The following is a 288,358-nucleotide window of genomic DNA, read 5'->3' as shown; positions in this document are numbered from 1 at the left end:
GATTATTGAATTCTTAGCGCATAAGTGACCCCCAATACATTAGTAACTGATAACACATATCTGCATTGCACAAATGTAAAATTTGGCATAACCATTTTTAAGGTCCCAAATAGGAAAAGTAAAGGTGTCACAACTTGAAAATTCATTTCTAAGTGCAAAAGTAAGTGACCCCCTATGTAATTGATACATAACTACATCACACAAGCATAAGGTCCTAAATAGGAAAAGTAGAGGGGTCAAGTCTAAGTGCAAAAGTAAGTGACTCCCTTTGTTATGTACCTAATCTAATTCTTTAATTTCCCTGTCATACAAACTTTATTATTCAATTCTAAGAGCAAAAGTAAGTGAATCTGTATGTTATGTATCTAGTCTAATACTCTAACTTTCTGGTGTCGTACAAACCTGAAATTTGGCAAGACATTTGTTTAGGTCTGAAATAGGAAAAGTAAAGAAGTTCGCTAATTTATTATTCTAAGGGCAAAAGTAAGTGACCTTCTATGCATGCTATTTAATCTAATTCTCTAACTTTCTGGTATCGTGCAAGCTTGAAATTTGGCATGCCCATTCTTTAGGTCATAAATAGGAAAAGTAAAGGTCTCACAAATTGATTATTCAATTCAATTAGCAAAAGTAAGTGACCCCCTATATCGTGTAACTGATAACACATACCTACATCACAAAAACATGAAATTTGGCACAATTTTTAAGGTTCTAAATAGGAAAAATAAAGGTGTTGCAACTTGATTATTCAATTCTAAGTGCAAAAGTAAGTGACTTCCTTTGTTAAGTATCTCTTCTCATTCTTTAACTCCCTGGTGTCGTACAAACGTGAAATTTGGCGAGACATTTGTTTAGGTCTTAAATAGGAAAAGTAAAGGGGTCGTAACTTCACTATTCTATTCTTAGTGCTGAGTAAGTGTCCACTTAGTAATGTAACTAATAACACACATCTGTACCGCAGAAACTTCAAATTTGGCACAACTATTCTTTAGGTCATAACTAGGAAAACTAAAGTGGTCACAGCTAGATTATTCAATTCTAAGAGCAAAAGTACGCAACCATGTACGTTATGTACCTAATCTAATTCACAAACTTCTCGGTGTAATACAAACTTGAAATTTGGCACCACCATTATTTAGCTCTTCAATAGGAAAAGTAATGGGTCACAACTTGATTATTCAATTCTAAGTGAAAATTAAGTGACCCTTTACATAATGTAACTATATCACACATCTGTATGGCACAAATGTGAAATTTGGCCATTTTAAATTTCGCAACTTGCTTATTTAAACCCTTAGTGACCACCCCATAGCATTTTTACATCCTGCTTTGCTGGGTCCGCAACTTGATTATTTAATACTAGGTGCAAAAGTAAATATTCACTGGGTGTATCCCTTAAAATATAACTTTTAATAACAAATATATATAAAATAGTGTTTAGGCCTCACAGAAATCAGACAAAACAAAGACAGACAATAACAGAACAAGAGGTTCAATACTGGAAGAGAACCGAATGAGATTATGTGAAGCTAGCCCCTCTATAGTAGTACAAGGGTGTGCTAGAAAACGAGATACTAGTGCCTATCCTAGGTAAATCACTAATAAAGACGGATATGGCTTTATTTAAATGTGATTAGAGGCCAGTGTCGAAGTAGATCCTCTTAAATGAGGTGAAAGGGGGCTGATGGCTCCACCAAAGTCAGTGATTTGCAGCTAGCGTCTAACGAAAAAGAACACTTAGGCCCATATTATGTCCTATCGAATAGACTAGGAACACCATAATAAGCGACTTGATAGAGGTCACAAAACACCGATCTTTTATTGTAATAACGTCTCAATAGGAGACAGGTTCGATTCCATCCAGAAAAATGCCCTGTTCGAAAAATAAAGGGCAGAGGATGATAACCGATCAGATGTCAGCGAAAGTTTATGATTGGTTCTTATCCATGATAGAGTTCAGAACAGGTTAGAATTTTTTGTTCTGAATGAGGGAACACCAATCAGTGCTTTTGCTGGGTTCTTCCGAGAAGTACAAAAAAGTGGCTGATGGAATCTAAGCCACAGGTTACCAATCAAAAATCACGATAGATTCTAATAGAACAACTAGAGGACCACAATCAGGAGTATGATGGGTTCTCATGCATAATGTGGTTCAAAAACCAATTCAAAACTGGTTCTTGAGTACAGAACACCAGTGGATGATCAAACTGGGTTCTCTTATATGAAAATTTATAAGTTGATTCAAAGCTGGTTCAAACTGGTTCAACGCGTTTCTGTCTCATGCAGACTCATCAGGAACCTTGATGCACGATAGTGTCATCCGACAAAGAGAAAATAGTTGTCCTTGGTAGCTATAGTACCTATCTTATCTATGGTTAAATTAACCTGTGATGGTAAAAATGCCCTAAACTGTAAATAATGCTGTTAGATATTACAATAAGGGGTTCCTATCCGTAAGGGCAGATAGACCGATAATAAGTTGCCCATAACAGAAAACTATACCACCCTAAGCTTCCCTAATAATAGGACAAACCCAAATAGTTAGGAAGTCTGCTCTTAAAATTAGAACTAACCAAAATAGACAAGGCACCTGTGGAATATTAAGCGTCAGGATTGACGCAATAATTCTTTTACTAAAGGTGCCGAGTAAAATTATATGCTGGAAACAATGTCCAATTCAAAGCAGGGTCTCAACGATACATGGTAAACGCTCCTGAATCAAAAAAAGGAGTAAACCCGAATTTGGTTAGAATACCAGAGAAAGAGCAAAGGTGCAAAAGTAAGTGACGGCCTATGATATGTACCTAATCTAATTCTCTTACTTCCTGGTGTCGTACAAACTTGAAATTTGGCATAATCATTCTTCAGTTCATAAATAAGAAAAGTAAAGGGGTCGCAACTTGAATATTCAAGTCTAAATACAAAAGTAAGCCACCCCATATGTTATGTACCTTATCTAATGCTCTAGCTTCCCGATGTCGATAAAACTCGAAATTTTGCAAGACCATTCTTTAGGTACTGTAAAGAAAAGTAACTTGATTATTCAATTCTAAGCAAAAATGTAAGTGACCCTTTACATTGTGTAACTAATAACACACAGCTCTATGGCACATTATTCTTTAGGTCCTAAATAGGAAACGTAAAGGGTTTGCAACTTGCGTATTTCAACCCTTAGTGACCAGCCCATAGTGTTTTTATGTCCTGCTTTGCTGGGCTTTAATCTGCAAGACCATAAAAACACACTACCTCTGGAGATTAAAGCCCTACAGGCTGTGGACGTGACAGCTCCATGTTGTCAGTTTCTGGAGGTAGCCAATATCCTGGAGCTGTCATGGGGGGCTGCAGGAAACCCTTCCCCCAGTCATGCGATTGCCACCAATCCAAGAGGATACTCACCGCCATCCTTCGCAAAGTCCCGTGGCATTCTGGTCTTTTGCACGCGCACCAGATGTCATTACGTCACGCGCACTCGCAGACAGTCAGGAAGCCCAGAATATTTAAAAACTCCCTGGTCCTGGCTAGTATGAGTAGCCAAGAGCAGAGAGCTGTCACTGGGAGCCACTGTATGCGGTTCCCATTCATATGATTGCTGTTATTTAATGGATAACAGTGATCATGTAAGAGTAAAAAAAAGTGTAAGAAAAAAAAAAAACTTTGTTTCATCTCCGCTCCGATCATATCCATGAAGGGAGATGAATTGACGTACCTAAGGCCCAAGAATTTATCCACGGACCTTACCTCACCTTCTGCGCATGTGCCCATCGCCAAAATGGTGGACGCATGCGCTAAAGCCGTGGATTGCCAGGGTATATAAAATCTCCCAACTCATGGCTACCAAAAGTAGCTGAAAGCCTGGAGATTTCATGGGGGGCCGCTGTATGCAGTTCTTGGTCATGTGGTCGCCATTATCCAATGGATAACAGTGATCACAAAAAAGTTTTTAAAAAGTTAAAGTTTCACCTCCCATCACGGATCCTATCCATAAGCAGAGGTGAAATTATTTACCTAAGGCCTCTGGCGATGTCCCTGAACAGGATCCTTATCCACGGACCTTTCCCCGGCTTTGGCGCATGCGCCCATCGGCAAAATGGTGGATGCAAGCGCAGAAGCTGGGGCAGTTCCGGAAATTTACAATCTCCTTGCTCTTGGCTACTAAAAGGTGTTTCACAGAAGAGGCAGAGTAGAAGTCTCCAAATTTAACTAGAAATGCCCTATCACAGTGGTGACTTAGAGTAAAAGGTTTATTTTTATTCCAACGATTAAAATATACACGTAAGGGCACAACACATAAAACAAAACAAAAGTGATTAAAGGACGTGGTGTGGACCATCCAACCACACCATAAGCAGTCACTCAAGATAAGTGTTTAGTCACACTCTTACGTGTGTGGGTGTCAAAAATATGTGGTCCGCAATGACCACGAAGTTTCTGGTCCTGCTTGTGGCCAGTTAGGCAGGTGGCCGGAACTTGATTGTATATTAGCGCACCGGGTGTATAAGAGTGAAATGTCTCCGGTTGCTCTTTCTTAGTATTGTGTAACCCACACGTCATAAATAGATTCGATTCTAGTGACTCGGATGTGTGTTTCTTCACATTCGTTACAAAATAAAGAGACAAAATTTGGTCTATGCCAAGGGAGACATCTCTCAAGGATTCTGAAGATGTCGGATATATTACAGGATTACCAATGAGAGAGCCTCCCAGAGATAGAATGCGGCCTCCCTTCTGACGCGTTTCACCGCTCAAGTTTGAGTGGATCATCAGGAGCAATATGAATTGAGATTAGATATTGCTGACGATATTGGAGGGTCTAAATAGACCAGTTCGTAAAGAAACTAGTGTCCCAATCTTTAGAGGACCAGCTGTTACAGCAGAGATAGTGAGGGTTAAATACCACCTGGAGTGAGATCCTTGATCCCCCAGTGTCTCATATTAAGTTGGACACAGATGTAAGGATATCAAGGGTGTCTCACCTCAACGTCAAAAATGACATTGAGTACGAATGTATCTCATGAGACTTTTTGAAACGGGAATGATTGAAAAAAACTCAGGACTCAAATCCTCACATGAGCATAAGGATACATAAGTATCTTGTTGGAGTGAGTAGAGTATACTGAGTGGCAGGTCTCCGTTTCAAAATTAGACAGCCAACTGGTCGGCGTCCCATGCAATATGCGTGGTGGGGCGCCGTACCAGTGCCTTAAAGGTGTCTGTCTCTGTATCTCTCAGGGTACGTGTTTCCCACGGGAGGGAGATACAAACAGCTTACTCCTTGGTGGTATTCCCCCAATTCAAATCTGCTTTTCCTATTTCAATTGCAAGAGTGAGCTAGTCAATTTCTGGCCCATTCGTATAGGAATTGTTTAAAGATACCCGCCCAAGTTTCTTTTCCCAAAGTGTCAAAATTGACAGAAGAGAAGGATGGATACAAGAAAAAAATAACAAAGCTGGTGTCCGAAGCCCGGATGGTAGGCTAGGGACATTCCCTAGCCTACCATCCGGGCTACGGACACCAGCTTTGCATATCCAAGTGATTCTGACAATGTATTTTCCCCACATGTTGTACTTCATTTAGGTGGTAAAAATAGTCCGATAGACATTTTTTAAAAATTGTAATTTTTTTCACATTTTCAATTGTGATATATGAGCAAGCATATGTACAAATTTTTGATAAGATATATTTCTATCTATTTTCTTTATTTTGGACACACAGTTGAAAAGCTTTCATTTTTTTAACCATTTAGGAGATGTACAAATTTAACATTGACTATCAATATTTTGAGGAACACTTTGATTTCCTACACCAAGCCAAAGGCTCATAGGTGTCAATATCATAGATACCCCCACAAATTACCCCATTTTAAAAACTACACTCCTTAATTAATTAATTAATTAATTAATTAATTAACTGAGGGGCCTCATAAGTATTTTGACCACACAGTTTTTTTTTCAGGAGTTAATGCAATTTAGAGGAGAAAAAATAAATCTAAGCAAAGCCGAAGAAAATAATTAATTTTCACTTTTTGGGCAATTGTGTCATTTTAAAAACAGATTTTTTTTGTACAGCACACATATGAATGAAGACTTGCACCCCAAATTGGATACCCCTGTTTGTCTTCTGTTCAGAAACATACCTATTGTGGCCCTAATATTATGTTTGTATACATAACGGGGCCCAAAAGGAAAGGAGCAGCCGGTGGCTTTCAGAACAGACATTTTGCTTAAAGGTAATTTAGGCCCCATTGCCCAATCATAGAGCCTTTGAGCTACCAAAATGATGGAGAACCCCTACAAATGAACCCATTTCAAAAACAAGACCCTTTAACGAATTCATCTAGGGGTGTATTGCATATTTTGACCCCACAGTATTTGAATGAATCTAAGCAAAGCATAAGGAAATAATTATGATTTTCATTTTTTTTTGGCAATTGTGTCATTTTTAAAACAGCTTTTTTTGTACAGCACACAAGTGAATGAAGACTTGCACCCCAAAATGGATACCCCTTTTTGTCCCATATTCAGAAACATACCCATTTTGTCCCTAATCTCCTTACAAGACATAAGGCTTGGCCTATAATGAAGGGAACACCCGTTAGATTTCAGGGCACAACTGAATAAATTCCATGCCTCATTGCCCACTTGTAGAGCCATTAAGTGGCCAAAATGATAAAGAACCCCCACAAATAATTCTATTTTGAAAGCTAGACCCTTTAACAAATTCCTCGAGGGGTGTACTGCATATTTTGACCTCACAGTTTTTGAATAATTCTAAGCAAAGCATAAGGAAATAATTATGATTTTCATTTTTGGCAATTGTGTCATTTTAAAAACAGATTTTTTTGTACAGCACACATATGAATGAAGACTTTCACACTGCAATGGAAAATCCTGTTTGTCCGGTGTTCAGAAACATACCCACTGTGCCCCAATCTACTTATAGGACACATGGCTAGGCCTATAATGGAGGGAACACCCATTGCATTTCAGGGCACAACTTAATACATTTCAGGCCCCATTGCCCATTTGTGCAGGAAAAAAATTAAATCACCCAACCCCATTTTTTGCAATTCCCTAAATCTTAGATAAAAGTAATAATGTAAACTTTGTAGTATGTCCAAAGACAGGGGTAATTATGGAGGCTGGTTGGGATGGGCACATGGGACAATAAAATCGAGTATCCCTTCTTCTACCATGCTTTTTTGGGGGGCATTTCTTGACCTTAGCGGCAGGGATGGGTTGTAAAAAGTGGCACTATATGAGGCTTCGCAAGCTTGCTGAAGTGCGCCGGTCTCACACAGAAGGCATTCAACAAGCTGCTCCTGAAACTGCAGAAAGGCGAGCATTCCTTGGGACTTCTTGTAAATTACAGGCAGCGCTCTGAATAATGCTGAGCTCACACGGCCGGATGTGGAATCCACTTGCGGAGGCCCGCAGCGGATTCCAGCTGTGAGCCCGGCCATGGCCCTGCGTACGGCCATATACTGCTCACAACTGCATACTGCGCAGTACACCATTTTTTGTTTGTATTTCCCGCACCATCACTTAGCGATGATGCGGGTACCCACAGCCTGTACACAATGTAGTTTCATATTTGCTGTGGGTATATCCATGACCATGGAGCACAGTGGGCTCTATGTGGCGGATATCAGCAGTAAAATAGAACATGCTCTGTTCTATTTTCTGCGAGTGATTACGTAATTCCGACTCCAATATATTTGATTGATCTGCGTATTACCGCTGATCAAACGCATGCGTAATCCACAATTTCTATCCAGTCATGTGAGACTGGCCTAATAGTAGATTGCTACATTTTAATCATGTGACTGGGGACCACTCACGAAGGCCACCAGTCACTGCTCCAGGCTGTCGGCGACCGTTGGTCACAGGGAGCAAGGAGATTTTAAAATTCTTGGGCTCCCCGGCTCCTGCTCATGTGTCTGTCATTTTGCCGGCGGGCACATGTGCAGAAGCCGGAAAGGTCCATGGAGGATGATCGCATCAGGGTTCAAATGCAGAGGCCTCTGGTAAGAAGTTTCATCTCCTCTCACCGATCGCATTGGTAAGGGGAGATGAAACTTGAATTTTTAAGAAAAACTTTTACGTGATCGTCATTATCCATTGGATAATGGCGTTCACGTGACCAGGAACCGCAGGCCCCAGTGTCATCTCCAAGTTTAAAGACAAAAGAAAGTGACACCCTATATTTTGTACCTAATCTAATTCTCTAACTTCCCTGTGTCGTACAAACTTGAAATTTGGCATGACCATTTTTAGGTCATAAATAGGAAAAGTAAACCAGTTGCAACTTGATAATTCAATTCTACGTGCAAAAGTAAGTGACCCCCTTTGTGTAGCAGCCCCTAAATCACCCAGACACTGAGAAACTGTTTGTTTTCCCAGACCTGAAGTCCGTCCAAGCCAGCTCTGCTTTCTACCAGATAACAGTACGGCCACAAAGCTTCAGATAAGAAGTAGAGAATCTTCATAGAAGTTTGTGAGTACTAAAGAAACCTTGAGCACAGTGTTTCAGGAATGGCAAAACTGCTAGTGTGGTTGATAAGAGGTATTCTCTTGTCAGATCTCTATATAGCTCTTCCTTAGTTCAGAAGCTGCCTCCTCAAAGTTTGTTTATCCATATATAAAGTGTTAAACAGTGTATATGCAAGTTGTATATGCAATTTCTGGTGCTTAAGAATAATGCAGGCAACCATGCACCTGAAAGTAAATTGTGTGCCTCTTATTTACCTACATATGTGTGATAGTCTTATTTTGTTACCAAGCAGTTTTAATCCAGGCACTGGCGTCATGATCACCTAATGCCATTAGTCGTCCAGATCCTGTTATATGCCTTCAACAGTGCATGAGATTACAAAGAGCATGCTCCATTCATTGCTACAGTGACCCGGCTCCTCTGCCACATCTTAGAAACCGCATAGAGAGTGCAGGCCTCTTCCCGCTTGTTGCCCATTGCACATGCATTCTGAGGAGAAACAAATGATCTTCTATGTTTATACATATTTTCTTCCTCGGTTCCTCTGAAATAACCACGACTTCATAAAATTTTCCCATGCCAACAACAGATAAACACTAGAGATGAGCGAGCACCAAAATGCTCGGGTTCTCGTTACTCGAGACAAACTTTTCACGATGCTCGAGGGTTCGTTTCGAGTAACGAACCCCATTGAAGTCAATGGGCGACCTGAGCATTTTTGTATATCGCCGATGCTCGCTAAGGTTTTCATTTGTGAAAATCTGGGCAATTCAAGAAAGTGATGGGAACGACACAGCAACAGATAGGGCAGGCGAGGGGCTACATGTTGGGCTGCATCTCAAGTTCACAGGTCCCACTATTAAGCCACAATAGTGGCAAGAGTGCCCCCCCCAACAACTTTTACTTCTGAAAAGCCCTCATTAGCAATGGATACCTTAGCTAAGCACCACACTACCTCCAACAAAGCACAATCACTGCCTGCATGATACTCCGCTGCCACTTCTCCTGGGTTACATGCTGCCCAACTCCCCCGCACGACCCAGTGTCCACAGCGCACACCAAATTGTCCCTGCGCAGCCTTCAGCTGCCCTCATGCCACGCCACACTCATGTCTATTTATAAGTGCGTCTGCCAGAGGAATCCCAGGCACACACTGCAGAGGGTTGGCACGGCTAGGCAGCGACCCTCTTTAAGAGGGGCGGGGCGATAGTCCACAATGCTGTACAGAAGCAATGAGAAATCTAATCCTGTGCCACCTCCATCTGGAGCTGCACACGTGGGCATAGCAATGGGGAACCTATGTGCCACACAGTATTCATTCTGTCAAGGTGTCTGCATGCCCCAGTCAGACCGCGGTTTTTTATAAATAGTCACAGGCAGGTACAACTCCGCAATGGGAATTCCGTGTGCACCCACAGCATGGGTGGCTCCCTGGAACCCACCAGCTGTACATAAATGTATCCCATTGCAGTGCCCTGGACAGCAGAGCTAACGTCAGATTAAATGCAGGTGGGCTTCGGCCCACGCTGCATGCCCCAACCTGACCGGGGTTTTTAATTCATAGACACAGGCAGGTACAACTCCCTATTGTGAAGTCCCTGTGGACCGACAGCATGGGTGGGTGCCAGGAAGCCACCGGCGGCACATAAATATATCCCATTGCATTGCCCATCACAGCTGAGGTAATAATGTCATGTTTAATGCAGGTGGGCTTCGGCCCACACTGCATGCCCCAGTCAGACTGGGGTTCTTTAGAAGTGGACACAGATGCATTTACAACTCCCTGTGTACCCACAGCATGGGTGGCTCCCTGGAACCCACCGGCGGAACATAAATATATCCCATTGCATTGCCCATCACAGCTAATGTTACGTCAGCTGTAATGCAGGTGGGCAAAAAATTAATTGGATTACACTGTAGGCGAGGGCCCACAAAAATTGGTGTACCAACAGTACTAATGTACCTGAGAAAAATGCCCAACCGAGAGGGCAGGTGAAACCCATTAATCGCTTTGGTTTATGTGGCTTAATTGGTAACTAGGCCTGGAGGCAGCCCAGTTAAAATAAAAATTGGTTGAGGTGAAAGTTTCAACGCTTTAATGAGCATTGAAACGTATAAAAATTGTTTAGAAAAATTATATGACTGAGCCTTGTGGGCCTAAGAAAAATTACACGTTCGGCGTGATTACGTCAGGTTTCAGGAGGAGGAGCAGGAGGAGGAGGATGAATATTATACACAGATTGATGAAGCAAAAAGGTCCCCGTTTTAGATGGTGTTAGAGAACGATGCTTCCATCCGCGGGTGCAGCCTACGTATTGTTTATGTATCGCTGCTGTCCGCTGGTGGAAAAGAGAAGTCTGGGGAAATCCAGGCTTTGTTCATCTTGATGAGTGTAAGCCTGTCGGCACTGTCGGTTGACAGGTGGGTACGCTTATCCGTGATGATTCCCCCAGCCACACTAAACACACTCTCTGACAAGACGCTAGCCGCAGGACAAGCAAGCACCTCCAGGGCATACAGCGCTAGTTCAGGCCACGTGTCCAGCTTCAAGACCCAGTAGTTGTAGGGGGCAGAGGCGTCACCGAGGACAGTCGTGCGATCGGCTACGTACTCCCTCACCATTCTTTTACAGTGCTCCCGCCAACTCAGCCTTGACTGGGGACCGGTGACACAGTCTTGCTGGGGAGCCATAAAGCTGTCAAAGGCCTTAGAGAGTGTTCCCCTGCCTGCGCTGTACATGCTGCCTGATCTCTGCGCCTCCCCTGCTACCTGGGCCGCGGAAATGCGCCTTCGACCACTAGCGCTGTCGGATGGGAAGTTTACCATCAGTTTGTCCACCAGCGCCCTGTGGTATAGCATCATTCTCGAACCCCTTTCCTCTTCGGGAATGAGAGTGGAAAGGCTCTCCTTATACCGTGGGTCGAGCAGTGTGTACACCCAGTAATCCGTAGTGGCCAGAATGCGTGTAACGCGAGGGTCACGAGAAAGGCATCCTAACATGAAGTCAGCCATGTGTGCCAGGGTACCTGTACGCAAAACATGGCTGTCCTCACTAGGAAGATCACTTTCAGGATCCTCCTCCTCCTCCTCTGGCCATACACGCTGAAAGGATGACAGGCAAGCTGCATCTGTACCCTCAGCAGTGGGCCAAGCTGTCTCTTCCCCCTCCTCCTCATGCTCCTCCCCCTCCTCCTCCTCCTCTGGCCATACACACTGAAAGGATGACAGGCAAGCAGCATCTGTCCCCTCAGCAGTGGGCCAAGCTGTCTCTTCCCCCTCCTCCTCATGCTCCTCCCCCTCCTCCTCAACGCGCTGAGATATAGACATCAGGTTGCTCTGACTATCCAGCGACATACTGTCTTCCCCCGCCTCCGTTTCTGATTCCAAAGCGTCTGCCTTTATGCTTTGCAGGGAACTTCTCAAGAGGCATAGCAGAGGAATGGTGACGCTAATGATTGCAGCATCCCCGCTCACCATCTGGGTAGACTCCTCAAAGTTTCCAAGGACCTGGCAGATGGCTGCCAACCAGGCCCACTCTTCTGTAAATAATTGAGGAGGCTGACTCCCACTGCGCCGCCCATGTTGGAGTTGGTATTCCACTATAGCTCTACGCTGCTCATAGAGTCTGGCCAACATGTGGAGCGTAGAGTTCCACTGTGTGGGCACGTCGCACAGCAGTCGGTGCACTGGCAGATTAAACCGATGTTGCAGTGTCCGCAGGGTGGCAGCGTGCGTGTGGGATTTGCGGAAATGTGCGCAGAGCTGGTGCACCTTTCCGAGCAGATATGACAAGTGGGGGTAGCTTTTCAGAAAGCGCTGAACCACCAAATTAAAGACATGGGCCAGGCATGGCACGTGCGTGAGGCTGCCGAGCTGCAGAGCCGCCACCAGGTTACGGCTGTTGTCACACACGACCATGCCCGGTTGGAGGCTCAGCGGCGCAAGCCAGCGGTCGGTCTGCTCTGTCAGACCCTGCAGCAGTTCGTGGGCCGTGTGGCTCTTCTCTCCTAAGCTGAGTAGTTTCAGCACGGCCTGCTGACGCTTGCCCACCGCTGTGCTGCCACGCCGCGTGACACCGACTGCTGGCGACGTGCTGCTGCTGCTGACACATCTTGATTGCGAGACAGAGGTTGCGTAGGAGGAGGAGGAGGGTGGTTTAGTGGAGGAAGCATACACCCCCGCAGATACCACCACCGAGCTGGGGCACGCAATTCGGGGGGTGGGTAGGACGTGAGTGGTCCCAGGTTCTGACTCTGTCCCAGCCTCCACTAAATTCACCCAATGTGCCGTCAGGGAGATATAGTGGCCCTGCCCGCCTGTGCTTGTCCACGTGTCTGTTGTTAAGTCGACCTTGGCAGTAACCGCGTTGGTGAGTGCGCGTACAATGTTGCGGGAGACGTGGTCGTGCAGGCCTGGGACGGCACATCAGGAAAAGTAGTGCCGACTGGGAACCGAGTAGCACGGGGCCGCCGCCGCCATCATGCTTTTGAAAGCCTCCGTTTCCACAAGCCTATACGGCAGCATCTCTAGGCTGATCAATTTTGCAATGTGCACGTTTAACGCTTGAGCGTGCGGGTGCGTGGCGTCGTATTTGCGCTTGCGCTCAAACAGTGGCGCTAGCGACGTCTGGACACTACGCTGAGAGACATTGCTGGATGGGGACGAGCACAGCGGAGGTGAGGGTGTGGGTACAGGCCAGGAGACAGTACTGCCTGTGTCCTCAGAGCGGGGTTGGATCTCAGTGGCAGGTTGGGGCACAGGGGGAGAGGCAGTGGTGCAAACCGGAGGCGCTGAACGGGCATCGTCCCACCTTGTGGGGTGCTTGGCCATCATATGCCTGCGCATGCTGGTGGTGGTGCCTCCCCAGCTGATCTTGGCGCGACAAAGGTTGCACACCACTGTTCGTCGGTCGTCAGGCGTCTCTGTGAAAAACTGCCACACCGTAGAGCACCTTGACCTCTGCAGGGTGGCATGGCACGAGGGGGCTCTTTGGGAACCAGTTGGTGGATTATTCGGTCTGGCCCTGCCTCTACCCCTGGCCACCGCACTGGCTCGGCCTGTGCCCACACCCTGACTTGGGCCTCCGCATCCTCGCCCGCGTACACGTCCTATAGGCCTACCCCTACCCCTCAGCATGGTGTATTAGCAGTAGTGCAGAAACAGAACGCTGTAATAAAATGTGCCGCTTATTGGCCTGTGGTTGGAGGCTGACTGTGTTTACTGAACGCCAGGAAATAATTTGGCGCAAGCCTGCTGTAACACTTAGCTGGCTGCATATTTATTTGTAGAACTACTACACCCAGCACACACAGACCCAGAACACTAAGCACAGTGACAGGCAGGCCAAATAGATTTTTTGCCCAATATTTTTTAGAAAAGGCCTACTGCGTATATTCAATCAATAATATATGTCTTCTGGCCCTGCCTACACAATTCTGTCCCTGGAGTGTGTCACAGAACTGCAGAGTGTTGCACTGTTATTAACTGCAACAGAGCGGTGATTTCACAGCCAGGAAATAATTTGGCGCAAGCCTGCTGTAATACTTAGCTGGCTGCGTATGATTTTGTTGAAGTACTACACCCAGCACACACGGACCCAGAACACTGAGCACAGTGACAGGCAGGCCAAATAGATTTTTTGCCCAATATTTTTTAGAAAAGGACCACTGCGTATATTAAATCAATAATATATGTCTTCTGGCCCTGCCTACACAATTCTGTCCCTGGAGTGTGTCACAGCACTGCAGAGTGTTGCACTGTTATTAACTGCAACAGAGCGGTGATTTCACAGCCAGGAAATAATTTGGCGCAAGCCTGCTGTAACACTTAGCTGGCTGCGTATGATTTTGTTGAAGTACTACACCCAGCACACACGGACCCAGAACACTGAGCACAGTGACAGGCAGGCCAAATAGATTTTTTGCCCAATATTTTTTAGAAAAGGACCACTGCGTATATTCAATCAATAATATGTGTCTTCTGGCCCTGCCTACACAATTCTGTCCCTGGAGTGTGTCACAGAACTGCAGAGTGTTGCACTGTTATTAACTGCAACAGAGCACGGACCCAGAACACTGAGCACAGTGACAGGCAGGCCAAATAGATTTTTTGCCCAATATTTTTTAGAAAAGGACCACTGCGTATATTCAATCAATAATATATGTCTTCTGGCCCTGCCTACACAATTCTGTCCCTGGAGTATTACTGCAGGGCGCAATGCTCTGCACGGCTGATATACCAAAAAAAAAAAAAGTGCAACACTGCAAAAAGCAGCCTCCACACTACTGCACACGGTTAGATGTGGCCCTAAGAAGGACCGTTGGGGTTCTTGAAGCCTACAATAACTCCTAACGCTCTCCCTGCCTCCACACTTCTGTCCCTGGAGTATTACTGCAGGGCGCAATGCTCTGCACGGCCAATATACCAAAAAAAAATAAATGTGCAACACTGCAAAAAGCAGCCTCCACAGTACTGCACACGGTTAGATGTGGCCCTAAGAAGGACCATTGGGGTTCTTGAAGCCTACACTAACTCCTAACACTCTCCCTATAGCAGTTCCGACACCAACAGCACTGTCCCTCAGCTATGTCACAACGCATCTGAGGCGAGCCGTGGTAGGGGCCGATTTTTATACTCGGGTGACACCTGATCTCGCCAGCCATTTACTGCAGGGGGGTGGTATAGGGCTTGAACGTCGCAGGGGGAAGTTGTAATGCCTTCCCTGTCTTTCAATTGGCCAGAAAAGCGCGCTAACGTCTCAGAGATGAAAGTGAAAGTAACCCGAACATCGCGTGGTGCTCATTACGAGTAACGAGCATCTCGAACACGCTAATACTCGAACGAGTATCAAGCTCGGACGAGTACGTTCGCTCATCTCTAATAAACACCTGTACCAAATTAACTGAGGTGAAGCAGGGTATTTTAGCAAGTATTTTCATAAATATTAAGATTACATGCAACATTTCCATTTGCACTACATCCATATAAAGCTGCTTAAGGGGAGATGATGTTTTTTGTTTTGTAATTATAGATACTGCTTAAACTGTGCTGATAATCTATTTTTTTCACTCTGTCATATTTCTGAACCCACCTATGAACCTGCTTTGGTCTTTTTTAACAACTTGAACATGAACTGTGTTTGAGTAAGCATTTGATGGTGACTGGTGTTCGATGTGATACCTAGACTTCCTTTTTTTGGTTCCTGCAGTCTATTAGAAGTTTGCTATGGCTGTAGTATTTTCTGTAGTTTTGTCAATAAGACATTTCCATGCACCTAATGGGCTGTGAAACTGAATAGATATTTTGATTGCACAATTCTAATGGGAAAGTAAAAATCAAACAGCAGTTTAAATTGTAATGATGGATTCACAGACAAATGAATTAATGTTATTTATGACTTAGTGGCACTGAACATACTTATTTCCAAAGTAGTTTACCAGGTAAATCTCATTGTCTAAGGGATTTCTCTATGATTTTTGTTATCTAAAGTACAAAGATTTCAGCAAATGGAATTAGAATTATGTCTTTTATACAATGCATGCATTTTCACTTGCTCTCCTTGAAAGAAATTGACAGATGGAAGCAGCTACAAATTCCCTGCATCTTCTCCAGCATTTTTGTGATTCTAGACTCTACCAACGATGGTATAACACTAACTCTGCAGTCAATATTTTACTCTGAGGGCTTAAAGGGGTTGTCCCGCGGCAGCAAGTAGGTCTATACACTTCTGTATGGCCATATTAATGCACTTTGTAATGTACATTGTGCATTAATTATGAGCCATACAGAAGTTATAAAAAGTTTTTCACTTACCTGCTCCGTTGCTAGTGTCCTCGTCTCCATGGTTGCCGTCTAATTTTCGCCGTCTAATGGCCAAATTAGACGCGCTTGCGCAGTCCGGGTCTTCTTCTCTTCTCAATGGGGCTCCGTGTAGCTCCGTGTAGCTCCGCCCCGTCACGTGCCGATTCCAGCCAATCAGGAGGCTGGAATCGGCAATGGACGGCACAGAAGAGCTGCGGTCCACGGAGGAAGAAGATCCCGGCGGCCATCTTCAACCGGTAAGTATAGAAGTCACCGGAGCGCGGGGATTCAGGTAAGCGCTGTGCTGTTTTTTTTTTAAGTCCCTGCATCGGGGTTGTCTCGCGCCGAACGGGGGGGGTTGAAAAACAAAAAAAACCCGTTTCGGCGCGGGACAACCCCTTTAAACAGATGAGCATGATTTTATCGCATTATGCTGCCATGAAAATCACGTCCGCATAACAGGCCAAAACAAAACCATTGATTTCAATAGTTTTGTTTCCACTACCGGGATTTTCTGGTGTTAATACTACGCCCGAGAAAAAATAGGACTTGCCCTATCTTTCTCAAGCGTAGTTAATACTTCATGCAAGAAAGATAGGGCAGGACCTATCTTCCTGCTTTTTTCAAACGCACATACTAGCAAGAGTTTGAATAGACCAGATCCAGTTCATGCGCTGTAGCAGCGAGTGTATTAGCACATGCCCCATGTGTTTTTGCCCTGGGGAGAACACTAAAACAAGCAAAGAGTCATCAGTGGATCCTAAACTGTAGCACAAAGGAACTATTGCTAGTCGTCTGCACTGAATATAGAATCGCTGTCGCAAGAAGTGGCCATACTTGCAACAAGCATTGTCTATATGATTGATTAACCCCTTCATGACAAGGCCTATTTTGGGCTTAAGGACGCAACAATTTTTGGCGGATTTTCTTCTCCGTTTATCAAAAGTCATAACTTTTTTATTTTTCCGGCGACGCGGCCGTATGAGGGCTTGTTTTTTGCGTGGCGAACTGTAGTTTTTATCGGTGCCACTTTTGGGTACATATACTATATTGTAAAACTTTAATTTTTTTGTATGATAGCAGGGAGAGAAAACGCATCAATTCTGCCATAGATTTTTTTATTTTTTTTTACAGCGTTAATCATGCAGCATAAATGAGACATTCAATTTTTTCTGTGGACCAGTACGGTTACAGCGATACCAAAATTCTTACATTTTTTTAGGTTTTCCCACTTTTCTGCAATAAAAACCCTTTTTTTTGGAAATCTTTTTTCTATTCTAAATTGCTGCATTCAAAGTCCTGTAACTTTTTTATTTTTTGATATACGGAGCTCTATGAGGGTTTATTTTTTGCAAGACGAGCTGTAGTTTTTATTGGTACCATTTTGGGGTACATACGGCTTTTTTGATCACTTTTATTGCGCTTTTAGTGAGGCAAAATGCAAAAAATTAGCATTTTGCCTCAGTTTTTTTGCGGTTTTTTTAGCGTTTTTTTCCATGCACAGTCAAAAGCATGTGCAACTTATTGTACGCGTCGTTACGCCAAATACCAATACCAAATACCAAATATGTGGGGTTTTATTTTTTTTGTTACCTTTTTTATGCTAATCTGAGAAAAAGCATAAAAAAATGTTTTTTTACTCTTTTTTTACATTTTTTTTATTCATTTTTTTAATCTTTGTTTTTTTACACTGTTTTTGTCTCTCTGAGGGACTTTAACCACTGCCCTGATGATCACTGTCATAAGGCATGGCAGAGTTACTGCTCTGCCATGCCTTATCGCTTATACAGCGATCATAGGCATAGGCAATACAGGACGCCAGTGTCTGTGCTCCTGTTGCCATGGTGACAGGCCGGGCTCTCGCGATGACATCGTGAGTTCCGGCCGGAGACACAGAGGGAGTCCGCTCCCTCTGTGAACTTTTTCCCCGCCGCGATCTACTTAGATCACGGCAGGGAAGGGGTTAATAGCGGGGGGCGCATCTCCGATGCCCCCCGCTGTTGCAGCGGGACGCTGGCTGTGACTGACAGCCGGCTCCCGCTGCGGGATAGCGCGGGATATGTGATCCCGCGCTATCTCCAGGACGTAAGTTTACGTCTAGTTGCTGGAGGTGCCAGGCTGCCAGGACGTAAACTTACGCCCTGCAGCGGGAACGGGTTAAACAAACAGTAACATTTTAAGGTACAACTATAAAATGATAAGGAATACAGTAATATGGTATGGAGCTGCCTAATGAGAACCGAATGGTGGGGTTTAAATGCATTGCATCTTTTATTAAATCCAATGTAAAATCCACATACTGGTTAGAAAACCTATTTACATGTGGGTTCCTTCCTCAGTGCCACGTATCCATTTCCTTTCTTAATCAGCTATGTACATGGAGATGTCACAAAAATTGTCATTGGTAGGGCACTAAGGCCGCTCTGTTAGGCTGGCTTCCCATGGGCATAAGCATATTTACGTGTGCATTAGTGCTACATATTTGTGTGGTGGGTGTTGCATTTTTACATGCACTTGTGCACGTTTTACTTTATTTTTTTGCACACATGTCATGCATGTTTGCGTGCACAAAAAACATGCATGTATGCTACCATTGATTTTGTTAGTAGAGATGAGCGAGCACCAAAATGCTCGGGTGCTCGTTGCTCCAGTCGAACTTTCTGCAATGCTCGAGAGTTCGTTTCAAGTAACGAATAGAGATGAGCGAGCGTACTCGTCCGAGCTTGATGCTCGTTCGAGTATTAGGGTGTTCGAGATGCTCGTTACTCGAAACGAGCACCACGCGGTGCTCGACTCCATTACATTTCCTTCCCTGAGAAATTTGCGCGCTTTTCTGGCCAATAGAAGCACAGGGAAGGCATTACAACTTCCTCCTGTGACATTCCAGCCCTATCCCACCCCCCCTGCAGTGAGTGGCGGGGGAGATCAGATGACACCTGAGTATTCAAATCTGCCCTGCCCGCGGCTCGCCACAGATGCACGCTGAGAGAGATCAGGGAAAGTGCTGCTGATGCTGTTGCTGCTATAGGGAGAGTGTTAGGTCTTATTTCAGTCTTCAAAAACCCCAACGGTCCTTCTTAGGGCCACATCTGACCGTGTGCAGTACTGTTGAGGCTGCTTTTAGCAGTGTTGCACAATTTTTTTTTTTTTTTGTATATCGGGCGTGCAGACCATAGCGTCCTCAGTCTGCAGTCATTTTACTGAGTATAGGGGCGGTACTGGTGAGGCAGGGACAGTGGTACAGGGAAAGAGGTATACCGGCTATATAGGCAGTGGGCTTTTTCAAAAAAATTGGGGGAAAATACTATATTTGGGCTGCCTGTGACCGTCTTCAGTTTACTGCGTGTCTGCTGGGGGTAGTAGTCGCTAATTAATACCCAGCTAAGCGATACAGCAGGCTTGCGCATAATTGTTTCCTGGCTCTGCTGTGCCCGTTACATGACCGCCGTCATCCCGCCAGAGGGAAACAGTATACATAATATACGCTGCATACGGTATCTGTCTGGTTTTTCACCTCACCATTTTAAAAAATAGAAGCAAAATACTTAAGGCCTACCACTGGCCTTTGGCCACTTGACTGGTTCTGCGCTGTGAATTCCAGTAACTCAGTCATACGCACCTAGGTCTCACTACAGGCTTGCACATAATTGTTTCCTGGCTCTGCTGTGCGTTCCGTAAGCGAAGTCAGCCTCCAACCACAGGCCAATAAGCAGCACATTTAATGACAGCATTCTATTTCTGCTCTACTCGTAATACACCATGCTGAGGGGTAGGGGTAGGCCTAGACCACCACCAGCATGCGCAGGCATATGATGGCCAAGCACCCCACAAGGTGGGACGAAGGCCGTTCACCGCCTCCGGTTTGCACCACTGCCTCTCCCCCTGTGCCCCAACCTGCCTCTGAAATCCAACCCCCCTCTCAGGACACAGGCACGACCGTCTCCCGGCCTGCACCCACACGCTCACCTCCGCTGTCCTCGGCCCCATCCAGCAGTGTCTCTCAGCGCAGCGTCCAGCCGTCGCTACCGCAACTGTTTGAGCGCAAGTACGCCGCTACGCACCCGCACACTCAAGTGTTAAACGTGCACATAGCCAAATTGATCAGCCTGGAGATGCTGCCGTATAGGCTTGTGGAAACGGAGGCTTTCAAAAACATGATGGCGGCGGCGGCCCCGCGCTACTCGGTTCCCAGTCGCCACTACTTTTCCCGATGTACCGTCCCAGCCCTGCACGACCACGTCTCCCGCAACATTGTACGCGCCCTCACCAACGCGGTTACTGCCAAGGTCCACTTAACAACTGACACGTGGACAAGCACAGGCGGGCAGGGCCACTATATCTCCCTGACGGCACATTGGGTGAATTTAGTGGAGGCTGGGACCGAGTCAGAGCCTGGGACCGCTCACGTCCTACCCACCCCCAGAATTGCGGGCCCCAGCTCGGTGCTGGTATCTGCAGCGGTGTATGCTTCCTCCACTAAACCACCCTCCTCCTCCTCCTCCTACGCAACCTCTGTCTCGCAATCAAGATGTGTCAGCAGCAGCACGTCGCCAGCAGTCGGTGTTGCGCAGAGTGGCAGCATAGCGGTGGGCAAGCGTCAGCAGGCCGTGCTGAAACTACTCAGCTTAGGAGAGAAGAGGCACACAGCCCACGAACTGCTGCAGGGTCTTAAAGAGCAGACCGACTGCTGGCTTTCGCCGCTGAGCCTCCAACCGGGCATGGTCGTGTGTGACAACGGCCGTAACCTGGTGGCGGCTCTGCAGCTCGGCAGCCTCACACACGTGCCATGCCTGGCCCACGTCTTTAATTTGGTGGTTTAGCGCTTTCTGAAAAGCTACCCATGCTTGTCAGACCTTCTCAGGCTGGGTCAGCGCACATTTCCGCAAGTCCAACACGGACGCTGCCACCCTGCGGACCTTGCAACATCGGTTTAATCTGCCAGTGCACCGACTGCTGTGCGACGTGCCCACACGGTGGAACTCTACACTCCACATGTTGGCCAGGCTCTATGAGCAGCGTAGAGCTATAGTTGAATACCAACTCCAACATGGGCGGCGTAGTGGGAGTCAGCCTCCTCAATTCTTTACAGAAGAGTGAGCCTGGTTGGCAGCTATCTGCCAGGTCCTTGGAAACTTTGAGGAGTCTACCCAGATGGTGAGCGGGGATGCTGCAATCATTAGCATCACCATTCCTCTGCTATGCCTCTTGAGAAGTTCCCTGCAAAGCATAAAGGCTGACGCTTTGCGGTCGGAACAGGAGACGGGGGAAGAGAGTATGTCACTGGATAGTTAGAGCACCCTCATGTCTATATCTCAGCGCGTTGAGGAGGAGGGGGAGGCGGAAGAGACAGCTAGGCCCACTGCAGAGAGTACCCATGCTGCTTGCCTCTCATCCATTCAGTGTGTATGGCCTGTGGACGAGGAGGAGGAAGAGGAGGATCCTCAAAGTGATCTTCCTAGTGAGGACAGCCATGTGTTGCATATAGGTACCCTGGCACACATGGCTGACTTCATGTTAGGATGCCTTTCTCGTGACCCTCGCGTTAGACGCATTCTGGCCAACACGGATTACTGGGTGTACACACTGCTCGACCCACGGTATAAGGAGAACCTTTCCACTCTCATACCCAAAGAGGAAAGGGGTTCGAGAGTGTTGCTATACCACAGGACCCTGGCGGACAAACTGATGGTAAAATTCCCATCCGACAGCGCTAGTGGCAGAAGGCGCAGTTCCGAGGGCCAGGTAGCAGGGGAGGCGCGGAGATCAGGCAGCATGTACAGCGCAGGCAGGGGAACACTCTCCAAGGCCTTTGCCAGCTTTATGGCTCCCCAGCAAGACTGTGTAACCGCTCCCTAGTCAAGGCTGAGTCGGCGGGAGCACTGTAAAAGGATGGTGAGGGAGTACGTAGTCGATCGCACGACCGTCCTCCATGACGCCTCTGCTCCCTACAACTACTGGGTGTCGAAGCTGGGCACGTGGCCTGAACTCGCGCTGTATGCCCTGGAGGTGCTTGCTTGCCCTGCGGCTAGCGTCTTGTCAGAGAGGGTGTTTAGTGCGGCTGGGGGAATCATCACGGATAAGCGTAGCCGCCTGTCAACTGACAGTGCCGGCAGGCTTACACTCATAAAGATGAACAAAGCCTGGATTTCCCCAGACTTCTCTTCTCCACCAGCGGACAGCAGCGGTACCTAAACAATACGTTGACTGCACCCACGGATGGAAGCATCCTGCTCTATCACCATAAAAAACGGGCACCTTTTAGCTTCATCAATCTGTGTATTATATTCATCGTCCTCCTCCTGAAACCTCACGTAATCACGCCAAACGGGCAATTTTTCTTAGGCCCACAAGGCTCAGTCATATTACTTTTGTAAACAATGTTTATACGTTTCAATTCTCATTAAAGCATTGAAACTTGCACCTGAACCAATTTTTATTTTAACTGGGCTGCCTCCAGGCCTAGTTACAAATTAAGCCACCGGAAACAAAGCGATTAATGGGTTTCACCTGCCCTCTTGGTTGGGCATGGGCAATTTTTCTGAGGTACATTAGTACTGTTGGTACACCATTTTTTTTGGGCCCTCGCCTACAGTGTAATCCTAGTAATTTTTAAGGGCTTCGCCTGCACTCATGGTACAGAAAGGTGTGTGGGCTTGGCCTACACTTTTGCTACATAAATGTAACTGGGGCCTTGTCTATACTGCAACTACTGAAATGTGCAAGAGACTGTTATCTCCCTAAACTGCTGCAACGGGAATGTTACTGTGGCCTATATTGACTGCTACTACTACTACTGAAATGGAACTAATACTGTGCTCCCCCTATACTGCTGCTTCGGAATTGTTACTGGGGCCTGTCTTGACTGCTACTATTACTGAAATGGAACTAAGACTGCGCTCCCCCTATACTGCTGCTTCGGAATTGTTACTGGGGCCTGTCTTGACAGCTACTATTACTGAAATGGAACTAAGACTGTGCTCACCCTATACTGCTGCTAGTGATATGTTACTGGGGCCTGTCTGGACTGCTACTACTACTGAAATGGAACTAATACTGTCCTCCCTCTATAATGCTGCTAGTGATATGTTACTGGGGCCTGTCTTGAATGCTTCCGCTGAAATGTTACTAATTCTGGGCTCTGCCTATACCGCTGCTAATGCTATGTCACTGGGGTGTGGAAACGGAGGCTTCCCAAAGACATGATGGCGGCAAGGCCATTTCCCACCAATGCGGTTACTGTTAAGATGCATATAACCACGGACACGTGGAGAGGACACGTAGTGCCTCAAAAATATCCCCCTCCTCCTCCAACATTGAAAACATTCTTGGCAAATGCCTTTGCATTGGTCCGTCTGGTGGCAGTCCAAGAATTTCACCTTTAAGGACACAACAAGAGAGCCCCCACCATCCCCACCATCCCCCGCCACGGCCCACTTAATCCTGGCCACATTCCGAAAACCAACTAAATAAAACCGCGCTACTAGGTCCGCAGTCGCCACCACATTCCCACCAACGCGGTTACTGTTAAGGTACATATTATCAGTCTGACTGAGGCATGGACTGTGGGCCGAAGCCCACCTGTATTGTATCTGACGTTAGCTCTGCTGAGCAGGGCACTGCAATGGGATACATTTATGTACCGCCGATGGGTTCCAGAGAGCCACTCATGCTGTGGGTCCACAGGGACTTCACATTACGGATTTGTACCTGCCAGTGTCTATGTATTAAAAACCCCGGTCAGACTGGGGCATGCAGTGTGGGCCGAAGCCCACCTGCATTTAATCTGACGTTACCTCAGCTGTGCTGGGCACTGCAATGGGATTTGTTTATGTACCGCCAGTGGGTTCCAGGGAGCCACCCATGCTTTGGGTCCACAGGGACTTCACATTAGGGAGTTGTACCTACCTGTGTCTATGTATTAAAAACCCCGGTCAGACTAGGGCATGCAGTGTGGGCCGAAGCCCACTTGCGTTTAATCTGACGTTACCTCAGCCGTGCTGGGCAATGCAATGGGATTTATTTATGTAACGCCGGTGGCTTCCTGGGACCCACCCATGCTGTCGGTCAGCAAGGAGTTGTACCTGCCTGTGTCTACTTAAAAAGAACCCCAGTCTGACTGGGGCATGCATTGTGGGCCGAAGCCCACCTATATTTAATCTGACGTTAGCACTGCTGTCCAGGGCACTGCAATGGCATTTGTTTATGTACAGCCGGTGGGTTCCAGGGAGCCGCCCATGCTTTGGGTCCACACAGACTTCACATTAGGGAGTTGTACCTGCCTGTGTCTATGTATTAAAAACCCCAGTCAGACTGGGGCATGCAGTGTGGGCCGAAGCCCACCTGCGTTTAATCTGATGTTACATCAGCAGTGCTGGGCAATGCAATGGGATTTATTTGTGTAACGCCGGTGGCTTCCTGGGACTCACCCATGCTGTCGGTCCACACGGAGTTGTACCTGCCTGTTTCTACTTATAAAGAACCCCACTCTGACTGGGGCATGCAGTGTGGGCCGAAGCCCACCTGTATTTAATCTGACATTAGCTCTACTATCCGGCGCACTGCATTGGGACAAACTACAAGAGCAATACAGCGCTAATGAGACGTGCACAGCTACGCTAGCATTGAAGTCCGCTGTAGGCACGTGATTGCTGAGGGTTTGTGCAGAGGCCTATGTCCTGGGTGCAGTGAAAGTCCGCTTCCTGCCTAGGATTGCTGAAGCTGTGGGCCGAGGCCTATGTCGTGGGCGTGGTGCAAGTCTGCCATGTTTGGCCGCTCATATCAATTTTTTGTTTATGTCTTGGGCTTCCTAGGACCCACCTATGCTGTTGGTGCAAACTTAGTTCCCATCGCGGTGTTTGACCTGTCTGGCACAAAGACACTGACTGACTTGGGTAGAGGGCAGAGCGCTGACGGCTTTCCCCTTGCAGCGTGGATTGAGCTATGTGACACCTTGACAGAATGAATACTGTGTGGCACATGGTTTCCCCATTGCTATGCCCGCGTTTGCTGCTCCTGACGGAGGTGGCACAGGATTGGAGTTCTCATTGCTTCAGTACAGCATTGTGGACTATCGCCCCGCCCCTTTTAAAGAGGGTCGCTGCCTGGCCCTGCCAGCCCTCTGCAGTGTGTGCCTCCCGTTCCTCCTCATGGTAGACGCACTTATAAATAGACATGAGGGTGGTGTGGCTATGAGGCCAGTGTGTGGCATGAGGGCAGCTGAATTCTGCGCAGGGACACTTTGGTGTGCGCTGTGGACACTGGCTCGTGCGGGGGGGTTGGGCAGCATGTTACCCAGGAGAAGTGGCAGCGGAGTGTCATGCAGGCAGTGATTGTGCTTTGTTGGAGGTAGTGTGGTGCTTAGCTAAGGTATGCCTTGCTAATGAGGGTTTTTCAGAAGTAAAAATTGTTGGAAGGGGGGGGCACTCTTGCCGCTATTGTGGCTTAATAGTGGGACCTGGGAACTTGAGATGCAGCCCAACATGTAGCCTCTCGCCTGCCCTATCTGTTTCTGTGTCGTTCCCATCACTTTCTTGAATTTCCCAGATTTTCACAAATGAAAACCTTAGCGAGCATCGCAGAAAGTTCGACTCGAGGAACGAGCACCCGAGCATTTTGGTGCTCGCTCATCTCTAGTAACGAACCCCATTGAAGTCAATGGGCGACTCGAGCATTTTTGTATATCACCCATGCTCCACTAAGGTTTTCATTTGTGAAAATCTGGAAAACCCAAGAAAGTGATAGAAATGACACAGAAACGGATAGGGCAGGCGAGGGGCAACATGCTGGGCTGCATCTCAGGTTCCCAGGTCCCACTATTAACCCACAATAGCGGCAAGAGTGGGCCCCCCCCCTTAATTTTTACTTCGAACAAACCCTCATTAGCAAGGAACACCTTAGCTAAGCACCACACTACCTCCAACTAAGCACAATCACTGCCTGCGGGACACCGCTGCCTCTTCTCCTGGGTTACATGCTGCCCAACCCCCCCAAACGACCCTGCGTCTGCAGCGCACACAAAAGTGTGCCTGCGCAGCCTTCAGCTGCCCTCATGCCACACGCTGGCTTCATAGGCACACCACCCTCATGTCTATTTCTCAGTACATCTGCGATGAGGAGGAACCGGAGGCATACACTGCAAAAGGTTGGCAGGGCCAGGCAGCAACCCTCTTTAAAAAGGGCGGGGCGATACCCCACAATGCTGTACAGAAGCAATGAGAAATCCAATCCCGTGCCACCTCCGTCAGGAGCTGCAAACAAGGGCATAGCAATGGGGAATCCATGTGCCACACAGTATTCATTCTGTCAAGGTGTCACATAGCTCAATCCACGCTGCAAGGGGAAAGCCGTCAGCACTCTGCCCTCTACCCAAGTCAGTCAGTGTCTTTGTGCCAGACAGGTCAAACACCGCGATGGGAACAAAGTGGGCACCAACAGCATAGGTGAGTCCTAGGTAACCCAAGACATGAACAATTAATAAATCTGAGCAGCCAAACATGGCAGACTGGCACCGCGCCCACGGCATAAGCCTCGGCCCACAGCTTCAGCAATCGTAGGCAGGAAGCGGACTTTCACTGCACCCAGGACATAGGCCTCTGCACAAACTCTCAGCAATCGTGGGCCAAGAGCAGACTCCAATGCTAGCGTAGCTGTGCACATCTCATTAGCGCTGTATTGCTCCTGTAGTTTGTCCTAAGGCAGTACCCCGGAGAGTAGAGCTAACGTCAGATGAAATACAGTCAGACTGGGGTTTTTTATAAGCATACACAGGCAGGTACAACTCCCTAATGTGAATTCCGTGTGGACCCACAGCATGGGTAGGTCTCAGGAAGCCACTGGTGGTACATAAATAAATCCCATTGCAGTGCCCTGCACAGCTGAGGTAGCGTCAGATTAAATACGGGTGGGCTTCGGCCCACACTGCATGCCCCAGTCTGACTGGGGTTTTTTATAAGTAGACATAGGCAGGTACAACTGCCCTATGTGAAGTCCCTGTGGACCCACAGCATGGGTGGGTCCCAGGAAGCCCCCGGCGGTACATAAATAAATCCCATTGCAGTGCCTTGGACAGCAGAGCTAACGTCAGACTAATACAGGTGGGCTTCGGCCCACACTGCATGCCCCAGTCAGACTGGGGTTTTTAATAAATAGACACAGGCAGGTACAACTCCCCTATGTGAAGTCCCTGTGGACCAACAGCATGGGTGGTTCCCTGGAAGCCACCGGCGGTACATAAATAAATCCCATTGCAGTGCCCTGTACAGCAGAGCTAATGTCAGATAAAATACAGGTGGGCTTCGGCCCACACTGCATGCCCCAGTCAGACTGGGTTTTTTTATAAGTATACACAGGCAGGTACAACTCCCTAATTTGAAGTCCGTGTGGACCCACAGCATGGGTGGGTCCCAGAAAGCCACCGGCGGTACATAAATATATCCCATTGCAGTGCCCTGGACAGCAGAGCTAACGTCAGACTAATACAGGTGGGCTTCAGCCCACACTGCATGCCCCAGTCAGACTGGGGTTTTTAATAAGTAGACACAGGCAGGTATAACTCCCCTATGTGAAGTCCCTGTGGACCCACAGCATGGGTGGTTCCCTTGAACCCACCGGCTGTACATAAATAAATTCCATTGCAGTGCCCTGGACAGCAGAGCTAACGTCAGATAAAATACAAGTGAGCTTCGGCCCACACTGCATGCCCCAGTCAGACTGGGGTTTTTAATAAGTAGACACAGGCAGGTACAACTCCCCTATGTAAAGTCCCTGTGGACCCACAGCATGGGTGGTTCCCTGGAACCCACCCGTGGTACATGAAGAAATCCCATTGCAGTGCCCTGCACAGTTGAGATAGCGTCAGATTAAATACAGGTGGGCTTCGGCCCACACTGCATGCCCCAGTCAGACTGGGGTTTTTTATAAGTAGATACAGGCAGGTACAACTCCCTAATGTGAAGTCCATGTGGACCCACAGCATGGGTGGGTCCGAGGAAGCCACCGGCGGTACATAAATAAATCCCATTGCAGTGCCCTGGACAGCAGAGCTAGCGTCAGATAAAATACAGGTGAGCTTCGGTCCACACTGCATGCCCCAGTCAGACTGAGGTTTTTAATAAGTAGACACAGGCAGGTACAACTCCACCATTTGTAAAGTCCCTGTGGACCCACAGCATGGGTGGTTCCCTGGAACCCACTGGCGGTACATGAATAAATCCCATTGCAGTGCCTTGGACAGCAGAGCTAACGTCAGACTAATACAGGTGGGCTTCGGCCCACACTGCATGCCCCAGTCAGACTGGGGTTTTTAATAAATAGACACAGGCAGGTACAACTCCCCTATGTGAAGTCCCTGTGGACCAACAGCATGGGTGGTTCCCTGGAAGCCACCGGCGGTACATAAATAAATCCCATTGCAGTGCCCTGTACAGCAAAGCTAATGTCAGATAAAATACAGGTGGGCTTCGGCCCACACTGCATGCCCCAGTCAGACTGGGTTTTTTTATAAGTATACACAGGCAGGTACAACTCCCTAATTTGAAGTCCGTGTGGACCCACAGCATGGGTGGGTCCCAGAAAGCCACCGGCGGTACATAAATATATCCCATTGCAGTGCCCTGGACAGCAGAGCTAACGTCAGACTAATACAGGTGGGCTTCAGCCCACACTGCATGCCCCAGTCAGACTGGGGTTTTTAATAAGTAGACACAGGCAGGTACAACTCCCCTATGTGAAGTCCCTGTGGACCCACAGCATGGGTGGTTCCCTTGAACCCACCGGCTGTACATAAATAAATTCCATTGCAGTGCCCTGGACAGCAGAGCTAACGTCAGATAAAATACAAGTGAGCTTCGGCCCACACTGCATGCCCCAGTCAGACTGGGGTTTTTAATAAGTAGACACAGGCAGGTACAACTCCCCTATGTAAAGTCCCTGTGGACCCACAGCATGGGTGGTTCCCTGGAACCCACCCGTGGTACATGAAGAAATCCCATTGCAGTGCCCTGCACAGTTGAGATAGCGTCAGATTAAATACAGGTGGGCTTCGGCCCACACTGCATGCCCCAGTCAGACTGGGGTTTTTTATAAGTAGATACAGGCAGGTACAACTCCCTAATGTGAAGTCCGTGTGGACCCACAGCATGGGTGGGTCCGAGGAAGCCACCGGCGGTACATAAATAAATCCCATTGCAGTGCCCTGGACAGCAGAGCTAGCGTCAGATAAAATACAGGTGAGCTTCGGTCCACACTGCATGCCCCAGTCAGACTGAGGTTTTTAATAAGTAGACACAGGCAGGTACAACTCCCCCATTTGTAAAGTCCCTGTGGACCCACAGCATGGGTGGTTCCCTGGAACCCACTGGCGGTACATGAATAAATCCCATTGCAGTGCCCTGGACAGCAGAGCTAACGTCAGATAAAATACAGGTGGGCTTCGGCCCACACTGCATGCCCCAGTCAGACTGGGGTTTTTTATAAGTAGATACAGGCAGGTACAACTCCCTAATGTGAAGTCCGTGTGGACCCACAGCATGGGTGGGTCCCAGGAAGCCACCAGCGGTACATAAATAAATCCCATTGCAGTGCCCTGGACAGCAGAGCTAACGTCAGATAAAATACAGGTGAGCTTCGGCTCACACTGCATGCCCCAGTCAGACTGAGGTTTTTAATAAGTATACACAGGCTGGTACAACTCCCTAATGTGAAGTCAGTGTGGACCCACAGCATGGGTGGCTCCCTGGAACCCACCGGCGGTACATAAATATATCCCATTGCTGTGCCCTGCACAGCTGAGGTAACGTCAGATTAAATACAGGCGGGCTTTGGCCCACACTGCATGCCCCAATCAGACTGGGATTTTTATAAGTAGACACAGGCAGGTACAACTCCCCTACGTGAAGTCCCTGTGGACCCACAGCAGGGGTGGCTCCCTGGAACCCACCGGCGGTACATAAATCCCATTGCAGTGCCCTGGACAGCAGAGCTAACGTCAGATAAAATACAGGTGGGCTTCGGCCCACATTGCATGCCCTAGTCAGTCTGTGTTATTTTTTTTGGGCCATGTACGTGGAACACCGCGATGGGAACACTTAGTGCACCGATAGTATGCACAGACCCCTGTAATACTCCTGTAGCAAAGGTATAAGCTGACCCCACTAACAGTTATGTTACAGACGTCTAGGGAGACCCTATTAACACTTCTGTAGTAATAGTATAGCCGGACCCAGTAACATTTCAGTAGCTGCAGTATAGGCAGAGCCCAGTATCAGTTTCATTTTAGTAGTAACTGTATCAGCAGACCCCTGTAACATTTTTTTTTACAAGCAGTATAGGCAGAGCCCAGTATTAGTGGGATTTCAGTAGTAACAGTATAGACAGATAGACAACACCTATGTGGAAAAGCTAGTATTTTGTGAGACAAGAGAGGGGCATTTGATTGCAATGAAAAGGATATTCAAGGTACTGAAAGTCTGCACTCCTTCTCATCTCAAGCTTAACCCCTTAGTGACGAAGCCTGTTTGCGCCTTAGTGACGGAGCCAAATTTTGGAAATCTGACATGAGTCGTTCAACGTAGCATAACTCCGTAAAGGCTTTACATATCCAAGTGATTCTGACACTGTTTTTTCGCCACATGTTGTACTTCATTTAGGTTGTAAAAAGAGACCGATATCATTTGTGTATATTTATTAAAAGTACCAATATTGGAAAAATTTTGAAAAAAAATTGTCATTTTTTCACATTTTCAACCGTAATATCTGAAATATGTCCAAACATACTGTACAAATTTTTGATAAGATATGTATTTCCATCTGTTTACTTTATTCTGAATGCACACTTGAAAAACTTTTGTGTTTTTTTTTAGCCATTTAGAGGACGTACAAATTTAACATTCCTTTTCAGCATTTTGAGGAGCACTTTGTTTTCCTGCACCAAGCCAAGTTTGCAAAAGCTCATAAGTGTCAGAATAATAGATACCCCCACAAATGACCCCTTTTTAAAAACTACACCCCTTAATGTATTCACTGAGGGGTGTCATGAGTATTTTGACCCCACCAGTTTTTTTCAGGAATTAGTTCAATTTAGGGGAGAAAAAATAAAATTTCATATTTTTGCAAATACGTCATTTTAAAGATATATTTTTTTCCTATAGAACCCATGAAAATGAGGATTTACACCCCAAAATGGATACCCCCGTTTCTCCCGTGTTCAGAAACATACCCATTGTGGCCCTAATCTTATGTCTGGATGCACAACGGGACCCAAAATGAAAGGAGCAGTTGGTGGCTTTCAGAACATAGATTTTCCTCGAAGGCGTTTTAGGCCCCATAGCACATTTGTAGAGCTCTTGAGTGGCCAAAACCAAAGAGAACCCCCACAAGTGACCGCATTTTGAAAACTAGACCCCTTAACGAATTTATCTAGGGGTGTACTGCCCATTTTGACCCCACAGTTTTTGAATGAATTGAAGCAAAGCAAAAGGAAAAAATTGTGATTTTCGTTTTTTTGGCAATTCTGTCATTTTAAAAACTGCTTTTTTGGTACAGCACACACATGAATGAAGACTTGCACCCCAAAATGGATACCCCTGTTTCTCCCGTGTTCAGAGACATACCCATTGTGGCCCAAATCTTTTGTCTGGATGCACAACAGGGCCCAAAACGAAAGGAGTAGTCGGTGGCTTTCAGAACAGAAATTTAGCATGAAGGTGATTTAGGCCCCATTGCCCACTTGTAGAGCCCTTGAGCGGCCAAAACGACAGAGAACCCCCACAAATGACCCCATTTTGAAAAGTAGACCGCGTAACTAATTTATCTAGGGGTGTACTGTGTATTTTTACTCTACAATTTTTTAATAAATCTAAGCAAAGCAGTAAGAAAAAAATTAAAATTTTCATTTCTTTGGCAGTTGTATCAATTTAAAAACTGTTTTTTTTGTACAGCACACATAGGAATGAAGACTTTCACCCCAAAATTGATACCCCTGTTTGTCCCGTGTTCAGAACCATACCTCCTGTGGCCCTAATCTACTTAAAGGACACATGGCTAGGCCTATAATGGAAGGAGTATCCGTTGGATTTTAGGGTACAACGGAATAAATTCCAGGCCCCATTGCCCACTTATAGAGACATTGGGCGGCCAAAATGATAAAGAACACCCACAAATGACCCCATTTTTAAAACTAGACCCCTTAATGAATTCATCTAGGGGTGTATTCCATATTTTGACCCCACAGTATTTGAATAAATTTAAGCAAAGCAGAAGGAAAAAATTATGATTTTCATTTTTTTTGGCAATTTTGTCAATTTAAAAACTGTTTTTTTTGTGCAGTGCACATAGGAATGAAGACATTCACCCCAAAATGGATACCCCCGTTTGTCCCGTGTTCAAAAACATACCCCTAGTGGCCCTAATCTACTTACAGGAAACATGGCAAGGCCTATAAAGGAGGGAACACCCGTTGGATTGCAAGGCTCAACTGAATAAATCCCAGGCCCCATTGCTCATTTGTACGGAATAAAAATTGACTCCCTAAAAATATCCCCCCCCCCCCCCTCCGCGCCCTTTTCGGCGTTCTCCAAGTCTTAGATAAAAGTAATAATGTGAGCTGTGTGGTATTTCCGAAGACAGGGGTAATTACGGAGGCTGGTTGGGATGGGTACATGGGGCAATAAAACCATGTATCCCCCCTCCTCTCATGCTTTTTGGGGGTATTTCGTGACCTCAGTGGCGGGGATGGGGTGTGAAAAGTGGCGCTCCGTGAGTCTCCGTAAGCTTGATGAGGTGCGGCGGTCTCACATAGAAGGCGCTCAACAAGCTGCTCCTGGAACTGCAGGAAGGCGAGCATTCCCAGGGCTTCTTGTAAAATACGTATTACAGTTAGCGGTCTGAATAAGGCCAGGCTCACGCAACCGTAGGCGGAATCCGCTTGCGGAGGCCCGCAGCGGATCCCAGCTGTGACCCTGCGTACGGTCACATAATGTACTGCGCTTAGCGATGACACGGGTACCCGCAGCCCGTATACAACGTAGTTGCATATGGACAGCGGGTATATCCACGACCATGGAGCACAATTGGCTCTATGTTGCCGATATCCGCGCTAAAATAGAACCTGCTGCGTTCTCTTTTCTGCGAGTGGATTACATAATTCCAACCCACTAATGTGAGCGGAATTGTGTAATCCAATGCAATTGATCTGCGTAATACCGCGGATCAGACGCATGCGGAATCCGTAATTCCTATCCGGTCATGTGAAACTGGCCAAAGGTAGATCGCTACCTTTTTTTCACGTGACCGGGGACCACTCAATGAGGCCACCCGTCACCGCTCCAGGCTCTCGGCGACCGATGGTCGCTGAGAGCAAGGAGATTTTAAGTTTCCTGGGCTCCCCGACTCCTTCGCATGTGTCCGGTGTTTTGCCGGCGGTCGCATGCGCAGAATACGGGAAAGTTCACGGAAGAAGATTGCGTCGGGCTGCAAATACGGAGGCCTCCGGTAAAGTTTCATCTCCTCTCACCGATCGCATTGGTGAGGGGAGATGAACCTTCACCTTTTTTTTACTTTTACGTGATCACCATTATCCATTGGATAACGGCGAACACGTGATCAGGAACTGCTCACCGCGGCACCCCGTGAAATCTCCATGCTCTCGGCTAAGTTTTGAAGCCAGGAGCAGGGAGATTTTAAATTACCACGGCTTTTGCGCATGCGCCTGCCATATTGGCGACGGGCACGTGCGCAGAAGCTGGAGTAAGGTCCGCGGATAAATCCGCGGGCCTTAGGTACATCATTTCATCCTCCCTCACGGATATGATCCGTGGGGGGAGATGAAACGCAAGCTTTTTTTAACTTTTTTAAACTTTTTTTTGTACTTTTTGTACTTTTTTTTTTTTTTACTTTTTACCCCTTTTTTATTTTTTATTTTTACTTTTTGCACTTTTTTTTTTACTTTACATGATCACTGTCATCCATTGGATGACAGTGATCATGTCCCCAGTGACATCCCTCTGCTCTTGGCTACACATGGCAGCCAGGAGCAGAGGAATTTTGAATTTCCCGGGGCTCGAGCCCCTCTGTGCACGCGCCCGATGTCAATCATCGGGCGCGCATGCGCAGACGGGGATTTCGGGTCCCGGGACATCGCAGAGGACCGGGGGTGAGTATTTTCACCTCCCCTCATGGATCCGATCCATGAGGGGAGGTGAAACTTTACTTTTCTTTTACTTTTTCAACTTTTTCGCGATCGCCGGTATCCAATGGATAGCGGCGATCGCGGGCCCAGGGACCGCTCACAGCGGTCCCCGGTAACACCTCCTGGTTTCCGGCTACCTCCGGGAGCCAGGAGATTTTAAATTTGCCAGGGACACCCGGGCTTCTGCGCGTGCGCGTGACGTCATCGCCTGGCGCGCATGCGCAGAAGGCCGCCGGCGGGTCCGGGAGGACCAGATCTTCGGGTGACACCGCCGACAAGCCGTGTGAGTATTTTCAGCTGCCGTGATGGATCCGATCCATCAGAGCAGCTGAATTACTACTTTTTTACACAGTTTTGTTTACTTTTTTGCGATCGGCGCTATCGATTGGATATCGCCGATCGCAATGCCGGGGGGAATACCCGCATCCTGGGATGACAGCTCCATGCTGTCGGCTACCTGCGGGCACCGACAGCATGGAGCTGTCACGTCCTCAGGCAAGTGGGCATTAATCCAAAGAGGATGCATAAAACTACGTCCTCTAGGATTAAAGCCCACTTACTGAGGACGTAGTTTCCCGATGGGGCGGTCGTTAAGGGATTAAAAAATGGAAAGGCTTCATTCCTATGGTTTCAGTTGTCCATTTCAAAGTGTTATCAAATAGCAATCTAAGTTTCCGGCTACTACCACGCATCTTTCTTAGGAATTACCAAAGATTATCACAAGTAAAGGCCTCATCATCGGTCAGTCCAAAATCATTCAGGGAGTATGTGGTTCTCAGCTGGCCTGCTTCCATTAAGGATCGGTACCTGCTGCAACTCTGTCCCTTGCCCTGCAGGGATGCTGTGTTCTATAGTCACCTGTATTCCGACCTCCCTGTACGCTCATCTTTGGACTTAGCAGTACCAACAAGTTGGAAGCCACCATTGCTCTACCAGTCGGCTGAAAGCTTCAGCTAGGGATAACGGAATACTACCGCGGTTTTATTTAGTTGGTTTTTGGAATGTGGCCAGGATTAAGTGGGCCATGGCGGAGGGTGGGGGGGGGGCTTTCTTATTGTGTCGTTTAAGGTGAAATTCTTGGACTGCCGCCAGACGGACCACTGCGAAAGCATTTGCCAAGAATGTTTTCATTGTTGGAGGAGGAGGAGAAGGGGGATGTTTTTGAGTGCAGTATGTGTCTTGTCCACTTGTCTGTGGTTATATGCACCTTACCAGTAACCGCGTTGGTGAGAAAGTGGTCGCGACTGTGGTCCTATTACCGCGGTTTTATTTCGTTGGTTTTCGGAATGTGGCCAGGATTAAGTGGGTCGTGGCGGGGGGGTTGGCTTTCTTATTGTGTCGTTTAAGGTGAAAGTCTTGGACTGCCGCCAGACAGACCACTGCGAAAGCATTTGCCAAGAATGTTTTCATTGTTGGAGGAGGAGAAGGGGGATGTTTTTGAGGCAGTACGTGTCCTGTCCACATGTCCGTGGTTATATGCACCTTCCCAGTAACCGCGTCGCTGAAAAATTGTCGCGCCTGGGAACCTAGTAGCGCAGCCTCGCCACCATCATCTCTTTGGGAAGCCTCCGTTTCCACAACCCTGTAACATAGCAGTAGCAGCAGTATATCAGCAGAGCCCAGAATTAGTAACATTTCAGTGGTAACAGTATGGGCAGACCCCAGTAACATTTCATTGGCAGCAGAAGGGACAGACCCCCGTAGCATTTCAGTAGTATCAGTAGGGACAGGGTCCAGTAACATTTCATTTCCAGCAGTGCAGGCAGACCCCAGTAACATTTCAGTAGTAGTAACAGTATAGACAGACCCCTTTAACATTTCCGTAACAGCAGTGTAGGCTGACCCCAGTAACATTTCATTTCCAGCAGTGCAGACAGACCCCAGTAACATTTCAGTTCCAGCAGTGCAGACAGACCCCAGTAACATTTCAGTTCCAGCAGTGCAGACAGACCCCAGTAACATTTCAGTAGTATCAGTAGGGACAGGCCCCAGTAACATTTCATTTGCAGCAGTGCAGACAGACCGCAGTAACATTTCAGTTCCAGCTGTGCAGACAGACCCCAGTAACATTTCAGTAGTAGTAACAGTATAGACAGACCCTTTTAACATTTCCGTAGCAGTAGTGTAGGCTGACCCCAGTAACATTTCGTTTGCAGCAGTATAAACAGACTCCAGTAACATTTCAGAAGCAGCAGTCTAGGCAGAGCCCAGTAACATTTCAGTTGTAACAGTATAGACAGACCCCAGTAACATTTCATTTGCAGCAGTATAGACAGACTCCAGTAACATTTTAGTAGCAGCAGTCTAGGCAGAGCCCAGTAACATTTCAGTTGTAACAGTATAGACAGACCCCAGTATCATTTCATTTGCAGCAGCATAGACAGAACCCAGTAACATTTCAGTAGTATCAGTAGGGACAGGCCCCAGTAACATTTCATTTGCAGCAGTGCAGACAGACCGCAGTAACATTTCAGTTCCAGCTGTGCAGACAGACCCCAGTAACATTTCAGTAGTAGTAACAGTATAGACAGACCCTTTTAACATTTCCGTAGCAGTAGTGTAGGCTGACCCCAGTAACATTTCGTTTGCAGCAGTATAAACAGACTCCAGTAACATTTCAGAAGCAGCAGTCTAGGCAGAGCCCAGTAACATTTCAGTTGTAACAGTATAGACAGACCCCAGTAACATTTCATTTGCAGCAGTATAGACAGACTCCAGTAACATTTTAGTAGCAGCAGTCTAGGCAGAGCCCAGTAACATTTCAGTTGTAACAGTATAGACAGACCCCAGTATCATTTCATTTGCAGCAGCATAGACAGAACCCAGTAACATTTCAGTAGTATCAGTAGGGACAGGCCCCAGTAACATTTCATTTGCAGCAGTGCAGACAGACCCCAGAAACATTTCAGTTCCGGCTGTGCAGACAGACCCCAGTAACATTTCAGTTCCAGCAGTGCAGACTGACCCCAGTAACATTTCAGTAGTAGTAACAGAATAGACAGACCCCTTTAACATTTCCGTAGCAGCAGTGTAGGCTGACCCCAGTAGCATTTCATTTGCAGAAGTGCAGACAGACCCCAGTAACATTTAAGTTCCAGCAGTGCAGACAGACCCCAATAACATTTTAGTAGTATCATTAGGGACAGGCCCCAGTAACATTTCATTTGCAGCAGTGCAGACAGACCCCAGTAACATTTCAGTTCCAGCAGTGCAAACAGACCCCAGTAACATTCCAGTTCCAGCAGTGCAGACAGACCCCAGTAACACTTCAGTTCCAACAGTGCAGACAGACCCCAGTAACATTTCAGTAGTATTAACAGTATAGACAGACCCCTTAAACATTTCCGTAGCAGCAGTGTAGGCTGACCCCAGTAACATTTCATTTGCAGCAGTATAGACAGACTCCAGTAACATTTCAGTAGCAGCAGTCTAGGCAGAGCCCAGTAACATTTCAGTTGTAACAGTAGAGACAGACCCCAGTAACATTTCATTTGAAGCAGCATAGACAGACCCCAGTAACATTTCATTTACAGCAGTATTGACAGAGCCCAGTTACATTTCAGTAGTAGTAACAGTATAGACAGACCCCTTTAAAATTTCCGTAGCAGCAGTGTAGGCTGACCCCAGTAACATTTCATTTGCAGCAGTATTGACAGACTGCAGTAACTTTTCAGTTGTAGTAACAGTATAGAGAGACCTCAGTAACATTTCCGTTGCAGCAGTATAGGCAGAGCAGCACATTAACGTTTCCATTGCAGCAGTATAGGCAGAGCCCAGTATTTGTAACATTTGAGTAGTAGCAGTATAGTCAGACCCCAGTAACATTTACGTAGAAGCAGTATGAGCAAAGCAGCAGATTCACATTTCCCTTGCAGCAGTATAGGGAAAGCACAGCATTTGTAACATTTCAGTACTTGCAGTATAGACAGACCCCAGTAACATTTACGTAGAAGCAGTATGGGCAAAGCAGCAGATTCACATTTCCCTTGCAGCAGTATAGGGAGAGCACAGCATTTGTAACATTTCAGTAGTAGCAATATAAACAGGCCCCAGTAACATTTACGTAGTAGCAGTATAGGGAGAGACCAGTATTAGTTACATTTTAGTAGTATCAGTATACACAGGCCCCAGTAACACTTACGTTGAAGCAGTATGGGCAGAGCCCAGTATTAGTTACATTTCAGTTATAGCAGTATAGACAGGCCCCAGTAACATTTCCGTTGAAGCAGTATGGGCAGAGCCCAGTATTAGTAACATTACAGTAGTAACAGTATACACAAACCAAGGTAACATTTCAGGAGCAGAAGTATCGGCAGACCGAAGTTACATTCAGGCCCTTCTAGCATTACTGTGGCAGAAGTATAGGTAGGCAGAACAGAGTTACATTTCTGTAGCAAAAGTGTAGGCCAACCACAGACACAGTGGTGTACCATGAGTGCAGGCGAAGCCCATAAAAATTAATTGGATTACATTGTAGGCGAGGGCCCCAAAAAATTGGTGTACCAACAGTACTAATGTACCTCAGAAAAATTGCCCATGCCCAACCAAGAGGGCAGGTGAAACCCATTAATCGCTTCGGTTAATGTGGCTTAATTTGTAACTAGGCCTGGAGGCAGCCCAGTTAAAATAAAAATTGGTTCAGGTGGAAGTTTCAATGCTTTATGAGAATTGAAACGTATAAATATTGTTTTGAAAAGTTATATGAGCCTTTTGGGCCACAGAAAGATTGCCCGTTCGGGGTGATTACGTGAGGTTTCAGGAGGAGGAGCAGGAGGAGGAGGACGAATATAATACACAGATTGACAAAGGTAAAGGTCCCCATTTTTTAAGGTGATAGAGAACAATGCTTGCATCCGTGGTTGCAGGGAAAATAATCTTTAGGTACCGCTGCTGTCCACTGGTGGAGAAGAGAAGTCTGGGGAAATTCAGGCTTTGTTCATCTTTATGAGTGTAAGCCTGTCGGCACTGTCAGTTGACAGGCGGGTACGCTTATCCGTGATGATTCCCCCAGCTACACTAAACACCCTCTCTGACAAGACGCTAGCCGCAGGGCAAGCCAGCACCTCCAGGGCATACAGCGCGAGTTCCTGCCACGTGTCCAGCTTTGACACCCAGTAGTTGTACGGAGCAGAGGCGTCACGGAGGTAGGTGGTACAATCGGCTACGTACTCCCTTACCATCTTTTTACAGTGCTCCCTCCAACTCAGCCTTGACTGGGGAGTTGTGACACAGTCTTGCTGGGGAGCCATAAAGCTGGCAAAGGCCTTGGAGAGTGTTCCCCTGCCTGCGCTGAACATGCTGCCTGATCTCCGCGCCTCCCCTTCTACTTGGCCCTCGGAACTGCGCCTTTTGCCACTTGCGCTGTCGGATGGGAAGTTTACCATCAGTTTGTCCACGAGGGCCCTGTGGTATTGCATCACTCTCGAACCCCTTTCCTCTTCGGGAATGAGAGTGGAAAGGTTCTCCTTATAACGTGTGTCGAGCAGTGTGTACACCCAGTAATCCATAGTGGCCAGAATGCGTCCAACGCGAGGGTCACGAGAAAGGCATCCTAACATGAAATCAGCCATGTGTGCCAGGGTACCTATACGCAACACATGGCTGTCCTCACTAGGAAGATCACTTTGAGGATCCTCCTCCTCCTCCTCGTCCACAGGCCATACACGCTGAATGGATGAGAGGCAAGCAGCATGGGTACTCTCTGCAGTGGGCCCAGCTGTCTCTTCCGGCTCCTCCTCAGGCTCCTCCCCCTCCTCCTCCTCCTCCTCAACGCACTGAGATATAGACATGAGGGTGCTCTGACTATCCAGTGACATACTGTCTTCCCCCGCCTCCGTTTCCGACCGCAAAGCATCAACCTTTATGCTTTGCAGGGAACTTCTCAACAGGCATAGCAGGGGAATGGTGACGCTAATGATTGCAGCATCGCCGATCACCATCTGGGTAGACTGCTCAAAGTTTCCAAGGACCTGGCAGATATCTGCCATCCAGGCCCACTCCTCTGTAAAGAATTGAGGAGGCTGACTCCCACTACGCCGCCCATGTTGGAGTTGGTATTCCACTATAGTTCTACGCTGCTCATACAGCCGGGCCAACATGTGGAGCGTAGAGTTTCACCGTGTGGGCACGTCGCAAAGCAGTCGGTGCACTGGCAGATTAAACCGATGTTGCAGGGTCCGCAGGGTGGTAGCATCCCTGTTGTACTTGCGGAAATGTGCGCTGACCTGGCGCACCTTGCTGAGGAGGTCTGACAAGTGTGGGTAGCCTTTCAGAAACCGCTGAACCACCAAATTAAAGGCGTGGGCCAGGCACGGCACGTTCGTGAGGCTGCCAAGCTGCAGAGCCGCCACCAGGTTATGGCCGTTGTCGCACACGACCATGCCCGGTTGGAGGCTCAGTGGCGAAAGCCAGCGGTCAGTCTGCTCTGTCAGACCCTGCAGCAGTTCGTGGGCCATGTGCCTCTTCTCTCCTAAGCTGAGTAGTTTCAGCACAGCCTGCTGACGCTTGCCCACCGCTGTGCTGCCGCGCGACACCGACTGCTGGCGACGTGCTGCTGCTGACACGTCTTAATTGCGAAGTAGAGGTTGCGTTGGAGGAGGAGGAGGAAGGTTTAGTGGAGGTGGCATACACCGCCGAAGATACCAGCACCGATCTGGGGCCCGCAATTCTGTGGGTGGGTAGGACATGAGCGGTCCCAGGCTCAGACTCGGTCCCAGCCTCCACTAAATTCACCCAATGTGCCGTCAGGGAGATATAGTGGCCCTGCCCGCCTGTGCTTGTCCACGTGACCATTGTTAAGTGGACTTTGCCAGTAACCACGTTGGTGAAGGTGCAATGTTGTGTGAGACGTGGTCGTGCAGGGCTGGGACGGCACACCGTGAAAAATAGTGGCGACTGGGGACAGAGTAGCTGCCGCCGCCATCATGTTTTTGAAAGCCTCCGTTTCCACAAGCCTGTACGGGAGCATTTCCAGGCTGATCAATTTGGCTATGCGGACATTTAAAGCTTGAGCGTGCGGGTGCATGGCGGCGTATTTGCGCTTGCTCTCCAACGATCCTCTTAGCGACAGTTGGACGCTGCGCTGAGAGACATTGCTAGATGGGGCCGAGGACAGCGGAGGTGAGGGTGTGGGTCCAGGCCAGGAGACGCTCGTGCCTGTGTCGTGAGAGGTGGGTTGGATCTCAGTGGCAGCTTGGGGCCCAGGGGGAGAAGCAGTGGCGCAAGCCGGAGGCGGTGAAATGCCTTCGTCCCACCTTGTGGGGTGCTTGGCCATCATATGCCTGCGCATGCTGGTGGTGGTGGCTCCCCGGCTGATCTTGGCACGACAAAGGTTGCACATCACTGTTCGTCGGTCGTCTGCGGTCTCAGTGAAAAACTGCCACACCTTTGAGCACCTTGGCCTCTGCACGGTGGCTTGGCGCGAGGGGGTGCTTTGGGAAACAGCTGGTGGATTATCCGCTCTGGCCCTGCCTCTACCCCTGGCCACCCTACTGCCTCTTCCAACCTGTCCTGCAGCTGCAATTGCCACCCCCTCTGAAGACCTGTCCTCAGTTGGCTTATTACACCAGGTGGGGTCAGTCACCTCATCGTCCAGCGGCTCTTCCTCCGAATTCTCTGTGCGCCCCTCCCTCGGACTTACTGCCCTTACTCCTGCCTCACTGATAGACAACTGTGTCGCATCGTCATCGTCCTCCTCACCCACTGAAAGCTCTTGAGACAGTTGCCGGAAGTCCCCAGCCTCATCCCCCGGACCCCGGGAACTTTCCAAAGGTTGGGCATCTGTCACGACAAACTCCTCCGGTGGGAGAGGAACTATTGTTGCCCAATCTGGGCAGGGGCCCGAGAACAGTTCCTGGGAGTCTGCCTGCTCCTCAGAATGTGTCATTTTCATGGAGTGAGGAGGCTGGGAGGAAGGAGGAGCAGTAGCCAGAGGATTCAGAGTTGCAGCTGTGGACGGCGTAGAAGACTGGGTGGTGAATAGATTGCTGGATGCACTTTCTGCCAGCCATGACAGGACTTGCTCACACTGCTCGTCTTTTAATAAAGATCTACGACGTGGACCCAAAAATTGTGATATGAAGCTGGGGACCCCAAAAACTGTCCTCTCTCCTACTCCCGCAGCAGCCGGCTGTGATTCACCTGGACCAGGAACTCGGCCTATACTCACACCCTCACTTGGAACTCCGCGTCCTCGGCCGCATCCATGTCCTCTACCCCTACCCTTCAGCATGGTGGATTAAGAATCGAGCAGACACTGAGCGGTGTAAAAATTTTTGTGAATTATTGCCGCGCAGTTGGTGGCTGCCAGCGGTTATACAATGCAAAATGAAGCCAGAGATAAATTATAAGGAAGGATGCAAGCAGGACTAGCTGTGCAGTATGAAGTTGTGATGCACCTGAAGTCCCACAGGCCACGCAGTAATATGCACTGGGTTACAAGCAACCGTAAAAAGGATTTCTTTTTTAAAATTGTTTTTTTCCAATGCAATGCAGGCAATGGAGCGTGTATTGGACTTTCCCCCTATGGCTGTCTGGCACCGTACACTGTGCCGGCAACTGACTGGTAACATAGAGCAGTGAAAAAAATTAGTGCTTTCTTGGCGTGCACTTGCAGGCAGAGAGCGCTTACGTTATGCTAACTGCACCCAGCAAAAAATTTAACTGAAGGCTGAACTCAGGCCTTGCTGTGCAATGCTGAGGTACTACAGCTCCCAGCAACCACGGAGTTAAATGCACAGGTAGCCGTAAGAAGGAGCGTTGGGATTGTTGTAGACAGGATTCCACACTACCACTGTCCCTGCCTCACCAATACTTCCCCTACACTACGTAGTACAGACTGCAGCCTGAGAACGTTATAGCTGTAATGGGGCTGCACGCCCGATATACAAAAAAAAAAACAAGTGCAAAACTGCTCCAAGCAGCCACAACAGTAGTGCACTAGGTGAGCTGTGGCCCTAAGAAGGACCGTTGGGGTTCTTGTAGAGACTAACACTATCCCTATACCAGCAGCAGCACTCTCCCTAATCTCTGCCAGCGTGCGTCTGTGGCGAACCACGGGCGGCGCCACTTTATATACTCGGCGGTCACTTGATCTCTCTAGCCACTCACTGCAGGGGGGTGGGATAGGGCTGGAACGTCACAGGAGGAAGTTGTAATGCCTTCCCTGCATGTCTATTGGCCAGAAAATGGCATAAATTTTTCAGGGAAGGAAATGGAATTGACTCGAACACCGCGTGGTGCTCGTCTCGAGTAACGAGCATCTCGAACACCCTAATACTCAAACGAGCATCGAGCTCAGACGAGTATGCTCGCTCATCTCTATTTGTTAGCAAAGTTATTTGCTAATTGGTATGTTTTCAGGTATCCAAATTAACATTTAATGCTCAAGCATTGAGGAAGCTTACAAATCACACACACCATTGAATGTGATGAAAAGTCATCTCATTTGAGGGGCATGGCTTGCAGTGCATGGTGAAGGAAGCCTAGAGACTCTTCTCCTGCACATACGGCTCTAACCTTGCACATATCGGTGGTGGTCACACGCTGTACAGAGCCCGACACTCACCGCCTGCACTCCTGACACCAGCGGTGGGCAAATCGCAATGGTCCATGGCAAAAATAAGAAGAGTCCCACAAAACAAACTCCCTTCTTCGCGAGTAAGGGACCTCAAGATAGTGCTGACCAGCGGCAGCAGCATGGGGCATCCACCTCTAGCAAGAAGCCTTCCAGCAGTTCTCCAGTGGATGGTGAGTCTCCTGCCACTCTGCTAGCAATGACATCAGCAGCCCTCTAGCCACATGAGCACTACCTGACACAGCCATAGAGGTAGCTACAGGGGAGCCCTCTGATGAGGATGCCATTAGAAGCCCCGCTGGATTAAACCCTTCACTGCCTTCCACTCCTCACTCATTGCAAGAGGGCAGAGAAACAGTGAATATGACTACACCTCTAAAGCATACACATATACAACCTAATTCTGAATCACCTATAAACGAAGCAAAGATTCGCGCACTACTTGTAGATCTTAAGCTATCTATACAAAAAGACATACAGCAGGCATTTTTTGTCAGTACAAAATTAAATAATCTTTGAAAATTCCTGGAGAAAAGGAGAAGTCCCAAAAGATTGGAAAAGGGCAAATGTCCCTATCTTCAAAAAAGGGAAGAAGGTGGATCCAGGAAACTACAGGCCTGTAAGCCTGACTTCTATACTGGGAAAGATCTTTGAACAAATTATTAAACAGCATGTATGCAAGTACTTTGATGAAAATCGAGTAATAAACCAGAGCCAGCATGGGTTTGTAACGAACAAGTCATGCCAGACTGATCTAATTTCCTTATATGACAGTATCACTGACTGGGTTGATCAGGGAAATGCGGTCGATATAGTTTATCTTGTCCTTAGTAAATCATTTGACAAAATATCTTATACAATACTTATTGAAAAAATGACCAAATATGGGATTGACAAGGCAACTGTTAGGTAGATCCACAACTGGCTAAGTGATCGTACTCAAAGAATGGTCATAAATGTCTGCACATCCAAGTGGAAGAATGTATCAAGTGGGGTACCACAAGGCTCTGCCCTAGGCCCAGTGTTGTTCAACCATTTTATAAATGATCTTAAGGAGGGAATTCATGGTAAACATGAAATTAGCCGGCAACACAAAGCTAGGAATGCATAGAAAGTGCATCAACAGCATAAATGTTCCATTCCACTTTGGGTCAGACCACTAAATGCACTCACCAGTAGGGAGCCTCAAACCTATGACTCCATGAAAAGTCCACTCATCAGAAGTAAAACTAGCAGCATATCCGGATGCAGTAGAAATGATGTTTTAATATCCCATCACCACAGATAGCAGCATCTGTGGTGATGGGATATTACAACATCATTTCGACTGCATCCGGATATGCTGCCAGTTTTTCTTCTGATGTGAGGACACAAAGCTAGGAGGGATAGCTAACACTAGGGAAGAGAGAGAGAGTATTCAAAAAGGTCTAGAAAAGCTTGCACAGTGGACAGCGACTAACAGAATGCTATTTAACAAGGAGAAATGCAAAGTCTTACATCTAGGCAAGAAAAATTAAGAAAGTACATACAGAATGGGAGGGATTAAGCTAAGCAGCAGCACATGTGAAAAAGACTTGGGTATACTAATAGTCCATAGACAGAACATGAGTCAACAATGTGATGCAACAGCCATAAAGGCAAACACAATTCTGGGATGTATTAAGAGAAGCATAGAGTCTAGATTACTTGAGGTAATTATCCCCCCCCCCCCCTACTCTTCCTTAGTCAGACCTCATCTGGAATACTGTGTCCAGTTCCGGGCACCCCACTTTAAAAAAAAGACATAGACAAACTGGAGCAAGTTCAGAGAAGAGTTACCAAGATGGTGAGCGGTCTGCAAATCATGTCCTATGAGGAACAGTTAAAGGATCTGGGAATGTAAAGCTTGCAAAAAATAAGGCTGAGAGGAGACTTAATAGCTGTCTACAAATATCTGAAGGGTTGTTACAGTGCAGAGGAATCAGGCCTATTCTGATGTGCACAAGGAAAGTCTAGAAACAATGGGAAGTAACTAAAAGAGAGGAGACACAAATTGGATATTAGAAAAAACTTTCTGACAGGGAGGGTGATCAATGAGTGGAACAGGTTACCACGGGAGGTAGTGAGTTCTCCTTTAGTGGAAGTGTTCAAACAAAGGCTGGACAAATATCTGCCTGGGATGATTCAGTGAATCTTGCACCGAGCAGGGTATTGGACCAGATGACCGTGGAGATCCCTTCCAACTCTACCAGTCTATGAGTCTATGGTCCTTATATTTTGCATGAGTGTCTGTACTAACTTTTCTTTTATTTTTATGCATAAAAAGTGCTAACGACCACCTTCCATCTTTCTATGTGTGATGTATGAGTTGAAATGCAGAGCCTGACAGCATCTGTGAATGTCAGTTACTGGCTCTTAGCTCCGCCCCTGATCACATGACTGTGACATCATCAAAAGTCCTTTATCCTTTTGCACTGAACGAGGGATTATGGACAGACTACATCCCCATAAACTGCTGCACCCTCAGTTGCTATGGATACAGCAGTACTCAGTCTCGCAGTTTGTACCTGGATGTAAGACATCTGGACACCTGTGTGGACACTCCAGGTAAATGACACCTCACAAATGTACACATACATAGTTTGTGTTCTCACAAGACCTGTGGTGATGTCACCATTATGTATTGAGTCACATTGTCTCTAAGCTGAATGAGGGATTATAGGCAGACTACATTTCCCACAAACCCCCATGGCCTCATTTGCAATGGATACAGTAGTGATCAGTCTGTTAGTTTGCAGTTGGTTGTGTGACAGCTGTACACCTGTGTGGAGAGAACAATAAATGACACCTCACTATTCTACATTTACATAGGTGGCTGGGCATATTGACCAACAACAACATTGAATCATAGTCCTTCACATCTCCTGAACATGATATCATGTCATCTCAAGTGCTAATGCTGTCAACACCAGTCAAGCTTTCATCTAATCGTCAACTGTTGTCCAGTGTTGAAACAAACCGGTGCTGTCATGAAAAAATTGCCATCATAGAGGGTTCAATGCCACCGTGAAGCTAATGCAGCTTACATGACACAGCGACAAGCCACAATTTCACCTCAGCCATCAGCATATCTGTTGCACAAGATTGTAAATCTTGTGCAGCAGATATGCGAAAGCTATTAGTGAACATGTCTTCTCAGTGAGCTGCTGTAGTGCATTAATTACGTGCAGCTTACGTGCAAAAGCAATGTAGCAGAACTGTGTGTGTGGGACGTGCATGTAGCAGAGATGTTTGGTGCATTGCGCCACCAGAAACACTGGTACTATAATTTTCTAAAAATTACTAGTAGATTCTGAATTATCAGTTAGGTTGAAACAATATATACCTTCAAATTTCTCAGGATTGAATACCATCAATTGTAGCTCTGTTCTGTAGAGCAGCTTTCCAAGTATACCATTTATTACCCTGCCATTAGTTATTGCTAGTCCCACACTATTGATGCTGCCAGAGGTATTACTTCAGTATTACTCAACAGTGTTGGAGGTCCTTCACAGGTTTTATCTAGCTGACAGAATTGCTCTAAATTGTAGTCAGGTGTTTGATGCATGTAAATATAGAAGTGTGACAAAGTACAAAACACAGTGGCATATGCCACTCTTGGGCAGCTGTAAAGTAATCTAGCACGGTAGCTGTGAAGTAATTTAGCACTATTGTGCCTTGGTTAGTAATAACAATCAATCAAGCTTTATTTGCATTAATTTGATAACCCAGCCTCTCATACTGTGAAAATTTGATCATCTAGATAGTCTGTAGGTTTCACTAAGTAATCCCCATTCATAATATGAATGGATAAATAAACCATACTGTTAGCCATGTCCATAGACATTACATGAAGCTTACCATTTGTCCTCGTCCAATTTTCCGCAGGTGTCTGGAAGAATGTGTTCTGGACTTACCAGAAACGCTATCTTTTCTCCTTAGGGAGAGCAACTATATACTAAGGAGAAAAGATACCATTTCTGACCCCCGTCCCAGACCTCTCACTAGCAAAGCCAAACTCCTACTGTACACTGATGAAGGGCAAAAGCCCTGAAACAGCTGTATGTACATAGAGTCTGGCTTTGCTTTTAATTCCTGGTCATTGTAACAAGGCTTGTATAAAAAGTCTGACTTTGACTTGAAGGAATGCTGCCTTTCAATAGGTGGCACTGTGGAGGATTTATTCCATCTTCCTTATCTGGACTTACCATTTATGACAGACCATCATGCGGTAACACAAAAGTGGCATGGCTACTATTCTGTGATCTAGGACTCCAGGCAACTTAGAGAACAAAGAGCAGGACATCTTATGTCCCAATTTTCTACTGTCTTACCATTTATGTTATCCCACAGGTTTATTCAATCGCCGTAGGACAACAGAGTTGCAACATTATCTGTGACTTCCACACATGCACATTTTGTCCAGGAGGGATATCAGTCTATAGTGGCATTTTCCTGGATTTGGAATTAAGGAAAACACACATTTATGAGTGACAGTTAACTTGTGACATAAAGCACTCATGTAGGAAGTGAGATCCTCATGCTCGGACTGGAGAAAGTATAAGCCTGTGACAAGAGCTGTAACAAGCAAAACATCATAGGGGCTCAACTCAGTCTTACGATTAGGCACAGGTCTGACTGAGCAGAGGGCAAATAAAATGTGTGCCTCTGTTATTTTCTATATCTTCTGGTACACCATATATATAAATAACTTCATTTGACAATCTCTTCACCGTAGTTTTGGCGTTGGCATTTTTAGTTATTTTATTGTACAAGCTATGCCTCTAGCTACTGTGAGAAGAGGTCTATGCAAACCAACTCCAAAATATCTACTTTTAGTAACTGTATGCAGTCAATCTGTAGTCACTGAAACAGATAGTCTGGCCATGCAGTTACAGCAGAGGAGGTACTTTGACCAATTGGCCTGGGTTGTGACGGGTGCATACCATCCAGCATTGTTCAAACCGGGTCGCAGCAGTGTTGAACCCTGGGGCAAGTCAAGCAGAAGACACTTTACTACACATTACTTCCTTCGATTGATGGGTTAGCTCATGGCTCAGGTGTAACATCATCGAGTAAGGCGTGCAAGGGAGGCACAGGAGATGATCCTTCCTTCAGTGTTCTGTTTGCTCTTCTCGTTTGCCAGTCTACCTTTTTTTCCCTTTGAGGCCTGTTCCTACAATTTAACCAACAGAGAGACATCAACGCCCATTTTGGATGCAACCGGATTAACAGCCATTACCTCAGTCAAGAGCTGATGTGCCTTTTTTCTGGTTCTTTAGTGCTACAGGTGTTACTTCCCTGATGTGAGCCTGCATCTTGATGAAAAATATTTGCTTGAGAAAAGCTAAAGCCTTGTACAACAAAGACACTGCTTCTGCATTCTAAATTGGTTTACCAGATGATCCAACAAAATGTTTACTGCGCCACAAGGATGCAAAATTGAATGTGATTCCAAGAGTGTACCTTGAGTCGGTGCAGACATTAACTGTTACCTTCAGCCAATCTACACATTGTAACAAGCGCCATCAACTCTGGCCTCCTGAATATAGTCCCAGAAAGGTAGTGCTTTTTTCCTGCAAATAACAATATTGGTTACCACTGCATAACCTGTTCTGTTTGTCCATGTTTATGATATCTGAAACAATCTACAAAAAAAAACCTCAAAATCTACATTAGCAATTTTTCATCTTTAACATGTTCAAATGCAATCATGTTGACCTAGGACATCTTGTTGTTCTGTGGGCTTTAGTAATTTAAAATACAGAGAATTTTTAGGCTGCTCAGTGCTTACTGTGTCCGTTTCATCCGAAAATAATGCAGCGGGATTCAATGCAGTTTCTATTATGACATGCTTCAATAGCTGCCTCCTATGCAGGGCTCAGGGGGTGCGAGGAAGCATAGCCCCTTCTTTTAGACACTTTAAATCACTTCATTTGTTTCCATCATGATCTGCTATCCAACGTTTCACTTTGTGTTTCCTTTATTGTCCTTTAGACTGCAAATTCTCACTGCACAATTATTCATGCTGACACAGAATGAAAAGTGTGGTTTTGTAAGTATAAACTGAGTCTGTACTCAGAAGCCAATACATGGCTGATTCTCACTCGCACAACTGTCCAAGCATCCTTCTGGATTGATACTAACTCTTTTTACCATGCTTGACATCCTTTAACAGCCTCTCTGCTTTCATACTCTTCAAAAATTTGTCTGGCAGTTTTCTGAACAACACCCTGCCACCCAACCTTTAACTTTGTGCCTGCCAGAACTCACTATTGTTCAGTGTTCTGCAGCCTGCCCTTATGGCACGGTACTGTCCTCAAAGATATTTAAGCCAGCACTCTACCACAACGAATGCATGCACATCTTGTTGTGGACACATAGTCCTTACGGGAAATGCGCAGTGCGGAAATCTTTCCTTTGATCAGATACAACTTTCCACATCAGCCATATGACGAAGATGATGACAAACAATCCCAAATTAATTAACACAATAATTTCATGTTCTACTCTCAAATCACTCTATTTTCTTCAAATAGAAATAACTGTATCGACTTCTAGTGATCACCACACTACAAGGACACATACATAGAATAGTGTAGACTCAGTAATATCAATTGGGAACAGGGGGGAGGTCAGAGAGAGGTCACTATCTCCCTGGTCACTATCTCCTTTTGAACAAACCATCCCCCTCACCTCCTGGAAGATGATGCTTTCCCTATTTCTTGAATGACAAAGTAAACAAACTTTTAACTATTTGAAAAACAACATAGCTTTAGAAAGCATTACACTATGATGAACAATATTGGTCACACAGCAAACTTTAATGACACAGCCCCCTTTTTTTCCATTTTCGTTTTTTTCTCCCCTCCTTTAAAAAAATCGTAACTCCTTTATTTATCCATCGACGTCAGTGTATGAAGGCTTGTTTTTTGCAGGATGAGTTGTAGTTTACAATGGTGCTATTTAAAGTACCATATAATGTACTGAAAAACTTGTAAAAAATTCTAAGTGGAGTAAAATTTTTAAAAATGACATTCCGCCATCTTTCAGTGGGTCTTGTTTCTACAGCGCACAAGCTGCAACAAAAGTGACATGATAACTTTATTCTATGGGTCAGTACGATTACTATGATACCAAACTTGTATAGTTTTTTTTACTGTACTTCTCTTTTTTTTTTCAAAGACATTTAATTTTTTTCAATTATTTTCTGCGGTCATCTTGTGCGCTCAATAACTTTTTTATTTTTCTGTCGACGTAGTTCAGCAAGAGCTCATTTTTTTTGTGATGTCCTGTAGTTTATGTTAGTACCAATTCAGAATACATATGACTTTTTAATCACTTTTTATTGTTTTTTCTGGGAGACAGGGTGACTGAAAAAGTGCATTTCTGGTGTTCTTTTTTTTTTTCAGACATTCACAGTGCATGGTAAATAATGTGCTACTTTGATAGATCAGATGTTTACGGACGCAGCGATACCAGATATGAATTTTTATTTTATTATTTTGATTTTTTAATTATAGATATGTCAAAAGGGGGGGGGATTTAAACCTTCATTACCTTTGTGTTTTACAATTAAAAAAACTTTATTGTTCTTTTTTTTACTTTATTTTTAAGTCCCCCTCAGGGGACTACAACATGCGATGCTTTGATCGCTCCTGCAGTATGACGTAATGCTACAGCATTATGTCATACTGCAATTTGACAGGCAGCCTATCAAGCCACGCCACGGGGATGGCTTGATAGGCAGTCTTCTAAGGCAGCCCTAGGGCCTTTCAGAAGGCTCCCAGCTGCCATGATACCTGCACGGCTCCCCCGATCTTACCGCGGGGGGGCAGTATACGACCCCTGAATATCGTTCAGGGCATTTAAAGGGTTAAGAGCCTGCGGGTTTCAGCTGTAATAAACAGCTGAAGCCCACGCTGCATGAAGAGAGGTCGCCCCGCGACCTCTCTTCATACATACCCCGATGCTCCAAGACGTAAATGTACGTCCTGGAGCGGGAAGGGGTTAAAACAGTATTATACACCTCCATCTTTAACTCATAGATTCATTAAATTCATTCAATTGCCCAATTTTTCTTGCATCAGTCTTATCCTAAGACAGTACATGTTTTAACACAAGGGTACATACGCTCTCCTAGCATTTACCAAGTTCCATAGCTTTCCTTGTGACAGTATTTTTTAAAGCTGGAGGTTGTATCACAACAAAAATGACCTTTCTTGGCATCTGGGATAGCTGCCTAAAAAAATGCCCTACGATGGAAAGATAAATTTGTTGGCAAAATTATTTGCTAATTGTTTTTTTTTTAGGTATCCAAATTAACAGTTAATGCTTGAGCATCAAGGAAGCTTACAAATCACACACATCATTGAAAGTGATTAGAAATGATCTCCTTTATTAGACAAACCACAGAAATAGTTTATACAAAAACATTTGAAACTAGGCTAGAACACGCCTCACTTGAAATAATTACAATTTATTATAATTCATTTATTACTACTGGTTATTAAAAACTCAACAAGAACAGTGATGTATCTTCCAAAGGCAGGACTTCTCTCAGTAGGATTGGAACTGTTTTTCATAAGACTTCTAGAAAATAGCCTTGAAAATGTCCTTGCATTCTTGTAATAGGACCAATAATATCAGCTAAAGAAAGACAGTGAAAAGCTGTATTAAGAGTAGGTTACAAGATGTAACATGGAGGATAGGATATCTTATAGCTTCCCTAGCACTTTTTTAATGGGCAATTAAGTTAAATTAGTTTAATAAGTTCTATGTTCATGAGCAATACACACAAAAATAGAACATTATGCATATTTTTTGCAAAAATGCTTAAGTAAAATACGCTCATGTGACAAAATTCATCAAAATCAATTCACTGTGTATTGAGTGCAAGATTTTTATGTGCACTATGCTGCGCAAATGCTTTTTTAAAAATATGCCCTTAAATGGAACATAGGCACTGGGGTAGTGTACTGCCTGGCCCTTATTCATCCAACGTAGAAGAGATGACTGGAGCCAAACTGGTACAACAAAGTGATGCACCCAGTTTCCAGCCCCTAGATCCTCACCCATCACAACTTGTAATATTTCTATATCAGACGTTTTAGGGAAAAATTGTCAAGCTAATAGCTCTTTTGATTAGTATTATTGCCATATATGATGCATACATATGTAGAGAATGCATTTCTGCTCCAAGAGGATGACAGTGAAGATACAACTCATGTCTGCCAGAGTGAGAGACAATACTTGCCAGAGGCTCTCTTCTCTAGACCATAAAGTTATTGATTGAATAATCCCCCTCTATTACATATATATGCTGTAATAAGCCATATGGAGAGAGGTTGTCCTAGTGGGAAAACCTAATAGGAGTAACTTCAAACTCTTGTACCCCAAAGTAACAAGGCTCCCCAATTATTATGCAGTTTACAGTACTGGTTTTGTTATTTGGCAAATTAACCTTTAGGAGCCCCTTTATATTCTAAAAATGCAGGTGTACTCTTAAAGGGGTTGTCCCGAGGCAGCAAGTGGGTCTATACACTTCTGCATGGCCATAATAATGCACTTTGTAATGTACATTGTGCATTAATTATGAGCCATACAGAGGTTATAAGAAGTTTTATACTTACCTGCTCCGTTGCTGGCGTCCTCGTCTCCATGGTGCCGACTAATTTTCGCCCTCCGATGGCCAAATTAGCCGCGCTTGCGCAGTCCGGGTCTTCTCCTCTTCTCTATGGGGCTCCGTGTAGCTCCGTGTAGCTCCGCCCCGTCACGTGCCGATTCCAGCCAATCAGGAGGCTGGAATCGGCAATGGACCGCACAGAAGCCCTGCGGTCCATGAAGACAGAGGATCCCGGCGGCCATCTTCAGCAGGTGAGTATGAAGACGCCGGACCGCCGGGATTCAGGTAAGCGCTGTGCGGGTGGGTTTTTTAACCCCTGCATCGGGGTTGTCTCGCGCCGAACGGGGGGGGGGGTTTAAAAAAAAAAAAAAACCCGTTTCGGCGCGGGACATCTCCTTTAATTTCTACATTCCCTATTGCTATGACCCTGCACAACCAACATTAATGAAAATTTGCTTCTATAAAACAAAACACTTTAAAAACAGTATCTGCATTAAAAAAGTAGCCTGTGGACAAACTAATTTTTTTAAAATCAAATTATTATTGGTATTTACTTTTTTACTTCTTCACAAAAACATCATTGCGCAAGAAAACATAAGAATTCTATGAATTACGTATTGAGTAAACCTTTTGCCTGTAACAGGCACAGAATGATACTACAAAAAACCAGAAAACTTAGTTCAGAAATTGGACAGTATTGAGGAGAATTCCAACCTCCTTTGAAATCCAATCAGAACAAAAGCAATTGAAACAGTATGGATCAGAACAATGACAGTAACAGTAGGGTAAGGAGCATAGGTGGGCAGGAAAGAGGGCAATGAAAAAAGAGGGAGCATGGGGGGTAGGGATTATGAGGGGAAAAGGTAAGGGATTCCATACCTGGGAGGGAGCAGATCACAACGTCACTGGTCAGTAGCTTGATCTATCAGAGAGAGTCTGCGCATTACCTCACCAACTCATCATCGTTCCTCAGGCTAGGCCAAGGGGACCACATCTGTGTAAATTTGTCATTAGCACCTCTGGACCAACTAGACAGGTCTTCGAGGTTGAAAATAAGGTCAACCTTCTCCCTTCATTGTGTCAGTAATTGTGTCAGGTTTTTTGAAGCCAATAAAGAGATATCAACACTTTAGCCGCATCCAACAGGAAGGCAATTAGTTTATGCTTCACCGGATGAAAGGAAGCAGAGGGTTTCCACAAGCAGATCATCTTTGGTGTAACCGTTACATTAGGGGAAATTTTCCTCAGTACTCCCTCCTCCCCCCTCCAGAAGGGTGTCAAAACCAGGCATTTCCACCAAATATGCAGGTATGAGCCTTCTTCTGTATCACACCTCCAACATCTGCCATGAGAGGCCAGTTTGCATGTGTAGAGCCACTGCGGGGTTTTGTACCATCTCACTAACAATTTATAATGGCTCTCCTGTGATGGAATGCAGGGGAAAAGACACAAGGCCATTTTCAAAATTAGGTTGGTATCTTTAACAGATAGAGAGATGCGCAATTCCTTCTCCCAGAAGTTGATAAAGGGAGGCTCTGAGAGCACTGGGAGGGAGATGAAATTCCTCTGTATATTCACCATGTTCCCAGATCTGGTATTGTTCTTCCTCAGGGCCTTTTCAAAAGGCGTCTGCGGGGGGAAGGGGGTGGCGTGGGTTAGCGGATGGAGGGATAAATCATGCTGCTCCTGAGCTCTGCTACCCCTGAGGTATCCACCACCATTATCTATGGCATCTAACCGCATCTATAACCACCAGCAAGTGAAATGGGGAAGAGAAGAGGGACCCTTACCAACAAATTGAGAGAGGAAGATCCGGGCTCCCTGGACCACTTCCTTACTGCCTACACAGCACCACAGAGTTAGGACGGTGTCCCCTGCAACAGGAGGAGATGGAGGGAGAAGAAGAGTCGAGCAGTGTGAGGAATCGGAAGATTCGGCCTCCGGAGATTGATCCCTGAACAGAAAGAGAAGTTACCAGCAAAACTCAATCAAAGCTGTGTCCAGCAAGGGCAGCACTTATGCAAAAGCCACAATAAATGTATCCTGAACCATGATCCACACACAACATCCAATAAAGAAGTAGTGGTAGCATCAATTGTGCATATTTAAACAGAAGTTTATTTCATTCCATCCAGGTGCAACGTTTCAGCCATCTGTCCTTTTTCAAGCATAACATATAAGAATCACATACCCACATATATAGGAACAATACAATTTAAACAAACCAATCACCATTAAAAATCCCGCCTACCACAATAAGCCATACCGCAAAGCACATGTGGTAGGTGGGGATATAAATAAACACAAAATACATAATACATATACTTTGTATGATAGTTGGCAATACCTCCAATACCCCGCCATCTTCCCATAGCGTTCAATTCTATTCAAAGCGCCTGTGTGTGATGAAACAACAACCACGATGCTTGCATGGGACCTCTCAGTCATTCTGCCATAAAGTGCATGCACAGAATTTCTAAGCGGTCGCGAGACCATGCATAATCGGCCATCTTATAGTACCCATCAGCATATGAACCAATGTTGCGTTATCACATAACTTCCTCTTGTTATATTAAATATCTGTATATAATTTCCTCACATAAAAAATATAATATGGAAAAAAATAAAAATGACAAAAATATAGCTATATTCACCCAGTCTTAATAAATACATACATGTTTATATATATTTAAAAAAAAAATATATATATATATATATTAGTGTTCTATTAAAAAAAATCATATTTTAATATCTTATTATGAAGAGCTAAAAAAAAATATAAAAAGATGGGTATATATAAAAAATAATATAGTCAATATGAAAAGAATACGTGCATAATAAATGTTAATAAAATAACTGTGCCTACAAACTAATACATAAATATCAATTTTAATCATAAAAATGTTTTCATTTTTTATTTCAGTTGGTGGCCTGCGGAGGGGATGAGACCGTGGTCTTCAGATCTTTTGGAGACCTCCCCATATTTCTCACAGCTTTGCGATTGCCAATGGTCTACCTGCCAGACTGGCAGAAACCACGGTCACCAGCAGTTCTTCCACCAAGAAGGCAGTGGCAACCAGTTAGATCTGATCATAGAAGAGCCACCAGGGGCGACAAAGCCCATAAACGGAGTGAACACATTCAATGAGCGCTGGTCTTGAACCTGTGATGGAAGGTGACGGAACTTTCTGAGAGGCGGTTCTGAAACCTTCATTCTGGGCCATCACTCTGAACTAGACGGGACACACCTAGTATTCCCCTTGGAGCTACAAGCAAAATCTTGAGAACTTCCCCGAAAGCAGGGGTGAAATTCCCAACACGAACTAGCAAAAAAATGTGGGTCTCGTTAAGCAGGCTTGCACAGCAGAATGTGGAGACTGATACTCTCTGACCGGGACATGGACTTTTGGCGCTCTCCTGGTCAAGTGCAAGCCTAGCACATGGTGGAGGAAGCTTCCCCCTCTACCTGCTCTTGACTCTACATTCTGTGCTCTTTCATCCTACACTCTTCCCTCTTGATCTTATCCATTCCACCACCCTGTTCCTCTTCTCTTCTAACTCCATTCATCAACTTCATTCACCACCTTTTGCTCGTTCTGGGCCTCACCATCACCTGTTCCGTTTTCTTGGATGCTGACTATATCCTTTGCCATATGCCAAGGGAGGGCGTGGCTGGAGATTTGTATCTGACCTTACAGCTTCCCCAACTAGGGATTGCAGCGATTGAAGGCTGCAAAGAAGTCTGTCATCTGTAAGCCGACTCTGCAATGTGGAGTTGCACATTGCAATATTGTTTTATGTGTATGTTAATGATAAAGTTTGTTACCCCCGTTCCCCCTTTTTCCCTACCCCTTTCATCTCCAGCACTAATCCAGGTTAGATTCCAGGGGAGAAAGCCACCCTAGAGCAAGAGGTCACTGAAGGCGCGAGGTACTGATCTAACAGTATGGCCCAATTAACTATCTGTACCTTTTCCATTTTTCCATTGACACGGCCATATGAGGACTTGCTTTTTGCGGGACAAGTTGTATTTTTTGATGGCATCATTTTTGGGTATATATAATGCGTTGCATAACTTTTGTAAAAAACTTTGTAGGGAGATTGGGAAAAAAAAATTCTGCCATTTGTTTTCTTGATTTCATTTTTACGGCATTCAGCGTGCAGAATAAATAATGTGATAACATTATTCTCTGAGTCAACACGATTCCAGTGATTCCAAGTTTATACGTTTTTTCATGTTTTGCCATTTTTGTACATTTAAAACATTTTTTCTTAAAGAGTCGTATTATTTTTTCCATTGCCAGAGCTCTAGAAGGCCTTGTTTTTTGCAGAATGAACTTTAGTCTTCATTTATCTAATTTTTAGGAACATGTAAAATTTTGATCGCTTTTTATTCCATTTTTTCTAGAGGCAAGATTAACAAAATCTGCAATTCTGGCATGTTTTTTATCTTTATTTTTCACTGTATTCTCTAAACAGTATAAATAATATATTAAAGGAATTCTACAAGCCAGTACAATTATGCCAATACCAAATTGTAATAGTTTTTTTCTTTTTTGCGACTTTTTTTTACATTTAAAAATATGTAATAAAAGTTTAAAACACCCTTCTTTTGCCATATCTATAATAAAAATCTAAATCATAAAAAGAAAAATACATATTTGGTATCGCTGCGTCTATAAAAGTCCGATATATCAAAGTAGTGCATTATTAATCCCACCCAGTGAACGTAGTCCGAAAAAAAAATAAAGAACGCCAGAAATGCACTTTTTCAGTCACCCTGTCTACCAGAAAAAATGCAATTAAAAAGAATCAAAAACTTGTATGCATTCCGAATTGGTACTAACGTAAACTACAGGACATCCCGCAAAAAATGAGCCCTTGCTCAAGTAAGTCATCTGAAAAATAAAAAAGTTATTGTGCGCAGAAGATGTAGCAGAAAAAATTTTTAAAAGTTAAATGTCTTTGAAAAAATGTGCTATAGCAAAAAAAAAACTACCATGTTTGGTATCATAGCAATTGTACTACAATAGAATAAAGTTATCATGTCATTTTTGTTGCAGTTTGTGTGCCGTAGAAACAAAATGTACTGAAAGATGGTGGAATTTCATTTTTTTTTCATTTTACTCCACTTAGAATTTTGTAAAAGGTTTTTTAGTACATTACATGGTACTTTAAATAGCTCCATAGAAAAATACAACTCGTTCTGCAAAAATCAAGCCCTCATACAGCGACGTCGATGAATAAATAAAGGAGTTATGATTTTTTAAAAGAGGGAAGGAAAAAACGAAAAGGGGGGGAAAAAAGGGGTGATTAAGCGGTTAAATAATGTACTAATTTCCTTCTCTGGGTCATTACGAACACAGGGATACAACATGCTTTAATTTTTTATAAAGTAAAGGGAGAAAGGTGTTTTCATTTTGATTTTTTTTATAATTTTTTTACTGATGGTGTCAGCCCTTTACATGTTGAGACCACGGCATGTAAAGGGTTAACATAGCAGAGATCCGAGGTATTCTCTGATCTCTGCTGTAAGAGCTGATGCCGGACTATCCTCTGATAGCCAAGCACAGCTCTCCCTGCCACAGAGACATCAGCTGGCTTCTGACAAGCAGATGGTGTCCATGGCAACTTGTAAACAAAGCAGTGCAGGAGTGCACTGATAAAAATAGATGCGGCAGATCGGTTCTATCTTCCTGCTTCTTTGTTTAAAGTCCTGCACTGTTCTATAAGGGACTGTGCAGGCAGATCACAATGCCACAGCTTATGGCATTGTGCTCTGCAGGTCCCATAGTGAAACATAACCTGGAAATCCTCTGGGCTATATGACTATGAGCAGTGGCGCTCGTCCCGTAAAATTTCCAGGCGTGCCACTCATGGGGTTAACGCGAGGCGCCTCAATAGCCCCAAGAAACGGAACCAAGTGCTGTAGACAGGCTCCACAAAAACGCGTCATAATTGCTATGTTGCAGGAGATGCACTTTCCACAAGCTGGATGCCCAGACTGCGGGAAGAACAAGTTCCACCCCTCTGGTTCCATTCCGCCCACCCGGAAAAAAAAACTTGTGGAGTCTCTAAAGCATTTCATAAATCAGTGGTTCACACAACTTGGTGCAGGAGAGTGATGAAGGTGGGAGATACATCTTTTTAAAGCTCTCCATCACCAACAAGATATTCGCAAATGATAATGTATACTTCCCCAAACAGGGTCAGGTGTGCTTTGCCTCCACAGCTCTCCGGGAAATGACAGAATTTGTGGAAGTGTCATCGATTATCCTGGGTGATGACTTCAACCTGCACTTCCAGGGATGGCTATTCGCAAAGTCCAAGAGATGTTAGTGAGTATGAACCTGATTGACCTATGGCACATCCTCCATCCGGGTAAGCGTGACTACAGCTTTCACTCCATGGCTTATATTCCTAGAGCAGAATTGATTATACAGATAGTCCCCTACTTGCGAACAGGTTCCGTTCCAGGAACCTGTTTGCAAGTACATTTGTTCGTATGTCTGAACAAATGGTTGCATGGAGCAGGATCGCGGGTGGAACCCGCTCCATACAATGTCGGGTGCCGGCTGTTTTTACAGCGGACACTGGCGGCAGCAGTTCCCACGAGCCGCACCGCTCGTCGGAACTGTTAACACTTTAAATACAGCGCACGGCTTGATAGGCGCTCTGCATAGGGAGCCCTAGAGCCTTTCAGAAGGCCCTCGGCTGCCTAGCAAATGCGCAGCGTCCCGCGATCTGACCGAACAGGCTTGATAGAAGCCTGTCCGGTCTCTGCACGGTATGATGTAATGCCTTAGCATTACATCATACTGTGCAGGACAGATAGTTCATATCTGGGGACTATCTGTATCTTTGTTTCCCCCGGCTTGCTTCATGGGTCTTTTTGGGGTTCTCTAGGCATGTTCCTATGGTTGGACCATTCACCAGTGTTTGCATCTTTGGGTTCTGGGGGACACAGGGGGTAAGGTTCCATTGTGGTATCTGAATGACAACCTACATAGGGACGCTCCCTGTATAAGCGACATCACTAAAGCCATATTCTCTGAAAGGATCTGCAGGGTTGGGCAGGGGTTCTAATGTCATGGTTCGGTAGCATGAGTGCTATCAAGATGGATGAACTCCCAAAGTTGCATTATATTTTCCAGAATGCACCGTGCTGTCCACCTGGGTTTTTCTTTGACAGACTGCGATGCCGGTTACTCAAATTCATATGGAAAGGGGGGGGGGGGTCTAAGAGACTTAGTTATAAGAGTTTGACCAAGCAGAAAGAAAGGGGTGGAGTGGGTCTCCCGAATTTCCAAATGTACCACAAGGCTGTAATGCACAGGGCTGCAATAAGCACCTGCATATTAGACCTTTTTCATCATGGGTCAGACAAATTATGGTTATCCATTGAAAGGGGAGGCAATCTGGGGAGAGTCAGTTGGGAAGGTATGGGGGCATCTACCATGATGGTCACCTTACTCAGAGCCTGGAAGGGGGATGTGGGATCTTGGTTCCGGGGCTTCTTACTCCCTTGGTGGGGAATCCACAGCTCACATCCACACTGGGCCTGCGTAGTTTGGGATTCATGCCGGAGGGGTCAGAGGCAAGGAGGGAGGAGCTAAAGGGAATGGAGGACCTGCACCCCCTGATGGACCTGGGCGGAACACAGAGGACATCCCCGGGCTCTTGGATGCAATACTTGCAGATACGCAGTTGTGTGGGGAAAATAAGAGCGGAATGGGGCTGAAACATGAGGCTCACCCCCATCGAGTGGCTGTGTTGCACTATGGAGGCGTCTAGGCACACAGTCTCGTTACTATATAACCAGTTGCAAGAGGAGCGCCTGGATAGTCACCTACTGAGGTGGATAGAGGCATGGGAGGAGGCATTGGGTAGGTCCTTCCCCACAGAGCTCTGGGGCAGAGCCTTCCAGTTAACACACAAAATGTCTATATCTAGCAAGCTCCAGGAGCTAAATTTCAAAATTATTTCACACCTGTGAGTGAAACATTTAAAAAAAACATCATGATGAGGCAATTGCTCTGGAGTTAACGCCTGGATTTCTTCTCCCCCTCCCCCTTTTTCCCTGACCCCTTTGTTCCTCCTTGTTTGTGGTTTATGTAAATTAGTTCTCATGTCACTGGTTATGAAGCTAACGCTTGCAACTTTGCCGCATCATTCTTTTCCGTAAAATTTATCTGGCAAGCCCCATACAGCCACTGTTATTTTCAAGCGTAATGTATATGACGTTAATGAGTGTGAAAAATCAATAATAATGTTTTGAACACAAAAGTCATCTACGGTCTAGTTGTTTTGTAATGCTTAAGAAATTCTTCTAACACCCTAGTCACATGAGCCTTCTGCACAAAAGAGAAGTTCTGGTCCGGTGAGAGCATTTGTAATATATCCAAAGGGGTTTTCTGCAAAAGTGCCTCAAGGTCATCTATATTTATTCCTAGAAATTTCTTCCAAATACTAATAGTACCTGAGTCAGAGGGAATGTCCAGAAGCGTACAAAAAATCTGTATTGGAGTGGTTGGTGAAGGCCTGGGGCCAAAACTTGTTTCAGAGCCTTCGAGGTCTCATAAGGGCCCCTGATCAAGGGGTTAAAACTATTAGATCTGAGTTTACTTTTTGAGGGGAAACAAAGATCATCTACTAGGGTGTCACCGTATGAGCCCTCAGCTAAGGGATAAAGTAACTTATTCCCTATTGGTAGGGTCAGGTCCATCCAATAACCAATTTGAGAGGCTTTGTAATAGTAATAAATATTGAGAAGGTTGATGCGCTCTTCTTCCTCTTAACCATTAGGCTATAAGCCAATCTCGGTCTCCTCTGTCTTCAAACAAACCCAGTAAAGACCATGCGGAACGATGTAAAAAAGCTCACGGAAAGATGTATGGGGAGCATCCTAATTTTATAGAGAACTAACGGGAGTACGTAAGAGTTCAATATATTTTTCCTACCAAACCATGATATGAAAGGTAAGTCATTACGCCACAGATATGGTTCCTAACTTGAGCTAAGAGGGGCTGAAAATTAGCTGTGAATAAGTCACCTGCTTTCTTAGTTAGCTTGACTCCCAGGTAGTCCAATGACATCTCTGACCAAGAGTAAGGGGAGCTAGCCTTCATCACTCCACACTGAACTGCAGGGATGGAGATATTTAGTACTGTGGATTTTGCAAAGTTAACCTTGAAAGTTAGAAATGTAACCAAACTCCTACAGGAGCTGCACGAGCCTTGGAATCCCTTTCTGGGGTTTGTTATCAGGAACACAATGTCGTCTGCTAAGGCAGCAGGGGCAATAGGCACTCCCCACAGCTCAGTCCTTTAATATCAGAGTCGTGCCTTACCCTCTGGAAGAGAGGTTCCAATGCCAGAATAAAAAGGGTAGGGGAGAGGGGACAACCCTGACGAGTATGATTTTTGATGTTGAAAGGAGGGGATAGAATATCATTGATTTTGAGCCGAGTGTGGGGTTTGGCATATAGTGAAAATATAGCAGAAATGAAAGCAACAGGAATATTAAAGTGAAAATGACTTTTTCAATATAGCGTCAATCAAGCCTTTTTGGCATCTGTTCCTACTAAGGTTAAGGGTATATTATGTGCGGTTTTCGTTAAGCAGTCGCTGATGGTTGTCATTCAGTATGCTTATCAGCTTTCAGCAGCCTTATCAGGAATTTGCAGCGGGATACAGCTGATACTCATTTCAGCTATATTCCGCTCCCTGAACACAGATGGGGTATAAAGAACACAGCGGTCCAGCTGTGTTCTTGATACAGCACTTGGAGCGCTCCGAGCAGAGAACAGCTGGATGCAGAAGACAAGTGGCCCCGCTTGTCTTCTCCATCTCCCGCTCGGAGAGCTCGGCTGTATAACAGCCTAGTTCCCCAAGCAGAGAACAGCTGAATGCAGAAGACAAGTGGCCCTGCCTGTCTTCTGCATTCCACGCTCAGAGCGCAAGGTGATCGCTCAACGTTTGAGCGATCATCTTGCCCTGTAAATGCACACAACGATTATCGCTCAAAAGACATCTTTTGAGCGATAATCGTTGTGTCTAAATGGGCCTTAGGCTGCATTCCCACGAACGTATATCGGTTTGGTTTTCACGCCGAGCCGATATACGTCGTCCTCATCTGCAGGGGGGGGAGGATGGAAGAGCCAGGAGCAGGAACTGAGCTCCCGCCCCCTCTCTGCCTCCTCTCCGCCCCTCTGCACTAAGATTCAATCTGCACCCCCCCCCCCTTCCCTGTGGGTGATGCCAGTCCAAAGAGAAAAAGCCAGGCATATCTTCTATCTTTGGCTCCTAAGGCCTCCAACAGTGGGTGAAATAAACAGCGCTTAGCCAAGGTAGACGGTGCCAAGACCTAGACTATTTGTAATGGGGCATCTGCATATTTTAGCTCCCTGTGGTTTCTTGCAGCCTGCAAAATGTCCACAGTGTTCAGGAAAGAAAGGAGTTTAAAAACAACATTCCTTTGGGGGGGGGGGGGCGTGGCAGGCTGCCAATGGAGCTAGACGCTTGAGGTCTGAGCCAACTGCCGCTAAGAAAAGACAGGACCGCCACCGCAGGACTGTACTGAGCTCACCATGGGAAGGAAGAGGACCCCTGGCCCCCCTAAGCAGCAGCGGAGAGCTCCCGTGGTTGGCCTGGAACGTTTCCTGCGATTCCCGGAGGGATAGCCGGCCCCGAGTGAGAAGCACAAGATGGCGCCGGGCAAGGTTGCAGGGGGAGAGTCCGGAGCGGAGGAGAGCGCTGAGCCGTGGCACAGACATCAGGTCCCGCTCAGCAAAGTGCCAGAGGCTGCTGGAGGAGAGGAACAGCGAGAGGAGGCAGCGGAGACCAGAAGCCCAGGCTCCAGAGAACCCACGCCACTCACTGAGGGAAGCCATAGCCCACCGGAGGGAGAGGGGAGAAGAGACAGCAGCTGCAAAGCTGGTAAGGACACTCATTACCCCTCAAGCGAGCCCTCTAGTGACGCCAGTCAGGCAGGCTCCCCAGTGCAGGCTGCATCTGAGTCCATAGAGCCCAGCAATAAAGCACCTAAGCAGAGCACAATGGACCACAGTAGAGCCCCCAAATAACCCAGGAGATGGGAAAGGAGGGAAAAGCCCTGAATATGGGGCAGAAGAGGGGCTGGGAAGATAGAGAGTGGGAAGCGCAAATAGACCTCCCCTTGACACAGAGGCTCACCAGGGGCCCTCATCGTCAATCACCAGACCCCCCTCCCCCCAGTACAGGGGAGATGATGATGCAACTTAATGCTAGTGATAGCAGCAGATCAATGTCAAGGAGGAGCGGAGACCCAGACAACCGCCCTGTCTCACGCTCAGATCCCACTCAAAGCCGTATTACCCCCAAACCACGGGGATCCACAGTAGCGGACGACGACTGGGATTGGAGTGCAAACTTAAGAGCTATCCCCACGAGACACGAAATGGACTCTCTCCTGCAAAAATTGGACAGAGCCCACAAACAGGACATTGCCATCCTGCAAAGAGACATACGACACGTGGGTCAGAGGGTGGTGGAAATTGAGGAGGCACAATATAAGTTCCAAAACACCCTAGAAGATCATGCCCAGGTCCTAGAGATGCAAGCCAATCAGATCGCAGACCTGTCCAGCCATCTTGATGACTTGGAAAACCGTCACAGACGGAACAACTTGCGTATAAGGGGCTTACCTGAGGAGGTCGGCGGTAACCAATTAGAGGAGTGGGCCGTAAAATTCTTTAATCATCTCCTGAGGAGACCCCCCTCCACCGCTGTGGAAATTGACAGAATACACCGGGCTCTGGGTCCAAAACCAACGGACCCCGCAAAACCCAGAGACGTTATTTGTCACATACACTTTTACAAAGAAAAAGATTGAATTCTACAAAAGACTCTAGAAGCGGGAATCCTAGAGTTCGGGGGGTCATCGATGGCTGTATTTCCGGATCTTTCCAGAAGAACACTTCAGCTTGGGCGTGCCCTAAAACCGCTCCTAAATGCCCTTAGAGAAAAGAACATCCCTTACCGCTGGGGATTCCCTCTTCAGCTTCGAGCAAGAAAAGGCGGAAAGTCTGCAACATTAAGGAACCTGGGAGACCTGCCTAAATTCCTGGAGACTCTAGATTTACCTCAAATTGAGATTCCAGACTAGCCTAGAATCGGGATGATGCCAAATCCTCCACCCAGAATGGAGTGGCAGATGGTAGAGAAGAACAATCGTGGAGGAAAAAACAAGCCGCAAATAGAACAAAGAAATGGCTGAGCGAAGCAGTCTTCCACATCGTTACAGCCTGACTCGCAAGTTGAGGGCTCTGCTCCCTGGCCCCGTTTATGGGACTTCCCTTTTCTTATCCGTTCTCACCCCCACCCCACCCCCCCTTTTCTGTTTTGATGGTGTCATTGTCGAAGTCCTGCGGCGGACATGTGACTCTTGTCTTCAGCTGAGCAACTCTTTCTTTAATAACTAGCTCTTATTATTTTAATTGTTTCTTTTCCTTTTTTTTAATTTATTTTTTTAGCCCCCCCTTTATTTCACCCCCTCCCCCCCCCCCCCCGTTTTTTTCCTCTACCTTTTTCCTCTCTACCCCCTTTGTTCTTCACCCCCTTTTTTTCTCTCTTCTTTTCTTCTCTCTCTCTCTCTTTCTTAGCAGTTATATGTTGGCGGTGGCGGGAGTAGAGGGTCTAGGTTGGTGGCCTCCTCTTCCCCCCACATAGATCAGGCAGCCTTCCGCTGCAAATACTTGATAGTGTAAAGTTAAATCACGGTGCTTAGCTTCGCCCATGGAAGTTAAAATGTTTAATTACGGTATCTCCCCTCTCCCGTTTTCCTTCCCCTCCTTTCCTTTTCGTCCCTGCCCCCTCCACCTATTGGGCCTTCGTTTGCTGACTAATCCAGAATTCTGCAACGTATACTCCTACGGCTAGCTTATCTGTATGCAGATACAATGCTAAGGGGCTGAACTTCCCCACCAAAAGGGGCCAAATCTTATACCACATGCATAGATTGGGCATGAAGGTGCTCCTATTGCAAGAAACACATTTCAAGGCGGGAGAGATCCCTCTATGCTCCTCTAAATTCTATACGACATGGTTCCACTGCCCGGGCCCATCCAGGAAAACCAGGGGAGTCTCTATCGCCTTCCATAGATCTCTCCAGGTTCAGGCCCTTGGCGAGATGAGCGACCCAGGTGGTAGATTCAAGTTCATAAAGGCGGAGGTGCTGGGCAGAGCAATTGTTTTTGCGAGTGTGTATTTCCCAAACTAGGGTCAGACTCTCTTCGGCCTTTCCGTCCTAGAGGAACTGGCGAAGTTTGCAGATGGTGCAGCTATCCTGCTCAGGGAGACTTCAAGCTGACGATGGATCCAGATCAAGATTCGTCTTCTGGTAGGTCCTCTGTCTTGCGGGCTGCAACTCGTGCCCTGAAAAGGGCCTTAGGGGATTTGCACTTGGTAGACTAATGGCGGGTGCTTCATCCGGGTACCAAGGATTATACCTTCCACTCATCAGCACACAACAGTTACGGTAGGCTAGATTACATCTGGGTCTCCCATTGCCTTCTTGATTATCAGCCATGCAGTTCCCTGGGGCCTTTTATATAGTCAGACCATGCCCCGGTCTATGCGGAGTTTGAGGGTCTGGGGAGGGACGTGCACTCTAAATCCTGGAGGCTTAACGACAATATCCTGACAGACCCTACTTGCGTGCAGGCCATTAAAGAGACAATCGAGAACTTCATCAAGGACCAACAAAATGACGACACTAGAGCGCCATTGAAGTGGGAGGCCTTAAAGTGTGTCCTTAGGGGTACTTCGATCTCGCATGGGTCTAAGCTTAAAAAGGAATGCACCGGGGCGTGGCCTAACCTGCAGCGAGCTCAGTCGCACTGAAACAGGGCTCCTAAGCCAAGAGGCTTTTATTGCTTCTTTTTGGCAATTTAAATCCCTCAGACGACCCGAGCTACTAAAAATTTAACACCCCTGCAGGGTAAGGAGAAGCCGGAGAGTTTCCACAGTGATTTTGATCGATCCTGTGCACCAGGGTCTGGAAGATCTCCAAGCCGCGATCCGAGCGCCGGGCGGAGGTGAGGGGAGAGACGTGGAGACACACAAAGGACACTAGAACAGAACACCAAAAGTGATCTTACCTCCTGCAGTGTCCGGACAGCAGCGCCGGTAAGAAGAGGCTGGTTGGAGACCGCAAGCCGGCACAGCGGTGGGGGCGGCAGCTGTCACAGACGGGAGAAGCAACTCAAGCGCAGGGAGACTGGGGGAATCAGCGGTGCCGCCGGTGAGCATCGGAGGAGTTGAGACCTCTGGATACATCGGAGGAGAGATCAGGAGAGCAGGTCTGTGAACACCCCCTCCCCCCTATATCTCCATCTCCTGAGGCTAAATTTCCCGCCACTCCAGACTCCGGTCACCATCTTGCGCCCCCCCCCCACATGTGCTGACAGTCAGAGGCACAGGAGAGAGACCCCAAACGGCACCCTCACAGAGCAGAGCACGGCAGACCTGTCACCCTCCGGAGTAGAGGAATTTATATAACAAGTTATAACGGGAGCCTGTGGACTACCTGCTGTGGAGCCCCCCCCCTCCCACACACCCCCTCCTCCATCTTCTACAGGCAGTTTTCCCGCCACTACAGTAGCCATCTTGCACCCCCCCCCCCCCTCCCTCCGGATTTACGGGTGCTGACAGACACAGACACAGGAGAGAGACATTGAGTGACACCCTCACAAAGCAGCTCAAGGCAGACCTGTCTTCGGAGCAGAGGATCCTCCATAACAAGTTATACTTGTAACCAGGGGACTGCCTGTCGTAGCGCCCCCCCCCCCCCCCCTTCCTAACGCCTCAGCATTATGAAACCGGCCTCCCCTTCCATGTGAGAGTGCTTACCTACTTAACCCATCTCTCATTCTAACCTCCTGAGAAGAGACAGAGGAGATCCCTCTGAGAGAGAGCCTATTAATACCTGAGCAGGTACATCCCACACTCTCAAGCCCAGAAAAGTAATACCAGAGAAATAACTAATTAAAGGGTAATCTCTGCTGTACAAAACAACCAGCTTGGTGGAAGGGAGGAAATTCTCTGAGAGAGCTAACTGAAACACAACAGTCCAACCAACTATCAATACGTGTAATTCACCAAAAGAGCCGAGCTCTAATTTTTACAGAACTAGACTTTCTCGTTCAAATTTCACTAAAGCAGCAATTTTTTCAAGAGCATAGCTCTAATTTTTTCCGGAACTGTATTGTACAGATCCACAGTAACACAATTTTTCAGGACTTCAGATACAAGTCTGCCAAAACTCTATGAATTAATTTTTCACAGTCATAAGTCAACACCTTCAGTCAATGGGTATCTAACAACCCCGAAGATGACGGACTGATGTCTATATAGTGTGGAGAAAGTTGCTCCCTGACCCACAGCGCGGGATACATTACAAAACAAGCCATTTTTCAAGTCTCCTCTAAATCGCCAGTCACACTTTTACGTCTCGCATCGCCACTCAGAATGGTGAAAGGTAGCAGAGAACGGAGTAGTGATCCGCCAGACACACCGAGAAGACAAAAAAATCAAGCAGATATGCAGAAATTTCTAAAAAGAAAAAGTTCACAGTCCCCAAGCGCCCTAGCAAAACCACTTCCTTCACAAAGCATTCCAGACCAACCGGCTCAGGACTCAGAGCTGGACAGCGATATAGAAGAAGATTGCGACCTAGGCGCCCAAATTTCTAAATCATTCCTACAAAAAGCACTTCTCAAGGTCACCCAACCAATAATGTCGGAGCTTGCGGACATTAAATTTGAACTACAACAAATCGGACATAGAGTGGATGACCTGGAAGGATCATGCTCAGCCATCATCAAACATGCAAAAGCTACCACACAAGTGGTCGAGGTACACCGATCTTATCTTGATAGAGCACACACCCTAATTGAAGATCAGGAAAATCGCAGCAGGCGTTGTAATGTCCGGATAAAAGGGCTCCCGGAGTCCTGGGCAGCAGAATCATTACGCAAAGTAGCGTGTGAAATATACACAGATTTACTGGGAGAAGAGAGGGCTATAAAAATCCAAATTGAGAGAATACATAGAGCAATCAGACCCAAACCCAAAGAAAGCGACCCGCCAAGAGACGTAATCTGCGGTCTGCTCTCATTTACGGATACAAGTGATATACTAAATGCTTCAAGAACTCGCCAGCTTATCAAATACAATGACGCGCCAATACAACTCTTTCAGGACATTGCACCTTCTACTCTGGCGAAAAGGCGCCTACTTCGCCCACTACTGGATGTCCTAAAATCAAAAGGAATCCAATATTCTTGGTTGTTCCCATTTGGTCTGGCAATTAACGATACAGGATGCAGGTTGACAATTAGAACCCCTGAGGATCTTGAAATGATCTGGCAACATCTGAAAATAATTCCAATTGAAATTTCTTCATGGATGCCGACACAATACGACTTAACTATACCCTCTCTTCCAGAAGTAGAGCCTTGAAGAACGATTACTAAGTCTAAATCTCCAAAAAGCAAGAAATATGGCACAAAAACCCAGTCCTAGGACGGAAAAAGAAACTCTAATTGCGGTGTGGCGACTCCTCGGGAGAGCGCTACATTAGTTCAATAGGAGAGAGGAACAAACATGAGACTTTAAACCTTCGAATTCAGATGGTAACCTGCTTACAGTTTAAATCGTTAGGAGCAAGAATACCAGATGCGTCTCAGGGGACCTCTGACCACCTGGAGGTGACCTTAAAGAAGACAAAGTTTTTTATGCGTTTTACCAAACTTGAATAACAGGGTAGTGCACTCGGAGGTCGACCTACATTGGAGAGTGGTGCCTGGAGCGGGTTAGGGCCCTGGGGGTTGTACGGGGGTCGGCCCCCTTCCGGGTTCCCCTGCTTGATGGAACACACACCAAAGATACTATAAATAGATGGGTACGACCTCTGAGTGTACTAGTTATAGTTACAATAAGCCTCTTATGCGGATTGTGACAGGTTAGGTTAAAGGGAGCGTTAGCACAGATTATTGTTCATGTTTATGTGCCTTTCCTTACCTTCTGTCTCTTCCTCCCCCCTCCTATTTTGGGTTTACTTCTCTCCTTACTCACGCTCAAACCGCAATGTCCTGGCTCATATGACAGAAACCTAGCTGGACCAGGGGGAAGACAAGATACCTCCGATGATACCAGCGAGCCTATGGAGGACACGTGATCCGATACGGACGGAGAAGGACCACACATGTGAGTGAGTCTACTACATACAAAATTCTTGCTGCTGCCCCTACCAGTGGGCAGATTTTGGATGAGAGAGATACTGACAACAGGATCCCGTTTGGGGAAGTTGTCAGGGTGCTTCTGATCCACACAACAACATTACTAGTTTACTTAACAGTTAACCGGGCACTGTTTTCCCAGTCAGGTAGCTTTCGTTAGCCACAGTTTCCATATTACTGACCCCCCCCGCCTCACCTCCCCCGCCACCACACACCTCACGTATATGCACAAGGAAACAGACACCACTAATATGCCCGCAAAATTTTCTACCAGTACCGATACTCCACATAGTCAACGTAATTACCACCCCCCACAACAAAAAGGAAAGCAAAAACAAAGAAAAAACCCATCCCCTCAAACGGGAACTACAACTATCACTACTTTTAATACTAAAGGACTAAACTCCCCCAACAAAAGACATCACATGCTATGGCTATTAAGGAAAAGTAAAACGAAAATCGCATTTCTTCAAGAGACTCACTTTAAAAGTAACAAGATCCCAGCTCTCCCAAAAAACTATTTCAAACAATGGTTCCACAGTTGTAACCTAACCTCAGCTTCCAAGGGAGTTTCTATCGCCATTCACAAAGACCTCCCATTCCAAAGCGACAAACAACTCACTGACACGGAAGGACGTTACATATTTGTAAAAGGCACATTAGGCGGCGCCCACTATACTCTAGCCAACATATATGTACCTAATACCAATCAAACTAATTGGATAATAGAGGCTTTACTCACACTAAAGTCTTTTGCGGAGGGGCTTATAATATTGGGAGGAGATCTCAATATTACACTGAATCCTTTACTAGACACATCAAAGGGGAGATCCCAGGTCTCGCAGAGAGCTTTAAAAAGAGTCCACACAGCCCCGCAGGAATTAAACCTAGCTGATTCTTGGAGATACAGTCACCCAGCAGAAAAAGATTATACTTTCTACTCGCAAGTTCACTCATCATATCAGAGACTCGACTATATTCTCGTATCCAATAAACTTCTAGGAGCGATACATCGCTCTCAGATAGATAGTATAACAATCTCAGACCATGCCCCAATGCACACTAGCCTAAGTATGCTGTCTGGTAGTCGGGGAGAGTGGAGATGGATTTTAAATGAGTCGATATTAAGGGAGGAGGAATATAAACAAGAGTTAATGAAAGATGTGACTGAATTCTTTGAGATCAACTTGAAAGATAACACAAACACCCCCATGATTTGGGAAACACACAAGGCATACGTTAGAGGCCTCTTCATCTCCATGGGCTCAAAATTAAAGAAACAGAAACAAAAGAAAATAGATGACATATTAACAAAAATTGCGTCTTTAGAGCAAAAAAGAAAACTATCAGCAATAGAGGAAACACTAACCGAACTGCACTCTCTCAGAGACCAATTAAAGACTCTCTTAGATAAAAAGTTTACTAAATCCTTTGTAAATTACAGGCAAAAGATTTATGCCCATGGAGACAAAGGAGGCAAATTGATGTCCACTCTTATAAAGAAAGCGAGAGAAAAAACGCATATTAAAGAAATTAAAAAAGAAGCAGGGGGGATGGCTACATCATCTAAAGACATCGCAACGGAATTTCACAACTATTATTCACAGCTGTACAATCTCGACGACAAGCTCTCATCTACAGATCGAGATAATAAATACAAAAACATGGAAGTTTTTCTCAAAAACCTTACACTACCCAAAATAAACACTGAAGAAGCCGCAGATCTTCTGGCCCCTGTAAGCAAAGAAGAACTGTCAGAGATTATTAATAATCTTCCGAATGGTAAGAGCCCGGGGCCTGATGGCCTAACAACAGGCTATTATAAAACACTACAACACATATTGGAACCCCACCTCAGAACCTCACTAAACGATATTATGAAAGGTGCCCAGTTCCCCAAACAATCACAGGAAGCCCACATCACCTTAATATATAAAGAAGGTAAAGACCCAACCCAGTGCAATAACTTTCGTCCAATTTCTCTATTAAATGTTGATATTAAAATTTGGTCTAAATTAATAGCTAACCGCCTGAGCAGAATTATTCCCAAACTAATCTCAGACGAACAGTCAGGTTTTGTTAAAGGTAGAGAGGGTAAGGATAACTCCGCAATACTCTTACACTCCATACAATACGCTAAGAAAAAGAACACCCCCCTAATATTCCTAGGGATAGACGCTGAAAAAGCGTTTGACCGCGTAGATTGGAAGTTCATGAGAGCGGTTCTCAACAAATTTAACTTCCCTCCCCAATTCATTGAAGCCATCTTCTCCCTATACACAAAACCTTATGCAAGAATAAAAATAAATGATACCCTATCTCAACCATTTAATATAACAAATGGCACACGCCAGGGCTGCCCACTTTCCCCCACACTTTTCATTCTTACCCTAGAAATCCTACTACAGGCGGTTAGACAAAACCCAGAGATTCGAGGATTAGAAATAGGAGGCGAATGTATACAGTCCGCGGCTTTCGCAGATGATGTGTTATTTCTGATCACGAACCCCGCACAGGGTCTCATCAGTTTGAATCACCTACTAGATGACTATGGTAGTTTTTCCAACTTAAAAGTGAATAAAAACAAATCAGTTATTTTGAATATATCTTTACCCCCTCACAGAGCAACGGAGGTAAAAAAATCCTCTCCTTATGTATGGGCAGAACACTCAATAGACTACTTGGGCATTAAAATTACAAATAACTTAACAAAACTATATGAGAGCAATTTAGGACCACTATTAACAGATATCACATCACTCCTGACTTCATATAATTTACCTATCATCTCATGGTTTGGGAGAAAAAACCTCATAAAAACATACATATTACCCAAAATTATTTACAAATTACAAATGCTACCAATACACATACCCAAATCCTTTTTTAAAAAAATTAACTCAAAATTCTCATGTTTCTTTTGGAAATATAAACGCCCACGACTCGCATACTCACTTATGTCCAAGACAAGACAACATGGAGGAGTAGGCCTCCCCAACATTCTAGAATACTATAGGGCAATCAATTTAAATAGATGGCTGGAAATGATAGCTCCGATAAAAAACAACAAGTTGAGGAAAATCGCACAACTAACTCACGGCAACGACCTCATCAAGGATATGTGGCTTCCCAACCCAAAAACATATCGCTCAAAAGACTTCAGTATACTGCTGAGGGGCATCTGCGAGACCTGGGACTCCCTTTCCCACGATTTAGCTCCCCCACCATCCCCTTGCGCTCCTTTAAATCTACTCCCATATATCACCAAACACCTTAAAACCTGGACGCCAGAGAATCTCTGGAATATCTTTGAGGGAAGGTCAATACACGACCTACAAAACATCATACATGAGGAATCTAATGTAATAATTAACTCATTAAGCTCACAAAATAAGCTACAAGACCTACACATCGCGCACATTACAAACACAATTGCTGATTTTAAAAGAGAACACCTGTCCTCAAGACCAACAACAGAATTTGAAAGATTAATAAAATCTAAAAATACAGAGTCCAGGAAAATAGCACACTTGACCAAAAATTTCACAACAACTTGCACCTTAGGCAGACCAACTTTTATCTCCTCTTGGGAGAATGAGTTAGACATAAGAATATCAGATGCAGAACTCAAAACGATATTTAAATCTTCTTATGGTGTCTCTACATGTGTTCGCCTCCAAGAAAACCATTACAAACTTCTATCCCGATGGTATAAAACACCTGAATGGCTGTATAATTACAAACTCTCAGAATCGGATAAGTGCTGGAGATGTCAGGAAAATACAGGAACTTATCTTCACATTTGGTGGAAATGTAAAAAAATCAAACCCTTCTGGTCAGAAATTGAAAGCGAAATCACAAAAATCCTCAACAAAACATTCCACCTCACCCCAGACATGATAATATTAAACAGACCAAACAAGTCATTTAACCCCCTGAAAGACAAACTCGCTGCTTTTATGATAGCGGCAGCAAAAGCATTGATCCCCCTATATTGGGGAAACCCAGTACCCCCTTCTATTAAGATGTGGAAGGATAAGATCAACCAGATCCACCAGTTTGAGGAGATCCTAAGCTGGACAAACTCGACTTACACTACACACCTGAACGTCTGGTCGCCCTGGGAAAGTTACTGCTCAACACTCCATAAGCCGATCAGCCCTCCTCCCTAGATTGATAATCTTACATCTAGTGAAACTAGAGGTAACAGAACATTCACCCCACCATTCTCAGCCGACTTCACCAGATTAGAGAGGAGACCACTCTGACATTGACTTAGCAATACCTCCAAATAACAAGTTGGAAAGCCAACAGCAGTCCACAAAATACCCCACATAGTGTATACAATCTACAGAACAAAATACAATGAGAACCAAACAGCTTCTAGTGCCTTATACCATACCATGCCACATCCCCGAATACCAGACATAATTAATGTTTTTGCTTTCTGAACCGCGTTTCTCCGGTGCACACGAGATGGCACCACCCCGAAGAGCATAAAATGCAGCGCCGCCCGGATGGCTGTCTCTGCAATCCCCCGGCGGAGTCACGGCCATTTACCCCCAGGCGATCAAGCTTAGATGAGTTACCGAAAATTTTAAAAATTAAAAAAAAAAAGGGTGCGCTTCTGAGACCACCGGAGAAATATAACACATTAAAAATATATTATAGATAACACAGCAGAGTTAAATACAGAATAAAAAGTTAAAGCATAAATGCAGATAACAGGGACCCATCCCCCCCCCCTACCCCATCTATCCACTATCCTTCCATTCCTTGCATACCCTAGTTACCCCCTACTTCCTTTCCTCTTCTGTCTAGTCATCACTTTGCTAATCATTTAGTAACTTACTAAGTTAATATAAGTTTCAGGTGCATGAACGAGTTCAGGGAGTAGCCACCGCTGCCAACCCTGGCCCAGAAAATAAAGATTTTAAGCCTAGGTAAATGGGCCGGAGAGGGTGTCGGGACCAGAGATGAGTGATTACGGTTATTTAGCCAATATTGCAAAGTTTATATACAAATGTTGAAAACTTGACTATACCACGCAATGTATACTATTGTCAAATAATGTGCACCTATACAATGCTACTACTATGTACTTGAAAAACTTTCAATAAAAAAGTGAATTAAAAAAAAAAAAGGAATGCACCAAGGAGTTGGGATGCCTATTGGCAAACTTGCAAGCCCAGGAGATAGCGAACAAAAGAGCCCCGAATTACATACTCAGAGCAGAAATATCCTCCACGCGACAACAAATATAATCGATCCTTGATCAGAGGTTGATGGCATTCAGGGACAGGGTCTGCAGAGAGGCCTATGAGTCAGGAGACAAATGCGGACGATGGCTGGCTCGGACTTTACACCCAAGGTCTTCTCGGACGCATGTCCCTAAAATTCATAGAGCCCAAGGGGAACTGACCCACGTTACTAGGGACATTCTGGAAGAATTCCACCAGTACTATGACAGGCTATACAACATAGAGGAAGACCCCCTGGGGGATGGCGAGAAGCAGTCATCCTTTCTTGAAGATTTTGGGCCAGGCCCACTAGAGAAGGCGGAGTCTGAGGTCCTGGAGAAAGACTTTGAACAGGAGGAGGTCCTTGAAATTATTAAAGGATTAAAAGCGGGCAAAAGCCCAGGACTGGATGGTTTCACGGTACGGTTTTATAAATTATTTAAGGAAGAACTCTCCCTGCTCTTGTTACATCTATTTAACGAAGTCTCTCGGGAAAGCCCTTTCCCTCCCCAGGCTCTCCAGGCACATATAGCCATGATATCGAAGCCAGGAAAGGACCCTTCCTCCTCTTCAAGCTACAGACCAATATCCCTGATTAACATCGATGTTAAGATGTTCGCTAAACTCATAGCTAATCGGTTGAGCCAGCACATCCCAGACCTGATACACAGAGAGCAGGTAGGGTTTGTTCCTGGGAGAGAAGCTAGGGATAACACCATCAAAGCTGTTTCTCTAATTTCTAGAGCTAGGGCGGGTAGCAGGCCACTTGGCTTACTGGCAGTCGACGCGGAAAAGGCCTTCGACAGGGTCAGGTGGAGTTTTCTAGAGGGGACGCTCCAAACGGTGGGGCTGGGGCTGAGGATGAGAGAGAAGATCATGACCCTATATCAGGGGTGTCAAACTCATTTTTTCTGAGGGCCACATCAGGCTTATGGTTGCCTTCAAAGGGCCGATTCTAATTGTAAGACAGTAAAGTAAAGTAAAAGTAAACCCCACAGTGGCCCGATTGGTAATAAAGGTCCTCCATAGTGGCCAGTGACGCACGCCATTCTGCGCATACACACGCACACCATTCTGCACATACACACGCACACCATTCTGCGCATACACACGCACACCATTCTGCGCATACACATGCACGCCATTCTGCGCATACACACGCACGCCATTCTGTGCATACAGACGCACAGCATTCTGCACATACACCTGCACAGGCGCACACCATTCTGCGCATACACACGCACGCCATTCTGTGCATACAGAAGCACAGGATTCTGCACATACACACGCACGCCATTCTGCGCATACACCCGCACGCCATTCTGCGCATACAGATGCACAGCATACTGCGCATACACCCGCACAGACGTACAGCATTCTGCACATACAACTGCACAGGCGCACACCATTCTGCGCATACACCCGCACACCATTCTGCGCATACACCCGCACACCATTCTGCGCATACACACGCACACTATTCTGCACATACAGAAGCACAGGATTCTGCACATACAGACGCACACCATTCTGCGCATATACGTACAGACACACACACATATATATATATATATATATATATATATATACACAGACACGTACACACATATATATATATATACAAACACACACACACAGACACACACACATACAAACACATACATAGACACACACACACACACATACATAGACACACACACACACATACATAGACACACACACATATATACACACATACATAGACACACACACACACATACATAGACACACACACATATATACACACACAGGATCCTACCCTGCAGCTGCTCCTCCTCAGCGTCGCTCTTCTTGCTGCAGAGATCATGTTGTCTGCAGTCTTCTTCCCTCCTCCGCGGCCGTTGTCAGCCTGATATCGGCACTCCTCTATTACTGTCTGCACTAGACAGAACAAGCTGAGAGAAGATCGCTTACTGACAGCAGCACGGAGGAGTGAGGGAAGTTACTGCACAGCCGGCGGGCCACAGAAAATAAGGCGGCGGGCCGGATTCGGCCCGCGGGCCTTGTGTTTGACACCTGTGCCCCATATGATGGGCCTTCGGCCAAGATCAGGGTAAATGGAGCGCTATCGGATCCCATCCAGATCCATAATGGGACCCGTCAGGGGTGCCCTCTTTCGCCTTTGCTTTATGTCCCATCGACGGAGTCCCTAGCTGATGCCATTAGAAAGAATGGATCCGTGAAAGGCATGCTGGTGGGTCCCACCGAGCATAAAATGGCTTTATTCGCAGATGATCTTCCCCTGTTCCTGTCGAATCCACGGGTGGGACTGCCAGAGTTACTAAAGGAGTTCGAGAAATATAGACGTGTGAGTAACTTTAAAGTTAACATACATAAATCAGAGATGCTAAATGTGACTTTTCCCAAAAGCGAGAAGGTAGAATTAGCAGAGACCTTTCCCTTCAGATGGAGATCTTCCTCAATTAAGTATCTGGGGGTTCAGCTCCCGGCGGACACAAGTCAGATTTTCGAGAAAAACTTCCAGCCCTACCTGGCCAGCCTTAGAGAGGAGTTGGGTAGATGGAACACGCTCTTTATATCATGAACCGGTAGGGTAAATGCAATTAAAATGGATTCCCTCCCGAAATTTTTATATCTCTGCAAGACCCTGCCGATGCGATTGGGTCGGCAACACGTTTTCAACATTCGATCTCTGGTTAGTAACTTTGTATGGAAGGGCCGTCGACGTCACTTAAAATATAATCTGCTCACGTGTCCCAAGATGCAGGGAGGTCTGGGGCTCCCTGATTTTTCACTGTACTATAAGGCCTGTCTGGCTAATTTTATCCTCTCCCTGTTAAAAAGCAGGTCATCCAAACTTTGGGTGGAAATAGAGCACGAAGCAGATGCTAGGTTAGCCCAGGGAGCCCACTGAATCCCAAGGCAGTTTTTGGGAGAACTAGCAGGCCTCTCACCTTCTGTGTTGGATGCACTTCAGGCTTGGGGAACATTTGCCCTGAGGTCAGGATTGGTGTCTACTCTGGGTCCGCTCACGCCATTGTTGACCAACCCCCAATTTCCGGCCGCGGGCCACAATCTCATTATTCTGGCTCTCCCTAATTTCCCTATCCCCCGACTCAGAGATGTAGCGACACACCTAGGGGTAAAACCTCTGGGGGACATTTTAGGGGAAAACATGACCCCCCCGGGGGCATGGCTAAGCTATTTCCAGCTGAGGGGTTTTGTGGGATCCCTGGTGCCCGGAGGTTGCGCCAGCTTACTGCTTAAGCCATTTGAAGCTTTATGCATGTCGCCATCCCCAATTGAGCATGGGATCTCTGTAGTGTATGGGCTGTTATCGACCGGCGAGACAGGGGACACTCTCCCGGGTTACACTGGAGCGTGGGAGAAAGAGTTGGGAAGAAGCCTCTCTAGGCCTGAATGGCAGAAGGCCTTCCTCTTGTGCCACAAAAGCTCCTCATTTGGGAGACTGCAAGAACAGAATTTTAAGGTGCTCTCCCGCTGGTACAGAACGCCAGTGAGGCTGCAGCAAATCACTGACCAGATTTTCCCTTTGCGTTGGAGATTCAAGGGGGGGCCCGGGAGATATGCTGCACATATGGTGGGATTGTCCCCCGATAAGAGACCTCTGGCGCAGTATTGAGCGACTCTATAACTCCATGGCCAGGACGGTGGTGTGCTTTACTGCAGAGATGGCTCTCCTTCTGGTGCTCCCTGGATCTATAGCCAAGATTAAGTCTGAGCTGCTGAGGCTCTTTATTCTTGCAGTGAGGATGACCGTCCCTGGCCTATGGCGCTCTGCTTCTTCCCCCACGAGGATTAACTGGGTAGAAAAACTCAACATGTTAATGAGGTTCGAAGAGGAAGGGGGGGGGGGTGAATGAAACAGAGAGGGGCAAGATACATGATCTCTGGAGACCATGGATATCGATGAGGGCATCGGACCCCTTTAAGTGATGGCTGGAACCGGAACGCTGAGCTCTTAAGTAATTAAAGTGCTGAGTAGGGAAAGAGTGTCTCCCTCATCAGAGAGTGGCCTGATTTGTTGGGTGTTATGGGATCCACTAAGACAGGATCCACAGAGACGAGCGGAGGCCATCCTCCCCCTACCTTCCCTTCCCCATCTCCCCCCCCCCACACATCCTCCCCCCGCCCTCCTTCCCCACCCCGATTCCCCTACCCTTTGTTGGTTATATTTAAACATATGCTAGGAGTTAGGATGTGTGTTTTTTGGTTTCTCTTGTTATTTTCTTTTATCTATTATTTTTTTTCTCTCTTTTCATTTTCATTTATAATTTGATTATATATGGCAATCTATCAGATATTTTCTATTAGGATGATAAACCATGGTATGGGTAAATTGTTACATTTCACCCAAGATACCAGCTCTTAGTTTACTTTGTTTCATCTTATTATTATTTTTTTATTTTTTTTTTCTCTTCTCTCTCAATTGGCTAGCATGTGATATGTTTTGTTTATAAAAAATGTAGAAAACCCCAATAAAAAATTATTGAACCATAAAAACAACATCCCTTGGCGGTTCAGAGGTTGAGGGCTAAGGTCTGAGAGCCCCAATGAATGCATTAAATGGATATAAAAGTCGCCCTGTCAGGACCCAGAAGTAAGGTGAAGACGTCTTTCACCACTTTTGGCATAAAGTCCACTGACCAAGATTCCGGCAACCCCTTTATCCACACATTGCATCGCTTATTTCTAATTTCTAAGTCCTCTTGCATAATGTGAGATCTATTAAGATAGGAGTGCTGTTCATTTAGGGCTTGCTCCACTCCCAGAGAGTGAGATGTAATGGAAGCAGATGCAGCTTCAAGCTCCTCTGCCCGGCGACCTACTTGATTCACCTCCTCCTTGATTTCAGCTAGGTCTGCCATCACTGGGCGCATGCCCCGGGATATCAGGTCCCTTATAAACCCCCTGGAAATGTCCTCACTATCTTCTCCGTCCTAAGAGGCATCTTCCTCCCTCTCCTTACTGTGGGTTGTGATCATCTCCTGCCTCGGCACCATCTTGGAAACCACGTGCGGAAAGCGGGTGCCTCGTTATTTGAGGTATTTCTGCATGTCAGCTTGTCCCCTGCACATCCAGGGGGGTATACTGCAGCTCTTCTCCTCTTTCTTTACCGATTTTCCCAATCTAACACTTCTTTTAGCAGCTGTAAAGGTTCTTAGATGGTGCTGCTGTGATGGAGCTCTCTACTCAGACGTCCATCACGCTCCGCAGACAGGCTCTGCCCCATGTACTCACCTTTCTGAGATCATATTAATACTTCTGTACTTTGGTCATCCACTGGTTCTTGTTTCTGTTATTGTGGCGATGATGTGTTGAAAAGATGGTGGCATATAAAATAATCCAATTAGTTTTTTTCTTCCAAGTGGAATTCTGTTCCTGAGAATGTTGCAGAAAGATTTTCTTATATTTGAACTTTAAAGATTACAGAACATATGCTCCACTACCTGGAATCTAAAAACTATTCCACTTAAAAAGGGAGTGAAACCTAAAATTTAAAGGCTACGGACACTTTTGGAGGCATTTTATACTAAAATTTTTGATGTCTTTCTGGAGCCGAAGGATATTACAGGATTTAAATCTTAGGTTAACTGTTAATCCGTGTATACAGGCAGGTAGGAAAAATTAGGAGTTGATCCAGGAATTAGTCTGATTGCCATTAGGGAGTCGGGAAGGAATTTTTCCACCAAAAGGGCTAATTGGCTTTTGCTGTTTGTTTTTTTTTGCTTTCCTCTGGATCAACAAGACATGAGGATAAAGAGGCTGAACTAGATGGACACTGTCTTCATTCGGCCTTACAAACTATGTTACTATGTTACTTCCCGGTGTCATAGAAACTTGAAATTTGGCACGAGCATTGATTATGTCATGAATAGGAAAAGTTAATGGGTCCCAACTCGATTATTCCATTCTAAGCACAAAAGAATTAGCGTCCAAATTTTACATACATAATCTAATTCACTTCCCGGTGTCATAGAAACTTGAAATTTGGCAAGGGCATTGATTATGTCATAAATAGGAAAAGTTAATGGGTCCCAACTCGATTATTCAATTCTAAGTGCAAAAGAATTAGCGTCCACATTTTACGTACGGAATCTAATTCTCTCACTTTCCGGCGTCATAGAAACTTGAAATTTGGCACGGGCATGGATTATGTCATAAATAGGAAAGCTTAATGGGTCCCAACTCGATTATTCAATTGTAAGTGCAAAATAATTAGCGGCCAAATTTTACGTACAGAATCTAATTCTCTCACTTCCTGATGTCATTTTATATAAAGGAAACGACGCATGGTTACCTCCACGTGGTGTTTCCCGGGTAACGCAAAGAACCATGCAAAATGGTGAACATATTTTTTTCCTCGGTATCTCTAAAGTAATCACAACTTCATAAGATTTTCCGTGTGAACACCAGATAAACAGCAGTACCAAATTAACTCGGGCGAAGCCGGGTATATCAGCTACTCTGTATATATGAGATTAATAGACTCTCCCAGGTCAAGCGTAGAGCTTACTTCATCGTAGAAGCTGATCAAATTGGTCTGACATGATCGACCCTTCATGAACCCATGCTGATGAGGGGTTATACCATTGTTTCCCTTGAGGTATTTTAGGATGGCGTCTCTCAGAAACCCCTCAAATATTTTTATTATTGAAGTGTGACTTACTGGCCTGTAGTTACCAGGCTCTCTTTTGGACTCCTTTTTATATATTGGAACCACATTGGCAATGCGGCAATCCAGTGGTAAGACCCGTCTCGATAGTGTCCATAAATACCAGAAACAGCGGTTTAGCTATCACGTCACTTAGTTCCCTTACAACTCTTGGGTGTATTCCATCTGGGCCTGTTGATTTTTCGATTCTAATCCTTTTTAACCGGCTCTGCACTTCCTCCTGTGTTAGACATGCAATATTTAGCAGAGGGTTCGTTTTATTCCCCTGCATCTCGTGAGACATTTCTATTTCCTTCGTGAATACACTTGAAAAGAAATTATTTAATACATTTGCCTTCCCACCATTGTCTTCTATGATTTCTCCTGCATTATTTGTTAGAGGCCAGTGCTTTTAGTGTAAATCCTTTTACTATTTATATAATTGAAGAATAGTGTAGGATTATTTTTGCTCTATTTGGTGATCAGTCTCTCTGCCTCTTGCTTAGCAATGTTGATTTTTTTGTTTACATATTTTGTTTTCTTCCCTTTATGACTTTAGCCATTCTTCACTGCCTTCCTTTTTTTAGTAGTTTAAACGCTTCCTTTTTTCGCCTATTGCCACCCTTACAATCTTGTCAAGCCACATTGGTTTCCTTCTACTCGTAGTTCTTTTGTTTTAAAAGGGTATGAACTGCTCACATGAGGTAATTAGGATGTTTTTCAACTTGCCCCATTTGTCATCTGTACTGTTATTTATGAGGATGTTGTCCCAATTAATGTTGCAGATAGTAGTTCTGAGCTGATCAAACTTTGCTTTAATAAACTTTAGTTTTTTTGTCGCTCCCTGATAAGGCTTCTGACAGCTGGAAATTAATTATATTGTGGTCACTATTTCCATAATGTCCCTCAACCTGCACCCCCATGATTAATATCCAGAGAGGCTATCAAAATTAGGATTATTTACCCTGGAGAAAATATGGTTAGGGATTTCTCCTGGATCTGCTTATACCCAGGATTGTGACAGTAACAAGAGGGCATCCTCTACATCAAGAGGAAAGATTTCATCACCAACACAGAAGGGGGTTCTTTACTGTAAGATTAGTGAGCTTGTGGAACAATGCCTGAGGATGTGGTCGTGGCAAAATTGATAGAGGAGTGGACTAGACGTCTTTTTAGAGTGCTGTGATATTACAGGATATAGACATTAAATAACCAGTGGGGTTGTTGATCCGGGTAACGAAGTCATGTAGGAACTTCCCAAATGTTGATAATTCTGACTGCCATTATGAAGTTGGGAAGGAATTTTTTTCTCCCAAATGGGCTAAATTGACTTCTGCCTCATTGGGTTGATTTTTTGCCTTCTTTTGGATCAACAATCAGGGTGGAAACAGGCTGAACTAGATAGACATTGACTTATTTTAGCCTAACCTACTATGTTATGACTCTGCGTAAAGTTTATCACATTTATTTCAGAGTTAAACTGGGTGACCAGGAAAGCCTTGGGCACCACATAAAGTGTGCAGGACATGTGTTGAAAATCTCAGGCAGTGGACTAAGGGTCAGAGAAACAGTCTAAGCTTTGGAGTTCCAATACTGTGGCGAGAACTTCAAAACCATGTTGATGACTGCTGCTTCTGCATGGTAAATGTTACAGGCATGAACACAAGGACAAAATCTTCCATCCAGTAGACCGGTTGCTCACAGCGACGAAGTTCCTATCTACACTAACTTTGGAAATTTCCAACGACAATGAACTTTTGTCATTCCAATTTTTCTAAAGTCATTGATGATGAAGATTTCGTGGCCTCAGAAGTTGATGGCAGAATGTGCCAGCCATTCACTCAAGCTGTGTTGAATGACCTGGGAAGAGATCTTGATCTGCCAAAGACATCAGCAGAGTTACTTGGTTCGAGGCTAAAGGAGAAGAACCTGTTTTCTCCTGGTACCACATTTATGTATCGTAACAGAGAGATCTTATGAAATATTTTCATATGGATGAGGAGTTTGTATACTGCATTGACGTAAAAGGACTTATTGAGTCAATGGGATGTGATGTGATAGTTATCTACCTGCAGAATGGAGGCTTCACGGTGGCAATATATTAGCTTACATTGCTATTGCTCACTCAGTAAATATGAAAGAATCTTATGAATCCATGATAACCATTCTCAAAAAAAATCAAATATAATAATCATTGTTGGACTTTATGTGGCGACCTGAAAGTTATATCAATTCTTCTAGGACAGCAAAATGGATAAACAAAATGTTCTTGCTTCTTCTGCCTTTGGGATAACCAAGCAAAGGTAGAACATTATACAAGTTATTTTTTAAAGAAAATTGGCATATTGCATAGGTTTGGACTTCGTATGTGGAATCAGCACCTTTTATTTGGGTAAAAACAGCAAAAATACTTAGGTCAGCAAAAAATTTTTTTCAAATATATACCAGTGGAACACTTCCTTAGTCTTCACCCAAATTCCCCAGATCCAGCCTCCCTCTACCACTTAGCCTAATTATGTTTGCCCCCATTGTACAGAGAACTATACAATGTTTTGGTCTATCACAGCCTTTTTTTTTTTTTTGATACCTCTGATACTGGCATGTAGGAGAAATGATCAACAGTAGTCAGAGCCACAAAGTGCTGCAGATGGAGATTATTTCCTCTTTTGCATCATAAATTAGAGTGTGCTGTGCTTCTCCATACCTACATGATTACATTGAAGAATCCTTCCACAAAGCTCCAAGCTTTGGTTGTGCGGGGCCATTGTCCTGCAATTCAGACTGAATTAGGTGGCTGTGCTGACATATACTAATACTCGACCTGTTTACAGTTTGAGATGTGGTGCACTTGGCTAGAGATAAAGCAATTCTGTGACCACCTTATCCTGCACTGTGGCTGCTCACAGCAGAAAAGACCTTATTAGAGAAATAGTGATGTCTGGAAATCTTCCATATTGGCTGAGTAAGCACCATCAATCTGACTAGGTAAAGTAGACAATGAGCCTAAGTGCTCATATCGACGGGTATCTTTTCACATGTATCATGCATGTGTTGCATGTGTGATACACAGTAAATGGGGGCAATGAAAGTCAATCGGCTTTCATTGTTTCATGCACACCAGTGTGTGTACACAGCGTATCAATACGCAAGATAAATAAATCACAGCATGCTCTATTTCTCTGCGTATGATACGCTGCCTGTACACAATACTGCGTATGGGCAGCAATTCAATATGCATCCCCGCTCCGAACAGAAAGAAAAAAAAAAAATCACACTGTGCATGTCTGTGACGCCAGATTCCTGGGCATGCGCAGTGCCATACTCCGCCCATACACAATCTCTGACGGCATAGCGTATTGACTATAATGTGTAAAACACTGCAAGAGACTGGTGGCGTTTTATGCATATGCCCGTGGGCATGAGCTATTAGGTCGGTTTCACACAAGCATATTATGGCCACAATTTTGGGTCCATAATTGGAACTAGTATTCGGCCCGAACATTCAGCATTATAGGAATGTTTGTGTGATGCTGCCCTTAGATTTGACCATCATTCTGCTGGTTGTCACTGGCAATCCTGGCAAGATATCTACACCAAATGTCCAGCACTAATCTTCTTATAATGTATACATTTCAGGTTGTCTATGTAACAGTGAAGAGGCTTCTCTATTATGAATCTGGCCAACCAAGTTAATTAGTCTCCACCTAAGAGCTCTTGAAGAGAAGGGTGTCTTTTATTCTTAGCTCTCAGCCTGGGAAGAAGAGGGAATGATAGATCTGGGGATTCAGAAACACCAAAAGTGTTGTAACAAACCCATGTGAAATTTTGAGGTGGTAGGCGATAGCATCCCTAGCTAACAAAGGTGCAGGCCTAAGTATCTAGCCAGTCAGACCTAGAACATTTTGCTTGTTTATCCATTGTGAGGTGTGAAACCATGTTGCTGTAAAAAGTGAATAAAAGTTGGTGCTGTGTGTTAGAATGAAATTACTACGTGTGCCACCCATCTTACCTAGATGGAGACATTGTGAGATGGGCTAACCTCTACGTGTCACTTCACATATTCAGGATGTGATGTGGATGAAGTTGAAAACTGCAGCAGAGAAGGAGGGGGGGGGGGGGGGGAGCCCTTCCCCATAAATAAGCCCTAGCTACACTGCATGAAAAAAAAGAAAATATTCACCTCGCAGGTGTTGTCCCTGCCCTCTCGCTGCTCTCGAGGGGTGCCAGAATTCTTCCTTGTCCTCAGCACTAAAAAAGCATTCTCTTCCTGCTAATATGGGTTAAAAATACCCGGCCTCCAGCAAGAGAATGGTGTTATTGGCTCAGGAACGCAGCCTGAGGCAATCATAGCTTGCGCTCAATGAGCCAATCACAGCCATTCAATGATGTCATTCACTGAATGGCTGTGATTGGCTCATCAAGCACCGGCTATTATTGGCTGAGGCTGCGGTCCTGAGCCAATCACAGTATTCTCTTGCTGGAGGCGGGGTATTTAACCCACGTTACCAGGAAGAAAATACTTTTTCAGCGCTGATGATGACAGAAGATTACTGCAGCGTGAGGGACGGGGATGCCGCCTGCTAGATAAGTATTAAGACACCTCCCAAAAAAAAGACACGGTGCCTCTTTTCAGGCAAAAATTAATATAAGACAGTGTTTTATTTTGGGGAAAACACAGTATCAATGGTACTTTGGGAAATACATTGGGGTGTTATTAATGTTGGTGGATATCTGCTTTGGTACGATTGTTCAATTTTAGGGAACACTGTACTTGACAATTATTTTGTGGGACACTGTTGGCTCTATTACTGTTGGGGTACTCTGGTTGGCACAATTATTTTAGGGACACTATGTGGGCACTAGGAAGTGCAATTATTTTGTGGGAACTATTACTGATTGACTATAATAATGCCGCAATTATGTTTACAAAACTGCATTTGGGGACAATGGGAAGCACAGCATTATGGTTAGCAGCAGGATGGGGAGTTTGTGTTGAGAAGCAGGAGAAGTATCTTTTAAGACCATATCAAAATCCCAGATAACTGCACACTATTCATCTTATGATCCTGTCACAACTCAGTATCACGTACTACAGATCTGAAGACCGTTCCCAGGAAGATCTCCACGTCTGAAAGGTTTATTACCCATGTTGTAGATAGATACTATATAGTTATCTCTATATATATGAACACTTTAACTATTTGAATGTTTGTTTTGTAATGTATCAAACAAAATAATCAATTTTTACAGTCACATTTTAAAAATATTAAAGGTCATAAAGCCAGCATAAAGGATACTCATAAATTATATAGCACCTCAATATGTAAACCACAAAAACTTTTAATGAAAACAATAATAATAAAAACAATATAAAACATAAAAATAAGTTGTGAAGCAAATTATATACATTTGTGCAACACCAGACAAATAGTATAAGATGAACAAGGACAAAATGGGAAATCGGGAAAAAGATTGGGGCTTAGACAGAAATCCATCAGATTGAACTATATTGTGCTTTACAAGTAGCCAAACAGATCACACATTAAGACATTTAAAATGAGTCAAGCAAAAAAGCTGACAGGCCAGGAAGACAATGTTTAGATACAGGACCATGGAGTGTATATAATGCTCTAGATGTTTGAGTGTGATACAGTTTGACTTCATAAACTTGTGTCTTTGAGCTTTGTGACTTCTTTTGTCAGTTTGACTTTCTGATGAATACCCCAACAATTTATGGTAATTATGTCTATTTAACGAAGTATATATGTTGCAGTAAATTATATGTAACAGGGCACATAGGATATACAAATGTATATGTAACAATTGTTAAGGATGTAATGGTACAATATGCAAAATATAGTATGCAACATATTTGTGCATATGTAATGGTGTACATCTGGAATCAGAGACCATGAATGAATGCCCACTATTTCTATACATAAATCACAAATAAAACACATGTCAAATATTCAATTACATATAACAGTTTGTTAGGTAACAGTGTCAGAGATGTTTTGTGTATGGATGTAACAATATATGTGAGGTATTTTTGTATATTTCCAGGGTTACAAATTTGGTTTTTAATACATTGCACCTAAAAGAAGCATTCAAAATCTATGCATATCTTCTGCCTTCAGTCACATACCGAGTACTAAAGTTACCACCACATGTCAATAACAGAATTTCTATAAATGGTATTACTGTATCAAAGATATGTAATGTCAAATTTTCTAAGATTTATGAACCTTATGGTATAATGTGTGATATATCAAATGTATGTGTTTGCAATATTATTCTTTCACCTTTAGTAACGAATAGGTAGACGCCCAGCATTTCCAAATGATCACTATGGCCCTCTTCAATCAAATCTGTCTAGTAGAAAAACTTGCTGATGCCCATTAGTGAACAATCATACAATACAGCTTGTATTTTTTTCAGAGCAGTAGGTAAATGAACGCTTCAACTGGTTCTTGTTAGAAAGTTTTAACCAAAGTAAAAGTAATATGTATGCCTAAATTATTCTACTATGCCAGTTAGTAATTATGTGGAAATGATGCCTTTTGTGCATCATCAGGATTATTTATCTGAATATCAGCCTATTTACTAGTCTCTAATATTCTATACCAGCTTGATCTGTCAATGGTAATGTACCTGAACCCAGGTATTTATGGACATTTTACATAGTTATAAACAACATTGCATATTAACTTTTTATCACTAACAGTTTATTACATTTAGCCATGTCTGTGAGGGATTGGGTTCAAGTAGGAGTGCATTCACATTGTTCTTACAGTGTTCATTTGGCATATAAGCAGGTATAGTTCCTGGCATATACATCAAACATATCCACAAGCCCCGATTCACCTGATAGACAGGCACTCTATTAGCCTCTGTCAGGCTAGTACACCTTTTTTCTTATGTATAATACATAGCCAACTACTTGATTCTACAGAGAGGCATCCAGTAAAAAGTGTATTGCGTGTTATGTCTTTTTTTTCTTTTAACAAAGGAGCTTAGGCCAAAGAATTGCATTGTGCTTACTAAGTACACCTCCTACATACACTATGAATGCACCCTAAAAACGGAGAAGAAAATGAGACCACAGTGCTTTGCAAAAAAGACACTCAAGTAGAGGATGAAGTGTTTGCTGACTTTAGCATATCAATCACAATGACTAAGGCGTAAAGTAACAAAAGCGGTCACATGGGACCATTAGACTTAATTACAGAACTGGACTTGCATATGCTTGGCTGTTGAATTTTCACACACAGATGGAGTTTCTGCTATGATGGAGAAGCTTGTGAGGTATTAAACAAAACAGTGGACATGCGGGGAAAGATGCTCCCACAAAATAGCAAAAGGGAAGAAAATAGGAGAAGTATGGAAAGACATACAGAATGCAACAAGTGATGAAGCACTTCCTCTATAGGGAAGCTTATCAAGTTGAGCTTAGAAAACAGCAAGAGCAAAAGAAACATGACACACTATGTGGAACAGATTTCTAGTAGACAAGATTCCAAGTCGAACTACACTTGGACATACATAAGAGACAGACCTGCAGCCAGAGTGAATGGCACATGATAGAATGAGCTACCAGTAAGGCTAAGAAAATGTACCTAAAAAACCATACTTTAAATGGAGTGTTCATGGGAATGTCAGCAGAGCACAAACACTAAGCTTGCATTTTTTTAAAATCAATTTTGGCTTTTCAGACCTAAAGTTTTATGTATAGCCTGAAAAATATGGTATGTCTTGAATATTAACTGTATGTAACATGTGGCAAGTGCTGGTTGATACCCTGATGTACATGCAGGTAAAATATAACAGATGGTGTTCATCACCAACATGTCCATCAAGGAGATGAGAATGGTATTAGTATGCACTAAAATACAATACAGCGTCACACTTCACTAGAGTTAGACTTGCATGTGAATATTAAAAGTGTGTATTTAGCTCCTATTTGTGATGAATTTAGGGAAAAATAATCATGGTTTTCCTGCTGAACTGAAAACTCCAACAGGAAAGTATTTGACGTGAGTCGGCCACTGAGAGGCCACCTGGAAAAACTTCACATCACTGAAAAGTCGTCCATCAACTGTGACTGAAAGACAAAAGGAATAAAGGCGATAAATGTAGTTATTGCAAAAACCCTTTTCATTATTATTTTTTTTCTTACCACTGGGGCACAGGTCAGCAGGAAGCACAATACTGATCCCCACATACTGATCATTGATTAAACGTTTTGAAATGTTAATAACTGCTTGAAAGTAATTTGCAGTGTTTCTAACATAAAAAAATTAATTTAGCATTATTGTTTGCTTCCATGTGTAATTAAAGACGTTGTCAGACTTAGTTTTTTTTAGATAGTTTTGGGCCTCCTGCTCATAACAATATTTTAGCAATATAATCACCTGATCTATGACATCACCGAGTCTTTTGGCCCAATGATGTACTGTAAACCAGTCATGTGGGCTTCTAATGTAGACGCCCGGCCTGTTTACAGGCGTCACTGATTAAATCCCATGTTGGGCCTCCTATTGGCTGCAGTGGTCACGTGGGTAAACAACCATGTTATTACTGCAGCCGAAGTAAACACACTGACTGGAGGACTCAAGCAGCATCGGGGGAAGCAGCGCAGTGGCGGAGAGGTGAGTATTGCTATTGCAATTTTTTTTATATAGAATTCATGCCTCCACTTCCATTAATGTACTTATTAATCAGAAACCCCTTTAATAAATACTGCCATACTGTCTGTCACCTTTCAATTAGTTTTTCAGAAAATTATACTACAACTGTCACTTTGCTATCAATACAACAGGCTAACAAAGTGCCAGTTTCACCATCAGTTTCTGAAATGCTAATAGCAATATGGCTGCACTTCGATTGCTTCGGAACAAAAAAAAAAAGAAAATTGCACAGTGGTCATTAACCCCTTAGTGACGAAGCCTGTTTGCGCCTTAGTGACGGAGCCAAATTTTGGAAATCTGACATGCGTCGTTCAACGTGGCATAACTCCGTAAAGGCTTTACATATCCCAGTGATTCTGACATTGTTTTTTCGCCACATGTTGTACTTCATTTAGATTGTAAAAAGAGACCGATATAATTTGTGTATATTTATTAAAAGTACTAATATTGGAAAAAATTTTAAAAAATTGTCATTTTTTCACATTTTCAACCGTAATATCTCAAATATGTCCAAACATACTGTACAAATTTTTGATAAGATATGTATTTCCATCTGTTTACTTTATTCTGAATGCACACTTGAAAAACTTTTGTGTTTTTTTTAACCATTTAGAGGACGTACAAATTTAACATTACTTTTCAGCATTTTGAGGAGCACTTTGTTTTCCTGCACCAAGGCAAGTTTGCAAAGGCTCATAAGTGTCAGAATAATAGATACACCCACAAATGACCCAATTTTAAAAACTACACTCCTTAGTGTATTCACTGAGGGGGGTCATAAGTATTTTGACCCCACCAGTTTTTTTCAGGAATTAGTTCAATTTAGGGGAGAAAAAATAAAATTTCATATTTTTGCAAATATGTCATTTTAAAGACATATTTTTTTTCCTATAAAGCCCATGAAAATGAGGATTTACACACCAAAATGGATACCCCCGTTTCTCCCGTATTCAGAGACATACCCATTGTGGCCCTAATCTCATGTCTGGATGCATAACGGGAGCCAAAATGAAAGGAGTAGTCGGTGTCTTTCAGAACATAAATTTTGCTTGAAGGCGTTTTAGGCCCCATAGCACTTTTGTAGAGCTCTTGAGTGGCCAAAACCAAAGAGAACCCCCACAAGTGACCCCATTTTGAAAACTAGACCCCTTAACGAATTTATCTAGGGGTGTACTGACCATTTTGACCCCACAGTTTTTGAATGAATTCAAGCCAAGCAAAAGGAAAAAATTGTGATTTTCGTTTTTTTGTCAATTCTGTCATTTTAAAAACAGCTTTTTTTGTACAGCACACGCATGAATGAAGCCGTTCACCCCAAAATGGATACCCCTGTTTCTCCCGTGTTCAGAGACATACCCATTGTGGCCCTAATCTCATGTCTGGATGCACAATGGGGCCCAAAACTAAAGGAGTAGTCGGTGGCTTTCAGAACAGATTTTCCTTGAAGGCGTTTTAGGCCCCATAGCACATTTGTAGAGCTCTTGAGCGGCCAAAATCAAAGAGAACCCCCACAAGTGACCCCATTTTGAAAACTAGACCCCTTAACGAATTTATCTAGGGGTGTACTGACCATTTTGTTCCCACAGTTTTTGAATGAATTGAAGCAAAGCAAAAGGAAAAAATTGTGATTTTCGTTTTTTTGGCAATTCTGTCGTTTTAAAAACTGCTTTTTTGGTACAGCACACACATGAATGAAGACTTGCACCCCAAAGTGGATACCCCTGTTTCTCCCGTGTTCAGAGACATACCCATTGTGGCCCTAATCTTTTGTCTGGATGCACAACGGGGCCCAAAATGAAAGGAGTAGTCGGTGGCTTTCAGAACAGAAATTTAGCATGAAGGTGATTTAGGCCCCATTGCCCACTTGTAGAGCCCTTGAGCGGCCAAAACGACAGAGAACCCCCACAAATGATCCCATTTTGAAAACTAGACCCCCTAACGAATTTATCTAGGGGTGTACTGTGTATTTTTACCCTACAATTTTTTAATAAATCTAAGCAAAGCAGTAGGAAAAAAATTACAATTTTCATTTTTTGGGCAGTTGTATCAATTTAAAAACTGTTTTTTTTGTACAGCACACATAGGAATGAAGACTTTCACCCCAAAATTGATACCCCTGTTTGTCCCGTGTTCAGAACCATACCCCTTGTGGCCCTAATCTACTTAAAGGACGCATGGCTAGGCCTATAATGGAAGGAGCACCCGTTGGATTTTAGGGTACAACAGAATAAATTCCAGGCCCCATTGCCCACTTATAGAGCTATCGAGCGTCCAAAACGATAAGGAACCCCCACAAATGACCCCATTTTAAAAACTAGACCCCTTAACGAATTCATCTAGGAGTGTACTGCGTATTTTGACCCACAGTATTTGAATAAATTTCAGTAAAGCAGAAGGAAAAAATTACGATTTTCATTTTTTTGGCAATTTTGTCAATTTAAAAACAGGTTTTTTTTGTACAGTGTACATAGGAATGAAGACCTTCACCCCAAAATGGATACCCCCGTTTGTCCCGTGTTCAAAAACATACCCATTGTGGCCCTAATCTACTTACAGGAAACATGGCAAGGCCTGTAATGGAGGGAACACCCGTTGGATTGCAGGGCACAACTGAATACATTCCAGGCCCCATTGCTCATTTGTACGGAATAAAAATTGACTCCCTAAAAATCCCCCCCCTCCGCGCCCTTTTCGGCGTTCCCCAAATCTTAGATAAAAGTAATAATGTGAACTGTGTGGTATTTCCAAAGACGGGCAATTATGGAGGCTGGTTGGGATGGGCACATAGGGCAATAAAATCGGGTATCCCCCCTCCTCTCATGCTTTTTGGGGGTCATTTTTTGACCTCAGTGGCGGGGATGGGGTGTAAAAAGTGGCGTTCCGTGAGTCTCCGTAAGCTTGACAAGGTGCGGCGGTCTCACACAGAAGGCGCTCAACAAGGTGCTCCTGGAACTGCATGAAGGCGAGTGTTCCCGGGGCTTCTTGTAAATTGCGTATTACAGGTAGCGGTCTGAATAACGCCGGACTTACGCAGCCGTAGGTGGATCCCGGCTGTGAGCCCGGCTGTGACCCTGCGTACGGCCGCGTAATGTACTGCGCATAACTGCGTACTTACACGGGCGGTCATGCGCAGTACATTTTTTTTTGTTGTTGTTGTTTGTATTTCCCGCACCGTCGCTTAGCGATGACGCGGGTACCCGCAGCCCGTATACAACGTAGTTGCGTATGGGCTGCGGGTATATCCGCGACCATGGAGCACAATGGGCTCTATGTTGCTGATATCCGCGGTAAAATAGAACATGCTGCGTTCTCTTTTCTGCAAGTGGATTACACAATTCCAACCCGCTAATGTGAGCGGAATCGTGTAATCCAATGCGATTGATCTGCGTATTACCGCTAATCAAACGCATGCGGAATCCGTAATTCCTATCCGGTCATGTGAGACCGGCCAAAGGTAGATCGCTACCTTTTTATCACGTGACCGGGGACCGCTCAACGAGGCCACCCGTCACTGCTCCAGGCTCTCGGTGACCGTTGGTCGCCGAGAGCAAGGAGATATTAAGTTTCCTGGGCTCCCCGAATCCTGCGCATGTGTGCGGTGTTTTGCCGGCGGTCGCATGCGCAGAATACGGGAAAGTTCACGGAAGAAAGTTGCGTCGGGGTGCAAATATGGAGGCCTCCGGTAAAAAGTTTTATCTCCTCTCACCGATCGCATCGGTGAGGGGAGATAAACCTTCCCCTTTTTTTAACTTTTACGTGATCGCCATTATTCTTTGGATAACGGCGAACACGTGATCAGGAACCGCTCACCGCGGCTCTCCATGAAATCTCCAGGCTCTCGGCTAAGTTTTGTAGCCAGGAGCAGGGAGATTTTAAAAAACCACGGCTTTTGCGCATGCGCCTGCCACATTGGCGAAGGGCGCGTGCGCAGAAGCTGGGGTGAGGTCCGCGGATAAATCCGCAGGCCTTAGGTATGCCATTTCATCCTCCCTCACGGATATGATCCGTGGGGGGAGATGAAACGCAAGGTTTTTTTAACTTTTTAAAACTTTTTTTTACTTTTTGCCCTTTTTTTTTTTTACCTTTTACCCCTTTTTTTATTTTATTTTTTTAAACTTTTTGCACTTTTTTTTTACTTTACATGATCACTGTCATCCATTGGATGACAGTGATCATGTCCCTGGTGACATCCCTCTGCTCTTGGCTACACATGGCAGCCAGGAGCAGAGCAATTTTGAATTTCCCGGGGCTCGAGCCCCTCTGTGCACGCGCCCGATGTCAATCATCGGGCGTGCATGCGCAGACGGGGATTTCGGGTCCCGGGACATCGGGACATCGCAGAGGACCGGGGGTGAGTATCTTCACCTCCCCTCATGGATCCGATCCATGAGGGGAGGTCAAACTATACTTTTGTTTTACTTTTTCAACTTTTTCGCGATCACCGCTATCGCAATGGATAGCGGTGATCGCGGGCCCGGGGACCGCTCACAGTGGTCCCCGGTAACACCTCCTGGTTTCCAGCTACCTCCGGGAGCCAGGAGATTTTAAATTTGCCAGGGACACCCGGGCTTCTGCGCGTGCGTGTGACGTCATCGCCTGGCGCGCATGCGCAGAAGGCCGCCGGCGGGTCCGGGAGGACCAGATCTTCGGGTGACACCGCCGACAAGCCGTGTGAGTATTTTCAGCTGCCGTGATGGATCCGATCCATCAGAGCAGCTGAATTACTACTTTTTTACACTGTTTTATTTACTTTTTTGCGATCGGCGCTATTCATTGCATAGCGCCGATCGCAATGCCGGGGGGACTGCCCGCATCCTGGGATGACAGCTCCATGCTGTCGGCTACCTGCGGGCACCGACAGCATGGAGCTGTCACGTCCTCAGGCCAGTGGGCATCAATCCAAAGAGGATGCATAAAACTACGTCCTCTAGGATTAAGGCCCACTTTCTGAGGACGTAGTTTCCCGATGGGGCGGTCGTTAAGGGGTTAAATACAACTAAGGAATTGCCTGTAAATGGAACACTTAAATAATGCTGTTAAAATATTTACCTCTGACACTACACATGTCGTCCTTTACACACACACACACACACACACACACGACTCCCTTCCATTTATATACATAGTGCACTATCTTACCTCGGAGCATTGTCTGCTGCTGTCGAGCAGAACAAATGAGTCTGGTAATTCCTTCTATTGTTTGACTTTTGGCATCAGTTTCTTTTTCCTTTGGTTTCTTACTTAGGAAAATTGTTGGCACTAAAATAAAAAAGCTAAGTAAATATACACAACGCATTTCCAAAATCAAACCTCCAATTAACAAGCACCTCTTCAACATCACAAAAAATGTATAAATGCACTACAAATTGCCCAACAGATACATATTCTAAAGATATACAAGCCAAAGATAATAGTTTCAGCCCAGATAAAGGGAGAAGGGAGGAGGAACAAGGATCTGCTGAAGCCGACTGTTACGTGTGCTGCTGAGACATGTTGTACTATTGTGATTCCAGCAGCACAGCACTCTCAGGGTTAATGATTGAGTTGGCTGGGTGTGGTACTTTCTGCTAGCCAATCCCCTGGATCTGTGCTCCCATATAAACCCAGCTCCTGGTCAGTCTCTGCATGGCCCCTCAGGTAAGTAGTCATGAATGCTTGTCTGGTGAGGTTTGCAGTGTGACTTGGTTCATGTCCGTTTGTACGTTTAAATTCTGTCAGTTTTGTGTTAGTTTGCTGTGTGTCCTGCAATCTGTGTCCTGTCCTGTTGCAGCATGAGGTGTGAATGCTGTCCGGTTCTGCTGGACTCCTGGTTAGTGTAGGGACTAGCAGTATAACCAGGAGCTGTGAAGTGGCCTGCTAGCTTTCAACATCTTGTACAGCATGTCAACTAATACCTGGTATTTATATTCAGCTTCCAATCTGTTACTAGTGGTTGCATGTTGTATGTGGTGTATTCTGGGTCTGTCATGTGGCATGTGAATGCATCCTGTTCTGGTGCGTGGCTCCTAGGATCAGCTAGGGCCCAGATCCGAAGACCGCTGGGCTGCCCTTATTGGGGCAATGTCCCCGCTTAGGTAGGGCCATGTCTACCTCCCGTTAGCCAGGGCCAGTTGCATGTATCCCGTGTGTGTCCCCTTTGGTCACGATCGTGTGGGTCCCGTGCTTTGCCTGCCCACACAATCCTAACACCGGCAAAGACAAACACGTGACTACAGCATGGAAGACATTATACAGCAGTGCTGAGTAGTTTAGATGGGAATCTAGGACATGGCTAAGATAAAACACTTATTGGTTGTAACTATGTCTGAGTGAGCTTGCTTTTTTCTCCTTCCAGCAGCTACTCTCCATAGACTTCTATAGGCTGCAGCTGTTATTTGGTTTAGCTGTACATGGCTTTTACCAGTACATTCAAACAGAAAGATCATTGCAGGTGGTGAAAGTAGGAGGAGAGGAGTTTAAAAAGTAGAGAAACATACATTTATTTCCCTAAAAGTATTATATGAAAAAAAGTTTAAACGTTTAGGCACTCTTTAACCCCTTAAGGACATGGCCTATTTTGAGCTTAAGGACGCAACGACTTTCGGCGGATTTTAATCTTCATTTTTCAAAAGCCATAACTTTTTTACTTTTGTGTCGACGCGGCCGTATAAGGGCTTGTTTTTTGCGTGGCAAACTGTAGTTTTTGATGGTGTAATTTTTGGGTACATAGACTATATTGTAAAACTTTTATTATTTTTTTTTTATGATAACAGGGAGAGAAAACGCATCAATTCTGCCATAGCATTTATTTATTTTTTTATACAGCGTTAATCATGCAGCATAAATCATACAATAAATTTCTTTTGCGGGCCAGTACGATTACAACAATACCAAAATTCTTATATTTTTTTTAGGCAGTAGACAATAGGTAAGAACCCCCCCCCCCCCCCCCCACCCCGTGCTCAAGTAACCGGATAGGTGAAATGAGAAGGCAAAAGGAACTTACTTAGCAGGGGTGTCAGTGGAATTGACACCCCCTGGATATCCTGGTCGGCTCGTAGAAATAAAATCTTGTCCAAGTTGCGACTTGGTCAAGATTTTATTTCTATGAGCCGACCAGGATATCCAGGGGTGTCAATTCCACTGACACCCCTGCTAAGTAAGTTCCTTTTGCCTTCTCATTTCCCCTATCCGGTTACTGGAGCACGGGGGGGGGGGGGGGGGGGGGTTCTTACCTATTGTCTACTGCCTTTTGCTGCCTCTGGTATACATTCTACCTAGAGTCACCCTGCGATGCTCTCCCCCATTGGGATGTCTTTTTGATCAGTGATCAGGACTTCTTGACGACATCACAGCTTCCACCGTGGATAATTATTGCTTTCCAGGATCATTAGACGCACCGTGACCTTTCACAGGGTCCGGTACGACTGGGGTGAGTCCAATTGGATTTCCCTTTTTTCCCTACTATGCAATTTCCTCCACCTTATATTGGAGCGCTAATCTCATCTCTTTACTTATATTTTTTTTTAGGTTTTTCCACTTTTCTGCAATAAAACCCCTTTTTTCGGAAATCTTCTTTTTTCTATATTGCTGCATTCAAAGTCCTGTAACTTTTTTATTTTTCTACGTACGGAGCTCTGTGAGGACTTATTTTTTGCGAGACGGGCTGTAGTTTTTATTGGTTACATTTTGGGGAATATATGGCTTTTTTGATCACTTTTATTGCATTTTTGGGAGGCAAAATGCTAAAAATTTGCATTTTGCCTCTGTTTTTTAGCGGGTTTTAACGCTTTTTTTCTGTACAAAATAAAAAGCGTGTTCAACTTTTTTACATTTTTTTTTTGTACATTTCTATTAGCTTTTTTTTTACACCATCTATGTCCCTCTGAGGGACTGGCAGGACTTCTTATACAGCGATCTTAGGCACTGGCAACACAGGACACCAGTATCTGGCGTCCTGTTGCCATGGCAACAGCCGGGCTCTCTGTGATTATACCGCGAGAGCCCGGCAACTTCACAGAGGGAGCGCGCTATATAGATCGCGGCATGGGAAGGGGTTAACAGTGGGGGGCACATCTCCGATGCACCCTCGCTGCTGCAGCGGGAGGCCGGCTATGACGGACAGCCGGTTCCTGCTGTGGGATAGTGCGAGATCAGTCATGATCTCGCGCTATTCCTATGACGTAATGGTACGTCATTTTGCGAGAAGTACCCTGCTCCCATGACGTACCCTTACATCATGGGGAGGGAATGGGTTAAATCCAAATGATACTGAATCTACGTTCCCTTCCTACATCAGAGACAGTGACAGTAAGCTTTCCTAGATACATACTGAACTGTAGGTCCTAGCTATTTGCCTCACACAGATCTGTACAACCAGTTTTGATTTTATGGGGTACAATCATACAATCACAACTTTGAAAAATCATACAGTAATGCATGAAACTAGTGACTGAGTAGATAAAAATGTTATTTAAATAGGATGAAACCTACCCTTCTTGTTTCGTGACTCAGTTGTTACCACACTTAGGCTCATACTACCAGTTGGTGTATCTGGTCCTGGCAAACGTGACACAACCACAGAACGGAAGATACTACGTAGAGTGTTCTTCCCTCCTCCTTCTCTCTCTTTTCTCCGGTCACACGTTAGCCAATAATCAACCTGCAATCCTAAAGCATCTGAAGTGGTCCTACATAAAGCAGAGCATCAGTCAGGTTAGGCTGGTTTTGTATTAGAAAGTACCTTGAACTGTAAAACAAAAAGCTATACAAAGAGTTACGGACATGAAACTAATACAATTGAGCAAATCTAATAACATACACAAAAACTGATGAACATGTATAAAAAATTGGCTTAAGTTAGGCTTAAAATACAGTGAAACCTTTGCGATGACCACCAAAAACAGCAATCACAAATGGTCTCTAAAAGGGGGTAGTCCTCTCCAAGAGGTAGTCCTTTTGAAGAGGTTTCACTGTACTTTTTCACACACTGTATTTCAGTATATCCAGGTACAAATGTAAAGTAAAAGAACATTTCTTCCAACCCTGTGTTTGCTTGGAGACTAGCACTTAAAGAAGGAGAAGATGGAGGTGTTGCTGAACCATCACGGAGGATCCCAGCTGATGACGGTGGAGAAGTAGAAGGGAATCCGATACCAAGAGAAATAGAGTCCTCTGCATCTGTGGGAAAACCAAACACTACCACTTAGGGAAGTTGAGAAGGACAATTTAGATTTCAGAACAGGGAATGGGGATATTTGTTAGGATTGAAGGGTTGGTACAGATGAGGGAATTTTTCTTCCTCACATACCAGTATTAGGGGGGGACGTCTCCACCAGTCCGACTTTCACCACCTACAGGGGGACATGAGGGCCAGTGAGAGGAAGGATACCCCAGAGGATAGAAGAACAGTGAGGCACAAGGAGAAAAGGAAAAAGCTTCAATATGTGAAGGTTTTTTTTAACACAGGGAGAAATTGATGGAAACTGGAGAAATTCATTCAAAAGTTTAAATAAGATGATTAATTCTAAATCTTTAAAGGGAATGTATAATTGAAAACTGAGGTTTTATTAAAAATAGATTTTTATTATAAATATATGTTCTTCGGGTAAGATTTCGACTGCGGGAATTCTCGCAGCGGCATGCGACCCGTGCCCCTGCAGTGACTCGCAGCTCACCTACTCCGGCATCTTCTTTCTGCTCTGCGATGTGCCAGCTGGCTCACAGCCGCACATGCGCAGAACAGAGCTTGTGCGTCAGCGGTGACGCAGTCCACTTGTCAGATTTGTTGTCTAGACTAAGAAAGGAGCATTAGAGGTCGAGGATATAAAGGAAACCTGTTGAAAGATTTATACTGCCCGAATTACAGGCAGCATGAAATACTGACAGGCTCCCTCATTACAAACAGCCATATTTTACTCTGAAATGCTGTGGAGCTCAGCTTGAGTAACAGGTCTTTCCCTATACACAAATTGGGAGAGACCTGTCAATCTAGCCATATATATCTCAAAGTATGGTAAAAAGGTAAAATGAAAAGAGTATTTACTTTCAGCCACTTACCCCAATGAATGGTATAAACTTCTGATATGAATCATCCTCCTGACTGAGAAAGGAGAAAGTCTTATGTAATTGACAGTACCACATTATGACTAGGTCACAATATCTACAAGTATTTAACACATTAGACATATCAGAAAAGCCAACAAGTCCTTTTAAATGGAACACTAAAAGTAGAAAAATTGAGATTAGCCATTTCCTTCTTATCACTTACAATCATTTAGTTGTAATGTAATGTGGGGTGGGGTGGGGAATTGTTACTCCACATTTGTAACTTTACATGCAGTGGATTACCAAACTTTCCTGAAATCAAATGGACACAGATGTTACAGAGACTATATAGTTTCTTAAATAAAATGTAGCTGTCCCACAGCCCTTGACTTTGTAGTTGGTTTTATTAACTCATACAATCCATACTAAGCCAATGAAACACTTTATATTAAATTCTAAGTTTTCTTTTTCTAAATGTTTAAATATTAATTTTTAACATGTTTTAAGTTCTGATTGGTGCACTGGCCATGTTCAGCGACCACTGTGGCCACTACATAGACATTTCAGAGTGGTCAAATGTTATGATAGTGAATGGAATTTTTTTTTTTTGTAAATCAAATTTTATTGCATTTTAATTATAACAGTTGCAGTTATTGAGATGGGTTACAATCTGCGTCTTAAGTGCAGTCTTAACAGCTTTAACATAGTCTTCGCACATTGGGAGGTTCCGTCAGAGGCCCATGAAAATTGGCTTGAGGGAGGTTAAGATGATAGTCCTCCCTACAGCGAAGACCGCTCTGAACCTCCCCGGCAACAAGCAAGGGGGTTCTGTTATGGCGTATAAGATGAAAGACTCTCCCCATCTCGCCATTAACGGGGCTTGTGAATGGAATTTTTAAAGATCCTGGTCACATGATGCGGCCAAGAGCTGCAGGATTTCTGGAGATTGCTGGAGTTTTTAGTTTTATACTTTTAATGTATGCCATGTATGTGTCTGCCCCCCTTAGACTTTAATTGAGAAAACAATCTATCAGAAAGCCATAAGTACATATATAAAAAAGAATCACAATCATTGTCCTTTCCACAGAAGCAGTTCTAGTAAACATGGCAGTGATTGTGCTGACAATATTAATTGCTGTATTTTTGTCTTTCGGTAGTAGGGAGACTTAAGTTTTCAAGCATTAACAACTATAGATTTTTGTAAAACAAAGGGGTTTCAATAATACATTTCTGGGAAGTTTTACATATGTAATCACATTTATATGCTATGAATATTAGATGTTAGTGTGAATAAATTATTAAATGACAAGATCAAGTAATGGAAGAAGCTGACAGTGTGAAATTTCAGTCAAGTCTTGCAACACCACTGTAGTTGTATACTGTTCTGGTACTCCTTGTATACATGTGGACATTTTCTGCAGCAGGGAGGAAGTAGAGGGCTGCAAGTTCAAATCTCCTTCTACTCTATCCAATATTAAAATGAATCAAAATGTGCAGCCCACATGACTAAAGCTAATAAGCAGCATAAAACCAGCATAACATTAGTTCATTCTGGAGTGGAAACTATAAATCACAACACAAGTTGCATATCCTAAGAGGTGTTTAAGTGGATTAGTTTAGTGGATTATTTTAAACGGCTGTTGCTTTATTGGCTTTTCATAGCCAACATGGGGAAACCCGGAGCTCAGTTCCAACAACCTGTTGGACAGAACGGAGAGCTTCAGCAGAGCGCTGTTTCAATAGCCCTCATTGAAGTGAATGGGAGCTACAGAAACAACATAGCACAGGGGAGTTGCAGAAGCATTGTAATGCGCTGTACTATGTGGTTTCTGTAGCTACTAGAGATGAGCGAGCACGCTGTGTTATGTAATCCATATTCTAAGGCCCCAAAAGACTCTTAAAACGACAAATATTTATTGCAGCATATTCTGACTACTCACAGATTATGTTTGCAGGTTAACATGGCTTCTGCGATTGGTAGTTGCTGGGAGTTGCTGGCTCCGTTCACATATTGCATGATACGCCCGATGATGTCAAACGATGGTTCTTTGTGAATAACAAAAAGTGAAACACATGAACACATTGAACAAATGAATTAAGTTATTTATATTTCAATCTAAGGACTAACTGCAAACACAGAATAATGCTGGTGCAGTTTCCATAGCACCCATAGAATTGTTTTAAAAGACTTGCACATATTTGCGGTCATCTCTTCATTTGATCAGCTTAGAACTACTATCGGTAACATTAAATGGGACAACATCCTCAAAAATAACAGTACAGAGGATAAATGGGAAAAGTTTAAAAGGCTCCTAATCTCCTCATGCGAGCAGTTCATTCCCTTTAAAAATAAAAGAATCTCAACTAAAAGGTAACCAATGTGGCTCGACAAGACGGTAAGAGGGGCTATAAACGAAAAAAAGAAAGCGTTCAAACTACTAAAGCAAGAAAGTAGCGAAGAAGTGCTAAAATCGTACGGAGAAAAAAACAAAATATGCAAAGATAGGATCAAAATTGCCAAGGAGGAGGCAGAAAGACTGATCGCCAAAGAGAGCAAAAACAACCCGAAACTATTTTTTAACTATATTAACAGCAAAAGGATATGCAGGGAGAGCACTGGCCCTTTAACAGATAATGCAGGGGAAATCATTAAAGATGATGGAGGGAAGGCAAATCTATTAAATAGTTTCTTTTCAAGCGTATTCACAAACGAAAAGGAAATGCCACACGAGATGCAGGGGAATAAAATGAACCCCTCACAAAATATGTCATACTTAACGCAAGAGGAAGTGCGGAACCGATTAAAGAAGATTAAAATCGATAAATCGCCAGGCCCAGATGGAATACACCCAAGGATACTAAGGGAACTAAGTGATGAGATAGCTAGGCCGCTATATCTAATATTTCTAGACACTATCAAGACCGGCGTACCATTGGATTGGCGCATTGCCAACGTGGTTCCAATTTACAAAAAGGGGACCAAAAGTGAGCCTGGTAACTACAGGCCAGTAAGTCTCACTTCAGTAACGGAAAAAAATTTCGAGGGGATTCTGAGAGACCCCATCGATGAGTACCTCAAGGAGAACAAGGGAATAACTCCTCACCAGCATGGGTTCATGAACGGTCGCTCATGTCAGACAAATCTAATCAGTTTCTACGATGAAGTAAGCTCTAGGCTGGACCTGGAAGAATCTATTGATCTCGTATATCTGGACTTCTCTAAAGCATTTGACACCGTACCTCATAATAGGCTAATATACAAAATGAGACAGCTCAGATTGGGTGAAAACGTGTGTAATTGGGTAAAGAATTGGCTCAATGACAGAAAGCAGAGGGTGGTAATAAATGGTTCATATTCTGATTGGGCCACAGTCACTAGTGGGGTGCCACAGGGTTCAGTATTAGGCCCCATTCTGTTCAATATAATTATCAACGACCTAATAGAGGGGCTGCACAGCAAAATATCAATATTTGCAGATGACACAAAATTATACAATATAATTAATGCAACGGAGGACAATGTGCGGCTACAAACGGACCTGGATAAGCTGGGGGCTTGGGCAGAAAAATGGCAAATTAAGTTCAATGTTGATAAATGTAAGGTTATGCACATGGGCAGCAAAAACGGATATTACCAATATACACTTAATGGGGTACTGCTAGGGAAAAGTGATATGGAAAAAGACCTGGGGGTACTGGTGAATTGTAGACTAAACTGGAGTAACCAATGCCAGTCAGCTGCCGCAAAGGCAAACAAAGTCTTGGGGTGCATTAAAAGAGGTATAGGGGCGAAGGACGAGAACATTATCCTTCCATTATATAAGGCACTAGTCAGGCCCCACATGGAATACTGCGCACAGTTCTTGTCACCGGTGCTCAGGAAAGATGTTACAGTAATGGAGGGGGCTCAAAGAAGAGCGACTTAACTAATACATGGAATGACGGGACTAGAATACCCAAAGAGGCTATCCAAATTGGGATTATTTACTCTAGAAAAAAGAAGGCTAAGGAGCGACCAAATAACTATGTATAAATACATAAGGGGACAATACAAGGATCTCTCCCAGGATCTGTTTATACCCAGGACTACGACGGTAACAAGAGGGCATCCGCTACGTTTAGAGGAAAGCAGGTTTCATCACCAACATAGAAAAGGGTTCTTTACTGTAAGAGCAGTTAGACTGTGGAACTCTCTGCCTGAGGAAGTGGTGATGGCAAAATCCATAGAAGAGTTTAAAAGGGAACTTGATGTCTTTCTGGAGAGGAAGGATATTATAGGTTATAAATCTTAGGTTAATTGTTAATCCGGGTATACAGGCAGGTAGGAACTATTAGGAACAGTCTGATTGCCATTAGGGAGTCGGGAAGGAATTTTTTCCGCAAAAGGGCTAATTGGCTTCTGCTCTTGGGTTTTTTGCCTTCCTCTGGATCAACAACATAGAAGGATAAACAGGCTGGACTAGATGGACAATGTCTTCATTCGGCCTTACGAACTATGTTACTATGTATTTATCCTAGATCTTGACATGGTGGCAAGTGACCATGTAACCAGAAAGGAAGTGGTTCCGGGAACCTATGTTTTGGAGGTAGGTGCAGGTTTCAGAGGCAAGTATGTCATAAAAGTCTACTATTGGAAATTCCTCTTTAAAGTAGTCAAATAAAAACCCTAAGGCCTCATGTCCACGGGGAAAATCAGGCCCGCTACGGATTCTCCATGGAGAATCTGTAGCGGGTCCCTCCTGCCCCGCGGACATGAGCGCTGAAAATAAGATTAAACTTACCCGCAGCGGACCGGGCAGATCTTCTCCTCTTCGCGGCCAGATCTTTTTTCTTGGGCCGGCGGATGTGCTCGGCATGTCGGCGGCGTACCGCGAGCATGTGCCGGGCACATCCGCCGGGCCGAAGAAAGAAGATCCGGCCACGAAGAAGAGAAGACCGCTGCGGGTAAGTTATTATTATTTTAGTCTCCCACGGATCCGGACGGCTTCCATAGGCTTCAATAGAAGCCTACGGGAGCCGTCCCCGCGGGAGACCCGCACGAAAATGGAGCATGTCCATTTTTTTTCATGCTCCATATTTTTTTTTATTCACTTTTATTGACCATCCGCGGGTATTTATCTACCCGCGGGTGGTCAATGCATCCCTATGGGGTGCGGATCCGCGTGCGGGTGAAGAGTTAAAATCCGCTGCGGATTTTAATTCTTCTTTTCCCCGTGGACATGAGGCCTAAAACCACTCTTCAAATACACTCACTGTCAAAAATAAAATCAAGTAGCTAGAAGGATTTTTTGGAATCGAATGAAACTTTATGACTGATTGTGACATTGATACAAGTAAGTGATTACAATATCAGAGCAAAATGATTATTTTGTTGCGGAAAACTGAACATTTGAATCATGGTCTAACCCCTTGCTCAGTGCAGGATTCACTAAATCATCCCAGACAAATATTTGTCCAGCCTTTGTTTTAATACTTCCATTGAAGGAGAACTCACCACCTCTTGTGGTAACCTGTTCCACTCATTGATCACCCTCACTGTCAGAAAGTTTTTTCTAATATTTAATTTGTGTCTCCTCCCTTTCAGTTTCATCCCATTGCTTCTAGTCTTTTCTTGTGCAAATGAGAATAGGGCTGATCCATCTGCAGTGTGATAACCTTTCAGATATTTGTAGACAGCTATTAAGTCTCCTCTCAGCCTTCTTTTTTGCAAGCTAAACAGTCCTTTAACTGTTCCTTTAAGAACATGATTTGCAGACTGCTCAGCATCTTCGTAACTCTTCTCTGAACTTGCTGCAGTTTGTCTATGTCTTTTTGTAAGTGGGGTGCGCCACTAAAGACAACCCAGTTTCCACTCTGTAGCTGTCCAGTTTTGTCATTCACAACACCACTGCAAATGGAGGTGACAGTTGGTTTCGTGTCAAAGGAAGTACATGTAGGTACTATTGTACGTTGTCACCACCGGAAGCTAGGTGTTTGACAGGGCTTGCATGGAGGAACGCCCCTAGCTCCCGATTGGCTGAATTCATCCCCTGCCATACAATCCGGCGGGAACCGCAAAAAATGTTCTCCAGCCTCCTCTCCAGGCCGCACTAATAATGTGGGCTCCCGTTTCCTCGATGCATGCTGCAGCCGGGAGCACTGTCACTGGGGTCCCCCGGCTGCTCTCCCCGCCATACTCTACTCAACAGCGGTCTGAAGCAGGCGCAGAAGACCTGTGCGGCGCGAGCACGCCGGAGCGGCCCCATTCAACAGAACAGAAGAGCAGACTGCGCAAGCGCGTCTAATCAAGGGAGAAGGCGGCTTCGGTCGGTGCCATGGAGACGGGGATGCCAACACCGGAGGGGGTAAGTGTATAACTTCTGTATGGCCAATATTTAATGCACGATGTATATTACAAAGTGCATTAATATGGCCATACAGAAGTGCTTAACCCCGCTTGCTTTCGCGGGACAACCCCTTTAAGGTACAATAGTACCGTACATGTAATGGGCTTCTCACATTCCAATACGGTCAACCCTCTCAAAATCTGTTAACTGGGCGAAATATTTTTGATTGCATTGTAGAGGCATATCTAATGTTCATAAGCTTTAAAAAAGTAGAAAGAGAAGTCCACTACACACAAGTAGCCTCTGATAGCTTTTTTTTATAGGTCAAGAGTGGAATCACTTTAAAGGGGTTCTGACATAAAAAAAAAAATTTGTACTCACCTTGCCTGGCCTGATCGCCAGGCATGTCCCCTCCAGCCGGCATCTTCTTCTGTGCCTTTAAAGCAGAGCAGGAGCGGTCAAAAAGACCGCTTCCTGCTCTGGTCCGTCCGTCAGGCACTTCCGAGGTGAACGGACAGACCGCACAGTGCTTGCTGTGGGCGGCCCGTCCGTCCTGCTGAACTCCGGAGTGCTGCGCATGCGCAGTGGAGACGCAGCCCGTCCTGACTCCTGTCAGAGGGCACCTCTCCACTGCGCATGCGCGCGATCCCGGAGCGGCGCGGCTTGTGCAGACAGAAGAGTAGGAACAGCGCCTGCTGGGAGATGACCCCTCCGATGTCAACAACAACAGAAGAACAGGCAAGTGTTATCTTTTTATGCTTTAGCAGCCATTAAACCATGGGTTCCCTGGGTCCATTAGGCACACCAGGGAACAATGGCTGCTAAAGCATAAAAACATTATTCATGTCAGAACCCCTTTAAGGGTCTCAGGTGCCTAGACCCTTCATCTAATCATACCACTACTCTAATCAATTGCGTATCTGCCTGAAATGTAACTGCATGCAGAGTTTTGCAACTCCTTCTAGGTGCTTTTTTTTTTTTTAAACAAAGAGTGTAACTTAAAGGGGTTGTCACGCGAAACAAAGTGGGGGGTATACACTTCTGTATGGCCATATTAATGCACTTTGTAATGTACATTGTGCATTAATTATGAGCCATACAGAAGTTATCAGAAGTTATTCACTTACCTGTTCCGTTGCTGGCGTCCTCGTCTCCATGGTGCCGTCTAATTTTCAGCGTCTAATCGCCGGATTAGACGCGCTTGCGCAGTCCGGTCTTCTTCTTTTCTGAATGGGGCCGCTCGTGCCGGAGAGCGGCTCCTTGTAGCTCCGCCCCGTCACATGCCGATTCCAGCCAATCAGGAGGCTGGAATCGGCAATGGACCGCACAGAAGCCCTGCGGTCCACCGAGGGTGAAGATCCCGGCGGCCATCTTCACCAGGTAAGTAAGAAGTCACCGGAGCGCGGGGATTCAGGTAAGCACTGCCCGGTTTTCTTTTTTAACCCCTGCATCGGGTTTGTCTCGTGCTGAACGGGGGGGCTATTGAAAAAAAAAAAAAAGCCGTTTCGGCACGGGACAACCCCTTTAATTATGCTTCGGCACACTGTGGACAATAGCATTATACCTAAATATTGGTGGTAAGCAATATGCAAAGACTGGGAGGAATAAAGGAATTAGCACATATGCTTTTCAGTACTATGGTCCCCTTGGTGCTCAAAGCAACAAACAAGGTTACTACTTTATACACATTACTTGCCAGTTGTCTTCATCATCACCCAGTATACCCAGGTCCTATACAAAAATTTGTATAAAACTATGAGAAAATTCTAAATGTCTTATGTTTTGATTTTGTGAAGATTATGTATCTTTTTTACTATGTGTTACATATCCATAAAATTGCAATAAAAGACAGCTAAAAACACTCACACAGAGGTGACATTTTGGTAGGCTGTAAGGCCTCCTTCCCACGAGCGTGACGGGCTCCGCAGCGTAATATTCCGCTGTGAAGCCCGTCACGGCGCCCCCCAGAGCCCCTATACTTACCTGCGGGAGATAGCGTGAAATCGCTTCCCCGCCCACCACCGCCGCGTCACCGCTCGTCACCGCTCGTCACCGCCCACCGCTCTCGCGTCACCAGCCGTGTCACGTGACGCGGCCGGACCGCGTCATTTGGCGTCATATGACGCTCGGCGGTGGGCGGGAAAGCGTTTTTTCACGCTATCTCCCGCTGGTTACAGCGGGAGATAGCGTGAATGGACGGCTTCCATTGACTGCAATGGAAGCCGTCAGTGCGTACAGCCCGTCCTCACCCGCAGAAAATAGAGCATGCTGCGGGTGAGGACGGGAGAAATCGCGGTGCGTAATTCCGCGGTGGAATTACGCATCGTGAGCATGGAGCTATTAGGTTCAATAGAACCTAATAGCTGCGTGCAACGCAGCGGATTTTCGCCGCGAATTACGCGGCGGAAATCCGTTCGTGGGAAGGAGGCCTAAAATGAAAAGCATTTCGGGCATATAGATTACTATGCTGACATCTTGTAGTCAATATGGAAACTGCAAATATTTCAGGACTAATGTTTAGCTACTACTTTAAAGGGGTTGTCTGAGAAACCAAAAAAAAATTGTGAAAAAATCCAGTGTATTCAGTAGGATAAAACAGTTCTTTAGACTAACTGCTCTTTTTGTCTAAAGGACCATCATTTGTGAATGAAAATGGATACTAAACGCAGGGACTGTCCTGCTAGGGTGGGTAGTGTCAGGTCAGAGAGATATCTAAGCTCTCCTTTTTCCACTGTCTATTAACCCCTGTGAAAGAGAACAAACTATAGTAGTATATGTGGTTATCACTGCTCAGATAGGATCTTAGCTGTGAGAGCAGAACTGAGCTTTTATCTCATATGTGAAGGGGCAGAGAGCACTGAGGAGGCTGGCTGCTGTGGGGGAGGTATCTACTAAAATATAGTGTAGGAAAAGCAGCAGCGTTGGTATACTAATGTGGTTTGTCCTTTTTTACAGGGGTTAATAGTCCAGGGAATCATTATTGACAGTCAGAGAAGCAAGGAGCTTAGATAAGTTCAGTTATCTGTCCTGATTCGACCCATCCAAGCAGAATAGGGTCTGTGTTTAGCAGTCATTTTCATTCCTTAATGATGGTCCCTGGACAAAACTAGCATTTAGAAATACCTAAATGTATTCAGGTATCTATTTATCCTACCGCATACACATTTTTAATCTAACCCCCTGACGATTAGGAAGAGCTCTGTTCAATCCGTAGAAAAAAGCAATCACAGTTTTGGCCAAACAGAGCTCGTTCTACTTCAAACAGCTGCAGCTCCATTTTTTCCAGCGCTACCGATATGTCTTTGTTGTCATTTGAAAGCCAAGATCTTCGCTTTAAAGTTACAGCAAAGCATTTCAGTGGCACTGATAGGAATGGAGTTACAGCCACTGGAAGTTGGGTTGGAAATACTGAATTTACAGCTGTCATGTCTTTGTAAAGAGCAGAGAGAATGAATGAGGGACAAGCAGGCTGAAGATAACTATCTGTCATTCTTCTGCTTGTCCCTCCCCTGTTCCAGGGAATGGGTAACAAGAGTTTTCTTCATGTTGTACGCCCCCTTATCAATCAGAGAACACATTTGCTCACTAACTGTCACATGTGGGGGTCCTTTTTCCATAGAAAGGGTAGAAAAAAAGTGCACTTGCTCTTCTAATCAATCCTCTATGCTGTTTAACTCCGCAGATGCTGTGGCATTTAAATGCTTTTACACAAACATTTTTTTAAAGTCTTCTTCACCTTGCACACTGCTTTACATACTGAGAAAAATAAAAGCATAAAAAACTGCATGTAATTCAGATTGCCACATAATAACAACCCATACTATAAATGCTTAAATTATTTATCCAGCACGGTAAAATCTGTTTAAAAAAAATAAAATAAAATACAAAAAGCCAAAATAGTTGTTTTCTGTTCATCTCACTTCCCTAAAACATAAATAAAAAAATAACCAAAAAGTAGTATAAAGCCTCACAATTGTAATAAAAAGCAAAAGTCATTCTGCAAAATACAAGCTCTCATACAGCTCAATGTAAAAATAAAATTGCTGTGGTCATCATGGAATATGTTGACACAAATGTCTTTTTGTAAGAAGAAAAGTGTTAATGCTGTGCAAAAGCAATAAAACATAATAAAATCTCTAGAAATTTGGTGTTGTCATAATCGTTATGACTAGAGATGAGCGAATGTACTCGATCGAGCACCGCGATTTTCGAGTACTTTCGTACTCGGGTGAAAAGATTCGCCCCCCGAATCTTTTCACCCGAGTACGGAAGTACTCGAAAATCGCGGCGCTCGGGCGAAAAAGGGGCGTGGCCGAGTAGGTTCGCTCATCTCTAGTTATGACCCATAGAATAAAGTTAACATAATATTTATATCACATGGTGAGCGCCGTAAAAATAAATCCCAAAAATCGATGGTCAAATCCCTTTTTTTCCTTTGCCACCAGCAAAAAACTAATAAAATGATATTCAATACATTATATGCAGCCAAAACTGGTTTGTATGAAACCTAGAATTCATCCAACAAATTACAAGGTCTTATACAGCTACATTGACGAAAAAATAAAAGTACCATCTGCTGGAGCAAAATAGGAAAACAATTTACTGGTTCTTAAGACAAAAATTAGTTATATCTCTAAGAGGTTAAAATGCCCTTAAGATTACGGAGTTCTGCAACAAATATATTTTCAGAATACAAATTCAAAATTTACAATAAAAACGTGACATTTTCTGGAAGGTTTTTCCAATTTTAAGGTATTCTGTTAGGGGGTTAAAAATCCACCAACTTACCGACAGATGGAACCTCAGATTTACTGAACAACTCTCTCCAGGAAGAATCAAAGAACAAAGATGCATAACGAGAATCCAAAGAAGATACATATTTGCATACAGGATGAGACCCTGCAGGAAAATAATAAATGTAAAACACAAAAAAAGATAAAATACTATCCACCAAAAAGAAGGCTTATGAAATCACTGACATATGATCATACTGAATGTGATATTCTCATATGCGATGGTCCATATGAAATCAATTCACGCACCTAGAGGAACTAACAGGAAGCGCAGGTACCCCAACCAGTCAGGGGTTCGTCCTGCTAGGTTTGTAACATATGCTCCAAGCAGAAAACTGAGAAAGGTGTGTCCTCCCACACACACAGCTTTTAAAGGGCGTGGTGGTCCTGGTGCCATATGACAGCTGAAAAACAAATAACACAATGTTGTGAAATATAAAATATCTTGTTTAGTTCTAACACAACATCTTCATAAATCTATTTAAAGAAAATAAAGTATTACTAGGAGACATGAAATACTCTAAGACCTTGGTTAAATTTATATGCAAGTAATAAAGCCTAAGGCCGGCTGCACACGGCCGTGACGGGCTACGCTGCGGAATTCCGCGGCGGAGCCCGTCACAGCGCCCCCCCAGAGACCCCCAAACTTACCTGCGGATCCAGCGTCCTCGCTCCCGCATGATGCTTCGGCGTGACGCTGCAGCGTCATGTGGCACGCGGCCACGTCACATGACACGCCCACCGCGTCACATGACGCGGACAGCCGCGGGAAACACAATGCGCGCTTTCCATAGTGCTGCTATGGAAAGCACAGCCACCCAGTCCACGAGCTAAGAATCATAGCGATTCTCCACTGTCAGCCTATCTGTCACATAGGCTAACCACGGAGATCCGTCTGCTGGCCCCTGCTCCTGGGTGGCAGCTCCCGAGGCGGAGATTTGCCGCAGGATACCGCAACGCCCGTGGACAAGCAACCTAAAGGTGCTTACACGTGGTACAGAATTGTCCGCAGGGAACAGCGACTTCGGATTTTGTCAATTAGTGCAATATTCTGCCTTTTTTAGCAGACTTTAATTGCCGAATTACATCTCCTGTAGATTAGAAATCCGCAAAAACTATCCCGCAAGATGTCCTTGATTCCGTAGCAGAAAGCTTTTCCACTGTGGAACTTAATCTTGCAGTTTTGAAGTAAAGATGCACAAACTTTAATGAATGCGGAATTCAAGCCCCATAGTGATAATACTGTGACGCAGAAATGTCTGGTCAGACTAATTCCTTCCTGTGTAAAAGCATACTTAACCCCTTAACGACCAGCCCAATGCCTTTTTACGTCCTGCCCATGTGGGCTTTATTCTCTGAGGAGGTAAAAACATACAGAGAATAAAGCCCCGTGGGCTATGGACGTGACAGCTCCATGCGGTCGGTGCCCGCAGGTAGCCGACAGCATGGAGCTGTCATCCCGGGCTGCGGGGACCCCCCTCCCCATTGCGCCGATCGCATAAAAGTTACAAAAAGTACAAAAAAAGTTAAAGATTCAGCTGCCCTGGATCGGATTCATCAGGGCAGCTGAAATTACTCACCCGCCTTTTCCGGGGTCTTCTGCGGTGACGGAGTCCTCCCGGACCCGCCGCCGCTCTTCTGCTGACGATGACGTCACACGCATGCGCAGAAGCCCGGGAGCCCCGAGCAAATTCAAAATCTTCTGGCTCCCAGCTCCTGAAGGTAGCCGGAAAACAGGAGATGTTACCGGGGGCCGCGGTGAGCGGTCCCCGGCCCCGTGATCGGCGCTATCCAATGGATAGCGGCGACCATGAAAAAGTTTACAAAAGCTAAAAAAAAGTACAAGTTTCACCTCCCCTCATGGATACAATCCATGAGGAGAGGTGAAAATACTTACCTCAGGTCAGCCGATGTCCCCGGTGTTCCGGGGGCCCGAAGTCCCCCTCTGCGCATGAGCGCCCGATGATTGACATCGGGCACGTGCGCAGAGGGCCTCGAGCCCCGGGAAATTCAAAATCCCTCTGCTCCTGGCTGCCATGTGTAGCCAGGAGCAGAGAGATTATACCGGGGAAATGATCACCGTTATCCAATGGATAACGGTGATCATGTAAAGTAAAAAAAAAAGTTTTAAAAAGTTTAAAAAAAAAAGTTTAAAAAGCGTACATTTTATCTCCCCTCACGGATCATATCTGTGAGAGAGGATGAAAGTACGTACATAAGGCCCCCGGATTTATCCGCGGACCTTACCCCAGCTTCTGCGCACACTCCCGTCGCCAAAATGGCGGACGCATGCGCAAAAGCTATGAATTGCCAGGATAATTGAAATTCTCCCTGCTCCTGGCTACAAAACTGAGCCAAGAGCCTGGAGATTTCACGGGGGGCCGCGGTGAGCGGTTCCTGGTCACGTGTTCGCCGTTATACAATGGATAATGGCGATCACGTAAAAGTTTTTTAAAAAATTGAAGTTTCATCTCCCCTCACCGATGCGATGGGTGAGAGGAGATGAAACTTCTTACCAGAGGCCTCCGTATTTGCACCCCGACGCGATCCTCCTCCGTGAACTTACCCGGATTCTGCACATGCGACCGCTGCACATGCCGGACACATGCGCAGGAGTCGGGGAGCCCAGGAAACTTAAAATCTTCTTGCTCTGTACAAAAAAAACTGTTTTTAAATTGAAAAAATTGCCAAAAACATTGAAAATCGTAATTTTTTCCTTCTGCTTTGCTTAGATTCATTCAAATACTGTGGGGTCAAAATACGTAGTACACCCCTAGATGAATTTGTTAAGGGGTCTAGTTTTCAAAATGGGGTCATTTGAGGGGGTTCCTTATCGTTTTGGCCACCCAATAGCTCTATAAGTGGGCGATGGGGCCTGGAATTTATTCAGTTGTACCCTGAAATCCAACGGGTGTTCCTTTCATTATAGGCCTAGCCATGTGTCCTGTAAGTAGATTAGGGCCACAATGGGTATGTTTCTGAACTCGGGACAAACGGGGGTATCCATTTTGGGGTAGACATCTTCATTCATATGTACTCTGTACACAAAAAACTTTTTAAATTGAAAAAATTCTCAACAAAATTGAAAATCGCAATTTTTTTTCCTTCTGCTTTGATAAGATTCAGTCAAATAATGTGGGGTCAAAATACACAGTATAACCCTAGATAATTTTGTTAAGGGGTCTAGTTTTCAAAATGGGGTCATTTGAGGGGGTTACTTATCGTTTTAGCCACTTAATGGTTCTATAAGTGGGCGATGGGACCTGGAATTTATTCAGTTGTACCCTGAAATCCAACAGGTGTTCCTTTCATTATAGGCCAAGCCATGTGTCCTATGAGTAGATTAGGGCCACAATGGGTATGTTTCTGAACACGGGACAAACAGGGGTATCCATTTTGGGGTGAAAGTCTTCATTTATATGTGTGCTGTACCCAAAAAACTGTTTTTAAATTGACGCAATTGCCCAAAAAATGAAAATTGTAATTTTTTCCTACTGCTTTGCTTAGATCTATTCAAAAATCGTACGGTTAAAATACACAGTACACCCCTAGATGAACGCGTTAAGGGGTTTAGTTTTTAAAATGAGGTCATTTGTGGGGGTTCTCTATTGTTTTGGGCGCTCAAGAACTCTACAAGTGTGCTATGGGGCATAAAAGGCCTTCAAGCAAAATTTATGTTCTAAAAGCCACCGACTGCTCCTTTCAATTTGGGCACTGTTGTGCATCCAGACATAAGATTAGGGCCACAATGGGTACATTTCTGAAAACAGCACAAACAGGGGTATCAATTTTGGGGTGCAAGTCTTTTTTTGTACAGCAGACATATAAATGCTGTTCTTAAAATGACAAAATTGCCAAAAAAAACAAAAATCACAATTTTTTCCTTTTGCTTTGCTTGAATTCATTCAAAAACCGTGGGGTCAAAATGGGCAGTACACCCCTAGATAAATTTTGTAAGGGGTATAGTTTTCAAAATAGGGTCATTTGTGGGGGTTTTCTATGGTTTTGGGCGCTCAAGAACTCTACATGTGTGCTATGGGGCCTAAAACGCCTTCAAGCAAAATTTCTGTTCTGAAGACACTGACTACTCCTTTCATTTTTGGCCCCGTTGTGCACTCAGATATAAGATTAGGGCCACATTGGGTATATTTTTGAACACAGGACAAACAGGGGGATCCATTTTGGGGTGCAAATCCTCATTTTCATGTAAACTATAGAAAAAAATATGTCTTTAAAATGACATATTTGCAAAAATATGAAATTTGAATTTTTCTCCTCTAAATTTAATTAATTCCTGGAAAAAAACTGTGGGGTCAAAATACTCATGACACCCCTCAGTGAATACATTAAGGGGTGTAGTTTTTCATTTCTGGGGGTATCTATTATTCTGACACCTATGAGCCTTTGCTATCTTGGCTTGGTGCAGGAAAATAAAGTGTTCCTCAAAATGCTGAAAAGTAATGTTAAATTTGTACATCTCCTAAATGATTTAAAAAATATAAGTTTTTCAAATGTGCATTCAGAATAAAGTAAATAGATGGAAAGATATATCTTAGCAGAAGTTTGTACAGTATGTTTGCACATATTTGATATATTACAATTGAAAATGTGAAACAAACGATATTTTTTACAAAATTTTCCCAATATTGGCGATTTTTAATAAATATACACAAATTATATCGGACTATTTTCACCACCTAAATGAAGTACGATATGTGGTGAAAAAACAATGTCAGAATCACTTGGATATGCAAAACCTTTACGGAGCTATTCTATGTTAAAGTACACGTCAGATTTCCAAAATGTGGCCTGGTCATTAAGGCGCAAACAGGCTTGGTCACTAAGGGGTTAATGTCCTTCTTCCCTTCTACAATGCGATAAAAAAACTACAGCTGAAGGGTCCATTTGGTCCTAAAGAAAATGAATTAAATTAACTTTTCTGAGTAAACCAAAAAATGTTAAGTGATTCAGATTGCATGCAAACCCCCATGACACACCTCAAGTCATGAACTATTCTCACAACAGGCCCTGCACAATACAAACTTTATGAATGAACTAGCTGATATACCCGGCTTCGCCCGAGTTAATTTGGTACTGGTGTTTATCTGGTGGTCACACGGAAAATCTTATGAAGTCGTGGTTACTTTAGATACTGGGAAAAACATATGTTCACCATTTTGCATAGTTCTCTGCGTTACCCAGGAAACACCACGGGCAGGTAACTATGCAACGTTTTCTTTATATAAAACTAGCTTACCCGTCGTGCGTTGCTGCGAAGACAGACATACATACATACATATTCGTTTTTAAATATCTAGATAACAACCAATCACAGCGCAGCTATCAAGTTACCTCAGAGGTATAATATATAACAACCAATCGCAGCGCAGCTTTCATGTAACCTCAGTAGTATAAGAAGTAGCAACCAATCACAGCAAAGCTTTCATGTTGCCTCAGCAGTGTAATATATAGCAACCAGTTATAGCACAGCTTTCATGTTTCCTCAGCAGTATAAGAAATAGCAACCAATCACAGCAAAGCTTTAATTTACCTCAGCATTCTCAATATGCAGCAATTGTCAAGCGAAACGTTCGGCGGATGTATCATTTTGTAGTTGAACACGCTTGCTTGTAATGCCTTTTGCTTTCGTGCTTGAGATGGAAATCAAACGATCTTTGTCTGGGGGGCATAACTGTCGACGATGCTCGCACGCCCGCCACCTATCATAGGATAGTTGTGCTATGCCAGTAATCTTCCCAGAAGTGTACTCAAAAACTTCCCAAAGTTTCATGGTGATTGGATGAATGGTGTAGTAATGCATAACGGACAGACATTCATTTATATATACATAGATGACATCAGGAAGTGAGAGAATTAGATTCTGTACATAAAATTTGGATGCTAATTCTTTTGCGCTAGAAATGAATTACCAAGTTGGGACCTATTAGCTTTTCCTATTTTTGACATAATTAATGCTCGTGCCAAATTTCAAGTTTCTATGACATTGGGAAGTGAGAGAATTAGATTCCGTACGTAAAATTTGGATGCTAATTCTTTTGCGCTTAGAATTGAATATTCGAGTTGGGACCCATTAACTTTTCCTATTTATGACATAATCAATGCTCATGCCAAATTACATCGTGAAGTGAGAGAATGAGATTCCGTACTACGTAAAATTTGGATGCTAATTCTTTAGCTCTTATAGTTAAATAATCGAGTTGGAACCCATTAACTTTTCCTATTTATGACATAATCAATGCTAATGCCAGATTTCGTGTTTCTATGACATCAGGATGTGAGAAAATTAGATTCCGTACGTAAAATTTGGATGCTAATTCTTTAGCGCTTATAGTTAAATAATTGAGTTGGGACCCATTAACTTTTCCTATTTATGACATAATCATTGCTCGTGCCAAATTTCAAGTTTCTATGACATTGGGAAGGGAGAGAATTAGATTCCGTACGTAAAATTTGGACGTTAATTCTTTGGCACTTAGAATTGAAAATTCGAGTTGGGACCCATTAACTTTTCCTATTTATGTCATAATCAATGCTCGTGCCAAATTTCAAGTTTCTATGACATTGGGAAGCGAGAAAATTAGATTCCGTACGTAAAATTTGGATGCTAATTCTTTAGCGCTTATAGTTAAATAATTGAGTTGGGACCCAATAACGTTTTCTTTTTATGACATAATCATTGCTCGTGCCAAATTTCAAGTTTCTATGACATTGGGAAGTGATGGAATTAGATTCCGTATGTAAAATTTGGACGCTAATTCTTTGGCGCTTAGAATTGGATAATCGAGTTGGGACCCATTACCTTTTCCTATTTATGACATAATAAATGCTCGTGCCAAATTTCAAGTTTCTATGACATTGGAAAGTGAATTAGATTCCATACGTAAAATTTGGACGCTAATTCTTTGGCACTTAGAATTGAATAATCGAGTTGGGACCCATTAGCTTTTCCTATTTGTGATATAATCAATGCTCTTGCCAAATTTCATGCTTCTACGCTATCGGGAAGTGAGAGAATTATTGGCAATGATGGAAATCGAACGATCTACGTGGGGGGGCGTAACTGTCGATGACGCTCGCACGCGCGCCATTTATCATAGGATAGTTGTACTATGCCTATAATCTTCCCAGGAGTGTACTCAACAACTTCCCAAAGTTTCATGACGATCGGATGAATGGTGTAGCAGCGCATAAAGGACAAACAGACAGACACGCAGACAGACAGACAGACACGCATACATTCAATTTTATATATATAGATGACATCAAGTGAGAGAATTAGATTTCGTACGTAAAATGTGGACGCTAATTCTTTTGCGCTTAGAATTGAACAATCGAGGTGGGACCTATTAACTTTTCCTATTTATGACATAATCAATGCCCGTTCCAAATTTCATGTTTCTATGACACCAAGAAGTGAGAGAATTACATTCCATGTGTAAAATTTGGACGCTAGTTCTTTTGCGCTAGAATTGAATAATCGAGTTGGGACCCATTAACTTTTCCTATTTATGACATATTCAATGCTTATGGCAAATTTCATGTTTCTATGACATTGGGAAGTGAGAGATTTAGATTATGTACTTAAAATTTCAACGCTAATTCTTTTGCGCTAGAATTAAATAATCGAGTTGGGACCCATAAACTTTTCCTATTTATGACATAAATCAATGCTCGTGCCAAATTTCACGTTTCTATGATACCGGAAAGTGAGAAAATTACATTCTGTACGTAAAATTTGGATGCTAATTCTTTTGCACATAGAATTGAATAATCGAGTTGGGACCCATTAACTTTTCCTATTTATGACATAATCAATGCTCGTGCCAAATTTCACATTTCTATGATACCGGAAAGTGAGAAAATTATATTCCGTACGTAAAATTTGGACGCTAATTCTTTTGCGCATAGAATTGACTAATCGAGTTGGGACCCATTAGCTTTTCCTACTTATGACATAATCAATGCTCGTGCCAAATTTCGAGTTTCTTTGACACCGGGAAGTGAGAGAATTAGATTCTGTACGTAAAATTTGGATGATAATTCTTTTGCGCATAGAATTGAATAATCAAGTTGGGACCTATTAACTTTTCCTATTTATGACATATTCAATGCCCATGCCAAATTTTAAGTTTCTATGACATTGGGAAGTGAGAGATTTAGATTATGTACGTTAAATTTCTACGCTAATTCTTTTCCACAAGAATTGAATAATCGAGTTGGGACCCAATTACTTTTCCTATTTTGGAGATATTCTATGCTTGTGCCAAAATTCATGTTTCTACGACATTGGGAAGTTGGAGAACTTTTGGCGAGTCAGTCAGTCAGTCAATCAGTGAGGGCTTTCGTCTTTATATATATATAGATATGCTACTCATTATATATCATGTGCCTGGCTTGGTTTTGTGGAAAATGAATAGCCCCTTTTCCATGTCTTCTTTTGCAGTATTCAAACTAATGCAGTATCTTAAAGTGAATGTATCATTGGAAAATTACTCGTCACCTCTTGGGCCTTCCTGCACACTAACCTCTGCTGTACATATCACAAAGCATGCCTGCAACACTCCCCCATAAAAGTCAATGAACATCTCCCATTTACATGCTCCTATGCTCCATAGGAGGGCCCCGTGTAGAGAGCAGAGTATTAAGGCAGCAGAAACGCACTTCTAAACGCTCACTCACAACCTAAAGGTTGGTGGTTCAATCCCCACTTGGGTCAGGTAGCCGGCTGAAGGTTGACTCAGCCTTCCATCCTTCCGAGGTCAGTAAAATGAGTAGCCAGCTTGCTGGGGGGTAAAGAAATGACTGGGGAAGGCAATGGCAATCCACCCCACAAAAACAGTCTGCCGAGAAAATGTTAGGCCGCCTGCAGACGAGCGGGTCGGATCCGGCGGCGAGAATTCTCGCTGCGGGACACGACCCGAGAGCCTGCAGTGACAAGCGTGTACTCACCCGCGCCTGGCGGCCCCGGCTCTTTCATGTGCCGGCTGCCGCGCAGCCGGCGCATGCGCAGACCGGAGCCGGCGGCCGGGTGAGTGCGAGTCCCGCACAAAAATAGGACATGCCGCGGTATGTTTGCCGCGCGAGATCTCGCGCAACCAAACCGCGGCCGTCTGCATAGGAGTGCGTATTGTAATGCACTCCTATGCAGACTTTCAGTGGCGGAAATCCCGCGGAAAATACCGCCGCAGGATTTCCGCCCGTGTGCAGGCGGCCTTACGATGTGACGTCAGTTATGACTCGTTGTTTGCTCCAGGGGACTTTACCATGGTCCGTGCATATCTCTAAATATCTCCAGCAACTCTAGCAAGATGACAAACCCTATAATCATGTAAACCAAAGAACAGTAAAAAAAAATCTACAATTAAAAAATAAAATAAACTTGTGGACATAGCCTGATTTTTCAATTCTGACATGGCTCATTTTATGTACCAAATCTTTAGAATGCTTTTACTTATCCAAATGATTGAGATTACTTATTCACAAGACATTGAGGCACTTACTAATACTGTCTAAGGGAGCGTTTCCACGTAACAGGTATCGGCTTGTGGATGAGAGTCTGTCAAGCCACAGCTGTCAATAGCCGCATGATCTTTCCAACCTCACTTGCAAGATTACGCTTCCATTGGCAACCACTACTGAATTTTCTGAAATTCGGCACAATTTAGGTCATGTTCCTTTTTTAGAGAGTCAGAAAAATGTCTAAAACAGAAAGTAAATGTGGCAATAATCATGTAAGACATTTTAAAGGCAGAATTTGTATAGTAAATTTGCCCCATTGTACTTTATGTTAGTGGTAAATTTTGGTTGACATGTTTTGTCTTTATTTATAAAATAGGCATCTAAAAATTTTGAGAAAATTTAGAAAGATTTGCATTTTTCAAGATATGGACATTTATGCTCATAAGACTTAGGGCAAGCTCACACATTGCATATTACACGTGCATAGTACGCAGTGAATGGAGTCTGTAAAAAGGCCTACAGCAACATTTAAACAACTGCATGAATTTTCTAGCAAAGAAAAACAATCAAGGCCGACTGTTTTGCCAAAACCTTCATCAAGTCTGCCAAAGGCTTCCTGCACACAGGCGGGTCGGACCCCACATGCAGGATTCCCGCAGCGGAGTTCGACCCGGCCGGTGACCCCCGTGTACCTGTCTGGCGTCTTCTGCGAGCGCTGCAGATGTGCCCACCGACACTCCTTCACACATGCGCAGTAGCCACTGGCGCTTGGGGTTGACACATATCCTGCGATGCTTCCGCAGTGCTCACCGCGGAAGTGCCGTGGGACGGACAGCTTCCATTGACATCAATGATAGCCGGCCATGGTAAACCCGCACAAACTCGCAGCATGCTGTGATTTCTTCTCTGTGAGCAGAAAATCGCAATCGATTTCCGCTTGTGGAGATGAAATGGCGTTCTGCCATTGAATTCTATAAGGCTGTATTTGCGCAGCAGACTTTGCAATGCAAATATGCCCGTGTGCAGGAAGCCAAAAGCATGTGTGAGAATATGTTATGGTCTGAAAAGACCAAGGTTGAACTTTTTAACCATCACTCCAGAAGGTAGATCACCTACATCACCAAAGATCATCATATTCAAAGTGAAGCATGGTGTAGGCAACATTATGCTTTGGAGCTGTATTTTTTTCTGCTGGAACTGGAGCTTTAGTCAAAGTGGAGGGAATTAATAATAATAATAAATTTTATTTGTATATTGCCAACTTATTCCGCAGCACGAGAATTATGGAATTATGAACAGTTCCAAATATCAGTCCATTTTGGCACAAAACCTTCAGGCCTCTGCTAAGAAGATGAGGAGGAATTTCACCTTTCAGCACGACAATGACCTAAGCATACGTCCAAATCAACATAAGAAGATCTTTACCAGAGAACAAAAACACGTTTTGGAATGGCCCTGGGAGAGCCCAGACCTGAATCCCTTTGAAAATCTGTGGGTTGACTTGAAGAGGGCTGTACGCACAAGGTGCCATCGCAATCTGACAGATTTGGGGCGCTTTTGCAAGGAAGAGTGGGCAAAGATTGCCAAGTCAAGATTTGCCATGATGTCACCTACCCAAACAGACTGAATACTGTCATACAGTCAAAGGGTACATCAACAAAGCAGTTTTGCACAGATAATGGGTCAACATTGAGGGTGGCTTCACATGAGCATGTTTTTGTGTGTACCTAGGTGCGCACCTATGTACGCGCAAAAACACGCGTGCATGCAGATCCGTGCATTGCCTTCAATGGAGCTGCGGCTGCTGCCGGCGGCTCCATCAAAGGCAATGGTCTGCTGGCACCCCTGAAGTGTTTTTCGGGGAAGAGCTTTACATATATGCTCTTCCCTTAAAAACAAGAATTTTAGTGTAAAAAAAATAAATAAAAAAACCACCAAAAAAAAAAACTAAAAAAAAAACTTACCTGTCCGCCGCATGCTGCAGATTTTTTCTGCATCCACGCGAGGAAAAATAGTTCCCTGCTGCACCACCTGCCACATCTGTGACAGATGCAGCGAAGGAATTCTTCATTCCTGCAGGGAATAAAGAATTCCCTACAACAGCTGTCACAGATGACAGCTGCGGTAGGGGATCCAGCTGCCGGCATCCTGAAAAACAAGAAAAAATGGTGATAAAAATTAAAAAAACAAAAACTCACCTTTCTTTAGCTGCCGGGGCTTAGCCGCGTCCAGGCGGCTCTTCTCCTGCACTGCTCTAAGGAGTATTCAGCAGGCGGGGATTTAAAATCCCAGCCTGCTGAACGGGCTGCCTCTGATTGGCTGAACACTGATCAATCAGAGGCAGCTCTCAGCTATTGAATGCTGTCATTCAATAGCTGAGAGCTGCCTCTGATTGGTCCCTGCGCTCAGCCAATCAGAGGCAGCACTCACCCATTCATGAATGGGTGAGTGCTGCCTCTGATTGGTCACAGTGCTCAGCCATTCAGAGGCAGCTCTCAGCTGTCATTTAATAGCTGAGAGCTGCCTCTGTTTGGTTACAGTGTTTAGACAATCAGAGGCAACCCATTCAGCAGGAGGGGATTTTAAATCCCCGCCTGCTGAATTCTCCTCAGAGCAGTGCAGGAGTAGAGACAGCTGGACACGGCTGAACCACGGCAGCTGAAGAAAGCAAAGTTTTTTGTTTTTTTTAAATTTGTATCACCATTTTTTCTTGTTTTTCAGGGAAGGGCTTATATTTAAAGCCCTTCCCTGAAAAACAATAACAAGATGCCGGCAGCTGAATCCCCTACCGCAGCTGTCATCTGTGACAGCCATGGTAGGTAATTCTTTATTCCCCGCAGGGATGAAGAATTCCTTTGCTGCATCTGTTACAGATGTGGCAAGCGCAGCAGGGAATTCTTTTTCCTTGCGGCGATGAAGGAAAAATCTGCCACATGCGGCAGATGTGTTCTTCATCCCCGCGGGGACACGGTAGCGGCGGACAGGTAAGTTTTTTTGTTTGTTTTTTTACACCAAAATTCTTGTTTTTCAGAGAAGAGCTTCTATGTAAAAATCTTCCCTGAAAAACAATTCAGGGGTTGCGGCAGACCATTGTTTTCAATGGAGCTTCTGGCAGCAGCCGCGGCTCCATTGAAGACAATGCATGCATTTCCTATAGTGCACGCATGTTCTATCTTTACAGGCAAGCACCTGTAAAACACGGACATGTGAACACACCATAGGGAATGCATTGGTTCTACCTGAGGGTGGAAATATATCTAAAGTGACTCAATTTTGTACATTTTTTAACATGACAAAAGCATGTCATTTTAACAGGGGTGTGCAGCGTTTTAATACCCACTGTGTATGTATTGTGGCCATGTCTGCCTGGGAGTGGGGTTGGCGAGGACACAGTAGCTCACTCAGTCCATGTAAAACTCAAAATTACTTTTAATTTTCTTCAATATTCAGCTGTGGCAAGGAAATCCAAAGTAACAAACTGAAAGTGAGGTTCCACAACAATATACGGAATTAAAACAACCAAATAAAACAAACCCTCCACAAATACACTGCCCAGAAATCGAAATATTCGAGGAACTTGTCCTGAGAGAGCTTAAAGAACTCCATCCCAAAAAGGGAGTTCCAAGCAATATGACCCCGGCCGAACTCAAAGCATTAAAAGGGCTAGAAAGTAATGATAGTATCACCATAAAAATGTCTGACAAGGGAGGCAACATAGTGATTCTGGACAACCTACAATACATCAATATGTGCACTTCCATTTTGCAAGACAAGGACACGTATAAAATTTTGAAGGCCAATCGGACATCTATGTTCCTACAAGCATTACAAATGCTCCTTGCTGAAGGTATAACAAATGGTTGCAACAACGAGGCGGAATTAAAGTTCCTAACCCCTCGGACTCCAAGAACGGCAACTTTCTATACATTACCTAAAATCCATAAGGGATTAGAACCCCTTAAAAGTCGTCCGATCATTTCTGGGATAGGTAATTTAACCAAAAATGCGAGTATATACATAGACGAATTTCTTCACCCATTCGTGACAGCACTTCCCTCTTACATCAGGGACACAATGGACCTCCTTAGACATTAGAGAGTATTCACGTACCCCAAGGCACGCTGATTTCCACCCTGGATGTGGAAGCGCTCTACAGCGCTATACTACACCAGGGTGGCCTCCAAGCGGCCAGTCATTTTTTGTCCCAAATGGGTTTACATCATAGATTACAGAGCCAATTTGTGCTGGACCTTCTCAAATTTGTGCTGACCCACAACTATTTCATCTTCAACGCTGAGTACTTCCACCAGCTCAGGGGCACGGCGATGGGGACATCATGTGCCCCATCATACACCAATCTCTACCTGGGCTGGTGGGAGGAAAAGGTTGTCTTCAGCGAGGAGTATACTGTATGGTCGCGATGTATTTTAACCTGGTTGAGATACATCGACGACATCCTGATTTTGTGGACAGGCAGTCAGGATGATTTCCAGATGTCTGTGGATCACCTGAACCGGAATGAACTCAATCTGAGATTCACCTGTACTATCAGTAATACCGGAACTGAATTCCTAGATGTAAGGATCACCCTAAACGAAGATGGCTCTATTTCAACTAATCTTTTTCGTAAATCAACCGCAACGAACAGTCTCCTTATGTGGGATAGTTATCACCCATATGCTTTGAAAAAAGGAATACCGAAGGGGCAGTTCCTGCGGCTTCGCAGAAACTGTTCCGACACAGTTTCATATACTGATGAAGAACTAAAACTAAAGAGAAGATTCTAAGATCGAAAATACCCAATTGAGGTGATCAATGACGCCCAAAATCATGCGAGGGCACAAAATAGAGCACATCTACGGATCCCGAACAATAGACCGGGCACCGACACACTGAGGATTATTGGTACATATGACACCTGCCACTCCGAAGTGAGATCAATATTATATAAATATTGGAATGTGTTACTCAAGGACAAAGATCTAGAATCGTTCCTTCCCAGGCACCCTAGTGTCACATACAGGAGAGGCCGCAACATTCGGAATCATGTGGTTAAGAGCCATTTTAAACCAGAGAGATCACGAACTAACTGGCTAGGAAGTCAGAAACCTAACGGCATGTTTCCATACACAGATTGTGCCACTTGTTGCTTTATCCATCAAGGCAACATCTTCATGTCCACAAGTACCAATGAAAAATACACCATCAGGGATTTCATCAATTGCCAAACTCAAAACGTGGTATACCTTATTACGTGTTCTTGCACCAAACAATACGTTGGGAAAACCAAACAACAATTAAGAAGACGGATTCTAGCCCATATGGGCAATATCCGCAGAAAAGAGAATACTCCGGTTGCCAACCATGTTTTGGACAAGCATAATGGAGACCCAGAATACCTGAAAGTGCAGGGGATTGAACTCCTCAAAAGGGATAACAGAGGGGGTGATTTCGACCCGCTTCTGTTACAGAAGGAGGCATCCTGGATCTTTAAACTAGAAACTGTGCACCCTAAAGGCTTAAATGAGAATTTACAATTTGTTTCCTCTGATGTACCCTCCACCCCTAGTATATTCTCCTCCTCATACATTGAGATACGATACGAGAGTGGGCATATATTGAGACACATATTCTTTTTACCAATATTGCCCCACATGACACCTATTCACTAAATACCGAATTGTCGAATTTGATGAAGTTATACCTTCACAGCAATTCGAGTTTTTGGAAATCAGCTACTTTGATGAATATCCTTCAAATCCACCTCATGTCACCTTATGCAGCCCAGTTTACTACTTTGGACATCATTTAATGTAAAACGTTCACCCTTAGGGCATCTGAATAGCCATTCCATTACTTTACACTATGCCCTTAGTAAAGATGGCCACAACCACTATTTATGGGCACTATGACACTAAGGGCATGCGCTGCCTCTGGCCGCTCCCCTTTGCTGCATAGCAGCACCTCCACCTTATAGCACGCATCACCAGCAAGCACCGGCCGAATTTTACATCATCGGCGCGCCGCGTGATGCGGCGTCAGCGCTCGGCCACGACCTCAGACTCCAACCTGACGTCAACCACTCCCCAAAGGGGCTGGTTTTGACGGGAGATCCAATCAGATAAGACAGAGGTGGGTCATTGCGATCACAGCCCCAATGGGTTACTACGGCAATACATTTCAACACCTTCAGTGGCTAAGTCATTTAACACACTGAAGATACGAATACACTAAATTGCTGGACAGGACATGATTATGCTAATCGGCTTGAGCAAGGTCAACATGGTAGTGTTTAATATGATAACACTGATTACTATTTTCACCAGTGTTTACATTGTTAATTAGAGGAGGAACCTTATCTTGAGTTCCACCCAGGAGTGGGGCTGGAACACCTTAAATACCTTTGGACACCATGAGACAGGTAATGCTTTATGTCCACCATCAGGGCTATGAGCACTTTGTTATTTTCATCTTGAGCAGGGCAAAAGATGGGATGGGGGATCTTGTAGCAATGGCTCAACTTAAATAGTAACTATAGAACGCTCTACCTCTAGAGTGGGTGCTAGCACTCTTGTGAGCAGCATATCTACGCTATATGCAATTGGGCTTGCGAGGAGCGTATCTACGCTATATGCAATTGGGCTCCTAATGACTACACCCCCTATGAGTTTCTCTGTGGGCGATTGCTCTATTGCTAGCGGGATTCTAAGGCGTCACTTTCTCGCATTGTTTGCGAGCATATCTAGGGGCTATTGCCCTGTCATTAAGATCGATGACGAGCGACATAGCTCCATTTTTCTATGCCGCCTAAGAACCCCAGTGACATATTTTTGCTGATTGAGCAGGGAATCTGGAACCCTGGTGAATCCATCCAATAATCCCTCCTTATTACTAAGCACTGTGTTTTACAATACTGGGCTGGCATAGTAAACTCCCTCTATGGTATATACTAACCCCCTACCCTATATGCTCCTCCATCGTACGGTCAGTTTATCTTTGCTAAGCTGCACGCAGCACTGCCCACACAATCTGCCTCTCGTGGGTAGCATTTTATGCGCTTTTTTTTGGTGCATTCCTGAAATACTCACTTCCTGATGATCCGTGACATTCACGGGGAAACGCGTTGAAGTTTTAATTTAATTCTATAAAAGGGAATGAAACCCGAAGCGTGTCCAGACTTTCCTTCATGGCGGACGTGTTTCACCAGAGCTCCTGCACAAAGTGAGATACCCGAACCATCCAGTCACCCCAGACAACTAAACTCCCACCACAGAGCAAACAGCTACTCACCGGAACACCGAGAGCAGTCTGAGAAGACGACCGGTAGACGAGACACCAGCGGAGAGGAGGAAAAAGCCGGCGGCTTGTTGCAGCCTGCAGACCACGTCACGCCGCTGACGGCGGGAAAAAGTGTCCGCGCTCCCTAAACCAACAGCGGGGTCCGCCGGGCAACTGCTACCGACCTCTACGGAGCAGACAACGCCCGCTTGCACACCGCATCTTCCATACAACCGGCGGCGGGAGCCCCGACGACTGTACAAGGCCGGTGAGGCGGCGCGCGCCTCTGGAGCCTGCTCTCCCGCGACTCTCGGCTGACGGCAGAGCCAGGGACACTACTCTAGCCTCACGGTTAAGATAATCAGTGGGGACAGAATATCACCCTACAAGCAATAACAACTAAGCCACTGACCCCCTGGCCCCTTGTCAGAGACGAAGACGCCATTAACCCCCCCCCTCCGCGGGCGGAGGCGCTTCTGTAAGCCGTGTGAATACCCCGACTTTACAAAGGAGCAACACTCTACAGTAAAGGCACAGCAACAAACTCTGCTGAAAGCTGATATAGGACTCCTAGAACGACTTGGGTGAGCCCTTTTCAACTCTGCTACACCCCACACAGCAGAGCCCACAACACAACAAATCTAAGAAGGCAAACTGCTAAGAGACACATTACCTCCTGGGACAACCAACCCCCCCCCCCTGATTAGAGGACTTTACTACTACAACAGGAACTCTGCATACGGTCCACAGCAGGAGTCCCCCACCACCTCTATTAACGACCTCTCCTGAACTCAGAGATAACAACCAACAACGCAAGACAAATCCATTTTACTCAAACAGTCCTATACTGAAAAGCACAAGATTTGGACTCTGCTGCCACCAAGTGGTCGTGAACAGCACTGCCAGAAGAAAAGACACATAATCACTACAACTTATATACAAAGACCTCCCTAACTCCAGCAATAACGTCAAACGCCACACACGCTACACAAACAGAGCGCTGCACACATCCCATTGGAAGGAGGGGGTGACAAAGAGGGAGTAGGAGAAAAGAAAAGGAGGAAAGAAGAAATAAGACACTTAGGAGCAAAAAGGATGACCTCCTTTTAATGCACCCTTAGCCACACAAGACTCTACACGGTGGCTAAACCGTCAAGTGGACCCAAAAATCATCACCAACATCCTGAACAGAAAGGGAGGGAGTGAGAGAGAAAAAGACGAGAGAGAAGAAAGCCATTAATAGCGCAATCATGCGCCCCACGCAAACACAAACCAGACAGGGGAAAAATTCCCTACCCCCACAAACGAGCACAAAAAAACCTTAAAAATCACAAGACATCTCTGCTTCCTCAGATGAAAACTCCCGCTCTTCAATAGAGGATTCACAAAACTTATCACAACCAAACAGCGGAGATCCAAATCCGAACCGAAGCTCTACAACGAGCCCTATGCCCAATATCCCAGAAAATCTTTTAATTCAGATAGAATCACTGCTACAAAAAGAACTGTCCAAGACCTCTTCAGAAATAACAACAAAGCTCTCTGGAGAAATTCGAGAACTCAGCCAAAGAACAATCGCCCTCGAAGATAGGATGGACAACGCCACCGTAGTTCTTGAATCCCATGAAAAAGACATAGAACAGCTCCATGATGAAATTCACTATCTACATGACAAACTAGAAGAAGTAGAAAACAGAGCTCGTCGCGATAATATACGGATCCGTGGAGTCCCTGAATCGATAAAAGATTTTCAATCAACAATAACTGCACTATTCCAAGAGCTCTGCCCCAACATGCCAATCGACAGACTGGAATTCGACAGAATCCATAGAGCCCTGAGAGCACCAAACCCTAAAGGGCCTCCCAGAGACGTAGTGCTCAAGCTCCATTTTCACCGCACTAAGGAACAAATAATGTGCGCAGCTCGTTCCTCCCACAAACTAGTCTTCCAAGGATTCGACTACCAACTATATCCAGATTTGGCTCCCTCAACTCTCTCGAAAAGGAAAGCACTTAAGCCCTACCTACAAATTCTACAAAGAGAAAAAATACAATATAGATGGGGATTTCCATTTAAATTGACTTTCTCTTACCAAGATAAAGTACACACGATACTATCACCAGAAGGAGCCCGACGATGCTTTAAAGATTTTAACATCCAACAACCACCACCACAACCGAACTCCACAGACTTACCACCAGCCTCACCATCATCCTCAAGGCCCACCTCCGAAAACAAGAGGAAGAATTCAACAATCCCTTGAGACCAACGCAGCTGACCGACAAGGACTCCACGAAAATGAAGCACAGACGCAAGTAACCGTAATATATCTGTGAATTACCTTTCCTGCCCCCCCCCCTCTTTTTTTTTTTTTTATTATTTTTATTAATCCCCTCCTCCTTCTCCCCACTTTATTTATCTAGTAATATCACTCTTCCCACACCATCACCCCCTAACCTCCCACTAGGTCCACTTGAACCATCTCGCCCCAAGAACTATTACTTCATAACCCACCCGTTCTCAGAGTCGATGTGGCTACACCTCTGAAAACCACCCGAAAATATGAGACTCTTTCGGCATGCTGCCATTAAGACAGCGAAGCCTACAACCCTTAAAACAAATGTCAACAGTTGGCCATTACCTGTATGATCTCTCTCCCCCCCCCCCCCCCCGACCCCCTCTCCCGTGGGGTGGAGACCCTGAGACAGCTTTTTTTAGGTATAAATCTCACTATTTGCCATGGATTTAAAAATAATATCCCATAATGTCCAAGGATTTAACTCCCCTCAGAAACGCTCAAAGGCATTTCGATACTATAAGACCAAACGAGCAGATATAGTCTGCTTACAGGAAACCCATTTTTCCACCAATTCAGCACCACGCTACCTATCCCCCCAATACCCAACATTTTATTCAGCAAATGCATCTACTAAAACAAAAGGAGTAACTATCTGCTTCAGCAGATCAGTCCCTTTCTCACACTCCTCAACAACGGCGGACACTGACGGCCGTTACTTAATCTTAACAGGCTCTATTCAAGATGTACCAACAACCTTAGTCTCCTACGCCCCAAACTCGAGGCAAATTCAATTCTTCACAAAACTATTTGAAATAGTGGAAAGCATTAAAATAGGCACTGTCATTCTCTGCGGAGACTCAAACTGTATAGTTGACCCGGATCTGGATAGGAACTCCACCACTCTTCCAACTCCATCACTAATACCCCAGCACTCCATTTCCCATAAATTTAAATCCCTCCTCCAACAAAACCGCCTTGTGGATATTTGGAGAGAAGTAAACCCAACCACAAAGGACTACACACACTTTTCAGCCCCACACTCACTTTATAGAAGAATAGACCATATCCTGGTTCCTGACACATTCACGCCTCAAATACCACAATCAAAAATACTTTCAGTCCCCTGGTCAGATCACAGCCCAATGTCCATCTCTTGCAATTCCCTAATGTCTAAACCCACAAACACATCTTGGACCCTTAACGACTCCCTTATCTCAATGCCCGAAATAATAAACTTACTAGGGCCACAAATGGAAGAATACTTCCAAATAAACAGCCCTTCCGTCTCCTCTCCTGTCTCCCTCTGGGAGGCCCATAAAGTAGTCATACGAGGCCATTTGATACAAATGGCAGCACGCCGTAAACGAGAACGCCTAGCATTACAACAAAAACTAGAACAACAAGTCTCTCAATTAGAAGAAACTGCCAAAAAACACCCAACTAAAAAAAAACTTCAGGCACTCTCACGCGCCAAAACTGAACTAGACCTCTGCCTTACAGACATAATAGAAAGGAAACTACGATGGTCACGCCAACGGTTTTACGTCTTTAACAACAAACCCACTACGCCACTAGCACGTAGACTACGTACACAACCAGACACAAAATCATTCTACAAACTACGCACAAACCAAAATACAATAACGGCCAACCCAATTACTATAACTCAAGAGTTTCAAAAATTTCTAAAGAAACTTTACTCCCAACAACACGCCATCCCACAAGAAGAAATTACTTCTTACCTACAAGAAATATCCTTCCCCAGACTAAAGACAACAACTCTTGAACACTTAGCCTCTGAGATCACCCACGAAGAAGTGATAAACGTCATCAAAACAATTAAGAGCAGCAAACGACCAGGCCCAGACGGCTTTTCCGCCCCATACTATAAGAAATTTTCCCCAATCCTAACCCCCCACCTAGTAAACTACTTCAATGCAATAAAGGAAGGTAACCACGTCGGCCAAACAGCTCTACTGGCCACAATATCTATGATACCGAAACCAGATAAAGACCCACTAAACATTCAAAACTATCGTCCCATATCTTTAATAAATGTCGACGTAAAAATCCTTACGAAAATTCTTGCGGAACGCCTGAACACAGCCCTCCCCTCAATAATAGGAGGAGACCAAGTAGGTTTCGTCCCTGGTCGACAAGCCCCTGACAGCATCAGAAGAAATCACTCACCTCACACACCTTTGCAGGACTCGAAAAATTCCAGCGATGCTCTTATCCCTCGACATCAACAAAGCTTTTGACACACTGAGTTGGGACTTTCTGTTCTCGACCCTTGAACACTGGGGGCTCCCGGGCGGGTTCCTCTCCTGGATCCGGTCACTATATACTCACCCTAAAGCCTCCGTACGCTACCGAGGCTTTTGCTCGGATACATTCCGGATCTACCGGGGGACTCGCCAGGGCTGCCCACTATCCCCCTTACTCTTTATCATGGCCATGGAAGCATTAGCCATCAAAATTCGAAACACAAACATAAAAGGAATTGAAATAGCCTCAGTTCATCACAAACTCAAGCTAATAACTTCCCCCCACATCTCCCTACCTAACCTTATGCAAGAGTTATCCAGATTCGGGTCAATATCGGGTTTAACCATTAACCAAACTAAATCAAAAGCATACAATCTTACTTTACCCCCCGAAACATTAAACACACTCCAGGGGAACTTCCCCTTCCAATGGGCGACGGGCTCCTTGGGCTACCTGGGCATCCAACTAACGAACGATTACGTATCTATATATGGCCAAAACTATATCCCTCTCCTCCGTAAGATGAGGATACTTCTGGAGTCGCTATCACATTTCTTGGATAGGAAGAGTTAACGCATTGAAAATGACACTCCTTCCTAAACTACTATACTACTTTCGAGCACTCCCGATTCGAGTACCTGGCCACCTACTAAAGACTCTCCAACTAATATCCCTCCGATTTGTATGGAACGGAACGATCACGAGAGTAACACGATCCACCTTATACAGACACAGACGGAGAGGAGGTCTGGGAGTCCCAAACTATTTAAAATACTACCAGGCGGCCCAGGTGGCCCAATTGGCCCTTTTTCATTCTACTCACAACACCCCACTATGGGTATCCCTGGAGGCCACGGAAATACACCCCCTCACAATAGACGCCCTGCTATGGACCCCTCCCAAATATAGACCAACAATCACTAACCCAATAGTCAACCACTCCCTCCACATATGGGACTCCATAAAATACTCGGGGAAATTGATATCCCCCCACTTACCCCTTGCGCCACTAATACGCAACCCTATGTTCTTACCAGGCAAGGAGTCGCCACAATCATTCGCAAACTGGACAATGTCAGGTCTCACTAAAGTATACCAACTATATACGGCAAATGGACCAATTTCTTTCCCCTCATTACAAGAAAGGCACAAAATACCATCATCGGAAATCTTCCGGTATTTGCAAATAAAACACTTTATTTCCACTCTTCTCAAAAACGTAGACTCCCCACTAACCTTAACACCATTTGAAAGACATTGCTACAAAAACCCACATGCGAAAGGCCTCATATCAACGATCTACTCAGATCTAATACATTCCTCCTTCCGAACACAACTCCCATATACAACCCGATGGGAAAGAGATCTCGGAAAAACCCTCTCAGAGGAGGAATGGGCCCAGATATGGGACGCCACCAACAGTAGCGCTAGAAACATATTAATGATGGAAACATCCTTTAAAGTCCTATTCCGCTGGTATCTAACCCCAGATCGCGTTGCCCACGCGATCCCCGGAAGGTCTCCCAACTGCTTTCGTGGATGTTTAACCTCAGGAGACATGCTCCAGATCTGGTGGACTTGTCCTAGAGTGAAAAGGCTTTGGATTAGAGTCTACTCTCTAATATACTCAGTTACAAACTACAACATCCGCAAGGACCCCTGGGAGGCCCTCCTAAACAAACGTATAAATAACATCCCTTCTGACTCCAGAAAACTAATATCCTTTTTCTTCCTAGCCACGAAGCAGGTAATTGCACACTCATGGCAAAAAGCCTCGTTAGACTTCACCGAAGTTAAACGTAGACTAGACTGGTACCTAACAAATGAAAAACTAACCTCCATCTTATCTGACAAACACGAAAAGTTCCTAAAAATATGGTCCCCATGGTTGGAATATTCACTTCCCTCACAAAACAATAGGTTCCTGCCCTCCCTATAAGAGTTACGAAATAGAGAGGGAAATAAACAAACAAAACAATAAAAAGGGGAAAACCTTCTCAACCAACTGAAAAGCTACACTGTAGCAAAACACATGGACCAGGACTGTCTCTGGCAATCTTCGCCCCGCGGGAAACACCCAAGCTGTCCCTGTCACCACCCCCCCCCCCCCCCTCGTCACCTCCCCTGCCTTGTCTACCCCTCATGTTCTCCAACCCCTTCTACATCACCAAGTTGGGCCCTGGCCAGGCCGATTATTCTATACACTGTTTCTCTTAATGAATACTGCAAATTAAGACTGAGCTGAGATACTACAAAAAACACCATGCTGAAGGCTCTCTGGTGTGCATCCCCTCAGTCTCCTCCATTTCATTGTAGACACTGCTTATTGTAAATCTGCATGATTGTACCACTTTTCAGCGAAATGTCTACCACTTTGTTGTAAAACCTTAATAAAATACAAGTTAAAAAAAAAAAAAGGGAATGAAACCTTAATTTACATCTAATGTAAATAGGAGAATCAATCCTATAAGTGGAACCAAACCCGAACTCACATCTAGTGTAATAACAAATAGGACCCTTGTACATCTTTATCTACGAGGTCCTGCACGCGCCCGCTATCTATAGTACCACACTATCACAAGGTGGCTTTGGGTCTTTCCCACTGTCACCTGGACTAATTTTCCTGGTACATAACAGGCTCCTAACATCCATCCCGAGCCCATTAATTTAGGGAGAGATCTTTACACTATTTGGCCACTGGGGGCATTTGTGCACGGCCCCACAGTGACTTTGCTTGAAGTATATGTGAGTTGGTCGCCAAGAGTATAACATCTAAATTGGCCACCAACCCATATAGCATGCTACCCATTGTTGGTTTTGTTTTTTGTTCTATGACAGGTGTGCCCTAAAGTGGTATATGTTTTTTAGCATTCTATAATAAAATTATTTATTTTAAATCAGTCTAAACTGTGAAGGGTGGCAAGGAAATTCAGTACAAACACATCAGCCACTAGCAGCACATACACTTAGTATTATGAAAAATAATAAACACTTGCCCGTCAAGGCACTAACAGTAGTACCCTCACTATTAACACAGTGGCCTAGCGCCACTACATGTATCAAGCAGGGTGTCAGTTTCAAGGCGTCTTTCCCTGTCAGACTTATAGCTGTACCGCAGCCTGGTCTCCCACAGACATCAGGCTTTCAGCCCCACTCACCGCAGCCTTCAGTCACTGTTCCAGGCTCTCGGCTACCTTTAGTAGCCAGGAGAAAGGAGATTTTAAATTTCCCGAGCCCTACCCAGCTTCTGTGCTTGCGTCCACCATTTTGCTGATGGGTGCATGCGCCGAAACTGGGGAAAGGTCCGCGGATAAGGATTACGTCAGGGGACATCACCGGAGGCCTTAAGTAATTTCACCTCACAGATCAGATCAGATCGAATCCATGACGGGAAGTGAAACTTTAACGTTTACGTGATTGGCGTTATCCATTGGATAACAGCGATCACATGACCAAGGACCGCGTATCGTGGCCCCCGGTGATATCTTCAGGCTCTCAGCTTCGCTTGGTAACCAGGAGCAGGGAGATTTTAAATTACCCCGGCAATCCGCTGCTTTTTTGCACGAGTACGCTTTTTTGACAACGGGCATGTGCGCAGAAGTCGGGGCAAGGTCCGTGGATGAATATGGGGGCCTTAGGTATGCAATTTCATCTCCCCTCACGGATATGATCCTTCAAAAAAGATGAAACTTAAAACTTTTTTTCCTGTTTTTACAATTTTTTTTTTAACTTTACATGATCACCATTATCCATTGGATAACGGCGATCATGTGACCAGCAACCACATACAGCTAGCCAGAAGCAGAGAGATTTTCAATCTCCTGGGCCGCCGAGTAGTTTCAGCTCCCCTCATGGATCCGATCCGTGAGGGAAGCTGAGACTAACTTTTTTTCCCCTTTTTATATACTTTCATACCGTTATCCATGACTGAGGGGGGGGGGGGGGGTCGCATATCGCAGCCCCCCATAACATCTTCAGGTTGTCGGCTACCTCTGTCAGCCATCAGCGGGAGCTGTCATGTTCACAGCCTCTGCAGCTTTAATCCCCAGGGCAAGAGTGTTATAAAGGCCCTGGGGATTAAAGCCCACAAAACCAGAACGTAAAAACATGGGGCGGCGGTCACTAAGGGGTTAATGAACCGAAACAACACTAACAGTGGGCAAAAATTTCTCCAGAACTTTGTGACAGACTGATAAAGTCACCCAAAAAAGGTGGTTCTATAAACTATTGATTCATGTGGTGTACTTAATTCTGTATTTTGACTTAATTTTTGTTAAATAAATAATGATAAACAATGCTAAAGTATAATTTGTCATGTGTTGTTGTTTATCTGAGGTTGTTTACCTAATTTTAAGACCTTCTATAAAGACAAGATTTTTTTAAAATTATTTTCGGAAACTAAAACCATAAAATTCAAAGTGGGTGTACTTAGCGTTTCTCATGACTGCACTTTTTTTTGCATGGCCATAATCTATTACATTTTCCGTTTACAGAGCTGTATGGGGCTTGCACTTCTGCGATATGAGCTGATGTTTTCATTGATATCATTTTGAGGAACAGATGACTTTTTGATTGCTTATATTATGCTTTATGGGGGGTGAGAAGTAGGAAAAATCCTGCAACTTTAACATTGCTTTTTATATTTTTTTTGTTATGCAGTTTACTACAGTATAAAACAAAATAACTCTATTCTTTGGGTTATTAAAATTATTGCAATATCAAATTTATATATGCATTTTTATATTTTCCCAGTTTTGCACAATATTAGCATTTTTCATAGAGAATATTTTCTGCATTAGCAGATTCAGAGAATCATAACAGAAATACTTAATTCATATAGTTTTTGTACGTTTTGCTACTTTTGCTTACCCCCCCCCCCCCCACCCCAAAGACATACACTTTTGTTCTCAATTTTGTGCCACCGTATTCAGAGAGCCATAATGGTTTTATTTTTCCAGTGAATAGTTCCAAATTTTTGACAGATGAGTGCACATTGTCATTGGTATTAGGGAACAGACTTTTATTGCATGTTTTAGGATGCAAGGAGTACAAAAAAAAAAAAAAAACAACTCTGCCATAGTTTTTATTCTTTGCTCTTATGCCGTTCACCATGCAGTATAAATGACATGTTAACCTTATTCTGCGGGACAGTACGATTATGGGGACACCAAATCTATATAGCTTTTTATATTTCATCAACTTTGTACAATAAACCTTTTTCACTGCCATATTTAAAAGAGCCATAATTTGTTTTCGTTTTTTAGTCTACGAAGTTCTATGAGGTCTTACTGTTTGTGAGTTGTTTTCATTAGTATGATTTTGGAGTGCATATGACTTTTTGTGAGATAGAATGATCAGAAACTGTAATTGTGGTATGTATTTTTCTTTTTTACCGTACACACCGTGCAGGATATAAATGGTGTGTAAAAATGGTGGCAAACTTGAGGAATCACTGATGCGCTCAACAGATAGTCGAAAGTCATGCTTGATGTCGATAGATGACAGGAACTCCTCCAGATCCATGGACGCCATGTCAGATATCAGCAACTTCATGTGGAAGTGACGAACCTTGACATACTGATTCAAACTTCATCAAATCCAGAAAGTGGCTGATTTTTTTCGCTTGTTTGTTTTTTTCGGCCAGGAAGAGATTGGAATAGAACCCATTGAAGTGTTCTAAGGGAGGGACAGCCACAGTTGCTCCCTAAGTGGATAGCGTGTGCATCGCTTGAGCTAAAACACTGGCCTTTAAAGGAGACCCTGGAATATTGGAGGTGAAGAAGCAATTTGGAGGTGGAGTAGGGAACCTGGAAGATTGTCTCCAGTGAGAAGGTTTGGTTTGCTTTTAGGGTCTACAACAGGTGAAGTAATGTGTAGGAGACTCGTCTCAGTCAGACACATTTAGAAACGGTTGATTGGTAGTACAGTCCAACTTGTGTATGATAGCGGAGGACACTTTAGCGAGGTTCGATACTGCATGTGACAGACAGTGCACCATTCCAATTCAGCAGCCCGAGGTTAGGCAGGAAGGTTACGGTTAGTGGTTCTATGGCAGCCTGCATTGATAGAAGACACTTATGACAAAAAATTGGGTCAGACTGTTTGCACAGAAATTTTGCATGCAGCTAGAGCATGGAAGAGTGTGGCTTTAGTTGTGCCATCTGGAGACTTCAGGTCTGGAGATGGACATGGTTGTTAAGGATATGGACAGTAGCTTAGAGCACTGCTATATAAGCCTATTGCTAAGGACCCTGCAGCAGGAACAATAGGAGAGTCGGACAAATCTTTCCTGGTCCGGAGTTGACGCTTTAGTAAAGTTTGACAGGGAGTTTGCAATTGTGAGCTTGAGATGCACCTAGTTGCTACACTTTGGAGACACAAAAAAACACACCCCAGAGGCGCCACTGGTCTCAGCATGCCTGGTGATAAGAGCTGAGTTGTGGTGCATATAGTAGAGGACCTGAGGGCGAATCTTCAAAGGAAAGTAGGCAGGAGCCAATGGTAGGATGAAGTAGTGGCACAGAAAAAGAGGATTAGAGGAATAAAGTCCTCCCTCAAGAGGGGCCGCTCTGGATTGGACAGGGAGTTTTACTGAGTCTGTCCCGTAGGATGCAGCCTAACTAGGTTTAAAGCCTGGGACTGGAGTAATGTTGTGCGTACGAAAAATGGGCGGCACCCTGGTGAGCATGATCGCCTGCAGCCGAGTGCAGTCACTCCCAAAGTAGTGAGCACCATGATAATGGTGCACATATTATCACTGTTTGCAGCGATCCCGCCCCTGACATGATGCTGTTTGATATTGGACAATCCAACACCACCAGTTTTATACCTATTGAATAGGAATCCTCCTGGACGACCCATTGTTTTAGGTATAAATAATATCTATCTAGGAAGATTAGTTGAATATACCTTGAAACCAATAATTGAATCATTGCCCTTTTTTTTTTTTAAAGATACTACAGACATTTTGAAGAAAATGGATGATCTCCAACTAGATGATATGCCTCTGTCAGAGAAAGTCCAAATGTGAACCAGATATATTGATGACATTTTGTTCATTTGGCAGGGGTCGATTAGTGACCTCGATGTATTTGTGACCACTCTTAACCCTTTAGTGACGGCCCCATCGGGAAACTACGTCCTGCCTGAGTGGGCTTTAATCCTAGAGGACGTAGAATTATGCGTCCTCTTAGGATTAATGCCCCTCAGACTCTAGATGTGACAGCTACATGCTGTGGGTGCCCGCAGGTAGCCAAAAGCATGGAGCTGTCATCCCGGGCTGCGAGCAGTCCCCCCCAGTAATGCGATCGGCGCTATCCAATCGATAGCGCCGACCGCATAAAAGTTTTTAAAAAGTGAAAGATTCAGCTGCCCTCATGGATCGGATCCATGGGGGCAGCTGACATTACTCACCCCCGACCGCCGCACTGCTTCCCGCTGTCCTGGTCCTCCGGGCCCCGAAGCCGGTCTTCTGCGCATGCGCGCCAGACGGCATTACGTCAGAAGGCCCGGAGCCGCAGTAAATTTAAAATCTCCTGGCTCCCGGCTCCTGTAGGTAGCCGGGCGGCAGGAGATGTTAGCGGTGCCCGGTACCGCAATCGCCGTTATCCAATGGATAACGGCGATCGCGGAAAAGTGCAGAAAAGTTTTTTAAAAAGTTAAGTTTCACCTCCTCTCATGGATTCGATCCATGAGGGGAGGTGAAAATACTCGCCTCGGTCCTCCCCGATGTCCCGGTACCTGAAATCCCCTTCTGCGCATGCGCGCCCAACGTAAATCATTGGGCGCGTGCACAGATGGGCTCGAGCCCCGGGAAATTCAAAATCCCTCTGCTCCTGGCTACCATGTGTAGCCAGGAGCAGAGAGATTCCATCGGGTACATGATCACTGTTATCCAATGGATAACAGTGATCATGTAAAGTTAAAAAAGTGTAAAAAACTTTAAAAAAGTTAAAAAGTTTTAAAAAGTTCACAAAAGGCTTAAGTTTCATGTCCCCTCACGGATCATATCCGTGAGAGAGGATGAAAGTACGTACGTAAGGCCCCCGGACTTATTCGCGGACCTTACCCCAGCTTCTGCGCACACGCCCGTCGTCAAAATGGCAGACGCATGCACAAAAGCTGTAGATTGCCAGGATAATTTAAATTCTCCCTGCTTCTGGCTACAAAACTGAGCCAAGAGCCCGGAAATTTCACGGGGGCCGCGGTGAGTGGTTCCTGGTCACGTGTTCGCCGTTATCCAATGGATAATGGCGGTCACATAAAAGTAAGAAAAAAAATTGAAGTTTCATCTCCCCTCACCGATGCGATCGGTGAGAGGAAATTAAGCTTTTTACCAGAGGCCTTCGTATTTGAACCCCAACGCAATCCTCCTTCATGGCGATTGCCGGCAAAATGCCGGACACATGTGCAGGAGTTGGGGAGCCCAGGAAATTTAAAATCTCCTTGCTCTCAGTGACCAACGGTCGCCGAGAGCCTGGAGCAGTGACAGGTGGCCTTGTTGAGCGGTCCCCGGTCCCGAATAAAAAAAGAAGCGATCTAACATAGGTCGGTCTCACATGACCAGATAGGAATTACGGATTCCGCATGCGTCTGATCCGCGCTAATTCGCAGATCAATCGCATTGGATTACACAATTCCGTTCACATTAGTGGGTTGGAATTGTGTAATCCACTCGCAGAAAAGAGAACACAGCAGGTTCTATTTTACTGCGGATATCCGCAACATAGAGCCTATTGTGCTCCATGGTCGTGGATATACCTGCAGCCCATACGCAACCACATTATGTACGGGCTGCGGGTACCCGAATCATCGCTAAGTGACGGTGCGGGAAATACAAACAAAAAAAGGTGTACTGCGCATGACCGCCCGTGTAAGTACACAGTTATGCACAGTACATTAAGCGGCCGTACGCAGGGTCACAGCCGGGCTCACAGCAGGGACCCGCGGCGGGCCTCCGCAAGCGGATTCCACCTACGGCTGTGTGAGCCCGGCGTTATTCAGACCGCTACCTGTAATACGTATTTTACAAGAAGCCCCGGGAACGCTCGCCTTCATGCAGTTCCAGGAGCAGCTTGTTGAGCGCCTTCTGTGTGAGACTGCCACACCTCCGCAAGCTTATGAAGACTCACGGAACGCGACTTTTTACACCCCATACCTGCCACTGAGCTCAAGAAATGACCCCCAAAAAGCATGAGAGGAGGGGGGATACCCGGTTTTATGGCCCCATGGGCCCATTCCAACCAGCCTCCGTAATTACCCGTGTCTTAGGAAATACCACACAGTTCACATTATTACTTTTATCTAAGATTTGGGGAACGCCTAAAAGGGCAGGGAGGGGGGGGGGTATTTTTAGGGAGTCAATTTTTATTCCGTACAAATGAGCAATGGGGCCTGGAATTTATTCAGTTGTGCCCTGCAATCCAACGGGTGTTCCCTCCTTTATAGGCCTTGCCATGGGTCCTGTAAGTAAATTAGGGCCACAATGGGTATGTTTCTGAACACGGGACAAACGGGGGTATCCATTTTGGGGTGAACGTCTTCATTCCTATGTACGCTGTACAAAAAAACCTGTTTTTAAATTGAAATAATTGCCAAAAAAAATTGAAAATCGTCATTTTTCCTTCTGCTTTGCTTAGATTAATTCAAATACTGTGGGGTCAAAATACGCAGTACACCCCTAGATAAATTTGTTAAGCGGTCTAGTTTTCAAAATGGGGTCATTTGAGGGGGTTTAATTATCGTTTTGGCCGCTCAATGGCTCTATAAGTGGGAAATGGGGCCTGGAATTTATTCAGTTGTACCCTGAAATCCAACAGGTATTCCTTTCATTGTAGGCCTTGCCATGTGTCCTGTAAGTCTATTAGGGCCACAATGGGTATGTTTCTGAAAACGGGACAAACAGGGATATCCATTTTGCGGTGAAAGTCTTCATTTATATGTGTGCTGTACAAAAAAAACTGTTTAAATTGACACAATTGCCCAAAAAATGAAAATCGTAATATTTTCCTACTGCTTTGCTTAGAGCTATTCAAAGATTGTAGGGTTAAAATACACAGTACACCCCTAGATGAACGCGTTAAGGGGTCTAGTTTTTAAAATGGGGTCATTTGTGGGGGTTCTCTATAGGCCGCTCAAGAGCTCTACAAGTTGGCTATGGGGCATAAAAGGCCTTCAAGCAAAATTTACGTTCTAAAAGCCACCGACTACTCCTTTCATTTTGGGCCCCGTTGTGCATCCAGACATAAGATTAGGGCCACAATGAGTATGTTTCTGAAAACAGCACAAACAGGGGTATCCATTTTGGGGTGCAAGTCTTCCTTCATATGTGTGCTGTACAAAAAAAAGCTGTTTTTAAAATGACAGAATTGCCAGAAAAACGAAAATCCAAATTTTTTCCTTTTGCTTTGCTTCAATTCATTCATTTCACTTGCGGTGAAAGTCTTCATTTATATGTGTGCTGTACAAAAAAACTGTTTAAATTGACGCAATTGCCCAAAAAATGAAAATCGTAAGATTAGGGCCACAATGAGTATGTTTCTGAAAACAGCACAAACAGGGGTATCCATTTTGGGGTGCAAGTCTTCCTTCATATGTGTGCTGTACAAAAAAAAGCTGTTTTTAAAATGACAGAATTGCCAGAAAAACGAAAATCCAAATTTTTTCCTTTTGCTTTGCTTCAATTCATTCAAAAACTGTGGGGTCAAAATATGCAGTACACCCCTAGATAAATTCGTTAAGGGGTCTAGTTTTCAAAATGGTGTCATTTGTGGGGGTTCCCTATGGTTTTGGCCGCTCAAGAACTCAAGTGGGCAATGGGGCCTAAAAGGACTTCAAGCAAAATCTATGTTCTGAAAGCTACCGATTACTCCTTTCATTTTGGGCCCCGTTGTGCACGCCAATATCAGATTAGGGCCACAATGGGTATATTTCTGAACATCGGACAAACAGGGGGATCCATTTTGGGGTGTAAATCCTCATTTTCATGTAAACTGTAGGAAAAAAATGTCTTTAAAATGACATATTTGCAAAAATATGAAATTTTATTTTTCTCCTTTAAATTGAATTAATTCCTGAAAAAAAACTGTGGTGTCAAAATACTCATGCCACCCCTCAGTAAATACATTAAGGCGTGTAGTTTTTAAAATAGGATCATTTGTGGGGGTATCTATTATTCTGACACTCATGAGCCTTTCCAATCTTGACTTGGTATAGGAAAACAAAGTGTTCTTCAAAATGCTGAAAAGTAATGTTAAATCTGTATGTCTCCTAAATGGTTAAAAAAAAAACACAAAAGTTTTTCAAATGTGCATCCAGAATAAAGTAAACTGATGGAAATATATACCTTAGCAAAAATTTGTACAGTATGTTTGCACATATTTGCGTAATTACAGTTGAAAATATGAAAAAATGACAATTTTTTTACAATTTTCCCAATATTGGCACTTTTAATAAATATTCATAAATACTATCAGACTATTTTTTCCACCTATATGAAGTACAACATGTGGCGAAAAAACAATGTCAGAATCACTTGGATATGTAAAGCCTTTACGGAGTTATGCTATGTTAAGTGACACGTCAGATTTTCTAAATTTGGCTCTGTCACTAAGGCGCAAACAGGCTTCGTCACTAAGGGGTTAATGATAATGATCTTAACATTAAATTGACATATAGATATGATAGAGCGAACAACATCCAAAAATTCGATATTCTGTTTATCGATGACAGGGGGTTTATTAAATCTGACATCTTTAGTAAAACCAACGGCAGTGAATTCCATATAACATGCTAACTCATCCCACCCAGACCCACTTAAATGGAATATTACGGTTGGCCAATTCCTTCGATTAAGGCGTATTTGTTCAGATGAACCCACCTTCGAACTGAGAGCCATGAAGATGAGTAATGGGTTTCGGGAAAGACGGTACGACCAGCAATCTATTAGGAAAGGCTATTTTCGGGCTAAAAATACTAAATGTCAGTCTTTATTAAGATTAGAACCACACCCCATAGAAAATCATAGCGTAAGATTTATCACACAATACAATACAGGATGGTGTGAGAGGAGACGAATATTAAACAAATATTGGAAAATTCTCAGGATAGATACCGATCTAAGGAAAAGATTACTAGAAAGATTATTGATCACATACCGTAAATCACCAAATTTGGAAAATTATCTTGTGAAGAGTCAATTTACTCCTAATCAAACTACAGTTTTGTCAACAAAGGGCCCCAGATGGGGAAGCTGACCATCAGTACTAGAGGGGGAGAATGAAAAAAATTCTTCCCCAGAAGGAATGTAGATGGATCTATACTCTCAATAGTTACCCCTTATAGCCTAAATGAGAACATCAGTTTTGTTCCATTTCTGTAGAGCCTCTCTCAAAATCTGACATCAACATCTTTGAATGTTTTTTTATAAAATTTTTAATATATGTACAAGTCTTTTTTAATTTCTGTTTTTTATTGTTTTAACTGTTTGTGTAGTATTGGTGTTGGTCTAATTTAAATAATTCAACTATTACTTTTTTTCCCTCTCAGATATACATGAAATTATCACTCTGTGGTATTTGTTTTCTATCTTCCAGGTGATGAACCTAATGCAACATCCAATTGGACTTGTTTGACTTGTTGTTTTAGGATAGGCGTTCAGCCCCTTACTTTTTGGTTTTTTCACTCATGTATCCCTTTCCTGATGCATATATTTTTGGATACTTTTTCTTTTCTTTTCACTTTTGCACCACACTTGGGGAGAACTGTGTGACACTTTTATTCACTTTATTATTTCCCCCTTTTTTCAAATCATCTTATCTAGGTTTTTTGATGTCTTAGAATATAATTCACATATTACGATTGATTTAACTGGTAGAGGTCTTGATTAGCATGTGAAACAACTTTGTATTTATATTTTGTGAGATCAGACAGTCTTTATTTATTGCCTTGCGTTGTCTGGCTTTTATTGCATATGACTAACGCCGCCTGCACACGAGCGGAAATCCCGCCGCGGGATTTCCCGCGGGATTTCCGCCGCTGAAAGCCTGCATAGGAGTGCATTAAAATACGCACTCCTATGCAGACGGCCGCGGTTTGGCCGCGCGAAATCTCGCGCGGCAAACAAACCGCGGCATGTTCTAATTTTCTGCGGGGCACGCACTCACCCGGCCGCCGGCTCCGGTCTGCGCATGCGCCAGCTGCGCGGCAGCCGGCACATGAAAGAGCCGGGGCCGCCAGGCGCGGGTGAGTACGCGCTCGTCCCTGCAGGCGCTCGGGTCGGATCGCGCGGCGAGAATTCTCGCTGCCGGATCCGACCCGCTCGTCTGCAGGCGGCCTAAATAGATACACTATTAAAAATTGGATAACAATATATACATCATGGATAAATTCTTTATTCCATTATTCAAGTCCTGCTCCTGTATATCCAGATACTCTTTTTCTCCTGCTACATGTTTTTAATTATTGTCCTGTTTTGTAATAAAGTTAATTTATTTTAAATATTCTAAGCTTTATCTGTGGATTCCCTTTTGTGTTCTCATGATGATGCTGCAGTAGCTATACCCACGGTCTTTAGCTGTATCCCCCCTCAATGACATGAACGAAAACAAAAAGTACCAATAAAAACTACAACTTGCGATGCAAAAGTCAAGCCCTCACAAAGCCCCAAAAACGGAAAAATAAAAATGTATGGGTCTCAGAATATGTTAACAGATAACAATTCAAAAAAAGGGTTAGAGGCTTAATTTTTTTTAAACCAGTTAAAACGATATCAGTCTGGTATCCCTGTAATAGTATTGAGCCACAAAAAAAATGAACAAGTCATTTTTAATACATTATGATCACTATAAAAACTAAATCCATAGAACAATGGCGCAACTGCATTTTTCCACATTTTACGCCATTCAAAATTTTTTAAAAGTTTTACATCACATTAAATTGTACCATTATGAAAGACAACTTGTACTGCAAAAGAAACAAGCCCTCATACTTGTATGGCAAATAAGCCCTAGCTGCAGGGAAAAAAAAAGTATACACCAACTTAGAAGCGCTGTTATCTCCGGCACATCTTCTGCCAGTCTCCAGCACGGTTCTTCTTTATCTCTTCAGGCCGGGGATGTTGCATGATACAAAATATTGCACATGTGAATTAACCCATAGGAAAGCATGGGCTTCACATACATGCGATTTGTAGAATTGTAGCAACACAACAAAATAGCGCGACTCTGTTGCCCGTGTGAACAAGGCCTTAGTGTAAACATTTTTCTGTTGATCATGAACATGTACTCCCCAATGCTGTTTCTAACAACTAAGAATGCAGCTATATCCTCCTTCATGACATACTGTGGTGCTTCACCACTGCCTCAGAGCATATACCGCTGGAAAACCAAGTCAGTAAGTGTGATGGTTCTTTTGGAAACTAAAATAAAAGTTCCACATATAAAAGCCACAACTGAGGATTTTACATGCAATTTTTCTAGCCATGGTTTTCCCCACTGAACTCCAATATGATAAAATTATATCATGTAACTGGAAAATGTAGATATGTTCAAAAACATGGCAAACGTACAAAAGTATGCAGAATGAGGTGAGATTTGGCCAACTCATACCCTCCACCTTCCTCCAAATCTAAAGTGACAGGTAGACTTCCTGTTACTCCTCTATTTCTCTAGGATATTGAAAGTGATTACATAACGGCAGAAGGGAAATTTCAAGAATAGATTTTTACATTCTGAGTGGGTTACTCCATAAATCTAGTGCTATCCTTAAAAAGTTTATTTCCAAGTGATTTTTTAACTATCAGGCTGGCAATGACCCAAAATATTAAAAGAGCCTATAATTACTGAAATGTGAGACCTGTAGCTCCAGCGTGCAACACTTCCATTTTCCCTGCTGGCACTCTGTTACCGGGCTGCAGTCAGCCTGTTTGAGGAATGTCACAGTGTACAGCAGCCAGGGAAATACCTCTTTTATTACTTTTGGACATGGCCAACAAGACTTAGAATCATAGAATGGTAGAGTTGGAAGGGACCTCCAGGGTCATCAGGTCCAACCCCCTGCTCAGTGCTGGATTCACTAAATCATCCCAGACAGATATTTGTCCAGCCTTTGTTTGAACACTTCCATTGAAGGAGAACTCACCCCCTCCCATCGTAACCTGTTCCACTCATGAATCACCCTCACTGTCTGAAAGTTTTTTCTAATATCTAATTTGTGTCTCCTCCCTTTCAGTTTCATCCCATTGCTTCTAGTCTTTCCTTGTACAAATGAGAATAGGGCTGATCCCTCTGCAGTGTGACAAAAAAAAGCTTATACTTTGGAAATTAGGCATGCTCTAACTGCTTTCTCAGTTACCTATCTAGTGCTGTCAGCAGTTTTGAGGGGTGAAAACTGCTGGTAGACTAAGACCATATTGAAATTTGTGCTATGGTTTTCATTACCTGAAGATATCCTGATCCATTGCAGAACATCCAAACTGCACCCAACAGACACAACTGACTTATAAAGAATTCAGTTAAATCTGCATAATTTTGAGAGCAATAAACGGAACTTACAATTAAACTCCATATATATTCGCCCAACAATATTGTGAAGAGATTAAAACATTATTATACAATGATATAAGTACTATAATTTAGAGATTTATGTTCATCAAGTTCAACATTTTATAAATCATAATTTCAACAAAAACTATACAAAAAAAGGCTTAGAAAGGTTCTGAGCATATACTCACTGCCTCTGTATTCGAGTAAGTACTGCAGCCAGAGCGCACTGTACATCAGAAGAACATGTTATGCATACACATGGCTTATGCTGCTGTTGAAAAAGACTTGAGATAAACTGCAATGAAAAAAGTAGAATGAGCAAAACTAACAATGAGAAATGATCCAAAATACAATTAGGCAAAGAATGCTTCAATCAAGGAATGTGTGAAACCCAAATGGTACACAAGTGTCTGTGTTTCTTTTAACCCCTTAGTGACCAAGCCTGTTTGCACCTTAATGACCAGGCCAAATTTTGGAAATCTGGCGTGTGTCACTTTAACCCCTTAGTGACAGCCCAATTGCCTATTTATGTCCTGCCTAAGTGGGCTTTAATCCTCAGGGACATAAAAACATGCATCCCCTGAGGATTAAAGGGGTTGTCCCGCGAAAGCATGTGGGGTTACACACTTCTGTATGGCCATATTAATGCACTTTGTAATATACATCGTGCATTAAATATTGCCATACAGAAGTTATATACTTACCCCCTTCGGTGCTGGCGTCCCCGTTTCCATGGCGCCGACCAAACTTCTCCTCTGGTCGCACAAACAGTCGCGTTTGCGCACTGAAGATTCCTCTTCTTCATGGTCCAGGCTCACGAGCTGCGTCCTGGCTCCTCCCTCTTCTTCGCGTCATCGCGTAGCTCCGCCTCCGTCACTTGGTGCCGATCAGCCAATGAGGTGGCTGGAATCGGCAGTGGAACGCAGACTGGAGAAGAACATCCACGGTGCACCATGGGAGAAGACCCGCGGTGCACCGTGGGAGAAGACCAGTGGCGTCATCTTGGAAAGAAGATTCTTCAAAGCTGCAGAACGGGGATCCAGGTAAGAGACTTTTTAAAAAAAAAAAACAAAAAACAAATAGATTTCGCTTTTACTGTGTACTATGTGGGGGTCTGTGCAAAAAAAAAAAAATGTTATGTTTCGGCGCGGGTCAACCCCTTTAAAGCCCTGCAGGCTCTGGACGTGACAGCGACATGCTGCTGGTTACCGGAGGTAGTCGACAACCTGGAGCTGTCATCCCGGCTGCGGGAAGCCCCCCCTGGCAATGCGATCGCCATTATCCAATGGATAGCAGCGATCGCATTAAAGTAAATAAAAAGTGAAAAAAAGATTTTTCATAAATAAATAAAAATAGTGAAAAAAAGATCCATGAGGGGGGCTGAAACCTCTCACCCCAGTCCTTTGCGATGCCTGGCAATGTCCTGCTCTGGAACAGACCCTCCGCCATCTTCTGCGTATTTGTGCCAATGAAGAATTGGTGGTGACTACTAAAAGGTAGCAGCGAGTCTAGAACAGTGACTGAGGGCCACAGTGAGCAGTCTCAGGTCATGTGATCGTCATTCTCCAATGGATAACGGCGATCACGTAAAAGTTGAACTTCAATGCTCCTTTCGGTTTGGGCCCTGTTGTGCATACGGACATAAGATTAGGGCCACAATGAGTATGTTTCTGAACACAGGAAAAACAGTGGTATCCATTTTGGGGTAAAAGTCTTCATTCATATGTATGCTGTACAAAAAAAAATAAAACTTTTTAAAATGACACAACTGCCAAAAAATGAAAATCGTAATTTTTTTTCCTTCTGCTGTGCTTAGATTCAATCAAAAACTGTGGGGTCAAAATACGCAGTACACCCCTAGATGAATTCATTAAGGAGTCAAGTTTTCAAAATCGGGTCATTTGTGGGGATTCATTGTCGTTTTGGCCGCTCAAGGGCTCTAACAAGTGTACAATGGGGCCTAAACCACCTTCAAGCAAAATTACTGTTCTGAAAGCCACTGGATGCTCCTTTTGATTGTGGCCTCATTGTGTATACAGACATAACATTAGGGCCACAATGGGCATGTCTCTAAAGACAGGACAAACCGGGGTATCAATTTTGGGGTGTAAATTCTCATTTTCATGGGCACTATGAAAAAAAACGTCTTTCAAATGACATTTGATGAGATATTTCCATCTGTTTACTTTATTCTGGAAGCACACTGGAAAAACTAACTTTTTTTAAAACGATTTAGGAGACGTACAAATTTAACATTAATTAACATTTTGAGGAACATTTTCTTTTCCTACACCAAACCAAGACTGCAAAGGCTCATAAGTGTGAAAATGATTGATACCCCCACAAATGACCCAATTTAAAAAAATACACATCTTAATATGAGCTAGCGTGTTTTTACAGCCCTGGGGATTAAAGCCTGCTAAACCAGAACGTAAAAATACTATGGAGTGGTCACTAAGGGGTTAAGACGCAGCCATAGGCGTCTATTTACAAGACAAAGGCCAGAAGAGTATCCTTTTAGCCTCTGTCCAGTTGACATATGACAGTACACCTTTTTTATTGTATGATGGGCAATGTAGATATCATCTCTTCCACTTTTCGTATTCCTCCTTTTCCACCCTTAAATGGTTACTGACTTTTCAAACATCTTATGCAACAGCCAAAGTGATAAATAAAATTATTGGTGTTTTTGCTAGTTAACTAAAATGATGTTTTCATGCTGAAAAAAAAATCACTCTAAAGTGCACGCTTCTATGGATCTCTCTTCCTTCTAATTATAGCTGTTCACTGCCTGCTGTCAAGTGATGTCAGTCTCTGGTAATAGCGATAATAAGATGGATAACAGGAGTGGAGAAGGGTGATAACTAGAGTTGAGCGAACGTACTCTGGCGAGCTTGATACTCGTTCAAGTATTAGCGTACTCAATGGTGTTCGTTAGTCGAACGAGCATCAAATCGTGTTCGACCCCGCCCCAGCTTTTGGAGAGAGACGAACCAAGAGAGAGAGAAAAAAAAAAAACAACTCAGGACCCTGTGTTCCATATACAAAAATGCTTGAGTCTCCCATTCTAGTCAATGGGGTTTGTTGCTCGAGTAGAGCTCTCGAATTTTACGAAAAGCTCGACTCGAATAACGCGGACCCGAGCATTTGGGTGCTCGCTCATCTCTAGTGATAACTCATGCTGACCAAAAAAAAGAAGTCTATGGAGAGGTGAGGGGATCAGGAAAGAGACAGATGCAGAGCTAGACAGACGAGCAAGCAGCTAACTGGTGAATGATTTACTGTGTTATAGTCTCTGTAATTATTACATCTATACTGCTCAGTTGCTGTAAACTATCCTACATGCGGATTTTATGTTTCTGTTATGTTACAGAAAGTTAAGGAGCAGAATCTGCAGCTTTTGGCAAAGTGTATAGAACACAGTATAACAACAGGCTCCTCTTAAAATCTCAGAAAAAAATGAAGATTAGAGATACGAGGGGCTCCTGATAAGTCTTTGGCTTAACCCAGAAAAAAAAGAGATAAGAAGATGAAACTTTACATTTATTCCACATACTCTTCACTGATGTCAACACACTTCTTACAATCGGTATTTCAAGTTCTGTAAGCCTTGCAAAAAGAAGGATTTTGTTTGTGCCTCAAACCAGTCATCTGTAGCAGCCATGGTCTCAGAAATGCTGTGACATTTGTACCCTTGAGGTGTTTCTTCAGGTTTGGAAACAGTTGACAGTCAGAGGGAACTAGATCTGGTGAATGAGGTGGGTGGTCAACCAGCTGGAAGCCTAGCTCCACCAGTTTTGCCGTGGTCACTTGTGAATTGTGAGCGGAGGCGTTGTCTTGCAGGAACAAGATTCCTTTGGACAGCTTACCGCACCTTTTGGCCTTCAGAGCTACCTTCAATTGGTCCAAAAATTCAATGTAATACATTGCATTGATGGTGGAACCATTTTGAAGGTAGTCCACTAGCAGCACGCCCTCCTTATCCCAGAACACAGACGCCATCACCTTAGTTGCTGATTTTTGCATCCTGAACTTCTTTGGGCAAGGAGAACCATTGTGCCTCCACTCTTTTGACTGCTCCTTGGTTCCAAGGTCATACAAATAAATCCAGTTCTCATCCACAGTGACCAGTCGATCCAGGAAGTTCTTTTCAGTCTGGAAACGCTAACAAATGGACCAGGAAGTTTTCACTCGCATGCTTTTCTCTTCTGTTGTCAAACATTTGGGGACCCACTTTGCAGATGGTTTCTTCATGTTCAAATGTTCATGAATAATGACACAAAGACGTTCACGAGAAATCCCCATGATGTCTGCTATTCCTTTAGCTAAAATTCGCAGAATCTCCAGTTTGAGGTTGTGCGTGGCCTCGACAATCTCCGAAACAACAACCTCTCTCGGTCGTCCAGGACGTTCCTCATCATTGGTGCTAAAGTGGCCCATTTTACATTCAGCAACCCAGTTCTAACTGTGGAATATGAAGAGCATTGATTCCCCAATGTCTGCGACATATCACCATGAATATCCTTCCGGACTTTCCTTGCAGAAACAAGAATTTTATCACTCCTCTGCTCTCATTTGCTGTGAATATCACCTTAGACTCCGTCATTTTGTTTTCCCGCATGCCTAGATCACTGTTGCCATAACTGTTGCCCACAGAATGAGACAGGATAGAGATTTTCCAGTAAGTACAAAAATCTTGATTTCTCGTCTGCATCATCGGGGGACACAGCTTAAGGCCTAACTCCCACGGCTAGATTTCCGCCGCGTATCACGCGGCAGAAATCCGCGTTGTTGCCCCGCAGCTATTAGGTTTTATTGAACCTAATAGCGCAATGCTCACAGTGCGGAATTCCACCGTGGAATTTTGCACCGTGAAAGCATCCGTAATCACCCGCGGCACGCTCAATTTGCCGCGGGCGTACGCGCGCGCGGACGGCTTCCATTGCAGTCAATGGAAGCTGTCCGTCACGCTATCTTCCGCTGTAGCAACGCTTCCCCGTCCACCGCGTCATGTGACGCTGCGGGTGTGTCACATGACGCTGCCGGCGCGTCACATGACACTGCCAGCGCGTCATGCGCTCTACTGTGTATGCGCCAGAGCGTCATGTGGGACATCGGGCGGTGGATCCGGAGATAAGTATTGGGTCTCTGGGGGGGTTGCCGTGACGGACGTCGTTGCGGAATTCCGCTTGCGGAGCCCGTCACGGCCGTGGGCACTAGGCCTAAGACCTTCGGACATTCCAGAGCAGTCCCGTGGGAATGGGAAAAATTATAAAAGGACACATGCGGTCAGTTTAGTGTATAACTCTCCGACCGAGTAAGACATACGAGGATGTAAAATTATGCACCTGGTAAAAACTTTGAAAAGATGTGCAATGAGGTCCATGTAGTGGCCTTACACACCTGTATACCGAAAGACCCGTTAAATACCACGCACAAGGCACCCATTGCCCAAGTACAATGCATCGTAACACAGCATGGAGGCGTTTTGCCTTTAGCAAAGTATGCGTCTGCCATCGATGATTGGATGCGGGCGAGAATTGCCTACCTTAGAAATCACAAGACCATGTCTTGGGCTATCAGAAATCACGAACAGAGACTCAAGAGTGCCTGAAAGATGCAGTTTGAGAAACGTAGATTTGCAGGGCTCACACACGATCCAGTTTATGAAGAATGCATTCTCTTGGATGAATTTCAGATGGACAATATGAGGGCAGAATTAGGTCTTCATTGATGTGGAATGCCGATACTATCTTAAATAGGAAGACGCTGAACGGATGCTTGGCATACAAAGCTGCGAGCTCCGAGACCTGTTGGATCAATGTGACCACTATCAAAAAAAGCCACCTTCCAAGTCAACAAATGAACTAGAACTTCTTAGTGGTTTGAATGAATGAAACAAAACGCATCCAGTAAAAGGTCCCAATAAGGGACACGTGAACAGTATGGAGAAATGGCATGAGCGACCCCCTGTAGAAAAGTACGGATAACCAACTTTTAGGCCAGTGGACATTGGAGAAATATGAATAGTGCGGATAATTGACCAAAACTAATGCCACCTGAACTAAGACTCAAATCCATATCCAGACCCTCCTGCAGGAATGACAGGAGATGGAATCATTGAATGGTAGAGTTGGAAGGGACCTCCATGGTCATCGGGTCCAACCCCCTGCTCAGTGCAGGATTTACTAAATCATCCCAGAAAGATATTTGTCCAACCTTTGCTTGAACACTTCCATTGAAAAAGAACTCTCCGCCTCCCGTGGCAACTTGTTCCACTCATTGATCACCCTCACTATCAGAAAGCTTTTTCCAATATCGAATTTGTGTTTCCTTCCTTTTAGTTTTATCCCATTGCTTCTAGCCTTTCCTTATGCAAATGAGAATAGGGCTGATCCCACTGCACTGTGACAACCCTTCAGATATTTGTAGACAGCTATTAAGTCTCCTCTCAGCCTTTGTTTTTGCAAGCTAAACATTCCCAGATCCTTTAACTGTTCCCCATAGGGCTTGATTTGCAGACCACTCACCATCTTGGTAACTCTTCTCTAAACTTGCTCCAGTTTGTCGATGTCTTTTTTAAAGTGGGGTGCCTAGAACTGGACACAGTATTCCAGATGAGATCCGGCTAAGGGAGAGTGGAGGGGCATAATTATATCACGTGATCTAGACTCTATGCTTCTCTTACTACATTCCAGAATTGTGTTTGCTGTGTTGGCTGCTGCATCACATTGTTGGCTCATGTTCAGTCTGTGATCTATTAGTATACCTAAGTCTTTTTCACATGTGCTGCTTAGCCCAATTCCTCCCATTCTGCATTTTCTTTTTTTCCTTTTTCTTGTCCAGATGTAGGACTTTGCATTTCTCCTTGTTAAATACCATTCTGTTAGTCGCCACACACTGTTCAAGCTTATCTAGATATTTTTGAATACTCTCTCTTCTCTAGTGTTAGCTATCCCTCCTAGCTTTGTGTCATCAGCAAATTTGATCAGTCTCCTATCAATTTCCTCCTCCAGATCATTTATAAAAATGTTGAACACTAGGCCTACGACAGAGCCTAGTGGTACCCCATTTGATACATTCTTCCACTAGGATGTGCAGCCATTTATGACCACTCTTTTAGTATGTTCACTCAGCCAGTTGTGAATCCACCAAGCAACAGTTGCCTTGTCAATCCCATATTTGGTCATTTTTTCAATAAGTATCCTATGAGATACTGTATGAAATGCTTTAAGAAAATCAATATATGCTATATCTACCGCATTTCCCTGATTAACCCAGTTGGTGATTCTGTCATAGAAGGAAATTAGATTCGTCTGGTATGACTTGTTACCAACCCATGCTGGGTCTGGTTAATTACTCCATTTTTATCCAAGTACTTGCATACATGCTGTTTAATATTTGTTCAAATGGAAGAAGAGAAACAAATAGGATAAAAATTTCATTGACCATAAAAGCTAAATACATTTTTGCAAACACGATGATAAACCTGATAAGAGGAGGGTTTCCTAGCCTTTATCATGGTTGGTATGACAGGTTCTGCAAATCCACAGGCTTTCAAGACCACAGCTTCAACTGCCACGCCATTAAATGAAGCGTAGGCAAATTCGGGTGGTAGGAGGTCCCTGTAAAAGAAAATCTTCTTGAAGAGGAAGGCACCATGGAGAGTTGACGAGCAGATCAAATAGATCGGCATACCACGCACTGTGGGGCCAATATGCGGCGATGGAAACCACCGGAAGGCCTACCATCTTGATCTTTTTGAGAAGCCGTGGGAATAGTGTGAATGCGGGAAAGACTTGTGGGAACTAGAATTCTTTCCATTGAACTACTAGAGCATTCCCTACCCAAGCTTGGGGGTCTCGAGGCATGGGTTGTAAGACTTTGGGATGTAATTCCCATTTTACTGTGTCAACTATCTCTCTGCTGAGGAAATTGGCTATCTAGTTGTCTTCTCCAGGTATGTAGACTGCCAAGAGCAGTGGAAGATGATCTTCGGTCCACGTCAAGATCTTTGCTGCTTCCTCCATAACCTTGCTGCTACGAGTCCTGTCTTGATAATTATTGTACGTGGCAGCTGTCGAGTTGTCAATGTGGACCCACATTGGTAGTCCTGTTAGCTGGAGTGCAAAGTGATGAAGGTACAGGAGGATGGCCCTAAGTTCCAAAACGATTATTGATAGCTTGGTCTTTTTGAACCAAGTTCCTTGCACTTAAGAGATTCTTCAGAGTGCCCGTCCTTCCCCAGCAGGAAAGGCTGGCATCTGGGGTGAGTACTTGCCATTGTAAAGTCAGAAAGGAACATCCCAGATAGATCCCCGGGGACTCCAGCCACAAAAACATGGAGTGCTGAATGCACAGAACTAGTCAGATCTTCAGATCAAGAGATTGCAGATTTGTCACATTTTGAGAGAATGCTCCACTGGAGAGGCCTCACGTGAAATTGGTTGAAAGTAATTGCGTAGAAGGAGTAGACCATCAGCCCCAGCACCCTCATGCACAGTCACAAAACGAACAGTCACAAAATACACAGTTACAAATACGAACAGTCACACAATTCGGAGTTTGCACAGAATGTACATTTTTCTGAATAAGTATTTTTGGCATTGGCAATAGTACACAAGCTTGATTCGTGTCGAAAGATAGACCCAAAAAATCCAGTCGTTGTGACTGTGTGAGAAAAGACGTGGGATGGCTGATAATCCACTCAAACCTGGACGGCATGTCCTGAGTGATGTGGATACTCTCAAAGTTGGCCAACAGAGTCAGGGCTTTTTATCATGATGAAATCAAGATAGGTAATGGCCACTATACCGTTGGTATGGAAAATGGCCATCCCTTGGAATTCTGAAACTGAAGAAATGATCTAGAGGTGGGGCCGCAAATTCTATGGCATAATCTAAAGGAATTAGTTCTCGAAGCCAAGTGTCTGAAACATGGGCAAACCAAGTTTCTCTGAATAGGGAAAATTGGCTCCCCACCCTCCATAAATCAGGTGAGGATCGACCTGCATGCAAAAGTTTTAGTAGAAAAAGCAAAAGAGGCCTGAGAATGGGGATGCCAGGACAGTCTAGTTTTAACTGAGGGCCTTTGCTTCTGTATCTGCAAGGATTTTTTTACTAAGTTTTGGGGGCTGGAGCTGTGAAAGGAAGTTAAATGTGTTTGTGGTGAGAACTCTTAGCCCTAGTAGCCTCCAAAATAATTTCATCAAGCTTGACTCCAAAAAGTCTTCAGCCAACAAATGGAAGACCTGTTAAGGACTTCTTGGAAGAAGCATCCACTATCCACGATTTATGCCACAGACTGTGGCGTGTGATTACCAAAGCCGCCAACATGTGAGCTAGGAGTCTAGCTGTATCCAGGCAAGCTTTGCATATAAACTTCCTTGCTTCGACTATTTGTTGCACGACATCTGCTAATTCTTCCAGAGAAAATCCGGAAAGAATACTTCGGCTTAATTGCTTAGCCCATTCAGTAGATGTCTTACTGACCCAAGTAGGGGCGAAAACTGGCCTTCCTCAAAGGAAGTTTAGGCTAGTGACTATCTTTCTGTCACGAATGTCTTAAAAAGACAAAAGTGTCAGTCCTTGCGATAGTAGTGTGTTACACCAAATGGTACACTAGTAGATCTCCTGCAAATTGAAGATTGAACTTGTATGCCCAGAAAGGGAGGACTACTGTGCAAGCATTGGTATAGAACAGAGCAATATCTACCTCCATTGTTTTCAGGCTACAAACTAATGAATCCTTCTCCCCCCTTCCCTGGCACGATCTTGCCCAGGAAGAGTCCTTCCTAAGCTTGAAGCTGGGACCCAAAATTTTAATGCTGGCCACGAAACGCTAGTGATGGAAGATGCTGCACCTGGTTACCACACCCAGTGCAATAAACAGATTCACACACCAGGCTTCCGACTTCCGAAAACCGTTCCGAGAGAAAGAACATAGCAGGCCGGCGAAGAAAACCTTGGAGCTGTCCAGAAAAAAATCCACAAAAGGCAACCATGAAGATATTGGTACCGCCCGCTGGAAGCTGTAGTAGACAGGAAAGGAAGGAGAGAGAGGGATAGGAAGGGGGAGAAAAAAACGGAACTCTATACAAGATAAATACTTACCTCCTACGACAGCAAAGGACACAGATTCCTTAGTTCCAGCATTGTGCCCCCGTTTCACCTGCCTTTAAGTAGAAAGGGAGTGATCCAGTAAAAAGGGGGACACTATAGCTGTTGGGTCACTTCCAAGTTAAGGCTTGAACATGGCTCCTTTTCTTCTGAGGTTAGGACAGAAAACAGCACAGCCAACTCTGTTCCATTCGTCCTCCTTACTGGGGTAGCAGGGAGAGTCCTGCCTCCCTGCATTCCTTGAAACAAAGAGGTAGTTGAAGACAAGCGAGAACCATGTCTGCTTTCTACAGACACTAAGCTAAAACTAGTTAGAATGGTGCCTGCAAGAGAGGTATAGCTAGTAGGAGGAGTTAACACTTATTCTACTTAGTTTCCGCCTCCCTAGTGGCAGTAGCTATACCCTTAAGCTGTATCCTCCAATGATACAGACAAGAAATAGTATTAGTTCTCATGTTGATTATTAATTTTAGATGCAATATATCTGTAATGGGCTTCATTTCTATCATCACTCAAATAGAAAATCTTATTTAAAAGAATATTACGTAGTATATATTGTGATGTCTTTATACTCGTATGTGAAATACTTAAACTTGATTATCCAATTTTCAAAAAAGTATGCAACTTGTTTAGCATAATTTATTACTTGCAAATGTACTATCTGTAGCGGAAATACATTTCTCTATAACCCAGTTTTACATGTAGTCAAATCACCATGTTCCTGGCGTTTACCACCCTGCGATCTCCACTCTTCCCTTCCTGTCTGTTGAATAGGGAGTGCACCAATCAGGTACTTTTAAGTATTTTTAATAAACTCATAAAACCCCTTAAAAAGAAACCATTTAAATTAATATCTTGTTCCTGCACAAAATATAACAGAACTCCTGCATCTACATATATTCTTAGAAATCAATATGCGATTAAAGGCAGTATAATTTAGTAACCCTTCTGAGAGAAATGCAGGGTAATTCAGATGTCAGGGTGAGCCAGAATATCTGTAGAACAAAACTAGACTTTGGAACTCACCGTAAAGTCTCTTTCTCGTCTCACCCATTGGGGGACACAGCTCTAGACCATAGGATACAGCTACTGGTCACAATGAGGCTCACTAAGCAGAGAAGCATTAGCCCCACCTACTCGCTGTATCCCTCCTGCTGACACGGAGCTACTGGGTTTTGCAGCAAGCAATAGGAACAGCCAGTAGGCGGTAAATATAAAAAAAAGCATGTAAAAAGGAAAGCGATAACAGAAAGGAGAGGACTTTAAAAAGTGCTTTTTTGTCTTCCTCTTTCGGCTTTCCTTCAAATTCTGCTGAAATGATACTGACATTCATACAGCGGATAAAAACGTACAAGAATAAATCCACTCAGGATAGTACTATGTACAACAACAAAGGAAAACCTCAAACAAGGAAGGGCAACAAAAAAACAGAACACCCGAATTGGACGAGACGAGAAAAAGAGACTACAGTTAGGGCCAGAAATATTTGGACAGTGACACAAGTTTTGTTATTTTAGCTGTTTACAAAAACATGTTCAGAAATACAATTATATATATAATATGGGCTGAAAGTGCACACTCCCAGCTGCAATATGAGAGTTTCCACATCCAAATCGGAGAAAGGGTTTAGGAATCATAGCTCTGTAATGCATAGCCTCCTCTTTTTCAAGGGACCAAAAGTAATTGGACAATGGACTCCAAGGGCTGCAATTAACTCAGAAGGCGTCTCCCTTGTTAACCTGTAATCAATTAAGTAGTTAAAAGGTCTGGGGTTGATTCCAGGTGTGTGGTTTTGGATTTGGAAGCTGTTGCTGTGACCAGACAACATGCGGTCAAAGGAACTCTCAATTGAGGTGAAGCAGAACATCCTGAGGCTGAAAAAAAAGAAAAAATCCATCAGAGAGATAGCAGACATGCTTGGAGTAGCAAAATCAACAGTCGGGTACATTCTGAGAAAAAAGGAATTCACTGGTGAGCTTGGGAACTCAAAAAGGCCTGGGCGTCCACGGAAGACAACGGTGGTGGATGATCGCCGCATACTTTCTTTGGTGAAGAAGAACCAGTTCACAACATCAACTGAAGTCCAGAACACTCTCAGGGAAGTAGGTATATCTGTCTCTAAGTCAACAGTAAAGAGAAGACTTCATGAAAGTAAATACAAAGGGTTCACATCTAGATGCAAACCATTCATCAATTCCAAAAATAGACAGGCCAGAGTTAAATTTGCCGAAAAACACCTCAAGAAGCCAGCCCAGTTCTGGAAAAGTATTCTATGGACAGATGAGACAAAGATCAACCTGTACCAGAATGATGGGAAGAAAAAAGTTTGGAGAAGAAAGAGAACGGCACATGATCCAAGGCACACCACATCCTCTGTAAAACATGGTGGAGGCAACCTGATGGCATGGGCATGCATGGCTTTCAATGGCACTGGGTCACTTGTGTTTATTGATGACATAACAGCAGACAAGAGTAGCCGGATGAATTCTGAAGTGTACCGGGATATACTTTCAGCCCAGATTCAGCCAAATGCTGCAAAGTTGATCGGACGGCGCTTCACAGTACAGATGGACAATGACCCCAAGCATACAGCCAAAGCTACCCAGGAGTTCATGAGTGCAAAAAAGTGGAACATTCTGCAATGGCCAAGTCAATCACCAGATCTTAACCCAATTGAGCATGCATTTCACTTGCTCAAATCTAGACTTCAGACGGAAAGACCCACAAACAAGCAAGACCTGAAGGCTGCGGCTGTAAAGGCCTGGCAAAGCATTAAGAAGGAGGAAACCCAGCGTTTGGTGATGTCCATGGGTTCCAGACTTAAGGCAGTGATTGCCTCAAAAGGATTCGCAACAAAATATTGAAAAACAAATATTTTGTTTGGGTTATGTTTATTTGTCCAATTACTTTTGAGCTCCTAAAATGTGGAGTGTTTGTAAAGAAATGTGTACAATTCCTACATTTTCTATCAGATATTTTTGTTCAACCCTTTAAATTAAACGTTACAATCTGCACTTGAATTCTGTTGTAGAGGCTTCATTTCAAATCCAATGCGGTGGCATGCAGAGCCCAACTCGCGAAAATTGTGTTACTGTCCAAATATTTCTGGCCCTAACTGTATATGGTGGGTACCAAAGTCTAGTTTTACTCATCCATCCCATTGGGGCACACAGCTCTAGACAATGGGACATCCTAAAACAGTTCCCATCTAGGGTGGGGACACGTGGTCAGCTGATGGCAGCCTGTAGAACTCTGTGACCCAGAGTGGCGTCTGCGGACGCTAATACATCAACATGATAACGTTTGAAAAAAGTGTGCAACGAGAAACAAGTGGCAGCTTTACACACTTGAGTGGCAGAAGCCCCATTCTGCACAGGCCAAAATGCCCCCACCACCCAAGCTGAAAACGTTACCAGGAAGGGGGGCGGTATTTCTCCTGCACCGTTAGATGACAGCCGAATAAATCTAGCAGCAGGTGGCTATTTTTGAGGCGGGAAGCCTGCATTTCGGACCTCCGGGGATGCCAAAGAAAATCGGAATACCTAAAAGAGGCTGTCTGCGATAGATCTTAAAAGCCCGCACAAGGTCAAGCCTGTGGAGGGCCCATAACCTCGGATGATCAGCTGCAGGGCAAAAGGAGGGGAGGACGATTTCCTCATTAAGGCTGGAAGGCTGATACCAACTTAGGAAGAAACTATGTAAGAGGTCGTAATACCACCCTATTGTGATGGAGGACAGTGAACAGTGGTTTAGCCGAGAGTTTCCAACTCGGATACCCTGTGAATGGAAGTAATAGTCACTAAGAATATAGTATGTTAGGCTGAAAGAAGACAGTTTGCACCACCCACTTATTAATCCAGAGGAAGGCAAGAAAAAAAATCAATGAGGCAGAAGCCAAATTTAGCCCTTTTTTTTGGGGGGGGGGGGGGGATTTCTTTCTGCTAGGATTCAGCTAGGATAGCTCTCTGCAGCTGCACAGCGCACTCTGAAATAGGTGGAGGTGAACACTGGCTAAAAGCTGCTCCTGCCGCTTCAAAGCTGAACTTAGCTGTCTGTTTGATTGTTCTGTCTCGTGCATCCTGAAAGGATGAGACATCCGCCATGAGCAGTTCAGTGTGCTTGGATAACTGTGACACGGGGAGATTCCACAACAGGGGACGCAGACCAGCACTTCACCAATTAAGCAGAAAATTGATACAAGCGATCCAACCCATTATGCTTAACAAAGAGCTTATCTGGTTTACTTTGCTGAAGATCACATTCTCAAAATCCTCATGCGGAGGAAAAAATTTAGGGCTACGTCTGAGGCACTGAAAGGACACTGCTGCTGCAGGAAAACCAGTGACTGCTGTAAGAAGACTTTTAACCATTGAGGAGAATTTAGAAACTTGCTCATCATCAATATCGGACTCAGAAGCCAAATCAGAAGGCTTGCCCTGCAATTGACCAAGGACTCGAGAGAAATAGCAAAACTCCGCCTAGACACCAGACGGTGGCAACTGGTCCGAGGATACAGGAGAGCCAGAGGAATGCTTCGACCCTAAAGGCCTGGCGCACTTCCAGGGCCTACCGTGAGTAACATTCTGCTAGGAGGCTCTGACATCCAATCCAGCCTCTCCAGAACCAGCTGCCTGCACGTGAACTTAATCGTGCACAGATATCATACATAATGAGTGACTCTGGATGACCCCTGTCTCGGCCCCTCAGTTTTGGAGTTGGATATGCTAATCCCAAAAACATAACTGTCAGGAAGTTACAGGTATAGGAATATAGCAAGTAGGGGACCCAAGCGCATGCAGGGCTTATCCAAGGACTAAAACTGTAGCAGCAACGCTGTTTTCGCAGGGAAACTCCTGGCGTGGAACGACAAGTCCCAGAACGCTGCCAACAGCCGGGAAACCAGGGAGAAGACACCGGAGCATGGGGCCTCTAAGCTCCCAGGAAGGTAAGCCCACAATCCCCACATGCAACACACAGATCGCATTAGAAACATCCACCAAGAACCCCTTACTCTTTCACCGTAAAGGAAAGGAAAAAGCGGTTCTGGGGTCCAACAGTGTACCCCATTCAGCCACAATCCCTTAGAGCAAGGTATTGGGGTACTTCATATATAAAAAAGGGGGGCATAAAATAGCTGGCAGATTAACACACCTGTTAGTTTTCAGTGCATGGACCACCTTTTTGTCCAGAGGTTGGGGCTGACAACAGTAGGGTAAGGATTCATTCTCTGTTCGCCCGCCTCAGTCAGGGTAACAGGCGAGAGTCCTACCTCATAGTTAACACCCTGCTTCGCAGACATGCGATGGATAGGTCTGCCTTCCACAGACACTAGGCTAAAACTGGCTAGCTCAGTGCCGGCAAGAGGGATATAGAGAGTAGGTGAGGCTAACACTTCTCTGCTTAGTGCCACCTTCTAGTGACCAGTAGCTATATCCCATTATAGTGGTGCCTGACAGCCATCTTGGATTCAGCCCAAGAAACTTAATTGGAAAGGGGGTCAACAATATATCATTTAAGGGTAGAATTTCATCAGAAATTAATAGGTGCAGTCATTTTTTTAATACCTGCATTCCATTTTCAAGCTATGGATGATAACAACTTTAATACTCAACCTGACATGTTAAATTAAGTGGTACGGAAACACTAATCACATGTTTTTTCAGGTACCAGAAGATGCCATTAACAATCCACAACAGAATTGAGATCATCCTGATGGTCAGTAGCAGAAGTTTACATTAGGTGATCAAGGCTTTCAATCAAGAATACCCAGGAAAACAGCCAGTGAGAGTTCACAAACTGTCAGAAAACGGATTCAGGAGTTCAGGGAAACTGGTAGGGACTGGAGACAAACTGAGAACTGGAGAACTTGACTCACAGCACGCTCCGGTGCCAGTCTGCTAGTGCTTTTCTGTGGACTCTTCGTGAAAATTTGTGATGAAATTCTACACTTAAGTCATGTGTCCCATGACCCCTTTCCATTGACGTTTCTTGGGCTGCCATCAAGATGGTTGACAGGCACCACCATTATGCCAAAAAGTGTTCTACAAAGTTCCTCTCTTTTCATTTAGAAGATATTCTGGTTGGACATAACTTTTGAAAAACCCCGTATATCACTTTGTATTTATTTCCCTGATGTAAACCATATATTGAAACCTTATTATTTCCTAATCTTTACTATTTATTCTGACTTCATTTTTTATTTTCTCTAATCATGGGAGCACGCTTTTTGTTTGAGCTGTTCTTCCAACCTGTAACAGCAGTTAAAAGTGCAGCCATATGGACATAGGAAACCTCAGTCAGAAAATAACCTATTGACTGCTATAGCAGCATATGCAGACTATGTACTGAGGTCACTTTTCTGGAAGAAGAGGAGGCGAGTTGTGTCCATCCCCTATTGTCAGTTGGTAGGATCCTGTTTTTTATATGCATATGTTAACTTTCATCCTGCCCTTTGATTATGAGATTACTGCTGAGAAGTCATCTCTACAAAACAGGAAGTGTCAGCCTATTTATAAGACTCAAGTGACATGCAAAATTGAAAGAAAAAAGTTGCAATTTGTTCTAAACAATTTTCCATTACAAGTGGAACGTTCTGAACAGGAGATCAAGATAGATTGAAAAAAAAGCCAAAGTTAAATTTTGGTGCATCACCTGTCCTTGCCAATCGGAGGTATGCACGATGAAAATAGTTTCTGGAAGAGACTGATCTGAGAGGTTTTGATTTAACTGATCTAGTAATATCTTCCGTGGCACCTGTGAGATAATCATAGAAACAATCAGTTTTAGATTTTCCAAGGCAAAAAAAAATAAGAAAAACATAAATCAGTATCAAGCATGGAACAACCAACCTGTGAGATCTGTCCTGTGTCTGCCGTCCTGTCACTCTCTGTACTCTGGGTTCGCTCAGATAGTCCCTTGTTAGAGGGTCTTTCTTTGATAGAGACACTCCTCTTACTTTGAGGTGTCACACTTGAAATCAAAATGGCATTGCAAGTTATTCACAATGGTCTCTGGAACTTCTACTATTGATGAATTATCCTTAGGATAGGTCATCAACAGCTGATTGACGGGGACCCTAAGCAAGGGACACTGTCGATCAGTTGATCCTACTAGACATAGCACTGTCCATATTGCAGTGGCCCGGTTTAATACTGCAGGCACAGCTCCCAAGGAATTCAATAAAAGCCCTTTTACACGCAACAATTATCGCTTAAACAACCGCACGGCTGAATGAACTGCTGGCATTTTTTAATAAGATTACACGTACAGATAATGGCTCTTAATCAGCTGCAACTCCACCAGGAGTTGTTTGCTCAGCTGGGCGTGTGTTTTTTTATGTGATGGTTATCTGGCCATCAGTATTCCATTGTCTCTTCCTGGCAGAGTAAACAGTGTACTCGTTATTTACGCAAGGCAGACAAACCCCATTGTACAGCTGCTCAAAATTCTATTCAAATGGAATGAATGTTGAGCGATCAAAGGATGGTTTTTATGCCAGCTAAATGACAATTGAACGAATAGTGCACAACTGCCCATGTTTACATAAAATGATTATCGCTCACATTCGGCCGTTTAAACGAATTTTGAGTGTTAATCGTTGCATGTAAAAGGGCCTTAAGAGTAGGACCAAACCAGGATGCTGCAATGTTGACAGAGCCATCTGACAGCAGGCCCACAGATTAATTGAACAGCGAGAATCCCAGGTGGATCCTGAGATCTATCTATCTAGCCACCCATCCTGAGAATAGGTCATCAATAGTAAAAGTCAGAGAAAACCCCTTTAAGTTGTACACTTTTTTTTCTGGGTAATCAGAATTAGCATTAGAAACTATTGTCTTACCTCGGACTTTTTGCAGATTTAGATTTTTCAGGAACTGAAAAGGTGATTGATTCAGAAAGAGTTTCTACATCTTGTGAGATATCTAAAGATGCGTCCTGCAATCGGGGTAAAAAATTTATGGGCATTAAATTCTTGTCAGAAAAGGTATTAATATACCAGGTATAGCAAAGTGAAAACCCTTAAAGGGGTTCTCTCACGAAAGCAAGTGGGGTTAAGTACTTCTGTATGGCCATATTAATGCACTTTGTAATATACATCGTGCATTAAATATGAGCCATACAGAAGTTATTCACTTACCTTCCCTGCGCTGGCGTCCCCGTCTCCATGGTTCCGTCTAATTTCAGCGTCTAATCCCCTGATTAGACGCGCTTGCGCAGAAGGGTCTTCTCCCATCTCTTCGCTCCGGCACGAGCCGGCATTCTGGCTCCGCCCCCTTGTACGCGTCATCACGTAGCTCCGCCCCCGTCGCATGTGCCGATTCCAGCCAATCAGGAGATTAGATGCTGAAATTAGACGGAACCATGGAGACGGGGACGCCAGCGCAGGGAAGGTAAGTGAATAACTTCTGTATGGCTCATATTTAATGCACGATGTATATTACAAAGTGCATTAATATGGCCATACAGAAGTACTTAACCCCACTTGCTTTCGCGAGACAACCCCTTTAAATATATCTTTACAGATTTGAAAAAAAAAAGCAAATTATTTACAGTATGAAGGAAAACCACAGAGATTATCTAAAGCAAATGTATCAGTAAATTAACTACACAAGGTTCAACTGTGTTTTAGACTTAAGAATAGATAGAGTGGCCAGCTCCTTTAATAGTCAAGTGTGGAATATTGCAAATATATCTAGAATATTGCCTCTTGTCTGAGAATGATAAAGGCTGAATATGAATAGGCCATGCATGCATTTATCTGCTGATGAATTATCTTTTACAGAATTCAAAACTGAGAAACAAAATGAGAGCCATTCAGTCAACTCTACCTGGCTTATTGTGTCCATTGAATCATCCTGACGGGGGATTTTAACATCAACTGAAAGATCTCCCTATAAAATAGAAATCATAATTCTATAAAAGCTGCATAACTGCAATAAAATAATACACTATATTCAGAAATGACTATTTCTTGAAATATAAGGCCTGTCAACAGTCTGAGCGTAGCAAACAGGCACTAACTTTAGAATGGAAGAGAGACCGAAGTTGCTAAAAAAGAGGCTGACTTAAAGCAAACAATAGATGTGCATGCTGTCAATGAGCATATGGGATTATTTTATTGTTAAAGGGATTGTACCACAATTGCAACTGCTGAGACCCCACCAATCTCGAGCCTGTACTCCTCACTATGGGGTTACTGCCCCCTGCAGAAAGGAGACTAAATGGAGCACTAGTTGCGCAAGCACACTAGCAATCCATTCACTTTCAATGGGACTGCGGATATAGCTGAGCAAGAGCTACTTGGCTAGTTCCGTCAGTTCCATTGAAATGAATGGAGCGCTGACTGTACATGCTTGGCCAGCGCTCCTTTCATAATGAGGTCACTGCAAGGGAAGAATCGACCCTCACAGTACCAGCAAAGTGGGACATGGGAGTCCTATTCTTAAGATCAGTGGGGATCACAGTGGTGAGAGCCCCAATGATCAGCAAGTTATTCCCTATCCTATGGAGAAGGGATAACTTGCAATTGTGCTACAACCCCTTTAACACCTTAATAGGAGTGTCTTGGTCCTAGACGACTAGACACTACCCATGTGGTAGTTTTATGGCCCCCTTTTTATTTTCCTGGCCTGACAAAATTATTTTGGTGCGTTTGTTTTCATCACGTAGAGGACTATTTTTTAATACCTTTGTTCACTAAAATTAAAAAAATAATAATAATAATTAAGTTTAGAGTTCCTTTATTTTAAAAATTATTATATCTCTATTAAAATAAAGCACAGGAATGGGCTTGCAATTTTGTTTTGGATGTTTTGATATATAAAATTTTTATAATCTTGAATTACATGGCGGATATGGACGACTGTTATGGTTTGCATGGTCAGTGGTTTGTTTTCCTTTTTTATATATGTTTTTATTTTATTCTCCAAATCTTTCCTTATTTTTGTAACTGTTTTTAACAGCTCACAGTTTTTTTATTTCACACTTTTCCACTGTAACTGGAAAATCCATAGGAGCTTCAGTTACAAGGGAAAACATCCCCCTAGTGTGACAGTAGTTACTGTCAGAGCTGGTCAGGTGTCTGCTTAGCGCCTGCAACTCTGACATGCCTGGGGTTGCCAGCGATTACGTTATCGCCAGCTCCTATTCAGGAAATGCTTCCTGCATTCTCCACACAGCTTGTTATGTGGAGGAACCACTTCTTTTGTCTCCTCCAGGTCCTCAGCTGTATCGGACATCCGAGGACTCAACCTGCTCCTGCTACATTCTAGGAGCCTTTATCCCGCACAATATAGTTACTATCAGCTGGGATGAAAGCCCAGGATTAAGCACCATATATTTACGGTATTTGAACCTTAATAGGTTAAAAGATGCATTCAGCTTCCTGAATGTCCAAAGACAAATTTCATCATTTGTAGTGACACATTCTAAGGGTGAATATTTTTATATTTGACCAAATATTATTTTTGTTTGTATACAGATAGGGCTTTAACACGGCACCAAACCCTGTATCTTTTCATTGTACACTATAAATTTTATACGGGAAAAAAGGATAAAATGCACATTTCTTTTCCTTTTATAATTTATTGTAATTAGTTAAACCAGACAAATCTATAACCACAAAATAATTCCCGCGCTCAGCCATGTAAACACCATTTGTAGAGTGCTTTCTACCATTTAAGTCAAAAGGAGAATCAGCAGGCAGAACATGAATATGCATATTGTATTTATCTAGAAGTTTATAAAGAAACTGACAAAAGGCCCTTTTACAGGCAAAGATAATCTTTCAAATGACTGAAAGATTGAAAGATTTAGCGATCTATTTGCATAAAGTGCTAATGCCATTAACACTTTATCATCTTCATTTGCATGTAAAAGGACCTCCATGAGCTGTTTTTGTAGAGCCCAGCTTGTGCTTAAACAGACACCCAGCTGTGTAAAATCTGCCAACACATTCCTTTCTTCTCCTCTTGGCTGATGACAGATTGCATTGTTCTCCTCACAGCTAGTGTAAACATGCTGTCTTTTGAAAGATGAGTGAAATACATTCAAATGGAATGTATTTGCTCAGTCTTTCATCAGCTGAACGATGGATTTTAAGTTCAACTAAAATCCATCATTTAAACAAAAAGTGCACGATGCCCTCGTTTTACGTGTAATGATTATCACTCATTTTCGGACGTTTGGAAAAATTTTGAGTGACAATCGTTGTGTATAAAAGGGTTTTTTATATTCCATCTAAAACGTAAGAGTTGAAGATCAATGTATAACATTTAAAAGGATAGGGGATAACTTGCAAACTGGTGGAGGTACAACCGCTGGCACCCCCACGATATTAAAGGGGTATCCCCACAAGTAGTTAAAGAAGTATTCCAAACTTGCTGAGCTTGGAATACCCCTCTAACTTCTCATGCGCCAGTTGCTCACCGGACTGCTTATGTCTCTTCCTTGGCTTCCTTTACTGTTTAGGCTTCCAATTTCAGTTTGTGAACTTGATTGAGAAACTCCCTCGAAGAATGGTCTAAGCGAAGCAGAGACATTATCTCAACCAAAAGGACATAATATTAAACACTCTCATCACAAGACATAAAGGCAGCACAGTCTCTACCTAAGCTTTGGTTTAGGAGTACTCAGGACACTCTCACTTTCCTCTAACTCTGGGCAGCTATCACTTGGGTTAAACATTTCTAGACTGTCATATAAATCATCCAAATCTTCTTCCCGAATCTCATCACGTGAAACATGATCCAGGCTAAATCCAACCTTAAAAAGAAAATGACCATTAAATATTAGAATAAAAAAGGAGAATAACAAACAAAAAGTGTAGAACACAAGTTTTAACTCAGGCAGTGTGGAGAAGTTTCCAAGATTCTTACAAGCATCACACACCTTTTTGCCTGTCGAGATAGTGACACAATTTTAGGGGGGTGTCTAGATGGGACAGATTTGCCGCAGAATTTTAGTGCAGACCCTTCACACGGAAAATCTATTTACAGTTGCAGCAAAGAGGATGAGATTTTGAAAATCTCATCTACAAGCTATGGAAATAATTTGCACAAGACCCGCTGCAGACATTCTGCTGCAAATCAGCCCCCCATGTGGACCGAGCCTTAAGGTGTTGCCCTAGCCTTACAGGACACGTAGCAGAATAGGAAATAATGCTTCAATTAAGTGTGTGTAAATTGGACATATGCAATACTTGTCAGTGCACCAAATATGGATAGGGCAATTCAAGCTCAAAAACAGGTAACATTCATATAACTAGAACTTAAATAAAAATATCTTGCTGTTTGAGTAGACAGTTTCAGAAGTAATTTACCTAGAAGTTTTGCTTAGTAGTTTATTGCGTAGCCTTTTTTTTACATCTTAGATTCTGAGCAAACAAAAGAGGGCTGAACAACTTCTCTGATTACCTAATGCACACTCTGCATTACTATGCAACGTTAGTCTAAAGACACTACACACACTGCTTTGATTGGCCAGTGCTGGCTATGTGAGCAGCTCTGGCCAGTCAGCTCAACATGTAGTGTCTTAGACTACTGATGCATACTAAAGCACAGTGTGCATCAGGTAATCGTGGAAGCAATATGGCCATCTTTGTTTTACAATAGCAGAGGGTCACTTTAAAGAAGCAATTTAATAAGTTATTCTAAGGAATCAATTTTAAAGCCACCATCTGGTTTCAGGACATAAACTTGTCCCATAAGTAGACGGAGCAGTTATATTACCTGCTGTTTGTCTTCTGTGTTGATGACCCTCTCATTCGCCAGTTCTGGGACTCATTTTCAGCTGTCCAAGATGGCTCACACACTCTTCAGACTACCTAATCATCCACATTTCGCTGCTAATGATAGACTACCAATGCATTACACCTGTTCCCTGACTGTCCATGTGATTAGTGCTTGCCAATCAGACAGCAGTGCACAAAATTACAGTAGCCACCTTGGACAGGTGAAGTCAAGATCTTGAAATTGAGAAGAACAACAGCATGTAATATACCCTCACCTCTTCGGTCCGAGGACTGAATTTTGCCCCAAAACCAGAGGGTCGGATTTTAAGTCCGCATCTCAATTTTAGGATTCAGTTTTGAACTTCACCTAGAAAAAAGGATAAAGCAGTAAAATAACGTCCACTTGAATTTTAAGACCCATTTGTCTAGCCATCACAATTTGGCCCGTGTCAAGGCACTCCGATCCTTATACTTGACCCATTTTCCTACCTCCAACTCATCAACTTCAAGAACCAATTTGATCAGCTTCTACAATGAAGTAAGTTCTAGGCTGGACTTTGGAGAGACTACTGATCTCATATGTCTGGATTTTTCTAAATCATTTGACACTGTGCCACATAATGGGTTGATATATAAAATGAGACAGCTTGGTCTGGGCGAAAACATATGTAGCTGGGTAAAGAACTGGCTCAGAGATAAAACACAGAGGGCAGTAATAAATGGTTTGTACTCGGATTGGGCCACTGTCGCTAGTGGGGTGCCACAGGGCTCAGTATTAAGCCCCATTCTGTTCAATATATTTATCAATGACCTGATAGAGGGAATGTACAGTAAAATATCAATACTTGCAGATGATACAAAATTATACAAGATAATTAATACAAAGGAGGACAATATCTGTCTGGAAATAGACCTAAATAAGCTGGGGGCTTGGGTAGAAAAATGGCAAATGAAGTTTAATATTGATAAATGTAAGGTTACCAATATACACTAAATGGGGCACTTCTAGGGAAATGTAATATGGAAAATGACATGGGGGTACTAGTTGACTGTAGACTTAACTGGAACAATCAATGCCAGTTAGATGCTGCAAAAGCAAATAAAGTCTTTGGGTGCATTAAAAGAGGAATAGGAGAGAGGGACGAGGACATTATTCTTCCACTATATAGGGCACTCGTCAAGCCTCCCATGGAATACTGTGTACAGTTCTGGACAGCGGTGCTCGGGAAAAGAAATTGCAGTGCTTGAGGGGTTTCAAAGAAGGGCAACTAAATTAATAAATGGAATGGGAGGAATGGAATACTCAGAGAGGCTAGCAAAATTGGGATTTTTCACCCTGGAAAAAAGACGGGTAAGGCGTAATCAAATAACTATGTATAAATACATTAGGGGACAATACAAGGATCTCTCCCATGATCTGTTTATAAGCAGGACTGCGACAGTAAGAAGAAGGCATCCTCTATGGTTAGAGGAAAGAAAATTCCATCACCAACACAGAAGGGGGTTCTTTACTGTAAGAGCAGTGAGAATGTGGATGTGGTGATGGCAAAAAATAAAAAAAATAAAAAAATCGATAGAGGAATTCAAGAGGGGATTAGATGCCTTTCAAGAGCACTATGCTATTACAGGATATGGACATTAAAAAACTAGAGGGGTTGTTGATCAATGTTATTCACATCACTTGTCAGTGTTTCTAATGTTATAGCCGATTGATGTAGATACATATACGGTATGTGGTTAATACAAGAAACTAACACATGATTTAGACATTACAATAACTGTGCAAAAGAACCAGAGGACATCATTTACATGTGGATGAAAGGTGTTTTAGACATCAATATAGGAGAGGGCACTTTACAGTTAGAGTGGTCTATGAATTGTACTACTTGAAAGGTAGTAATGGCAGATACTATGACATCATTCAAAAAAGATGCAGATGCTTATCGAATGACAAATAACATTGAGGGTTATAATTGATATAGCACTTAAAAGGGTTATCCATGCAAAATACCCCGGACGATCAATTGATTTGGCGCCCACTGTCAGCACTGGTATACACAGAGGTTGGAGCAGAAACATAAAATGGTAGAGTTGGAAGGGACCTCAGGCGTCATCTGGTCCAACCCCCTGCTCATCCCAGACAGAGATTTGTCTAGCCTTTGTTTGAACACTTCCTTTAAAGGACAACTCACCACCTCCCAACCTGTTCTACTCATTGATCACTCTCACCATTAGAAAGTTTTTTCTAATATCTAATTTGTGTCTCCTCCCTTTTAGTTTCATCCCATTGCTTCTAGTCTTTCCTTGTGCAAATGAGAATAGGGTTGATCCCTCTGCACTGTGACAGCCCTTCAGGTATTTGTAGACAGCTATTAAGTCTCCTCTCAGCCTTCTTTTTTGCAAGCGAAACATTCCCAGAACTTTTAACCCCTTCTCGCTTCAGGATGTACATCTACGTCCTGGAGCGTCGGGGTATGTATGCAGAGAGGTCCTCCAGATCGTTTATAAAAATGTTGAACACCACTAGGCCCAGGACAGAGCCTTGTGGCACTTAATCAGTTGTGAATCCACCTAACAGTTGCCTTGTCAATTCCATATTTGGTCATTTTTTAATAAGTATGCTATGAGATACTGTGTCAAATGCTTTAATAAAATCAAGATATGGTATAGCTACCCTGAGCAACCCAGTTGGTGATTCTGTCATAGAAAGAAATTAGATTTGTCTGGCATGACTTGTTTGTTACAAACCCATGCTGGCTCTGGTTAATTACTCCATTTTTATCCAAGTACTTGCATACATGCTGTTTAATAATTTGTTCAAAGATCTTTCCTGGTATAAAAGTCAGGCCGACAGGCCTTTAGTTTCCTGGATCCACCTTTTTCCCTTTTTTAAAGCAGTTGCTCAGAGGCCAATGTAGTATACAGCACTTGTAATTGTAGGCTGGGGTCTCACTGAAATTAATGGGAGCTGCGCCTGCAGTTATAAGTGCTGGCCACTACACAGGGGTTGGAGCCTTGTGTTTCATAGTTTTCACAGCAGGCGCCCAATCAGATGATTGGCTGCGGTCCCCAGCAGTGGACCCCAGCCGAATAACTATTGATGACCTACCCTGAGGATAGGTCATCAATACTATTTTACATGGTAAACACCTTTTATGAAGTATGTTTAATCTGTGAGGGGTTGAACATCTATGCAACTTAAATAACTTGCAAGATGTAGAAGGCGATTTTTATATCTGTATGCTGTTCATTAGCCAACTTACGGAATATTTCTGGAGTGTCAGGGCTTCCATTTTTATGTGACAGATAAGATGAATATTATAATCTGTTTCATGGATCTTTGAGATGTAAATGTAAAAAGAAAAGAAATAAAGACTCCACATACATATTTACCTCTTCTGATACTTTAAATCTGTTCAGAAGTGATTTAAGCTTCTGCTTTATATTTGGTTGCTGGAATGGAAAAAAAGATCCCCTTAAATAACTTGCATATTGACAGGAAATTAAAAAAAAGCATAAATATTGTTAATAACAACAAAGTTGATCATAAGAGTATCAAAATCCAAAGAAAAGTTTTTCTGCTATACTTCTTATAACGCTGGCTCATTTGTCTCAATATGTGATATGATAACCTTTTTTTCCTCAATAGTGATTTAGCTACTTGTAGTTGCCTAAAGGGTTTGTCTGAGGATGTGCCCGTATTACCTACATAACAATCATTGGCTTAAACTGCATATAGCATCAGACCGCCAAGGCAAGTGATTGGCTGCACTGGCCACTTGCATGTACAGGACATCACTCCTGCAGTGATATATAAAAAAATGGATGGGGAGGACTGAAGAAGCAATGCCAGAAAAGTGGGAAATCAAACCAGCGAGTAAACCTTTTTTCTTTTATCACTTTAATACCTTCAAAAAAGTGAGACAATCTCTTCAACTGTGTAGGTCGGAATATCACGTGTCATTTTAAATGCTGGAAGAAGACTATTTGATAGCTACATATGGATGTTGTCAGTTTCTTCATATTCTGGTAACCTTTTTAACTTTGTAAACAAAAAAGCTAGAATTCATTGTAAGAGGAGTTGTACAGCACAGTTCTGTATGGAACTGATAGTAGGAGATGGCTCCCCTTGAAAGACTTTTTGAATTTTGTGTTCAGCAAGCAGCACTGACATCAGTCAATCCCTGCTGCTTTATCAATAAATTGCTGCAGATACACAGAAAGGGTCTTCCATCCAGGAATAGTGAGCAGAAAATAGCTGCAAGGAAGCTGTGGAGGAATTAACAGAACAGTGTGGAATGCAGACCACTCATTGGTTACAATGGAATGATGTAACGTTTTTTTTCCCTGCAATAGCGCTGCAATCAAATGTAACCATTGCTGGCTGTCCTTCGTGAAAAAGAGTTCAGCAAATTGCTGAGGCTCTCAGTATTAAGTCACCTGCTAATCATCTTCTCATAGGATACCTTTCTAGCAAACCAATATTGTCCAAAGCTCCTGGACACTTCTGCCAATTACTAAATATAAAATACAAATTAAGGCATACTACTACTATAAATGTTTCTCTATTTTATCATATATGCACTAATCTACTGCTACAGTTTTCAATTTACATCTACCATTTTTTTCAGGGTATTAGATGCATTTAGCAGAAAATTCCACATGAAGGTTGAAAACTCAATGGAAAAATATAAATTTCACTCAAAAAAATAATCATCAAAAATGTATTTCCTATTAGTCTGTAAACTGCCCTTTTAAGCATCGGGCACAGATGCTACAAAAGTTACAGTGCTGTCTGGTAAACAATCAAGAGACTACAGCAGTGGGTCAGATCACTTCAATCAACTGATCGATGGGGGAGCTGAGAGTTGGACCCCCACTGATCTGATATTGATGGCTTAACCTTATGATAGGCGGTCAATATGATTCAGTAGCAATCTATGCAGCAGCAGATACAGTTATTATAGATTGTACTAATGCAGAAAGTTAGCTGCTAAGATGCATAAAATGATAAAACCACACCACAGATACTTTGATGATAAAGTAAAAACGAATTACTCTCACTCTAGTTATAGCTGATGAGGCTTGGATCTTTCTGCGTGACTTCTTCACCTTCCGGACCTCTTCATCATCATAATAAAAATCCTAAACAAAATACAATTATTATGGTAAGAGTCCGGGCCCTGATGGCTTTACAGTAAATTATTATAAGTCACTACAACACATACTGGAACCTCACCTTAGAACGACATTAAATGCAATTATGACAGGCGCCCCACTCCCAAAACAACCCCAAGAAGCACACATCACCCTAATACATAAAGAAGGGAAAGATCCAGCCCAATGTAACAACTACAGACCAATCTCTTTATTAAATGTAGATATAAAAATATGGGCCAAACTAATAGCTAACCGCCTAAGTAGAATCATCCCCAAACTAATATCAGTTTTCACAAGTTCAATCTCCCCCCCCCCCCCAATTTATTGAAGCAATCTTTTCCCTTTACGCAAAACCATATGCAAGACTGAAAGTAAACGATACGTTATCCCAACCATTTAACATAACAAACGGCACACGCCAGGGTTGCCCACTTTCCCCCACATTATTCATCCTTACTTTAGAAATCCTCCTCCAAGCGGTAAGACAAAACCCAGAGATTAAGGGACTAGAAATTGGTAGGGAATGTATTCAATCAGCAGCATTTGCAGACGACGTGCTATTCCTGATCACGAACCCCACTTAAGGCCTTAACAGTCTGAATCACCTACTAGATCTCTATGGTAGCTTCTCCAATCTAAAAGTCAATAAAAACAAATCAGTTATACTGAATATATCTCTACCTCCCCACAGAGCCGAGGAAGTGAAGAAAACTTCCCCATATATTTGGGCAGAACGCTACATAGATTATCTAGGTATCAAAATCACAAATATTCTAACAAATCTCCATGAGAGTAATATGGGGCCGTTACTAACAGAAATAGGCAAGTTATATGCAGAAAGAAATGTTGCTATTATTTCCTGGTTCGGAAGGAAAAATCTCATTAAAACTTACATCTTACCTAAAATTCTATACAAGCTACAAATGCTACCAATACACATCCCCAAATCCTTCTTCAAAAAAATCAGAACACAATTCTCACGCTTCTTCTGGAAATATAAACGCCCGAGAATAGCATACTCACTAATGTCCAAGAGAAGGCAATACGGTGGCGTGGGACTCCCTAACATGCTAGATTATTACAAGGCAATAAACCTGAACAGGTGGTTGGAACTAATATCTCCATTAAAAAACCATAAGTTGAGAGAAATCGCGCAACTAACCTATGGTGACAACTTTCTCAGGGACATGTGGCTCCCCAGCCCCAAAATATACCGATCCAAAGATTTTGACATATTATTGAGGGGCATCTGCGAGACCTGGGACTCTCTATCACATGAACTAGCACCTCCACCGTCACCCAGTACACCCTTAAAGGAGATGTCTCGAGGAAGCAGTGATTTTTTTTTTTTGCCCAGTCCCCCTAATTAAACATACATTACTAATTACCCCTGTAAATTACTTTCCTAGCTGGTTTCTACTTACCGTTCCAGCGTTTCAGCAACTTATAAAAGTTTCCCCAAGATGGCCGCCGGCTCTTTCCCCGTCGCTCGCTGCAGCCCGACGTGCGCGCTCCCGAGACGCTGCCAGCTGTGTCTCCATGGCAACCGGACGCCAAGCAGCCGCCGACCGGACGCCCCGCAGCCGCCGACCAGTCACCCACCGCCAGGCAGAAGGTAACCGGCGCAGCCCCCCCACCCCCCAGCGACAGCCCCCCCGGCCTAGCGCTAGTTCCCCCATCACAGCGGCAGCCCCCCCGGCGCAGCGACAGCCCCCCCCGGCCTAGCGCTAGTTCCCCATCACATCGGCAGCCCCCCCGGCGCAGCGACAGCCCCCCCCCCGGCCTAGCGCTAGTTCCCCCATCACATCGGCAGCCCCCCCGGCGCAGCGACAGCCCCCCCCCGGCCTAGCGCTAGTTCCCCCTTCACAGCGGCAGCCCCCCCCCCGGCGCAGCGACAGCCCCCCCCCCCCCCCCCCCGGCGCAGCGCTAGTTCCCCCGGCGCAGCGGCAGCCCCCCCCCCCGACCCATCACTTACCTGGGACGCTTCTCGGGGCTGCTGGGCTGGGCTGGGCTTCTCCGCTGGGCAGCTCCAGTTTCTGCACCTTCCTCTAACAGAGGAAGGTACAGAATGGCCGCTCCAGCGCGCTCCCGAGCAGTGACAGCTCGTCTGCGCATGCGCAGAAGAGCTGTAGCGGGGAGCACACTGAAGCGGCTCGTGCTGAATGGAGAAGACCGGACTGCGCAAGCGCGTCTAAAAAAGCAAGCTGCCGGCGAATTTAGACGGAACCATGGAGACGAGGACGCTAGCAACGGAGCAAGTAAGTGGAATAACTTCTGTATGGCTCATATTTAATGCACGATGTATATTACAAAGTGCATTAATATGGCCATACGGAAGTGTATAACCCCACTTGGTTTCGCGAGACCACCCCTTTAAATTTACGTCCACATGTTATCAATCATCCCAAGGCCTGGATCCCAGAGAACCTCTGGAATATCTTTGAAAAACTTTCAATCCATGACCTACAAACCATCATACATATGGAACCTATTTCCATAATAAATACTTTATGCTCACAAAGGAAACTGCAAGATCTACACATAGCGCACATCTCAAATGTAATCTCAGACTTCAAAAGAGAACATCTCTCATCAAGACCGTCAACAGAATTCGAAAGATTAATAAAAAACCAAAATACAGAATCTAGGAAAATTTCCTACATAACCAAAAACTTTACAACAACCCACAATTTAACTAGACCAACCTTTATCACGTCATGGGAGAAGGAACTAGACATAAAAATTACAGACACAGAACTTAAAATAATTTTTAAATCTTCATACGGTATCTCACCATGCGTACGTCTCCAAGAAAACCATTACAAACTCCTATCCAGATGGTATAAGACCCCGAGTGGCTATTCTCCTACAAACTCTCAGATTCTGACAAGTGCTGGCGCTGCCAAGAGAACTCAGGCTCATACCTACACATCTGGTGAAGCTGCAAGAAAATAAAACCTTTCTGGGCAGAAATTGAAAAAGAAATCGCAATAATTCTCAAAAAAAACCTTCCAATTATCCCCAGACGTGATAATATTGAGCAAACCGAATAAGACATTTAACCCCCAAAAAGACAAGCTCATCTCTTTCATGTTAGCAGCAGCAAAAGCACTGATCCCCCTATATTGGGGAAGCACAACATCTCCTTCCATAAAAATGTGGAAAGAAAAGTTGGCTCAAATTCACCAATTTGAGGAGATCCTGAGTTGGACAAATTCAACATACACCTCCTTCTTAAACACTTGGTCGCCCTGGGTAAGCTATAGATCTAACACCACAACAAGGGATTAGGCCCCGAGAATTAGAACTCCTCTGTCTCGACGTAACCAAGCTAAACTACATATGACTATACTACACCCAATCGTCACTCAGAGAACAAGGAACCGGACACACAGGCCAGGAGGTGGACAGCCCCCCCTGACCCTTGGCCCTAAGACATAACCAATTCTCAACTCTACACGGAATATCTTCCTCGATGGGGTGGGGCGGTGAATCGGACGCGCCCTCTGGTGGCGGCCTCTCCGCAATCCCCCAGCGGAGACGCAGCAATTCACCTAGGCTATTTCGACTGAGATCAGAAATGGATTAAAAACCTATAGCTTCGTAAACAGAGTGTGCGACGATTTGCGTGCGAGGACACCCGCAGAGAAACTGGGGAAATGGTACCAGAAGCTTCAGATCACATGGAATGCAGGCAGAAGTAAACAATATAAGCAGGGTGGGTCAGGGAACCTGACTCTACCCTGTGGAAAATAGCGCCACGCCCCCCCCTTCCCCCCTCCTTCTTTCTCTCCCCCCCTTCCCCCTTGTCTTCCCATCCCCCTTGTTAAGACTCTTTAACCAACTTACAAGGTTATTAAATGTTCTTAGATACATGAGTGCTCTCATAAAGAGGTGGCAGCGGCCCACTCTGACTCGGCAAATAAAGCCTTTAAGCGAACATATCTGGGCGGGGAGAGGCTGCTGCGACCGACTATCAGATATAGGTAAGACCTTTGAATTTACCTGTTTATAATTCCAAAACAATATATCTGATCCATGTAATGTGAAACTATAATTCTGTAAAGCGCACCCTTCCGCTGTTGTATACTCTGTTAATATGAAAAACTTTTCAATAAAAAGTGAATTAACAAAAAAAAAAAAATACAATGATGTTATTATAGCTTTAAAAAGGCCATAGATGTCTCTCCACTATTCAAATTTATGTACATGGATTTGCCATTTCAAAGATCTATCGATATTGCTATAAAATCCAACTTTACTTGTCTGTCCCATTGGGATACACAGCTCTAGACTATGGGATATAGCAACTGGTCACTAAGGGGTGGCACTAAGCAGAGAAGCATTAGCCCAGCCTACTCGATATATCGCTCCTGCCGGCACAGAGTTAAACGAGGCGGGCGAACATGGGAAGAATCCTTACCCTACTGGTGTCAGCGCCTACCTTTGAAGAAAAGGTGGCCCGTGCTCTGAAACCTAACAGGCACAATAACTCGCCAGCTATAGTGTGCCCCATTTTTTTGTATACGGAGTACCCGCATACCTAGCTCTAAAGGATGGTGGCTGCAGAGGGTACACTGTTGGAGCTCATGACTTTTTTCCCCTACATGATGGTGGGTAAGAGGTTCCTGGGAAATGAGAGTCTGTGTACAGCATGTAGCAGCTTACCTTGTCGGTGCCCCTCATGGGAGCTTGGAGATTCCATACTCCGATGGCTTCCTGCGGGTTTCTCTGCTGTAGAGATGTCCGGCCACAGGTTTTGGGACCTCCCCTGTCCCAAGCCAGGCATAATGCCACTCGGTAGGGGTGGCTGCGAGGGCCTTCCCTACTAGTTAAGTCCCCGGCTTGGGCATAGGCATCTTCCGGGGGCGGACCCATGTGCGGTGAAGTCATGCACCCGCCCCCTCAGCAAATCACAGTGCAGGGCGTGTGATTTGAATTTTGGCGCCGATTGGTCAGCAAGATTGAAGGTCAGTAACACCTCTCGTGTCTCCTGCGTTATACATGACAGACTGCTTGGGCCTTTTGGGACTAGTTCCACGCCAGGATCTTCCCTGCGATGACAGCGCTGCTACAACTCTAGCCCATGCGTAAGCTCTACATGCATTTTGCTCCCTTACTTGCTATATAATTAGTAACTTGCTGGCAGTTGTTCTTTTGGGAGTGTTATGTCCAACTCCAGAGCTGAGGAGTCGAGATAGGGGCCATCCAGAGCCACTTATTATGCATGTTCTCGGTGCATGATTAAATTTACATGCGGGCAGCTGGAGCCCTATTGCAGTAATTGTACTCCATTGCGGCAGGTGGCTGTAGATACAACTACTAGCACCCCTCCCGCAACGCCCTAGTGAACTGCTGAGCCTGAAACTGCCAAGCTTAGCCTCCATCATTGGCAGTCTCTAATTTGATTACAGCTTCCTCTGCTATTCTGGAGAGGCTGGATCGGATGTCGGGGCCTCCTAGCAGAGTGGAGTCTGAAAGAGAGGGTTCTGAGTCGCAGAATGTTCCTTGCAGTAGGCCTCGGAAGCGGGCCAGGCCTTCAGGGTCCAGGCGTTTATCTGACTTGCTTGCCTCCTCAGACCGGTTGCCGCCGTCTAGCTCCCAGTCGAAGTTTTGTTATTACTCTTGACGCCTTAGTCAATCGCAGGGTGAGCCTTCTGATTTGGCTTCTGAGTCTGATATTGATGACGAGTAAGTTTCTAAACTCTCCTCAATGATTGAAAGCCTTATTACAGAGGTCACAGGTACCTTACACGTCACTGACCAGCCTCCGGCTACACCTGCAGTGACCGTGTTCTTCTGGCACCCTAGATGTATCCCCAGATTTTTCCTTCTGCATGAGGATTTTGAGGATGTGATCTCCAGCAAATGGAGTAAGCCAGAGAAGCGCTTTGTTACGCCTAAGGAGTTCTATATCTTGTATCCATTTTCTGAGGAATTGGTGAAGTGTTGGCCTATTTCCGCTGTTGTGGATACTCTGGTGTCACGTTTATCCAAACACACTAAGATGCCCATAATGGACGCCTCAGTCTTTCAGCATACGCAGGACAGAAAAAAACAAACAAAAAAAAAAAAACGAACAGATACCTAAGCTTGGCTTTAAAGTAGTAGGAGCAGCCTTTAGGCCAGTGTTCGCCACCACCTGGTTAAGTAAAGCCATTTCAGAGTGGGTTGCGCAGCTGCAGAGGGCTATCCAGGGCCGACTGCACTCAGGATCAATTATTGGAACTGGCCCAACAGATTGATCACGCTGGGAAATATGTCTGCGAGGCATCCCTTAACGTGGCCAGGCTCATAGCTCAGGCATCTGCTTCATCCATGGTCATTTGGCGCACCCTGTGGTTGAAGGCCTGGGAGGCAGATGATGCCTCTAAGAGTGCTTGCGCACCTACCCTTTAGGGATTTTAGGCTGTTCAGCCTTCGGCTGGACTAAAACATTTCTGATTCCACAGGAGAGAATAGTTCCCATTTGCCTCAGTATTCGTTGGTTCCAAATGGGGCAAAAACTTTCTTTTTCGTCCCTTTCACCACTCTGGGCCTTGAACCTCAGATGACAGGAGGGAATCGCAAGACCAGAGGTGAGGTCCCTCCTTCAAGCCAAGACCGGCATGGCACCCAGGCCACCCAACATGGTAAGTCATTTTCCGACAAATCCTCTAAATGAGGAGCAGCCAGCACCCAGAGCTTCCGGGTTGGTGGGACAGCTGACCCTGTTCAGGGATACCTGGCTCGCCTACATTGCAGATACATGGGTTCTAGAGGTTGTATCCGTAGGTTATGCAATAGAGTTTGTTGCCGAGCCATCAGAATGTTTTTGTTTTTTTTATTTCAAGGGTTACAGAATCTCCTCTAGCAGCCAGAGTCTTGACCCATTCCATTCGCAAGCTGCTTTCTCAGGGCATCATAGAGCATGTCCAATCGTCCCAGCGTTGCAAGGGGTTTTATTTTAATCGGTTTGCTACGGCCAAAAAGGATGGATCATTCAGGCTGGTCCTGGATCTGAAAACCCTAAATTGGAGTTTAGCATTTTCGCATGGAGTCCCTAGGGACAGTCGTGACATCCATGAAGCTGGGCGAATTCCTCTCATTCACAGACATCAAGGACACATATCTGCACATCCCTATTTGTCAGGTGCATCAGCGTTTCCTGGGGTTTGCCGTCCGATCCAGGCATGGCCAGTTTGCAGCAGTCCCATACAGACTGGCTACTGCACCCCATGTATTTACAAAGGTGTTGGCAGCGGTCATGACACTCCTCCATCTGAAAGGGATCGTGACCATTCCTTATTTGGATGACATCCTGATTAAAGAGTCTACTTAGGAGTCCAGCCTGCAGAGTCTTCAGGTCCCATTGGATACTCTGGCCAGGTTCAGATGGGTCATCAATTTTCCCAAATCATCCCAGCGCATACTTTTTCTAAGCCTGCTATTCGATAAGGCGCGGGCCAGAGTCTTTTTGCCGCCAGAGAAATTGTGTCTCCTCTGGAAGCAGATACCCTCTCTACAGATGCCAGACCGCTTATAAATTTGCCTCTGCATGAGAGTACTGCGTCTCATAGTTTCACCCTTCGAGGTGATCCAGTATGAGCAGTTCCATGCCTATTCCCTTCAATGGGCCATCCTCTCACTATGGGATGGTTCTGTGGGTCTCTAGACTGGAGGATCTTCGTACTTCCTCAAACCCAGTGTTCCCTCAAGTGGTGGCTGGATTCTCCTCTAGTCCCCTGAGGTCGCCCCATGGGGATCCTCCAATGGCAGGTACTTACTACAGATGCCAGCTTGACCGGCTGGGGGAGGAACCCTTCAGAGTTTCAGTATGCAGGACAGATTGCCCATAAACATATTGGAACTTCAAGGCATCTTTCTCCTTTTTTAGCACTTTGTGCATCAGTTGAGAGGTCTTCCAGTATGGATCCAGCCCAGGGCGGGACCTGCAGTGTGACAGCCGTGGCGGAAGTGGCAAAAATTCTGTCCTGACATCTGTTAGCTCTCTCAGCAATTCACATTCCCTGGGTAGATAACAGGGTGTCCGACTACCTCAGCAGAAGGACGGCTTCCCCAGGGAAGTGGAAACTGCATTCTTAAGTATTTCGGCTGATTTGCCGCAGGTGGAGACAGTCGGATTTGGATCTGACAGCCTCCACGTTCAACCGCAGGTTGCCGGCCTTTATGACCCGATACCAGAATCCCTTGGCTTGAACGGTAGACACCCTTGTGATCTTTTGGGAGGGATTCCGGTTCCCATAAGCATTCCCTCCATGCTCTCTGAGAACCTGTGACTGCTCAAGAAAATCAGGTAGGAGAGCCTTCCAGTCATTCTCGAGGCTCCAGATTTGCAATGCAGAGCATGGTACGTGGAGCTTATCAACCCCCTAGTCGACGATCCAGGGCACCTTTCAGTTCCACACGACTTTCACTCTCAAGGACCCCTCTGCCACCCCAATTTGTCCATGCTACATTTAACGGCATAGCTGTTGAGGCCGTGATCTTAAGATCTCACGGCTCTGGAAAGTCGGTCAAACTATGACAATGGCTAGGAAGCCTTCTTATTCAAAGGTGTATCATCAGGTATGGAGGAGCTTTTTCCTCTGTTGCAAGCAGCATGAACAGATGTGAGAATAGGTCCAGCGCTCATAAGGAGGAAAGATAAGTCAAAATGGGAAAAAAAAGAGACTTACTTCTGAGGTCACTGCCCTTGAGACTTCCCCCTATTAAGGAATATGTAGCCAGTAGAAAATATGTTTTGATGCTCTTTGATAAGTCCAACAGCAAGGTGATACTAAATGTATATGCAGATACACCAATACAGGATATGTGCAACGCGTTTCGGTGTTTCAGACACCTTTTTCAAGAATAGTAAGTAAGGAAAAAAAGGACTTACTTTTATATTAAAAGTTTTCATCACCATCTGGAGCATTCCCGTCATCAGTAACGCCTCCCGTGGGCGGGTGTAGAGAAAGACATCACATGGAGCCCAGGGGAGAGACATGGCGCTCCATTTGTATTTCAAAGGGCACCTCAGTGACGCCTCCTGGGGATGGACGCACCCGAGTGACATCACATGGCGACTGGAGAGCGACACTGCACTCCACTTACATTCCAAAGGATGCCAAGTGGGATCTGTATGAGGCCATCTCATACTTGATGCGTATTAAGGGACACCGAAAAGTCCCCTGGATGTATTTACTGCTGGGTACTGGCTCTACAAAGATGTGCCTACATATTAAAATGTAAAAGTAACATTATATCTGGCCACAAAAATGGGAAGAAAAGAGGGTGAAGAAAGAAAAATATGAAGAGGGGAAAAAGTAGGGTTGGAGGTTAGGAAACATATAATTATGGTGAGAGCAACAGAAGGCTTATCCTATGCGTTTCTCCCTGCTTCGGGTACTTTCCTTTTTGCAGAGCGGTCTGGAGTCAGGGCTGGGCCTCAGTTCCTTAAAAGGACAGGTATTGGCCCTCTTGATGCTTTTTCAGCGTCGTCTGGCTCAAAGATTGGCAGTCCACACCTTCTTGTAAGGGGTCACTCACGACGTTCCTCCCCATCGTTCCCCAGTACTGCTTTGGGACCTAAACTTAGTGCTGACGGCATTGCAATCTCACCCCTTTGAATGACTGAAGGAGGTTCCTATGGGTCTCTTGACAGGGAAGGTTGCCTTCTTGGTGGCGATTACTTCCATTCGCAGGGTGTCCGAGTTAGCAGCTCTCTCAGCTAAACCGTCGCTTACTGTCCTACATCACGATAGGGCCTGTTCCGTCATTTCTTCCTAAGGTGGTATCATCCTTCCACATTAATGAGGAAATCATACTCCCCTCTTTTTGCCCTGTCACCAATCACCCGAGGTTACAGCGCCCATTACAGGCTGCACCTGATGCAAGATTTTAAGATCCATCACTCGCGGATAGCCTCTCTCAGGCATTCCAATTCTCTTTTTGTCATCCCTGGAGGTCCGAAACATGGACTTCCCGCCTCCAGGATAGCCATCTCCAGCTGGATTAGTATGGCTGTTTCTGAGGCCAACCATGCGGGAGAAGAAACACCCCCTTCCAGGTCACGGTGCATTCAGCTCGGGCAGTGGGGGCATCTTGGGCTGTGCAGAATAGAGCTTCTGCCACCCAAATGTGTAAGGCCACCACTTGGTTCTTCTTGTACACTTTTTCCAAATTTTAGCGTGTCGATACATTAGCGTTCGCAGACGCCACTCTGGGGCGCAGAGTTCTGCAGACTGCCATCAGCTGACCGCATGTGTCCTCAAACTCTCACCCTAGACTGGAACTGCTTTAGGACATCCCATGGTCTAGAGCTATGTACTCCAGTGTGAGAGACAAGTAAAATTAGACTTCGAGACTTTACGATGAGTACCATTCTCCTCTCATTTGAGATTCTCCTTTGTTGTCATACATGGTAATATTCTGAGTGGATTTATTCTTATACGTTTTTGGCCACTGTGTGAGCATCAGTATCATTTCAGGACAATTTGAGGGAAAGAAGAGACAAAAAGCACTTTCCAAAGTGGAATCTCCTCTTTCGGTTATTATCATTTTTCTTTGTACATACATTGTTTTTTTGTGTGTACCGCCAAATGGCTGTTCCTACTATTTGGTACAAAACTGGCTAGCTCAGTTCAGGCAGGAAAGATATAACGAGCAAGCAGGGCTAAAGCTTTTCTGCTTAGTGCCGTCCTCCTAGTGACCAGTAGCTAAATCCATGGTCTACAGCAGTGTCCCCCAATAGACGAGATGAGAAAGCCTTTGGTACTCACCGTAAAGTCTAAGTATCACAAGCTGTTACCATGCGGTGGTTACTGGTCCTCCTGGGGCGGCAGTGTGCAGGGTCCCGCGGTCGGGGCACGTCCCCCCGGCTTTTTGTCCGGCTGCCGGGAGCGTGGGTGCCTGTTGGGCGTGAAGCTGGTGGTGCACGGTGCCGCGCGAGCGTGCACCTGAGAGTGTAGCTGCCGTGCAAGAGCTCCCTTTTGTTGTGTTCTGTTGGGAGTAGCCTGTCTCCCTCTCACCGCCCCTGGGTGGATGCTTGCAATCACTGCCAGCTATTGGTTTCCCTTAGTGTGCTAGCTAGTCTGCCTCGGTTAGTCTCCTGCTTCTGTCAGTTTGTCTGCTATACTGCTATTATCCGCCAGGTTTTTCCATCTGCCTCAGTTCTGCTTAGTATTGTTTGTGTTGGTTATTTACATCTGCCTTTTCTGTCAGTATTCTACCCTTTCCATCCAAGTACGCCAACGTCCCTTTTTCGGTCCCTAGTGAGAGTAGGGACCGCCGCCCAGTTGCCCGCCTGGGGTTAGCCAGGAGTGGAGGCAAGTAGGCAGGGACAGGGGTTGTGGGTGAGATCTAGGGCACCCTGGCTGGCGTATTAAGGGTATTATACTGTAACACAAGCAGTTCTTGCAGTTGCCTACTATACTACTATTATCATCACAGTCATTCCCTTTATAAAACATACAACTATATATTCTAATAATACAAACAATGCAGAAAAGAGAAGGGAGTGTTTCATTGGAGAGAATGTCATGTTTCACACAGGATCAATTTAAAAGAGTTTAAAACAGATGATGGTAAAGAAACACAAGTTTATTTCACCCTACTCACCGCTGCATGTAATGGGTCATCACTTCCCTCTTGCTCTGAAGAGAAGCTTTCATCTTCATCTTCAGAATAATTTTCAATATCTGGGGAACGATCTGAAGAGAAATTGAAAAACACATCTTAATATTAAAAAGGGAAGAATGTGGACCCAGGAAACTACAGGCCTGTGAGTCTGGCTTCTATACCAGGAAAGATCTTTGAATAAATTATTACACAGCATATATACAAGTACTTGGATAAGAGTGGATTAATTAACCAGAGCCAGCATGGTTTTGAAACAAACAAGTCATGCCAGACTAATCTAATTATTTTCTATGACAGAATCATTGACTGGCTTGATCAGGGAAATGTGGTAGATACAGTATATCTTGACTTTACTAAAGCATTTGACAAAGTATCTCATACTATCGTTATGGAAAAAAATGACCAAATATGGGATTGACAAAGCAACTGTTAAGTGGATTAACAACTGGCTGAGTGATCAAACTCAAAGAGTGGTCATAAATGGCTGCACATCCAAGTGGAAGAAGAATGTATCAAGCGGGGTACCACAAGACTCTGTTCTAGGCCCAGTGTTGTTCAACATTTTTATAAATGATCTGGAATTGAGGGAAAATTTATCAAATTTGACGACGACACAAAGCTAGGAGGGATAGCTAACACTAAAGAATAAAGAGAGAGTATTCAAAAAGATCTAGAAAAGCTAGAACGGTGTGCAACGACTAAGATGATGGTATTTAACAAGGAAAAATGCAAGGTCCTACATCTGTGCAAGAAAAATGAAGAAAGCACATACAGAATGGGAGGAATTGGGCTAAGCAGCAGCACGTGTGAAAAAGACTTGGGTATACTAATAAGTCACAGACTGAACATGAGTGAACAGTGTGATGAAGAAGCAAAAAAGACAAACACAATTCTGGTATGTATTAAGAGAAGCATACAGTAAAGATCACATGGAGGTAATTATTCCCCTCTACTCTTTCAGACATCACCTGGAATACTGCGTCAAGTTCTAGGCACCCCAAATTAAAAAAAGGACATAAACTGGAGCAATTTCAGAAAAGAGTTACCAAGCGGTCTTCAAACTATGTCCTGTGAGGAAAGGCTAAAGGATCTGGAAGTATTTAGTGTACAAAAAAGAAGGCTGCGAGGAGACTTAATAGCGGTCTTCAAAGGGCTGTCACAGTGCAGAGAGAATAGCCCTATTTTCATTTGCACAAGGAAATAATAGAAGCAAAGTGATAAAACTAAAAGGGAGGAAACATGATTAGATATCAGAAAAAACTTTTTGACAGTGAGGAGGATCAGCGGGACAGGTTGTCAAAGGAAGTGACGACTTCTCTGTCACTTGAAGTCTTTAAACAAAGGTTGGACAGACATCTGTCTGGGATTATTTAGTAATCCTGCATTGAGCAGAGGGGTAGACCACATGACCCTGGAGGTCCCTTCCAACTCTACCTTTCTATGATTTTATGATTTGCCCTTCTCCAATCTTCTGGGACTTCTCCAAGAATTTTCAAAGATTATAGCTTGTTATTAAGATTATTTTCAAAACCTATAAAAAGTACAAAGCCCCCCCCCAGAATTCTACTATAATGTGCGTAATACATTAAGGGGTCTATTCGGTCAGCATAAATCCTCGGAAAGTCTAATGCTTAAATAGAGGCACCTATAATGGGTTTGCAACGCTGGACACTGCTAAACTCCCTCCCCCTTCCTTTTTTTGCAGCTCCCAAGAAATTGGTTCCAGGGCAGAATGTCGCACATGACCCATTGGTTCATCTATAGAAGATATTTCTTTTAACAAAGACTTTGTTAAGGCAATGAACAAGTAAAGTGAAACCTTTAGTTATTTGCGGCAGATGTTTCCACGCATAAGTGAAGTGAAGATAAAATAAGGTGTCTTCATTGGCCCACATATCCAAAATATGATGAAGGATAACCATTTTGATGGTATTCTACAGGGTGCAGAACATGGTTGCGTGGACAGTCTTCAAGAATGTTGTTTGTAACTTTCTAAGCAACTATAAAGCACCGGACTACGTACAACAGGTTGAAAGTTTGCTTCAGGCATACAAATCAATGAAGGGCAACATCTCACTGAAGAAACATTCTTCATTCCCACTTGGACTTCTTTCTAGACCAGCTCGGTGCTGTGAGTGACGAACATGGTGAAAGGTTTCATCAGGACATTGCCAAGATGGAGAAACTGTATCAGGGCAAGTGGAATCCGTCTAAGTTGGGTGACTATTGTTGGACTCTCATCCACAAAGCGTCGGACAGTGATTACAAATGAAAATCTGAAGCAAAACAGTTCTAGTTTTGTTTTCTGATGACACCATTACTGTCATAGTCTATGCTGCTATAGACATATACCAATGCTTAGAATGTATCGCCTTTTTCTTGCAAACGGCATGTAATACAGACATGATAAATACATAGTTGTGTTCAGTGTGTTAAAATCTATTTGGTTCACCAAAAATTGTGGAGGAAACAAAACAAGATTTGTTTACTGGTGTTATCGCTGCTGTGTAAATGCACAGGAGCGATAGACTGTTGGATGGCTGTCATTCTGTGTAAAGGTACCTTTACATAAGGCATTAATTATACATTCAGCAGGATGGAGCTGGTAAAGAGGTGGAAGTCTTTGAGGGCAGCCATGAGGGATTTGATAGATTCGGATATAACCCTATAGTTCACCTGAAGTCAACCAGAGTGGACATCCTATCTGCACAGCAGAGCACCCCAACATCCTATGTGCATAAAAGAGCAAATTCTGAATTGGTGGCGAGACTGGCATCACATGACAGTGCCACCATAATGCCATAACTGCCTATAATGAAAGGGCTAAAATTGTATGAAGTCAACTGAGCCGGGATGAAACGAATTATACTGCTAGAAAATTGCTGATAAGTTAACATTTTATGTCCAAAAAAATGTACTTTTAACGTAAAGAAATATTAAAAACGAGCAATGCAGAGTATCTGCAAAACACCTATGTTGAAGATTAAGTCATACCGGACAATTTGGCTTTTGGGCCCTCATGGTCAATTGGCTGACTGGAGAGGGAATGAATATTTATCTCAGCAACAGGCAAAGACACATCCTTGGCATGGCTATGAAGAGACAAGACAAGGCCACTTTCACTAGGAAACTGCAAAACCTGCAAGAAAAAAGGTTGCACAATTCAATTAGAGAATATATGATAAATTTATTAAAAGGGGTTGCTCAATTACTGTACAACCCCTTTGCAATAGGACCCAGTGCGTGAAAATAGTAAAACAGAAATATACTTAACCCTCCATTGCCGCACGGATCCAGCGCGGCAACCCTGGTGATTTAAGTGACAGATGATGTCACAGGAAATCGGGTGACCGCTGCAGCCAATAAGAGACTACAGTGTCACCACCCATTTTCCTGGCATTGGTGCTCGCATCCCAAGTGCCATATCAGGAGTTCAAGAACATGACAGTGCAGCCTCTCATTGGCTGCAGCCGTCACATGATTTCCAAGCTTGGTACTATGGCTAAAGTTTCCATTCTCATCAATTGGAACGTGGTCTGCAGTACCAAGCCTGGGAACGGAGATGTCTGCTTCCTTCAGAAATTAGCTCAAAGTTTGAATGCACTAGCCCAGAGAACAGCTGATCATCGGGGATCCCTGGAGGCAGACTCCTGCTGATCTACTATTAAAAGCAAATCCTGCACATAGGCCACCAATAGCTTACAACTGGACAACCTCCACAATACAAAAGTGGGTCTCCACATGAGTCAATCAGAAACGGACATGAAACTGCAAAAGAAAATATCAGTGATTGCTTTAAAGTCTCTGGGCTGTCAATACACAGTGGTGGACCTCCAGATATGATTGCAATTAAGAAAACTATACTTTTTATAACTTTTATTTACATGTTTTTATAAAAAACACCAGCTATTTAATTTCTTTCTTCTTTAATCTAGCCAAAAGAAACAAGATTTTTCAAAACGCCTCCCTTATTTTTAATACTTAAGAGAACCTTAATGGGTCTATACCAAATTTCCAGGAAAATGACAAGTCAGTATAACACGCACAACACATGTCAGTATATGATATCTTTAATTGGAGTTGCTCCCTTGGAGCCCATTTGATATTATCTTTAAAATGTAAATGTTGATTTCTACTTAGGTCTATATATCCGCCTTACCTCTGCCATATTTATTACTCCTACAGCAAGGCTTTTATAACCCAAGATAGTACGATTCTTGTATCTCTTTCGTCGCTGCAACATGATTTGTAATCGATTTGCATTTCTCTTTAAAAAATGTGGATACTAAAAAGAAAAACAGCAGACATAGTTTATATACACTGATAAAATAAATTTGTTGATGAGAATATTGTAGTGGCTTAGGTCATAATTCCATTCTATATACTTCTATTCACTAGGAAATTCTGCATAATTTTTTACTGTTAGGCTACATTCACACGAGCATGAATCCTGTGCATGTTTTGTGCGTTGCGAGATGCACAAAACTCCTGCGAATAGAAATTTCTTTCTTTTCAATGAAGGTCATACACATTGGGTCATACACTGCAAGGTTAAAAAAAATTGCTAAATGTCCTATTTTTTCTCGTCCCTCAGAACACATCACTCATTGTTTTCAATAGGACAATCAAACACAATGCATGCTGTAAGTCCTTGATTTTTTAAATTTGTTTTTTCAATGAGTGTATGTACTGGGGGCTAGCTACATCACCAGAGTGGTTCTTTAAATGTAAATCAACGCCATAATTTATAAAACAGGGATTTTTTTTCATGAACAAATTTGAAATATACATGCGGAAATAAAAAAAAAAAAAAAAAAAGAGAGTGGTGGTGGCGGCATGTCGCTTTTTTACATGGATTTTTTGGGGGGTTTTCTGCATATTAGAACCACTGAAAGTAGCTATACCATGTGTGTATAAGAGGCAGATTTCAGTGCATATCTGCAGTAAAAATAAGAACTTACGCTTCATTATATCTGCCATGTTTTTCTTTTAAAATTTGGGTCTTGTATTTCCAAAGCAAATTTAAAAAGCGAGTTGGCGCCAATCCACCCCACTTTTCAGTCAATCAGTGTCAGACTGTGTAGGGACACATCTCCAATTGGTAACACCCAGAGGCTAATTTATTAATTCTTAGAAGGAATAAGCAAGGAATAACACAACACGGAAGTCTAAAAAAAGATGTTCCCAATTGTTATTTTTTAAAGATCTTGTCAAGTCTTGTCAAGTTACTTGTCAAGTAATCCGTATCTTTCCAGAGCGTCATCCCGACGGCCCCATTACATATGGAGTATACCAAATTATACGTGGCTTTAGGGCGGGACTACTGCCTGAAGGACTTTTCGTCCATAGCCTAGGTCTTTGTCCGACTGGACGTTAACCCTGTAGTGTCGGATAAATGTATGTATGCTAGACCAGGTGGCTGCTTTGCAAATTTGCTCGGCAGACACCTGGCCTTTTTCTGCCCAAGAGGAGGAGAGAGAGCGTGTGGAGTGGGCTCTAATTTTCCCCGGAGGATCGAGATCCCTGGCTTTATATGCCTCTTGGATGGCAGTCTTGATCCATCTCGCAATGGTGCTCTTAGATGCCGCCTTTCCTTTTGCCGGCCCCTGAAATTGGATAAAGAGGTTATTATTTTTACGGAAAGAGCGGGTAGCCTCTAGATATGCTAGAACGGCTCTCCTAACATCTAGGCTGTGAAATTCTCGTTCTTTTTCATTGCGGGGATTTTGACGGAAGGCAGGCAGAGTGATCGTCTGCTCCCTATGCAATCTTGACACTACCTTCGGTAGGAAGGCGGGGTCCAGTTTGAAGGTAATTCTGTCATCTTGTATTACCATGTATGGTTCAATACAGTATAACGCTTGTAGTTCCCCTATTCTCAGAGCCGAAGTTATAGCGACTAAAAGGGTAACTTTTAGCGTGAGTAGTTTCAGGGAAAGTTGAGAGAGGGGTTCAAAGGGGGGTTGGCAAAAACTATTTAGGACTATGTTTAGGTCCCAGGTAGGGAAGGTTTCTCTAATAAAAGGGTCGAAGTCTTTCTGCCCCTTTGAGAAATCTACGCACCCAGCGGTGTTCTGCCAAAGGGAAGTCTAGGTAAGACCCTAGTGCTGCTGTATGAACCTTAAGGGTTCTAGGGCTAAAGCTTTTCTCTAGGCCTGCCTGTAAAAATTCCAGGATTACGGGTATCTCAATCCCTGGGATTTTCCCTGGCTCTATTTTGCAAAAGTCTGTGAACTTCCTCCAAATCCTATCATAGATGGCTGTAGTGATAGGTTTACGGCTCTTTGTCAGGGTGGTAATTACTTTATGGGAGAGTCCCTTCCCACGCAGTATCATGCTTTCAGCATCCATGCTGCTAGATTCAATTTTTCGACCCCCGGGTATGTTAGCGGACCCTGGAGCAGGAGATCTTCCACGGCTGGTAGTAGGAGTGGACCCCGAATAGTCAAGGCTTTTAGCAGGGGATACCAGGGCCTTTTGTCCCACATAGGGGCAACTAGTATGACTGACACCCGGCTGGTTTGGATTTTTCTGAGGGTGTGGGGGATCAGTGGGAAGGGGGGAAAGGCGTAGGCTAGGTCCATGTCCCAGCTTTGGGACAGGGCATCTACCCCGCACGGATTGTCTCTTGGATTCAGCGAGTAAAAGTCTCGGCCCTTTGAATTTTTCCTTGTGGCGAACAGGTCTATCTGCGGTTCTCCCCACTGGCAGATTTGTTGTTGGTCGAAGACTCGCTGGTTCAGCCCCCATTCTCCTGGAAGGATGTTCTGTCTGCTCAGGAAGTCGGCAACAACGTTTGTGGATCCTTTTAGATGGATCGCTGAGAGAGACAGCACGTTGGATTCCGCCCAGCGGAGTATCTTTATCGCCAGTTGTTGCAGGTGTGGGTGTCGCGTTCCCCCCTGGTGACGAACAAACGACAGAGCTGTCATATTATTAGTTAGAATTTTAATATGCCTTCCTCTTACAAGGGGTTCTGCTGCCTGAAGGGCCTCCCAGATTGCCCTTAATTCTCTGAAATTTGATGAGCGCTTAGCTACTTGGGGGTCCCAGATTCCCTGTAGATTTTAGGTTGGCTACTTGCGCTCCCCATCCTGTTTTGCTGGTATCTGTTGTGATGGGTACAGTAGGTTCTTGCGACCAGGAGGTACCTTTGCTTGGGTTCCTCTGTGAGGTCCACCAGCGTAGGGACTCTGACTCGAACAGACAGGCTCACCTTCTTATCCAGGGATGTCTGCCGTTTGTCCCACTTGGCAAGAATGAATCCTTGTAGTTGACGAGTATGAGCTTGTGCCCATGGCACTATCTGAATGCAGGCTGTTAGAATGCCCAGCACCTTCATTGTTTCTCTGCTAGAAACCGTCGCAGCCTGACAGAGGGAGGTTACTCTTTGGATGAGGTCTTCCTTCCTAGATGATGGAAGCCGAGATTCCTGGATATGGGAGTCTAGTAATACACCCAGGTATACCTTCTGTGTACCTGGGTTCAGGTCGGACTTTTGTTTGTTGACTATCCACCCTAAACTGTTTAGGGTAGACAAGACCATGGATAGGTCTATACGTATAGTCTTTTCTGTCCTTGACACTAACAAAAAGTCATCCAGATATGGAAATATACGGATTTGGTTCTGTCTGAAATAGGCTACCATCTCTATTATGATCTTTGTGAACACCCGAGGGGCGGTGGAGATTCCGAATGGAAGGGCCGTAAATTGATAATGTTGGATCCTGTCACCCTCCCGTAGAGCGAATCTCAAGTACTTGTGATGGTCTGCAGCTATTGGGACGTGGTAGTATGCATCTTTGAGATCTATAGTGCACATTACACTATCCCGGTCTATTAGTGAGACGATAGATCTCACTGTTTCCATCTTGAATTCTTTGTATAAAATAAATTTATTTAGGGCTTTAAGGTTAAAGATAGTCCTAATGGAACCGTTTGGTTTTTTGATTAGAAATAGGGGGGAATAGAATCCCTCACCCCTTTCATGATCAGGGACTTGTACAATGACCCCCAAGTCCTTGAGTTCCTGTACACCTTTTATGAGGTTCCCTTGTTCCTGTAGGGACCCAGGGGAGGTTATGAGGAATCTCCTAGGGGGTAGAGAGTGGAACTCAATTTGGTACCCTGCTTCGATTATTTGGAGTACCCAGGGGTTAGATGTTATCCCCTGCCACTGGCTTAGATAGCCCGCTAATCTACCCCCTGTTTGTTCAGGAGAGGGTTGAGCTTCCTTACCCCGACCTCCCTTGGGGTACGACCATCTTCCAGTCTTCCCTTTTACTTTAACTTCGGGAGGTGGCTGGCGTGTCCTCCTCGGAAAGGATGGTTTCCTGAAAGGTTGTCTGTCGGGAAGGGTCTTGCTCTCGTCGCCGACTTTCTCTAGGATTTTGTCCAGGACGGGCCCAAACATTTATTCCCCTTGGAAGGGGATGGCGCAGAGCTTGTTTTTAGATGTTATGTCTGCGGCCCATGTCTTCAGCCATAATGCCCTTCTTGCTGAATTGCTGAGGACTCCGGTTTTTGCACCGTATCTCACTGTCTCTGCTGATGCGTCAGCCAGGAAAGCGGTAGCCATTTTTAGGAGGGGGAGACAACTGGCTAACTCCTCTCTGGGGGCCCGATCCTTGATGGAGGCTTCCAGCCTGTTTAGCCATAGGACCATCGATCTGGCCACAGAAGTTGAGGCTATGTTGGCCTTAATGGTAAAGGATGTTGCGTCCCAGGCTTTCTTCATTAATCCGTCGATCTTCTTATCCATCGGATCAGACAGCTGAGAAGTGTCCTCAAAGGGTAAGAGGGTTTTCTTGGCCACTTTTGCAATTTGTATGTCCACCTTAGGGGTCTCCCTCTACAGGCGGACGTCCTCAGTAGCGAACGCGAGCCGGTTTCGGATTTCTCTTGAAATCGCTATTCTTTCTCCGGCTCCTGCCATTCATCGGCAATCACTTGTTGCAGGGTCTGATTGACCGGGAACATGGTCTTTCTCTTTGACCGGAGGCCGCCGAACATCTCATCTTGGATTGTCCTAGGCGGGTTATCCTCTTCTATTTGCATTGTTTCCCTCACCGCTTTGATGAGGTGTGCAATGTCGCTTGATGAGAAATAATATTTTTTCTCATCTTCTGTAAGAACTGGCGGGTCCTTTAATTCACCTTCAGACAGGAGCTCCAGTGATTCACCGGAGATTGAGCTCGCCGATTCGGTCTGCCTTGGCCTTTTAGGGACCCGTGACGGACCTGGCTGGGCCTGGGGAAGGGACGCCATGGAGGCCTGCAATTTTTCCCTGATCATACAGCGGATGTCAGATTTAAACGCCGCTTTTTCTTCTGCAAGTATCTTCCCCGTGCATTCCTCGCATAGGGGCTTTTTATAATTTTCCTCGAGCCTTTTGCTGCAGAGGACACATTTTTTAAATTTTTTCCTTGGGTCCGTTTTCTTTGGACCTTCCTTATCCATCTACCCATGCAAAAATGGGGGAGAGGGGAGAGAAGAAAAAAGGGGAACATATATGCATCCGATTTGTACAAGTAGCAATTTTGCGCATTCCTTTTGGCATATAGCCTACTTACAGTTTGTAGGGTATCAGTCTCTCCCTCTCGTGCTGAGCTGTCGTGGGTAGACATACTCACATGCACTGTCTGGCAGTCAGCAGGATCCTCCATGGAGCTTAGCCTGCTTATATGGGGAGTATTTTTGAATTTGGCGCCCATTTCCGGGTTCTCGCCGGCAGCCATGCCCCCTACGTTGAGCGCGTGACGTCACCACGCCGGATGACATCACCACTATGCGCGCCGAGGACCAGGGAGGCCGCCGCTGCCGTTCCCCTGCCAGGAGGAACTATCCCATCGCGGCAGCGGCGGCCCGAACATGCGGACCGCGCGAGGGAGACCAGCGCTGCTGAGGCGACTTACGGCTCCGTCGGCGGCGCAGGTCGGGGATGCAGGGACTCGGGAGTATGCGGCCCCGACCTCTACCCCTCCAGGGGGATCGCACAGCGTGCAGTAAGTTCTCCTTCTTCCTCCGCAAGCTTGCTTGGAGCTTGTTCATCTGTCCCACCGTAGGGACAGGAAGACACTAAAGCATGGTGGAAGGGGAGGTGCTTTTAAACTCTTCCTGTCCCTACCTGGGTCAGAGGGCAACCTCCATATGTAATGGGGCCAACGGGATGACGCTCTGGAAATTAAAGTTTTAAAAAACTCACCTGCAATGAGAATGTCAGCTGTAGTTCTGTCTCTGAAACGCCACCAGTTGGGAGAGAGATTTCATTTGAACGCAAAATTCGTTTTGAGCCCTATAGACAAAATAAATAAATTCTTACTAAACAGAACAAAGGCCCGGCATGTCCTGAAAGTGTTATTCTATATAATGTAACCGTGTTACCTCGGAAAAAACAAGACCCTGTCGGGGGATGTCGTATTATACTTACCCAGCAGGCCCGATCAAGGTCCCTTCCACTGCTCTCCGGAGCTCCAACACGCTTCTTGCAGTCCTCGGCCGCCCATAGAAGATCACTACAAGGTTACGGGATTCATAAATCCCGCCTCCAGAAAGCGATGGCTAGCATAACTTTCTTTTTTTTTTTTTAATGTAATGCAGTTGGGGCTAAAATCCTGAAAAATCTGGGTAGGTCTTATTTTTTGGGAAACCGGGTATATTAAATAAAGTTTAATTCAAATCAAACATTTATAAATATTCAATAGGCCACGATTTATCAATGCCTATACATCTAAAAACAAGATCCAAAATGGCTGGAGATAATAAAGTCAGATTATTAACGACTTTAACCCTTCTTGCTACTAATTGACGTTTCTCTGGTAATAACGCAGTTAGAGCATTCAGGCTTTTTTCATGGCTCATGCTCACGAGCGTTGCGGGATATGCCCGTGGATTTACGCTGCGGGAGTACCACAATTAAAAACAAAAAAAATGCCTGCTGGTGATCGCGGATTTCCGCAGTCTACATTCATGCTATATGAATGGAGACCTCCTGCTGCATAAATCCACGGCAAATAGAACATGCCGCTATTTATTTCCGTCTGCGGAAATCCGCTGTAGAATTCAGCATGTTAACATTGGCAGGCAGAAAGTTATTAGGTTCAATAGAACCTAACGACTGCGGAATTCACACGCAGATTTCCGCCATGGGAAACGCAGTACAAAATCCATCCATGGGCATTAACCCTTAAAGCTGAGGCTGTAGACTCAGACAATACAATTAGCTGCTAAACACAGAAGGGTGTTCAGTTCTCACTATCTATTCATATTGCAAGCATCCCCATTGGTTTAACACATTTTATAGTACTGGAAAAACCCTTAAAATCTGCATAAAATTCTAGTTTTACTGGTATAATAAGTGACATCTGTATTTCCCACAATGTAGACTCTGAGGCAGATTTAACCCTTTCTAATCCAAAGAGATTCTGATTGAAGGCTGTACAGCTTCAATGTCGAAAGACGTCCGACAGGGTAATCTTACTGTATATTACTGGCCGCTCTGTTGTCGGGGGCCTCTCCAGCATGTCCCATACAACAGTACTGGCTCTAGCCAGCAGATAGCGCCATTGTATAACGGCAGAAAGAGAAAACCCCTAGGAAACCCTGAATCTAAAATTGGATTGCAAAGGGTTAAGGTATCTTTACTCAGGCCGATAGTTACCCAAATAATCACTCAAGTGAGCAATTTTGGGCGACTGTCGGCCCATGTACACATGGCCCTCGAACAGGCGCTAAACAAGAAGTTGCTCAAGTGTCACTAATCCTAACAGAATGATTGATGAGCAACTTTCATTCAATGTGAACAAGAATCGTTCATAGATTAATTTACTATGAATGGATGCGGGCAGGAAGGAACGATCTCCACCTTGCTCAGACTCCATTCATTTGAACATCTGTCGTGGCTGTGTAAATCACAGGAGCGTTAGTCACTGGTACCCTAAGGCTGGATTCACACAGGGCGGATTTGCCGCGGTTCTGCCGCAGCAGATCCGCCCGCGGCAAAACCGCCCGCGGCCGCTAATCTCGGGATTAGCCAGCCATGTGGACGAGGTTTCTCAGAAACCTCGTCCACACGGGACGGCCAATCCGCTGCGGTAAATCCGGTTGAAACCGCGTCTGCAGCCGCCGCAGCCGCAGTTTCCAAAGATTGAGCATGTCTGTTTACAGTCGGTTTTTTGTTTATTTATGTTACGGCCGCGCTCTCCTCTATGCGAGAGCCGGCCGCAACGGAAAAGCATGTGGCCGGACCGCTTCAAAGCCGCCATGGCTTAAACCGCGACGGTTCTCCCGGCGGAAATCTCGCGGTTTTTGCTGCGGCCAAACCGCGAGATTTCCGACGGGAATCCGCCGTGTGTGAACCCAGCCTTACAGGCTACTTCTGCTATTGTTTCACTGTATATCGAACCTAACATAATATAGGGTAAAGGGGTATTTCCTAATTGCATACTAGTGGAGCTGGGCGAGAGCCCTGGGGGGACTCAAACATGTATATATATATATCCATCCATGTTTGAGTCCCCCCAGGGCGTGCGTGTGCGTGTGCGCGTGTGTGTGTGTGTGTGTGTGTGTGTGTGTGTGTAAGCCCTCACTGACTGACTGACTCCTAATTCTCTAGCCTCCAGGTATCATACAAACATGAAATTTGGCACGACAATTCTTTAGGTTTTTAAATCGGAAAAGTACAGGGGTTACAACTTGATTATTCAATGTTACATGCAAAAGTATTAGCACCCCTATGTAACGTACCTAATCTAATTCTCTAACTTCCAAATGTTGTACAAACATGAAATTTGGCATGACCATTCTTTAGGTCCTAAATAGAAGTACAGGCATCACAACTCGATTATTTCATGCTAAGTGCAAAAATAAGTGCACCCCTATGTAATGTAACTTCCCAGTGTTGTATAAGCGAGAAATTTGGCGCGAGCATTCTTTAGGTCCTAAATGAGGAGAATGGGTGGGGTGGCACATTCTGCAGAGGGACATCGGTGCATGCAGCCTGGGGAGAATCTAACGCTCCTCTATATGTATACATATTTCCTCAGTTACTCTAAAGTAATCTTGACTTCATAAAATTTTCTGTGCGAACAACACATTAACACCTGTATCAAATGTACATGAGTGAAGTCAGGTATATCAGCTAGTTACTAAATAAAGCTGCATACATTAGATTTCAGACTCCTATGCTAAAGATTTCTACTGAAAAGGTAAAATTACCCATATATTAGGAAATCACATCAGATAAGCCAGTAACAAAAATTCCTTTTTGTAAAGAAGGCTTTAGGGCGCCTACCCACTGGCGTTTGCGATTTTCATGCGTGAAAAACGCAGCGTTTTCCGCACGTTTTTGGCGCGTTTTTCGCAAAACGCAAAGGAAAAAAAATCGCAAGTGGGTAGGCGCCCTTAGGCCAAATTTATACATTGTGGAAGTGCTGAAGTTCCACTACGGAATTTCCGCAGAAGAAACACTACAAAAACGTAGGTTGGAGTTAAAAGTACAGTTACAGCAGAAAATCTGCAGCATTTTTTTTCCTCTACATGAATAGATTTTGCTTTAATCCCAATCATTTTAATAGTAAACATTTCTACTGCAGTTTTTCCTCAGCATTTCCACTACATGTGAACGCACCCTTAGTGTGGGCTTACACGAGCGTGTTTTTGTGCGTGTATACGCATGCACAAAAACAAGCTTGTATTTACAACAATGCATTCCCTATTGTGTGTTCACATGTCCGTACTTTGCAGGTGCGTGCCAGCAAAGATAGGACATGCGTGCACCACAGGGAATGCACACATTGCTTTCAATGGAGCCGCGGCTGCTACCGGCAGCTCCATTGAAAACAATGCTCTGCCGGCCCCCTGCATTCTTTTTCAGGGAAGGGCTTTACATATAACACCTTCCCTGAAAAAGAAACATTTTAGTGCCAAAAAAACCTTAAAAAAAACAAAACTTACCTCTCCCCCGCTGCAGTGACCCCCGCGGGCACGAGCACTTCAGCCAATCACAATCAGAGCTACCAGCAGGTGGGGATTTTAAATCCTCGGCTGCTGATAGCTCAAAACAGCAGTGCAGAGCCGGGGACAGCATCAGAAGTCGCCGATGAGCCCCGGCAGCCGTCAATGGCTTTTCAGGGAAGGGCTTCATAAGCCCTTCCCTGAAAAGCCTGTTAAAAATAGTGCAAAAAACTACTCATCTGCCGGGGCTCAGCCACGGCTTCTGCAGCTGTCTCCAGCTCTGTAGTTCTGAACTATCAGCAGCCAGGGATTTAAAATCCCCGCCTGCTGGTAGCTCTGATTGGGATTGGCTGAGCGCTTCAAGAAGTGTCAGAGGTAGCAGCAGGGAATTCTTTTAACTAGCGGGGGTGAAGGAAACATCTGCCGATGTGTTCTTTATGCCCGCGGGGGTCACTGCAGCGGTGGAGAGGTAAGTTTTGCTTTTTTTTTTTGCACTAAAATGCTTCTTTTTCAGGGAAGGGCTTCTATGTAAAGCCCTTCCCTGAAAAAGAATGTAGGGGACTGGCAGAGCATTGTTTTCAATGGAGCCGCCGGCAGCAGCCACGGCTCCATTGACAACAAGCACGCAGCTGTGTTCACATGTGTTTTTGCTCGTACCTAGGTGCGCATGATGTCCGCACCTAAGTACGCACAAAAACACGCGCGTGTGAACCCACCCTTGCGTTGAGTTGTGCATTTTAGGGTGCTCGCACAGGGCGGATTTGAATTGCAGAATCTGGAGCGGGTGACCGCCTCTGGTTTCACAGCAAATACTGTCCACAGCATACAATGATTCTTCATGCATATGAGCAGAATCCAATTGCGGTTTCCGCTAGCGAATGAAAAATTACAGCATGCCCCATTTTCCTGCAGATTCCGCACGTACGGCTTGCACTGAAGTCAATGGAAGCCAGACCAGCCACGACCTCTGTGGGAAAAACAGGAGTTTTAAAAAAAAAATGTACTGCTCATGTCCGATGGCGAGCTGTGTGCACCATCCGCAGTAGAGAAAAGAAGAATACAATACAGGTATGCGCAGATACCGGCCGGGCACAGGGGCAGATTCCGCTGCGTGCTCCTGCATGCAGAATCCGACCCGCAAGAATCTTTATCAGGATTACTGACAGTCAACCTAAGTATCTCCAAATAATGTGCCACAATTGGTACTGGGAATTTTAATGGGCTTGTTTAACTATCTAGCTCACACAAGTCGTGGATAAAGTTGTCATATTACCTGCAACTTCACAGCAATAACAACTGATGGTAAATCTTTATCCAGATCTTTCAGCATAATGAGCTTCCGTAACGTCAGAGAGAATAGCCTGCAATGTAAATGGACATTAATCCAGTAAATCAATCCACAAAGATGTATGTTATATCGCATTTCCACAAAAATAAGACAGTCTTATATTATGGTTTGCTGCAAAAGCGGCACAGTGTTTTATTTTCGGGGGGGGGGGAGGGGGGAGATGTCTTGATACTTACCTAGCAGATGCCGTTCCCGTTCCTCTTGCTGCTCTCCTGGCGCACCAGCATTCTTCCTTGTCGTCCTCAGCGCTGAAAGAGCATTCTCTTCCTGGTAATGTGGGTTGAATACCCTGCCTCCAGCAAGAGAATGCTGTGATTGGCTCAGAACCGCAGGCTGAGCCAATCACAGCCGGCGCTTGATGAGCCAATCACAGCCATTCAGTGAATGACACACCTGGGGAGCAACGAGAGGGACGTTGCCTGCGAGGTATTTCTTTTTTCATGTAGAGTATCTAGGGCTTATTTTCAGGGGAGGGCATGTTTTTCCAGCGCCCCTCCCCACGGAAATCAGGGTAGGGCTTGGTATTGGCTAAGGTCTTATTTTTGGGGGAAAACAGTGTTTTAAAGCACCAGCAATCAAAACCTGTGCGTTTATAAAACAATACATTGGATATACAAGAAGTTCCTTTGCAATTAGTGGACTATGGGTATATTACTGCAAAGAGCAAGACTTAAATTCAGATTATGCTTTAAAGAGAGTACAACAATATGGAAGGTTTAACAATAAAGATGTATTCAGATTAAGGGATACCGTAGTGGTATCAACCGTAGTTAGATCTATATACAAAAGATAATATCTATATACAAAGCATAAAGGTTGCAAGTTACAACATATCATTAGCTACACATTATTAGCTAAGAGGTTACAGCTTACATGTTTCCAGGAACATCACTGAGAAGTCGACTCTGAACCAGCAATCCAGGAAAGCCAAACAGTGCTAACACAGAGTATCTTCTCCAGTAGACCCACAGGCATGACACCTCCTCATCCCATCACCAAAGGTTCCACTCTCTTCTAGGGGTTTCAATATGACACATCCTCATTCTGTCTCCATAGCTTTCAAACATTCTAAGGCTTCCAATTTGAAATGAGAAAATGGGTCGTTTTTATATTATTCTAAAGGCCCATTTACACGCAAAGACAATCTTTCAAACAATTAAAAGATTGACAGTTTTAGCAATTGTTTTGAATAAAGTGTTAATGGACACTAATGTCCATAAACACTTATCAGCTTAATTTGCGTATAAAAGAGCCTCCAAGAGCTGCTTGCAGAGCACAGCATGTGGTCTGAGCTCTGCACACAGCTCCATTGTTCTCGTATGGGCTGTAATCTCCGATTCCCGTGCAGAACATAGCGTGCGGTCCCTGTTATCTCTCTCCAGCTGAACAATGGATTTTAGGCTCACCTTAAAATCATCATTCAGCCGAAGAGTGAACGATGCAAGCATTTAGACGCAACGAATATCACTCATATGCCGTAGCTTGAATGAATTTTGAGCGATAATCGTTGCATTTAAATGGGCCTTATTATAGGTGACCACATGTCCTCATTCCAACAGGTGACCATATGCCTGCATTCCAAAGACTTCTAAACAGAAAAGGTACTAGCACATTCCTGTTTGAAGTAGAGATCAAACAGCTGCACACTCATAAATGTTGACTCCTGTTCGTCCATATGAAAACTTAAAATACCTATTCCCAGAAATAAACATGACATTCTACCCAATATAAGATATCTCAAAAGTCCATCATGTTGACTTATCTCTCTTGATATACAGATTAGATAGGTTTAGACACAAACTTATGTACTTGGTTCTCTGTCCAGCACAATGATAATTCTGGATATTCTGGTCAAAGACTCAAAACTGTAATTCAAATAGTTGAATAAAATATAAATAATCATATGTTCAGTATTTTCCCTCACAGATGACATAGTTAGCACAAGAGATTCTGAAATGTACATTGTGTATGGTTGCAATCCCAGGACAAGTTGTCAGACACCATAGCTCTACTACTCCAGAATAATATTACAGCACTTACTTAAAGGGGTTGTCCCGCGGCAGTAAGTGGGGTTATACACTTCTGTATGGCCATATTAATGCACTTTGTAATATACATCGTGCATTAAATATGAGCCATACAGAAGTTATTCACTTACCTGCTTCGTTGCTGGCGTCCCCGTCGCCATGGTGCCGTCTAATTTAAGCGTCTAATCGCCCCATTAGACGCGCTTGCGCAGATGGGTCTTTTCCCTTCGGCTCAGCTCGGCAGCAGCGGCGTTCTGGCTCCGCCCCCTTCTACGCGTCATCACGTAGCTCCGCCCCGTCACATGTGCCGATTCCAGCCAATCAGGAGGCACACGCCACTGCTGCCCAGCCGAAGGGAAAAGACCCATCCGCGCAAACGCGTCTAATCGGGCGATTAGACGCTGAAATTAGATGGCACCATGGCGACGGGGACGCCAGCAACGGAGCAGGTAAGTGAATAACTTCTGTATGGCTCATATTTAATGCACGATGTATATTACAAAGTGCATTAATATGGCCATACAGAAGTGTATAACCCCACTTGCTATCGCGGGACAACCCCTTTAAAAATGTAGCTTTTATTTCTTAATAAAAACAGTTTCCATAGCACCTACGCGTTTCTAGCATTACCGCTCTTAGTCATGGCATTCTAAAAATGAAAATCTGAAGCAATAAAAGCTATCTCAACCAATCAGAAAAATAATCAGGTGACATTACCGCCACATTAGCATCCACCATATCCAGCAAATCAGTCTTTTAATTTAATTCAAATGGATCGCAATTTCAAAATTAAGGATGCTTTGTGGTGCTTCAGCAACTTTCACTTCTTTCCTCCCATCATAGGGTTAAATAACCCTTTCAAAGCCATAGTATTTAACCCGTTAATGACGCGGTCATTTTTCTTTTTCAATTTTCGTTTTTTCCTCCCCCCTTTAAAAAAAAAAAAAAATCGGAACTCCTTTATTTATCCATCGCCGTCGCTGTATGAGGGCTTGTTTTTGCGGGATGAGTTGTATTTTTCAATGGTGCTATTTAAAGTACCATATAATGTACTGAAAAACTTTTAAAAAATTCTAAGTGGAGTAAAATGAAAAAAAAACGAGATTTTGCCATATTTTAGTGCGTCTTGCTTCTACGGCGCACAAACGGCAACAAAAACTACATGATAACTTTATTCTATGGGTCGGTACGATTACTACGATACCAAACTTGTATAGTTTTTTTTTACTACACTACTCTTTTTTTTTTTTCAAAGACATTAAATTTTTTTCAATTATTTTCTGCCGTCATTTTGTGCGCGCAATAACTTTTTTATTTTTCCGTCGACGTAGTTGAGCAAGGGCTCATTTTTTGCGGGATGTCCTGTAGTTTCTGATCGTACCATTTTGGAATACATACGACTTTTTGATCGCTTTGTATTGCGTTTTTTCTGGGAGACAGGGTAACTAAAAAAGTAACTAAAAATTTCTGGCGTTCTTCATTTTTTTTTTCGGAAGATGTTCACTGTGCGGGAAAAATAATGTGCTACTTTGATAGTTCGGACTTTTACGGACGCGGCGATACCAAATACATATTTTTAATTTATTATTTAGATTTTTTAATAATAGATATGGCAAAAGGAGGGTGATTTAAGCTTTTACAACTTTTTTTTTTTTTTCAATTAAAAAAAACTTTATTGATTGTTTTCTTTACATTACTTTGAAGTCCCCCTGGGGGACTTTAAGATGCGATGCTTTGATCGCTCCTGCAGTATGACGTAATGCTATAGCATTACGTCATACTACTTTTTGACAGGCAGTCTCTCAAGCCACCCTGTGTGGATGGCTTAACAGGCAGTCTGTTAAGGCAGCCCTGGGGTCTTTCATTAGGCCCCCGGCTGCCATGACACCTGCACGGCTTCCCCGATCTCACCGCGGGGGGGCCGTGCGGGACCCCCAAACAGCGTTCGGGGGATTTAAATGCCGCTGTCTGAATTGGACAGCGGCATTTAAATGGTTAATAGCCGCGATCGGCTATTGCCCGCAGGTGTCAGCTGTTATAAACAGCTGATGCCCGCACTGTATGAAGAGAGGTTGCATCGCAACCTCTTTTCATACATACCCCGCGGCCACAGGACGTACCGGTACGTCCTTGGTCGTTAATGGGTTAACCAAGGTCAGATTGCGATGGAGTGTATTTAGAAAGGGTTTTGCTGCTCCAGATACATTCCTATCTCTCAAACTAGCTATACGTGCAATATGTTCTGCAATCCTGCGTTTTAGCTTTCTATCCAATATATTTCATATTACATGCAGCTTATTTGATCACATAGACCACGTATTTATCATCACAATTATTACTGTATGCTTGAATATCAAAAGAAAGTGAACTACCAGACTTTTAACATTTATCAGTGGTGCGTGCGCAGTACTGAACGGCTGCGGTTTACACTGAACGATTACACTGTGCAACACAGTTTTTGTAACAGATAAGCAGATAGGTGGCTCATAGTAACTTAAGTGTGTGGAATTCAAATATGATATCCATTTTTTTCTGCTACGTCAGCTTTTCCAGTTATTGGGCAAGATGTAATCCACTTGCCCGTTGTACTTTATTTATTTTAAATCTTCCTATACAATTAATCCAGCAGGCTTGTCATTAAAGGGGTTGTCCCGCGCCGAAACGGGTTTTTTTTTTTTTCAACCCCCCCCCCCCCCCCCCCCCCGTTCGGCGCGAGACAACCCCGATGCAGGGACCTAAAGAAAAATCCGCACAGCGCTTACCTGAATCCCCGCGCTACGGTGACTTCTTACTTACCGGCTGAAGATGGCCGCCGGCATCTTCTCCCTCCGTGGACCGCAGGGCTTCTGTGCGGTCCATTGCCGATTCCAGCCTCCTGATTGGCTGGAATCGGCACGTGACGGGGCGGAGCTACACGGAGCCCCATTGAGAACAGAAGAAGACCCGGACTGCGCAAGCGCGGTTAATTTTGCCATTAGACGGCGAAAATTAGTCGGCTCCATGGGAACGAGGACGCTAGCAACGGAGCAGGTAAGTGCAAAACTTTTTATAACTTCTGTATGGCTCATAATTAATGCACAATGTACATTACAAAGTGCATTAATATGGCCATACAGAAGTGTATAGACCCACTTGCTGCCGCGGGACAACCCCTTTAACCTTGCTTAATAAAAAGAACAAGAGTGATTGCGCAACTATTTTGCTATCGCAATCGCTGTTACACACCACGCGCTGAGTGAACATTACAAGGCCTTGCTCACACAGGCGTTTGCATTGTGGCTGAAAATGCAGCCAAGGATGCTGAAGAAAAACAAAAAATTAATTCTCACCTTGCAGGTGCCGTCAGGGACCCGGCCGCTGATCTTTGGCGACACTCCAGGCTTCCCCTGCACTGACAGATCATCTATTGCTGTAAGTGAGGTTTGAGAACCCTGCCTCCAGCAATAGATTGCTGTGATTGGTTCTTGGCACTAGCACCAATCACAGCCATCATTGACTGGCTCAGCCAATCAGAGCCGGCGAGCTCTGATTAGCTGAGCCAGTCAATGAATGGCTGTAATTGGGCATTAAAGGGGTTGTCCCGCGCCGAAATGGGTTGTTTTTTTTTCAATAGCCCCCCCGTTCGGCGCGAGACAAACCCGATGCAGGGGTTAAAAAAGAAAACGGGATAGTGCTTACCTGAATCCCCGCGCTCCGGTGACTTCTTACTTACCTGGTGAAGATGGCCGCCGGGATCTTCGCCCTCGGTGGACCGCAGGGCTTCTGTGCAGTCCATTGCCGATTCCAGCCTCCTGATTGGCTGGAATCGGCACGTGACGGGGCGGAGCTACAAGGAGCCGCTCTCCGGCACGAGCGGCCCCATTCAGAAAAGAAGACAGGACTGCGCAAGCGCGTCTAAACCGGCGATTAGACGCTGAAAATTAGACGGCACCATGGAGACGAGGACGCTAGCAACGGAACAGGTAAGTGAAAAACTTCTAATAACTTCTGTATGGCTCATAATTAATGCACAATGTACATTACAAAGTGCATTAATATGGCCATACAGAAGTGTATAACCCCACTTGCTTTCGCAGGACAACCCCTTTAAGCCAGCGCCGAGAACCAATCACAGCAATCTATTGCTGGGGCGGGTTTCTCAAACCTCACTTACAGCAATAGATGATCTGTCAGTGCAGGGGAAGCCTGGAGCAGCGCCAGAGATAAGCGGCTGGGACCCTGACGGCACCTGCAAGGTGAGTATTGATTCTTTTTCTACCTAGTGTAGCTAGGGCTGATTTTTCAGGGTAGGGCTTATATTTCAAGCCCTTCCCCCCAAAAAATGTGTGTCCAGTTAACGCTGACAGAAAAGTGGCACCAGGTTCTGCCAGGTTTTCAACAATGCCGAAACTGCTGCCCATTCATTTCAATGGCGATGCAGGGCTGAAAATGGCCAAAGATAGAACATGCATCGCTGTCAAAGCGCAGTGTTTTGATGCTGCATTTTGGCGCTTGTGTGAACAGCTCCATTAAAATGCATGGGAATGTTGTACAGCGTTTAGCACTGCGCTGAGAAGGTAGCGTTAAACGCTTACAAAAACATCTGTGTGAGGGAGGCTTTATGTAACATATAGGGTATGTTTCCACATGGCGGAAATGCTGTGGATCATCCACCAGTAAGTTGTAATTAATGACCTGTGTTTTAACAAGTCACTGGTTAGACTGGGATTATTTTTCAAAAATTAATAACGATATGGCTTAGCGGCGCGAATGTCTGAACAGCCCAGACAATTTCTGCTATGTTTGCGGACAGTTCACAACAAAGACACAGCAGAGGAAAATAACATCCTTGGTAGAGTGTGCCTATCATAAGTATTTCGGAAAAAAGCTTGGTGACCAAGATAAGAAGTGGGCACTGCACATCATCTGTGTGCCATGTTACACTTATCTCATAGAGTGGCTGAAAGGCAAGAGTAGAATGCCATTCGCCATTCCGATGGTATAGCGAGAACAAAGAGACCACAATACTGACTGTTATTTCTGCAGGACAAATACCAAAGGTTTCTCCAGTAAACAGCAAGATAAAATTCTGTATCCAGATATACCTTCTGCAATAAATCATGTGCCTCATGAGGCCAGATTACCTATTCCTTATCCAATGGGAGGGTTGCTATTGGCCTCTGGCTGGGCAGCATCCCCAGGACTACTTTGGTGGTCACTATAACACCTCAGGCCAATTTAGGGGACAGTGTTACTACTGGGGCCACTATAGGGGACACTTACTACTGTGGCAACTATGGGGGTCACTATTACTAATGTGGTCACTGTGGGGGTTACTATTACTACTGTGGCAACTATGGGGGTCACTATTACTACTGGGGCTAATATGGGGATCACTATTACTACTGTGGTCACTGTGGGAGTTACTATTACTACTGTGGCCACTATGGGTCACTATTACTACTGGGGCTACTAGAAAGGATTACTAATGGGTCTCATTCCCATGGACGCAAGCGCATTTCATGCATATCGCATTTGTACAATCAAAAATCATTTATGCCCACGTTTTCCACCTGCTCTGGCGTGTTTTTAAGTGCACAAATACACTGTATTTGCACGTGCAAAAAAAAAACAGACGGGCTCATTGAAATGGTGTGCAAATAAGCAGGTTTCCTGCGTACTCACTGCATATTTGTGCGCCCCCATTCACTTCAATGGCTTATTGCAGTGTCTAATGTGCCCCAACAAGGTCATGCTGCGTATTTTTTCTCACGATTATACATTGTGCGGAAAAATATGCTCCTATGAACTAACCCATTGAAATCAAACGGTTCTATTCACTGCATATTCTGCACACAAGACATCTCAGTCATTGAAGACCATTGCAAAGAGAAGTACAATCTGAATATGATGGACAACTTCTGGGTTCTTGTAGAGGGAAAGTAAGGTTTCTTACGGGAGGAAGTCAAGATCCAAGCATCATTTTCCACCAAAAACTGTTGAATAGTAATATTACGGCGCGTCCAAAGTTATCGTCTTAAATAAAGGAGATGATGGTTTGTAACTTGAAAGTGAGACGTGTTCCTATTTTTCAATGCTACCAGTGTAATCAGCAGGTTTTAAGTTTACAAAAACAAATTACTTACTTTCTGTTAAGAATTTTTTTTTTAATTTGTTGCACAGTGTTATTGTTCAGGATTTTAAACAGCCTAAAATCCTGAACGATATTCGTTTAGTGTAAACAGCAGGCGTTCAGTACTGAATGGCCGCTGCTTAACCCCTTAATGATGCGGCCCTTTTTTTCCCCCATTTTCGTTTTTTCCTCCCCCCTTTTAAAAAAATCATAACTCCTTTATTTATCCATTGACGTCGAAGTATGAGTGCTTGTTTTTTGTGGGACGAGTTGTACTTTTCAATGGTACTATTTATTGTACCATATAATGCACTGAAAAACAAAAGGGGAGTAAAATGAAAAAAATAACGACATTGCGCCATCTTTCAGTGCGTCTTGTTTCTACAGCGCACAAACTGCAACAAAAATGGCATTACTACGATACCAAACTGGTATATATATATTTTTTCGCTGTACTACTTTTATTTTTTTTCAAAGACATTTAATTTTTTTACAATTATTTTCTGCCGCCATCTTCTGCGTGCAATAATTTTTATTTTTCCGTTGATATAGTCGTGCAAGGGCTGTTTTTTTGTGGGAAATCCTGTAGTTTGCGTTGGTACCGATTTGAAATACATACGACTTTTTAATTTCTTTTTATTGCATTTTTTTTCTGGGAGACAGGGTGACTGAAAAACGGGAATTTTTCTTACCGATAATTCCCTTTCTTGAAGGCATCATGACAGCATACATCTCGAGGTTGCTCACCTGCTGACCTGATGGGACAGGAAAAGGCAGAGCATAAAAGAAACCTCCCCTCCACCAAACACCAGTGCGTTCCAAATAACCACAGTGACAGAATACTTAACCAGAAGGTGTGTTTTTATTGTCATCACACACCTCAGACAAAGAAACATAAGCATACACATTACCTCATGTGTTAGACAAAACAAGAGTAACCATGTCGGTAGGGAGGGAAAAAAGCCCGTATGCTGTCATGATTTATCGGGAATTATCGGTAAAAAAAAAAAATAGATTATACCTACCCGATAATCGGGTTTCCAGTAGTCTCCACGACAGCACCAATTGAGATTTCCTGTCCTATCAGGAGGAGGCACACACAGAGGTTAAAAGCTCCCCCCCCCCCCCTTCCCCACTTTCCTGGATTCTAACGAATTGCCGGGGTAGGAGCTCAACTTAAATTTTTTCCCCTAACCGGGGTTTTTTTTTTGTTTTGTTTTTTTTATTATAAAATTATATTATATTATATAGTTTCTTTTCTATCAATTTAGGGGGGGGAGGTACGGGTGCTGTCGTGGAGACTACTGGAAACCCGATTAATCGGGTAGGTACACTACCGTTCAAAAGTTTGGGGTCACCCAAACAATTTTGTGTTTTCCATGAAAAGTCACACTTATTCACCACCATGCGTTGTGAAATGAATAGAAAATAGAGTCAAGACATTGACAAGGTTAGAAATAATGATTTGTATTTGAAATAACATTGTTTTTACATCAAACTTTGCTTTCGTCAAAGAATCCTCCTTTTGCAGCAATTACAGCATTGCACACCTTTGACATTCTAGCTGTTAATTTGTTGAGGTAAGCTTGTGAAATTGCACCCCAAGCTTCTAGAAGCATCTCCCACAAGTTGGATTGGTTGGATGGGCACTTCTGGCGTACCATACGGTCAAGCTGCTCCCACAACAGCTCAATGGGGTTCAGATCTGGTGACTGCGCTGGCCACTCCATTACCGATAGAATACCAGCTGCCTGCTTCTGCTGTAAATAGTTCTTGCACAATTTGGAGGTGTGTTTAGGGTCATTGTCCTGTTGTAGGATGAAATTGGTTCCAATCAAGCGCTGTCCACTGGGTATGGCATGGCGTTGCAAAATGGAGTGATAGCCTTCCTTATTCAGAATCCCTTTTACCCTGTACAAATCTCCCACCTTACCAGCACCAAAGCAACCCCAGACCATCACATTACCTCCACCATGCTTAACAGATGGCGTCAGGCATTCTTCCAGCATCTTTTCATTTGTTCTGCGTCTCACAAACGTTCTTCTTTGTGATCCAAACACCTCAAACTTGGATTTATCCGTCCACAACACTTTTTTCCAGTCTTCCTCTGTCCAATGTCTGTGTTCTTTTGCCCATCTTAATCTTTTTCTTTTATTGGCCAGTCTCAGATATGGCTTTTTCTTTGCCACTCTGCCCTGAAGCCCAAAATCCCGCAGCCGCCTCTTCACTGTAGATGTTGACACTGGTGTTTTGCGGGTACTATTTAATGAAGATGCCAGTTGGGTACCTGTGAGGCGTCTGTTTCTCAAACTAGAGACTCTAATGTGCTTATCTTCTTGCTTAGTTGTGCAACGCGGCCTCCCACTTCTTTTTCTACTCTGGTTAGAGCCTGTTTGTGCTGTCCTCTGAAGGGAGTAGTACACACCGTTGTAGGAAATCTTCAATTTCTTAGCAATTCCTCGCATGGAATAGCCTTCATTTCTAAGAACAAGAATAGACTGTCGAGTTTCAGATGAAAGTTCTCTTTTACTGGCCATTTTGAGCGTTTAATTGACCCCACAAATGTGATGCTCCAGAAACTCAATCTGCTCACAGGAAGGTCAGTTTTGTAGCTTCTGTAACGAGCTAGACTGTTTTCAGATGTGTGAACATGATTGCACAAGGGTTTTCTAATCATCAATTAGCCTTCTGAGCCAATGAGCAAACACATTGTACCATTAGAACACTGGAGTGATAGTTGCTGGAAATGGGCCTCTATTCACCTTTGTAGATTTTGCACAAAAAAACAGGCATTTGCAGCTAGAATAGTCATTTACCACATTAGCAATGTATAGAGTGCATTTGTTTAAAGTTAGGACTAGTTTAAAGTTATCTTCATTGAAAAGTACAGTGCTTTTCCTTCAAAAATAAGGACATTTCAATGTGACCCCAAACTTTTGAACGGTAGTGTATACTCTATTTTTTCCCCAGTCGTCTCCACGACAGCACCAATTGAGACGTACCAACTAAAGTTTCCCTAGGGTGGGATTGCTGCCGAGAGGACTTTGCAGCCGAAGGCCATGTCCTCGTCCTGCTGCACTTTTACCCTATAGTGTTTAACGAACGTGTGGGGTTTCTTCCAGACTGTGGCTTTGCATATCTGCTCGACCGAAGCTGAGCTATGTTCGGCCCATGAGGATGCTACTGCCCTTGTAGAATGGGCTTTAAGAGCTAAGGGGATTTCCTTCCCGAGGGCCTTATAGGACTCTATGATGGCTAGGCGGATCCACCTGGCTATGGAGCTTTTCGCTGCTTTGCTCCCTTTATTTGGGCCACTGAACTGGACGAACAGGTTGTCGTCCCGCCTCCAGTGGCTTGTCGCCTCTATGTAGCCTAGGACTGCTCTCCTAACGTCCAGGCAGCTTAGGGTTTTTTCTTCCTCGTTTTTAGGTTTACTAAAAAATGAGGGGATTATTATGCCTTGGGACCTATGAAAATGTGATACTACTTTTGGCATAAACGCCGGGTCCATTTTAAATACTAATTGGGTGTCCGAGATTTTCAGGAACGGGTGGCGAATCGACAAAGCCTGCAGCTCGCTAACCCGTCTTGCGGAGGTGATGGCTACTAAAAAAATGGTCTTGATAGTAAGCATTTTTATGGGTAGTGCTTCGATCGGTTCGAATGGTACCGTTGTCATGGCCCTTAGAGCTTAATTAAGGTTCCAGTCTGGAAAAAGATTTATGGGCCTAGGCCGTAATCTAGTTGCTGCTGCTAGGAACCTGTTGACCCATCTGTTGTCTGCGAACTTTGTGTCACATATGGCGCTAAGGGCTGCGACCTGGACCTTCAGGGTGCTTGGAGAGAGGCCCATCTCTAGGCCCTCCTGCAAGAACTCTAAGATTAGAGGGATGTCCGGGATAGAATCCCCGCGATCCCTTCCCTGTCTCCATGAGGAAAACCTTCTCCAAACTTTCTGGTAGATAAGGTGGGTCGTCTTTTTTCTGCTGGACATTAACGTTTCTACTACTCTCTCTGAGAATCCCTTCTCTTTTAGTGAGGATTCCTCAAGAGCCATGCTGTTAAGTGGAGCTTGTCTAGGCTCGGATGGTTCAGTGGCCCCTGCGATAGAAGTTTTGTCCAGGTAGGGAAGGTGACTGGGTCCTGGACGCTCAATGTTGCTAGAAGACCGAACCAGCTTTTCTTGGGCCAGAAGGGGGTCACCAGGATTAGTGTGCATACCTGGGTTCTGAAATGTTGTAAGACTCTGGAGATCAACGGTATAGGAGGAAAGGCGTATGCCAGCCCCTCTCCCCAGTCTTGGCCTAGGGCGTCTACTGCTGTCGGACGATCTCCTGGCCGGAGGGAGAAGTTGCTTACTTTGGCATTTTCCCTGGTTGCGAACAGGTCCAAATGTGGGGTCCCCGACTGGTTGGTCAGGATTCTAAATGTTTCCAGGGAGAGAGACCATTCTCCTGGGTCTATTTGCCTCCTACTGAGAAAGTCCGCTTTTTGGTTTAGTGTCCCCTTCAAGTGGGTTGCCGTGATCGAGAGGATCCGGCCCTCTGCCCAGTGGAAAATTTTCTGTGCGATGTTTTGCAGGGCGGGAGATCTTGTGCCCCCTTGGTGTCGTATATGGGCAACCGCGGTGATATTGTCTGACAGTATCTTTATATGCTGGTCCCATAGCGAGTTCCCTAACTGCTGTAGGACCTGCCATACGGCCTGTAGTTCCCTGTAATTTGAGGACTGTTCTTTTGTCCTTTGCGGCCATGGGCCCTGAAAGAACTGGTTCCCCACATGCGCTCCCTATCCCTAGGCGCTTGCGTCCGTTGTGATGTGAGTGGCTGGGTTTTGTAGCCAATGAACCCCTCTCCACAGGTTCTCTGGGGATGTCCACCAACGCAGGGATGTTTTCACCGCACTTGGGATGTACATTCTTGTCCCTAGAGAGGACTGCCTTTTGTCCCACGTGGATAGGACTGAGGCTTGCAGGGCTCTGGTGTGAGCCTGGGCCCATGCCACTCCTGGAATGCATGACATCAAGCTTCCCAGGAGAGACATGGCTTCCCGAATTGTGCATAATCGTCTCCGTAGAAAGGTTTTGACTAGCCGTCGGATTTTTTGTATTTTCTCCTCGGGTAGGCAGGAGCATTGCGATTCTGAGTTGAGCGTTATACCCAGAAACGTTTTCTGCTTGTCGGGATCTAGGCTGGATTTTTCCCAGTTTATGATCCATCCTAAGGATTGGAGAAGTTCTAGCACTATCCTCAGGTGTTTTGTTAGGAGTTCTCTGGACTCTGCTATTATTAAAATAATCGTCCAGGTAGGGTACTATTAGGACCGACTTCTTCCTCAGGTAGGCGGCTACCTCTGCCATAATTTTGGTGAAGATTCTGGATGCTGAGGAGATCCCGAAAGGCAGGCATCTGAATTGATGGTGCTCTATTCCTTTACCCATATCCACTGCGAACCTTAGGTATTTCCGGGACCCCTCGTGGATCGGTACGTGGAAATAAGCATCCTTTAAATCCATGGATGCCATGTAGGCTCCTTTGGGAATTAACTTTATCGTTGAGGAGATGGACTCAATCTTGAATTTTCTGTATCTGATGCAGGTGTTCAGAGGTTTCAGGTTCACTATCATCCGCTGTTTCCCGCAGGGTTTCCTTACTAGGAAGAGCCTGGAATAATGGCCCTGGGTTTCCTCGTTTTGCGGTACGGGGGTTATTGCGTTTAGTTGTTGCAGGTCCCGAATGCTTTGCCTTAGTAGGTGTAACTGTTGTTTGGAGCCTCCCGTGATAACGAATTTTCTTCTGGGGAGGGACACCAGCTCTATCCGGTATCCCTGCTGTAAGATCTTTGGGATCCATGGGCCTTCGCAAATCGCGGCCCATTGATCCACAAAGCTCCCCAGCCTTGCCCCTACGGGGATGGCGTCAGGGTCTCTGCTTTGGCTCCCCCTGGTGGGGGTTTTAAAGAGGATGTTCCTTCCTCTGCCCCCCTTGGGCTAACTCCAGCGGCCTGTCTTGCCCTTGCCTCGGTAGGCCTCTGGCTGTTGCACTGGGGCCCGGAAGAAGGTCTTCCCTCTCTGTGGCTTTTCTTCAGGGAATCCCTTCTTTTTGTCGGCCGCCTTCTCTAGAATCTTGTCAAGGTCCGGTCCGAACAAGAACTGGCCGTAGAACGGGAGGGCGCATAGCTTATTTTTTGAGGCTAGGTCGCCTGACCACGATTTCAGCCATAACACTCTTCTGGCTGAGTTAGACCGGGCTGTAGCTTTCACCGAGAGTTTGACAGTCTCGACCGCGGTGTCCGCTAGGAAATTTGCTGCCATATGCAGGATCGGAAGGGAATTTAGGATCTGTTCCCTCCGCGTCTTATTGGTTAGGTGTAGCTGTAGCTATTCTAGCCATACCCCAGAGTCCACGCCACACAAGTGGCTGCGATCCCTGGCCTAAGTATGTTTGCCGCTGCCTCCCATGATTTCTTTAGAAGGTCCTCAGCTTTGCGATCCATGTGATCTTTTAACTGTGCGGCATCCTCAAAGGGCAGGGTCGTTTTCCTGGCTAATTTGGCCACTGGGACGTCTACCTTAGGTACCTTCTCCCAGCTTGCGCAAACTTCCTCCTCGAATGGGTACCTTCTTTTTACCCCTCTAGTGGAGAAGGAGCTAGCGTCTGGTTTCCTCCACTCTTTCTGGATTATTTTGGTGATATTCTTGTGGACAGGGAAGGTATGCTTGCGCCTCTCCCCTAGTCCCCCGAATATCTCATCTTGTAAGGTACGTGGTTCTCTGGGCTCTTCCATTTTTAGTGTAGCCCTGACTGACTTAATCAATTCCATTAAGTCGTCCTGATGGAATAAGTATCTTTTGTAGTCCTCCTCATCTGAGGACTCCTCGGCCACCTGTTCCTCATGCTCCGACCTGATAGAACTCTCGGAGTCGGAAGTCTCGTCAGGAACATACGCCCTTTTCTGGCGTTTCGCTGGCGGCGCCAGCTGTGACGTTAGGGCTGATCTAACCTCTTCTTTCACCAGCTTCCTTACGTCCTCCATGAATCCCCCCGATTCCTCTTTGACTAGTCTAGCTACGCATGCCTTGCATAGAGGCCTCTGGTACGTAGCTGGCAGTCTTATCCCGCATTCCACGCAGTTTCTGAGTTTTGTTCTGGGATGGGGGGGGGAATGTCTTTTTTATCCCCCGGACAAATAAAGCATTTTTGCGGGTAAATATGCAATTTTTCCATACACAATACACTGGATATTTGCATTGTATTTTTTGCCGCACTGGCTACTTACGGCCGCTGAGGCTGAGGTTTCAGCTGTCTCTGGGGCTGGAGCACTCATTACTATACCGCATGACACCTGCAGACACCTTGCGACCTGTAGTGCTGGTCTGTTCTGGCTTCTCTCAGGTTCCTATCTTTTTTAATTTTCGCGCTCCTGCGCTAAGCCCTGCCCCCTCCGCTCCTGATGCAGACGCGATGACGCCATCACGCTGGACCCGTGACGCGGCGCCCCGCCCCCCGCTGAAGGGCTTCCTGGAGCGCCGCGCTGTAACTCTGCAGGGAGGACAAGGGGGACTGAGGCTCCCGCTTTGTACCCCCCATGGGCCGCCGCGTGAGGAACTTGGCCCGGGGGTTACCACCCCATGTGGCGTCCCGGGAGTCATCTGGCTTGGAAGGGAGGACAGGCTGACCCACTGCCCTCCGATCCGCCCGTAAGTAATCCTGGCTGGCTTCTCCACCAGCCCCTCTCAGAGATCCTGCCTCCTGGCAGGACAGAAAGACACTGAGGAAAGTGGGGAAGGGGGGGGGGCTTTTAACCTCTCAGTGTGTTCCTGTCCTATCAGGAGGAGGCAATCTCAATTGGTGCTGTTGTGAAGACGACTGGGGAAATTCCCGTTTTCCCTCCGACATCATGACAGCATACATCTGGAGGAATACCAAATAACTAGCATGGGCTTTTTTAGGGAGGGATTACTGCTTGGAGCACCTATCTACCGAAGGTTGCGTCCTGACTACATTTAAAGTCCAGCCTGTAGTGTTTAATAAAGGTATGGCCAGATGTCCACGTGGCTGCGTTACAAATCTGCTCGATTGACGCGTGCGCTCTTTCTGCCCAAGAAGATGCCACCGCTCTCGAGTGGGCCTTCAATCCTTCTGGAGGAGGGATGCCCTTGGCCTTGTAAGCCTCCTGGACAGCTCTCCTGAGCCACCGGGCGATCGCATCTTTAGAAGTGGCCCTTCCTTTGGCCTGCCCCTGAAATTGAATGAAAAGTTTATCAGTCTTTCTGAAACTTTCCGTTGCCTCAAGGTACGCTAGTACAGCTCTTTTGACATCTAGATTATGGAGCTTCTGCTCCTTTTCATTTTTGAAATCTTGGCAGAAGACTGGAATAACTATTGGCTGGCCTCTGTGGAAATCTGACAAGACTTTAGGCTGAAAGGACGGGTCTAAAGAAAATACTATTTTGTCTGGGTGAATAGTCATATATGGGGCCCTTCGTGAGAGGGCCTGGATTTCACCCACGCATCTAGCCGACGTGACTGCCACAAGGAGGGCTATCTTATACATCAGCAAGGCGATGGATAGATCTCTAATAGGTTCAAATGGGGGAAATCGCAGAAGGCCTGAAGGACTATGGTCAGATCCCAGGGGGGTGCCGTAAGCCGTGTAAATGGATGCAATCTACTTGCCCCTCTAAGAAATCTCCTAATCCACCTGTGCTCCGCAAGCGCGAGATCAAAGAAAGCCCCCAAAGCCGCAACTTGGACTTTGAGGGTATTCGGACTCAACCCTTTATCCAGGCCCGCCTGGAGGAAATCTAGGATTTTACAGATGTCTGGCTGAATTAACTGTTGGATGTCCTGGCCCATCCACTCCGAGAATTTTTTCCAGACTTTGGAATAGATCTTTTTTGTCGAGGGTTTAAGGCTCTCGCTAATAGTGGAAATTGCGTTAGGAGAAAGACCCTTCCCCAAGAATTTTACCCGTTCAAGATCCAGGCCGTAAGCCTGAACTTGTGAACCTCCGGGTAAAGAAGAGGGCCCTGCAGCAATAGGTCCGGTCTTGGTGGAAGGTGGAAAGGCTCTCCTACTGACAGAGATTTCAGGAGGGGAAACCAAGGTCTTTGAGCCAATAAGGTGCTACCAGAATTACTGACAGGCTTGGCCGCAGTAATTTCCTTAGTCCGTGCCCAAGGCCTGTTTCTCCGCGCCTCGGGAAAAGAAAAGCCGGCACTGGGTATTTGCGCTTGACGCAAATAGGTCTATTTCTGATATCCCCCATTTCATCACAAGCAGGCTGAACACCTCGGGATGGAGTTCCCACTCTCCTGGGTCCACTTTCTTCCTGCTTAAAAAAGTCTGCGGCTGAATTCTCGACTCCTTTTATGTGAAAGGCCGACAGTGACTCGGTTGTGAGTTCCGCCCACTGAAGGATCCTTCCCGCCAACTGCTGCAGTAGAGGATTCCTGGTGGTACCCTGGTGGCGAATGAGTGACACTGTCATATTATCTGAGAAGATCCTCACATGCTTCATCCCTAAGAGCGATTGCAGGCTACGTAGGGATTTCCACACCGCATTAAGTTCTCTAAAGTTAGATGAACCAGATCTCTCATGAGCGTCCCAAGTACCCTGTATATGACCGCCTTCAAAGTGGGTCCCCCACCCTTTGGCGCTGGCATCTGTTGTGATTATTATTGCAGGGTCCAAGTTCCATTCGGATGCCCATGACAGGTTGTCCGATGACAACCACCAGCGGAGTGAAGATCTGGCTTTAGCAGAAATAGAGATTGTCTGGTCAAGTGTGGACTGTAACTTGTCCCAATTCTGAAGGATTAGTGACTGGAGACAGCGACTATGGAACTGGGCCCAGGGAACCACACCAATACACGAAGTCATTAGCCCTAGGATCCGCATTGCGTCTCTTACTGTTACTCTAGATTTTTTATAGAGAGTGGAACATTCCTCTAAAATAAGCTGTTTCCTTAGAGGAGGAAGGGATGAATTTTGGAGACTGGAATCCAGAATGACTCCCAGGAATTTTTTCCTGGTTTCTGGTTCCATGTTGGATTTTAGATCATTAATAATCCAACCCAGGTCCTTAAACAGTTGAAGCATGGAACCCAGGTGTGACCTCAGAATAGTCAGGGAATCTGCCACCAACAGGAAGTCGTCCAAGTAGGGGACGATAATAATCCCACGATTGCGCAAAAAGGCAACCATTTCTATCACCACCTTGGAAAAAATCCGCGGAGCAGAGGAAATTCCAAATGGGAGGCAAATAAACTAAGAGACAGATTTCCCCTTCCATTCTCAGCGAAAACCTCAGGAACTTTTGCGAGTTGGCGAAAATAGGGATGTGAAAGTAAGCATCCTTTAGGTCAATTGTAGCCATTACATTATCCCTGGCAATTAGGGGAGTTGCAGTTCTGATAGTCTCCATTTTAAATTTCCTATACTCAATGAATTTATTCAGTTCTTTGAGGTTAATTATTGTGTGGTAGGAACCATCTGGTTTGGGAACCAGAAAAAGGGGGGGAATAAAATCCCTTCCCCCGTTCCTTCTTGGGGACGGGGATAACCGCGCTAGGATCCAGCAGGTTCTGTACACCTCTCAACAGAGCCTGCTCTAGGCCTAGAGACTGGATTGAGGTTACAATAAATCTGTCAGGGGGGCGAGATTCTAGTTCGATCTTGTACCCCTCCGCCACCAGGTGTAGCACCCACTCGTTAGTCGTTATGTTACGCCAACTAGTGGCAAAATGAGCCAGTCTACCGCCCACCGGGCACGAAGAAGCGGGCTGAGGGACAACAATAAGAGTCTTACCCCTTCCACCCTTCGGATAAGACCATCTTCCGGTCTTCCCTTTCCCAGCGTATGTAGACAAGGGACGTGGAGTGAAGGGTCTCTTGGGCGGTCTGATGGCTGGCAGTCCCTGGTTCTTGTCAGCTGCTTTTTCCAGCAGGCGATCCAGGTCCGGTCCAAAAATGCGTGCGCCCCGAAAGGGTAGGGTACACAGCTTGTTTTTGGATGTTAAGTCCCCCAATCACTCCATTACCCAGACTGTCCTTCTGGCGGTGTTGGATAGGGCTGCCATGCGAGCTCCGAAGTGGACCGTTTCCATAGAGGCATCCGCCAGAAACCCCGTTGCCATTTGTAGCAGAGGGATGCCGCTCGCAAACTCTTCCCTGGAGGCTTTTTGGTCAATTAGGGATGCGAGCTGATCCAGCCAGACCGCCATGGAGCGAGCAACAGAAGTGGCCGCGATATTGGATTTTATAATAAGGCTGGACGTGGACCAGGCCTTACGCATGGTCATGTCCACTTTATTGTCCAAGGAGTCCTTTAAGTGGGACGTATCTTCAAATTGTAATCCAGATTTCCTGGACACCATAGCGATAGCCGCATCTACTTTCGGCATTTCGTCCAGAAACGCCACCTCGTCTCCCGCAAATAAAAGGCGCTCCTTGAACTCCCTAGGGATTAGCGGAGCTTGATCTACACAATCCCACTCGTTCAGGATTAGTTGTTTTAGTGTGGCATTTACAGGAAACGAAGATTTCCATTGTAGAAGCAGTCCCGCAAACATCGTCTTGCGCCGTGCGGGGTTGCTGCACATCTTCCTCCACCTGCATGGTTCTACGTACAGCTTTTAAAAGTTGATCCATGTCAGCGGTGGAAAAAAGGTACTTTTTCTCCTCCTGCAACACTTCCCCGAGATTATCAAACTCCAAATCTTCCGCCATGTCAGAGTCGGACTCTGACACAGCCGGAGCAGACCTTCGTGTAACCCCTGAGGGCCCAGGTTGGAGGTCCGAGAGGGAGGACTGAACTTCTTCCCGGACGACCGACCGAATTTCGGACATAAGGGAAGATTTTTCCTCCTGCAGAACTTTTGCAGAACAAAATGGCACATAATGTTTTGGTGTAGGAGTCGTCGAGTTTGGCCAAGCACACTGGACACTTTTTACTCCTCCTCCTAGCCTCCCTATGTTTTTGAGTATCCCTGTCCTGAAATGACAAGGGAGAACTCTGTTAGTCAGGAAGTGTATGTAGTGCAGGTGTCTGTAGGTTGGCCCACTGGACCACTTACAGTTTGGAGATTCTCTGGGTCCTCTCTAGCCGACATCCTGCGCTTGTGGGATCAACTCCTGTACTTAGGATCGATTCCCTGGCGTGAAGAAACACCAGCCGTCTTCCCTGGTGCAGAGGAGCTTTAAAAATTGAATCCGGCGCCAGCCGCCCTAGACCACGCCCACTTTCCGCTAGGCCCCGCCCTTTTGTGCTAGGCCACGCCCCTTTGCAGAGCATCTGGCGTCACTCCTTGTGCTCCGCCGAGGCCACGCCCCCTTGAGAAATGCTGCCGCTTGGCCCTGGACCCAGAGATGGCAGCCGCCGCCTAAATGACGGCCGCAGTGGTGCCGGAAAGCCCGTACTTGGACCCAGGCCCACGCAGTCCCCGGTTAGCTCCCAGATGTACTTGGACCCAGGCCCACGCAGTCCCCGGTTAGCTCCCAGATGAGGTACTTCCCACTGGGGCAACCGGGGCTGCCAGGAGAGATGCCGCTGCTCACCGGTAAGCCCTGGAACCTCCGGCATGGGACAGTATCGTTGGAGCTCTGCCGCTGCTGTCCTGAAGGGACAGGAAAAGCACTGGTGTTTGGTGGAGGGGAGGTTTCTTTTATGCTCTGCCTTTTCCTGTCCCATCAGGTCAGCAGGTGAGCAACCTCCAGATGTATGCTGTCATGATGTCGGAGGGAAAAGAGCATTTCTGCCGTTCTTTATTTATTTATTTGGGACGACGTTCACCATACAGAGTTAATAATGCATTACTTTGATCAATCGGACTTTTACGGACTCAGCGATACAAAATATGTATTTTTGTTTTAGGAGTTAAGATTTTTTTTATGATAGATATGGCAAAAGGGGTTGACTTAAAAACTTTTAATCCTTCCCCCCCCCCCACAATGAGCAGAACTTTATTGATCTTATTTTTTTGCTTTAGCCCCCCCCCCCCCCCAAGGGGGACCACAACTAGCCATTCTTTGATCGCTTCTGCAGTATGATGTAATGCCATAGCATTACATCATACTGCAATCTGACAGGCAGTCTATCAAGCCACCCCACGAGGATGACTTGATGGGCAGCCTGCTAAGTTAGCCCTGGGACCTTTTAGAAGGCCCCCGGCTGCCATGACACCCACAAGTCTCCGTGCAATCTCATCGCAGGGGGGCCATATGGGACCCCCGAACATCATTCGGGTGATTTAAATGGAGCTGTCTGAACAACAGCATTTAAAGAGTTAATAGCCGCGATTGGCCGAGCAGCCAATTGCAGCTATTGTGCCCGTTAGTGTCAGCTGTAATAAACAGCTGACACCCGCGCTGTATGAAGAGAGGTCGCGCCATGATCTCGCTTCATACATATCACGACAGTGCAGGACATAAATGTACACCCTGGAACAGGAAGGGGTTAAAGTGAATGGAGAGGGGTGGGGGAGAGCGAGGAGGGAAATGTCCTCCAGCCACCCCACTTCCCTGCTGGCCGCGCTGTGTAACAGCACAGGAGCGTGTATATGCTAAACGAGTGTTGGGCATCGTTTGCAGACATTCGTCCAGTGTAAATGGGCCTTTAGAGCAGTAAGTCCAGCTGCAGACGGGCGGAAATTCCGCGGCGGGATTTCCCGCGGAATTTCCGCCCTTGGAAACTGCCATAGGATTGCGTTAGCAAACGCAATCCTAGGCAGACAGCTGCGGTTTGGCCGCACGGCAAGCAAACCGCAGCATGCTCTCTTTTTGTGCGGGGCTCGTAGAGCCCCACACAGACACGTCACTCACCGGCCGCCGGCTCCGGTCTGCACATGCTCCGGCTGCCCGGCAGCCGACACATGAAAGATCTGGAGCTGCGAGCGCGGGTGAGTACGCGCTGCTCTCTGCAGGCGCTCAGGTCGGGTCCCGTGGCGAGAATTCTCGCTGCCGGATCCGACCCGGCCGTCTGCAGGCGGCCTTAAGCAGTCCACTGAGTTTTCTTTGCACGCCTGTGAATTGAATAGGCTGAATTGAATTAAGAAGAATAGGTGAGCTGACTTCTTTCTATTTATAGATGTACAGCCAATGTGTCCATTATATTAACCCCTTAAGGACGCAGCCTTTTTTTTTTTCCTCCCTCATTTTAAAAAATCGTAACTCCTTTATCCATCGACGTCACTGTTCGAGGGCTTGTTTTTTGCAGGACAATTTATATTTTTTAATGGTGCTATTTAATGTACCATATAATGTACTGAAAAACTTTTTTAAAATTCTAAGTAGAGTAATATGAAAAAAAAATGACATTCTGACATCTTTCAGTGCGGCTTGTTTCTACAGCACACAAACTGCAACAAAAACGGTATGATAACTTTATTCTATGGGTCAGTACGATTACTAAGATACCAAACATACGTAATTTTTTTTTGCTGTACTACTTTTATTTTTTTTCAAAGATTTTTTTAAATTATTTTCTGTCTCCATCTTCTGCGCACAATAACTTTTTTATTTTTCCGTCGACATAGTTGTGCAAGGGCTCATTTTTTGCGAGATGTCCTGTAGTTTGCATTGGTGCCATTTCAGAAGACTTTTTGATCGCTTTTGATTGCATTTTTTCTGTGAGACAGGGAGACTGAAAAAGTGCATTTCTGGTGTTCTTTATTTTTTCAGACGACATTCACTGAGCAGGGTAAATTATGCATTACTTTAGTAGATCGGACTTTTACAGATGCAGCAATAACCAAATATGTACTTTTGTTTTAGATTTTTTTTTTATTATAGATATGGCAAAAGGGGGGTGACTTAAACTTTTAATACCTTTCTTTTTTTTTACAATTAGTAAAACTTTATTGATCTTATTTTTAATTTTATTTTAGCCCCCCCCCCTTCCTGTAGGGGCCCACAACATGTGATGCTTTGATCGCTCCTGCAGTATGATGTAATGACATAGCATTACATCATACTGCAATCTGAGAGACAGCCTATCAAGCCATCCCATGGGGACGACTTGATAGGCAATCTGCTAAGGCAGCCCTGGGGCCTTTCAGAAGGACCCCAGCTGCCATGACACCCGCACGGCTCCCTGCAATCCCATCGCGGGGGGCCGTACGGGATCCCCGAACGATGTTCAGGGGATTTAAATGCTGCTAATTTAAATGCAAACTTGACAGCGGCATTCAAAGAGTTAATAGCGCTGAGCAGCCGTGCAGCTGATTGCAGCTATTGCCCAAGCCTGACACCAGCGCTGTATGAAGAGAGGTCAACCTGCGATCTCTCTTCATACACAGACCACTGATACAGGCCGTATTTTCGCAGCAGGTTTTGCAGTTGTTCGGCCCCCAGAATTCCATTGCGGCTTTCTCTCCCCTTAGGGCGCCCACCCACTGGCGTTTGCGTTTTCCGCGGGGAAAAAACGCAGCGTTTTCGCCGCGTTTCCCGCGCGTTTTTCGCGGCGTTTTCGCGGCTTTTCCGTGAATTTCCATTGACATTCATGGGTGCATTAGGAGAAAAATAAGGACACATATGCAACTGACAGTTCCTATGTTAAAAACGCAAACGCAACGCAAAAAAAACGCCAGTGGACAGGAACACATGTTATCTCTATGCCTGTGCAGGAAAAACGCAAAACGCAGGTAAAAAAACGCCAGTGGGTGGGCGCCCTTAGAGAGGAGTGAGGCCACAACGGAAAAGAAAAAATAAAATTTGACATGCTACGGCCGTCAATTCCGGCTTTGTCACAACGGATTAGCCACCCCGTGTGGAGATTTTCACAATTTAGACACGATTATCGCTCAAAAGATGTCTTCTGAGCGATAATCGTTGTCATTTACTGCGCAAGATGATCGCTCAGGATGAGCGATCACCTTGCGCTGCGAGCGGAGGATGCAGAAGACAAGATGGGTGTACCCGCTTGTCTTCTGCATCTGCTGTTCCCCGCTTCGAGCGCCTGGCTGTTTTCCAGCTGTTTTCTGCTCGGAGCACCTGGCTGTTATACAGCGGAGCTCTCCGTATGGGATATGGAGAACGCAGCTGGACCGCTCTGTTCTTCATACCCAGCCTGTCATCAGGGAGCGGGATACAGCTGAAACAATAGTATCAGCTGTATCCCACTAGAAATCCCTGATAAGGCTCATCATTGTCTTACAGCACGCTGAAAGGCAACGATGAGTGACGGCTTAACGTCAGTGCAGTTACACACAGCGATTATTGCTCAAAGGATGGCTTTGAGCAATAATCGTTGTGTCTAAAGGGGCCTTAATTCTATGTTAAAGTGACACATGTCAGATTTCCAAAACTTGGCCTGGTCATTAAGGAGCAAACAGGCTTGGTCACTAAGGAGTTTACAAAATAGCAAAGGCTATGGCAGCAATGGAAGATGCAAGAGGTAGAAAAAAAAAAGCAAAAACTTGATTCCTCCATACAAGGTCCCAAATAGCAGCGACGTTTCGAGCTGTGCAGTTAGGCTTACTCTGTGGCGTGCATTTGGTACTCTCATTGAATTGCTGAGGTGTGCAATGTTTCCATTATTCTTTGCTGCTGACCATCATTCCATTAAGGGGTTAACAAGTCTGTCAAACAATGTCTGGGAATAAAATCCACAGTATGAATGGACATGACGTACAATGTGCGCTGCATGTCAGTTTACACTGGGGATTACATTTGTTGATCACACTGCAAAACACCTGTGCATTTACGCTCAGTGTAGCTGTACCTTTAGGCCTCCTGCCCACGGATGCAGCGGGCTTCGCCGGAGGTTTTAAGGCCAGGAGACCTCCCGCCGCGGAAAGACGCTGTAAAATAGAATATGCCGTAAATCTGCGGCAGAATCCCACATGCGAGTACTGAGCCATCAGGTTCAATAGAACCTAATAACCGCGTTATTCCACCGCAGGGAACACGGCATAAATTAGTCCGAGGGCATTAGCCCTTAACATCTATGGTACATAGCTGGCTTTGCAAACACGCCAAAGCCGCATAGAGGGTCTCAGTCATCGTCAGCGTGGAGAAGACAATTTATTCCTCTACACCCTTTTAATTATTACTAAACTTCCAGGCAATTTCCGTGACAAGCACAAAGTGACATGACACTCCCTCTAGGCTGCCTGTCATCATGCAGGTCCAAGCTTAGTACCCAATGACACTCTCAGCTCCCGCATATTTATCTGCAGCTGTGAATGACATCATGATACGCGCTGACGTCATACCTGGGTACGCAGGCCGCGCTGCCTCGGTCTGTCTCCCAGGTCGCGTACAAGTTCATGCGAACCGGACCTCCAGCTGTCGGGGTGGGCTCTGTAACGGGAAAGTCACCACCAGGGATAGAGCCCCCTAGTGGCACCATTGCTGTGGCCCCCGAGGGCCCCGTTGCCACAGAGCGCTCAGACATGGCGTAGACAACAGAGCAGACTGAGGCAACAGCCAATCGCAGGAAGAGGAAGAACCCTCGTGATCGGGTGAGGCGCGGCCGATCGCATATTGACGTAGTTGACAGTGGTCTGCGAACCAATCAGCGATGTAATACAATGTTTATGGGCGAGGCTTCCTTCTGTGACGTCATGGCGCCTGTGTCCGAAGACTGTGCGGGGTCAGAGCCTGGCTGCCGCCTCGCGCCCGCTGTTTGGGGACCTGGTAGTAACATGATTATGGCATTAGTGGAGGTGGACACGGGGGATGCTTGACGGCAGCACGCTAGGACTACTTTTTTTACTCTTTTTAAGTGGAGCAAGAAGGGCGTCCACTATAAGTGCAGACCTCAGATGACTCTTGTGGCGGTGATACTCCAGAAGTGGCCACATTGTTTTAATTTTAAGATCTAGTGTGATTTTAAATCCCTAGCGACAGTGCTACTTAGATAAGTGCAGAACACAGAAGAGACTACTTGGGGGAGGGCAGTTCCCATGGATAGGGAGACTTCCCATAATAGCCCACCAGAAGAATAGTGTTCATTTTCTGAGGATAGCAGTAAGATAAAGCAATCGGTCCACAGCCAATATGAACACTTAGGCTGCCTGTCCATGGGCGAGTTTGAATTGCGTTTCCCGCGGCGATAATCCGACCGCTCTCCATAGCGACGCTATGGAGAGAGCTCCCCCCCGTCCACGAGCGGAGAACCATTGCGATTCTCCGCTCGCGGCCGGCAAATCGCATCATGCCTATCTATTAGATAAGCCTGACAGCGGAGATCCGCCTGCGAGCTCCTGCTCCCGGCCGGCGGAGATCCGCTACGTGATACTGCAATGCCCGTGGACAGGCAGCCTTAGGCCTCCCTCATGCATATTAACAAGTTCTGTAACAGCTCAGCCCTAACAACCAATCAGGTTGAATCAGTCAACTCAAACAACCAATCAGGTTGCTGGAATTATGAATCGGAATTATGAATCAGAACCAATCAGGTTGCTATAATTGCTGCATACGGCTGAGCTGTTACAGAAATTAATAATATGCCTCCCCTCATACAAATGTTTTTGTACAGCATTTAGCGCTACCTTTTCAGCGCTGCGCTAAACGCTGTACAACGCTCCTATTCATTTCAATGGCCGTTTTCAGCCTGCATCACCAACTGAAATGAATGGGCAGCAGTTTCAGCGCTGCTGAAAAGGTAGCACAACTTGGTACCACGTTTCTGGCAGCACTAAACGCCAGCGCTACCGAAAAAAAGAGGAATACCTACTTAGCTGGTGCCGTCGGGGTTCCTGCCGCTGTTCTCCAGAGCTCCAGGCAGGCTGCCGGGCATTTGTCAAGCCAACAAATCATCCATTGCTAGTGGCGGGAATTGAAATCCCCACTTCCCAGGGAGAGATTGCTCTGATTGGTTCAGGAACGCCGGCTCCGCCAATCAGAAGCGGCACTCAATGCACCAATCACAGCTATTCAATGAATGTCTGTGATTGGTGCATCCAGCGCAGGCTGTGATTGGCTGAGTGCTGACAATCAGTGGGCTCAGCCAATCGGAGCAGTCTTCTGCTGGATGCGGGGTCTTCAAACACTGTCACTAGCAAAAGATTCTCCGTCAGCAACGACAAGTGCCGGGAGCTCCGGAGAGCAGCAGCAGGGACTCAGACAGCGCCAGCTAGGTGAGTATTGACTTTTTTTCAGCATCCTTGGCTGTGTTTTCAGCTGTGCTGAAAGTGCAGCCAAAACGTTGTCAAAAATGCATGGCAACTCTGCTGAAACCTCAATAAACGCAGCGTTGAAAAATATCTGTGTGAGGGAGGCCTAAGGCCCAATCAATTGCGATTTTCCACTCGCAGAAGTAAATCACAGCATGTTCTATTTCGGCGCGGATGGCTTACATTGAAGTCAATGGAAGCCATCTGATCCGTGGCCCGTCCGCAGCGGAATCTGTGTGATCATCCAGGGGGGGCTGTCAGTGTACTTGTCGGGGGCGGGGGGGTGTCAGCGAGATGGGGGATGCTGTCAGTGTACTTGTGGTGGTGGTGGGGTATTATTATTGTACTTGTTGCACCGTGGGGGGGGGGGTGCTGTGAGCGTACTTGTTGGAGGTGGGATGGGGGGTGCTGTCAGTGTACTTGTCACGCCGTGGGGGGGGGGGAGTGCTGTCAGTGTACTTGCGGGGGTGAGGGGGGTGCTGTCAGTGTGTTTGTGGGTGGAAGGGGGATGAGGGGTGCTGTCAGTGACACGTGGGGGTGTCACTATCACTACTGGGGGCAGTGTCAGAAGGAGGGTCGAGGGTAGCTGGTGTCACTATTACTACTGTGGCAACTGTTGGGGGTTACTAGTATTACTGGGGCAATTATTGGGGGTCACTATTACTGCTGGGCCAATTATTGGGGGTCACTACTACTGCTGGTTCAACTATTAGGGGTCACTATTTCTGCTGGGGCAGTTGTTAAGGGTAACCACCACTCGTAGTGACCCCTAATAATTGCCCCAGCAGTTATAGTGACCCCCAATATTTATCACTGCTGGGGCAATTATTGGCGGTTACTACCACTGCTGGGGCAACTATCGGGGGTTACTACAAATGCTGGGGAAATTACTGGGGGTCACTATCACTGCTGGAGCAATTACAGGGGGTCACTATTTTTGCTGTGGCTATAATTGTGCGGGGCACTTACTGCTATGGCTACTATTGTGGGGGCACTGATGGTGCTGGGGCTACTATTGTGGGAGCACTATTACTGCTGTGGCTATAATTGTGGGGGCACTATTACTGCTGTGGCTACTATTGTGGGGGCACTATTACTGCTGTGGCTACTATTGTGGGGGCACTATTACTGCTGTGGCTACTATTGTGGGGGCACTATTACTGCTGTGGCTACTATTGTGGGGGGCACTATTACTGCTGTGGCTACTATTGTGGGGCCACTATTACAACTGTTGCTATAATTGTTGGGGCACTATTACTGCTATGTCTATAATTGTTGGGGCACTGATGCTGCTGTGATCACTATTGTGGGGGCACTATTACTGCTGTGGCTACTATTGTCGGGGCACTCTTACTGCTGTGGCTACTATTGTCGGGGCACTCTTACTGCTGTGGCTACTATTGTCGGGGCACTCTTACTGCTGTGTCTACTATTGGGGCACTCTTACTGCTGTGTCTACTATTGTCGGGGCAATCTTACTGCTGTGGCTACTATTGTCGGGGCACTCTTACTGCTGTGGTTACTATTGTCGGGGCACTCTTACTGCTGTGGCTACTATTGTCGGGGCACTCTTACTGCTGTGGCTACTATTGTCGGGGCACTCTTACTGCTGTGGCTACTATTGTCGGGGCACTCTTACTGCTGTGGCTACTATTGTCGGGGCACTCTTACTGCTGTGGCTACTATTGTCGGGGCACTCTTACTGCTGTGGCTACTATTGTCGGGGCACTCTTACTGCTGTGGCTACTATTGTCGGGGCACTCTTACTGCTGTGGCTACTATTGTCGGGGCACTCTTACTGCTGTGGCTACTATTGTGGGGCCACTATTACAACTGTTGCTATAATTGTTGGGGCACTATTACTGCTATGTCTATAATTGTTGGGGCACTGATGCTGCTGTGATCACTATTGTGGGGGCACTCTTACTGCTGTGGCTACTATTGTCGGGGCACTCTTACTGCTGTGGCTACTATTGTCGGGGCACTCTTACTGCTGTGGCTACTATTGTCGGGGCACTCTTACTGCTGTGTCTACTATTGGGGCACTCTTACTGCTGTGTCTACTATTGTCGGGGCAATCTTACTGCTGTGGCTACTATTGTCGGGGCACTCTTACTGCTGTGGTTACTATTGTCGGGGCACTCTTACTGCTGTGGCTACTATTGTCGGGGCACTCTTACTGCTGTGGCTACTATTGTCGGGGCACTCTTACTGCTGTGGCTACTATTGTCGGGGCACTCTTACTGCTGTGGCTACTATTGTCGGGGCACTCTTACTGCTGTGGCTACTATTGTCGGGGCACTCTTACTGCTGTGGCTACTATTGTCGGGGCACTCTTACTGCTGTGGCTACTATTGTCGGGGCACTCTTACTGCTGTGGCTACTATTGTCGGGGCACTCTTACTGCTGTGGCTACTATTGTCGGGGCACTCTTACTGCTGTGGCTATAATTTTGGGGGCACTTACTGCTGTGGCTACTATTGTGGGGGCACTAGTACTGCTGTGGCTATAAATAATAATAATCTTTATTTGCATAGTGCCAACTTATTCCACAGCGCTTTCAAGCATGAGATAAATACAAACAATACAACAATTACAATGTGAGGTACAATCAGTTTGAAACAAATGGGGTGGGGGTGGTACAGGAGGTACAGGGGGGGGCGAGGCATCGGGAACACATGCAGTAAGGGATTTCATGTGGAAATCAGTTATTAGAAAGCAAATGGGGTGGGGCGGTAAGGAGGTGTAGGGGTAGAGGTCGTAGAGGAAGGGTGGAAGGTGTGGGGAGCCATAGGGACGGGCGGGGGACTAAATCAGGGGATTTGGTATGCTTCCTTGAAGATGTGCGCTTTTTAAGGCACGTCTGAAATTTCGTGCATCGGGAATTGTCCGGATGCCTTGGGATACAGTGTTACAGGGGATAGGTGCTGCTCTGGTGAAGTCCCGGAGACGAGCATGTGAGGTTCCTATTAGATGGGTATTTAGTCTGAGTGTGTTAGCGGATCGGAGTGAGTGGTGGGTGGTGTACTGACAGTAGGGAGGTGATGTGTGGTGGCACAGCGCCATGCAGAGCTTTGTGAGGTAGAGGAGTTTAAATTTAGTACTGCATTGGATGGGCAGCCAATGCAGCGACTGGCATAGTGCAGAGTCGTCGGAGTAACGGCTGGATAGAAAAATGAGCCTAGCTGCTGCATTTAGTATGGATTGGAATGGAGCGTGTCTGGGGGAGGAGGCCGATCAGTATCGAGTTGCAGTAGTCAAGTCGGGAGTGGATTAGGGCAACCACGAGTGTCTTTAGTGTGTCCGTGGTGAGAAACGGCCGTATTTTAGCAATATTTCTGAGGTGCATGTGGCATGTTTGGACCAGAGATTGGATATAGGGGGTAAAGGAGAGATCAGAGTCTATTGTGACCCCAAGGCAGCGGGCATGCTGTCTGGCGGTTATGATGGTGCCAGACACTGGAATGGAGATGTTGAGGGGAGGCCGATAGGAAGGCGGAAAGATGAGAAGGTCAGTTTTAGAGAGGTTAAGTTTGAGAAAAAGGGAGGACATAGTATTAGAGACAGCAGACAGTCGGTGATATTTTGGAGAAATAGTTTAGAGATATCACTAGAGGAGGTGTATAGTTGGGTGTCGTCAGCGTAGAGATGGTATTGTAAGCCGAATTTGTGGATGGTTTGTCCAATTGGGACTATATAGATAGAGAAGAGAAGGGGACCAAGGACCGAGCCCTGGGGGACCGCAACAGCGAGGGGAAATGGAGAGGAGATAGAGCCAGCAAAGGAGACACAGAAAGAGCGGTCAGAGAGGTAGGAGGAGAACCAGGACAGAGCACTGTCCTTTAGACCAATAGAGCTGAGGCTACTATTGCGGAGGCACTGATACTGCTGTGGCTATAATTGTTGGGGCACTGATGCTGTTGGGGCTACTATTGTGGTGGCACTATTACTGCTGTGGTTACTATTGTGGGGGCACTATTTCTGTTGTGACAATAATTGTGGGGGCACTGATGCTGCTGTGGCTACTATTGTGGGGGCACTATGTTATGTGGGAGCACTACGTTATGTGAGGGCACTGTGGTAGCACCATGTGGGGCAATATGTTGAAGCACTATGTGGGGGAGCACCATGTGGGGGCATTATGTTATGTGTGTGTTATGTGGGAGTACTATGTTATGTGGGTTCACTGGAGGTGGCACTGTGGGAGCACTCTGTGGGCACTATGTGGGGGCACTGTGGGAGCACCATGTTATGTGGGGGCAGTGTTTATGGGCACTGTGGGAGCACTATGTTATATGGGAGCACTATGTGTGGGCACTATGTTATGTGGGGTCACTGGGGGGGCACTATGTGGGGGACTATGGGAGCACCATGTTGGGGCACTGTGTTATGTGGAAACACTATTATGTGGCGTCACTGGGGGGGGCATTGTGGGAGTACCCTGTGAGGGCACTATGTGGGGGACTGTGGGAGCACCATGTGGGGGCACTGTGTTATGTGGAAGCACTATGGTACCATATGTGGGGTCACTGGGGGGGGGGGCACTGGGGGAGTACCATATGGGGGACTGTGGGAGCACTGTGTTATGTAGAAGCACTATGTTATATGGGATCACGGAGGGGGGCACTGTGGGAGTACTATGTAGGGTCACCATAGTGGGGCACTATGTGGGATCACTGTGTGGGGGCACTATGTGGGGAACTGTGGGAGCACCATGTGGAGGCACTGTGTTATGTAGGAACACTATGTTATGTGGGATCACAGGAAGGGGGGGAGGCACTGTGGTAGTACTATGTAAGTTCACCATAGGGGGGCACTGTGTTATGTGAGAGCAACATGTGGAGGCACTATGTGGGGGCACTGTGTATGGGTACTGTGGGGGCACTATGTAGGTGCACCATGTGGGGGCACTATATAGGTGCACCATGGGGGGCACTGTGGGTGCACCATGTAGGTGCATTATGTGGGAGCACTGTGGGGGAGCACTGTGGGTGCACCATGGCGGGGCACTGTGGGGGCAATATGTTATATGGGAGCACTGTGGGGGCACTGTGGGTAACAATCGCGTTAAAAACTCAGCGATATCGCAGTGTTAAAAAAACGCAAGTGGGTATAAGCCCTTACTTTTACTATTAATTACTTTCAATGGGAGAGCATCGCGATCTCCTGCTACTGCTGTGACTGCTGTAGCAGGAGATTCCTTCATCTACCTAGCATGTCCCCATATCACTGCACACTGTGACATCATTGTCACGGTGTCCAGTGATGAGGGCACATGCTGAGGAAATGAAGGATTCTCCTGCTACAGCAGTCACAGCAGTAGCAAGAGATCGCGATGCTCTCCCATTGAAAGTAATTAATAGATTTTGATCTTCTGCTAGAGCTCTGACTGGAGAATAGAACTAAAAAACTGGCTGTGGAGAAGGCGCAACACTCCAGGTTAAAGCAAATAGGAAGTGACCAAAGGTTTGGGAAACTTCTCCTTTTATTTAATAAAGTACGTGATCATCTTATGAAAACGCGTTTCGGGGATAACCCCTTCGTCAGTTCAGCTGGTGTTTAAAACATACAAGCAATTGGTGGGTCCCAAAAGGGTTAATGATTAGATCTGTTTGCCTGTGGAGTGCGGGTTCACACAGGGAAGAATTTCCGTGCGACCCTCCGCACAGAAATTCTGTTGCACTTTTACAACTGAGACTAAGCAGCAAAGTAGACGAGATTTGCAAAAATCGCGATCACACAGTGCCAACAATCTGCTGCTGACAAGTCATGCGATAAGTGACATACGGCGTGGAAGTCAAATCCATGACATCAATTTTGGCGCTGTTTCCACTGCAGGCTCTTTTCTCTTTATGGGGAGAGATTTCCCCAGCGGAATGCAGGCTGAAAAGCTGCCTTGCCTTTTCGCTGCGGAAATCTCGCTGAATATCTGTGCGGACATTCCACGAGATTTCCATCCCATGTGAACCCAGTCTTAGAATTACTCAACAGAAACACATAAAAATAAACTGCCATGATGATTTTATTAGCTATTTTTTTGAAAATTAAACATAAATTATGAATGTTTTACTTCGGGAAGATCATTTGTAATAGTCCTGTAAATATATTTATATTGATATAACTTCACTTATATTATAAGACTATCCATTTCTAATTTTCCTAATGATAAATAGGTATCATTAGAGAAATTAGAAATGAAGACTCTTATTATGTCTTGCCTGTCTAGTGTTAGAAACACCTGTCAGACCTCGCCTGATGTCAGAGTCATGCGGGAAAATCTGAATGTCGGACGAGGTCCAATCCTGGATTGGAAAGGGTAAATTAGTTTAATATGTGCTATGTTCGTGCTCAATACACACAGAAATAGAACCTGTAGTGTATTTTTTTGTGCAAGCGAAATGCGTGGCAAAATTCATTAAAATGAATGGCTTCTATTCACTAAGTACTGCTTGCACAAATTTTGCATGTGCAATATGCTGCGCAAATGCTTTTGTGTAAATGAAAGAGTAGCTGCTCTTTTTAGTTTTTTTGAATGTACAGAATAGACAATTCAAAGCATTTTTGCAGTAGGTTTTATCAGCCTATTCTGTACATCTTTCGTACAAAACTCTTCAACTATGCAGCTAGGTGAGGAAAGTGCTGAGAAATCCATCTTTATCTAACTAACTGCATAGCTCCAGCTGTACCTGTACTGTTCTCTCTAGTGCAGACACAGCTGTTCCATATAATAATGTATGCTTTATTTTATTTATTTTGAACTCTGCTTCATCCTCCTGTGTCCACAATATCTGTCCACCACAGCTGGTGTTATTACTGTCCTGCTTCGCTCTTCCATCCCCAGCACTGGCTAAGTAGAAGCTGTTCTGTACTGCTGGGAACAGACACTTTGAATGGGAGAAGCTGTCTGCAGTGGAGGCAGAACACCAGAGCTGGCGGACCAAGTAGATTTGAAAATTTAAAAAAAATATAAAGCAGGCATTTTTTAATACACTGTTAGGGCCTCTTCACACTAGTGTTTTCTTTTCCTATTTGCTATTCCCATGTGGAAACAGCAAAACTGAAAGAAAACATTTCAGTTTTCATTTTTTGACACTGGAACAAAAGCTTAGACTGCTGTGCTTTTGTTTCTAGTTACAAAAGCAGAATATAGACAGATCCGAATTTATTACATTACAGTCAATGGGAGACGAATGAAACTAGAAAGCTGTTTTTCATTTTCATAGTTAGATTCAAATCTAGGACCCCACCGCTGCAAGGCAAAAGGGGTGCTGCTGCTACTACTAGTACTATGAGGAGGAACAGCCCACAAACGTATCTAAGGAAGGCCATGACTTCTGCAGATATTATGGCTCCCACACACTTGCATTTGCGTTTTCTGTTAACGCAATTGTCAATGAGACTTTCTTATGTTAAAAACGCAACGCAGCGCAACTTGCGTTTTTGGTGCATTGCATTACGTTGCGTTTTTAACATTAGAAAGTCCCATTGACAGTCGCGTTAACAAAAAACGCAAACGCAAGTGTGTGGGAGCCCTTATATGTTTTACGTTCATTTGGTAATTATAAAGCAATTAATTGCGCTGCTGGAAATCTAGTGTGTATATGCTTGACAAGTTACAGGGCAGCCACACTAGTGACCCATACAGATTGTGGACACAAATTTGTGGAGTCACTATGCAGAAATTTAAGTCAAAGAAGAAAAAGGAACACTGTGCAATGCTGTTCTGGCCCCATTAAGAACAGTGGGTGATGAATGCAAGGTGTTCCGAGGGAACACCCAAAGATGGGGCATGCTGTAACTTTTAAGTGCCATGATACGATGCAGGTAAAAATCTCTCATATGTATGACAAATTGTCTCGCAACGCACAAATCTTGCGTGATTTTCTCAGCTGTGTGAAAGCGGCCTTGCGTAGTTATGCTGGACCATTAAACAGATTTCAGAGAATGAATGTCACGACACCTCCATCTTCTAGCAATAGATATTCTAGCTGCCGTTAATACATAGAAAAAGACACTTCCTCTGACCTCCTTATGTCCCATGTCCAGTAGTAAGAGAGCTACACTTGAGCTCCAATTGAAATTCATTTGCAGCTTTGGGCAAAATGTCAGATATTATCTCATCCCATAGTGGTTCACAAGACCACCAAATATGTATCAACATACCCATTTGTTGAAAATACCTCCAACAGAAGTTAGAGTGTTGCAGTGAAATTTTTGCTAGACAATAAGGGGGTAGGTGCCATCTTTATGAAAGTTTCCTATTGGTTTCTAACACTTTTTTTTTGGAATGTATATAATAGACAATTGAAAGCATTTTTGCAGTAGGTTTTATCAGCCTACTCTGTACATTTTGTCGTACAAAACTCTTCAGCTATGCAGCTTGGTGAGGACAGTGCTAAGAAATCCATCTTTTTCTAGCTAACTGCATAGCTCTAGCTGTACCTGCACTGTTCTCTCTAGTGCAGACACAGCTGTTCTATTAAATAGTGTATGCTTTATTTTATTTATTTTGAACTCTGCTTCATTCTCCTGTGTCCACAAGATCTGTCCGCCAGAGCTGGTGTTATTACTGTCATGCTTCGCTCTTCGATCCCCAGCACTGGTTAAGTGCTGTTCTGTGCTGCTGGGAACAGACGCTGTGAATGGGAGAAGCTGTCTGCAGTGCAGGCAGGACTCTAGAGCTGGTGGACCAAGTAGATTTGAAAATATAAAGCAGACATTTATTAATACACTGTTAGGGCCTCTGTTAGACACAATGTAATGTCTTCAGGCTACGTTAAAATGCCAGTGACTATTGGTCTAAAGTAAAAGATTTTTTTTTTAAATCCTTTTTCTAGTTATGCCCCCTTTTAGACGAGACGCTTCGTTTTGATAATTTGATTTGCCACTTAACAGCATATAACCTTAAGTAAGGCTTAAAACTAGAGATGAGCGAGCACACTCGTCCGAGCTTGATGCTCGTTCTAGCATTAGGGTACTCGAGATGCTCATTACTTGAGATGAATACCACGCGGTACTCGAGTCAATTGCATTTCCTTCCCCGTATGTTTATCGCCATTTTCTAGCCAATAGACCTGCTGGGAAGGCATTACCACTTCCTGCTGTGATGTGCCAGCCTTCTCTTCCCCCACAGTAGTGAGTGGCTGGCGAGATCAGGTGACCACCGAGTACTTAAACTGGTCCCACCTGCGGCTCACCTCAGACGCATGCTGGCAGAGGTTAGGGAAAGTGCTGCTGCTGATATAGGGACAGTGTTCGAGTAGGATACTGTCTTCAAGAACCCCAACAGTCCTTCTTAGGGCTACTCTTCGTAGTGTGCATTACTGTTGTGGCTGGCTGGGAGAAGTAGTGCACCAATTTTTTTTTTTAAGCATCTCGGGCTGTGGAGGCCACTTCAGCTATACTGTTCTGTGTCTGCAGTGCCATAGGCAGAGTTAAGGGAAATAGCTGCTTATATAGGGAAAGCGTTAGAGTAGGATCCTGTCTTCAAGAACCCTAACGGTCCTTCTTAAGGCTACATCTGACCGTGGGCATTATAGTTGTGGCTGGCTGGGATATACAAACAGCTCTCACAGTGAAATTGCTCTAAAATTTTTCCTAGCCTACTGCGAACAACTTCAGTTATACCGTTCTGTGTGGTCAGTGCATAAAACAGAGTGTAGGGGCACAGCCACTTCTATAGGGAAAGTTATACACTATACAGTCCTGATCCTCCGTGCAAGAACCCCAACGCTCCTTCTTAGAGCTACATCTGACCGTGTGCATTATAGTTGTGGCTGGCTGGGAGTAGTAGTGCATCAATTTCTGTATTATGCATCTAGGCCAGTTCCAAACCTTTCAGTAATAGCGTTCTCTGCCTGCAGTGCCGTACAACCAGCTCTCACCGTAAAATTGCTCTCTAATATTTCCTAGCCTACTGCAAACGACTTCAGTTATACCGTTCCGTGTCTGCAGTGCATTAGACAGAGGTCTCACCGCTAAACAGTACTGTAATATTTCCTGGGCCACTGCAAAGTATTTCAGCTCTGCCACTGTGCAGAGCGTCTCACAATACCCTTTCCTTGGTGGGGTTGAGATAGCCGCAGTTACCAGCACTATCCACTGGCTTAGAGTCTTCTGCCACTCCATACAGCCTCTATTATCTACAAGTCTCTGCGAGCGGTAAATTACCCCTAGGTATCAGCGCAAGACAGCGGGTTAATTTTTTCAATTCACAGCATAGAGCCTCCGCTATCTACAAGTCTCTGTGCGCGGTGAATTAAGCCACAGTTGTCAGTGCTGTACAGTGGGGTAATTTATTTGGGCCTTGCTCTATTCTTAATCCGCCATGATAAGGAGTAGGGGTAAGGCCTCCTTCCCACGAACGGATTTACGCCGCGTAAATTCGCGGCAAAAATCCGCCGCGTTGCCCCCTGCTATTAGGTTCTATTGAACCTAATAGCACAATGCTCACGATGCGTAATTCCACCGTGGAATTACGCACCGCGATTTCTCCCATCCTCAGACGCAGCATGCTCTATTTGCTGCGGGTGAGGACGGGCTGTACGCGCTGATGGCTTCCATTGCAGTCAATGGAAGCCGTTCGTTCACGCTATCTCCCGCTGCAACCAGCGGGAGATAGCGTGAAAAAACGCTTCCCCACCTACCGCCGCAGCGTCATTTGACGCGGCCGGCGCGTCACGTGACACTGCCGGCCGCGTCACGTGACGCGGTGGGCGTGTCACACGACGCAACGGCGGTGGGCGGGGAAGCGTTTTCACGCTATCTCCCGCAGGTAAGTATAGGGGCTCTGGGGGGCGCCGTGACGGGCTTCACTGCGTAATATTACGCGGCGGAGCCCGTCACGCTCGTGGGAAGGAGGCCTAAGGGTCGAGGATGCGGTCGTCCAGGTGAGGGTATGGGCACAGGCAGAGTTCCTGGGCATGGAGAATCACAGCCCGCTGCTGCGGGATTAGGAGAGAAGCAAGTTTCTGGGCTCCCCAGCTTCATATCACAATTTACAGGTCTGCGTGGTAGACCTTTATTACAGACAGAGCAGTGCGAGCAGGTCCTGTCGTGGATGGCAGAAAACGCCTCCGGCGATGTATTGACCACCCAGTCTTCAACGCGGTTCACTACTCCCGGTCTAGGGACTGCAACTCTGAATCCTCTGGCTGCTGCTCCTCCTTCCTCCCAGCCTCCTCACTCCATGAAAATGACATATTCTGAGCAGCAGACTCCCAGGACCTGTTCTCGGGTCCCTGCCATGAGTGGGAAAAAATGGCTCCTCTCTCACCTGAGCAGTTTGTCGTGACCGATGCCCAACCTTTGGAAAGTTCCCGGAGTCCGGGTGATGAGGCTGGGGACTTCCGGCAACTGTCTCAAGAGCTTTTTGTGTATGAGGATGATGAGAGACAGTTGTCTGTCAGTGAGGTACTAGTAAGGGCAGTAAGTCTGAGGGAGGAGCGCACAGAGGATTCGAAGGAAGAGCAGCTGGACGATGAGGTAACTGACCCCACCTGGTTTGCTAAGCCTACTGAGGACAGGACTTCAGAGGGGGAGGCAAGTGCAGCAGCAGGACAGGTTGGAAGAGCCAGTGGAGTAGCCAGGGGTAGAGGCAGGGCCAGAGCTAAGAATCCCCCAACTGTTTCCCAAAGCACCCCTTCGCGGCAAGCCTCCGTGCAGAGGGCTAGGTGTTCAAAGGTGTGGATGTTTTTTAGTGAGAGCGCGGACAACCGACAAACAGTGGTGTGCAACCTGTGTCGCACCAAGATCAGCCGGGTAGCCACTACTACCAGCCTCACTACCACCAGCATGCGCAGGCATATGATGGCCAAGCACCCCACAAGGTGGGACGAAGGCCATTCACTGCCTCCAGGTCCCACCACTGCCTCTTCCCCTGTGCCCAACCTGCCACACAGATCCAATTCTCCTCCTAGGACACAGGCACGAGCACCCCCGGCCTGCACCCACACCCTCGCCTCCACCGTCCTCCACTCTATCCAGCAATGTCCCTCAGCGCAGCGTTCAGCTGTCACTAACACAAGCGGAGTGAAAGCGCAAATACGCCACCACCCAACCACACGCACAAGCTTTAAACGTGCACATTGCCAAATTTCCTGGTGTGCCGTCCCAGCCCTACACTAGCACGTCTCCTGCAACATAAATTGTGCCCTCACCAACGCGGTTACTGGGAAGGTCCACTTAACCACGGACACTTGGACAAGTACTGACGGGCAGGGCCACTATATCTCCCTGACGGCATATTGGGTGAACTTGGTGGAGGCTTTGACCGAGTCAGAGCCTGGGACCGCTCACATCCTACCCACACCCAGAATAGCGGGTCCTACCTCAGTTCTGGTATCTGCCGTGTTTTATGTCACCTCCTCCAAACCCTCCCCCTCCTCCTCTGCCACCTCTACCTCTCAATTAAGAAGTGTAAGCACATCGCCAGCAGTCGGTAGCGTGCGGCAGCACGGCGGTGGGCAAGCGTCAGCAAGCCGTGCTGAAACTAATCAGCTTAGGTGACGAGGCACACGATCCCCGAGCTGCTGCTGGGTCTGACAGAGCAGACCGAACTCTGGCTTTCGCCGCTGAGCTTCCAACTGGGCATGGTCCTGTGTGACAACGGCCGTAACCTGGTGGCGGCTCTGCAGCTCGGCAGCCTCACACATGTGCCATGCCTGGCCCATGTCTTCAATCTGGTGGTTTGGCGGTTTCTGAAAAACTACCCCCACTTGTCTGACCTGCTCGGCAAGGTGTGCCACGTCTGCGCACATTGCCGCAAGTCCACCACGGACGCTGCCACCCTGAGGACCCTGCAATGGCGGTTTCAACTGCCAGAGCACCGACTGCTGTGAGACGTGCCCACACGCTGGAATTCTACGCTGCACATGTTGGCCAGGCTGTACAAGCAGTGTAGAGCAATAATGGAATACCAACTGCAACAGTGGGCATGGATGGCAGATATCTGCCAGGTCCTCGGAAACTTTGAGGAGTCTACCCAGATAGTGAGCGGTGATGCGGCAATCAGCGTTACTATCCCGCTGCTTTGCCTGCTGAGAAGTTCACTGCTAAGCATAAAGGCCGATGCTTTGCAGTTGGAACACGAGACGGGGGATGACAGTATGTCGCTTGATAGCCAGACCACCCTCATGTCTATATCTCCTCGTTTTCGAGGAGGAGGAGGGGGAAGAGACAGCTGGCCACACTGCAGAGGGTACCCATGCTGCTTGCCTCCCATCTGTTCAGCGTGTATGGGCTGAAGAGGAGGAGGATACTGAAAGTCATCTTCCTAGTGAGGGCAGCGATGTGTTGTGTACTGGTACCCTGGCACACATGGCTGACTTCATGTTAGGCTGCCTTTCTCGTGACCCTCGCATTAGACGCATTCTGGCCAACATGGATTACTGGGTGTACACCGTTCTCGACCCACGGTATAAGGAGAACCTTTCCACTCTTATTCCCAAAAAAGAAAGGGGTACCAGAGTGATGCAATACCACAGGGCCCTGGTGGAAAAAGTGATGCTAAAGTTTCCATCTGACAGCGCTAGTGGCAGAAAACGCAGTTCAGAGGGTCAAGTAGCAGGGAAGGAGCGGGGATCAGGCAGCATGTTCAGCGCAGGCAGGGGAACACTCTCCAAGGCCTTTGCCAGCTTTATGGCTCCCCAGCAAGACTGTCACCACTCCCCAGTCAAGGCTAAGTCAGAGGGAGCACTGTAAAAAGATGGTGAGAAAGTACGTAGCCGATCATACCACCGTCCTCCGTGATGCCTCTGCTCCATACAACTATTGAGCGTCAAAGCTGGACACGTGGCACGAACTTGCGCTGTATGCCCTGAAGGTTCTGGCCTGCCCTGCCGCTAGCGTCTTGTCAGAGAGGATGTTTAGTGCAGCTGGGGGAATCATCACGGATAAGCGTACCCACCTGTCAACTGCCAGTGCCGACATGCTTACACTCATAAAGATGAACAAAGACTGGATTTCCCCAGACTTCTCTTCTCCACCGGCGGAAAGCAATGGAACCTAATGATTCTTTTCGCTGCAACAGGAAAAAAAATGCATCCTCTATCACCACAAAAAAGGGGGAATTAGCTTTGTCAATCACTCTCGGATATTATTACTCCTCCTCCTCCTAAAACAGCATGTCATCACTCAGAACTGCCAATTTTTCTGCGGCCCAAAAGGCTCTGTTTAAAAGTGTTTTTTTTACAATTTTTCAATGTTTCGAAAGTATTGATACTTTAACAGACACCAATTTTTTTCACAGGGCTGGCTCCAGGCTCTGTTACAAATTAAGCAACAGCGAGCTGTATCTTTAAAAAATGTTTCCGTGTACGTCCCAGATGTGCGTAGCTACAGATGTTTGTTCATTTCGCCTGATGTTACCAACGTGATCAAGAATACGGCGGCGGAAATGCCGAGCCGTCTTGCCCACGTAATTTAGTGGGCAAGGGCAAGTGGCTAGGTATACCACGTTCTTAGTGCGGCAATTTATAATTTCTCTATTATGGAATTCAGTGGCTGTAGAGGCACTGCTAAAACTAGAGCTTTTTTGATGAAAGGGCATGCTGCACATCCTGAACATGGGAATGTGCCTTTAAAATTATGCCTTCCTAGCCACATGCTCGTTGGTACATCAGGTTTTAAGTAGCTCTTGACAAGTCGATCCCTAAGATTTCGGCCTCTCCTAAACGTGATTAATGGCGACAAGGGTAGTAGGTCACCAACATCCTCGTCGTCTTTCAGAATGTCCCAATAATCCCTTAGGATGCCCTTGACTGCAGAGGACCCAGTGTCGTACGTACCTATGACCCTAGTGGTACTGTCGTTCTCTTTTGTGCGGGATAGAAGTAACTCATTTCTAGCTTGTCCGGCTGCAAACTTATAGGCCTCGGAGACAACCGTCTCTGGATAACCTCTTTGCGTGAATCGTGAGGATAATGCTTTGCGGAATGTGGTGGTCGACAAAGTACCATCTTGTTCTTTAGAAATTCTAAGGTCCAGGAAAGTGATCGTTTTTTCGTCGCATTCTGCTGTAAAACGCAGATTCAGACTGTTGAGGTTAAGTGTTTCGACGAAGGCAACAAAGTTGTTTTTCGTGACTGACCAGAGAATGAAGATATCATCTATATATCTTGACCATAGGATGATATTTTCAGTGAATAGATGATTTTCTTCGGTGAAGACGTGTCTCTCCTCCCACCAGCCCAGGAGCAGATTGGCGTAAGATGGGGCGCATGGCGTCCCCATCGCGGTGCCCCTGAGCTGGTGGAAGAAGACCCCTTGGAACAGAAAGTAGTTGTGGGTTAAAATAAACCCTAGGAGGTCTTTAATGAACTGATTATGTTCATAGTAATGGTGGCCTTTTTGGTTCAGAAAATATTCAGTGGCTCTCAAACCCAAATCGTGAGGTATAGAGCTATAGAGGCTCTCGACATCCATTGTTGCCAAGATGACATTAGGCTCTAGATGGATGCCCCCGATTTGGCGCAACATGTCAGGGGTGTCCTCGACATGTGATGGAAGAGAAGTTACGAAAGGTCTTAGTATTAGATCCACATATGTGCTTGCATTTCGGCTCAGGTTGGAAATGCCAGAGACGATTGGTCGTCCTTTCAGGGGTGATAGCCCCTTGTGCACCTTTGGTAAGGTGTAAAATGTGGCCACTCTAGGGTGTCTAGGGACGATATATTCGAATTCCTTTTGGCTAATAAGTTTAGATGACAGAGCCTTTTCTGCAATTGATAGTAGTTCACGTGAATATTGCACTGTGGGATCAGTTGGAAGTTTTTCGTATGTGTCTGTGTCATTTAACAAGGTCATACACATGTTCACATATTAATTTCTATTGAGAACCACGACATTGCCACCCTTGTCAGATGGTTTAAAGACAATCTCTCTGTTCGTTTCAAGGGATTTCAATGCACACTTTTCTTCACGGGTCATATTCTGGGGGCCTCTGCAGTCTTTGGGCTTTAGATTTTTAATTTCCTTGAGGACAATCTTCTCAAAGGTGTCAGGGAGAGGACAATGCAACGAAGGGGGATTAGATGAATTCTTGTTTTTAAGTTCGGTGAAAGGACCCTTCCCTGGGACACTGTTCATGTAATTTTCCAGGTGTTGGAGATCCCTTAGTATGGGCATATCCGATAGGGATAATCCGAATTCGGCCGCTCGTTTTTTGTCAGATTGGACAAAATATTTTTTCCACCAGAGTCGGCGCATGAAGAGGGAGATGTCCTTCGTCCAGACGAACGGATCATAGCGGTTCGTCGGGACGAAGGACAGCCCCCTCTCCAAAACGCCAATCTCCACAGATGATAGCCCTTTATCTGAAAGGTTTATAACTTGTAGTTTATCAGGCGTAGGTTTATGGGTATGGTTAGTCTGTAAGTTGGCAGAGCTCATAGCCCCCTTCTGTCTCTCGGGGTAGCGGGGCAGAGGTGGACCTAAAAAACTTTGGTCCATGTTATTAGGATGCTTATTTTTGCCTCGTCCTCTCTGTTGTATCTTACTTCTGCCTCTACGTGGGTATGTGTTATACCTGCCTCTTGGTAGACCTTCATATTCTGAGACTTCGAGATCAGAGGAACTTATATCTGTGTCGGAACCTGATATATTAATGTTGTAAGCGCGGTTCTCTCTGAAGTCGATTAAATCTCGATTAAATTGGCCATGTTTGCGCTCTTTTATCTGGGAAGTGTATTTTTCCACATTAGTCTGGAGGATTTTCTCCTTTACAGAGAATTCGGGATCATCAGCGAATTTCTTCACTGCCTCCAGCATATCATCTAAATTCTTTTGATTTGTGGTTAATATTTGTTGTTCCTCAGTGATAAGTAGTTGGATCAATCTTAGTGAGGACTCTGTGGATTCTTTCTCCCATTTGGCCAGGAAATCGTTGTTCCTCAGTCTAACCGGGGGCAATATCGGATTGCGCAGGCCTCTGGGGACAATTTTATTTTCCATATATCTTTTGAGGCCCTGTACTTCCCACCACCCTCTGATGCAATCACGGTATTGTTTTGTGAGTTGTTTGAAACATCCATGTATGTCAGTGCTAGCCGTGTTGGAGGTATAGCCCTCTTGAGAAAAAACGGCATTCGCCTCAGTAACCCAGCTCTCAACATTGAGCTTGTGAGAGAGAAAGCCTGCCATTTATACGTAGAACAAGAATTTACAGAGGCAGTATTAGTCCAGCTAACTAATCTCAGGAATTTACTACGTGGACCCCTTCAACTAATGATCTTAAAAAATACCTTTTATTACAATTGATTAAAAAAGAGGAAGAACAAACACACATATATTAAACTGAATCGATGCCACTTAATTCAAGAAAAGGAGACCAAGTGCGCTGAATAGAGGTGGTATATTCAGCTATTACGTATCATTGGTCTACATAAATGACTAATTGATCTAAAATATGACACGATTGGTTACGCAAATGTCATCTTGATGATATAGCTTTGACAAGTGCGAAAACTGAGTATATTATGTCACCCAACGCGTTTCCCCCACAACCGTGGGTTCTTCAGGGGTACAGATACATCAATTCCCAGAAATAAACTGGGTAGTGGCTTGGTTAAGATAAATAATTATTTATTTTGCCTCTCAGTATCCAGAGTAACCTTAGCAATGGAAGGACTTAGGATACACGGAATCACAGACACATCTGTTTTAGATAAACAGGTGCGACCAAGCTAGCAGCTTATGGTCACAAAGATATATATATTCCGATTGAGGCTATTCCAAATTCCAATTTCCACATCAGCCAATGATTGGAAATGGTGTGGAGTTTGGAACAATTCTATTCTCCCAGATAGAGTTTAACTAGAACAGTATATTATTCCAGTTATGAATTAGCGCCGTTCAATAAGCTCCCTAACGTGCTACATCAATCAGAATATGATTGAAGAGCAAGAATATAAAGGTAGTTAGTTGCATGGACCTATGCTACCTATGAGGATGCTTAATAGTAAGATCTTCAGAATAGAGCCTATGATAACTGAAATAAAATAAATGAAGAAATGAAAGAAATGAAAAAAAACGGCAGCATGTCAGTCCTGGTGGTGGGCTGACAGCATACTTAGCCAGCAACTCACAGCAGTTTAAATAGGGCTTAGGTGGTTACACCTTTGATGGGAGTGTCACCCTCTGAGCCAATCATTGTGGCTCAGCGGAATACCTCATGTGGACAGTTGCCATGGAGACCAGGAAGCTACTTACCTAATGAATGAATGTTGTAGCCAGTGCAATCAAACATACAGGTGACTGTGTTAAGGACCGCTAGGTCACATTAACCTTTCAAGCCTTGGGTTCCAAATCAATTCGTATCCGGTGCACCACGGAGGCCAAGAACCACACAAAGAGTCGGTTTTTAGTTCTCCTCAGATACGGAGAGAGAGCCACGGCAAGTATATAGCTCACTCTGCTTAAGGCGTACGTACTCTGAATCTTTATTAACTTTTCATAGCGTTTCTCAATACAGGAAAGGAATACGTCATTAGTCATGGCTTTAATCTCATTGGGTGAGAAAAACATCAAGAATTGTGCTTTGTTGAACAATCAGCGCAGTGAGAATAAATATGTGAAATGTCCTTCAAATGATTATTCTCCCTTGGGAGTTTGGATGATCGCAGCGTCTTATCAGCACGATTTGCTCTTTTCCCAAAGCTCAGGATGTGGGGGAGTCTTTTCTGATAGCGGCTGTACCAGGCAAATGTTCTCGGGTGAATAGAAAGGGGAAAAAAAACAAATCATTAGACATTGCACCGAATACCCTGCTGTAAAGTTATTTCTGATTTAATTATTGTTTCACTACACACAAGCTTATTTACATCTTATAATGCTCCATTTTGTATCTAGCGGCCATTTTGAGACAGATTCTTCCATTTTATGGACCTGTACCTTCTCAAATCCCCCTAGAAACTGTCTCGAAATAAACAATACCTTATAACTTCTACTGGGCGGGGTAAGGTTTGCTTTCCCTATCTCTAGTTTATGATCTATGCCCTACCTATCATTGTTGGTCAGCTGTCCAAGGGCTAATCCCTTCCCCGACAACTAATCCTAACTAACTAAACACGAAGACCTAGTAGACACAGAAGGGATCTACAACACACTTGCTACTCTAGTCTAATGGCTGGGAGACTAGAGTGGTCACCCCTGCTTCTGCTGAGACAGATCCATAAGGGGACAAATCGCTCTGTTGTATTATAGGCATATAGCCATCGCCTGGGGTCTCTACATCTACGTGTATGGGGGCGACAGGTACCATCTGATCTGTAAGCTTAGCACAGGGGCGTCTTATGCAGGGCACAATACAGACAGAAAGTAGCAGGAGTATGATAAGAGTAACCAGAATCCCTATTCCTATCTGCACCAAGAATTGTTTCCATTGTCCGGTCCATACAAACCACTCATCCCAGGGGTTAGTTATCCCAGAATTACGCTTCAGCTCTTCTGACAATGTGGTCAATTTCTTTATTGCGATAGTCACTTTACCTGTGGGCCCTGTGTTATCTGGAATATATGTACAGCAAGTTTCACCAATCATTTTACAAACACCACCTTTCTCGGCTAGCATCATATCCAGAGCCACTCGGTTCCGGAAAGCCATGGTGGCCGTGGGGTCCAACTGATCAGCAAGCCCCTAAAGTGCATCTCTTGTATAACTCACGAACCCCTGCTGGTTGTAATATATATATACAAACATTCTTATTGATGGTTACTATTCCAAACAGGGACTCAAATCTGGCCTTAACTTGATCCCTGGCTTTAAACTCATCTGGCACCCCCCCCCCCCCTTGGCACTCTGATTGCATCTATATATATATACACATGTGGATTAAACCTGCCACCTGGTTTCAGATTGTGACGCTCGTCTGTAGGACCTGAGAGAGAAGCAGAGACCACAGAATGCGTTATTGACAATATCTTGGAGAGGCCTATGACAAAATTAACAAGAGAATCATTTCCCAAACTCAGCTACTGTGGCATGTATCCTCCGGAGAAAAAGAAAAACTAATGGAAAACACCTAATTCAAGATTTGCCCGTTTCCTTCATTGCCCATGGATCTAATTTCCCACTACTCTGTGGACGGTAGGGTGTGTGAAAAACCTGGAATATACCCAAAGCAGACATGATGTATTGCATTATTTCACCTGTGACATTTGTACGTTTGTTTGAGTCAATCACTTCCGGTACCCCATATCTGCGGATTACCTCGTTCATGAGCTTCTGTACGGTTACCTGCTTATTTACTTTGGTAACAGGGTAGGTCTCCAACCTGAAAATAAATCAACAACAAGCACATATTCATACTTCCCAACAAGTGGGAGCTGAATGTAGCCAATTTGCAATCCCTGAAATGGGTAGAGTGGTCTAGGCAAGTGTTATGTGGCAAATTTACTTCTACCCTGTTGCTTACGGCAAAGATCATGCAAAATTGGACAAATGATACAGCAGCTACAGAAAACCCAGGAGCCACCCGTCCTTGCTCAAGCGTTGACATCATTGCTGCTTTGAACGGGGTGTTGGATGAGGAGAGCATCGCCACCATGCTGAAGGAGGTGCTGGAAGGCCTGGAGTACCTGCATAAGAACGGCCAGATCCACAGGGATGTTAAGGCTGGAAACATCCTCCTGGGTGAAGACGGCTCAGTGCAGATCGCAGATTTTGGCGTCAGCGCGTTTCTAGCCACAGGAGGCGACATCACCAGGAATAAAGTCAGAAAGACCTTTGTGGGCACGCCATGTCGGACGGCACCGGAGGCGACGGAGCAGGCCAGAGGACACGACCTCAAGGCGGACATCTAGACCCCCGGTAGGTGTGTCTTTCCGTGCATCAGCTGGGCCATCATGGGGCACAGGGACCGTGGTAGGCAAGTTCTGTTGACTGTCCGCCATACGCCGTCCCATTTCTGCTACTCCCATATTTAGTCCATTTGTCTTTTTCTAGCTTGCTGGCTTGTAACTGTAAAGTCTTTAGCATATCAAAGTCCAAGTTCATATCAAAGTAGTCAAAGTCCAAGGTTTATATCAAAGTCCAAAGTTATTGTCAAAGTCCAAAGTTATTGTCAAAGTCCAAAGTTATTGTCAAATTCTTTTCTTCTTTTCTTCCACGGCTTCAGGTTTGTGATGGCGTTGCCTCTTGCTTCTCCGGTGTAGGAATTGGTGTGAGCTTTCCACTTTGTCAGGTAGCAGTAGGGCTTCCATGAGACTTTGCACCGCTGCACCATTCTTAATTGGCTGTCCTGCTGAGGTAACAAGCTGTCTGGCCTTCCATGTTGGGCCGTAGTCATGAGCTATGCCAAATGCATACCGGGAGTCAGTGTAAAAGGTTGCCATCTTACCTTCTACCACTCTACACGCCCCAGTGAGGGCCTTCAGTACCGCTTCTTGTCCTGAAACATGTGGAGGCAGAGCTTCTGCTTTTTAGGACATCTTGTTGTGTGACCACTGCATATCCAGTGTGGAGTCGTCCATCACCTTGGTACCATCTATAAAATCAACTCAAAATATGCATTGTTAACAGGGGCTTCAGTAACCTCTTAAAACTTTTACATTTTCTTGTTGCATCACTGCTAAACAATCCTGCTGATATTCTATTTCAAATAGATCAGAACCTTGTTGCAAACAATTTAAAAATAGCTGATCTGCAATACCTAGATCACCTATGCCTTCTCCTCCCCCCTGTGAACCAGGATACTCAATTAAAAGAAGAATAGCCAGGTTCAAAAGAGCACATTGTAGCCGGATCTGACAGACCAGAGATAAGTGCTTGGGTTGCACTTGCGTGAGTATGCTCCGAATGACATGAGGGGTGAGGACCACTAAGGAATGGGGGGGCGAGGGGGGGGGTATAGTCCAATACCAACTCAGGTTTGTCAACCATTGCCTGTACTGCTGCCACCGCACAAACACATGAGGGAGCTCCTCGAGCCACTGGATCCACCCTCATTGAGTAGTATCCAAGTGGCCGGGGTTGTCCTCCGTGCTTTTGTGTCAACACTGCCGTCACATGGCTAGAAAGTTCAGTACAGAAAAGAGTAAAGGGTAAAGAGTAGTTGGGAATACCCAAGACTAGAGAGCTGCTTCAGAGGTGAGAGGGAAAAGAATAATTGAAAGACAGTCATAGAGTAGTTGCATGAGAGAGGAAACCGAGTGGATTCATGGGCGGCAGTATGAAACAAGGCCCAAAAAGGTGCGGAGTTTGGCAACACATACTGTATAGGTACAGGTATGGCCTGGAGAACAGCCTTTTGTTCCTATGTCAGATGTCCAGTTCCTAGGCCTAAACAATGACCCAAGAGATTTTGCAGGACTGGAGTTTGTCTTTAGAGGCTTTACAGCCATTTTCTGCAAGAAAAATTAACAGTGAAATTGTGGCCTGTTAGCAGGCTTCCAAATTATCAGCACACAGCACCGACATGCCGTAGGTGTCTGGCTGACTCTTCAGCGTTTTTTCTGGACTGGAAGAAGAGGGGTGTTTGTTGGAGCAGTTAGTTTACAAGACTCTTCTGAACTGTCACCTGAGGTCTCAACCCGTACTGATCTATCCGGTGGGAATTTGATGGATGCAGATAAGGCCTGTAAGATATCAGTGCCAATAACAGAGACATGAGTTACATCAGGGCAGAATATTCTACAAACATCTATCCACATTGGAAATTTACAATCTGCATATGCAGGGGGGAGGAGGGGAAATTGTATCCCCAGTCAATATCTGCATCACACATCCTACATTCATCATAGTCTGAGCACGGGTCATTAACTCTCATCCATCCATGCAGTCAAGTCTGTCTCTCTCATTCAAATGTTAGTAAGAGTTCACACAGGACGTAACACGTATGATGCAACTGTCCTTATCTTGCAAACAAATGCATTCAATCACTACCACCTCTCCCTGGAATCAGTCAAACTTTAACTGTCTGTAATACTAGAGATGTACAACAGATTCCACAACACTAATATTTCCCATAAAAGGAACACACATTTAGCAATTATGCACACGTCCAACCAATTACAGAACTGACATTTACACAAAGAACAGCAAAAACAGTAAGATTCACTGGATTCATTTTGGGTTCTATTCTAGTCAAGCAAACTTAATTAATTGTCCAGTGTTCTCCGCTCTAATCTTTGGCCTTGAGAATTAGATGAAGAGAAAAACAAAGGGAAGGGGGGAGATTGGAGACAAGGGGGAGGACCTGCTCCGGCCTAGCTGCGGCTTCTAATAGATCAAGCATTAACCCTCTATGTACTCCTATATATTTATATATCTATATATATTATCACATATTGACCCTCTCCTTCCGACCTTTCTTCTCAGCAGTATCTGACTTATGAGGAATGGACAACACGTACAGCAATGACACAATGTTATGACATTAAAACATACAGGACAGACAGCACGGTGGTTAATTGTCACATAATTGTCTGCAGACTCTGTATGAACTTGCTTCATGTCATAGGGGGACACAGACTAGAGGATTCCCTTTCTCCTCCATTTTTCCCCCTTGCAAAGTGGAAAAGATTTTTCCAGCAACAACTACATTCATGGGAAATTTTAAGCACAGACCTACTTGGGATGGGGGTGCTAAACACAGACTGCAGAACAGATAATCGGGAGAAGGCTATTTGCAGGCGGAATGAGGGGACTTGAATGTTTCTATGCAAAATTCAGAAAAGGCACTCGTCATTGCAGTTCAAAGAATTGGTATGCCAGGTAAAAACATACATAGATGGGAGGTCAGAGGCCAGCTCATTTCTGCTGCGGAGCTAAGATGACGTCTGAGCGTCAGCTGAAGGTATTGTTACAACAGATGCTAAAATGGCCGCTGGGCTATGGCTGGCACTGAAATGGCCACCGAAGGCGTGGCCTAACTGCGCGATGGTGACGGTAGGGTCCAGGAATACTACATACTAGACACGTATCAAGATATACCGACTGGTATTGGCCCCAATAACAACACAGCCATCGAGGGGCAGGACAAAAGGGAGAAAAACATCATCCATGACACGGCCGGGGCGGTGCCCCCAGATGGTGAAGAAGGCCTGCCTTCCTTTGTCTTCAACTCAAAGCATATGAATAATCGCCATCTTGAATCTGTCAGGACAGTGTCCGGGATATGGGGGTCCCTGAGATATCCCGCAACCCCTGTCCCTGCCTACTTGCCCCCCTGGGCTAACCCCCAGGGCGACAACTGGGCGACGGTCCCTACCCTCACTAGGGAAGCGGGACACGGGAGACAAACAGACACTGAGACAAGCAACGGTAGAATGGTCAGACAATCCGGGTCGGCAACAAGAGGGTACGCAGTACGGAGGGGTCAGGCAAAACGTAGTCAAGTCCAAAAGCAGGTGTCAGAAAAGCCGAGGTCACAAGAGCAGTCAGGATAAACGCGGGTGCAGCTGGAGAACCAAACTAACACTGGCGAGGCCTGAGAGGAACACACACCTATTTAAATGCTGTCAGCGCTCCCGCCCCAGAAGCTGATTGGGGCGGGGAGCCTGACAGCAGCAGGGCTAATCAGGGCGGTGCTGGGGACACGCCCCCAGTCTAGCTGCACAGACAGTTACTAGGGAAGCCAGCCTGGTAGTCAGGACACTAGAAGCACCAGCTGCCTCCCTAGTAACCCGGCGGCGACCAGTCTTACAGCGGCCCGGGGAGATCACAAGAACCGGGGTACCTCTGCGCCGCGCTCCCGCACCCCGGGTGGCCGGACCGGTGGTGCGGGCACGGCGGCCCCGAGAGTTGCCGGTTCTGACAGTACCCCCCCTTCTACGGGGGTACACCGGACCCCCATGGCCAGGTGCGGGCTTAAGCGGGAAAGCCCTGTGGAATGCCTGGACTAGGCGTGGCGCATGAACGTCCCTGGCAGGGACCCACGTCCTATCCTCAGGGCCAAATCCTCTCCAGTGGACCAGGTACTGCAGCCCACCTCTAACCCGTCGGGCATCCACAAGCCTTTCTACTTCATACTCCAGTTCCCCCTGTACCAGAGAGGGAGGAGGCGGGTTCTGGGTGGGGAGAACTGGAGTCACATACTTCTTAAGCAAGTTCTTGTGAAAAACCTTGTGGACCTTCCAAGGGTCAGGAAGTGCCAACTTATATGACACCGGGTTGATAACCTGAGAAACCGTAAATGGGCCAATGAACCGAGGAGCAAGTTTCAGGGAGGGAACCTTAAGTCTCAGATTCTTAGATGATAATAAAACCTGCTCCCCGACCACAAAAGGTGCAGAGATAGTACGTCTTTTATTTGCGTATTTACGCAGTTTCTCTTGGGAACCCTGAAGGTTCTTACGAACCTGGGCCCAAACTGTGCACAGTTCTTCGGCGGATATGTCGGCGGCCGGATTGTTCGAGACCAACGGAGTAGAAAGCGAGAACCGGGGATGGAACCCATAGTTACAAAAAAAAGGTGACAGTTGGGTCGACGAGTTACCATGGTTGTTAATAGCAAATTCGGCGAGAGGTAAGTAGTTGGCCCACTGATGCTGGTTATCAGAGACAAACAGTCGCAGATACTGGATAAGTTCTTGGTTCATCCGTTCCGTTTGTCCGTTACTCTCGGGATGGAAGGCAGAGGAAAAGGACAAATTAACGTTTAGATTTTTACAGAAGGCTCGCCAGAAGCGAGCGACGAACTGAACCCCTCTATCAGACACAATATCCTCGGGGATCCCATGTAACCGAACAATCTCCTTGATGAACATCTCAGACAAAAGCTTGGCGTTAGGCAACTTGCCAAGTGGAACAAAATGAGACATTTTGGAGAAACGGTCAACTATTACCCAAATGACCGTATTCCCCAGCGAGGATGGCAGATCAGTAATAAAATCCATGGACAACTGGGACCATGGCCTGGACGGAATGGGCAAGGGCAGAAGAGGCCCCTCAGGACGTCTCCTGAGGTTCTTCCCCCTTGCGCAAACCGGGCACGCGGACACAAATACCCGTACATCCTTGGCCATGTGCGGCCACCAATAGAGTCTGGCCGCTAACTCCAGAGTACCCCTGATACCGGGGTGTCCAGCTAGGACTGAAGCATGTGTCTCCTCTAACACTTTCAATCTCAGTGACAACGGGACAAATAATTTGCCTTCCGGAAGGGCTTCAGGAGCAGATTGTTGAGCGGCGTGAATGAGAGGTGAAAGGTCGGAGGAGACAGCAGCGAGGACCACCCCAGGGGAGAGAATGCTCTCAGGCTCCGGCTCGGAAGGTTCCGGAGAACCAAAACTCCTAGACAGGGCATCAGCCTTGACATTCTTAGAACCGGGTCTATAGGTAACAACAAAATTGAACCGAGAGAAAAACAAGGCCCAGCGGGCTTGCCGAGCATTTAACCTCTTAGCGGAATCTAGATAAGTGAGGTTTTTATGGTCAGTGAGTACCGTAATCTGGTGATGGGCTCCTTCCAAAAAATGCCTCCACTCTTCAAAAGCCCACTTAATCGCCAGCAATTCCCGGTTGCCTATATCATAGTTCCGTTCGGTGGACGAAAACTTCCTAGAAAAATAGGCACACGGTCTAAGGTTGGTGAGAGTGGAGGGACCTTGGGACAGTACCGCTCCCACACCAAACTCAGAGGCATCTACCTCCACCACAAAAGGACTGGACAGATCCGGTTGTACTAGGACAGGTGCAGACGAGAACGCCGCCTTTAGGGTATTGAAGGCCCTCAGAGCCTCAGAAGACCAGGTCCTCACATCTGCCCCCTTTCTGGTGAGGTCCGTTAGAGGTTTAGCCACCACGGAGAAGTCTTTAATGAATTTGCGATAGTAGTTGGCGAAGCCGAGGAAGCGTTGAAGGGCTTTCAACGACCCTGGCTGGGCCCACTCCGTGATGGCCTTCACCTTTTCAGGATCCATCTGGAAGTCGCATGGCGTGATGATATACCCCAAAAATGATATCCTTTGTACCCCGAAAACACATTTCTCGAGTTTAGCAAACAGCTTGTTATGTCTGAGTCGAGCTAGCACAGTCTGAACGTGAGTATGGTGACTCGGCAAGTCGGAGGAAAAAATCAAAATGTCGTCTAGATATACAACCACGAACACCCCCATGATATCCTGAAACACTGAGTTCATGTACCCCTGAAAAATGGCGGGGGCGTTACACAATCCAAAAGGCATAACTAGGTATTCAAAATGCCCGAGGGGCGTATTGAAGGCGGTTTTCCACTCATCCCCCTCCCGAATGCGGATGAGGTTGTATGCTCCCCTGAGATCAAGTTTGGAAAACCATTGGGCACCAGCGACCTGGTTGAGGAGGTCAGGAATGAGTGGAAGAGCATACTGGTTTCGGACTGTGATTTTATTTAGCTCTCTATAGTCAATACAGGGCCGGAGACCCCCATCCTTCTTCTCAACGAAGAAAAACCCGGCACCCACCGGGGATTCTGAGGGCCGGATGTGCCCCTTGGCCAGGCTGTCCTGGATGTAGTCCCTCATGGATTCTCTCTCTGGAACCGTAACGTTATAAATGCGGCCCTTAGGAAGTTTGGCCCCAGGAATCAAGTCTATTTTACAGTCCCATTCCCTATGAGGGGGCAGAGCTTCAGATAATTGTTTGGAGAACACGTCAGAAAACTCGGAGAGGTATTCTGGTAGGGGGCTCCCCTCGCAGGTGGAGATTCCCACCTTCACCGCACGAAGGTGGTTGGCACAGCGGGGACCCCACTTTACCAGTTCCAACGTGTCCCAATTTACTACCGGGTTGTGCTCCCGGAGCCAGGGGAGGCCTAGGACGACGTCCACAGACAAATCTCTCATCACTAGAAAGGTGCAGGTCTCCACGTGTAAGGCTCCTATAGTAAACCTTACTTCAGGGGTCACCAGATTAACCACCCCTGCTTGCAAAGGAGTGGAGTCCACTCCTGAAACCAGAATCGGAGTTTCTAAACGTAACAAAACCCCGGACAGTTGAGCAACGAAATTAAAGTTAACGAAATTAGCCGCAGCCCCCGAATCGACAAAGGCTTGCCCAGTACGGTGGAAAGCATGAAATTCTAGGGTGCAAGGCACTAACATTTTGGACAACACAGGGAGTACCTTGGCTCCTAGACAGTCCCCCCGACAACTGCCTAGGAGCGGGAGTTCTTCCTGCCGTGGCTTCTTAGCGCAGGTAGCAATGCGGTGACCCGGCTCCCCACAGTAGAAGCAGAGGTTCTTCTTCAGGCGGTGTTCCCGTCGTTGCTCGGGGTTCACGGCTCCCAGCTCCATGGCCTCGGTGGTGGGAGGGTAACAGGTCGGGTCAGTCGAAGAAGTAGACGTGGGGAGTGGGGTGGTCCGAGCGGCGTGTCTGGCCCTCAAACGTCGGTCGGCTCGAATAGCCAGCGACATGGCTTGCTCCAGGGTTTTAGGCTCTGGGTGGGCCACAAGTAGGTCCTTGAGACCCTCAGACAGACCGGTCAAAAATAAGTCTTTTAGGGCGGCATCGTTCCACCGGGATTCCGTACAATGTTGACGGAATTGGGAACAGTAGTCCTCCGCCATCTTACAACCCTGGCGCAGGGCCAGAAGTTTGGAGACTGCGTAGCCCGCCCGGTCGGGTTCGTCATAAATTTGACCCAGGGCGGAAAAAAAGGCGTCAAGGGATAGTCGGGCTGGAGAGCCAGCTGGTAGCGAGAAAGCCCAATTTTGGGGCTCTCCCCTCAGGCGGGTAATTACGATTCCCACTTTCTGGTATTCAGTACCAGAGGAGTGGGGGCGGAGATCAAAGTAGAGCTTGCAGCTCTCTCTAAATGCAAAAAACTGATCTCTCTCTCCGGAGAAGCAATCCGGAAGCGTGGCTCGAGGTTCTGACATCGTTCCTGGAGCGGACGAGGGCTGCATGGGACCTGCAGCTGCCACTTGTTCCCGTGGCTGCAAGCGGGCTGTTAGGTCCTGGGCAAGGGTCGTAAGGACCTGGACCTGGTTCGCTACAGCCGCCACGGCCTCCATCGAGGGGCTCAAAGTTGCCGGGCGGATGCAAGGGTCTGACCTTAGTTCGGCCAGTGTTACTGTCAGGACAGTGTCCGGGATATGGGGGTCCCTGAGATATCCCGCAACCCCTGTCCCTGCCTACTTGCCCCCCTGGGCTAACCCCCAGGGCGACAACTGGGCGACGGTCCCTACCCTCACTAGGGAAGCGGGACACGGGAGACAAACAGACACTGAGACAAGCAACGGTAGAATGGTCAGACAATCCGGGTCGGCAACAAGAGGGTACGCAGTACGGAGGGGTCAGGCAAAACGTAGTCAAGTCCAAAAGCAGGTGTCAGAAAAGCCGAGGTCACAAGAGCAGTCAGGATAAACGCGGGTGCAGCTGGAGAACCAAACTAACACTGGCGAGGCCTGAGAGGAACACACACCTATTTAAATGCTGTCAGCGCTCCCGCCCCAGAAGCTGATTGGGGCGGGGAGCCTGACAGCAGCAGGGCTAATCAGGGCGGTGCTGGGGACACGCCCCCAGTCTAGCTGCACAGACAGTTACTAGGGAAGCCAGCCTGGTAGTCAGGACACTAGAAGCACCAGCTGCCTCCCTAGTAACCCGGCGGCGACCAGTCTTACAGCGGCCCGGGGAGATCACAAGAACCGGGGTACCTCTGCGCCGCGCTCCCGCACCCCGGGTGGCCGGACCGGTGGTGCGGGCACGGCGGCCCCGAGAGTTGCCGGTTCTGACAGAATCTGCAACTTTCTTACTTCAACTTTACGTCACTTACTGAAACATCTTTCTCTGCAAACTTGAGCAATCATCTATTAACTACAATTCCTTCATTGTCAGCTAACACACTTTTCAAGCCTTCTCCGACAGCCCCCACCTTTGTAAAACGGTTGTCAGCTCTCTGTGAATATGAACTATTCCCTGCATTTAGACTCATAGATAAACACATATGCTGGGTTTTGAATTCCACACCTTGTGCACATCCAATGTGGAACATCATCAGTCTTATCAGAGCCCTCATATGGAGGCGGTCTGACAGGCTTACGGTACTTGTAAGACTTTACATGTTCTTCAATCCATTCAACTTCCTCATAACCTTCAGCTTTCAACTATACAGAAACCTTATGCCACATTTCAGCGTCTTTCAATAAACCAGCATCATTCAGTGACCCTCTACACTTAATCAACATTTCTGACCACAATCCAGGTTGTAGCCTGCCACCAGATGGCATACCCACTATCTCACATAACTTCTTAACCTTCTTCACATACTCCTTCCCTCCTCTACATGACACCAAGTGGACAGGATCCAGGAGACCAGTAACACTGGACTTCTTCTTAAAGAACTTCAACATGTTTCTAATATCCGAGCCCTTTTTCCACTGGAGGTCTGACGCCCTATGCTCAATCACGTGATGTTCAAAGACTTTCACGTCTGATGCCCTATGCTCAATCACCCCCTGGAACCTATACTCATGGATATTTTTAAATACACCTGATATCCGAGCCCTTATTCCAATGGAGGTCAGAATCGCCCCCTGGAACCTATACTCATGGATATCTTTAAATACACAATAAATTTGCAACAACAACTTAGGTACCTATATCTATCGATTCTGTCCCTTGGTGTCACTTAAGATTACCCAAGACCTGAAGTAACAATGTCTATTGATGACAGCTTAACAATTGTACATTGAAATAACGACTGACCGCAGGACAGACTACAATCAAACGTGCCAAAACAGACCACGGTAGACATCATATATATGTATATATGTGACTTACCGCGCTGTATGGGGTTGATCAGTCCCCGGACTTTGGCACGGCTGATATCATCAATCCAGGTCTGTGTCGTAGTCCAATGGTTATCATCAGCGTCAATCAATAATCCTGCTGACTACGCCAGTTGTTAAGGACCGCTAGGTCACATTAACCTTTCAAGCCTTGGGTTCCAAATCAATTCGTATCCGGTGCACCACAGAGGCCAAGAACCACACACAGAGTCGGTTTTTAGTTCTCCTCAGATACGGAGAGAGAGCCACGGCAAGTATATAGCTCACTCTGCTTAAGGCGTATGTACTCTGAATCTTTATTAACTTTTCATAGCGTTTCTCAATACAGGAAAGGAATACGTCATTAGTCACGGCTTTATTCTCATTGGGTTAGAAAAACATCAAGAATTGTGCTTTGTTGAACAATCAGCGCAGTGAGAATAAATATGTGAAATGTCCTTCAAATGATTATTCTCCCTTGGGAGTTTGGATGATCGCAGCGTCTTATCAGCACGATTTGCTCTTTTCCCAAAGCTCAGGACGTGGGGGAGTCTTTTCTGATAGCGGCTGTACCAGGCAAATGTTCTCGGATGAATAGAAAGGAAAAAAAAAACAAATCATTAGACATTGCACCGAATACCCTGCTGTAAAGTTATTTCTGCTTTAATTATTGTTTCACTACACACAAGCTTATTTACATCTTATAATGCTCCATTTTGTATCTAGCGGCCATTTTGAGACAGATTCATCCATTTTATGGACCTGTACCTTCTCAACTGTGCTTGTTTGTACAATCCTGATACCCGCTAATAAAGAGAGGTGGCTGCATATACTTGCCGATTGCACAGAACCTACTATTTAGTGAATGAGGTTACTTTTTAAAACATTCACTCTAGAGTTATGGACGTGTGGACGTGGAATGACGTCGTCACGTCGTGGATGAGTCACATGACGTCGAGCGTCATCGGTAACGTCAGATGACGCTTCAGGGGGCGGTGCAGAAGTGCAATGCTTGTAAGTTGGTAACCATGGTGTACTCAATACATAATAAAGGTGCCGTGGCACGTCACCAGTCCGGTCATGTGACACCGAAGAGGCGGAGTAGACATACCCGGACAAACAGGCAGTGTGTAAAAAGCCTGCACCATGAAAACGAACACAAACAGCCTCCATGGCCATGGTTCCATCAGTAAGTCCTCACAAGTGACGTCATATAGCATAAAGGATGTCATATGTCACTGAGACGTCAGTATGAATGAATTGAAATAATTCAGCAATCAATAAAGGAACTTACACTACATATATATGCCCCTATTTATTTCGTTATTATTCATTCGCAGCCGAGGGTTAATCCCATCGTATCATTTCACAGGTGAAACATAAAAATATATAGTTGTTTCTTTCAGAATAATAAGGTGCATACTCAATATTTATATAATCACCCTGGGATGAGTCATAAATCATCTATTCTGAATGGTTTAATAGGAATAGATGTTAAGTGCTGGTGACATACCAGGTAAGTAAACACTATTAGACTCTCGCTGGCGCGCTATATAGGGATCAATTTTGATTTTGTGGGCGAAATAGGGATTCTCGCAATCTATTGCGCAACTCGTAGGGGAATAGATATATCAATAGCTGATCAATGATGGTAACTTAATCATGGAGTGTGACATTCCTCCGATATTTGATTACTCCATAAATATTTCACACTTTTATTAGCACTGACCGACATGCACATTTAGTTAGATGAAGCAATTAAAAGATAATTGCTCATTCAGTCCTGTAGGGGCAACCGACCGCATTCGGAAAATCCAGCTTGTCTCTTTTTGCAAGAGTAGTCTGTCTAAATCGCCACGTCGTCCGTCGTGGCGAATGCACTTGATGCCTTGGAAATGAATCTGATTTACATCACCCCTGTGTACGTCCCAGATGTGCGTAGCTACAGGTGTTTGTTCATTTCGCCTGATGTTACCAACATGATCAAGAATACGGCGGCGGAATTGCCGAGCCGTCTTGCCCACGTAATTTAGTGGGCAAGGGCCAGTGGCTAGGTATACCACGTTCTTAGTGTGGCAATTTATAAATTCTCTATTATGGAATTCAGTGGCTGTAGAGGCACTGCGAAAACTAGAGGTTTTTTTGATGAAAGGGCATGCTGCACATCCCGAACATGGGAATGTGCCTTTAAAATTATGCCTTCCTAGCCACATGCTCGTTGGTACATCAGGTTTTAAGTAGCTCTTGACAAGTCGATCCCTAAGATTTCGGCCTCTCCTAAACGTGATTAATGGCGACGAGGGTAGTAGGTCACCAACATCCTCGTCGTCTTTCAGAATGCCCCAATAATCCCTTAGGATGCCCTTGACTGCAGAGGACCCAAGGTCGTACGTACCTATGACCCTAGTGGTACTGTCGTTCTCTTTTGTGCGGGATAGAAGTAACTCATTTCTAGCTTTTCCGGCTGCAAAATTATAGGCCTCGGAGACAACCGTCTCTGGATAACCTCTTTGCGTGAATCGTGAGGATAATTTTTGCCCTTCCGCCATAAATTCGTTTGCGAATGCAAAGAAATTGACCTTTCGGAATTCCTTTGCGGAGTGGATATGGGTGGTAACTGTCCCAGCTTAAAAGAGAATTGGTAGCTGCGGAATGTGGTGGTCGACAAAGTACCATCTTGTTCTTTAGAAATTCTAAGGTCCAGGAAAGTGATCGTTTTTTCGTCGCATTCTGCTGTAAAACGCAGATTCAGACTGTTTGAGAGCCACTGAATATTTTCTGAACCAAAAAGGCCACCATTACTATGAACATAATCAGTTCATTAAAGACCTCCTAGGGTTTATTTTAACCGACAACTACTTTCTGTTCCAAGGGGTCTTCTTCCACCAGCTCAGGGGCACCGCGATGGGGACGCCATGCGCCCCATCTTACGCCAATCTGCTCCTGGGCTGGTGGGAGGAGAGACACGTCTTCACCGAAGAAAATCATCTATTCACTGAAAATATCATCCTATGGTCAAAATATATAGATGATATCTTCATTCTCTGGTCAGGCACGAAAAACAACTTTGTTGCCTTCGTCGAAACACTTAACCTCAACAGTCTGAATCTGCGTTTTACAGCAGAATGCGACGAAAAAACGATCACTTTCCTGGACCTTAGAATTTCTAAAGAACAAGATGGTACTTTGTCGACCACCACATTCCGCAAAGCAACAGCTACCAATTCTCTTTTAAGCTGGGACAGTTACCACCCATATCCACTCCGCAAAGGAATTCCGAAAGGTCAATTTCTTCGCATTCGCAGAAATTGTTCCACTGAAAACAAATTTATGGAGGAAGGGCAAAAATTATCCTCACGATTCACGCAAAGAGGTTATCCAGAGACGGTTGTCTCCGAGGCCTATAATTTTGCAGCCGGAAAAGCTAGAAATGAGTTACTTCTATCCTGCACAAAAGAGAACGACAGTACCACTAGGGTCATAGGTACGTACGACACTGGGTGCTCTGCATCCTAAGGGATTATTGGGGCATTCTGAAAGACGACGAGGATGTTGGTGACCTACTACCCTCGTCGCCATTAATCACGTTTAGGAGAGGCCGAAATCTTAGGGATCGACTTGTCAAGAGCTACTTAAAACCTGATGTACCAACGAGCATGTGGCTAGGAAGGCATAATTTTAAAGGCACATTCCCATGTTCGGGATGTGCAGCATGCCCTTTCATCAAAAAAACCTCTAGTTTTCGCAGTGCCTCTACAGCCACTGAATTCCATAATAGAGAATTTATAAATTGCCACACTAAGAACGTGGTATACCTAGCCACTGGCCCTTGCCCACTAAATTACGTGGGCAAGACGGCTCGGCAATTCCGCCGCCGTATTCTTGATCATGTTGGTAACATCAGGCGAAATGAACAAACACCTGTAGCTACGCACATCTGGGACGTACACAGGGGTGATGTAAATCAGATTCATTTCCAAGGCATCGAGTGCATTCGCCACGACGGACGACGTGGCGATTTAGACAGACTTCTCTTGCAAAAAGAGACAAGCTGGATTTTCCGAATGCGGTCGGTTGCCCCTACAGGACTGAATGAGCAATTATCTTTTAATTGCTTCATCTAACTAAATGTGCATGTCGGTCAGTGCTAATAAAAGTGTGAAATATTTATGGAGTAATCAAATATCGGAGGAATGTCACACTCCATGATTAAGTTACCATCATTGATCAGCTATTGATATATCTATTCCCCTACGAGTTGCGCAATAGATTGCGAGAATCCCTATTTCGCCCACAAAATCAAAATTGATCCCTATATAGCGCGCCAGCGAGAGTCTAATAGTGTTTACTTACCTGGTATGTCACCAGCACTTAACATCTATTCCTATTAACCCCTTGAGTGGCACGCCCGGAAATTTTCCGGGAGGAGCTCCACTGCTCATAGCAACATAGCCCGGAAGATTTCCGGGCTATGTATCACTATGGGAGCTGCAGAGCACAATGCCACAAGCTGTGACAGTGTGCTCTTCCTGCACAGACCCACACAGAGCAGTGCAAGGGCTTTGAAAAACCAGCAGAAGATATTGCCGACATGCCGGCAACCTCCTGCACTGGTTTGTTTACAGGTTGCCATAGAGACCATCGGCTTGTCAGCAGCAAACCGATGGTCTCTGTGGCAGGGAGAGCTGGTTGTTAGCTGTCAGAGGACAGCTAGGTACCAGCTCTTACAGCAGAGATCAGAGAAAACCTCCGATCTCTGCTTTGTTAACCCTTTACATGCTGCAGTCTATGTGACTGCAGCATGTAAAGGGCTGTCACTGCAGTATGTAAAGAGCTGTCACCATCGGACCCCGGAATGTGATCAGGGGTCCTAATGGGTCCCTGTGCAAGTCCCCTAAAGGGACAAAAAAAAAAATTAAAAAAAAAAAAAAAAAAAGTAAAAAAATTATAAAAAAAATTATAAAAACACTTGTCTCCCTTTACTTTGTAAAAAATCAAAAATACAATCACACATGTGGTATCCATGCATCGTAATGACCCAGAGAAGGAAGTTAATACAATATTTAACCCCTTAATGACATGGCCCCTTTTTTTCTTTTTTCCCCATTTCTTTTTTTCCTCCCCCCTTTTTAAAAAATCACAACTTGTCCCGCAAAAAACAAGCCCTTATATAGCCATGTTAATGGAAAAATGAAAAAGTTATGGCTCTTGAGACACAACTGCAAAATTAGTTGAAATTCAATGATTAGACCATTTTAAAAAACCTGCCCTGGTGGGCACGACAGGGTGGTAGGAAACCCGCCACTCAAGGGGTTAAACCATTCAGAATAGATGATTTATGACTCATCCCAGGGTGATTATATAAATATTGAGTATGCACCTTATTATTCTGAAAGAAACAACTATATATTTTTATGTTTCACCTGTGAAATGATACGATGGGATTAACCCTTGGCTGCGAATGAATAATAACGAAATAAATAGGGGCATATATATGTAGTGTAAGTTCCTTTATTGATTGCTGAATTATTTCAATTCATTCATACTGACGTCTCAGTGACATATGACATCCTTTATGCTATATGACGTCACTTGTGAGGACTTACTGATGGAACCATGGCCATGGAGGCTGTTTGTGTTCGTTTTCATGGTGCAGGCTTTTTACACACTGCCTGTTTGTCCGGGTATGTCTACTCCGCCTCTTCGGTGTCACATGACCGGACTGGTGACGTGCCACGGCACCTTTATTATGTATTGAGTACACCATGGTTACCAACTTACAAGCATTGCACTTCTGCACCGCCCCCTGAAGCGTCATGTGACGTTACCGATGACGCGCGACGTCATGTGACTCATCCACGACGTGACGACGTCATTCCGCGTCCACACGTCCATAACTCTAGAGTGAATGTTTTAAAAAGTAACCTCATTCACTAAATAGTAGGTTCTGTGCAATCGGCAAGTATATGCAGCCACCTCTCTTTATTAGCGGGTATCAGGATTGTATAAACAAGCACAGTCACCTGTATGTTTGATTGCACTGGCTACAACATTCATTCATTAGGTAAGTAGCTTCCTGGTCTCCATGGCAACTGTCCACATGAGGTATTCCGCTGAGCCACAATGATTGGCTCAGAGGGTGACACTCCCATCAAAGGTGTAACCACGTAAGCCCTTTTTAAACTGCTGTGAGTTGCTGGCTCAGTATGCTGTCAGCCCACCACCAGGACTGACATGCTGCCGGTTTTTTTCATTTCTTCATTTATTTTATTTCAGTTATCATAGGCTCTATTCTGAAGATCTTACTATTAAGCATCCTCATAGGTAGCATAGGTCCATGCAACTAACTACCTTTATATTCTTGCTCTTCAATCATATTCTGATTGATGTAGCACGTTAGGGAGCTTATTGAACGGCGCTAATTCATAACTGGAATAATATACTGTTCTAGTTAAACTCTATCTGGGAGAATAGAATTGTTCCAAACTCCACACCATTTCCAATCATTGGCTGATGTGGAAATTGGAATTTGGAATAGCCTCAATCGGAATATATATCTTTGTGACCATAAGCTGCTAGCTTGGTCGCACCTGTTTATCTAAAACAGATGTGTCTATGATTCCGTGTATCCTAAGTCCTTCCATTGCTAAGGTTACTCTGGATACTGAGAGGCAAAATAAATAATTATTTATCTTAACCAAGCCACTACCCAGTTTATTTCTGGGAATTGATGTATCTGTACCCCTGAAGAACCCACGGTTGTGGGGGAAACGTGTTGGGTGACATAATATACTCAGTTTTCGCACTTGTCAAAGCTATATCATCAAGATGACATTTGCGTAACCAATCGTGTCATATTTCAGATCAATTAGTCATTTATGTAGACCAATGATACGTAATAGCTGAATATACCACCTCTATTCAGCGCACTTGGTCTCCATTTTTTGAATTAAGTGGCATCGATTCAGTTTAATATATGTGTGTTTGTTCTTCCTCTTTTTTAATCAATTGTAATAAAAGGTATTTTTTAAGAGTATTAGTTGAAGGGGTCCACGTAGTATATTCCCTACACTAACCAGCAACATAACCAAACAAAACCCAAAAAACAAACCTTTCTTGCAGCCACCACACAGAACCTGCGCACACCACACAGAGAGAGACTGAGAACAGAGAAAGCTGGCCACACCTACATCTGGGAAGACTGCTTTTATGTGTACTGACCTGGAGTGATTGGCTGATTCGAGACACACACACCCAGCCAGCACAATCCCACACACCTGAGCAGAATTTGAAAGCCCCTGTAGAACCACAACATTCAGGAGTCAGACAGGACATCCATCTTGTCACCTTCTCTGCCCCTTTTTTTTCCCTGTCTTCCACACAATTTGTTTGCCAGTCTTTTTGCCCGTTTTCACACTTTAACTTAGTATACCACCCATAGCTTACCTAAGACTTCTCTCTCATACGATACAGGTTCTGGCTTGAAAACCACTCTACACACCTACGCAAGCACTTACAGTTTAATCTCCTGGTTGCAATTTTAAAGAAACCCCTGCAATTGGTTTATTTCCACCACTTACGGCATTGATCTGTATTATAGAAATTATTTCTCTCCTAACAGTCTGTAGAGCTTTCCGTAATTGGTAAAACCTGCTCATTACACGCATTAAAGAGTACTCTATAGTAGCATAACAAAAGGGTACATTATCCTGGGTGATATACTAAAAAAGAGTGGCTAAGTACTTCTGTTGTCCTGCGTAAATTTCAGATTCTATAGTCAATACAGAAAGGCACATACTTGGGAAAGCAGAGGAAAACACAAAAAAAACTAAACACTTTAAAGATTAGGCCAAATTAAATATTCTATGTCTACCTCAACAAGAGAGTCTGAAGAAACCCTTTCTATGGCCAGATTCAATATTTCAAATTCATTTATATTTGCTACATTCATCTAGTGTTAAACCATCACAATTATCCGTAACTTTACAACATAGTAACTATGCATTAGGCATTAGACATTCACTGTCAACTGTCTTCTCAGGAATGTCAGTCAAAGGTTGAAGAGGGGGGAGAGTGAAATGTCACCAAGACCCAAGCAGTCCAAATCAGCACATAGCGTATAACATAGCTTCAGTACTTATTAAGCCATCCAATAATTGTTATCACACAGCAAAACTTTCCCCTTCAGATGTATTATTCAACTGTCTACTGTAGAATTGATTAACAATCTCATCTCAGTGCAATAAAATTATGCAAGTTCATAGCATTATAACACTCACCTAAATTGTCCAGACAGCATTCAAGCATTCACATAAAGATTGCAAACTCTACACAAAAGCATATCAATCTGCCAGGTTATTTGTATGGGTCAAGGCATGACAATAATATGCCCTGCTTTTGCAGTGCAAATGCTCAATCACAGCCTTTAGGGAAAAACACTTTGTAAGAAATCTTACTTTCTGTAGAGTGCGCTCTGTCTGCACTTTCCTGGGGGAGTGAAAGTCACTAAATTCTTCGCTAGGTTCTGCAGATCCAAAGCCAAGCCCGACGTTGGGCTCCAAAATGTTAGTGCAAAACAATAATATTTGCTATGATATGCTTTTGGCGTCCAATTCTTAGTTAGAGGATAAGCCAAGCTGGGAAAATAACTCTCACCACAACAACACTTAGCATGATCAAAGATTTATTGATTGACAGGTAACAGTTTTTATAAGGGTACATGCTTCAATTACAATAATTCAAATCTATAATAATTCATTTTTTACCATTGGTCAAAAGAAACATAAACAAAATATGAATATGCAAGATAAGGAATTCAATATCTAAAATGCCAGGCAAATGCACGCAAGCGCAGAAATAATCATATGTGATTAACTCCTTAGAACATAAAAGTACAGTAATTCTAAACTATAAGATAAAAATCAGATAAAAAGTGCAAAGATGGAGACAGAGAGACTTATTGCTAAAGAGAGTAAAACTAATCCTAAACTGTTTATCAACTATATAAATAGTAAAAAGATTAATACTGAAAGTGCTGGCCCTTTAATAAATAAAGTAGGAGAAATTGTAAAGGGTGTGGAGGAGACAACAAAGCTATTAAATATCTTTTTCTCCAGTGTATTAAGAGGAAAATGAAATGTCAGATGAGATGCGAGTGATAATGTAAACCCTCCACTAAATATCACCAGTATAGCCCAAGAAGTGCAGAGCTATCATAAAAAGATTAAAATAGAGAAATTGCGGGGCCCTAATAGCATACACTCCTGGGTTTAAAAGAATTAAGTACTGTAATACACAGACCCTTGTTTCTTATCTTTAAGGACTCTATAGAGACAGGGCCTGTTCCACTGAATTGGTGTGTAGCCAATGTGGTGCTGACATTTAAATAGGGGTCAAAAAGCGAACTTGGAAATTACAGGCCGGTCTTAATTCTATTATGGGTAAAGTTTTTGAAGTGTTTCTAAGAGATGATATCCTGGAGTACCTCAAGGAAAATAGCTGTATAACTCTGTATCAGCATGCGTTTATAAGAGACTGCTCCTATCAAACCAACCTGATCAGCTTCTCCAAGGAAGTAAGTTCAAGACTGGACGGGGGAAAGTTATTAGATCTTGTGTATCTGGACTTTTCCAAAGCATTTTATACTGTGCTGCATTAAAGATTGGTATATGAAATGAGATTGCTTGTTCTGGGCGAGAATGTGTGTTAGTGGGTAAGTAACTGGCTCAGTGATAGAAAGCAGAGGGTGGTTATAAATGGTACATACTCTAATGGGGTCTCCATTACTAGTGGGGTACCAGAGGGGTCTGTTTTGGGCACTATTCTTTTTAATATATTTATTAATGACCTTGGGGGATTGTTCAGTAAAATATCAATATTTGCAGATGACACAAAATGATGTAAAGAAATTAACACAAGAGAGGATGCAAGGAGATTGCAAAAGGATCTGGATAAGTTAGGGGCTTGGGCAGAAAAATGACAAATCAGATTTAACAATGATAAATGTAAAGTTATGCACATGGACAGAGGAAATACGAGGGGGTGCTGATAGGTCTTTGCCTTTACCCAGAAAGAAACGAGATAGGAAGATGAAACTTTACATTTATTCCACATACTCTCCACTGATGTCAACACACTTCTTACATTGGTATTCCAAGTTCTGTAAGCCTTGCAAAAAGAAGGATTTCAGTTGTACCTCAAACCAATCATCCGTAGCAGCCATGGCCTCTGAAATGGTGTGAAATTTGGTACCCTTCAGGTGTTTCTTCAGGTTTGGAAACAGATGATAGTCAGAGGGAGCTAGATCTGGTGAATAAGGCGGGTGGTCAACCAGCTGGAAGCCTAGCTACACCAGTTTTGCTGTGGTCGCTTGTGCAGTGTGAGTGGAGGCATTGTCTTGCAGGAACAAGATTTTTTTTGACAGCTTGCCACGCCTTTTGGCCTTCAGGCTGCCGTCAATTGGTCCAAAAGTTCAATGTAATACCTTGCATTGATGGTGGAAAGATTTTGAAGGTAGTCCACTAGCAGCACATCCTCCTTATCCCATAACACAGACGCGATCACCTTAGTGGCTGGTTTTTGCACCCTGACGTTCTTTGGGCGAGGAAAACAACTGTGATTCCACTCTTTTGACTGCTCCTTGGTTTCAGGGTCATACAAATAAATCCAGGTCTCATCCATAGTGACCAGTCGATCCAGGCAGTTCTTATCAGTCCGGAAACGCTGACAAATGGACCGGAAAGTTTTCACTCGCATGCTTTTCTCTTCTGTTGTCAAACATTTGGGGACCCACTTTGAAGATAGCTTCTTCATGTTCAAATGTTCATAGATAATGACACAAACACGTTCACGAGAAATCCCCATGATGTCTGCTATTCCTTTAGCTGAAATTCGCCAATTCTCCGGTATGAGGTTGTGCACAGCATCGACGATCTCCGGAACAACAACCTCTCTCGGTCGTCCAGGATGTTCCTCATCATTGGTGCTGAAGTGGCCTGTTTTCAATTTGGCAACCCAGTTCTTAACTGTAGAATATGAAGGGCATTGATCCCCAATGTCTGCAACATATCACCATGAATATCCTTTGCGGACTTTCCTTGCAGAAACAAGAATTTTATCACTCCTCTGTTCTCATTTGCTGTGAATATCGCCTTAGACTTTGCCATTTTGTTTTCCTGCGTGCTTAGATCACTGTTGCCATAAGCTACAAACACAAAATTTTGAAAACATATATTAGAGACATAAGGCTTTCATGTGATGTAACATTCATTACCATAGAAACAAAAAAAGAACACAAAGCCAAAGACTTATCAGCACCCCCTTGTATATATTCTCAGCTCTTCTAATGTAGCTCTACTACACGCCGGTAAATATAATCAACTCTGCTACATTTAGGTATATACACTCAGCTCCCCTACATGCAAGCATATGCTCTCAGGTCTGCTACACAAAGCTATATATGCTCAGCTCTGCTACACGCAGGTATATACACGCAGTTCTAATATATGCAGTTATATGCACTCAGCTCTGATACATGCAGGTAAATACACTCAGCTTTGCTAATACAGCTATATCATAGAATGGTAGAGTTGAAAGGGACCTCTAGGGCCATCTGGTCCAACCCCCTGCTCAGTGCAGGATTCACTAAATCATCCCAGAAATGTGTCAGCCTTTGAACACTTCCATTAAAGGAGAACTCACAACCTCCCTTGGTAACCTGTTCACTCATTGATCACCCTCACTGTCAGAAAGCATTTTCTAATATCTAATTTGTGTCTCCTCCCTTTTAAGATTAGATCTTGGTCTAGGAAAGTGTAATTACTAATTAAGTTTGTATATAGACAAAGAGGAACCAACATTTATGACCATGTGGAGCTGTTTGATCTCCACTTCAAACAGGAATGTGCTGGTAGCTTTTTGTTTAGAAGGGTTTGGTATGCAGATATATGTTCACCTGTTGGAATGAGGACTTGGTCAGCTGCATTAGAATAATATAAAAAGGTCATATCTTCTCATGTCAGAAGCATGAGAAGCTTTTTGAAGCTCTGATGCAGGGATGAGAAGCCTTGAAAGCTCTGAGTAGTATGGATGTTTCAGAGACAGAATGAGTCTTCTGTTGAGCCCCTAGAAGTTAGGGAAACCTTTGGTGGTGATAATATGCGATCTGTAGCCTTTTAGTTAATAATGTGTAGCTAATGATGTACTATAACTTGCTATCTTTATACTTTGTAATGCCACGTCAGCAACCTTTATGTTTTGTAGATAGCTATTATCATTTGTATATAGATATTATTCTTTGTATATGGATCTAATAGTTTAGAAACGTAGGACAATTATTCACCACTTTGCTTGATTATTATTCGGTTTGAATAAATTCTTATTGTTAAACCTTCTATAGTGTCTTACTCTGTTTAAAGCGTAATCTGAACTTTAGTCCTGTTCCTTGCAGCAATACACAAAGTTGGCAAAACACAGCTGCCTTGTCAATCCGATATTTGGTCATTTTTTCAATAAGTATGGTATGAGATACTTTGTCAAATGCTGTACTAAAGTAAAGATATACTATATCCACCGCATTTCCCTGATCAACGCAGTCGGTGATTCTGTCACAGAAGGAAACTAGATTCATCTGGTATGACTTGTTTGTTACAAACCCATGCTGGCTCTGGTTAATTACTCCTTTTTTATCCAAGTACTTGCATACATGCTGTTTAATAATTTGTTCAAAGATCTTTCCCGGTATAGAAGTCCGGCTCACAGGCCTGTAGTTTCCTGGATCAACCTTCCCATTTTTGAAGATTGGGACATTTGCTCTTTTCCAATCTTCTGGGACTTCTCTTGTTCTCCAAGAATTTTCAAAGATTTTGGCGAGTGGTTCAGCAATTGCTTCCTTTAGTATCCTAGGATGTAATTCTTCTGGACCTTGAGACTTGAATTGATTTAAGTTAGCTAAGTGTTCCTTCGCAATCTCTCTGTTTATAGATAGCCGGCATTATTTTATTCCCCCAATAGCACAGAGAACATCAGTTGATGTTACATCCACCTTCTGAGAAAACAGATACAAAATAGGAATTTAAAATTTCAGCCTTCTCAACATCATCCTTAACCAATTTACAATTTTCATCCTGTAAACATCCAATAGCATCTTTGACTTTTCTTTTGCTTTTGATATACCCCCAAAATCCTTTTTTTATTGCTTTTAGCCTCTGTTGCAAGCCTCAATTCATTATTAGCTTTAGCTTTTCTGACACTTGCCGTACAGTTTCTGCAGACTGCGTTATATTCTTCTTTAGCTATTCCCACCTCTTTCCATTTAATAAACATTTTTTTTTTCATTTTTAACATGTGTGCAAGTTCTGTGTTCACCCATCCAGGTCTCTTTAAATGTTTCCCATTCTTCCTTCTTTTAGGGATTGTTAACGATTGTTCTTTGAAAATCTCATTTTGCAATATTTCCCAACTTTCTTGGACATTTCTGTCCTTAAGAACATCCAGCCATTGGATTATTCCTATTCTCTTTTAGAGTTCATTAAATCTGCCTTTCTGAAATCCAACCTTAAAGGGGTTGTCCCGCGACAGCAAGTGGGGTTAAACATTTCTGTATGGCCATATTAATGCACTTTGTAATATACATCGTGCATTAAATATTGGCCATACAGAAGTTATTTACTTACCTACAGGGGGTGTGTGTCCCCCCTGTGCTGGCGTCCCCATTTCCATGGTGCCGACCAAACTTCTCCTCTGGTCGCAGGAACAGTCGCGCTTGCGCACTGAAGATTCCTCTTCTGGATGGTCCGGGCTCATGAGCTGCATACTGGCTCCTCCCTCTTCTTCGCATCATCGCGTAGCTCCGCCCCGTCACGTGGTGCCGATCAGCCAATGAGGTGGCTGTAATCGGCAGTGGAGCTCAGACTGGAGAACATCCACGGTGCACCATGGGAGAAGACCCGCGGTGCACCATGGGAGAAGACCAGCGGTGCACCTTGGGAAATGACGGCAGCCATCTTGGAAGAAGAATTTTATAACTTCATAAAACTGCTTCATGGTGAGTAGAAACGCTCTATACAAACGATTTACATGGGTAGTTTGTGATGTTTGCTGAACATGGGGGACTGAGCTGTGAAAAAATTTTCATTTTGGCCGCGGGACAACCCCTTTAATGCCTGAGTCTTCTCAGTTCTTCTTCCTCTTTTTATCCAAAATTCAAAGATAGCATGATCACTGCCTACTAAGGTCCCAGGCACTCTTACTTCCGCAACTATTCCCTCCCTGTTGGTAAGAATTAGGTCCAAGAGAGCAGAACCCCTTGTTTTCTCTTCTACCTTGTGGAAAATAAAGTTGTCAGCAAGAGTGGATAAAAATTAGTTGAATCCTTTACTTTTACCTGAGAGAGATTCCCAACAAATATCTGGATAGTTAAAATCTCCCATGATCGCTATGTCATGCTTTTTTGAGAGCTTGGCCATCTGATGTAGAAAGACTTCATCCATATCTTCTGCTTGTCCAGGCAGCCTATAGTAAATGCCTACAATAGTGTCCTTTCTGTTCTTTCCTTGTATTCTTACCCATAAAGTTTCTACAGAACTGCCATGCTCTGAAGCTTGAATCTATGTGGAGATGAATATTTTCCTAACACATAAAGCAATACCTCCTCCCCTTTTTTTAGGTTTGTTTTTTTTATAAATAAGTTGTATCCTTCAAGCCTTGTATTCGAATCATGTGTATCATTCCACAAAGTTTCCGTGATGCCTATGACATCATATTTCTCTTTTTGTGTCAGGAGATCCAATTATCTTTTTGTTTCCCATGCTCTGAGCATTTGTGTAGAAACATTTTATTTTGTGATTGGTGTCTCTTGCTCCTCTACTTTCCTTCTGAATTTTTTGTCTTTGTTCTTTCTTTCCACTTCTAATAGCGAGTTTCTCAACTGTATTAATTAGCTCTATATTTTTACATGGTCGTTCACTTCAATAAGCCATATTGTTCTAGTTTAAAGCTGTCCTAGTGAGTGAAGCAAGGCACCTACCAAATATATGCTTTCCTGTTTTTGTAAGGTGCAACTCGTCTCTAGCAAGCAGTCCATCATATAGGTAATTCACTCCATGGTCTAGAAATCCAAATCTTTGCTGACTGCACCATTGATGTAGCTAGTTGTTCACCTGTAGAATCCTGTTCCATCTTCTTATTCCATTGCCTTCCACTGGGAGGATGGATGAAAAGACCACCTGTGCTCCTTCTTTCCAAGGTCTTCAAAGTCCCTGCAGATAGTTGCAAGGCCCTTTTTTGCAGTGTCATTTGTCCCTACATGTATTAGTAGGAATGGTTCGTGTTCTGTCGGACTGAAGAGTCTTGACAGCCTATCAGACACATCTTTGATTTGAGCACCTGGAAGACAGCACACCTCTCGTGAGGTTATGTCAGGTCTGCAGACAGCGGCCTCTGTTCATTTCAATAGGGAATCCCCCATAACCACCACTCTTCTTCAAAACAGCACTTCTTTTTCTCCATTCAAGAATACTCTGTGTGCTTACTACACAGTTCTGTGTGGATAGAGTCATTTCTTGCTGTACCTTTCTCCTCTGCTCTATTCTTTGTGGGTTGAGTCATTTCTTGCTGAACCTCTTCCTCCTGTCCTATTATTTGTGGGTAGAGTCATTTCTTGCTGTACCTCTTTCTCCTCTGCTCTGTTCTTTGGTGGTAGAGCTATTTCTTGCTGTACCTCTTTCTCCTCTGCTCTGTTCTTTGTGGGTAGAGTCATTTTTTGCTGTACCTCTTTCTCCTTCTGTTCAAGAAGCTGGTACTAGTTCCCGAGCAGTATGGGTGCTAGCTGACTCCTGATCCTCCTGCTTCTTTGAGTCACATGCTTCCACTCCTCTGCTTCTACAGGTACACTGGATATTTCATTTCCTTCAACATTTTGAAGAATTTCTTCTGCTCTTTGTCAAATGATGTCCACTTTCAAACTTCTAAAAGTCAAGAATTGTAGTGGTTACTACTGATAGTAAAGATACTATTAAGTGTACAACTTTGCGCACCCTTAGCCTAGACCCAGGTAATCCTAACAATCTTCCCGCTTACACTGCATCTTTACTTTTCACAGAATGACAGGGGAAATATGCAAATGAACTTCCTGCAGCTCCAATTCCTGGTCTGGTGATGTTCTCTGAGCAGCTAGACTCGGCTAATTCGAACAATCTACCCACTTACAGTGATTCTTTGCTCTTCCCAGAATGCACAGGAAATATGCAAATGAATTTCCTACAGCTCCAATTTTTGGTCTGGCAATGTTCTCAGAGCAGCTAGACCGAGCTAATCCTGATAATCTTCCCGCTTACAGTGCAAGTATATACACTCAGCTCTGCTAATGTCGCTGCATACAATTAGTTCTTCTAATGCAGCTCTGCTACATGCAGGTAAATACACTCAGCTCTCCTACATGCAGCTACATACAATTAGCTCTTCTAGTGCAGCTCTGCTACACGCAGGTAAATACACTTGGCTCTGCTACACACAGCTATATACTATCAGTTCTGCTACACGCAAGTATATACTCTCAGCTCTGATACACACAGCTATATACACTCAGTTCTTCAAATGCAGGCATATACACTCAGCTCTAATACACGCAGCTATATACACTCAGCTCTAATACATGCAGCTATATACAATCAGCTCTGCTACATGCAAGTATATGATCTCAGCTCTGCTAGATGCAAGTATATACACTCAGTTCTACTGTATGAAATTATATACACTCAGCTCTGTTACTCGCAGCTAAATACACATAGCTGTTATACGTAGCTACATACACACACAGTTCTTCTACACGCAGCTCAGTTACATGCTGATATAAACACGCAGCTCTGCTACATACAAGCATAAGCACTTAGCTCTTTTACATGCAGGTAAACACACTCAGCTCTGGTACACGCAGGTACATACACTCCGCTTTGCTACATGCAGGTAAATCACTCAGCTCTGCTACACACAGCTATATACACTCAGCTCTGCTGCACGCAAGTGTATACACTTAGCTCTGCTGCACGCAAGTATATACACCTCAGCTCTGTTGCACGTAAGCATATACACTCAGCTGTTACACATTGCTATATATAAATTCAGCTCTGCTACACACAAGTTAAGCACTCAGGTCTTCTACATGCAGGTAAACACACTAAGGTCTGCTACACGCAGGTATATACACTCAACTCTGCTACGTACACTTATCTCTGCTACACGCAGCAATATACACTCAGCTCTGCTGCACGCATGTAACATAGTAACATAGTTTGTAAGGCCGAATGAAGACAATGTCCATCTAGTCCAGCCTGTTTATCCTCCTGTTTTGTTGATCCAGAGGAAGGCAAAAAACCCCAAGAGCAGAAGCCAATTAGCCCTTTTGGGGAAAAAATTCCTTCCCGACTCCCTAATGGCAATCAGACTAATCCCTAGATCAACCCCTAATATTTCCTACCTGCCTGTATACTCAGATTAACAAATAACCTAAGATTTATATCTTGTAATATCCTTCCGCTCCAGAAAGACATCAAGTCCCCTTTTAAACTCCTCTATGGATTTTGCCATCACCACATCCTCAGGCAGAGAGTTCCACAGTCTAATTGCTCTTACAGTAAAGAACCCCTTTCTGTGTTGGTGATGAAACCTGCTTTCCTCTAAACGTAGCGGATGCCCTCTCGCTACCGTCGCAGTCCTGGGTATAAACAGATCATAGGAGAGATCCTTGTATTGTCACCTCATGTATTTATACATAGTTGATCACTGCTTAGCCGTCTTTTTTCTAGAGTAAATAATCCCAATTTGGATAGCCTCTCTGGGTATTCCAGTCCCATCACTCCATGTATTAGTTTAGTTGCTCGTCTTTGAACCGCCTCCATTACTGTAACATCTTTCCTGAGCACCGGTGACCAGAACTGTGTGCAGTATTCCATGTGGCGCCTGACAAGTGCCTTATATAGTGGAAGGATAATGTTCTCATCCTTTGCCACTATACCTCTTTTGATGCACCCCAAGACTTTATTAGCTTTTGCAGCAGCTGACTGGCATTGGTTACTCCAGTTTAGTCTACAATCCACTAGTACCCCCAGCTCTTTCTCCATATCACTTTTCCCTAGCAGTACCCCATTAAGTGTATATTGGTAATATCCGTTTTTGCTGCCCATGTGCACAACCTTACATTTTTCAACATTGAACTTCATTTGCTATTTTTCTGCCCAAGCCCCCAGCTTATCCAGGTCCTTTTGTAGCCGCACATTGTCCGCCGTTGCATTGATTATATTGTATAATTTTGTGTCATCTGCAAATATTGATATTTTACTGTGCAGTCCCTCCAACAGGTCGTTAATAAATATATTAAACAGAATGGGGCCTAATACTGAACCCTGTGGCACCCCGCTAGCGACGGTGGCCCAATCAGAGTATTAACCATTTATTACCACCCTCTGCTTTCTATCATTGAGCCAATTCTTTACCCAAAGTACACACATTTTCACCCAATCCGAGCTGTCTCATTTTACATATAAGCCTATTATGCGGCACATTGTCAAATGCTTTAGAGAAGTCCAGATATACCAGATCAATAGACTCTCCCAGGTCCAGCCTAGAGCTTACTTCATCGTAGAAGCTAATCAGATTTGTCTGACATGATCAACCCTTCATGAATCTGTGCTGGTGAGGAGTTATTCCGTTGTTCTCCTTAAGGTACTCTTCGATGGCATCTCTCAGAAACCCCTCGAATATTTTTCCCATTATTGAAGTGAGACTTACCGGTCTGTAGTTTCCAGGCTCACTTTTGGTCCCTTTTTTGTAAATTGGAACCACGTTGGCAATGCGCCAATCCAATGGTACAACCCCGGTCTTGATAGTATCCAGAAATATTAGATATAGCGGCCTAGCTATCTCATCACTTGGCTCCCTTAGTACCCTTGGGTGTATTCCATCTGGACCTGGCAATTTATCGATTTTAATCTTCTTTAACCTGATCCGCACTTCCTCCTGCATTAGGTATGAGATATTTTGTGAGGGGTTCATTTTATTCCCCTGCATCTCATGTGGCATTTCCTTTTCGTTTGTGAATACGCTTGAAAAGAAACTATTCAAAAGATTTGCCTTCCCTCTATCATCTTCAATGATTTCTCCTGCATTATTTGTTAAAGGGCCAGTGCTCTCGGTGCAAATCCTTTTGCTGTTAATATAGTTAAAAAATAGTTTTGGATTGTTTTTGCTCTCTTTGGCGATCAGTCTTTCTGCCTCCTCCTTAGCAATTTTGATCCTATCTTTATATATTTTCTTTTTTTCCTTGTACGATTTTAGTGCTTCTTCGCTGCCTTCTTGCTTTAGTAGTTTGAACGCTTTCTTTTTTTCATTTATTGCCCCCCTTACAGTCTTGTCGAGCCACATTGGTTTCCTTTTACTTGAAGTTCTTTGATTTTTAAAGGGAATGAACTGCTTACATGAGGTGATTAGGATCCTTTTAAACTTTTTTCATTTATCCTCAGTACTGATATTTTTGAGGATGTTGTCCCAATTAATGTTACCAATAGTTCTAAGCTGATCAAATTTTGCTTTACTAAAGTTTAGTTTGTTCCACAAGTGCCCCTCAACCTGTACCCCTTTATTCGGTCCAGTTTGTTAGTTAGTACTAAGTCCAGAGTGGCCCTCCCTCTCGTTGGTTCCCACACAAGTTGGATAAGGTAATTATCTTTAATTGATCTCAAGAACTTATCACCCCTATGAGATTTGCAGGTTTCGTTTTCCCATATTATATCTGGATAATTAGGGTCCCCCATGATAATTACTTCATTGCAGTTTGACACCTCTTCTATCTGCCTTAATAGTAAGGTTTCAGTTTCTTCTGTTGCTTTTGGTGGTCTATAGAAAACCTCTATCAGGATTTTGTTATTTTTTTTCTCCCTGTATTTCTACCCACAGAGATTCCAACTGTTCATCTCCTACTCCTATATCTTCCCGAAGTCTCGGCTTTAAGTACGATTTAACGTACAGACATACCCCTCGCCCTTTCTGGTTCCCACGGTCTCTTCTGAAGAGATTGTAACCCTGTAAATTCACCGCCCAATAGCACTTTTCATCAAGCTATGTTTCCGTTATTCCAAATATATCATAGTTTTCATCGGCCATTCTCGCTTCAAGCTCACCCACTTTACTGATCAGACTTCTTGCATTCGTGGTCATACAGTTTATACAGTTTTTTTTGTTCTTTAAGTTTGTTTTGTTGCTATTCGTACTATTGGCTGATCTGTTAGTTCTAACTGTACTACCCCATCTGCTGCTCGACCCCCACTCCCCTTGCTTAGATCCGGGTTGCTAGCTACTCTGACTACCCCACTATTTCTCTTTTTGCCCTCCCCCAGTCCCTAGTTTAAACACTCCTCCAGCCTTCTAGCCATCTTCTCCCCCAGCACAGCTGCACCCTCCCCATTGAGATGCAGCCCGTCCCAACGTAGAGCCTGTAGCCGACAGCAAAGTCAGCCCAGTTCTCCAGGAATCCAAATCCCTCCTTTTTACACCAACTCCGAAGCCACTTGTTTACCTCCCTAAGATCCTGCTGCCTTTCTAGTGTGGCCTTAGGTGCTGGTAGTATTTCTGAGAAAACTACCCTGGAGGTCCTCGCCCTAAGCTTGGACCCTAAGTCCCTGAAATAATTTTTGAGGGCCCTCCATTGACTTCTAATTTGTTCATTGGTGCCAACGTGTACCATGACTCTGGATCCTCACCAATCCCTCCCAGTAATCTGTCAATCCGATCCGCGATGTGTCAAACTCGAGCGCCAGGAAGACAACACACCGTTCGATGATCCCGGTCTTTATGGCAGATTGCCCTATCTGTCCCCCTTATAACTGAGTCCCCCACCACTAGGACCTGTCTAGCCTGCCCTGCGCTTCCCGTCCCTGTCTCACTGGAGCAGTCGTCTCCCTGGCATTCAGAGGGCATGTCATGCTGCAGCGGTGCTGGCTCTGTAATGGCACCCCCCTCATCTGCCAACGTTGCAGACATGTTGGGTTGTGCCAGTTCAGGACCAGCCTCCCTGGTTCTCTTCCCTCTACCGCTCCATCTATCTGTCACCCAGTTGGCTGCCTGCTCCCCCTGCTCTTCCATACCACCATCCGCCCCCACCTTTATCCTAGCGAGTGTCTGCTCAGTGAGCACCAAACTCCTTTCCATGATGTCAATGGCTCTCAGTGTTGCCAGTCACTCATTTAGATCCAGGATTTTGGCTTCTAAATGTTGGACGTGCACGTATCTTGCGCAACAGCATGCACCCTCGATCGGCTGATCAAGGAATGTATACATTGCACAAGTAGCACACCGGACGACATTGTCAGACATGGAGCTCATCCTAATGGGGATCTACAATTTACTTGTGGAAGTAGTGAAGGTAGACTTGTTCACACTCCGCTCACACGCTGCCGCCTATGCGCAACCGCTCACACGCTGCCGCCTATGCGCAACCGCTCACATGCTGCCGCCTATGCACAACCGCTCACTCGCTGCCGCCTATGCGCTACCGCTCACTCGCTGCTGCCTATGCGCAACCGCTCACTCGCTGCCACTTATGCGCAACCGCTCACTCACTTTTTTTTTTCTTTTTCTCCCCCCCCCCCTCACTCAATCACCCAGTCCTGCTGTACTTACGAGCAGAAAATAGAGATGGAGGGGAGCTACTACCGTTAAAAACTTTCTTCTTTATTGAATAAAACAAAGCATACAGCTCACAGGTACACGCTGAACACATTTCGGCAAAAAGCCTTTGTCAACAGCTATGAGGTATGGAGTGCATAAGACATTTATAGACCAAATACAAATTAAAATCAAAGGAGAGATACCTGTGTATGTTAGTTTGTCAGGGGGAGAAATGGTTGAGGGATGGTATAGAGGGTGTGTTCAAGAGCTAATTACAACACATGTTACAACCAGCATACAGAGATTTGTGGCAGGAGGATTCAAAACAGACAGATAGAGAGACAAGTATGCATGTGGATATCTGGGAAACAATACTTCAATACATTTACATAGCGATAAATAGGTAAAGAATCTAAGGGGAAAAAAAAGAAAGAAAAAAAATAATTTATTTAAATAAAAAAAAATGTTTTTATATCTTTTCTTTTTCTCTCCCATTCTTATCTCTTTTTTCAAATATATAGTTGCACAAGCTGTTCCCGCATAATCATAAAGTGATTGCAGGGTATAAAAATTCACCAGAGTAGAAGTCAAGAAAAAAAAAAGTAATTATTTAAAAAAAAAAAAAAAAATTTTATATCTTTTCTTTTTCTCTCCCATTCTTATCTCTTTTTTCAAATATATAGTTGCACAAGCTGTTTCCGCATAATCATAAAGCGATTGCAGGGTATATAAATTCACCAGAGTACAAGTCAAGAGAAAAAAAAAATAAAAAATACACATATATATATATATATATATATATATATATTTTCTTCTTTCTTTTTTACCTATACTCCCCCCTTACTGTTTGTTAATAAACACAAAATAAATCTGTTCTATAATTCATACCAAATGGGAATCTAGTATTTAATTCCAAAATCCAATACGCTTCCCTGCGAAAAATATCCTTCATTTCTACTTTTTGTTTCCTATTTTTCCAAAACTCTGTCTATACCCAAACATGAGAAATTTTTTGTTTCACCACCATGTTTTAGAATGAAGTGATTTGCAACCCCTGATTTTCCTAATAGATTTTTTTGGATGTCCCTCAGGTGTTCTGCTATTCTAGTATGTAATCTCCTAGAGGTGCATCCTACATAAAGTAAATTACATAGGGTGCATACTATTATATAGATTATTCCACTAGTTTTACAGTTAATAAAGCTATTGATTTTGTATTTTTTGTTGTTCTGTGGGTTATTAAATTCCCTAGATTTATTAAGGGTGTACTGACAACAACCACAACGTGGGTCAGCACATTTAAAAAATCCATTGATATTAATCCAATTGTTTTTGGGTTTCTGACATATGAAATTCTTAGATACCCTGTCTCCAATAGTACGATTTCTACGAGAGGTACATAACACGCCTTTGTCTAAGATAGATTTTAAATCGTCGTCCTGTTTTAAAATTGGAAGATAGGAGAAAAATAATTTTCTTATCTGTGGGAATTCCCTACTGTATGGTGTAGTGAAGACAATTTTGTTGGATATACCATCAGATAAATCTTTATCCTTATATAATAATGTCTCTCTGTCCATTTTGTTAACCTTGTCCCTAGCATTATTCAAAGTTTGTGAGTTATAACTTCTATTCGCCAAGTGGGTACAGATTTGGTTTGCTGATATATTATAGCTTGATGTATTGGTACATATACGTTTTGCCCTAATGAATTCCGTAAGTGGTATAGCATTAATTGTATGTCGGGGGTGACAACTAGTCGCTTTAAGTATCGTGTTGCCACTGCTAGGTTTACGGTATACTGAAGCATTAATACTGTCCCTAGAGCAACTGACCTCTAATAGGAGATCCAGGAAATTAATTTTGTTCTGATCACTGTTGATGGTAAACTGTAAGTTGCAATTATTCTTATTGATATAACTCAGGAATTCTAATAATTCTGAGTGGGCACCAGAAATGGTGACATCATGGGAATGGAGAGATCCCTGTCTCCAAATAATAATGATGTCATCCAAGTATCTGGCATACCACACCACGCTGTCAATGAATGGGTTAGATATAGAGAAAATATAAGATTCTTCCCACCAAGCCATATAAAGTATGGCTAAAGTGGGAGAGAATTTCGACCCCATAGGAGCTCCTACCAATTGCAAGAAAAATAGATTATTAAAAATGAAAAAATTATGAGTGAGAAGAAACTCTGTGCAAAGCATAATAAATTCTCTCAGTTCACTACTGTATTCGCTATACTCTCTCAAATGGTGGTGTAAAGCTTGTAAGGCAGCGTGGTGTGGTATACAAGTATAGAGACTGACAACATCACATGTTACCCAAATGTAATCCTCCCGCCACAAAAATTTATCCAATTTTTTCAAAACACTACTGCTGTCTTTCAGGTAACCCGGTACTCGCATAGCTAGTGGTTGTAAAGATTTGTCTACCCAAGCACCAAGTCTTTCACATAGGGAACCAATTCCTGAAATAATAGGGCGCATAGGAGGAGGGAAAGAGTCCTTGTGCGTTTTGGGGAGGCCATACATAAATGGGACTTTTGGGTTAGTAGGGATAAGATATTCTCCCATATTAGTAGTAATAACACCTGAGTTGGATCCCAATTGTAATAATTCATGCAATTTTTTTGAAAAAGCAGTCGTGGGGTCTCCCTGTAATTTTTTATAAGTAATCCTATCCTCAAGGATGTGATTAATACAATTAATGAATAGGGTAGTGTCCATGATAGCAATATTTCCCCCTTTATCTGACTGACAAATCCTGATGTCTTCATCTTTAGATAACCACGATAGCTCTATTCTCTCCATCTTCGTCATATTATTGGATCCAGAATGTCCATATTGATTATCCTTAGTTTGTGCTTGTAACAACTTCAGTTCTTTTTCCATAATCATTTGAAAATCTTCCACAACCTGTGTGCGGGTTTGTGTTGGATAGAAGTCAGGATTGGGTGTTTTTATGTTGATCCTGTGTGTAAGGACATCAGCTGTAACTGACTCCCTATGTAAATGATGTAAGTCCAAAAGGGCAGCTGTGTCTTTCGGGGTTAAATCCTCAAAGGTGTCCTGTATAAATTCTCCTTTAGTAGCTGGAGTAGAAGAGTCATCACTATTAATGAAATGTTTTTTCACCATTAGATTGCGGACACATTTGTTGAGATCCAGAAGAGTATGAAACAGGTTGAAAGATATATCAGGAACAAAATTGAGTCCTTTATTAAGTGCATTGATCTGATTTTTCTTTGAAAAAGAACTGAAGTTGTTACAAGCACAAACTAAGGATAATCAATATGGACATTCTGGATCCAATAATATGACGAAGAGGGAGAGAATTGAGCTATCGTGGTTATCTAAAGATGAAGACATCAGGATTTGTCAGTCAGATAAAGGGGGAAATATTACTATCATGGACACTACCCTATTCATTAATTGTATTAATCACATCCTTGAGGATAGGATTACAGGGAGACCCCACGACTGCTTTTTAAAAAAAAAAGGACTCTTTCCCTCCTCCTATGCGCCCTATTATTTCAGGAATTGGTTCCCTATGTGAAAGACTTAGTGTTTGGGTAGACAAATCTTTACAACCACTTGCTATGCTTTGTGTGGCGGGAGGATTACATTTGGGTAACATGTGATGTTGTCAGTCTCTATACTTGTATACCACACCACGCTGCCTTACAAGCTTTACACCACCATTTGAGAGAGTATAGCGAATACAGTAGTGAACTGAGAGAATTTATTATGCTTTGCACAGAGTTTCTTCTCACTCATAATTTTTTTATTTTTAATAATCAATTTTTCTTGCAATGTTGGTAGGAGCTCCTATGGGGTCGAAATTCTCTCCCACTTTAGCCATACTTTATATGGCATGGTGGGAAGAATCTTATAATTTCTCTATATCTAACCCATTCATTGACAGCGTGGTGTGGTATGCCAGATACTTGGATGACATCATTATTATTTGGAGACAGGGATCTCTCCATTCCCATGATGTCACCATTTCTGGTGCCCACTCAGAATTATTAGAATTCCTGAGTTATATCAATAAGAATAATTGCAACTTACAGTTTACCATCAACAGTGATCAGAACAAAATTAATTTCCTGGATCTCCTATTAGAGGTCAGTTGCTCTAGGGACAGTATTAATGCTTCAGTATACCGTAAACCTAGCAGTGGCAACACGATACTTAAAGCGACTAGTTGTCACCCCCGACATACAATT

At 44.6% G+C, this 288,358-nt stretch overlaps 1 protein-coding gene across 4 annotated transcripts; it reads right to left on the bottom strand.

The window, feature by feature from the left end:
• Positions 1–88,210: 88,210 nt before the first annotated feature.
• PACS1 (phosphofurin acidic cluster sorting protein 1) lies at positions 88,211–230,097 on the bottom strand. Of its 4 annotated transcripts, XM_066582470.1 has the most exons (25): positions 213,349–214,849; positions 205,391–205,591; positions 204,443–204,530; positions 199,421–199,510; positions 193,376–193,501; positions 192,211–192,355; positions 189,196–189,287; positions 177,499–177,579; positions 175,828–175,887; positions 171,313–171,467; positions 171,132–171,225; positions 168,533–168,595; positions 167,545–167,639; positions 166,553–166,673; positions 166,356–166,457; positions 149,775–149,881; positions 112,968–113,122; positions 112,714–112,824; positions 103,540–103,645; positions 101,612–101,654; positions 100,863–100,905; positions 100,597–100,732; positions 100,046–100,242; positions 96,713–96,832; positions 88,211–90,987 (listed from the first exon to the last, which is right to left on the bottom strand). In XM_066582470.1, coding segments are annotated over exons 2-25 (2,448 nt in total). In that variant the 5' UTR covers positions 205,393–205,591; positions 213,349–214,849; the 3' UTR covers positions 88,211–90,871. The 4 variants fall into 4 exon arrangements, with proteins under 4 accessions (XP_066438567.1, XP_066438566.1, XP_066438569.1 ...); XM_066582469.1 differs by lacking the exons at positions 205,391–205,591; positions 213,349–214,849 and adding an exon at positions 229,873–230,097; XM_066582472.1 differs by lacking the exon at positions 205,391–205,591 and having other exon boundaries at positions 213,349–214,848.
• Between the last annotated feature and the right edge of the window lie 58,261 nt (positions 230,098–288,358).

Source organism: Eleutherodactylus coqui, chromosome 11, assembly GCF_035609145.1.
Source record: "Eleutherodactylus coqui strain aEleCoq1 chromosome 11, aEleCoq1.hap1, whole genome shotgun sequence".
Classification (NCBI taxonomy): domain Eukaryota; kingdom Metazoa; phylum Chordata; class Amphibia; order Anura; family Eleutherodactylidae; genus Eleutherodactylus; species Eleutherodactylus coqui.
Note: the sequence above shows the minus strand (reverse complement) of the source record. Positions and strands in the feature narration are given on the sequence as shown.

Bases quoted from the DNA above. Each gene is read 5' to 3' on its own strand.
- PACS1 (XM_066582469.1), bottom strand. From the start codon at position 230,054: ATGTCTGAGCGCTCTGTGGCAACGGGGCCCTCGGGGGCCACAGCAATG. The intron at 166,674-167,544 runs GTAAGACAATAG...TTTGATTTCAAG, and splicing joins AAATCTGCAAAAAGTCCGAG to TGTGACACCTCAAAGTAAGA. The intron at 100,243-100,596 runs GTTGGAAGAAAT...TGCTTTATGTAG, and splicing joins AGTCTCCAAGCAAACACAGG to GACCACTTCAGATGCTTTAG.